The sequence below is a fragment of the Podarcis bocagei genome (assembly GCF_964188305.1).
Source record: "Podarcis bocagei genome assembly, chromosome: 16".
Taxonomy (NCBI): domain Eukaryota; kingdom Metazoa; phylum Chordata; class Lepidosauria; order Squamata; family Lacertidae; genus Podarcis; species Podarcis bocagei.
The window spans coordinates 31,000,015-31,284,210 of NC_138142.1; the positions used below are offsets into that span (position 1 = coordinate 31,000,015).

General features: G+C 47.1%; 10 protein-coding genes and 2 long non-coding RNA genes across 22 annotated transcripts in view; 6 read left to right on the forward strand and 6 right to left on the reverse strand.

Moving 5' to 3' along the window:
- The first annotated feature begins 34,776 nt into the window (after nucleotides 1-34,776).
- On the forward strand, nucleotides 34,777-37,512 carry LOC308575710 (olfactory receptor 6N2-like). Its single transcript, XM_081174544.1, has 2 exons — nucleotides 34,777-35,184; nucleotides 36,342-37,512. The coding sequence occupies exon 2, from the start codon at nucleotides 36,347-36,349 to the stop codon at nucleotides 37,289-37,291; it is 945 nt and encodes a 314-aa protein (XP_081030670.1). The 5' UTR covers nucleotides 34,777-35,184; nucleotides 36,342-36,346; the 3' UTR covers nucleotides 37,292-37,512.
- A 4,711-nt stretch (nucleotides 37,513-42,223) lies between these two features.
- On the forward strand, nucleotides 42,224-43,222 carry LOC308575581 (olfactory receptor 6N1-like; the record flags this gene model as incomplete). Its single annotated transcript, XM_081174332.1, has 1 exon — nucleotides 42,224-43,222. The coding sequence occupies one exon, from the start codon at nucleotides 42,224-42,226 to the stop codon at nucleotides 43,220-43,222; it is 999 nt and encodes a 332-aa protein (XP_081030458.1).
- Nucleotides 43,223-45,358: 2,136 nt separating this feature from the next.
- On the reverse strand, nucleotides 45,359-52,140 carry LOC308575617. The gene is made up of 2 exons (XR_014002890.1): nucleotides 52,094-52,140; nucleotides 45,359-46,500 (listed from the first exon to the last, which is right to left on the reverse strand). It is a non-coding gene; the product is annotated as an uncharacterized lncRNA (long non-coding RNA).
- Nucleotides 52,141-53,871: 1,731 nt separating this feature from the next.
- On the reverse strand, nucleotides 53,872-79,587 carry LOC308575468 (uncharacterized protein). The gene is made up of 9 exons (XM_081174182.1): nucleotides 79,161-79,587; nucleotides 77,236-77,338; nucleotides 74,724-74,992; nucleotides 64,447-64,560; nucleotides 60,520-60,625; nucleotides 58,424-58,692; nucleotides 57,710-57,812; nucleotides 56,116-56,384; nucleotides 53,872-54,163 (listed from the first exon to the last, which is right to left on the reverse strand). Exons 1-9 carry the CDS (start codon nucleotides 79,170-79,172, stop codon nucleotides 54,065-54,067), a joined length of 1,344 nt encoding a protein of 447 aa, XP_081030308.1. The 5' UTR covers nucleotides 79,173-79,587; the 3' UTR covers nucleotides 53,872-54,064.
- A 3,598-nt stretch (nucleotides 79,588-83,185) lies between these two features.
- Nucleotides 83,186-84,920, forward strand: LOC308575526. The gene is made up of 2 exons (XR_014002855.1): nucleotides 83,186-83,593; nucleotides 84,784-84,920. It is a non-coding gene; the product is annotated as an uncharacterized lncRNA (long non-coding RNA).
- Nucleotides 84,921-85,224: 304 nt separating this feature from the next.
- Nucleotides 85,225-102,637, reverse strand: LOC308575477 (phospholipase A and acyltransferase 3-like). Of its 3 annotated transcripts, none has more exons than XM_081174208.1 (5): nucleotides 102,483-102,637; nucleotides 95,946-96,031; nucleotides 90,233-90,335; nucleotides 88,933-89,201; nucleotides 85,225-87,137 (listed from the first exon to the last, which is right to left on the reverse strand). In XM_081174208.1, exons 2-5 carry the CDS (start codon nucleotides 96,000-96,002, stop codon nucleotides 87,033-87,035), a joined length of 534 nt encoding a protein of 177 aa, XP_081030334.1. In that variant the 5' UTR covers nucleotides 96,003-96,031; nucleotides 102,483-102,637; the 3' UTR covers nucleotides 85,225-87,032. The 3 variants fall into 3 exon arrangements, with proteins under 3 accessions (XP_081030334.1, XP_081030333.1, XP_081030335.1); XM_081174207.1 differs by lacking the exon at nucleotides 102,483-102,637 and adding an exon at nucleotides 98,565-99,257; XM_081174209.1 differs by lacking the exons at nucleotides 95,946-96,031; nucleotides 102,483-102,637 and adding an exon at nucleotides 95,085-95,466.
- A 2,797-nt stretch (nucleotides 102,638-105,434) lies between these two features.
- On the reverse strand, nucleotides 105,435-129,286 carry ATL3 (atlastin GTPase 3). 2 transcript variants are annotated; one of them, XM_081174541.1, is made up of 13 exons: nucleotides 129,145-129,286; nucleotides 121,859-122,076; nucleotides 120,851-120,994; nucleotides 119,824-119,928; nucleotides 118,658-118,708; nucleotides 117,900-117,956; nucleotides 115,997-116,089; nucleotides 115,552-115,690; nucleotides 113,495-113,622; nucleotides 112,183-112,239; nucleotides 110,912-110,983; nucleotides 109,832-110,263; nucleotides 105,435-108,602 (listed from the first exon to the last, which is right to left on the reverse strand). In XM_081174541.1, exons 1-13 carry the CDS (start codon nucleotides 129,269-129,271, stop codon nucleotides 108,492-108,494), a joined length of 1,734 nt encoding a protein of 577 aa, XP_081030667.1. In that variant the 5' UTR covers nucleotides 129,272-129,286; the 3' UTR covers nucleotides 105,435-108,491. The 2 variants fall into 2 exon arrangements, with proteins under 2 accessions (XP_081030667.1, XP_081030666.1); XM_081174540.1 differs by lacking the exon at nucleotides 129,145-129,286 and adding an exon at nucleotides 123,874-124,193.
- Nucleotides 129,287-140,244: 10,958 nt separating this feature from the next.
- Nucleotides 140,245-179,370, forward strand: RTN3 (reticulon 3). Its single transcript, XM_081174039.1, has 9 exons — nucleotides 140,245-140,772; nucleotides 153,560-153,610; nucleotides 162,438-164,441; nucleotides 170,845-171,052; nucleotides 172,723-172,861; nucleotides 174,128-174,197; nucleotides 175,016-175,062; nucleotides 175,708-175,766; nucleotides 176,842-179,370. Exons 1-9 carry the CDS (start codon nucleotides 140,661-140,663, stop codon nucleotides 176,885-176,887), a joined length of 2,736 nt encoding a protein of 911 aa, XP_081030165.1. The 5' UTR covers nucleotides 140,245-140,660; the 3' UTR covers nucleotides 176,888-179,370.
- A 1,453-nt stretch (nucleotides 179,371-180,823) lies between these two features.
- ZFTA (zinc finger translocation associated) lies at nucleotides 180,824-192,960 on the reverse strand. Its single transcript, XM_081174091.1, has 5 exons — nucleotides 192,451-192,960; nucleotides 190,720-191,211; nucleotides 188,111-188,500; nucleotides 185,557-185,982; nucleotides 180,824-185,127 (listed from the first exon to the last, which is right to left on the reverse strand). Exons 1-5 carry the CDS (start codon nucleotides 192,497-192,499, stop codon nucleotides 184,601-184,603), a joined length of 1,884 nt encoding a protein of 627 aa, XP_081030217.1. The 5' UTR covers nucleotides 192,500-192,960; the 3' UTR covers nucleotides 180,824-184,600.
- Nucleotides 192,961-200,441: 7,481 nt separating this feature from the next.
- On the forward strand, nucleotides 200,442-211,354 carry SPINDOC (spindlin interactor and repressor of chromatin binding). Of its 2 annotated transcripts, XM_081174610.1 has the most exons (8): nucleotides 200,442-200,542; nucleotides 202,532-202,724; nucleotides 203,505-203,789; nucleotides 205,422-205,526; nucleotides 206,352-206,438; nucleotides 207,420-207,539; nucleotides 208,673-208,723; nucleotides 210,136-211,354. In XM_081174610.1, exons 2-8 carry the CDS (start codon nucleotides 202,568-202,570, stop codon nucleotides 210,558-210,560), a joined length of 1,230 nt encoding a protein of 409 aa, XP_081030736.1. In that variant the 5' UTR covers nucleotides 200,442-200,542; nucleotides 202,532-202,567; the 3' UTR covers nucleotides 210,561-211,354. The 2 variants fall into 2 exon arrangements, with proteins under 2 accessions (XP_081030736.1, XP_081030737.1); XM_081174611.1 differs by lacking the exon at nucleotides 205,422-205,526.
- A 1,788-nt stretch (nucleotides 211,355-213,142) lies between these two features.
- LOC308575443 (dual specificity protein phosphatase 10-like) lies at nucleotides 213,143-232,756 on the reverse strand. 2 transcript variants are annotated; one of them, XM_081174103.1, is made up of 4 exons: nucleotides 232,432-232,756; nucleotides 219,072-220,300; nucleotides 216,559-216,858; nucleotides 213,143-216,142 (listed from the first exon to the last, which is right to left on the reverse strand). In XM_081174103.1, exons 2-4 carry the CDS (start codon nucleotides 220,285-220,287, stop codon nucleotides 215,877-215,879), a joined length of 1,782 nt encoding a protein of 593 aa, XP_081030229.1. In that variant the 5' UTR covers nucleotides 220,288-220,300; nucleotides 232,432-232,756; the 3' UTR covers nucleotides 213,143-215,876. The 2 variants fall into 2 exon arrangements, with proteins under 2 accessions (XP_081030229.1, XP_081030230.1); XM_081174104.1 differs by lacking the exon at nucleotides 232,432-232,756 and adding an exon at nucleotides 228,396-228,526.
- Nucleotides 232,757-259,757: 27,001 nt separating this feature from the next.
- MARK2 (microtubule affinity regulating kinase 2) overlaps nucleotides 259,758-284,196 on the forward strand; it is a 118,085-nt gene continuing 93,646 nt past the window's right edge. For 4 of the 6 annotated variants that reach the window (XM_081174054.1, XM_081174058.1, XM_081174057.1 and 1 more), the window contains exon 1: nucleotides 259,760-260,352. In XM_081174054.1, coding sequence (XP_081030180.1) covers nucleotides 260,296-260,352 — 57 coding nt within the window. In that variant the 5' untranslated portion in view covers nucleotides 259,760-260,295. Of the gene's footprint in view, nucleotides 260,353-284,196 lie in introns of all 6 variants that reach the window. The other 2 variants (XM_081174061.1, XM_081174060.1) reach the window with 2 other exon arrangements.

The following is a 284,196-nucleotide window of genomic DNA, read 5'->3' on the forward strand; positions in this document are numbered from 1 at the left end:
CAGCTCCAGCCAGCATGGCCAGTTGTCAGGGATTGTGATGGCCTGGGACTCGGGCTCGGACTCGGAACCAGAGGAGACTCAGTCTGCACCGGATCCTTTGCCTCAGGCGGCAAATGGACCAAGTCTGGGGTCTGGTTCTGAAGAGTCCCAGTCTGCACACGTTCCCCTGCAACAAGCACCAGCTGGGCTTAGTCAGGGGCCTGAGCCTGCCCTGGCTCCAGATGCGGGGATTACCTCGTTGCCTTCAGCTGGGCCATCACTTACAGCTGCTCCACTACCGGTTGGGTCAGGGGAGTTCTGAGGCGGCCTCTGGGTCTAGTAACCCACCAACATCTCCCAAGCTGCAGAGACTAAGGTCTGAGAGAAGGAGAGACCTGAGTACTAGCAGGAGGAGTGCTCGCCTTTGGCGAAACAGGGAGGTGAGTCGCCAGGGGATCAGGACCAGCCGCTACCCCGACAAAGATAAAAGGCTGTCAGACCCCACCCCAGGTTGCAGGAGCAACATTGCTGTATGCTAGATCCTGCCTGAGATCCTGTACCTGTCCTTGCCTGGTTTCCTGCCTCGTGTCCTGCCTTGGCCCTGTTGGACTGACTCCTAGCGGAATCTTTGGATTTGGGACCGGTCCTGGACCGTGTATCATGGGTTAACCCCGGGCCCAGTGCAGGGATGCTGGCCTGGGGGCACCTAATGAGTTTCATGGCCAACCAGGGTGGCGTTGAACCTGGGCCTTCCTGCTCCTTGTTCTGACATGCTGACCACTACACCACGCTGGGTTAAGAGCGAAGAAGCATCCACATTTGAAGGGGTTGTTGAGGCAGGTGAGGCTCTGCTGCCTGCAATTATAGAGACCAGGTCCTGGTTCTCTGGCAGCAACAGGGCAGGGAAATGGTGAAAAAAGCAGGCTGACGTCTCAGCAATAGCTGAAAACAACTCAAGATATCATTCAGAGGAAGGGAGGAAATCATACCTCTGTTGAATTCTGCAGATGCCTCTGTAGCTCACAGCACAAAGTGCCAGTAATTGACAGGGCTGTCTAAACGCAAGCCGTTCTGTTTGCCACAGTTCATGCAAAAACGGGAAAACAAACTGGTGGTGGAATCTAGAGAGGGAGAAAGAGGGAGAGGGGGGGGAAGGAGGGGGGTTGGGCCTTCAATCACATGGAAACATCTTCCAAGGGAACATTAGATCCAATTCCTGGCTAAAACGTTAAGAGAGGGAGAGCATGTGCACACAGGGCTGGCATGTGATGTCTTTAGGGACTTAGGAGATATATGCTCTAGCCCTCTTTCTCTCAATAGATCAGCTGCAAGCCTTCTCTCTTCTCGTCACTGTCAAGCGTGACCAAGAAACAGGACCCCGGGATGGCAATGATGCCGTTGCAAAGACAGAAGCCGGGACTATAATTATTCGAAGGAGCAGAGGGTGCCATCTGCATCAGGGCATCGGGTTTCGGGGTCAAGGGCTCCCAGTCACTTCAATGGGACAAAGTGAATGGGCTTTGCTTTCAAGGGAGGGGCCGAGTCTGTACACACACACACACACACAGAGTGAAGGCTGGTCCATTGGGGCAAATGGCACTTTCAGCCACTAACTTCAGTCTACCTATAGCCAGCCCTCATCTGTCTGCCTTCTTACATGCAACCAGCCCAGAGAGTGTTGCTGGCTGGCAGCCCCCTGCTCCTTAGTCTCGGTGTTTCTCAGCAGGGAGGGGGAGGAGCAGGATGAGGAGGATGGGGGCAAAACTAGAATGAGTTGGCTTGCCAGCTATTAGCTCTGGCGCCACCTACTGTTGGGCTCCCTGCCTCCTGCTCTCCTAGTCCCAAAAGCCACCTCTGATGTCAAGGTGGCTCTTCAGTTAAAGGGCCCCAGCCTGCTCCAGCGATCTTTTACTCCAACAGTGGAGGAATAGACTGGGGCTGCACTGGGGCTTCTGCAATGGAGTCCTCTGAGTTAGGGGAGGGCAAGGCAGCATCCTTGGGCCAAAGTGGCGGTGGGACCACATCCTGTAAGGATGCACTTACAGGGCTGATGGTGTGTGCTAGTCCTCTTCTGACTCTTTAGTCCCACCCCCTGATCCCAGGGTCATAACGTGGGGAACTGGCAGGGGCCACTCAGGTCTCTCTCCCTGGCCCTCAAAACTCACCCCAGGTCACACCCTCCTTGGCTTTGCTTCCAACCTTCCTCAAGTGCTTTTCCCAGAATGGGGTGTGTCCTTAAGCTTGGATCATGCGTCTTGCTTGAGATCTGGGGTGAAGGGGTTCTAGGAATCTATTGCTTCTTTGAGGGTGGAATGTAGCAAAGGGTTACATCTGTTGCTCCACGCACTTTCCCCCTCTGGCACCACCCACCACTGGCATGTGGGCCCTGGAAGTCTGCTCAGAATGAGAGTGTGGCCCTTGGGCAGGAAAAGCTTCTCTGCCCCAGCCCTGGCCTGATACCACAGCTAATGAAACCAGCCACCATGCAGCTGGACCTCAAGATGATCAAAGTAGGACCATAAGATGTCCATCTGTCAAGGATGCTTTAGCTGAGATTCCCTTGGGGGTCCCTTCCAACTCTACAGTTCTATGAGTCTAAGAACCAGATTCATTGGGGATCATGCTGTGAGGAATTCACCCATCCCTAAGGCTAAATATATAATATATAAATATGGTCCTCGCCGTAACTGGTCTCCCTCTGGTGCCTAACTGAGGTCTTCAGACTGTCTACACAGATTATTATTATTTTCCCTCACCTCTATAGCACGGAGGCTTTATTCTTTTTTCTTTTCTTTTCTTTTCTTTTATTCTTTTTGCATTTCTTCTTTGCCTATAAGCTGAGCTGCAAACTCCACGAATACCTTCTCTAAAGTCTTTCATTTTAGGCTGCTAGATCGTAAGCCCTATATATCTCCCCTTCCTGCCAGAGCAGTAGAAATTGATTCTGGATTAGATTTATAATAGCAAACAGCACACATCTGCAAATGGAAAGCTCTCTCCCCCCCCCACCTTCCTTCCCAGTTCAAACGGAGCCATCTGCTGCCCTCTTGTGTCAGGAGAGGCATCTGTGCAGCTAATGGGGGGTTGCTGTTGACAAATGGACCCCCAACACATTCTGTAAGACTGGGTTGAGGAACCCAGGGCCACATTTCGTTCTGAGCAGCCTTCCGGGGGACTCCCATTCCAGTGGTGGGCAGGGCAAGGGACAGAAATGGGAGGAGCAACAACCAACCATGTTACCTTTGTGACAGTAGGATTGCTTCTACACACACTCACTCCCACAGCCTTCTCCATCCAGGCAAGCAAGAAGCATTCACACGGTTCCAAGACACACTCCAGCCAAACCAGAGATGATGCAAAGCAAGGCCAATGAGGGATACAGCCAGAGGAGAACACCAGGGACCATATAGAGGTCTGCAGGTTCCTCACTCCTGTCCTCCATGAGTCCTAGTGTTTCTGGTAGCCCTGATTTCCATGCATCGAAAGAGCGCAAGAAGAGTCTGCTGCCTGTGGCCCACCTATTCCATCATCCTCTTCTCACAGTGGCCAACTAGGGGCCTGTGGGGAGTCTGCAAGCAGGACCCAATCACAAAAGCACCCTCCCCTCCTGCAGTTTCCGGCATTACTGTCTCTGACCATGGAGGCAGAGCATAGCCATTGTGGCACATAGCCATCAATAGCCTGTCAGGAGTTCAGCCTACACTCGAGTAGAACCCTGGCAGAGACACATGCCCGACTGGCATGTTCCCTCCCTCCTGGTCAATCATTCAGGAGCTTCAAAAGCTTTCTTCACAGCAACCTATGCCAACCGACACCGGCACACTTAGGGATTAGCAGAGTTTGTGCAACTTACATAACAGACCTCAGCAACTCAGCATTTTGACCAATCTACTTTATTTCCATATAAACACACACGGAGCACTGCAACACAGCTCCCGCTCTCTCTAGCATCAGACAGCAAAGAGAAAAAGAGCAAAGGACAACAGTCCAACTTCACGGGACACAGTAACACAAACATCCAGTCTCTGTCACTTCCCACTCTGTGGAGTCAAAACACATACCGCCATGTGAAAGACAACAATCCCATGACTGCAATCATGGAGCATGAATTCTAACATAGCCTTCCCTTCCATGAATTTGTCTCATCCTCTTTTAAAGCTACCCAAGCTGGTGGCCAATGCTGCCTCTCGCAGGGGCAAGTTCCACAATTTAACTGTGCTGTGTGGAGAACTTTCCTTTATCTATCCTGAATCTTCCAACATTCAAACCTGGTGGTCATTGTCCTTCCATTCCTGGTAAAGCAGAGGCTCTGGGCAGATTGGAAAGATGCAGGCCAAGCTCAGTGACTGAAGCTGGGGAAGAGGGCAGGTACAGGAAGGTTCAGTCAGGAGCCTGAGAAAACAAGGGTGATTTGAGTCCCATCTTTCAGGACCCTGGACAGTGCTCAGGGAGCAAAGGCTTTGTTCCTGCTAAAGGCTATTCTAGTGGGGTAGGAGAGTTGAAAACAGTGCCAATATATTTCACATCTGGCAACCAATGTGCCCCTTTTGTTTCAGAAAGAACATTGGTAAAAGAAAAGAAAAAGAAAAAAGCCCAGGACACAAATTTTCACGGTCCTCTAGTGGCTATGGTGGCTCATTTACCAGAAGTAATGTGTTTAGAATTAACTTTGGAAGAGTATACCCAATTGTGACCAACTAAACCTCCTATTTTGCTCTAGGAGGCTTAGTTTCATCAGAATCAAGCTCATAGTTCAACTATGGCTCTGGCTCCCAAAGGAGGCAGTGATGGCGGCCAACTTGGATGACTTTGAGAGATGATGAGACCAACTCATGGCTATCGATGGCTAAGCAAAGGCAGCAAACAAACAGGAAACGCAACCGGAAATTCAACATTAAAGCACTTCCTGCTCAGGGACTTCCTGTTCTGGGTTCTTTAAAGCTACCATTGCTCTTTGGAGCTTGCATGACAATTTAGATTTTGCTTGTTTCATCGGGAATAGCAGCAGATGTGCACAGAGCATTCCCCCCCAGCTCCCATGCCAATCCCTCAAATGTCAGTTTCCGTGGAAGCACCCTTGAGGTCTTTTTAAAGAAGGAGCTAACCTTCTTACAGCAGGGAGGGGGGAACTGTGTCTTTTTCTCCCTGAAAGAAATTAATCAGGTTTCTTTAGTCTTTCGTGGCTGAATTTTTAACACATCTCCAAGTCTGAAATATGTTATCATTTTTTTATTAAGCGCATTAATATCCAAAGTACCCTCACCACTGGCCGGGATAATATAATATTTTAATTAAACTTTTATGGTGTTCATTTCAAGACAGATGCTAAGTGCAGCTGTTCAGGGTTGAAGCAACTTCTCTTTCCTTTTACCTGGATAATGTTTGAAAAGAAGGAGGCCTGCCAGTGCAGTCCTTCTGCTGAAGTAAATGCCACATTGACCCAAAGTCTGGCAAAGGGGTGGGGAGCTTTTCCAACCAGAGGGCCACATTACCTTCTAGGCAATGTTCCCAGGGCCACGTTCTAGTGCTGGGCAGGGCCAGGGGGTTACAGGGGGTGGTCATGTACTGGGGCCCAAACCACCTGGGGGGCTCAGACTCTTTCATTTTTTAAAAAAAGATGTCACTCAGAAATCTATTAAAAAGTTAGAAAGCAAAAAGTAGAAGCAACGCTTAAGATACTGAAAGGTGGGCAGACCAACAAATGTAAACTGTGCCTTTTTACAGTTAGAAGAGTTTTGTACCACAGTTAGAGACTTGTCTCTCTGTTCTCTATCCAGGCAAAAAAGTGGCATGATCAGGGATCAAGGACATACCCTAGCCAGGCAAAAATACTTAAGAAGAGTGGAAGGCAGGGCCTGAGGAAGGGTGTGGCTCAGGAAGGGGTGTGGCCTGGACAGAGGCCTGGAAGGCCACATGTTTGGTTCCATGGCTGGGTTGTCTTTGATGTAGGTATTATTATTATTATTACTACTACTACTACTACTATTACTACTACTACAGTGGTACCTCGGGTTAAGAACTTAATTCGTTCTGGAGGTCTGTTCTTAACCTGAAACTGTTCTTAACCTGAAGCACCACTTTAGCTAATGGGGCCTCCTGCTGCTGCCGCGCCGCCACCGCGCAATTTCTGTTCTCATCCTGAAACAAAGTTCTTAACCCGAGGTAATATTTCTGGGTTAGCGGAGTCTGTAACCTGAAGCATCTGTAACCTGAAGTGTCTGTAACCCGAGGTACCACTATACTACTACTACCATCTCTCAAGGCAGACAAATGATTATTGTTGTTGTTGTTATTGCTGCTGCTGTTAAAAACTGTATTTGTATCCCACCTTTTTCTCCAAGGAATTCAATGTGGCATGCAATGTTCTCCCCCTCCTCATTTAATTCCCACAACAACCCTGTGAGTTGGATTAGGTTGAAAGGCAGTGGCTGGCCCAAGCTTCATGCCCAAGGGGGGATTTGAACCCTGGTCTCCCAGGTCCTAGTCCAACACTCTAAGCACTACGCCACGTTGGTAATACAGAACTAGATGGATTGGCTCAGTGTAGGGCACCTTCCTACCCATTTCCACCCACCTCTCTATTTCGTTTTATGCCACATTGTCCAAAGCCCCCCACCCTGGAGAAAGAAATCTAGAACCTGTCAGGAGTGCAGGGAAGGGGGAGATCATTTTGATCATGCAAAGGCCAGGGGAAATGGACACATCTTCCCTATCCATTCATCCATTCCCAGGCGCCAATGCCCCTCTTACCTGGCGTATTTATTTAACATGCCCACATAAATCAGTTCCCCGGATCCCAAATGAATCAGTACCTGTGGGGGAGCTGGCCAGGGAGGGCCGGTGACTTTGCCAAGTCCCTGAAATAAACCTGTCATTCCTCAGGAAGTGCTGGCTCTCGATTCATCGCTGGCGTCTTAAGGGTTCCTTTGCTGCTGCCGCCACTGCCATCTTTCTTTTCTTAACTTACTGTTTTCAATTACACAACGAAGACCCAGAAGACAGGGGAAGGCAAGCATCTTTGCTCAACCCCAGAGAAACGATGAGGGGAGAAGGAGGATTAGCCAAGACCAGAGGCCTCACCGCCAGCGGAAGGGAGGCGAAAGTTTGTCTAGGCAAATTTGATCAAGGGCTCTCTGAAGAACGGAGGATTATTATTTTTAAATTATTCATTATTTCTATGGCACCATCAGTGCGAGGGAGACTCTGTTGTGCAATATAGGCAGGACCCAATCCCAAAAAGCTTCCCATCTCAGACTGGAATAGATGCACCACAGGCTGTCAGGGATGAGCCAATGGGCAGCTGTCAAGGAGTAAGGCTTAGGCCACCTGGTTTACCACCACTTGGTGACTGCAACGTCAACCAGCTTAACCATCAGCTGATGACGGCAACATCAAGTGATGGCTTGCATATGTGTGGATTTGTTGTTGTTGTTGTTTAGTCGGTTAGTCATGTCCGACTCTTCGTGACCCCATGGACCAGAGCACATCAGGCACTCCTGTCTTCCACTGCCTCCCACAGTTTGGTCAGACTCATGTTTGTAGCTTCGAGAACACTGTCCAACCATCTCGTCCTCTGTTGTCCCCTTCTCCTTGTGCCCTCAATCTTTCCCAACATCAGGGACTCCAGGGAGTCTTCTATTCTCATGAGGTGGCCAATCAGCACTCAGGGCTGATTTCCTTAAGAATGGATAGGTTTGATCTTCTTGCAGTCCACGGGACTCTCAAGAGTCTCCTCCAGCACCATAATTCATGCCAAAAATGACTCCACATACGGAGACTTCCCCATCCCCCACCACCAAAATTTCTCTGATGAAAATAGAGACATCTTATTCCAGAATTATGATGATGATTTTATTATTCATACCCCACCCATCTGACTGGGTTTTCCCCAGCCACTCTGGGCGGCTTCCAACATACATAAAAACGTAATAAAACATTAAACATTAAAAATCTCCCCTATACAGGGTTGCCTTCAGATGTCTTCGAAAGGTTGTATAGCTATTTATTTCCTTGGCTCGGGGGTCGCATAACTCCATACCCTCCAACATTTCTCCAGTGAAAATAGGGACGTCCTAAGGAAAAGCAGGATGTTCTGGGATCAAATCAGAAACCGGGATGGCTTCTGAAAATTCCAGAACTGTCCCTGGAAAAGAGGGACGCTTGATGAGTCTGCTGCCTCCCTTTGACTACCCACACCCCCCAAATGGCACTGCTTTCCCATGGAAAATCCACGGTCTTGGCTTTCCAAAACAGGCTCAATTATGCAGAGCAAGCATGTGCAACTCGACTTAATTGGCACCATCCCTTCTGAGGGCAGACTTTGGCTGCCTGGCAGGGGGAGGAGGGGGTGGGCGCACAGTGCCTGGGCACAGACACCGCGGCCCCCCACTTCCCTCTAAATTCCGACGCCGTCAACGTTTTGTTTATCAGTCTCAGATGAAAAAGCCAACAGCAAGCTCGTCCGGGGAGAAAGGCGAAGGGAGGGAGAGAGAGAGAAAAGACGGAGGAAAGGCTATTAAGCGGCATTAACCGTATCTAATTAAACCTTTTCCGTGCATTCGTTTGGCGATTACGAGACCCTTAGAAAAGAGCGAATGGGAAGGGAAAGGGCAGGGAATGGTGCCAAAGCCAGCGCTTTGCAAGAAGCAAAGAAGAAAGAGGGTTTTTTCCCCCGCTTTGCCTTCCCCCGCCCTTTCTTTTCTCCAAACAGCGATTCGTTCTCCTCCCTTTTTTCCTGATGGATAATCTTGCTAAATATTTGCTAAAGGGAGAGCAGATTCACACAAGCCCCCCCTCACCCCCAACCTTGCTGCCCCCCCCCCCCAGGGCACCTCACAAGGCACACGCCGCTTGTTCAATTATTTACTGACTTTGCCCGCCGCGCAGAGCGCGCGCTGGGAATGCAAAAGAAAGCGAGTCCTTTCTCTCTCTTTAACGTTTCATTGTAAGGCGAAGTCACAGCAGTGACAGGAGATGGGTGCAGCAGGCATATATATATATATATATATATATATATATATATATATATATATATATATATATATATATATATATATATATATATGGATTGGGCTTCTGAAGATGGAAGGGGGGAGGGGGAGGGGGAGAAAGAGAAAGGCAGAGGCTCCTCGCCGTGTGATAAATAGAGCTGTCACTATACTTGGTGATTATCACATCTAAGGAAGGCCTTCCCCTGACCTTACTCCAAACAGGAGGAGAAGATGTCCCAGTTCCTTAATGCTGAGAACCAAGGCCTTGCCCTCCCCGTCGGCATGCTTGCGTCAGGAAGATGCTCTTCCGTACGGCTGGTGGAAATCGGTTCCGAAATAATTAAGGCTTGTCTCTGGCACAGGCAGGGCCTGGCGTCACGGCCAACGTTGAGCTCGGTCCTTGCGCAGGCTGACATGGAGTCATGTCCGGCCTACGTTGCAAATGTATTGGGAGGGTCTTAGGGACGCAGGGAGAAGTTTGGTTCAGTTCGCAGCTTGTTTTTACCTTATTTATTTATTTATTTATTTAGAGCGCTTACCCTGCCCTTCAGCCAAAACAGTCTCCCAGGGTGGCTTACATACAACCAAAACAAGGCAAAAATTACCCACAGGCTTACAATGGGGGGGGGGGACATGACACACAAGGAAAGGGGTACAGGGAGGGAAGAGGGATTTTTAAAGAACCTTCTCCGATTTATGCCTCCTGACGCAAAGCGTGAACTGAAACGTACTTGGCCTTCAGTATTCACCCTCCTCCGAATTTTGCAATGCGAGTTCTCCTGCCAAAGGAAGCGTACAAAAATGTGTGCCGTTGGAGGACGTGTGCGTGTTAAGGGAAGCTGCTTGCAAAGGGCTATATATTGCATTGTTCTTATTCCATCTCCTCAGATTACGAGAGGGGAGATTCTCGCTAAACACCAGGAAGGACTTAGAGATGTTTGACGGTGGAATGGACTCCCTCAGAAGCCACGCTTGAACAAAGGGCTTCATGGGATGTCCAGAGGAAGCTGGTCCATTGGGGCAAATGGGGCAGCGCCCTCTGTCAGCCCCCACCTGCCTATCTTCATACATGTGACCCACCTGGGGAGTGGCCTTGCGTATCAGCTTCTCCTCCTCTCTGTTGTCCCTTGTAAAACTCAACAGGGAATGGCAAGGGAAAGGGCAGCGGTGGCTCCAGTTTCCTTTTAGGATCCTCACCCTCTGCCTTACTGATATCAATGTGCACCAACTTCTGCTGGGTGAAAACCCTGAGTTTTTACCCCTTTGACCTGCTGGGTTTAGCCTTCCGCAGACCTGACACACTTATTTCGAATGGAAAAGCTTGTCTATTTATTTTTAATTTTTTTTAAAAAGCACCATTAATGAGAATAAATGAGGTGGAAACTGCAGGTTTTAGCCTTGCCAAGCGGATCAGAGCATCTCCATCACCTCGCTAATGCACTATGAGGAACTTAATTAAGACATCTTCATGTAGCAAGACTGAATGGGGATCTTCTTCCTAATCCCCCAGAGATTTAATATTTCTTCTGCCCAACCCTTGATTTCCCATGGTGGGGAAGTGACTTAAAGCAAAATTGGAAGTGCATTCTCCTTCAGGGGAGACATCCCAGGAATATCTCACCAAATCTCAGCTTCTTATCTGTTGCAGAAATGCCCCTAAATCAGGCATCCCTAGCAGGGTGGCCTCCAGGTCTTGTTGGACTCCTATCACCATCAGCCCCATTCATTGGCTATGCTTGCTGGGGCTGATGGGAGTTGGAGTCCTGCAGTACCCGGAGGGCACCATTGTCTATGTCTGTCCTAACCATTCTGATATTGTCCCCCACTCACCAGATCCATGCAGCCTTATTTATGTACATATTTCAAATGCATAGGCCTGTTTTTGATTCATTTCCTTCTCAGTTATATCTGACTGTTTTTTAAAAAACAGATAAATCAAATAAAATGTTTACTTTGTTAACTACATGGTTCCTTGGCAAAATTTCTTTGTGAATCAGGAAGACTTTGGGTTGGGTTCCACTGGAAGAAACAAAGCAAGCTAGGTGCGTCCCTCTGCTGCCATCTAGTGGCCATTCTTCACCATGCTGGTGACAATGCACTGCAAAACTCTGCATCGAGGAGATAGAAGATTGGCCCCTGCGGGACCCCTTACTGGGGGACCAAGGGACTGAACACTATCCTCCAAGCACCAGCTTCTGGAGTCCACCTTCAAAGCAAGAGTGGAATCACTGTGGCCGGGTGCTCCTGATCCTGAGCTCATCCAGCCACCCAAGAAGACCACCATGGCTGATGGTATCAAAAGTTGCCGAGAGATCAAGGAGTATCAACAAGGTCACATTCCTCCTGTCTTCTGGCACAGATCATACAGGGCTTCCCTGCACATTTCTGTGGCAGAACCAGGCCTGAATCCCAAATGAAATGTCAAAATGAAGATAGGGAAATACTCAAGTCAGTGGGCCAAACAATAGCTTGTCCCTTGAGCCTCCCTCCAGGCCAGCAGGGGGCGCTATCAGGGTTCAAGGATACATTCCTGCCAGGCAAAAACTCTTAAGGAGAGCGAAGCAGGAGCGATGAGGGGTGTGGCCTGCAGAGAGTCTTGAGGACCAGCTGGATAAATTTTGTGATTCCCAATAGCTTATCTTTGGAGGCATAACAGTAGTGATAAAGAGGAGACTTGTTCAGAGACAGTTCTCTTATTTATCACACCACAACTCAGTTTTTCACCTTTGGCTGCTACATTCCACAGCCCACACGCAGCTTAGAGATTGGTGAGTATCTTTATTTTGAATATTCTGTTTCACCTTTCCCCCCTCTAAAGTTCAGTTCTCTGCATTTGCAGAATGTAATGATGATGATGATGATGATGATGTTCTCATGAAAATCATCAAGCAACTGTGTGCAAATGTAGAATCTCAGAACCACGGAGTTGTAGAGTTGGTTTGTTGTTGTTTAGTCGTTTAGTCGTGTCCGACTCTTCGTGACCCCATGGACCAGAGCACGCCAGGCACTCCTGTCTTCCACTGCCTCCCGCAGTTTGGTCAAGCTCATGCTGATAGCTTCGAGAACACTATTCAACCATCTCGTCCTCTGTCGTCCCCTTCTCCTTGTGCCCTCCATCTTTCCCAACATCAGGGTCTTTTCCAGGGAGTCTTCTCTTCTCATCAGGTAGCCAAAGTATTGGAGCCTCAGCTTCACGATCTGTCCTTCCAGTGAGCACTCAGGGCTGATTTACTTAAGAATGGAGAGGTTTGATCTTCTTGCAGTCCTTGGGACTCTCAAAAATCATCTAGTCCAACCCCCTGCAATGCAGCACTCACAGTGAAAGAATCCCTGGCAGGTGCCCATCAAACCTCAGTTTAAAAACCTCCAACAAAGGAGAGCCCACCACCTTCCAAGGGAATCCATTCCACTGACAAACCACTCTGTCGGAAAGCTATTCCTAATGTTTAGTCCAAACTTCCTGTCTTGCAATTTTCTCTCCTTCCTTGGAAGTTGGGGCGGGGTGGGGGGCATCTGTCAGGGATTCTTCAGCTGTGATTCCTTCATTGCAGGAGGTTGGACTAGATGGCCCTTGGGATCCCTTCCTGCTCAACCATTCTGGTTCTCTGATTCTTATATATATATATACATACACACACATTTTTATTGGTTTTTTAACATATCAGTTCCAACAATCATATAACATAACTTCTTATCTTATACAGTGTTTCAGACTTCTGTCAACACCTCTGGTGATTTTTCGTTCTTTATCACGTATTCTGCATTTCTTAATTTCTCTATTACTCTTCATTATCATTAACTAATAATTCTCCTCATAGTCTTTCTTGCAATATTTCAAACAGTCCTCCTTACAAAACTTCCTGCAATCCTACTAGCGTAATCTGTTCATTACAGTTACTTTTCAAATAGCTCATATATTTACTCCAGTCTTCTAAGAATCTCTGGTCCTGCAGGTTTCGAATCCTTCCTGTTAATTTGTCTAATTCTGCATAGCCACATCTGGTTCTGTGATTCTTCAAGGGTCCTAGCCTGGCCGCTCAGGGTTCTCTATGCGTCGCACGTTGTCCTTCCCCGTCTCCTGATTAGCCAAGCCTAACCTTTACAAATCAGGGCACGTCTTCCCTGCACCGCCCGCCCACCGCCCGCTAACTCTCACAAGCACAGCCCTCTCTAATCGCCCACTTCATTTCAAGTGGTCAAAGAAGTCCTCTACCTTCGCTTATGTCCCTTGAAAGAGGATGAATTATCTCTCTCCTTTTCCCTCTCCTCCTCTGCCTTCCTCTTCTCTCTCTCTCTCTCTCTCTCTCTCTCTCTCTCTCTCTCTCTCTCTCTCTCTCTCTATATATATATATATATATATATATATATATATAAACAGCACATTGATTCTCACTTCCTTGTGTTCCCCTCCCCAGTGTCACAGTCTGGTTCAGCATTTTGCAGAGCCTGCTGCGTGAAATGTGAGGGTTTGTAGGCACGGCAGGAGGAGCAAACCGTTTCTAGAACAGCCGGTAAGAAAGCCTGAGGCCGTCTGCTTAAGCACTTGGTGGGAGGCGGAGTGGAGAATTGAAGGAGAACCTGACCGCAATAGACATTAAGTTTGCCACTTCCTCCTCCCAAATCCCCCCCACCCCACCCAGAGACAGATGTTCTGCTCCTTTAGGAACTGCACAATAGGCAGAAATGCAAACACCCTGGCTTTTCCTCAGCGGGGAGATGCAGGGGTGACAGAGCAGCTGCGCCAGTTGGGTTTCTGCCTTGCATGCAGCTGCTGAGAGAAATGGGGCTTCTCCTGAGAAGGGAAAAGGGACGCCTGGCAGCTTGGGGAACGGATATAAAATCTGTGCACAGCTGCAGAGCTTGAGTGCAAGATGTGAACCGCCCTGAGACCTCCAGGTATAGGGTGGCATATAAATTCAATTAATAATAATAATATATGTGAAAGTGTGTGCAAGCTGAGAGACTGTAGCTCAGCCATAGAACATCTTCTTTGTGTAAGTTGTTTCATCATCATCAAACCTTTATTGGCATCACATGGAAACATTCAGAATTCATCCAGAATAAATAGGCCAGTGCCATCTCCTCGCCATTTCAACAGTACAGTCATTTGCCAAAGGGAAGAAGAGGCGAGCAATCTATTTCATCTCTGTGGGTCTCCAGCAAGGGCAGGATCCTGTAGCGTACTTCGGCGACAAAAAATCAAATAGAGGAACTTAGCTACTGTCTTGGTGAGCTCCTGTGTAAATTGTTGCCTTGCAGAGTTCAGCTCCTTCCCCAGGTCTCTGGAACAAGGATAGAGAACCTCAGACCCAGGGACACAAATCTGCCCCTCCAGGTTTCTCCGGCTGGTCCTCAGGACTCTCCACAGCCACAGCCCTCACCACTCCTGCTTCACACCCTCCTTGAGCGTTTTTGCCTGGCTGGAATGTGTCTTTGAAGTCTGATAGCACCTACTGCTGGTCCGGAGGGAGGATCCAGGGAGGTCTGTGAGCAGGAGTAGAAAAGCAAGCCTACTGTACAAAGGTGAAATTCGCAATCTTTGCTTCACTCACTTTTGCTTCTTGGCCTGCCAACCACAGTCATGCATTGCGTGGCGAGTTCCCGCCTCCCCCTCAGAAATAAAGACACGAGACACAAGAATTCGAGTTAATGGGTCAAATTAGGCCACAACTTTATTGATTACAGGAATTGAGCGGTATTGGCTTAGGCATTGGTTCTATCAACTAACCGGCTTCAGCCCGCTTGCTTGGAGACCGGTAAGGGTTAACCACCAGTAGGGGGAGTCCCGCTGATGCACATCAACTAGGAGCTCCCCCGGGGTCACCGCTCGGGGGCGTGCCGTGGGCCCACACCTCCATAGGCTTAGGACAAGGCCACGCCCCCCAAAATCCTTTACTGGACTACCCTTTGTTTGGGGGGAAGGTGATGGCGCTTCCTTCCCCTCCCTTCATCTGCATAATAATACCCCTGCCAATGCCTAACCGCCCATACCGGGAGTTGTGACAGTTTGCTACAAGGTAGGTGGAAACCAAGTGGCTGGTGCCAATCTCCCAAGTGGAAAAATTCCTACCAGGGCCCTTGACGGCGACCAACCGAAGTCCAAAGCTGATCAGCTGAGGAGCAGGAAAGAGGGAACTCTTGGCTGGCCGGGGTGGTGAAAGCCAGCCCCGTGGGGGGTGGGAGGGGGGTGAAGCCCGCAACCCCACCTCCTCCCTAGCTCAGAAGTGGCTTTGCCCCCAGAACTCTCCCTGGACCACACCTGTTGTTAGCAAAGTAATTTAAATAATACAGACTGCGCAAACCAAACAAAACCAGGGTATAACTGAGGAGAGTAGAACAGAGGAGAATGTTTCTTCAGCTGAAAAAGGTTCCCTGCCCTAGATGGTGAATTTCCAAAGGGATGGCTAGGTGCATCTTGTCTTCAGTGCACACATGTATAAAGACAGGTGCATGGACACTAAGGTGCCGTGATGTTTCGCATGTTGCTATCGCCATTCTGAACTGACGAGAGCACCCTGCAAAGTCACCGTGTCTTTCAAGATAACTCAAATGAAACAGAGCTATCTGGATTCATTTCAATCCAGCTTCCGGGCACTAAAACTGCCTTGACCACCCTGATTGAGGACCTTTGTTATTATAATAATTGTTTAATTTATACCCCGCCCATCTGGCTGAGTTGCCCCAGCCACTCTGGGCAGCTTCCAACACATATAAAAACATAATAAAATTTCAAACATTAAAAACTTCCCTGTACAGGGCTGCCTTCAGGTGTCTTCTAACAGTTGGGTAGTTCCTTGTCTCCATGGCATCTGGCAGGGGGGCATTCCATAGGGCGGCTGCCATTGCTGAAAAGGCCCTTGGGTCCCTGTGGCTTCACTTCTCACAGTGAGGAAACCGCCAGAAGGCCCTCGGAGCTGGACTTCAGTGTCCGGGCTGAACGATGGGGGTGGAGACGCTCCTTCAGGTATATAGGGCCAATGACGTTTAGGGCTTTAAAGGTCAGCACCAACTCTTTGAATTGTCTTATCTCTATTCCTATCTATGGGCCCATGTTTCTTTCATGAATGGAATTTGTTTTGAGCTGTTTTTAATGCTGCATTTTATATTTCTGTAGCCTACCCTGGGGCCTTCTGTTGAAGGGTGGGTAGTAGTAGTCATACAGTGGTACCTCGGGTTACATACGTTTCAGGTTACATACGCTTCAGGTTACAGACTCCGCTAACCCAGAAATAGTACCTCGGGTTAAGAACTTGGCTTCAGGATGAGAACAGAAATCGCATGGCAGCAGCACGGCAGCAGCAGGAGGCCCCATTAGCTAAAGTGGTACCTCAGGTTAAGAACAGTTTCAGGTTAAGAACAGACCTCCGGAGTGAATTAAGTACTTAACCTGAGGTACCACTGTAGTAACAACAACAACAACAATAACAGCCACCATGGCTAGTAACCATTGACAGCCTTGTCTTCCGTGAATTTTTCTAAACCCCCTTAATAGCCCTCCAATTTGGCAGCCTTCCCCACATCTCCAACTGGGCTAGACGGGCTTTTGCTGGTGGGAGTTAAGAAAACCAACTAATGAGAACATTTTTTGCAGCTATTGTTCTTGTTTTAAAGATACTTTAAAAGCAAGCGGTTATATTTATCATGCTTGGGCAGAAAAGCTTCCACACTTCACCCAGACATTGCCCTCTTGTAAAAGCTTTAATTGCAGCCGTGCCTTGGTGGAGATAAGCAGGCCGGAGTCACCCCCGCCTCTGGTTCCCATGGCAACGGCTCCATAGTGATGCTCTAAGAGCGGCCTGGCCTGCAGAGGCCTCCCTCCAACACCCACAGTGTGGGAAAGTGTAGAGAGAGAGGAATGAGAGAGATGGACAAGCCCCGGAGTGTGACCAGCTGAGATACAAATAACTCAAGAGCGGCAAGGCTCATGGTGGCTAAAAATTGGAAGGGGGCAAGCACAAACTTATGCCCACTCGACCACTTCGATCAGCGGAATGGCCCTGTTGCAGCTGCCAATAAAACCCATTCCACATTTGTAAGCACTTGATATTTTAGGGTTGGCAGCACCTATGCTTTGGAACTTCCTGCCTCATGATATTAGGGAAGTGCCTTCACTGTACTTCTGTGGACGCCTGCTAAAAAACATCCTCGTTTAGACAAGCCAGTCGATGTGAAGTTTTTTTTAATCCACTGTTATTTTAACATTTTGAAAGTTTGAAATTATGGTTGCTTGTTTCTTATCAATGATATTATTGTTTTATCTTTTTCATAAACTGCTTTGAGGTTCGTTTGGGGGGGGGGGTTACACGCAAATGGTATAAAGATTTTATGAAATAAATAGCAGACGATATCCTAGGCACCAACTCTTATAGGGCTGAGGTGTCTTCTGTTTGGATGGGACTAAGCCCTCCAATCTTGAGGGGCCAGGCCTCGTGGCAGTGGTGGCAGGCCTCACCGGGGCTCACAGTGGTGGTGCTCACCAAGCCTTGCGGTGGCAGCCAGCCTCGCTGGGCCTCACAGCCACCGTGGCCTCCCGCTATTGGCCTCCTCCTGATGCACATCACAGAATGTGTGTGATGCTCCCCTCACCACAATGTTGGGCGCAACTCAACTCAGCGCCTTTGGACGGTATCAAGAAGGAGTTCAGCACTGATGAGAATAGCACTGCTGGTAATAATAATAATAATAATAATAATAATAATAATAATAATAATAATAATATATACCCCGCCCACCTGGCTGGGTTTCCCCAGCCACTCTGGGCAGCTCCCAACAGAATATTAATAATATTGATAATATTAATATAAATAATATGAATAATACAGTAGTACCTCGGATTACGAACTTAATTCGTTCCGGAGGTCCGTTCTTAACCCAAAAGCGTTCCTAACCTGAGGCATTCTTTCACTAATGGGGCCTCCCACTGCTGCCACGCCACCGGTGCACGATTTCCATTCTCATCCTGAGGCAAAGTTTGTAACCCGAGGTACTACTTCCGGGTTAGTGGAGTTCTTAACCCGAAGTGTTAGTAACCTCAGGTGTTTGTAACCAGAGGTACCACTGTATTAAAGTGATAAAATACCAAACATTAAAAACTTCCCTAAACAGGGCTGCCTTCAGATGTCTTCTAAAAGTCAGATAGTTGTTTATTTCCTTGACATCGGATGGGAGGGTGCCAATACCAAAAAGGCTCTCCGCCTGGTTCACAATGGTCCATTTAGTCCACCATCCACTTCTCACAGCTTCCAGCCAGAGGCCTCTGAGAAGCTTGCTAGCAGGACCTGAGTGCTACAGCAACTGGAAAAGCAAAAGCAAATTGCTCCTGGCAGTAGAGGTAGAATGGAGAAACTCCCATGTTCTGTGCAGGCTATGAGAAAAGGAACGCAGACTGGCCTATTTCATTTCATTTCATTCCATTTCTGCAGTTTGGAACCCTTTTATTAGATTTGCAACCAACAAGGTATATGGATGCAGAAGCATGCATGGCTCACGCACCCAAACCAAGAGATGGGCAAATCTGTCTATTTCTGTTTCTCTCGGTTTCTCACTTTTCCAGCCTTAAGTTCAGTGCTCCACATTCCTTCACCGGTTTACAATTCCCTCCCCACAAGTCCTCATGAAAATTTATCAGCATTTTGGCACAACTCGCTGCAAATAGACTTTTTTTTTTTGCAAGCAGTTTCCCCTAACATAATGCGTTTTATAGGTTACTTTCCCTAATACATGGGTTTTGTGTGCACATTCCCCCTAATATGCATGTTTCTGTATGCATGACTTGGCTGGGAAAATTACACCACAAAATTCAGAGCAGTGCGAATTTCTAAGGATAGTGTGTTTCAGTCTGCCTATTATTTCAGAAAGCTGGAATTAGGAAGGTTCCCATTAAAATCCTAACTGAACCAAATTTTCCCTCCATCCCTACTCTCAACTCTGGATCAAATATGGTGAGATGTTCTGAACTTATCTTCAAACTCAGGAAAAATATACATATATAACAGCTACATGGGGCCAATGTATGCAGAACTCAGTCTGCTTATTTGACTTCTGCAGTAATGATTCTTGCATTACTGCTTATTTGATTGGTATCCAACTAAGTTCTCCTTAGAGAGGACCTGTTGAAATTAATAGGTCTGTCACATTGGTTGGTTTTTAATGGCTCTGCTTTAAGTAGGACCAAAATTAGATGCAACCCTTATTTTTACTGTATCTGTTTGAAAATATAAAATTATTCCTAGACTCATAGAGCTGGATGGGACCCCAAGGGTCATCTAGTCCAACCCCCTGCAATGCAAGACTCACAGCTCAAGAATTCCTGACAGACAGCTATCCTCAGTCCTATAATTCAGAGTAGACCCATTGATATTAATGACGATGGTCCATTAATTTCACTTGGTCTCTTCTGAGTAGAACTTAGCTGGATTCAATCAAAAGGTCATGAAGCCATCCACAATTCAGAAGGATGGGTGCAGTATTATTTTTTCCTGCAAAGGCAGCCATTACAATTTGGGGGTGGGTAAAAGAAAAAGAAAAAAGAAATATTTGCTTTATCTCCCTCAGTGTTTTGTGGGAAATTGGTGTGAAAATTGCAGGCACGAGAGAAGTTCCAAATTGCAGACAAATTGGTCCAGGGGTGTTTGTACTAGACACCGTTCTAGTAGAGATGGACATTGGAAGAACTAAAAGGGATTTGCCTTTTGGATAAAACCGTTCCATCGGATTACAACCTAGATGTATCAGTCTCTTTCCCCTGCTGCACTTTCTGGCTTCTTCCTTAAGCTAGGAGACATAGCTCCCCCAAAGCACTGGGATTGGGGAGCACAGGTAGGACTGCCATACATCCAGGAATCCAGGAATTGGGCTGCAAAACAGCATCCGGGCGGATTTTTGCATCAAAATGTCCAGAGAAACGTATGTCAAATAGAGCGATTTTCCAAGAAAAGCTCAACAACTTTGACCAAAAAACATCATCATCATCATTTATTATTTATACCCTGCCCATCTGGCTGGGTTTCCCCAGCCACTCTGGACAGCTTCCAACAAAATATTAAAATACAATGGTCTGTTAAACATTAAAAGCTTCCCTAAACAGGGCTGCCTTCAGATGTCTTCTAAAAGTCTGGTAGTTGTTTTTCTCTTTGACATCTGGTGGGAGGGTGTTCCACAGGGCGGATGCCACTACTGAGCAGCCCCTCTGCCTGGTTCCCTGTAACTTGGCTTCTCGCAGTGAGGGAACCACCAGAAGGCCCTCAGAGCTCATCCTCAGTATCCAGGCAGAATGATGGGGGTGGAGACACTCCTTCAGGTATACTGGACCGAGGCCGTTTAGGGCTTTAAAGGTCAGCACCAACACTTTGAATTGTGCTTGGAAATGTACTGGGAGCCAATGTAGATCTTTCAAGACTGGTGTTATGTGGTCTCGGCGGCCGCTCCCAGTCACCAGTCTAGCTACCGCAAACATGTTTTGGGAATATGGCAACCCTAGCACAGGTAAATCATTTCCTCTTATTACAAGCTAGGTCTATCAGTCATAAGAGAGCTCATCCTCTGTGCCTTCTTCCCATTCTTGGGTTTGCCCTCCTTACCCCTATAATCTCAGACTGTCATTATAGCATTATGCTAAGGGCAGAGATATTGATTTTGCTTTCAGCAGAAGCTTGTCTGTAGTCATTTTTTAAATGTCCGCATCACCGGGATGCCATGAAGTGCTTCAGAGGTCCCACGTTGACTCATGCCACTGTTTGGAGATCTCACTTCAAGTTTGACAAGCTCAAAATATCTCAGAGGCCTCCTGCTTCCCCTTAGGATTTGGGATTTATTCGAATTTGAGGCACATGCCTAATCATTGAGAATTTAAACCTATGAATTTCCATCCAGATATTTTTAAACCACAGATTAATGTGGAAATGAGATGGAATGGAGTTATGAAAGGACGTATGGAAAGAGACAGAGGCTGGAAATAGATCCATCCATCACTAGATCACTAGACTTGCATCAATCAACAGGCAGTGGACAACAGTCTGAACCAACTGAAGTGCTCATGAGAGCCCAGCAGGGGGTGAGGAATGAATGGTTTTTAAAAGTGAGTTAATCTATATAATCTGGTGAGTTCCCTGCCTACCTAATCTCCCTTGCAATATTTGACATTGCAGAACTTGGCAGCAGTGGGGGCACTGAGTGCCAAGACTCAGATTCACCATGCAAATATTTTTGCAAGAGAGGACACCTCTGCCATCATTAGAAGCAAGTGCTCCAGATCTACTGCAGGTATGAGTGAGGGTATGGGAGGACTTCCAGAAAGCGTGGAATGAGACGTGGTTGCAGTGAGGTCTACAGCTGGCATGTGGCCTCTTAGGCCCCACAGAGAATCCTAGAATTGTAGGGCTAAAAGGGAACCCCAAGGGCCATCCAACCCCCTGCAATGCAAGGATCACAACCAAAGAATCCCTGAAAAATGGCCAGCCAACCTCTGCTTAAAAACCTCCAATGAAGGTTTAGTCCACCAAATAGAGATTAGGAAAATTAGAGGTTTGTCATCTTGGAGGTAGGTGGCCTTTCTCATTCCTTTAGAAAATCCTCATGGGACCCTCTATTCTTACTGGAAGAAAGAATCACAGAATCCTAGAACTGTGGAGTTGGAAGAGACCCTAGGGGTCTCCTCCTCCAACCCCCTGCAGTGCAAGGATCATAGCTAAATTACGACCTTATCAAAGGAAACTTCAAAATGAGACTTCATTGTGTAACTGGAGTGGGCCCTAACATTAGCCAGAATGAGGTGATTGTCTCGCGTAGTTAACATAGCAATATTAGCATTCTTCAGTTATGGCTATTGTGAATGGCCACTAGTTACTTTGCATAAATTTAAGCTTAAACACAGTGGTGGCACATTATACTTTTGGAATTCAGTTCCACCCGGCCTCACTGCTTACAGTTCTTCACTCCACACAGACCTCTTTAAACTCTTCCCCAGCATCTGATGAAGAAGACACTAGACCAGGTTTCCTTACACTCTAGAAAGAAGCTGCAGAATCATGGCATGATGGCTGAAAAAAGCCCCCCCCAAAAAAAAAAAAAAAAACAATGACAAAAACCCTTATTTATCTAGATCAGTGGTTCCCAAGTAACCCACCCAGGGGGTCTGTGGCAAAATTCACATAACAAAAACTACCATAGAGACATCAGAATTTTCAAACGTAGGGGGTCCATAGCTTGACTTTTGAAAAATTGGATTCTGCAGTGTTTAGCTAATTAAGAGCCACTGTCTCAGAGCAGTGATTCCCAGTTGGTGGTCCATGGACCCCAGGGTGTCTATGTAACTCACCCGGGTGGATCTGTAGCACCATTCACATAAGAAAAACTACCAAATCAGAATTTTCAAAAGTTAGGGGGTGCATGGCTTGGCTTTTGAAAAACGGGGGGTCCTTAGCTAACTGGGAACCACTGGTCAAGATCATCCATGCCCCAAGGCCTATTCATGCCCCAGATTCACTGCCCATCTGAGTTAACAAAGTATTGACCCTGTGCATAATTTTAGTTCATGTGCAGAAAAAGATGAGGACCAGTCTCCTGGAAGTGCAAGATGTAGACAAAAGCTATTGTGGCAAACCTGTGGGTTGTGTTTTCCAGTTCACACACACACCATTGCTCTTCTTTAACAAAACCAGAACGCTGTGGAAACTGCTTTTCAGCATTAGCTTATTTCCAGACGGGGCGGGGGGGCGGGGGGGATGCTGGCAGACGCACACACTCCCAGGATACAGCTGTTACATTCAAGCTCAGGCATCTTGCGCTGTCCGTGGTGCTGATGCTCAGATGGACGCTGTCAACTAAACAGATATTTCAATCCCAGCTCCAGGTTTTTGCTGTCTCTTCTTCCCTTTGTGGTAGGAACAGAGATATCCGATGAATTATATATAGAATTTTTCCTCCCCTTCCCCCTCACCAAAGCAGAGGGTGGGGGACGCTGAGAGGAACCTATTCGATCAGCAGAGGAAATGGGATCCCAGCTCCACGTTTTCACTCTGCCCCCTTCGACAAAGCTGTACAGAAATAGCAGGATGCTGGAATTGCTCGGCAGTGATGCAGAAGGTACGTGCTTTTTCAGTTCTGGTCCTGATGCTGAGCTCGTGGTGAGGTCTCTGTGGCGCAATGGACGAGCGCGCTGGACTTCTAATCCAGAGGTTCCGGGTTCGAGTCCCGGCAGAGATGGTCTCCAGGACAGGTGTCTTAATTTTTCGCTCATCTTCAAGTAAGGAATGCTAATTAATTATATTTCACTCCAGAGGGTTTCAAACAGAAAATGAACGGCTGTTCCTGAAATCCCTGGAGTCATGCATTCTGTTTCTGTCTCGTCCTCTATCACCAGATTCAAAATGCATGGTCTCTCCTTCCTTTGTATTTGTTTATTTATAGCTTTCTGTCTTGGAACACAGACCTCATTTTTTTATGTTATTATTACCATATTATTGTTTCCTATGGTAAACAGAGCCCCTCCCTGTCAGTACTATAAACCTTGCAATGTACAGTATTTGGGAACAGATATTTTCTTTGCAGTGAAAAATGTGTTTTTCAAGGGTTCACCGATTCCGACCAGCTCAAGGCTTATCAGAAAGTCCTCAGAACCCCAGAAGAGACTCATTAACAGGTCTGTCGGATAGGTGCTTTACTTTCAAGTAGAGCTCAAATACTCTTCTCATCAATAGGCTTCCCGGCAGCAGAATTTCGACACATAAATTATTAAAGCTGACAAAACATAAAATCCATAAGTTACACACGCACATAAAAGCCACTCTTCCATTTTATTCTCTACTCTCCAGAACTACCTTGTCACTGTTTATTTACATCCCCAGAAAACAGGCTATTGATGGCTATCAGCCACATTGGCTGTGGTCTCCCTCAACTATTGGAGGCAATGGGCCTCTGAAAACCAGTTCTTGTCCACTGCAAGTGAGGAGAGTAGCTACTGCCTTCACATCCTGCTTGTATATTTCCTAGAGGCACCTTACTGGCTACTGCAATTAGAATGGTAGACTTTTACTTGATTCAGCAGGGTGGTTCTTATGTTGTAACATCAACACACACACACACACACACACACACACACACACACAATCAGTTTCACTTTTCTGGGTACTTGCTAGGGACTCTGCTTTTCAGCCGCCTCCTGCCTACTTCCCCATCCCTCCACATCAGTACTGCTCCCTCACTGTGCCCCTGACCTTTATGTACCTGTGGTGAGCATGACAAAAACATCAGACGAACTGCTATCACCCTACAACTCCACTGCCAGCTCAGCCATGCTTACTTCCAGGTGGGCCACACAGAGGCTCGTGCTAAAAGCAAGCTAAACAGAACATCCAGGTTCAGAAGTCGTGTACCTCTGACTACCAGTTGCTCAGAACAGGCACCTTTATGCCCTTCTTGCAAACTTTATGGAGGCCTTCGATCTTGCCACTGTTGGAAATGGGTGCAGATAAGGATTTAGGCCAGTGGTTTTCAACCAGTGTGCCATGGCACCCTTGGGTGCCTTGAATGATGGTCAGGTGTGCTGAGGGCAACACTGGCCTCTGTCCCTCTTTCCTTCCCTCCCTCCTCTGATGCCCTCTTGCATCTCTGCCTCCCAAGGCTTTCACACCTGTTTGCTGCAGCAGCTCTGGCTACAAGCTCCCCCAGCAAATGGTGTTTCTGAGGCTGGCCAGGAGGTGCTTCCCTGGTCCTTGTGGGGCAGTGTGAGGAGGCACCTCTCTATGTGGCAGGGTGGGGCAGCTCAGAGACCAGGGGCGGCAGCTGCGGCTACCCAGAGGACTCCCAAGGGAAAGGGAGGGGAGCGGAGGCTGCGGGAACACTCCACAAGGGAGGGTATTTGAAAAGGGTTGAGGGGTTGCCGGCTCTGGAGGCAAGGGGTGACATAACTGGGCTCCTGAGCCCCACAGAGGAGCTGCAGAAAGAATGTAGTTGGTCAAGGGAGCCAAGGTATTTAGTCAGTTCACACAAGGCAAAACCAACCACTGTCTACATCAGGGATGGGGAAGCTGTGGCCTTCCATATGCTGTTGGACTACAACTCCCACATCGCTCACCATTGGTCATGGATGACACCATAGACTCTTGGGTTGAGTCCAAGAACATCCCAGGTGCCACAGGTTCCACAACACTGCTGAACAGTCTGCTTGACAAGATGAGCTCCAGTTGGGCTGTTCATAGCTCCTTCAGCCACTAATATCCCCTGCACCCCAACCGTATTCATGAGATTTATACCCCGTTGGCTTAGTTCAAAGATGCTCATGTTCCTAAGTAGTGTGCTCAAGATATCAGCCTGTAGCCATGATCCAGAGGACAGCAGGTGCAAGAGAATCATCCTCTTGCACTTAGCCAAGTACTGATGCATGGAAGCTTGCACATAACCCTAGGAGCACATATGTGCAGAAACAGATGGATAGGATGTTTTCCCTCATCTTGCCCAAGGAAATGTCCACAGTCAAACATTCCTTCTCTAATGTTGGCTTCTCATTTTTTTCACAGGGATGGATTGCTAACTGCAGGGAACCAGGACCTTGACCTCCTCATGACAGGTTAATCGTAGGTGTGCTGGTCCCATGGATTACCTGAGAGGCGAGGTCCAAGTCCGGCCCCGTGGTCAAAGGTGCAACATGGAGGCAGTCCGTAGTAGCTGAAGCTGGGTACAGGGCAGGGAGTCAGGTGAAGTCAGGAACAGGCATGCAAGCAGGGAGCCAGGGCAGGGCAGGAAGGCAGGATCTAGCAACAAACAACGTTGCTCCTGCAACTTGGGACTGGAGCTGGCTGGCTTTTATCTGCCCCAAGGCATATGGCGGCCCCGATCCTCTGGTGACTCGCCTCTCCTGGCCTGGAGGTGAGCACTCCTCCTGCGGGAACTTAGTTCCCTCTGCCTCTCTCCCCTAAGCCTCTGCAGCCCAGGAGAGGCTGGAGGGTTACCGGACCCAGAGGCAACCTCATCTTCCTCTGACGGGGCTGAGAATGGAGCACCTGCAAGCAATGGGTCCTCCATCCCCTCAGGAGCCAGAGCAGACTCAGCTGGTGCCTGCACCTGAGGATCCAGCACAGGTGAGGACCCTTCAGGCTCAGGCCCCAGCCTCAGCTCAGCTTCTTCTGGAGGCGGGGAATCCTGTGCAGGCTGCAATCCCTCAGGTTCAGCATCCAACTCCAAATCCCAGGCCATCACAATTGGTGCCCATCTGTCATGACCCTGGAGCCAAAGTTCTCATCTTTGGGGGATGAGGCTGAGGTCTCTGAAGCATAAGGGGAAGGATATGCAGGGTCAAGACTATATGGGATTGGCAGAAATGAGTGGCAGAATCCGAGACCAGGGAAAAGAGACGGCGGAAGAAGATTGGAAGAAATTTAAGAACTATCTTAAGAAACATTGTAAAATTAATGAGTGTTAAAATGATGCGGCCTTAGAAAGTAAGTGGATTACAGTTGTAAAGATTAAGTTAAAAGAAAAGAAAGGTTAACAATTAGATAAAATTAAGGGTGAGGATTTGCTGAACTAAATATTTGAAATTGGAATGCAGAAAGGGGAGGTATGGGAAGGTCGGTGAAGTAAGTTTTAAGAAAATAAGGTTTTGAAATTATACTTGTTCCTTTTTCTTGTTTGTGCTTGTTTGTATTGTTGTGTTTGTTTATATAATTTGTGAAACTTTAATAAATATCTTATAAAAAAAAAAAGGATGTGCAGGGTCAGTCCCAGAAGCACTCACAGTGTGCTTCTGGGATGTTGCACTGCCACCCTCTGCCTTAGAGGACTTTGCTGCTGAAGAGCCAGGGAGACCTGAAACTGCCCTCTTTGTTACAGCAGAAGGTGACTGGAGAAGGTCCGATCCTTAAACCAAAGCAACATCTCGCAGAACAAGTGGTGGCAAAAGTTAGGTTGCACTTCCACTGCTGCCACTGCAGCTATATAAGGGCTTATCTTCAGCTTATTTCTTGCTAGAACAACTTCAGAGTTATGTGTTCCCCCAGAGCACAGCCTGAACCGCATCCCACATCGATACTGAACCTTGTCCCACCTTGCCTTATCTTACATCATGAAAGGGCCTTCGAATCATAGAATTGTCAGGTTGGGAGGTACCCCCAAGCATCGTCTAATCCAAAGCATCCATGACAGATGGCCATCCAACCTCTGTTTAAAAGCATCCGATGAAGGATAGTCCACCGCTTTCCGAACAAGTCTGTTCCACTGACTTGCACCCTCAGAAAGTTCTTCCTAATGTTTAGACAGGATCTCATTTCTTGTAATATGAACCCATTGATTCAGGTGCTACCCTCTGAAGCAGCAGGAAACAAGCTCTCTCCATCTCCCAAGATGATAAACGGTCTGGAAACTAAGCCTTATGAGGAAGGGTTGAGGGCACTGGGCATGTTTAGCCTGGAGAAGAGGTGATAGGATAGCCGCCTTCAAATATCTGAAGATCTGAAATATCACATGGAAGATGGAGAAAACTTGGGTTTTTTCCACTCCTCTAGAGGGTATCACTCAAATTAATGGATTCAAATTGCAAAAAAGGATATTCCAACTAAACTTTAGGAAGAACTTAGTGATGATGAGAGCGGTTTGACAGCGGAATGAGCCACCTCAAGTGGTGGACTCTCCTTCATTGGAGCTTTTTCAACAGAGGTTGGGTGGCTATTGAGTTGTGATTCCTGCATTTCAGGAGTTGCTCCTTGGGGTCCCTTGCAACTTTCTAATTATACGATTCTAATATCTTCCCCTTCTCCCAGCCCAAAAGGGCAAAGCTTCTCCTCCATTGCTATGCTACCAGATCACCCACATTCAACTGTTGTGGCCACAGTCTGATGACAGACATTGCACCAACAAAACGCCGTTGAACTCAACAGATGCATCACCTGATTTCTGAAATCTTCACAAACCCTTTAGAGATCACACCAGCTCAGCACACCCACTCACTTACCAAGTCTATAGAGATAACATCTGCAAAATAACCCCTTATGAGACCTTCACCCAAATACACCTAATCTATTTTTCCTTCCTCTGTGGATGTGATCACAAGGCTCTCCTCCCAATCTTCTAATGACTTTGTTTACATACCTGCCTCTGATTTCCCCAACGTGACCGCAAAGTTTGTTTGGCGTCGGAATAAAGTTTGTTGCAGTTTTAATGAGCACAATGAGGTAGATAGATGATAGATAGATAGATAGATAGATAGATAGATAGATAGATAGATGATAGATAGATAGATAGATAGATAGATAGATAGATAGATAGATAGATAGATAGATAGATGATAGATAGATAGATAGATAGATAGATAGATAGATAGATAGATAGATCTGGCATTGTCATCACCTCTGCTTACCAGGAAAGGAGGACATTTGCACATCTCCCTCAAAATGAGGAGCAGGGAGAAGTATACTCCAAAGAACTTCCACTCAAGCTAGAAAGTTAACATTCGGAACAAACGTAGCCTAAAGACACCCTGAAAACTAAGGAAGTCTAGAACTGGGTCATGCTGACACCTGCCCATCAAAAGATGCAGGCCCCCCCCCAAAAAAAACACATTAACTTCCACACTTGCTGGGAAGATGAAATTTATTGTGCACACACTGGCCCCAAAATAATAATAATAATAATAATAATAATAATAATAATAATAATAATAATAATAATAATAATAATAATATATTTATACCCCGCCCATCTGGCTGCGCTTCCCCAGCCACTCTGGGCGGCTTCCAAAAAAATATTAAAATACTATAATATATCAAACATTAAAAGCTTCCCTAAACAGGGCTGCCTTCAGATGTCTTCTAAAAGTCTGGTAGTTGTTGTTCTCTTTGACATCTGGTGGGAGGGTGTTCCACAGGGAAGGCGCCACTACCAAGAAGGCCCTCTGCCTGGTTCCCTGTAACTTGGCTTCTCACAGTGAGGGAACTGCTAGAAGGCCCTTGGTGCTGGACCTCAGAGTCCGGGTAGAACGATGGGGGTGGAGACGCTCCTTCAGATATACTGGACCAAGGCCGTTTAGTCTGATTGTTAAAGAAGTCTGGAACTGGGTGGATCTCAACATCCGTCCACCCCCCAAAACTTAGCCTACTTACACATAAAGTGAAAAGCTGAGATATGTTTTGGGGAGGCATAAAGCAACCTTAGCAAATCCTTTTGTACACAATCATAAAGGAGTCCAATAGATTCTGAATATTGTTTTCTGTTGTGTAAGTCTTAATTTGAGGTCTGTTGGTATTGAGGCTAAAACTCTTTCCCACTGTCTGGGAAATACTGAAAGCTCCAATTCTTTATTCCAATCCAAGCACCTATCTGATTTCACCTGGCAATTGATTCCAGGCTGCGAGAACTGCAACACTAAAAATTCGCTCTGGTTCATGTCCCTCCTGTCCCAAAATGTACTGGTCCCAATTCAAGTATGTCGTTTCACAAAACAAACTAGTTTAGCTCAAGTTCATCCAGATGAACTTCTTAGGTCCAAATATTATTATTGTTAGTATTATTATTATTGGGAGGGAATTGTCATTTCAAATGATAGAAGGTGCTTTGTTGAAATATAGACTCCACAGGTTCCATGGACAAGCAATAAGATGTCAACAGAAGAAGGTTTAAATTGCCCCCAATAAAATGAAATAAAGTTGATAAAGATGGATCTCATCAGAAAGATTTGTGAGGTGGGTGGATGTTTCTGATAACGGGTGGATCAATACAACCAGCAACTATGAAAGTTCTTCAAGAACTTCTGGCCAAATTTCATTTAGAATGTTTATCCCCTTACCTTCTTATGCCTCGTTAATTGCCTTTAGTTAATTACCCCAGAGGGAACGAATGGAACAGTGATGGGACACATCCCTCATACCAGCCTGATGAGAACTAACTTCATATCCCCCTGTTCCCCACAAACAAGCCACTTGACACACAACTCCCAAGTGTTGATGATGAGAGTCCCACATCCTCCAGAGAAGAAGAGGAAGCAGCGAAAACAAATGCATTTAGGGAGGAAATCCCAGAACTGTTTGTTAAGTAACATTTTAGGGATACAACCAAAGATTCCATGGGGGGGGAGGGAAGAGACCGGAGCTCAGCCAAACAGATCCATTTAAAAAAAACCAAAGCAGGTGTTGACATGGGGTTGTAGACAACTAAGTCCTACTCACACAAAACCCACTGGAATTGGCAAATCTAAGCTAGTCGTGTCAATATACTTCAATGAGTTTCCCTGAGTTTACTGCAGTTTACTTCCCCGAGTTGGCGAGGCTCACTTGATAATGGCAAGAAACAAAGCCCCGTCCTGTAGAATACCCTGCCAATGGAGATTTAGCAGGCACCTTCTGTGCCAACTTTTAAACAGCTGCTGGATACATTTCAGTTCTGCCAGGTCTATGCAAGCAATTAAGAACACACCTTTCCACAATGGTTAGCTGATGTCTGTTTTAAACCATTTTTAATGGTTTTCAGTATATGGTTGTATATAGTTTTCAATATACAGTTTTATATATTTTTGTTTAATCAGCTTTTCTATTTTTTATGAAGTAGTGGTATATAAATATTTTTCTATAAATAAATACGTGATGGGTCTAAGTCGGGCTAGCCTTGGATACAACCCATGGCAGCTACACATCTCAATGTCAGCCCCAGCTGGCACGTCCAATAGGAATGATGGAAGCTGTAGTCCAACAACATCTGGAGGACACCAGCTTGGGGAAGGCAAGGTGGGTTGATGAGCTGGCTCTCTGATTTCATATAATGCAATTGAGAGTCAATGGCAGAGCAGCTCTGGAACATAAGAAGAGGCCTGGATCAGACCCATCTACTCTAGCATCCTGTTTTCATGGTGGTCAACCACATGCCCTGGGAGGACCTGAGTGCAAGAGCACACTCCTGCCCTGAATTTCCCAGAAAGTGGTATTACTGCCTCCAAGAACAACAACAACAATTATTATTATTATTTATATGCCACCCAGCTGACTGAGTTGCCCCCAAACATTATGGATGGCTCCTAATAAAATATTAAAAACACAATGGAGGTAAACATAGTTGCAATCAGTAGCCTTATCTCCATGAATTGGTCTAATCCCATTTTGAAGCTGTCTTCCTTGGTGTTCTTCCTGCTTGGCAGGGGGTTGGACTCGATGGCCCTTGTGGTCTCTTCCAACTCTATAATTCTATGATTCTATGATTCTATGATTCTTCCTTGCATCATGTGAGGGGTAATTCCATAGTTTAACTTGGTGTTGTGTGAAGATGCACTGCCCTACATCTGTCCTAAATATCCCATCACTCAGCTTCTTGGTCACCAAGTTCTAATATTATGAGAGAGAGAGAGAAGAGAGAAGAGAGAGAGAGAGAGAACCTTCCTGCCATCTCCAGTTAAAACAGCCTCAAGTGATAGAGTTGAATAAGACTTGTGACCTTCGAGATTCTCTGCCAATCCCTTTTCGGGGTGCACAGAGTGGATCCTAAGTAGAGCTGCTCAGTCATGGATACAGCTGCTCAACTGTCTCATTCCTTGAGTCAGAGCAACTGAATCTGTATCCACTGCTCATGTCCTGGTTCATGACTTGGGGCTTCCAGATTTCACAGTCCTGCCCCCGTTAGCATTTGCTGATCACCGTGGGACTTTTTAGGGTTTGGGTTTGGGATGGGTTTTTAGAAGATGCCTGTGCGTGAATTTGTTTTATGTGTGTAGATCAGTGCACACTGACCAATGCCCAGTCTTCGCAGCAAGGCTCTATTCCGGTGGCATGAGTATCACGACGACCAGTAGATTCTTGTCTGCTGCAGCCTTCATCCGCCTTCACAGCCATTGTATCTTCCACCTGTTCTGCCATTGAGAATTTCTTCAATCATTCTTTAGCTCCTCCCCTTTGACCTTACAGCCTTGGGTGACCTTGCTGGGAGTACGAGACTCCCGATGGCTTCACTCACAAAGCTCATAGGAACGTGCAAGCCCATTCACCACAACAAGGTGATGATCCAGCAAGTGAGCAATCATAATAGACAATACTAGTGTGTTTGGAGAAACATTCTGACATGCTAAAGCAGTTTCATAGGTACATATTCCATTTGTACGTGCATGCATATGAACTGAGTACACACAGTGTTCTGGAGCAGTGGTTTCCAGTGAGTTTTGCTGATTTGCCCAACTGGGATAGAAGAACCACTGGAGGTCCAGCTCCATCTTCAACCAAGGGAGAGCATGTTTTCTCCTCTGACCCCAAAGGACCAAACTAACAAAGAACAAAGCCCCTCTCTCTTGAGAGATGAGATGAGTAGGGAAAAGCGATCGCCACATAAATGGGGACGTCAGATGAGCCCTTCTGGAGCAGACCAAAGTCCTATCTAGTCCAGCATTCAATTCTAGCGGTGGCCAATTAGATATCTCTGGGAAGCCAAAAATAGGGCATGAGGATGATAACACTCTCCTGCTCATAATTCTCAGCAGCTGGGGGCAAAATTCCCCTCACCCTGGAGGTAGCATATAAACCATCACAGCTAGTTCCTGTTAGGAACAGACAGCTTCAAAAGCAGCTGGAGCAGCTGGAGACAGACAGGGAAGCAATCTGAATGAACAGAAGGAATAGCATGCACCTATGAAGATGCTTTTAGTTTTGTGACTGCTGTCACCATCTGCAGTGATCATACGACTAAACAACAACAAATGAAGGTGCTTCATGCCAGAAACCACCAAGATTTGGAGAAGGCAAATAACACTGTCTCCTTTCCCTAGCTCCTACAAAAAAATTGTTTGACAGAGAAATATATGATTTCCTTCATGGTGGTAAGCAGTTACACCCATTCATTTGCTCCAGATGTTTATTGTTTCATTTATTTTTAAACTATTTGGAACGGGGGATTCCATTGCTAATGAGATATACATTGGGGTGGAGAAGGATAGTCTAAAAAAATTGTGCAACCCAAATTATCTATTTCCATAGCACAGCAACACTGGAATTCATCAACATCCAGTCAAGCCGAAGATTCAGGACAGACATAAAGTACTTCCTTCACACAGCACATAGTCAAACTATGGAATTAGTTCCCACAAAATGTAATGATGGCCACCAACTTGGACAACTTTAAGAGAAGATTAGACAGGTTTGTGGAAGATAAGGTAGGAAGGAATGGCTGATGGCTATGTTTTCCCTCAACTGCTGAGAACATTGTGCCTCTGAATCAGGGCTGTGCAAACATTTTCTTCCAATATTCATTTGCGCTTTCATCTGGTATTTTATGATCTGGTGTAATTGCTTTATTTTGCACAAATCTACTGCTTCACTGTCTTTTGCTGCAGAAATGCACATATTTATAACTTTTCTAATGTAGCACACAACAGGCACACATATCTCAACCATCAACTAATATTTGCAAATCTTCCTTGCTTGTTCCCTTTCAAAATTAATGAATTTCCAGAAGGGTAGCCCTGTTAGGGTTGGGGTTTTTTGCGGCAAAAACAACACCATAACAACAAAGTGGCTAGGGCCAACTATGGCTGCAAACCTAACCGTGTCTTCTCAGAAGTAAATTCCATTGAATATGGTGAGGTATGTGAGGTTAGGATTCCAGCCACTTCTGCAGCTTTGGTTTCTCAATTCAGTATAACCTTGTCATCCTTTTTCTCTTTTTTGTGACAAGTGAAGAGAACTTCAAATGGGGGAGAAGGACATGAATTTTAATTTAATTTTACTTCTAGAAAGAAGAGTTATGGGTGGTCAAAAATCAGCAGTCAAATCAAGCTGATTCTCCCCATTTTGACAAATATGTTAGGACTTCAACTGTGGAGCACAGGTAAAAGCTGCAGGTAACAAATATTCCACTTCTTTCCATGTGAAAAGAACAAAAATGAGTGGTGCATTCCTTTTTTTAAAAAAAACCCACAATAGGCAGCAGATTAAGGCTGAAATGCTAAACCCACTTATCCGGGAGTAATCATCACTGGATTTAATGGGTTTTACATCTGAGTAGACATGGTTAGGATTGCAGTATTGGTGCACATAGGCTGCCCTTGGCAACAAACAACACTTCAGAAACAAGAAAAGCAAAGAGGAAGTTGCATACATCAATGAATATGTAAATAATGTACATTGCTAAACAATTTAGTTATCTCTTGAGAGAGTGAGTTAAAATTTTGATGGTAGAGAACTAAGGGAAATAGCCTTCACAGCAAAGGATCAAAGGAACAGATGGAAGGAAATTTGCTTGATAGCCCTTTTTTTCAACAGATTCCTCCAACTGAATACCAGTTACTGGGGACCACAAGTGGAAAGAGCGCTGTGGCACTCAGGTTGTGCTTTCAGGTTGACCCCAGGATGTTGAAGTAGATGGGCCATCGGCCTGATCCAGCAGGGTTTTCCCCCCTGATGCTCTTGTAAGCTATAAGAGAGCTGTTACTTCTGCAATGAATTAGCTTGGACCGAAAACTTCAAATAGGAGCTGAAGGTTCCATCCCTTCCTGGTTCTCCATCATACCCTGGTGCTCATTGGGACTGGTGGAGCAGAAGGCAGGAAGCCCACCCACAGATGGGACCAGGTCCAATGACAGGCAGGGCAGAGCCAATGATCGGTGGAGCCTACTAATACTAGTTTTGTCCCCATCCTCCTCCATGCTGACTTCTACAAGACACTGAGAATGAGGAGGGGGTAGCTGACAGATGATGCCATTCCCTGGACCAGTTGCAAGTGAGAAAGCAGGCAAGTAAAGGCAGACTGGGGCTGGCGGGACTGTGGCCCATTTGCCCATATGGACCAGCCAACACAGGCTTGCACATACTTCCCCATCCTCCTGAGTAGCCTCACATACAGCTCTGAAACTCCTGCCTGGTTCATCACCTTATCTGTATCTCCAAGTGGCCCTTGGAGAATTGGAGAGCCAGACAAGAGCCCGAGTAACAGGTGTGGTGGCCTCTTGTCCTGCGTCATGGATATCTGGCTCACTGGTGCTGCAGAGATCTGCTTGCTATTCTTCACAGACTGAGACTATGGGAACATGGAAAGAAGTACGGTCAGGGGACAGTTCCAAGAGTCAAATAGAGAGGCCTGGAGGGCCAAATTGGACTCTCAAGCCTGAGGTTCCCAATTCCTGAGATTTGTAGAGCTTGGTTAATAGTTAACACATTTAATTCTTCATGTCAACAGAGCTTTTTTTCCACCTGGAACTCAGTTCCGGCACCTCTCAGGTGGGCACCATTGCCATTCTAAGAGAACAAGGGAGGCATTCACGGTGAGTTCTGGCACCTCTTCTTCTCAGAAAAATAGCACTGCATGTCAAGCATGAAACTTACTTTGATAACTGAGAATTTGAAGTTTTCCGGAGACAGGCAGTGAAAACTGAAGAGGAATCAGTTCCTGGGAACCTTTCTCTCTCCAACATTTATCTCTGCTTAACTCTCTTTTAGTGGCAAAGGTTGAGAGGGAGGATTGGGGACAATTCACTGCGAAGGAAAGATAAAGTGAGTTACCAGCAGAGTTTCAGGAAAAGGGAGTTGGATGCTTCTGCTTCCTGGTGTGTTAGCTCATGGTGCCCTCCAGCCTGTCTCTGGAGGAGTCTTCAAGACGGATAGTCGGAATCCAGCTTAGGCAAGAGCGATTTATTGCCATCGTCGGCTGATTTTTTATTACAAATGTAACCAAAAGAAAAAAGAAGCTGTGTCAACTCCCATTGACAATAGGAAGGATCAATCAACCCTGATTTAAACATACAGTGGTGCCTCGCAAGACGAAATTAATCCGTTCCGTGAGTCTCTTCGTCTAGCGTTTTTTTCGTCTTGCGAAGCAACCCTATTAGCGGCTTAGCGGATTGGCGCTATTAGCGGTTTAGCGGCTATTAAAGGCTTAGCGGCTTAGCAACTAAAAGGCTATTAGCGGCTTAGCGGCTTAGAAAAAGGGGGGGAGTGAAAAAAATCGCAAGACTCGCAAGACTTTTTTGTTTTGCAAAGCAAGCCCATAGGGAAATTCGTCTTGCGAAGCGCATCAAAAAACGGAAAACCCTTTCGTCTAGCGGGTTTTTCGTCTTGTGAGGCATTCGTCTTGCGGGGCACCACTGTATATATTTATATAGTCAGTCTACATGTCCAAACAGATAACCAAATGTGAGCAGCAATTATAAGATGTACTAACAAATGTAGACAGACCACTAAGATATACAGGTAATTGAGGAAGGGATGGTTGGTATCTATACTTCCAGCTATTGAGTGTAGGTCCTTTACAACCCTGGGGACCAGCATGCAAGACCTATTTTTGTTTTACTGACCTTTTAATGATTATTTAATTATTATTAAACAGTACACATGCTTCACAAGCAAGGACTACTTTTAATGTGGTCTTCTGCAGCCACTGTCTCTTTCTCTATGCCCATAGTTCATATTTCTCCTGATCTAGGGGAGATGGAAGTCCTCAACCAGACCGAGGTCACGGAGTTCATCATGGTGGGCTTCCCAAACCTCCAGCGCTTCCACAAGCCCCTCTTCCCTTTGCTCCTCCTTGTCTACCTCTTCACCATCTTCGGCAACCTGCTCATTTTCACCATCATCCGCACCGACCCCAAGCTCCACACACCCATGTACTTTTTCATCAGCATCTTGTCCTTCTTGGAGATCTGGTATACAGCCACCACCATCCCAAAGATGCTCTCCAACCTGCTCAGCGAAAGGAAGAGCATCTCCTTTGCCGGATGCCTCCTGCAAACTTATTTCTTCCACTCGCTGGGGGCCACTGAGTGCTACCTGCTCACAACAATGGCGTATGATCGGTACCTGGCCATATGCAACCCTCTCCGCTACCCATCCATCATGACAACCAAGCTGTGTGTTCAAATGGCTGCTGGGTGCTGGATCTGTGGCTTCATGTGCCCTGTCACTGAAGTCATCTTAGTCTCCAAGCTCCCTTTCTGCGGCCCCAATAAGATTGAGCACATCTTCTGCGACTTCCCACCATTGCTCAGCCTGGCCTGCACTGACACCTCCATCAACGTCTTGGTTGACTTTGTGGTCAATGCCTTCATCATCCTGGTGACCTTCCTGCTCATCATGGTCTCCTATGTGAAGATCATCCAGTCTGTCCTGAAGATCCAGGTGGCCGAGAGTCGTGAGAAGGCTTTTTCCACCTGCGCCTCCCACCTGACGGTCGTCCTGCTCTTTTTCGGAAGCATCATTTTTATGTACGTCAGGCTGAAGAAAAGCTATTCTTTGGAATACGACAGAGCATTCGCCGTGATCTATGCCGTCCTCACGCCATTGGTCAACCCAATCATCTATAGCTTGCGGAACCAAGAAATCCTAAGAGCGATAAAGAGGAGGATCAGGATGAATATGGCAGAGCTTCTGTCATGAACTTCACCATCCTCAGCCCGTTAGTCAACCCAATTCTCTGCAAAAGAGATGGGAAGCCCAAGGACCAAATGCAGCCCTCCACACCTCTCTTTCTGGCCCTCAGGCCTTTCTCAAGGCCACACAACTTCCATATCCATTGTACCAAATGCTAGTCATGCTCAGAGTGGCCCCAGTGAAATTATTGGACATTACTAACTTAGTTCTATTAATTTCAATGGGTCTACTCTCAGTAGAACTTAGTAGAGCAACAATAATAATTCTCAGTAGAGTAATGATAATACATGCCAACAGGATTTCCTGGGCTATATACACTATATGTAAGTTTGGGGCCCCTGCATCCCACCCACCCCACAATTTATTGACAAGAACTGCTGCTTGTTTACATATATTAACTTAGCCTAGTCTTCCTCATAAGGCTGTTACAAATATAGATATAGAGGGGATGTTCATCAAATTTGCAGATGGCACCAAACTGAGAGGAGTGACTCATACTTCAGAAGATAGAATCAGGATCCAATATGACCTTCCCTAAAAGATTGGAGAACTGAGCCTAAACTAACAGAACCTATTTCAGTTGGGACCAAGAAAATCAAGGCTCTGGAAACCAAGCCTTGTTGAGGCAACTGGGTATGTTTAGCCTGGAGAAGAGGGGACTGAGAGCTGATACAATAGCCCACTTCAAGTATCTGAATGGCTGTCACATGGAAGAGAAGAAGAAGAAGAAGAAGAAGAAGAAGAAGAAGAAGAAGAAGAAGAAGAAGAAGAAGAAGAATAATTTATTATTTATACCACGCCCATCTGGCTGGGCTTCCTCAGCCACTCTGGGCAGCTTCCAACAAAATATAAAAATACAGTAATGCATCAAACATTAAAAGCTTCCCTAAACAGGGCTGCCTTCAGATGTCTTCTAAAAGTCTGGTAGTTGTTGTTCTCTTTGACATCTGGTGGGAGGGCGTTCCACAGGGCGGGTGCCACTACCGAGAAGGCCCTCTGCCTGGTTCCCTGTAACTTGGCTTCTCACAGTGAGGGAACCGCCAGAAGGCCCTCGGCGCTGGACCTCAGATGGAGCAAGCCTGTTTTCTGCTGCCCCAGAGGGGAGGACCTTAACCAAAGGATTCAAATTATAAGAAAGGAGATTCCAATGAAACAGTAGGAAGATCTTTCTGAGGACAGTGGAACAGCAGCCCTCAGAAGGTGGTGGACTGTCCTTCACTGGAGTTTTTTAAACAGATCCTTTAGCTGTGATTCCTGCGTTGCAAGGGGGCTGTACCAGATGGTCATTTCCAACTCTACAATTCTATTATTCTATAAAAGGGGGGAGGGGAGAAAAATATACACAGCCTTGAACATCTGTGGAATGCATTCCATCAGATGTCAAGGAGATCAATAACTATACAACTTTTAGAAGACACAAGATCTACCCACCCTGGAAGAATGGCAGATGAAGGTGATTGATTATATGGAATTGGCAGAAATGACTGGCAGAATCCGAGACCAGGGAGAAGAGTCGGTGAAAGAAGACTGGAAGAAATTTAAAGACTATTTACAGAAATATTGTAAAATTAATGAATGTTAGAAGGATGTTGGATAGAAACTAAGGGGTTTCCAGCTGTAATGATTTAGGAGACACGAAAAAAAAGGTTTATAAATGGGTAAAAGCTTAATGGTAAGGATTTGCTGAACCAACAAATTGAAGTGGAATACAAAGAAGGGAGGAATGAGGAGGCTGGAGGAAATAAGTGTATGGAAGATATGCTATGGAAAATTATTTGTTTTTTAAATGTTCTTATGTTGTACTTTGTATTTTGTTTTTCTTTTTATTTTTTTATTCTTTTTCTTTGTTATATTTTAAAAACTTTAATAAATATTTTTTTTAAAAAAAAAAAGAAGACATCTGAAGGCAGCCCTCTATGTTTTTATATGTGTTGGAACCACCAGAGGGGATTGTATTCTTGTGGTTGGATCCTGCTTGCAGGCTTCTTATAAGCATCTGGTTGGCCACTGTGGGAACAGGATGCTGGACTAGATGGGCCATTGGCCTGACCCAACAGAGCTCCTCTTGTGTGCTTTTGTAATATCATCCATGCCTCATGTAAAATTTAGGACCCACGGACAATTTGGTACCCATGTCTTCCAATATATCCTGGTTGCTATAAACACAGTTTTGCTTTCTGTAATTTATTACAGGGCAGTTAAAGTCTGCATTCTAATGTGTTGCCCAGGGCAACACAAAACAAGTAACAAATGCAATAAAATAAATGTCCATCATTCATCAGCAATGCCAGCTGGAACGAAGAGGAAGCAATCAGAGATACAGGGTGTTTCTCCTTCTGGAGGAGGAAACTTCTAATTAAAGGCACAGTAGCCTTGAAATGTCTAGATACAATTTGCCTATCTGGTGCTGCAATTACTATTTTCATGAAAATATTTGGCTGACTCTGAAAATAGAGAACATGAGGTATATTCTCAAATGGCTACTTCCATGGGACGTATAGGCATAATTTAAGCAACCTGTCTGGTAGCACACATAACCCTCAAAAGCCAACCCACTTCCATTTGTAAACATGAAAAATATCAAAGTGATTGCTTTACAATAATCCCCCACACACACACACTTGATCACTTTATTTTGTAAGATGCCACTTTCTGACCTGGTAAGAGGGGGGGGGGACATTTTCACAAACTGGTGCCAAGGGGGTTAAGCCTGGCATAGGGACTGATTCCCAGAAATAGTATCAATCCAGCCCATTAGGTTTATAACAATGAGCTCCCGAAGGCCAGATGCAAAATACATACGTAATCCACAGGTAACTCCTGGAATTAGGCAGCCAACCAAGTCCACATTTAAGCCACAGGTTGGAGACCCATTTGATGCCTTCCTGATCTGCTATTCCCTTGAACCTTTAAATGCTGCAGGAATCCTTGTACGAAATGAGAAGGCAGGTAAGTGCCTACTTTGGAAACGTCAGTTCTCTGGTGCTGAGTGTGCTTTCCTAAAAGGGGGGGGAGAAACATATTTTGCATTTATTGTGGGTTTCTAATTGGGAAAGCTTCTGCAGTGGAGTATGCTATGAAAACAGAGCCCAACAGGACTAAAGGTTCACCCACAACAGGTATGGGGAACCTCTGTTCCTCCGGATCACAGCTCCCATCATCTCTAAGCTTGCTGACTGAGGGGAGCTAACAACACCTGGAATTCTGCAGCTTCCCCCTCCCAGAACAGGGTTTTACTGGCTTTTTCAACGGTGTTTCAAATATACACAATTTCACTTAAATGCGCAGTGCCTTGGAACGTAACACCCATGTAAATTGGGAGTTGCCTGTATTGTTTCAGAAAGTGCAAATTGGGTAAGCTTGCCTTTAAATGTGAATGGAATTTCTCCCCCATCCCTAGTGCACACACACATTTTATCTTCACAACAACCCTGCAAGGAAGATGAGGCCAAGACACAAGCGTGGTTGGCCCAAGACCACCCAGTGGCCAAACATGGATTCGATACTGGGTCTTCCTGTGGAAGTATAACACTGTAGACTAAGAGATAGAGCCATGGCTTTTTTCCCCAGCTGGAACACACTGGCACAGTGATCTGGAACCTATCAGGGACCCCAGAAGTGGAGGGAGAGACCTGACCAGCCTCAGCAAAGCCCTGTTGCACCTCCCCAAAGGAGACATCCTCTACAGACTCCAGAGAGGATCTCCCCATGAGCTGGGGGCACAGCAGGGCTTTGCTGAAGCCAGTGTGGTGTAGTGGTTAAGAGCGGTAGTCTTGCAATCTGGGGAACCGGGTTCGCATCTCCGCTCCTCCACATGCAGCTGCTGGGTGACCTTGGGCCAGTCACACTTCTCTGAAGTCTCTCAGCCCCACTCACCTCACAGAGTGTTTGTTGTGGGGGAGGAACGGAAAGAAGAATGCTAGCCACTTTGAGACTCCTTAGGGTAGTGATAAAGTGGGATATCAAATCCAAACTCTTCTTCTTCTTCTTCAGCCTAACAGCTGGCATGTGGGAAAGCCATACCTCAGCTGAGCAAGCCCCATGGAAAATAAAATAATAAATTATTTCTCTCTCTTTCTCTGTCTCTGTCTCTCTCTCACACACACACCTTCCTATCTATCTAGCTAGCTAGCTAGCTAGCTATAGTAAGCAAGGCTAATTAGGTTAATTTGCTCTGAGTTTTTATGCTGGGTGTTTATTTTATTATGATTTCTATTGCTTAAAAAAATAGTTTTTTATGCCAAGGACCAGAAAAGAGGAACTGGCTACTGCCCTCATGTTGGGCCAGCATTGGGGATCTGTCAGTTTATCAGTCAGTTGTGGCCCCTGTACTCATGGCGACAGCTGATGCAGGAGTTCGGTGTGTGTGGAAAGTGAGGTGGTCATTGCACAGGTGGCTGCAGCCATGTAAGTGGTAGCAATGGAGTAGGAAGAGGTGGCATCACCACTGGGGATGGTTAGGGCCTGAATCACACCAAGTTGGGACATGTTAGGCACAACAGTGCAGGGGCGGGGAAGGCAGAAAGGTGAGGCCAAGCAGACCTGCTGTGGCAGCCGAGTATGTGTTGTAGAAGAACAGGAATTGCCTGCAGTGGGTGCAATCCTGCAGGCTCCGGGGATCTGCTTCATCTTTGTATTCCCTGCAGGGAACATGCTGCCAAAGCAATAGCAGCTGGAAAGAAACAGACTTTTCTCCTTCTCCCTGTCCCCTGCCCAACTATATAGAGTTTTTTTAAAATGTGATTAAATATTAAACCCTGGTATAAAGGGCTTATAAAGTTCACAGTCTTGTGTTCATCAGTGTAGAAAGGGCAGTAAATTCTTCAGATCCTGGAGTCCTTGGAGTCTATCTTTCCAGCCTTGTGGCATTAATCCATATTCAATGGCTCCTTTTGATGTGCAGGTATCCTGTTGCCGCTGTCTCTTTTGCACAACTCTATGTCCACAACTCACATTTCTCCAGATCAGGTTCTAGAGGAGATGGGAATCGTCAACCAGACCGAAGTCACAGAGTTCATCATGATGGGCTTCCCGAGCCTCCAGCCCTTCCACAAGCCCCTCTTCCTCTTGCTCCTCCTTGTCTACCTCTTCACCATCTTTGGCAACTTGCTCGTTTTCACTATCATCCGCACCGACCCCAAGCTCCACACGCCCATGTACTTTTTCGTCAGCGTCTTGTCCTTCTTGGAGATCTGCTACACAGCTGCCACCATCCCAAAGATGCTCTCCAACTTGCTCAGCGAGAGGAAGCGCATCTCGTTCTCTGGCTGCCTCCTACAGATCTACTTCTTCCATTCATTGGGGGCCACCGAATGCTACCTGCTCACCGTCATGGCTTACGACAGGTACCTGGCCATCTGCAGCCCGTTGCGCTACCCAGCTGTCATGACGTCCAAGCTGTGCATCAGATTAGCTGCCAGCTGCTGGGTCTGCGGCTTGCTAGGCCCCATCGCCGAAATCGTCTTGGCTTCCAAACTCCCTTTCTGCGGACCCAACAAGATCGAGCACATCTTCTGCGACTTCCCACCACTCCTCAGCTTAGCCTGCACCGACACCTCGATCAACGTCCTGGTCGATTTCACGGTCAATGCTTGCAAGATCCTGGCAACCTTCCTCCTGATCATGACGTCTTACCTGCAGATCATCAGGGCCATCCTTCGGATCCGCTCGGCCACCGGCCGGAAGAAAGCCTTTTCCACATGTGCCGCGCACCTCACTGTGGTCGTGATCTTCTTCGGGAGCATCTTGTTCATGTACGTCCGACTGACGAAAAGTTACTCCTTGGATTATGACAGAGCGCTGGCTGTTGTATACGCTGTCCTGACCCCTTTCCTTAATCCGATTATCTACAGCCTGCGGAACAAAGAAATCAAGGCAGCCTTAAAGAGAACGTTCCACTGCCAGAAAATAATGACTAGAGAAATGGAGCAGACTTGAGGGAGTGGGGCTGGAAATAAGGCTGAAATAAGTAGGGAGAACACCAAGGCTTTGCTCACACACACACACATTCTAGGGCTTGTGTGCCTTTAACAGTTCCATGATTGCCCCTCTGAAAATCTAGAATCAACTAGTCAGCATAGGCCGAGGAGGCTAGTCAGGAGAGCAAAGTGGGGCAGAGCTCTGCCCATGTATCTTTCTGCACCCCAAAAGCCAAAGCTCTGGCCCAGCTCTGTGCGACATCCACAATTTCCTATTATCCAAGGATTCCCTGGATTTTTACAGGCCAATCACAGCTATGCACGGCACAGCCAATCATAAGCCTCACTTATGGCCCACAGGTCCCACCTTTCACCCGTGTCTGTGGAAGTGGAGAAACAGGTAGAATTCTAGGGTGAGTCAAGCCCCTAGGAGGCTCCCCTCTCAGTGGGAGGGATATGGGGGCTGTGAGGGAGAAGTGGGGTGAAAGAAAGACAAGAGAGAGAGCAACTGGTGTGAGGAAAGGGCAACAGGGAAAGCTGGTGAGAAGCTTCAGCCCAGAGGGGGAGGAATTGAAGTATCGGGGGTGGTTAGGAAAGTTGAGGGGGCAGAAATCCTCCAATGGTGGACTTGAGGGAGCAGGGTTTCCAATAAGGCAAGGAACCTTTGCAAAGGGAAGGTTGTGGGAGCCTTATTGTGGGGTACTTACCTGAGGAAATAAAACATACAAATCATGGGGTCCATGATTATAAGGTAGTCCCTGACTATCCTTGGGAGTGGTGATGGGGTTGGGGTGTGACTGGAAGGTAATTAATAATAATAATAATCTGAGCACAGAATCCAAATAATAATTACATTCTTATCTATGCATTCACAAGTTAGTTCGGTTCACTTAAAAATGTGGACCAAACAAGATTATCTTCCATCTTTACTACACACACACACCCTACAAAGACTCCCCAGAACTCTGTCCATGGTCCTGATGCCACTCCTAACTTGAACTGTCTGCCCATTTCTCCTTCCTATCTAAAATTAGTTCAGTCAACCCTTTTCAAGAATGGAAGCTCTTCTCCACCTCTGGTCAATGGCTTTTCTGGTGGTCTCAGCCTGGAACAGGACACATTCACAAACAAATGAGCAGTTTGGTTTAAAATATATATATATATTAATAAAATGTTAGCTTGAAACAGTATTATTGAACATTTTAAAGAAAAGCACATTTACATGTACTTCAGTTCCCATACTTGGAGCATCTAAATATCACTGGGGAGCAGTTTGTGTCAACAGGAGCATTTCAAAGATGGCAGAGCAAATGCGAATGGATTTGAGTGTGGCGAACAGAGCCTAGGTTTCCGCAGTCTAGCAGTCAGTAACACAGGGTTTTGTTGGAAGGATCTAGGACACAGCTGCCCAGAAAAAGGATCGGCTGAGTACAACCCCCGGAACCAGGCCTCCACAACCACACAAAAATCCCCACATCTCTTCAAGAAGCCTTGTACCGCTAAGGAAACAGAATCATCAGGAAATGGCCAGAGGACAGTCCTCTATGTCCACATAACAGGTCAAATTGAATACGGCAAGCAGATGTTGATAATGAAACCACTAAGGGTGAGAGTTGCTCAGAGGCCAGACCTTTACGTCCAAATCAACAGCAATGATGATTGCTGTGAAGACCCTGTAATGACAGCAAAACTTTCTGAGCAGAGCTCTCTGTGACCACAAGAACAGGCAATAAATAAACTCCCTGGAGAAGGAGGACAAGTCAGAGCTCAGCTCCAATGATTGCTAAACAGGCAGCAGTGAAATTGGTGAGGGTTTTTAATAAGACTGACCAGCTGCAGATGAGATTCATGGGATGTTGGCCAAGCTATCCCAGTCATTAGGCAGGGTGAAGCCACTTCCTCAAGTGGCGGAATCACCCCAGCTGGCATACCCACAGATGACCTGGCTGCCCAGCTGCCTCTGCCAGCGGCAGAGAAGCAGCATCACTGCCAGCTTTGATTTTGAGCAAGATCATGTCTATTTGGGGTGAGATATCTCCCCAAATGAGCGCTGTCTTGCTTGGAATCTGCACCAATGGCAGTAGTGCTTGCTTCTCCGCCGGTGGCAGATACAGCAGGGCACACAGTGGCAACAGAGCAGAAGGAGCAGGTAGGGCATGGCGGGAGCAGCAGCAGGGCAGGACAGCCTTTCCTATTTTTCCTCAAGTGAGAAAGCCAGACACACCAGCCCTGGGTGTTGGCCAAAGCTTCCAAGACCACATAAGTGATGTGAGATAAGCTGCAAGGTGGCTTCCTCTGGGGGTCACCATATAAGGCCTCTATAACTACCTCATGGAAGGTGGAATGAACTAATTGGTCTTCCACAGTGATGAATAGGTGTTTGTTTGCAGGAAGAAATGAGTGCCACAAACAGGCAGGTTAAAAAAAAAGGGGCAATAGCTCCGTGGTGATTGTTGTTGTTATCATCATCATCATTTTATTTATTTGCTGCTCATATGACTGGGTTGCCACCAGCCACTCTGGGGAGCTCCCAACAAAATATTAAAAACACAATAAAACCTCAACCATTAAAAACTTCCCTGAACAGGGCTGCCTTCAGACGTCTTCTAAAAGTCAAACAGTTGTTTATCTGGTTGACATCTGGCAGGAGGGCGTTCCATAGGGTGGCTGCCAATACTGAGAAGACCCTCTGCCTGGTTCCCTGTAGTTCCCTGTAGCTTCACATCTTGCAGTGAGGGAACCACCAGGAGGCCCTCATCCCCGGCATCTTCAGGCTGGGTTGAAAGAGACTCCTGCCCAAAATCCCAGACAGCCGCTGCCAGTCAGTGTGGACAATACTGAGTTGGATAGGCCAATGGTCTGATGCAGCTTCCTATATTCCTAAGGGGCTGGAGATGTTTCCACATCATTGTAATGGGTGGCAATTCATGCAAGAAAAGCCATTGCAATGGGAATCCCACCGATGGGAGGGGGAAAGGAAATCCCCAAGCTGAAAGCACAAAAACCCACCCACTCCAGTATCTCAGAGCTGCTTGCTGAGTTTGCGCACTTGTCTCTCGCGGGCCTCAAAAGCTATCTTGGCATCCATCAGGTCGGCCAGAGCCTTGCGTATTGCCTCCATCTCCTGCTCAGCCTGCTCGTAGTTCTGGGCCAGCACCCGGTTCTCCTGCTGCAGCTGCTCAAGGATCAACGTGACGTCCTGGTTCTGCCGCCTGCAGCGGTTCTTGAGCTGCTCTGCTTCAGCAAGCAAGGTCTCCACCGTCTTGATCATGGACTCAATCTGCTCCCTGGACATCGCTGCAAAAGGGGAACATGAATATTTCACCTAATTCTTTTAGAAAGAGGAGCTCTTGGGTCAGATCAAGGAGCCACCAAGTCGGTTTGGCCTGGTCCATTAGAGCAAATGAGGCATTGCCCTACCAAAGCTCAGCCAGCCAGCCAGACCCCATATTCCTGCCTTCGTACTAACAACCAGTCACTGCAGATGGTGCTACCTGTCAGCTCCTTCCTCCTTAGAATACATTCACACACCATACATCAGGCTTCCTCAGCCTCGGCCCTCCAGATGTTTTTGGCCTACAACTCCCATGATCCCTAGCTAGCAAGACCAGTGGTCAGGGATAATGGGAATTGTAGTCTCAAAACAGCTGGAGGGTCGAGGTTGAGGAAGCCTGCCATACATTGAAAGCACAATGATTCCACTTTAAAGAGGCATGGCTTCCCGCAAAGAATTATGGGAGCTGTGGTCTGTTAAGAATGCTGAGAGTTGTTAAGAGGCCTCTATTTCCTCCCCCCTCTCCCCGAAAAAAACTACGATTCCCAGAGTGCCCTGGGAAGGAGGGTTGGTTGGTAAACAACTCTCAGCAAGAGCCAGTGACAGGCAGAGCCACTAATTATAGTTTTGTTCCCATCCTGCTCCTCTCTGCCAAGTTCTACAAGGAGCAACACTGAGACTAAGGAGGAGGAGGAATCTGGCAGGCAGGGCCATCGCTTGGTTTGGTTATAAGAAGGAAGGCAAGCAGTTGGGGGTTTACTGAGGACAGGCTGATATTGATGGGGCAGTGCCCCACTTGTCCTAATGGACCAGACTCCACTGCAGATCAGTGCAAGCAATCCACTAGTCCAGAACTGGCTGCAGATCTCAAAGATCTTAGACAGAGAGAAGCTTCCTGCTGCTTGATCCTTTTAAAAGGAGATGTCAGCTGGGATTGAAGCTGGGACCTTCTGTATACAAAGCAGATTGAACTATGGTCCATGCCCTGGAACTGATACCACAACAGCACAGGTTCAGTATTGTCTACTCTGACCAGCAACCACTCCCCAGGACCTCAAGCAGAAAGAGAGTCTCTCCCACCATCCTGCCACCTGACTTTTTAAACTAGAAATTCTGGAGACTGAGCTTAATACTTTCTACATGCAAAGTGTCTCCCTTCCATGGTGCTTTTGTCTCTTCCCAACTAAGAAGATCTCCAGGATCTGACAGGGGTCGTTCTCATAATTTGCTCTCAGGTCTTTGTAACTTGAGATGCCAGGGATTGAACCCAGAACCTTTTGCAGGTGTCCTGCCACTGAGCTAACCAGCCCTTCCCTCAGGCCCGAGGCAGTTTCAGTTTTTATAAGACAGTGTCAGTTCTTTGACTTGAAAGAAACCAAAAGACATGGAAGGCTCTTTAAGAGTGGTCCAGTAAACTACAGATATGCCATATTCTGCAACTGTTGAATTTCCCAATTGATGCTGAAAGGCAGTCCCACATAGAGCAGATTTAATTAGAGTGACATTATTATAATAATTATTATTAATAAGCATATTAGTTCCCTTTTTTTTACAAAAGTAACTCAGAGACTCGCACCAATAATTAAAAAATAATGAACCTGTCAAATATGATACTCCCGGTTTCTCAGGAAAACATCTGTTCATGTTTCTGCAGTGGTGTGCGATTCTTTCTTTGAATAAAAGCAACATAGTGGAAGTTTGTCAGTATTTTAGTGAGAAGAATTTCTCCTCATGGGCACTTTTTTCTATGTAGCTTTGGCTGATACATTTGCACGAGAATTCTCTCTAACTAAATGCATTTCTGTATGCTATTTTCACTAATGTATGACCTGTGGAAAGACAGGCAGACATAGTTGGTTAGAGAACTTCACTGTAAAATTCAGAGAATTTTACAAGGTAGCTTTGTTTGGGTTCACATATTGATTTGAGAAGTGCAAATCAGGTCGTTTCTCATTCAAATGCAAATAAAATTATAATTCTCCTCCATCCCTACAATGACATCTACCAAGGAGAGGGGGGGGTTTATGGCTATAAAGCAAAAGGCCTCACATTATGGGCTACTCCTCCCCCCCTCCCCAACACACCTCAGGTCTTGCCACTCTGGAAAAGCTGCTCACTCACCAGCTGGGCTGCAGGAAGGCCTGAAGTAAGAGTTGAAAGAGAAAAATCCGTCCAGCTTTCCTGCTTAAGACGCTCAACCTAAGCAACTGGGTCTGTGTAAAGATGGGGCCTTGACTCCTTCCGCACTGTCAGGCCACAGAAGGGGTGCTTGATCGATCAGCTCATCAACATGAGGGTCCCTGAGTTTTCCCAGACAGCGACACGGAAGCAGATGCAAAGGATTGAGGAAAGGGATTAAGGCAAGCTAAATCCAGCTGAACATTCAGAGGCTTTACTGCCTGCCTGCTCTCCCGACAATCCACGGCCTGAGCCTCGACTCCAGTTAGGGAGGAATGAAAGCAAAGAACCATCGACTCTTTCCCCTTGGAGAATGCTCAGATCCTCTTAGCTCCCCAGAATGCTCTGTGATCTGGGGAGATCTCAAGCAAAGCAAGAGCAGAGCATCCTTCCGCCTGGAAGTGAGTGGGGCAGGTAAACCAATGATTCCTTCACTCTCTGTGCAGCTCTTAGGGCAGTGGGGCCTGGACAATTTTTTTGAGGACTGGGACATTCGCAGGGAAACATAAATGCTTGTTTGCTATTGTACGACCAACCTTACTGTATGCTTGTGAAACATGGACCACTTGTAAATGTCATCTCCAACTCCTCGAAAGATTCCATCAATGGTGTCTCCAAAAAATTTTACACATCACTTGGGAAGACAGGTGAACTAATGCCAGTGTACTGGAAGAAGCCAAGATCACCAGTGTTGAAGCAATGATTCTTCAACATCAACTTCTTTAGACTGGTCATGTGTGGATGCCTGATCATCATCTTCCAAAGCAAGTACTCTATTCCGAACTTAAGATGGAAAGTGTAATGGTGGTGGTCAATAGAGGTTCAAAGACTCTCTCAAGGCAAATCTTTAAAAATGTAGTATAAACACTGACAACTGGGAAACACTGGCCTGTGAGCACTCCAACTGGAGAACAGCCTTTACCAAAGGTGTCTTGGGCTTTGAAGACGCTCGAACTCAAGACAAAAGAGAGAAACGTGCTAAGAGGAAGACACATTTGGCAAACCCTCACCGTGATCAACTCCTGCCCAGAAACCTCAGTCCCCACTGTGGAAGGATGTGTGGATCCAGAATTGGCCTCCACAGTCACTTACGGACTCACTGTTAAAACCATGTTTATGGAAGACAATCTTACTTGGCTACGAGTGATCACCAAAGAAGAAGAAGAAGCCACTTTGCCCCACCCACCCAAGCAGCCCTTTCAATAATAATAATAATAATAATAATAATAATAATAATAATAATAATAATAATAATTTATTTATATCCCGCCCTCCCCAGCCAAAGCTGGGCTCAGAGCGGCTAACAACAATAAAAGTAACACAGCATTCTAAAATCAATTCATTTTAAAATCAAACCAGAATCAAATTAATGGCAACCATTGGGCTAGAGTTCTACGAAGATTACCAAAGGAGGGGGTCAGACTGTGCCTTGGCCAAAGGCCTGGTGGAACAGCTCTGTCTTGCAGGCCCTGCAGAAAGATGTCAAGTCCTGCAGGGCCCTAGTCTCTTGTGACAGAGCATTCCACCAGATCGGAGCCACAGCCGGAAAAACCATGGCTCTAATTGAGGCCAGCCTAACCTCTCTGTGGCTCAGGACCTCCAAAATGTTTTTGCTTGAAGACCGTAACGTCCTCCGTGGGACATACCAGGAGAGGCAGTCCCATAGGTACGAGGGTCCTAGGCCGTATAGGACTTTAAAGGTTAAAACCAACCACACTCACAAGTCAGATGGTTTCACGGACAGGTTGGACACAGAGGAATGGTGGGAGCAACCAGCTGGGAAACCCCCCAAGAGCAGAAGGCTCAGAGCCAGGGGAGTGGTGGTTGGACAACAATGAGTGGTCCGAGGGAGGATAGGGAGAAGTCTGGGAAGAAGAAGTGTCAGAAGCTGAAGGAGTAACAGGGCTTAGTGAGCAGGGGGAGTCTGTGGCAGAGAGAAGTCCAGAATCAGAGGCAAAGGCAGAAATGGAAGGAGGACAGAAGGAGGAGGGAGGCCAAGACACAGAGATGGGTCTGACTGGTGAAGAGGCACAGGTGTCTCCCCTTCCTGCTGCAACAAGCTCCCTTCCTGCCTGGTCTCCCAGAACCAGGAGAGGCATGAAGAGGGCAGGGGGAAAGAGAGCTTTACGCAGGCGCAGTCTCAGATTGCTTGGGGAAAACCCTGGGGAGGAGGGGACTTAGGCAGCTGTGAGGAGGCAGGGACCTTTAGTCTCTGCAACTGCTTCATGGGGACAAGACCTGCCAGAGATGAGTTGCTGTGCTCATTAGGCCTGACACTCCTGTGCAGATCCTGTCTTTGCTAATAAAGAGTTAACCCCACTTGCTCAGGGTAATTTACTGCTGGCTCGCTCCTCTCAGATGGGCCTCTCTTCATCTAGAACACTAATTGACTAGAAGTGCTCATCTTACATGTGAGAGCATTTTTATTTTGTGTGTATGTTTTTTAATGGTTATAATTGTTTTTTTCGTATGAAATGGTGCAATTGTTTTTACGGCTGGTGTTTTTATTGTGAAATCGCTCTGGGATATTTTTACAGGAAGAGATTCGTTGAGTTAAATAGATATTTTTTTTTAAGTTGTACCAATACATGGCAATATGCAAATAGTGTGCAAATCAACATTCCCTTTTGTTTTTACTCTCTCTCTTTAGCAATGCTTTGTTGGCTGCCTTTGATGACACAATCCCCTTTCTGAGAGGATTTCTGTGCTCTGCAACCACCCACTCTGACTTCTCTCTCTCTCTCTCTCTCTCTCTCTCTCTCTCTCTCTCTCTCTCTCTCTCTCTTTCGCTTGCTCTCTCCAGCTGGAGCATGCTCCCAAACTCTAAAAGCACCCTTCGGTAATCTTCCTAGTCTTTCTGCTCTGCCACCTTTACAATCCCATTAGCCCTGGCCATTAAAAGAGAGAGAGAGAGAGAATCTATCTACCTATCTATGGAGAGAGAGAGCTCTTTGCCCCAGGAAGGGCTCATCTTTCAGGACTTCCTCTTTTGCCAGCTTCCTAGGAATAGCTCCATCGATTTACGTTTACATCCGGGGAAATGGATCCCTATCAGAGTCGGCCTCAGGAATCCTCTAGTGACTTCACAGGCTGTTTCAGAAGAGGAGGGGGGCTGATCTGTATATTAATAATAATAATAATAATAATAATAATAATAATAATAATAATAATATACCCCACCCATCTGGCTGGGTTTCCCCAGCCACTCTGGGCGACTCCCAGCAAAATATTAAAAACCCAATCAAACATTTAAAACTTCCCTAAACATCGCTGTTGGTGATGAGGGGGAATATTGTGGCGTTTTGTAAACTGATGGTCAAGAAACTCACCCAGCTCAAGGGGTTAAATCTGGCCATCTGGGCCTTTCTGAATGGCCCTCAAAACTCTCCTCAGACCGCAACCCCTCACTGGGCCTGCTTCACACCCAAGTGTTCTTACCGGGTTCAATGGTGTCCACAGTTAGCGCCCAGATAAATGGACTTGGTTGCCTGGATGGAGGACAAAGGATGGTGTGGGTGGGTGTAAACTAGCCTACACACCAAGGCAAAATTTGCATTTCTAGCTCTGCCTACTTTTGCCTCTTGTCCCACCCACCACCAATATGTGGCCCTCAGAATGTCATGGCCCTTGAGTTGAAAAATAATTCCCCACCCCTGTTGCAAACTATGGGTGACTTCTTTTTGTTGTTGCAAAAATTAAAACGGGCTTTCTAAGTGTGTGTGTTTTTTTAACCAAAGACTCATGTGGGGCATGTTGCCAAATGAACCAAAAATGAAGAAAGGAAACGTTGCTATCTTTGGGGGCAGACTCTGTTCTTATGACTTGAGCAGAAGCCGGGCAGACAAAAAATTAGCAGGTGTTGCTCTTGCATGTCAACTACCGTGTTTCTGCATGGCTAGCTGCTATTAAAGGGTCAGAGAAAGAATGTGGCAACGCCAGGAGAAGAGAGCAGGGTTCGGATAGGAGGCCTACTCTCCTTGGGGTGACCCATGGGCTGTTGCCGGAAAAGAATAAGAAAAAGAGGAGTGGGAAATGGGGAACATGTTGAGACAAAAAGAATCCTTCAAGTCCCTATTGGGCATGGCACCAACACACAAAGATCTTGGCCAGCTGCCAGGATCCTCCAGGACCCTGACAGGGCCCACTGCTGATGCCTGCATCACTCAGGAGCATTGTGGGAAATTAAAATGGCACCTTCCTGATGCCCTGTGCTCATTCAGAGTCGTGCTTCTGCCCATCACCACCACAACCCACATAGGAAGCTGCCAAACCCCACAAGTGTACTGGGGGAAAAATAGAACATCCCTCTCTTTTTTGCCACAGAATGGCGGCCATTTTGGTTGCTGTGATCTCACTTGATTTCCAGACACAATTTCCTGATGCAATTTCCCCCGAAAAGTTTTTTTTGGGGGGGCACAACCTTGCGCAGCGCCCCAAAATGCGCATTTTTTGGTGTCGTGCCTGAAAAAAAAAACACTTTTGTTGTGAGGACTGCAGCGCAAAAACAAGCAAGATCACAGCAACCAAAATGGCTGCCGTGCTCTCACAATAAAGAATAGCGAGATGGTGTCCTGGAAGTAGTAGCCTCGATTTGGGCTTCAAGGTGTTGGAGGGTATGAGCTGCTGTGCACTGAGTCAGACCAGTGCTTCGGCCAGCTCAGTAATGCATGCACTGGCTGGCAGTGACTCTCCAGGATTTTAGGCAGTGGACATTCCCATCTCCACATGGAGATGTTGGAGACTGAACCTGGGACGTCCTACATGCAAAGAGGTTGCTCTACCACTAAGCTACAGCCACAGCATGGTAGGAGGTAGCTCCAGGAGAAGGTCTAGCCAACATAATGAATCCAGTAGTCCCAGTGGTCTTGGTTGCTTAGCAACAATCGCAAGAGGCCTAGCAAAGCATCCCAACTGTTGCATAGCTAGACAGTGAGAGGCTTCTGTTGCCGCCATCTTTGTGCCGACCAATAACAACCACACAGGGCAGCATCACCCCCTCTCTGTTGCCTGGCAACCACAGCAAAAGGCCAACCTTGCCCCCTGCTTCTTTGTTGCCAAGCAACCATTACAAGAGGCTTAGTACCACCATTTCTGTTGCTTAGCTATTCACATTCGAGACTGGCGGTGCCATCACCACTTTGTCGCCTTAGCAACGTACACCGGACAAAGTAGGGCTTAGCGGAGTCGTCAACAAAACAGATACCGCCACAAGCGTATATCCTGAAGAGAGTTTTATTGGCTCCAAGCACGGTGTGGGTGGATGGTTTTCTTCTGTCACGAAATCTGATTTAATCTTTGGTCTGGTGGTCTGAAAACAATCTGTCAAATAAAAGACGCTGGGCAGTCAAAAAAACACCCCCAGAGCTGGTAATGATCCCGCCATGGAGGCCCCTGGCCCCTCCCCACGAGCTATTCGTAGCGGTGCTTGCGCCTCTTCGCCGCAGATCGGATCATGGCGGCTGCCACACCCATCATGCCAATTGTCCCCACAGCAATGGCCTCGGTGACCTGTAAGAAAATGGAAGAAAACGGTGGGTGGGCTATGAGTCAGAGAGAAATTCACAGAAGTTGCATGCTGATGTCACACGCCCGACACACACTTCCGCGGCTTTACCTTTGCCCCCACCATTTTCTTTCGGATAAACCGCTCTTTACCACTAAATCATCACAAATGCCAAACCCCTGGTTTTCTTGGCAGGGAGTGGGTGGGCAAACAGAAGTGTGGAGAAGCCCTGTCTTCACATCATATCCATTCTTCTAATCCCGGAACTGGTGACCATAATAATAAAATTCATTCATTCATTCATTCATTCATTCTTCTAATAAATGGTTACAAACAGACTTGTATGGAGGGCTGGCTGAATCTGACCCCATCTTACATTTAAAGAGGTATTATACCCACTTTAAACAGTTGTGGCTCACACACACACCCCAAAAAAAATCCTGAGCGTGCTGAGAGTTTTTAGGAGTCCCCTACTCCCATCACAAAACTACAATTCCCAGAGTAGTTTAACCATCAATTCCTCTTTGCAGGGATCGCTGGGAACTGTGGAGCAGGTGGGTCCATCTGTCTGTTTCACTTTCTCTCTGTTTCTCATTTTTCCTTCACATTTCCATCTCAGTTTGCAAATTCATCGGCATTTCAGTATGAATGTCTCCTATATATACATACACGTTTTCGTATGCAATTTTGCAAAATATGCACTTTTTAGCCATGCAGTTTTCCCCAATGTAATGCTCCCCCCCCCCCAGTTATATTTTTTACTATTTATGCTGTCCCAAAATGTGCATTTTTTTCCTGCACATTTCTTGCCTGGAGAACAACATTGCAAAATTCAGAGAACTGTGAATTTTGAAAGATAGTTGTGTTTCGGTTTGTGTATTGTTTTGGAAAGCCCAGATTCAGTGTGTTTACCTTTAAATGCAACTTTACCCCCCATCCATACTTGTAAAGTAGGGCGGGATTGTGACCCCTGCTTTGCAGAAGGGGAAAACACTGAGGCTGAAAGAATACTGCCTCACTTCAAGTGAATTTGAGGCCACACTTGAACCAGAGACTTCCTGGTTTACAGTTTACTCACTGCAATGCATTTGCTCTAATAGGGTAGGCTTTGGGGTAAGAGGGAAGCAGCAGGTGTATTGGGATTTTTGCTCCAGAGAGTTGAAAGCGCTACCAAAAAAAGGACATCACTGCTGCCATAGTGAACGTGCTCATTCTGCTCTCTTTTCTGGTCAAAGAGGTGTTGCAGGTTTTTGGCCTTGCTTCAGGAACCTGCAAAACCTGTCTGAGCCAGACATGACAACATAACAAAAGAAATGTAAAGCAGAAAGAAAGAAGCCTCCCTCTTTCTCTTCAGTATACCTGAAGGAACGTTTCCACCCCCATTGTTCTGCCCAGACACTGAGGTCCAGCACGGAGGGCCTTCTGGCGGTTCCCTCACTGCGAGAAGCCAAGAACCAGGCAGAGGGCCTTCTCGGTAGTGGCACCTGCCCTGTGGAACGCCCTCCCACCAGATATCAAAGAGAACAGCAACTATTAGACTTTTAGAAGACATCTGAAGGCAGCTTTTAATGTTTAATAGACTATTGTATTTTAATATTCTGTTGGAAGCCGCCCAGAGTGGCTGGGGAAACCCAGCCAAATGGGCAGGGTATAAATAGTAAATTGTTATTATTATTATTATTATTATTATTATTATTATTATTATTATTATTATTATTAAAATATCAGACTCCAGCCTTATTTCCATGTTGTAGAAAGGGGAAACATTGAGGCTGAACTAACGCTGTCTCACTTCAAGAAAGGAGATTCCAACGAAACATGAGGAATCACTTTCTGAGGGTTAGAGCTGTTCTGCAGTGGAACAGATGTCCTCAGAATTTGCTGTGATTTCTGAAATGCGGGGGGGGGGACTGAACTAGACTGGACCCCTTCCAGCTCTACACTTCTGTTGTTCTACCTGGTCACTCATTGCAACTCCATATCGCAGGTCCATCACAAAGTGTTCACAGTTGTGGCTCGTCAGATTGTAGGGCATCTCCCTCCCAACCAGCTCCTCTGCCCGCTGGAGGATCTTGGCAAGTGGCAGCACGGGAATCGTGAGGTCGTGCTTGTTGTTCACTCGGAACTGGTCTTTCCTCACCACAACATCAAGCCAGTCCTTCTTCACGTAAGCTCTGTCAGACAAGACCGCCAGTACGCTGGCAGCACCGTTTGCAAGGCGGTCGCCTGGTGGAGGGAAGGAAGAAAGAGGTGGGGATATTCCAGAATCTACAAGCAGGGCAGGAACAACTGAAAGGACAAATTAAAATAGGGAGATCTGGGGAAGCAAAAATTTGGAGCACATTGATCACCCTCCTGCCATTAAGATGGTTGCTGCTGCTGCTGCTGCTGCTGCTGTTTCCACTATTATTTATTACTAGACCATCTGTGGAACACTCTATTTAAAGGAAACTTGTTTTCATCTTCTGGCTCCCACAATGCCTTCCTACAGGGAAACATGAAGTCTCTCCAGATGTTGCTGGACTCCAGCTCCCATGAGGCCCTTAAGTCAGCATAGCCAAGGATGACAGGAACTGTAGTCCAGCAATATCTGAAGGACCACAGGTTCCTCATCGCTGCAACAGGCATGGGAAACCTTTGGTCTTCCAGATGTTGCAGAACTACAACTCCCAGAGGCCCCCTCAAGCATGGCCAAGGGAGTTGATGGGAGTTCAGCAACATCTGGTGGCATGAAAGTTTCCTGCAACAGCTCTTTGAGAACCTCCGATCAGACCAAAGGCCCTTCAAATTGAATAGAGTATTTGAAAGAGCCTGGTTGTCTGGAACCCTGAACAGAAGCACTTCCGTGTTTGTTGCAGGCGGCACTTGCGCCTTCTACAAGCCATGTACAATCCTTGGAGTTCTACACAGAATACCAGGAAATGCTCTAAAGTGTGTGCGTGTGTGTGTGTGTTATAAATTAAGGTTACCAGATGTCCCCGTTTCCTGGGGACAGTCCCCAGATTTACAAATCAGTCCCCATTCAAAATGCATTGAAGTTGAAAAGTGTCCCCAGATTCATTGGAAAAAATCTGGTAACCTTATTATAAATGGTTCTTGCTGTCATTCTGTTACAAAGCCTGAACAGCTCAGACCTCTCCCACAAGAAGAGCCATGGCTGGGGGGCAGGGGGCTAGCCAGGTATTTTGCCCCAGGTGAAGCCTCCAGAGGGGTGCCATTGAAACTCCCAGCCTGTGTGTGTGCGCGCAAATGTGCATTGGGGGGGGGTGCCAAACTTGGTTTTTGACCTGAGTGAAATAAAGCCTAGTTTCGCCCCTGCCCATAAGCCATCCTAGGAGCTCTTGCCATGAAATAATTCTTACGAAGGAGTGCTAGGATCCAAGCCACGGAGCTGCCCCTTTAAGGCCTTCTGCAACCCAAGGAAGCGGAGGGGCCTGAGTGGGTGTGTCTGTCCCTAAGGTATAACAGGCTTCATTCCACTCCAAGACTTTGTAGGAGCAAGATATTTCATGGGCTTTGTCCTGGGCTGATGGGTTTCCATGGAAACTTACATTCAGGAGCTAAGTGAACAACTTTGCCTTCCCCAACGTAGATGGCCCAGTGCTGATAACAAGAGCGGAAGATCTCAATAAGGTCGCCAGGTTTAATTTCATCCTACAGGTAAGAAAAGAAAAACGAAAATTAAAGAAAGATTGAAGTGGGGGTTTTTGGTGGTGCTAAAAGGTTGCTGCTTGCCCATATCCCAGAGATGAGACAGAAGGGTAGCATTTCCTTTTGTGGCCAAGACTGATGTTTCTGGTTCCATGCCCAGTGCTTCACCCCAGGGGTAAAGGTAAAGGGACCCCTGACCATTAGGTCCAGTTGTGGCCAACTCTGGGATTGTGGTGCTCATCTCGCTTTATTGGCCGAGGGAGCCGGCGTATAGCTTCCGGGTCATGTGGCCAGCATGACTAAGCCGCTTCTGGCGAACCAGAGCAGCGCACGGAAACGCCGTTTACCTTCCCGCCGGAGTGGTACCTATTTATCTACTTGCACTTTGATGTGCTTTTGAACTGCTAGGTTGGCAGGAGCTGGGACCGAGCAACGGGAGCTCACCCCATCGCGGGGATTCGAACCGCCAACCTTCTGATCGGCAAGTCCTAGGCTCTGTGGTTTAACCCGAGTCCCTATCACCCCAGGGGTAGCCAATGCCAATAGTCAATGGATGTGGCTGGACTACAACTCCCATGTATGCTGACAAGCACACGGCATCCTGCCCACTGCACCTGCTCATTCATTTCCGCTCCATATCGTAGCTCCATAACAAAATGCTCGCAGTTGGGGCTGTTGAAGGTGTAGGGCATCTCCTTGCCCACCAGCTCCTCGGCCTGCCAGAGTATCTTGGCCAGGGGGAGCGGCGGCTGCGTCTCATCATGTTTATTGTTCACCCGGTACCGGTCCTTCCGTACGACGTCTTCCAGCCAATCCTTCTTCACGTAAGCTCTGTCGGGCAAGACCGCCAAGGCATTCGGAGTTCCATCCGGAAGATGGTCACCTGGGGAGGAGAAGGAAGAGTGGGGAGAGACAGAGTGAGAACGGGACGAAAACAGCACATCTCTCGATCTCTCGGCAAGCTTGCCTGTCTCCCCATCTGTTCTCTAGGCATTCAGACACCTCTTAAGATCCCGTAACCAAGTTGGCCATTACGGTTCCTGAGATCAAGGAGCAGGTTTCTTATCTACGCTTGGTAGCAACTGGGTGCCATTTTAATCAAGATGGCAAACTGCGCCTTTCAAAACTGCAGTAGCTTTAACCAAGGCTTGGCAACCATATGTCAGGAGTGCTCTGATGGTGTTTCCTGCTTGGCAGGGGGTTGGACTCGATGGCCCTTGTGGTCTATTCCAACTCTATGATTCTAAGGAGACAGCTATACAGCTGCAAATGAGACGTTTTAAGTGTGTTTTTAAGTGCATTATACAAATGTGACACTAGATGGCGATGGTGAGCTTATGGCAAATTCAATATTTTCTGAAAAGCTTTTTAAAGAAGCATTTCTCAGTGTTTTTTAAACATGTGTCTAGATTCCACCCAAATTTGGCATGGTGGTTGTTAAGATCAAAGACTTGTTTTTCATCTGTGTTTGGATACAATTTGGGTGCCATTTTGAATGCAGGTGGAGGACTGAACCTTTCAAAGCTGCATTTATTTTGAGGTTTCTTAGAATTCCTGAGCAACACCAGTTACTAGGCTGCAGGTATATGTTAAAACTGGATTGATGCAGAGAGGCTTCGCAAGGCCCAAGCAGCCATGGAGATGCAAAGTTAACAGGTGCATCAGAAGTCTTATAGCCTTGACTGAAAACGAGAGGAGCTAATATAAGAGCTATTGTAAGATTATTTTGAAGTGGATTTAATATTCCATTAAGTCCCTTTGTGATGATTGCATATTTGTCCCCACCTGTGCTCTGTCTTGCTCCCCAGATCCATCTTTTCCTTGACTCTAGTTAGCATACCTCATGCTAGTTAGCATCCCCCCACCACAAGAGCCTGAATCTCCCCACACCTGCCCTGTGGGGCTCTATGAATTTGCAGTATTTACTTCACCTCTTTCTTTCTTTCTTTCTTTCTTTCTTTCTTTCTTTCTTTTCCGCCCTCCCTCCCTCTCCCATTCCTTCTCTTCTCCTCTCGCTCCCCACCCTCTCTTTGGCCAAATCGACCCATGGCCCAGCTTCGACTGGCAGCCAGGGCAAGGGGAAGGGATGTGTGGTGGGGGCAGTCCCAGGTGTCTCCACTGAGGGGGGTGACAAAATGCCAGGCAGCACTCACCACTGGGCCTGCAGCACGCCCAAGCCATGCCCCACGGAGCATCCTGCCCTGGCTTGCCCCGCCCCAGGTGCCCGATCGGCTTGCTCCACCACTGGGCCAGGGCACCCACTTGTCAACCACATGTTGACACCAGTAAACTTTGCATCTCTTATTGAACCGTAAACAACTCATCCCCATCTTCCTAGCTTGGTGTTAAATCCCTTGGAGCTAACTGAGGAGTACCGCAGTGTGCTGAAGTGCATTGTTTGGGTACTTCTATTCCTGCCAGTAGGTGGTGCTGTTGCTCTGCTTATCCTCTGCTTGAAAGGCACAGCATCAGTGCAAGTGTAAGAGGGGGAGTCGTTGCAATGGTTTGGGAAGAGAAACTCCCCCAGGCTTCAGATAAGGGAAAATTTGGACTCTTGTAATCCCACCACCCCTAACAGTTGCCCACGCTAGCCAGGGTTGGTTGGGAACTGGAGTACAACCACATCTTGAGCGCCAAAGTCTCCCCACCATGACTCTAGGGATAGTTCATCAGAACCAAGATAAGTGGCCACGAGTCTTGCTGAGCTCACCACATTCAGTTGCCAAGTGGACAACCTTCCGATCCCCAACATAGAGGGCCCAGTGCTGACAAGAAGAACGGAAGATCTCAATGAGGTCTCCAGGTTTTAATTCATCCTAGAAGGAAAACAGGAGACAAAGTTTAGTTGTTGCTCTAAACCATCACAATACCACGATGAGGGTGGCGTGCATTTGCATATCCTCCAAGCCAAAATCTGGGACATCATCTTCCCAGACGCCATCTTCCCATTTTTTATCATAAGAGCATGGCGGCCATTTTGGTTGCTGTGATCTCACAGCACCATGTGAGATTTACAACACTGTGGTTTCCCCTCCCCCAAAAGTGCTTTTTAAAGACACAGCACCCCAAAATATGCATTTGGGGGCACCTCACAAGATTGCAACCCTGAAAAAGCGCCTTGGGGGGGATTTTGTGCCGTGAAATTGCCTGAGATCGTGGCAACCAAAATGGCTGCTGTTCTCTTGCGATAAAAAACAGGATGTTCCACTTTTTCTGAGACACTTGCAGGGTATGTTGTTTTCCATGCTGTTTTATTTGTAGCAACCTGGAGTGTAAATTCTTCAGTTTGATAAGAATGATACTTTGTTTTTCATCTGTTAGCTTAGTAAAGTTATTTAGCAAATCCGCTTCCTCTGGTACTGACCAGTCTGTTGAATCTGGGACACGATTATTATTTGATACTGTGGATTATTTGATATTATTTGATACTGTGGTACGTGATGAAAAAATCCTTCCCTCTGACTGAGAGCTTCTTTAGCTGTAGAACAAGTGCCAACTTTGGATGAGTAGACAATATTACTTTTCGGTGCAAGCAGGGGGCTAGGTTGTTGTGTCTACAGAATGCTGGTATGGAAAGTCTTTCTGCGCTAAGTGAGCCTTCTTTTCCATGATTATGGCTGGAATTCTGTGGGTGTTGAAGATGAGCAGAGTTTTTATAGTGTCCATCTTTGGAAAGACCTTTGGTTGTTTTTAAATCGACGTTGTCAACAGCGACACCTAGAGGGCCGAGCAGGAATGGATTGGCATTCACGTCAGCTGACCAAATTCACAGGCAGGCTGGGACTGCAGCCTAGATGGCGCCCTTGAGGCAGTCTGCCCAGCTAACTGCAGAAAGGAGATACGTCCACAAGCACAATTTCTGAGAACCCTCTAGGCAGCTGGCCATTGCCATGTTCTTATCTGGCTCTGTGCCCACCCCAGCCTGCCAAATTCTGCTCATGAGCTGCCCAGAGGGCCATTCATTTTGGAATTGAAACCCTTGCAAATCCTTTTTCTGGGTTGCTGGATCCAGACCTCCTGTGCCTTTTTAAACAGCTGTGCTGTAGGGGGGAATTTCACCACTTCCTTCTTATCACAGCTAACTGCATGGCTGCAGCAGAGAAGCTGCCACTGGCAAAACTACTCCCTGCTGTGCTGCTCTTAAAGAGACAGGAGATTTCTTCAGTTTGTTTTGGAGGAATGGTTATGCTAGTCTGGTGAGTGTTTCAGATTGTATCTGTCGCCATGTCCTATTATTAGAAAAGTTAACCAGCAAACGTAAGCTTAAACTAGCACAGGGATAAGCAGAGGGGGGTGCCTTCACCCCGATATCTCCCCTTTATCACATATAAAGGTAAAGGGACCCCTGACCATTAGGTCCAGTCGCGGACGACTCTGGGGTTGAGGAGCTCATCTTGCTTTATTGGCCGAGGGAGCCGGCGTACAGCTTCCGGGTCATGTGGCCAGCATGACTAAGCCACTTCTGGTGAACCAGAGCAGCGCACGGAAACGCAGTTTACCTTCCTATTTATCTACTTGCACTTTGCTGTGCTTTTGAACTGCTAGGTGGGCAGGAGCAGGGACCGAGCAATGGGAGCTCACCCCGTCGCAGGGATTCAAACCACCGACCTTCTGATTGGCAAGCCCTGGGCTCTGTCGTTTAACCCACAGCGCCACCCATGTCCCCTTTTTATCACATATACAGCACAACAATAGAATTGACCTATTCCACCACCACCACAGTATATGAATTAATACGCCAAGTATTTTTTCCTTAAAAAAAAAAGTTATGTACTCTCATTTTCCTACTCATATTGAAATACTGCCCCTCAATGAGGCCAAACTTAGATTCACAAAATTTTTAAGGGTATGTGTACCCCCAGAAAAAAAGTACTGAATATGCCTAATCTGACCCATACAGACCAGCCAACCAGCCTGCAATAGTTCTGGGAAAATCCGGATGTATGGCAGCCTTTGTCGGCAGTGCCATTTCCGGCAATTTTACTTTAAAGAAGCTCCAAAACATTTTTTAAAATGCATTTTCCCCCAAAAAAAAACTCCTTTGGGCAAAATGTCTGGATTTTCACTGTTTGAAATATAACAAAACACACACACACACACACACCCTACAAAAACCTTGCACGAACGAAAGAACATTATCTCTCCCCACAACTCTGTCTCCTCTCTTTTCCCACATAATGTCTATGACAAGAGTGTCTCTTACTGCATGTAAACGAACTGTGAAAAAGACTCTATGAAATGAAAGTGGAGACGCTATACAGTATGTACTTTTTTGTTCCACAAGAAAATCTTCAATGAAAAGTAAGGGGGGGAGGGCCCTCTCAAAAGTCAACAAATACCATAGCACGAATATTTCAGAGGTGGTGGTTCTCTCCCCCCCCCCCCCCAGTTATGACGAAGCTCCCTCTGCTGGCAGTTTTGTGCTCAGCAGGAAAAGAAGAGAAATGGGAAGATGAGCATGTATTACCCATTTCTTCTTCATCATCTCACTTTCCTTTTAATAGTCTGCCCTTTCACCAAACAACTCAAGGTAGCCTACAAGGCTATATCTCTCCCCCTGCCTCCCAACCTGCCTCAGCTTCACAACAAATCTGTGAACTAGGCTACACTGATAAATGAACTCCTGGTTCAGTCTCGCCCAATGCACTTCCTGGTTTAGTGGGGATGTGGACCCCTGTCCACAGCCTTCTAGGTTTATTACAGGGGTAGGCAACCTAAGGCCTGGGGGCCAGATGCAGCCCAATCACCTTCTCAGTCCGACCCGCAGACTGTCTGGGAATCAGCGTGTTTTTACATGAGTAGAATGTGTGCTTTTATTTGCTGCCAAGGAGTGTGGTGGAGTCTCCTACTTTGGAGGTCTTTAAGCAGAGGCTTGACAACCATATGTCAGGAGTGCTCTGATGGTGTTTCCTGCTTGGCAGGGGGTTGGACTCGATGGCCCTTGTGGTCTCTTCCAACTCTATGATTCTATGATTCTATGATTCTATGATTCTATGAAAATGCATCTCTGGGTTATTTGTGGGGCATAGGAATTCGTTTTTGTTTTTGTTTTCAAAATATAGTCCAGCCCACCACATGGTCTGAGGGACGGTGGACTGAAAAAGGTTGCTGACCCCTGGTTTATTAGGTTGCTCTGCCAAGTCCAGCCCGCCTTCAGCTAGTCTCCATCTGCATGCCTCTTTCCTTACAACCAGCCCAGTGGGCGACCCCAGATGCCGGCCTCCTTCTCCTAATTCTCAGTGTTGCCTTTGTAGAATTCAGAGGGGAAGAAAAGGAATCAGCCCCACAGAGGCTGCCCACGGCGAGCATCCCAGGGGGGCGGGGCAGCAATGTCACACACACCCCAGGGATGACACTCCAGGCGGGCCACACCCACTGCACCCCCCTTCCTCCGCCAGTGCAGCTCCATCTAGCATTGGCTCTGGCTCCACCTACTGTTGGCCTCGTTGCCAGCGGGCACTAGCCTCCACTGCATCGGTTCATCCCAACATCTGGAGCGACAGAGAGGAACCCTGCTCTATCACCACAAATTCCCCTGCCTGCAAGCAACTCTCCTGCATTGGAGGGGGTTGATCTAGATGACCCTGAGTGTCCCTTCCAGCTCTGTGATTCAAGTGGTGCACTGGTGGCAACTTACCCGCTCAGCTGGGTTCTTCACCCTGATGAAGAAGGCTGAGTGGTTTTGCTCCTCGTCGTTCATCTTCACTAGGCTTGGTGTGTTATTCTCAGTGTCGGCTTCCAATGGGCATAGCTAGGGAGGAAAGCATTTGGGTAAAGCACAGATAACTGGTGTTCCTCCTTCTCTCATATCTACTAAATCAAGGGCCAGCCAATGAAGGTGAAGTGTCGTATAAATGCATACAGAGTGTCCCAGGTTTGAACCCTGGCATAAAGCTATTGGTGGTTAATAGCCACAGTGGTAATAATAATAATAATAATAATAATAATAATAATAATAATAATAATAATTAATCCCTGTAGCTTTGCTTCTCGCAGTGAGGGAACTGCCAGAAGGCCCTCGGCGCTGGACCTCAGCGTCCAGGCAGAACGATGGGGGTAGTATACTGGGCCGAGGCCATTTAGGGCTTTAAAGGTCAACACCAACACTTTGAATTGTGCTCAGAAACGTACTGGGAGCCAATGTAGGTCTTTCAAAACCGGTGTTATGTGGTCTCAGCGGCTGCTCCCATTCACCAGTTTAGCTGCCGCATTCTGGATTAGTTGTAGTTTCCGGGTCACCTTCAAAGGTAGCCCCACGTAGAGCACATTGCAGTAGTCCAAGCGGGTGATAACTAGAGCATGCACCACTCTGGCGAGACAGTCCGCAGGCAGATAGGGTCTCAGCCTGTGTACCAGATGGAGCTGGTAGACAGCTGCCCTGGATACAGAACTGACCTGTGCCTCCATGGGCAGCTGTGAGTCCAAAATGACTCCCAAGCTGCGCACCTGCTCCTTCAGGGGCACAGTTACCCCATTCAGGACCAGGGAGTCCTCCACATCAGCCCGCCCCCTGTTCCCTAAGAACAGTACTTCTGTCTTGTCAGGATTCAACCTCATTCTTTACCTCCTTATGCTTTGCCTCGTCCGATAGAAGGCAGTATGCCAGTTTCTGGGACTCACAGGCAGCAGGGAGTGCTGTTGTGCTCAGATTCTGGTTTCCCAGAAGCCTCTGGGAGGTCACCACGAGGACAGGATGCTGGACTAAATGGGCATAATCCAGCACATTCTTGGATCTCCAGCTGGTTTTGGACTACAACTCCCATCATCCTTGGCTAGCAGGGCCAGTGGTCAGGGATGATGAGAATTGTAGTCCAAAACCAGGGACTCCTACATCTGATGCCCTGCTGCTCAGCCTGGACCCTCAGAGACTGCATCCCTCAAGACCTGGGCTGGAAAGGGGGCTCCCACTTCTCTTCTGTGAGGGCCTTGCATTGCATCAGCACCTGCTCACTAACAGAGGCAGCCTGCCCAGTGTGAGGCAGCAGAGAGCATAACGGAATGCCAGGTTCCAGGATAGGCAGCTGCCCCTTTAAGACTCCACTCACCTCAACAAGGAGGCAGAACCTGAGGAGGAGAGGCCCCACCCAGCATGCAGAGAAGGGCTTGAGAACACGAACTCTGGTTCAGGGATGGGAAAGTTTGGGCCTTGTAGAGGCTGCTGGACGGCAACTCATACAGCTCAGTTGGTAGAGCATGACCCTAGTGGTCCCTTCAACCCTACAGTTCTATGATCCCTGGGACCATTGGTCATCCTGACTGGGACTGATGAATATCTGAGGAGTTAGTTCTCCCACACATCCCACTCAAGTAGGATCAAATACAGTGGTGCCTCGCAAGACGAAATTAATTTGTTCCGCAAGTCTCTTCGTCTTGCGAGTTTTTCGTCTTGCGATGCACGGTTTCCCATAGGAATGCATTGAAAATCAATTAATGCGTTCCTAGGGAAACCGCCTTCAGACCAGGTCCGGGGACAGTCTGTCCCCAGACCTCTTCTGAAGGCTGGGGGGGGGGACAAGGGCTTTTCTTCCCACCCCCAGCATTTTAAAAAAACCCGGGACAGCGGAGGACTTCTCCCCTGTCCGGGCGATCTTAAAATGCTGGCGGGCGGCATTTTAAAATCGCCCCGGGACAGCGGAGGACTTCTCTGCTGTCCGGGGCGATTTAAAAGCCCCTGGGAAGGCAGGCAGGGGGGACAAAGACTTTTGCCCCCCGCCAGCCTTCAGAAGAGGTCCTGGACCTCTTCTGAAGGCGGGCAGGGGGCGAAAGTCTTTGCTCCCCCCGCCTGCCTTCAAAAGCCCTCCGGGACAGGCAGGCAGGGGGGAGCAAAGACTTTCGCCCCCCGCCCGCCTTCAGAAGGTGTTCCCGCCCCACCGCCCGGCTTCGGAGGAGGTCCGAGGACAGTGGGGAGGACGCGCTGCGCTTCCCCGCTGTCCCGGATATTTCCCTATGGGCTGTCGTCTTGCGAAGCAAGCCCATAGGGAAATTCGTCTTGCGAAGCGCCTCCAAAACTGAAAACCCTTTCGTCTAGCGGGTTTTCCGTCTTGCGAGGCGTTCGTCTTGCGAGGTACCACTGTAATTTGCTCCCTGGGCTCTGCTGTCCAGGGTCCTGAAAGACCTGGTTCAAGTTCCTGAAAGAATCTAATTCTGGCTGAACTCTGCCTATACTCTCCCTCTACCCCAGCCCACTTGGCATACAAGTACTTATAAAAACAAGAAACAGCCATGGATTGTCTGAAAGGAGGTGGGTGAGAGAAGGCGGAGAGGGAGAGGGAGGTTCAGAGCACAAGTATAACATCCTCTAAAGCAGAGTTTCCTAAACTTGGATCTTCAGCTCTTTTTGGACTACAGTTCCCATCATCCCTGACCACTGATCCTGCTAGCTGGGGATGATGGGAGTTGTAGCCCAACAACAGCTGGAGATCCAAGTTTGGGGAACCCTACTCTAAAGGGATGTGGGGAACCACTGGTCCTCCAAATGTTGCTGAACTACAGCCCCAAGCAGCATGGCCAAGGATGATGGGAGTTGTAGTTCAGCAATTTCTGGAGGGTCAAAATTCCCAACACCTGTTCTAAACATTGATCCAAGAGCCTGGGAGTGTGCCTAGGTCAATTCTGGGTAACCAAGCCCATCAGGCCTGTGTAATGGCCTCTATTTTTCAGAGGGGTGACTGCCTGTCTCGTACTGAAAAGAAAAGGAGAATCAAGACACAACATCCAGTTGTTCGGCTGGGTGTGAGCTGGCCACAGATTGCATGAGGCTGCTCTGGATAGTGACACATCAGTCAGGCAAGATTTATTCCAAGAAGGCCTTGGCAGCTGGGAACACACCTAGGAGATCCATTGCCTAGAGTGGGGAAGGGAGAATTGCCCAAGCACGCTCACTTTCTACGTCTTATTAGAGGGTGTGTGGGGAACTTGTGGTCCTCCAGATAGAGCTGGACTCCAGCTCCCATAATCCCATGAGCATGGAATGAAAACACAAGACTTAGATCAGACCAGAGGCCCATCCAGCCCAGCTTCCTGTTTCCACAATGCCCACCCAGGTGCCTCTGGGAAGTTCACAAGCAAGACCTGAGCACAAAAGCGCTCTGTCCCCTCCGGTGGTTTCCAGCAACCCTACTCTGTTGTTGTTTAGTCGTTTAGTCGTGTCCGACTCTTCGTGACCCCCTGGACCAGAGCACGCCAGGCACTCCTGTCTTCCACTGCCTCCTGCAGTTTAGTCAAACTCATGCTGGTAGCTTCGAGAACACTATCCAACCATCTTGTCCTCTGTCGTCCCCTTCTCCTTGTGCCCTCCATCTTTCCCAACATCAGGGTCTTTTCCAGGGAGTCTTCTCTTCTCATGAGGTGGCCAAAGTATTGAAGCCTCAGCTTCAGGATCTGTCCTTCCAGTGAGCACTCAGGGCTGATTTCCTTAAGAATGGGTAGGTTTGATCTTCTTGCAGTCCATGGGACTCTCAAGAGTCTCCTCCAGCACCATAATTCAAAAGCATCAATTCTTCGGCGACCAGCCTTCTTTATGGTCCAGCTCTCACTTCCATACATCACTACTGGGAAAACCATAGCTTTAACTATACGGACCTTTGTTGGCAAGGTGATGTCTCTGCTTTTTAAGATGCTGTCTAGGTTTGTCATTGCTTTTCTCCCAAGAAGCAGGCGTCTTTTAATTTCGTGGTGCAGATGGTGACAGCAACCCTACTAGTTCCCCCCAAATATTTTCCCTTTGCAAAAAAAGGGGGAAATTTATTGTAGGCAAACACAGCAGGTGGGGAACTGTGAGAAAAGCTTCACATCAGAGGCGGGCCCCAGTCCTGCCACTCGCCACCTGGTCTAGGGCAGGGCCTGACAGGCCATATAAGAGCTGCTGCTGGGCAGAGAGGGCTCTGTTTTTTGTTGTTTTTTTTAAATTGCTGTTATTTTTTACCTATGGCATTTAAACTGTGATATTAATGCTGTATTCTTAGTTTTAGATTTTGATTTATGTGGAAATTGTTTTCCATTTGGTTGTGTATTTTTTTGATGTGGTTTATTTATTGATGACTTTCGTAATTATGTAAATCTTGTCATGTTGTAAGCTGCCTTGAGTTATTGTTTTGTTGTTTCTGTTTTAATTATTTATTTGTGCTTTTATCTTGTGTTTTTATCTAGCGAATCACCCTAAGATCTTTCGATGAAGGGCGGTATAGAAATCTTAATAATAATAATAATAATATCTATGATTATTGTGGTTTCTTGAATCGGGAGCATCATCCAGCATAAAGTCTTCCCTTAACATTGAGGTGCAGCTCCAAGGGCCTTCTGGCAGTTCCCTCACGGCAAGAAGTGAGGTTACGGGGAACCAGGCAGAGGGCCTTCTCGGTAGCGGCGCCCATCCTATGGAACGCCCTCCCATCAAATGTCAAGGAGAAAAATAGCTATCTGAATTTTAGAAGACATCTGAAGGCAGCCCTGTTTAGGGAAAATTTTAATGTTTGATGTTTTATTGTGTTTTTAATATTGTGTTGGAAGCTGCCCAGAGCGGCTGGGGAAGCCCAGCCAGATGGGCGGGGTATAAGTAATAAATATTATTATTATTATTAATTAATTAATTAACTCAAAACCTCTAGGTGGGAATCGACAATAGTTCAGCAAAATAGATGTCAGTTCCTTTCTACACACACATAGCTCTCTGCCTTCACCACAGGACCCATGGTCATACCAAACAGGGACAAAAGGCTGAAAATACCAATATTTTTTGGTTTCTGTGTATACACACACACCAGTTGGTGCATGCAGTGACTAAGACCATCCTCTTACCTCATCCATGAAATCACTAAGAGGCCTTAGTGAAGCCATTATTCTCTCAGCCTCAGCTGCAACATGAGGGAGCAGTGGGTAACAATCATGGCCTACTTTGCAAGACCATCGTCAGGATGACTTGTAATGTTCAGACGGTGCTGCCTAAATGCCATTCCAACTACGACTAATACCAATTTTAATCCGTGCAGCTGAAAGTCAAGGGCAGCCGTGTCTGTTTCAGAAAAGCTATTTTGGGTCCAGCCTGTTGCTATAATAGGACATATAACGAATAAATACTGGTGGCCTTTCCTTCTGACAATGAGTGATACGGCTTGTTTATTCAACAAGATTTCTCCAGCACCCCAAGGTGTGTTTTCTCATTTGCAAATTCATTTCCATTTAATCACTTTAAAAGACAGATGATTAATCAACCAAAATTAATATGCATTAATCGCCTGCCCCCCTCTGCCTGTCTTTGCCTCCCTCCCCATCCCTGCCACTTCTGTTATTTAACTTCAGCTAAAATTTAGATTGTAAACCCCTTGGGAGCAGGGGCCTGTCTACGTCAACAAATGTCCTGTATATAGATGACTATATCAGTCCTCGCCAACCAGATGTTTTTTTGACTGCAACCCCATTTGCCCTCTGCTGGTGAGGCTAATGGGAATTGTAGTCCAAAACAGAAACATAGAATCCTAGAATTGTAGAGTTGGAAGGGATCATCTAGTCCAGAAATATGCAGCTGTCCCATAAGGGGATCGAACCTGCAACCTTGTTGTCTTCAGCACCATGCTCTAACCAAGTGAGCTATCCACCTGGAGGGCACCAGGCTGGCAAAGGCTGCTCTATAGATAATACTGTAGCAGGTTGGCAGCTTGGCTTAGCATGGGCAGATCATCAGATCCCAAAGCAAGGAAACCAATATTCTGACAGCTAAATGAAACCGAGAGAGAGACTCTGCTCTCCTGATAGCATCATAAGCCTTTGTGTTGGCAGTGCCCAGAGCAGGAGGAAACCAGGAGAAGGAGCTAATTGATGGGAGGTGGGGTCTCCCTGGTGTGCCTCAACCAGCCACCTTTGAAGTGGGATCAGGGGTCCTGGCTCCTCCCCACCACCTCAAAGCAGAACAGAAAGTCTCTGCAGAGGCTGGAGGAGGCTGCGATGGGGAGACAACTCAAGAGGAGGAGAACACTCATTTGGGATCTCCATAGTCCCGCAAAGCAGGTGAGCCCATCGCACCTCGTCTTAGAAATGAGGCCGCGGGCACAGAAACCACTGGGACTTCTTCCCTCAGTCCTGAACATCTTGCCTCATTCCTGAACTCCGGAATTCCGAGCTCAGTGTCTGCGGACCAAGCCTATACCCTTAACTTCCCTGATGGAAGATCTCTTTTCTTACTTACACGTCAGGGCCTCCTTCTGCGAGTGTTGGGCTTGAGGTAGGTACAAATTCAATACACCCCAGCAACCACCGCAGATAAAGTAGAGAAACCTAGAGGCAGAAACCCCCCTTCCAACCACGTACAAACCCTTGTGTACCTGCAGTGGGCTGTCAATTTTTCCCTGTGGCAAATGAATTTAACCACCCATTTTCTACCTGATGCTTGGAGTGACATCACAGGGAAAGCACTACCTCATCTGTTACCAAGTAACCATTAAATACTGTTGGGAGGGGGGGATATGTGAAGTGGGGGAGTATGATACCATTTGCCCCACCAACTCAGGAAAGTGTTTACTCACTTTTTCTCAGTTCCTTCATCCATGGGGACAAAGTCACTCGAGAGACTGCCTTAGCCCTTACATTGGGACTAAGGGACCTTTGGCCCTCTGGGTGTCGCTGAACTACAGTTCCCATCCCAGCCATGGGGCTGCTGGGAGTGGGGGTTCAGCAACTTCTGGAGGGCCATAGGTTCCTGAAGAATTTCCCCTGCAAGTTCCAAAGATATCACAAGCCCACTTCACAGAGCAGGGCTTTCAGTGTGGCTGCCCCTGTTCTGTGGAACAGTGTTCCTGTTGAGATACAACAGCCATAGGAGCAAACTCCAAAAGGCTGAGGTCCCTTACCTGGGCCCGCTCCCCAAATATTTTATTCAAGTTGGCACCCCTGCACTTTCTGGAAACAATATAAAAAAATTCCTTCCAGTAGCACCTTAGAGAACAGCAAAGTTTGTTATTGGTATGAGCTTTCATGTGCATGCACACTACTTCAAATATCTGAAGTGTGTATGCACACGAAAGTTCATACCAATAGCAAACTTAGTTGGTCTCCAAGGTGCTACTGGGATTTTTCTTTTTTTGTTTCGACTGTGGCAGACCAACACGGCTACCTACCTGTAACTGGAAACAATATGTTGCATCAACAAGCTATCCTAGCTGGATAAACAGGTCTCTGCCACAGGTGTCTACATTATATTGTTTTCAAATTTAACTGCTGTTATTTATCTGCTCCCAGTCACCAGTCTAGCTGCCACATTCTGGATTAGTTGTAGTTTCCAAGTCATCTTCAAAGGTAGCCCCACGTAGAGTACATTGCAGTAGTCCAAGCAGGAGATAACCAGAGGATGTATCACTTTGGCAAGACAGTGCGCAGGCAGGCAAGGTCTGAGACAGCATACCAGATGGAGACGGTAGATAGATGCCCTGGACACAGAATTGACAACTAACCACTGTGTCTAGGGACTGCATCGCCTCTCCTAATTGAGGTGTTACAGAGAAATAAGTTAGCCCTCCATTCCTCTGGACACATTAAGGAGGCAAAGGAGGAATTCTATTCCACATTTACAATTGCTTAAAGACCAGAGAGGGAGACTTTTTTTAATAATTATTTACATTTTTATTAAGACTTTAAAAAAATAAATTCCACCTTTCTATTCTAAAAACAGAAGCCACAAGACATTTATTTATTTTTTACAAAAGTCAGCAGGCAAAAGGTACCTAAGACAAAATTCTAAAAGGAGAGAAACAGCAAGCAGCGGTCATAAAACAGGCTGTCGCGAGCTTGTCTCTCAATGTGGCTATCTAGAAAAGGGGTATCCTTTAAAAGAAAAAAGTTTTATCTGGTGTCCAAAAAGACATAAAAAGGAGAGCTAGCTAAATCTCCTGCAGCAGGGGATTCCCACAGCTCAGGTGCCACCACTGAGAAGGCCGTGTCAGTCATGCCCACCAAGCACACTTCAGGTGGTGAGGAAACAAGGAGTGCAAATGTGGCATACCAGCCTCCTTTGAGGAATAGAATGCATGAACTGGTTTCTGTGGCTTGTATGCAGCTAAGTTCTACTCAGAGTAAACCCATTAAAATTGATTAACCTTGCTTTAAAAAAAGGTAAAGGACCCCTGACAGTTAAGTCCAGTTGCAGAAGACTCTGGGGTTGCAGCGCTCATCTCGCTTTACAGGCCGAGCAACAGAAGCTCACCCCGTCGCAGGGATTCAAACCGCTGACCTTCTGATCAGCAAGCCAAAGAGGCTCGGTGGTTTAGACCACAGCGCCACTAGCATCCCTTAAGCTTCCTTAGGCATGCCTATTAACTTAAATGGGCCAGCTCTGAGTAGGGCTACCATTGGCTACAACCCTATGGTTCAGGTCCTTGTCAGTGTTCAAACTTGATTTCTGGGATAATATTACATACAGAGTTAAGCATCTCTACTCCTTCAGGGAACACTTCCCACACTCCCCACATGACATGTGCTCTTCCTCTGGGCATCCATGCAGATTGGGCCCACAGCAAGAGTGGGTGACAGCAGTGAGGAAGACACTGGCATGTGGCCCCAGGACACCCCCAACCTCTCACTCCACCCCAGAAAAACCCTTGGCACTGAAACTGTGAGGTTTCTATAAGACAACCTTGAAAACATCCCCAGTATAAAAGCACAAAGTCAACATGTTTAACCTTCACTGAGCAGAATCTTGCGTTTAAAAACGAAAGCATCGTCTCCTGAACTGCACTGATTTCAGAATATGAAACAGACTAGGAAAGAGGCTAAGCTTCTAACAGGAGAGCATTCCCCGCCACGGGGATCGGTGGAGGAGTGCGCAGCCATTTATTCCTCTCTGTGCCTTCTGGGCAGGAATAAGCTGCTGACCACTGTCGCCGCAATGGCCACGAGGCCTACGCCGAAGAGCCCTACTGTGCCAGCAACCAAGGTGTCTCTCACCTGCAAACAACACAGAAGGGGAAACTGTTAAGCTGTATAGGCCTCTAAGATGTTGCTGGGCTACCTGCCAACATTTCTCCAGTGAAAATAGGGATGTCGTCAATAATAATAATAATTTATTTATACTGCGTCCATCTGACTGGGTTCCCCCAGCCACTCTGGACAGCTTCCATCATATACAGTATAAAAACATAATAAAAATGAAACATTAAAAAACTTCCCTATACAGGGCTGCCTTCAGATGTCTGCTAAAGGTTGAATAGTTACTTATCTCCTTGGCTCGGGGGTTGCATAACTCCACACCCTCCGATGCAAACAAGGACGTCCTAAGGAAAAGAGGGACATTCCAGGATCAAATCAGAAACTGGGACGGCTTCTGTAAATCCAGGACTGTCACTGGAAAATAGGGACACTTGGAGGGTCTGCTTGGGTTGATGAGCGTGCTAAGATACAGTTCAGCAAGATCTAGATGGTTCAGAGTTTCCCCACACCTCCTCTAGATTTTGCTGTGTGTATGTGGCTTTGTTTTCAGAGGGAATGCACTGGAACTCAGTTCCAGCACCTCTCAAGTGGGCGCCATTGCCATTCTAAGAGAACAAGGGAGGCGTTCACAGTGAGTTCCGGCACCTCTTTTTCTAGAAAAATAACACTGTTATATATGTGTGTGTGTATGTAAATAAAATCCTATACAGTATCCTAAATGCACCACAGTCTGCAGTGACCTTCATTCCAAGAGAACTGAACTCTGCACATGCACAGGAAACTCTGGAGTCCTTAAGCTGTTCGGCAATTGGGGAACATGCAACATCATTCTCACTACAGCTGCTCCAGGAAGAGTTTTTACACCAATACATTGGGAGAAAGGGGCTGATAAGATTAGCGTTTTTTTCCTGAAGGCCACAAAATTGCTCTTCCCTTTCGAAGCAGTGAGACTTGTGCTTCTCTGGCACACTGCAGACACGGCTGTGGCCCATCGATACGCACCTGGTCGCTCCTAGCCGTGCCGTAGCGCAGCCTGGTGACAAAATGTTCGCAGTTCTCGCTGGCCAAGCTGTAGCGGATTTCTTTGCCCAGGAGCGCCTCCGCCTCCTGAACGATTTTGTTTGCCGGGAGCGGCTCGTATTTCTGATCGTATTTGTTGTTGATGCGGCAGACGTCGTCCCCGACGATGCTCCACAGGAGTTCCTTCTTCACCACGGCTTTTTCGGACAGGGCAGACATCAGGCTGGAGGTGCTGGCCTGGTATAAGTCATCTTGGAAGACACAAAGGGAACATCAGTAATGCAGTAGGCCTGTTTTTGTACTCCTCTCTAGCCTCCTCTCTAGGGACGCGGGTGGCACTGTGGGTAAAACCTCAGCGCCTAGGGCTTGCCGATCGCATGGTCGGCGGTTCGAATCCCCGCGGCAGGGTGAGCTCCCGTCTTTCGGTCCCAGCTCCTGCCCACCTAGCAGTTCGAAAGCACCCCTAAGTGCAAGTAGATAAATAGGTACCGCTTTATAGCGGGAAGGTAAACTGCGTTTCCGTGTGCTGCACTGGTGCTGGCTCGCCAGAGCAGCTTCGTCACGCTGGCCACGTGACCCGGAAGTGTCTTCGGACAGCGCTGGCCCCGGCCTCTTAAGTGAGATGGGTGCACAACCCTAGAGTCGGACACGACTGGCCCGTACGGGCAGGGGTACCTTTACCTTTTACTAGCCTCCATTCAGACAAGCACGAGGCATGATCAGAGTTCAAGGATACATTCCAGACAGGAGGGTGTGGAGCAAGGCTGGTGAAGGGTGCTAAGGGCCAGGTAAAGAGGACTGGAGGGCCACATTTGCCCTGCTCCTCCCGGATTAGAGTTTCACCAGCCTGTAATAATATAATGCATGTGATATCCAATATCTTTTACAATAGGAATCATTTAAAGAAAGGATCCTGCCCATTCAAGTCCACTCTTCTTCAGAATTGACAGTCCTTGCACTACCTGACTTTGTTCGCCCACCTTCATTATTCAAAATCACCCATGTAGTTATACAGGATGTGCTTTTTAATACACAAAACCAGAACTAGAAGACTAGCTGTGCCAAATGCAATCCTATAGGTCTGGTTTCTCAGCAAAAAAATAAAAATAAAAAGACCAATAGCCGTCCCCCTTCACCCTCATCATCCCAAACAAGAAAGTCTGGAGGATGCAGCCCTTTTAAGGTAGGACTAGAGTGGAGATATTTTTTCACCCCAAGGGCCACATTCCCTTCTAGGCAACTTTCCAGGGGCCACATGGCAGAGGTGGGTGGAGCCAGAGGCAAAACCAGGGTGCAGCAAAAAAAAAAGGTGGAGCAACAAATGTAAATTTTACCCTCTCTGGGCCACATCCCTCACTGGCCAGTGTGGTGTAGTGGTTAAGAGCGATGGACTCGTAATCTGGTGAACCGGGTTCGATTCCCCGCTCCTCCACATGCAGCTGCTGGGTGACCTTGGGCTAGTCACACTTCTATGAAGTCTCTCAGCCTCACTCACCTCACAAAGTGTTTGTTGTGGGGAAGGAAGGGAAAGGAGATTGTTAGCTGCTTTAGGGTAGTGATAAAGCGGGATATCAAATCCAAACTCTTCTTGCTTCACCCGCTCCTTGGGTGTTTTCTCTGGGCTTAAATGGGTCCTTGAACTCTGTTCATGCCCAGAGCCATAGCTAGGGGGTGGCGAGGTGGGCCTCTGCCAGGGGCGCAGGCGATGGGGTGGGGTGCAAAATCAGCTAAAAAATACGTCTATAAATATAAATACAGTCATACCTCATGTTACGTCCGCTTCATGTTACGTTCTTTCAGCTTATGTCCCGCGGCGACCCAGAAGTACCGGAGAGGGTTACTTCCTGGTTTTGCTGCTCGCGCATGCACAGACACGCAAAACGACGTCACGCGCATGGGCAGAAGCAGCGAATCACAACCCGCACGTGCGCAGACGCACTGCTGCAGGTTGCGCTCTTTTCATGTTGCGAACGGGCCTCCAGAACAGATCCCGTTCGCAACCAGAGATACCACTGTATCAATTATTGCCTCATAATAAATGGTTTTAAATAGAGGATGAATTGAATGGGTGGAGGGGGTGTTGGAGGAGAGGCGGAAAGAAGAGCTAATTTGTTCGTGGGTAGGGGGAACAATCTGGATGGTTCTGCCAGGGGCGCAAGATCACCTAGCTACGGCTCTGTTCATGCCCCCTGTTTCCCTGGACGGAGGGGAGAGGGTGTGTGTGTGTGCGAGTCTGGGCCCGATTGCGTGGCAAGGTGTGATCCAGGGGAAACTGCCATGATGCACATCTCTCTAGAAACATCCTTCTCCAGACCCAGGGCCCTAATCCAATACTCTAGGAAAAGCCCCGCAGCTTTCTGCGTCGTGAAAAGGTGGCCAATAATTTCCATCTTGGCAATGCCCAGCATAGAGGCACAGGACCAGTTGGCATTGCTGGCAACCGTAAACCCTGCCTGACTTGGCCGTGCACCTGATACAAGCCTGAGGACCTTACCTGAGGGAGCCAGGTGGATCACGTAACCGGAACCCACGTAGATGGCCCAGTGCTGGTAGCCCACACGGGAAATCTCTATCAGGTCTCCAGGTTTCGGCTCTATCTGTCGAGAGAGAATCAGAGAAGCGAGTGCCAGGAGGGAGCTGATCTGATAAAGGAGTGTAAATCAGCAAGGTGACAATGCAGGCAGGACTGTGGCAGGAAACTGAGGATGCCAGCAAACCAGGAATTATGTTCACACGTGGTGTAAATATGTACAATTTTTTGGGTAAAGGGTGTCTAAGGAGATAACAGAAATCACTGAGTTAAAGCTGACCGAAAGTCCAGAGGTAGCATTATTATCAATTTACGGTGGGGTGGGTGGAAGGTTCGCAGGCTTTGAAGGGCTTGCTCACAAATTTATTGACAGCTGCACAAATTATTATAGCCAGGAAGTGGAAAGGGCAAGCAGAATATAAACTGGAAGAATGGTATAAAGAAGTGAGGGATATAGCTTTAATGATAAATTAACATGTGCCATTAAGGTAAGGCAGGGAATATGCAGGAGAAATGATTTTGAGGAGATATGGAAGGTGTTTGTAGCATTTGTACTGTTAAAACGGAAAGGGGTCAAACCATTGCAAGAGATGTTGAAATTTGGGGAGGTTGGATAGTTACAAGGGAATGGTCTCGGTAGTGGGGTGCACATTTTTATTCTTATTTATTTATGATTATTACTTTGTAAATAAAAAAGGACTGTGGCAGGAGGGCAAACGTTGAAGAAAGCTTTGTGCTGGGATTAGCTTAGATGCTAGGAGAGGATATATTTATTAGATATTATCCTTCCTCCCTCACGATAGTGTGTTCAACCAAGTGCCATCCCTTTGCAGCCCTGTTTAGGGGAGTTTTTAATGTTTGATGTTTTATTCTGTTTTTAATCTGTTGGGAGCCGCCCAGAGTGGCTGGGGGAACCCAGCCAAATGGGCAGGGTATAAGTAATATGTTGTTGTTGTTATTATTATTATTATTATTATTATTATTATTATTATTATTATTATTATCATTAAGAATCATAATAATAATAATAATAATAATAATAATAATAATAATAATAATAATAATAATAATAATAATAACAATAATAATTTTATTATTTATATGCCACCCATCTGACTTTTTTGCCCCAGCCACTCTGGGCAGCTTCCAGAAAAATATAAAAACGCCATAAAACATTAAAAACTTCCCATACAGATAGGCTACTTGTAGCCTTTTTGTTTTAGTAACCCAGGTTGCTTTAAGGCAGACTGGATTTTCCTGGTATTACCTCCTTTTCTCCCCCTTAAAATAACAATCACACACAAACAGTTTTGCAAAATGTAAAAATAACTTTTTCTCTCTCAGTATATATCTTGAAGAATACCAGAGATAGCAGCTAGGTGCAGGCAGGCTTAAAATGCTAACTCAGGACAAATGCTAACTCAGCTCAGGACAAAACCACTAAAATTCAGAACAATGCATCATTACAATAACACTCACATACTAAACCATTTCACAACATGACGCAATAATCCAAACCCCCCCCCCAGTTTGATTCCATGCGTCAAATTGAAAAGCCCTGTCATTTAAGACACAGCAGCGCCTTTGTGTGTGTGTGTTTTGCCAGAGTCCGATGAACTAGAAACTTATCATTTAACAGCAAAAACAGCAGTCACTTTGAATGTCCAGAGGCCTGTCTGGACGCTTTTCTAGGAGTCGAAATCCAACCTTGAGCAGCATAATCCCTGAGGGCACCCACAGAAGGCTATATTTAACTCGGTCGAGAGATGACAGAGAGACGCTTTAGAAGCGGCCGTGCTCTGTGACACACCACAATGCGCACCAACAGAAATGGTCAGAGCAACAGCAGAGGCAGTTCGGCTTCTCTGTCAACTGCAGTTGGTACTTACATAGCCAGACATCTTGAGGAGCTGCAGGCAGGCCGGCCCGGACGGATACTCCACCCTCGCCAGCAGACAGTGGCTTAGTTTAGCGATTGTGGACAGCTGCAGGCAGGGCGGGGTGAAGGCTCTAAATCGCCTTTGCGCTGGAAGGGGCCTGGGCTGAGGGTGTTGAAATGGGCAGAGGCAGGAATCCCAGAGGGACCGGCTGACTTGCCAAAAGCCAAAGCCGAGGAAACTGGAGGAAGCCTCTCATTAATTTTTTCTTTTTTCAAAAGGTGCAATATTTGTGTTTAGCCAGAACGTGGGCCCTGCCACCGAAAGGGCAAAACTTTCCCCTGGATTTCTCATGTAGAGGAAAGTTACAAAAACATACACAGAGAGGCTTGTAAATAGGGCATTGTTTGCAGCCATCTCTGGCTGCCTACATGCCATACGTTGAAAAGGCCGTCCCTCCCTCTCACCCGCCAAAAAGAATTGTGGGAACTGCAGTTTTAAGGGTGCTGGGAATTGCAGGTCTCTGCAGTTCCTGGGATTTGGTGTGTGCGTGTACATCGATGTATCACAAGTTGTGCTGCTGTTTAAAAATCAAACGATCAGTAATTTTTAAAAGGATGCAGACCTTGGCATAGTCACAAAGTAACATATTTTTCGGAGAAAATACTTTTGAAATACTGGCTACATGCACACTATACATTTAAAGCACACACACACACACAAACACACATGAATACTGGCCAGTGTAACGTGCGCTGGGCTAAACACCAGTTGTGGGCAGCTCATGGGAGTTAGAATAAATGGTGATGTGTACATAGCCTACATCTGTGAATGCTGGCATAAATAAGGCCTTGAAGACCCCCTCTCCAACTCCCACAAAAGGCAGGCACCTTGACTATACTGTTTTAGATGCCTGCTGAAAACTTGTTTGTTTCATCAAGCGTATCTGTAGACACATGATTTAGGTACATTTATTTTAAATGTTTTAATAACGGAGGGGTGCGAGGGTGGATTTACACACACAAACACACACACACACACAACTTAGAATCATAGAATCATAGAATCATAGAGTTGGAAGAGACCACAAGGGCCATCGAGTCCAACCCCCTGCCAAGCAGGAAACACCATCAGAGCACTCCTGACATATGGTTGTCAAGCCTCTGCTTAAAGACCTCCAAAGTAGGAGACTCCACCACACTCCTTGGCAGCAAATTCCACTGTCAAACAGCTCTTACTGTCAGGAAGTTCTTCCTAATGTTTAGGTGGAATCTTCTTTCTTGTAGTTTGGCTCCATTGCTCCGTGTCCGCTTCTCTGGAGCAGCAGAAAACAACCTTTCTCCCTCCTCTATGTGACATCCTTTTATATATTTGAACATGGCTATCATATCACCCCTTAACCTCCTCTTCTCCAGGCTAAACATGCCCAGCTCCCTTAGCCGTTCCTCATAAGGCATCGTTTCCAGGCCTTTGACCATTTTGGTTGCCCTCCTCTGGACACGTTCCAGTTTGTCAGTGTCCTTCTTGAATTGTGGTGCCCAGAACTGGACACAATACTCCAGGTGAGGTCTGACCAGAGCAGAATACAGTGGCACTATTACTTCCCTTGATCTAGATGCTATACTCCTATTGATGAGGCCCAGAATTGCATTGGCTTTTTTAGCTGCCGCGTCACACTGTTGGCTCATGTCAAGTTTGTGGTCAACCAAGACTCCTAGATCCTTTTCACATGTACTGCTCTCAAGCCAGGTGTCACCCATCTTGTATTTGTGCCTCTCATTTTTTTTGCCCAAGTGCAATACTTTACATTTCTCCCTGTTAAAATTCATCTTGTTTGTTTTGGCCCAGTTTTCTAATCTGTCAAGGTCATTTTGAAGTGTGATCCTGTCCTCTGGGGTGTTAGCCACCCCTCCCAGTTTGGTGTCATCTGCAAATTTGATCAGGATGCCCTTGAGTCCATCATCCAAGTCGTTGATAAAGAAGTTGAATAAGACCGGGCCCAAGACAGAACCCTGTGGCACCCCACTAGTCACTCTTCTCCAGGATGAAGAGGAACCATTGATGAGCACCCTTTGGGTTCGGTCAGTCAGCCAGTTACAAATCAACTGAGTGGTAGCATAGTCAAGACCGCATTTTACCAGCTTCTTTACAAGAATATCATGGGGCACCTTGTCAAATGCCTTACTGAAATCAAGGTAGGCTATATCGACTGAGTTCCCTTCATCTACCAGGCTTGTAATTCTGTCAAAAAACGAGATCAGGTTAGTCTGACATGACTTATTTTTCAGAAAACCATGCTGACTATTGGTGATCACAGCATTCCTTTCTAGGTGCTCACAGACTGTTTTCTTAATGATCTGCTCCAGAATCTTCCCTGGTATTGATGTCAGACTGACTGGGCGGTAATTATTTGGGTCCTCTCTTTTCCCTTTTTTGAAAATAGGGACAACATTTGCCCTCCTCCAGTCTGCCGGGACTTCGCCTGTTCTCCAAGAATTCTCAAAGATGACTGCCAGTGGTTCTGAGATCACATCTGCCAGTTCTTTTAATACTCTTGGATGCAGTTCATCTGGCCCTGGAGACTTGAATACATCTAAACTAGCCAAGTATTCTTGTACTATCTCCTTAGTTATTCTGGGCTGTGTTTCCTTTGCTGGATCATTTGCTCCAAATTCTTCAGGTCGGGCATTGTTTTCTTTATCGGAGAAGACTGAGGCAAAGAAGGCATTGAGGAGTTCAGCCCTTTCTGTGTCCCCTGTTTGCATTTCACCATCTTCTCCTCTGAGTGACCCCACTGTTTCTTTGTTCTTCCTTTTGCTACGAACATAACCATAAAAGCCTTTTTTGTTGCTTTTAACCTCTCCAGCAAGCCTGAGTTCATTCTGTGCTTTAGCTTTTCTGACTTTGTGTCTACACGTGCTGGCTATTTGTTTGAATTCCTCTTTGGTGGTTTCCCCCCTTTTCCATTTTTTGTACACATCCTTTTTTAATCTTAACTCAGTTAAAAGTTCTTTAGATAGCCACCCTGGCTTCTTTAGGCACCTTCCATGTTTCCGTCTCATTGGTATTGCCTGACGTTGTGCTTTTATTATCTCCCTCTTAACAAACTCCCAGCCATCATGAACTCCCTTTCCTTTTAGTATTACTGTCCATGGGATCTCACCCAGCACTTCCCTAAGTTTTATGAAGTCGGCTTTCTTAAAGTCAAGAAATTGAGTCCTAGTATGCTTGGCTGCTCCTTTCCGCTGTATAGTAAACTTCAGAAGAGCATGATCACTCGCGCCTAATGATCCTTCCACTTCTACCCCACTAACCAGCTCATCAACATTGGTTAGGACCAGATCTAAAATGGCTGTTCCTCTTGTTGCTTCTCCCACTTTCTGGACAATGAAGTTGTCTGCAAGGCCAGTGAGGAATCTGTTTGACCTTATGCTCTTGGCTGAGTTTGACATCCAACAAATATCCGGGTAATTGAAGTCCCCCATTACTACTATCTCCCTTCCTTTTGCATGCTTGGCCATCTGTTCCAGGAAGGCATCATCTATGTCCTCCGTTTGGCTTGGGGATCTATAGTAAACTCCCACAATGAGGTCTCTGTTATTCTTCTCTCCCTTAATTTTGACCCAAATGTTCTCACTTTGGCTTTGAGGTTCTAAATCTTGGATCTCTTCACAGGTATACACATCCCTGACATATAACGCCACTCCTCCTCCTTTCTTGTCTGGTCTGTTTCTCCGAAATAGATTGTATCCCCCCATTATTACATTCCAATCGTGGGACTTATCCCACCAGGTTTCAGTGATGCCTATTATGTCATATTTAGTTTGCTGTACCAAGAGCTCAAGCTCATCTTGTTTATTTCCCATGCTTTGCGCATTAGTGTACAGACATTGAAGTCCATTAATCATTCCCCCATGTCTCTTATTTAATGATTTTTTCCTCCCACCACTAGGTCTGCGTGTTCTAGTGACCTAGTGCTCTCTGCGTGACCTAGTGTTCTCTATATAGCTGAAAATGTGCACAGCATGGAGATGTCTGTGTGTGTTGTGTTTTGAGCAAGCGGTTAATAAATTTCCTAAATAAATAATCCATCCGTCCAGCCCGTTTTATATTCATGGAATTATTTTACTGATCTCACTTATAAAACATTAGAAGAACAGATGGTACAAAATGTACCGTAAAAAAGGAGCAGAGTCACATCGCTGTTGTTAGTGTAGCAACGGGAAAGCTTGCTGCCCTGTTACAGATTGCAACATGCATTTTAAAAATCACTTTTTTGTTGTTATTCATTTTGAAGATTTAGACTCTCGCCTCTAATCAACGGGTGCCCAAGGTGGCTTTACAGGTTGCAACAATACAAACGCCAAAACACTCCCATCCCCAACCCTTTGTCCTCTGGGTGATGGATGGCTCCGTTCTGTAGTCCCAGAACAACTGGCAGAAAAGTTAATGCCTCCCTGCATCTGCTCCTTCTCTGGACCAGTGGAGGAGGCCAGGCTGACCTCTCCTTGGATGTGCTTTTTGGGAGGCATTCCTTCTGCTCTGCAGTCCATCATCCTCTCTTGCAGGGACAGGCAACTTGTGGTGGTGGCTGGTACCCAATGGGGTTTGTTGGGGGATGGAAGGCAGGGAGCCCAACAGTAAGGTGGCACCAGAGCCAAATGCAGACGGAGCCAACGAATTCTACTTTTGTCCCCATCTTCCTCCTCCCTGCTGAGTTTGACAAGGGGCAACACTAAGAAGGAGGAGTTGGGCAACTTTCTGGATTGGTCGTCAGGAAGAAGGCAGACAGGTGAGGGCTGGATGAGGGCAGGCTGGGGTTGGGGGGGCAGTGCCTCATGTGCCCAAATGGAGCAGACTCCACTGCCAAGAGAGTCCTATGTGACTCTCAGCTGAATTTCATGTAGCTGGAGGAGTCCCAAGGGAGAGGAAGAGGCAGGGAAATGGAAGGAGAGTAGACAAGCCCTCTGCAAGCGACTGATTCAGACCACTGGGAGAAGTAATTTCTCTCCCAGGCAGCCAGCTTGGATATGTCCATTTTTGGTTGCTGGCTTCAGCTCCACCCTCTGCCAGTATGTGGCCCCTGACAGGTTATCCCTAAGGAAATGCAGCCCTTGGCAGAGAAAAAAGGTTGCCCCCACCCCAATTGTGATTTTACTAACGTATTATCATTAGCTACACAATAAAACTGACTGATAGCAGCTCCTGGAAGATTCCCTAAAAAGATGTTAGGCAGGCCACTTTCAATGGGCATCAGAAACTGCATGTTATAAGGAGAGATAAAGAGACATAGGGGTGGGGCAGGGGTGGCCAGCTTCCAAGAGACTACGATCTACTCACAGAGTTAAAAACTGGCAGTGATCTACCCCCTTTTGGGGTAGAAGCTTCTTTAGGGAAGAGGAAAGCGACATTGAGCTTTTTTTTAGGAAGGAAAGCCCTGTTTTTGGTGGTTCCGGTCATTTTAGGGGTGCAGGGCAAAGATGTTGAGCTTTTTTTAGGGGAGCCAAAGTTTTTTAGCTTCTTTGTGGGGAGCAGTGATCTACTGGTGATCTACTACAGACGTCCAGTGATCTACTGGTAGATCACGATTTACCTGTTGGACATGCCTGGCATAGGGTAAGGATTTCAGCCAAAGTAGTGGCTTGAGGAGGGGGGAAATCATCAAGCTGGCCACCACATCCATCTTACAGCTATAAGGTCTTCATTTTTGCAGGGATGTTGCCAGGGCAGTTTCTATGTCTGAGATGCTAGAGAAGCAAACACACACACACACACACACACACACACACACACACACACACACAAAATGGTGTTGGGCTCAGACCCTGAGCACCTCACCTTTCAATTACTTTTTAAAGTCAAGTTTCTAGTCCTTATCACTGTGAATATATGCTTTGAAAGTGTGTGTGCTTGGAAGCTGGAGTGGGTGCTGAATAAGATGCCCAGAGCCTTGAAGTAGGCCTTTGGTGCCCTGAATTAAGCTCCTTATCCTTTCCCACTGCCAGCAAATCCAGCACAGATAACACAAATCACTAAAAAAAAGTACAGAATAAATTAGTCAGGCACCCTCATTAAATTGTTTTATATGCCTATCGACAACAAATTTTATTTCAGCAAGCCTACCCAGACATATATCTCACCTATGTTTGTTTGAACAGCCTTACTGATTTCCTCAGAATTTTAATCATAATTATTTTATGTATATTAGTTTTTTTAAAGATAGCTTTGTGGACTTTAGCTGTGTTTTATCTAGAATTTTATTATATATACCACTTAGAGAGCTCTTGCCTTATCCAACTTATGAATCTTTCAAAATAAATAAATAAAATAAAATGCAGAAGAAGAACAAAATATGCAAGTACATGCTATGCTCTGTATAGGCAGGGTTGTGTCCAATACTGTATTAGTCAGAACAAAATCAAGACTAATGGACATGACTTAGGTCCATTCATTTCCATGAGTCTAAGTAAAATTTGGATACAATCCACGTTTGCTGTTTAGAACCTACACCTTACCACACCCCCATCTAAATCCAGAGTGCTTTATTGTGCAGTGGTATACAGAAATTCAGCCAAAAAGGGAGTGTTAAACAAAAGAAACGAGTGCTGAAAATCACCTCTACCACTGCCAGTTTAAGTTATGCTCTCCTTGTGGTTCATGTTTAGCTACACTGCTACAGGCCTAAGCTACCAACTAAAAACTCCTTTGTTTAGACTTCTGGTCTGCTGCGGAGGAAATGGCGGCGTGCTCCATGTCGTCGGAGTAAAGGACGACAAGGTTCCGGCTGCTAGGGCTCTGGGGGAAAACGCCAGGGCTAGGCGACCCCCCGGAAAAAACCCACGGGTAAGTGGGGACTCCAGGGGTCCAGCAGAGCAAGAGAACTCGCTTCACCCTGATCACCACCACCCCACCCCCCCGTCGCTGTTTGCAGGGGGAGAAGGGAAGGGGCTTTGCCCTTCCGAAACTGGCACCAATCCCTGGCACTGTCCATTGATCAGCAGGAGCAGGACAGAGCCTGTGGAGGCTCATGCCCCAAAAGAAGACCCCCCCACCCAACGGAAGGGCCGTTGAAGCTCAGTGGTAGAGCAACTGCTTGGCATGTAAAAAATCTCAGGTTCAATCCCAGGCATCTCCAGGTAGGCCTGAAAATGTATCCTGTAGGGATGTCAGGGAATTCCAACAAAAACGGAAGGTGGGAGCAGAAATTGCCGGTGTTTGCTTATTCATCCCATGTCCGGAACGAAAATCAGTATGATTGGCATTTGCTGTTGCATTCAGTCTGCAATCAATACCCAATGCATCACACTGTTCCCCTCCATTTGGATTGTGTTTCCTTAGCACTGAAATGAAGAGAGTGGGATAACGTAATAACAATGTAACTTACACAATCAATTACGTAAATGATGCAAATTGTGTGATTTTGCCACGGCAGACAGCACGAATGACGTTGTTTGGGGCAGAGGGCGAACTGCGGCAGAACAGAGACAGCACTGCAGTTGACAAATACAGGAAGGGATGCCCTCCTACATCCCTAGTTTCCAGTCCAAAACCCTGGAGAGGTGCAGCCCATCTGCATGGGCGGTGCTGAGCTAGATGGACCAATGGTCTCTAAAGGCAGCATCCGACATTCCAATTTTCCACTCCAGGGAGGCCGAGAAGAATTGCTTTAGACTTGGGACTCAGAGAGAAGCAAGCCACTCTCAACAAGGAGTTAAGAAACGGGAGAGGGCGTCCAAGGCTGTGGCCCAAAATGGGAGCAACTATTTTGCTTGCTTGCTTGTTTGTTTGTTTCCCCAAAGAGGTAATTGTTCAAAGAACACGAAACCTGAAAAAGAAAAAAACCAAGGGAGCACGGAAATCTCAGAGTCTCTGTTATTGGTTCTGTTATTGGTTCTGTTGTTTCTTCCTCTTGACCACGGCAGCACCAAAGAGTCCCAGGGCGGCCAAACCCAGCCCTGCGATGCTAACCCCCACCAGGGCGTCTCGGACCTGCAGGATCAAAGGGGGAGCCAAGTCAGCAAAGAACACCAGAAGGATGTTAAGTATAAATGTTTAATTGCACACTGAAATGGAGAGTGCCTGTATGTATATTGCGGAAAGGGTTTAACATTGGAAATTTCCATTGAAGCTCTCTCTGAGCTCTGACTGAGTTTATTTTTTTTTTTTTTATAATAATTTTTATTACGTTTTTTTTCCAAATTACAGATAGAAAAGAAAGAACATAGACAGTAGAAAGAAAGAAAAAACAGAAAATCTCAACCATTTCAACAACTTATTTCCAATTTCTATCGGACTTCCCCACATCTCCCGCATAATGCATTCTTGACAATAAAATTATCAGCAAATTATAACCTTGTTTCATGTGTTTCTTTTTACTTACAATTGCAGTTTAAGTTTAAATCTCTTGTTTTCCATTTACTTTTAAAATATAACATATTGTCATTTTTACCCATTTAAACCTTGGTTCTTTCATAAAAATTATCCAATTTCTTATATAAACCATTTTTGTTGCTGGGGCTGATATTCCAAATCATACGGCGTCTTAAGATTCATATAACTTATAATACTTTTGCAAATAGTCCTTAAATTTACACCAATCCTCCTCCATTGCTTCTTCTCCCAAATCTCGGATCCTTGCAGTCATCTCGGCTAGTTCCATGTAGTTCATCAGTTGCGTCTGCCAGTCCTCCAGTGTGGGCAAATCTTGAGTCTTCCAATGCTTGGCGATAAGAATCCTTGCTGCAGTAGTAGCATACATAAAAAGAGTTCTATCCTTCTTTAACACCTTCTGGCCGACAATGCCCAAGAGGAATGCCTCTGGTTTCTTAGGGAAAGTGTACTTAAACACCTTTTTTAACTCGTTGTATATCATTTCCCAGAAGGCCTTCACTCTTGGACAGGTCCACCAGAGGTGAAAGAATGTCCCTTCAGCCTCCTTACATTTCCAGCATTTATTATCGGACAAATGGTAGATCTTATGAGCTCTGACTGAGTTTAGAAGAACTGTTGTTGTTCTCTGCTAGCTTAAACAGGAGTGTTTAATCTTAGAGCATGTGATTAATTTATTCAATTGCAAATCTCCATCTAGAAGAGAGTTGCCCGTTAGTCCTTCTCTGGATGCCACAGAGAACAAAACAGTGTATAAATGGGCCTCTCAAGGAACTGCATAGCTTTAAGCTGGATGCAGGCTATGAGAGACACAGAGCATTGATTGAAGAAGAAACTATGCTTGGATAAGCATGTGCTTTATGGAATTATCTGCATGTATCATTGGTGTTTTTGTACCTGCTTTAAATAAGTTCTGGTTAGTAAAGCTTTGACTAATACTTATGGGTCTGGACAATTTTTATTCCAAAACGATCTGGTTTTTATGCATCCAATGGCTTCATGCTGCACAGTATAAGAGCCCTGCTACTACAGGATCAGGCCAAAGGCCCAGCATCCTGTTTCACGCAGGATGCTATCCTTTGGAAGCTATCCAAGTCGGTGACCCTCACTCCATCTCGTGGGAGCCAATTCCATAGTTTAATTACGTGCTGTGTGAAGAATAACTTCCTTTTGTCTGCCTCAAATATTCAAAAATTCTATTGGGTGGCCCCGAGTTCTAGCATTATGAGCTTGCTTTCTCCTCCTCCCTCCCCTTCCTATTTCCTTGTGTGCCGTGTATTTTTTTGAAGACCGTGAGCAGGGAGGGGCCATCTTAGATCTGCTTTTTCTTTTTTTGCAAGCTACTCTGAGAGCAGGCCGCAAATGCCACTGAGTAAATAAACAATAAGAATAGTACCTGATCACTCCTGGGCACACCATAGCGTAGCTCGGTGACGAAGTGTTCGCAGTTTTCGCTGGTGACTTTGTACTGCAGCTCTTGGCCCACCATCTCCTCGGCCCGCTGGACGATCTTGGTCCTGGGCAGTGGCGGGAACTTTGTGTCGTGCTTGTTATTCACCCGGTAGCGGTGCTTCCCTGCCACCTCCCGTAGTAGCTCCTTCTTCACCAGCGCCTTGTCAGTTAGGGTCGACATGAGGCTAGCACAGCCTGCTCCTGCATATTCAGCTGGGGGGGGTGGAGAGAGAGAGAGAGAGAGAGAGAGGCTGTGGTGGGGGAAAGCTGGCTATGAAAACCTTTTACCCCGTTTAAAGCACACAGATTCCTTCCCCCAAAGAATCATGGGAACTGTAGTTAACGCTTCACAGAGCCCTTAACAAATGAATTCTGAGGGGCAAACCCTGTGCTTCCATAGGGCATTCAGTGTGCTTTAAGACATATGGTGTAGGTGGCCCTTGGGCCACCTCAGAATTGAGATGCCTGTAAATGGAGCTGCGTACCACACCCATTAGGGTTTCAAGGGCATTTTCTCTCCCCTTTGATCCTTTTCAAATGGAATATGTCATTTGTTGACGGAGAATGTTCAGATGGTAGTGGGGACACAGAAAAAGTTTTTGGTGCAGCACCAATTTCAACCAAGCAGAGGGCCTCCTCGGTAGAGGCACCCACCCTGTGGAACGCCCTCCCATCAGATGCCAAGGAAATAACCTGACTTTTAGAAGACATCTAAAGGCAACCCTGTTTAGGGAAGTTTTTAATGTTTGATGTTTTATTGCATTTTTTATATTCTGTTGGAAGCCGCCCAGAGTGGCTGGGGAAACCCAGCCAGATGGGCAGGGTATAAATAAATTTATTATTATTATTATTATTATTATTATTATTATTATTATTATTATTATTATTATTATCACTATTACTTATTTATCAACATACCCTGTAATAAAATAAAATACTGAAAACCTTCCCCTAGGCCTATGGAGGCTAGGGTTGTCATCGTTCTTGCTGGCCCCTGATTTAATGCCTTTAACTGCAGCTTGACTAGCAAAGATGAGCAAGGTGCTCTCCATGCTGTGAAAAGCTTCATACCTGTAGCATTTTCAGAGACCTGTAGAGTTGGAAGGCACCCCCAAGGGTCATCTATTCCAAAACCCCCTGCAACGCAGGAAGCAAGCTGCATTTAAGATGCACAGGGGAAGACCACCTCCTCCACCCACCGCACCGCCCGGTCACTTGGCCATCTTAATCTTACGATTCCTTACAGGGTGGAGCGAGGTGAATCACAAAGCCGTTCCCCACGTAGATGGCCCAGTGCTGGTATCCAAAGCGGAATATTTCAATCAAGTCCCCAAGCTCCAAGTCATCCTGTAAGAAGGGCAGACAAGGGGAAAGTGTTAGTCAGCCACACTCAGCAGCAACACGTATGGAAACGGGAAGAAAGAAAATAGGAAACAGGGGCACTGCCGGAGGCAGCCTTAATTGAAGTCTGGACGATCTGGGCTGGAGTGAAAATGAAAGAGAAGGCTGTATCAGGAGTGATTTGGGTTGGAAATTAGTTGGCTTGCTTTCTGTGACGTGTAAATCATAAATTTGTACCTATACCATGTGGGGTGGGTCCATTAGAGTGAATTGCACAGAGTTCCACCAACCTTAGTCTGCCCTTGGCCAGGACCACCACCACTGCCTACCAGTTTCCCCCGTCATTTCAGTGCTGCCCTTGCAGAACTCACTTGGGAGGATGAGGACGGGGACAACATTAGAATTAGCTGGGCCTGCCCGTTATTGGTTCTGGCTAGGGCTGGGCGATATATCAAGATATCATCCAAAACCAGTTTGAAGTCCATATTGTGATACTGGTTTCATAATTTTTGACATGGCAATACATCACAAATCATTATGTGTGTGTGCTTCGCAAAAATTATGACACGGGGAAAACCATGAAAACATCCAATGCATCCACACGGCTCCATCCTTATTTCAGACATTATGATACATCAGTGTATGGTGATGTTTAGCGGGTGATATATCACAATGCTGAAAACCAGATACAGTGGTACCTCTGGTTGTGAACGGAATCCATTCCGGAGGCCCACTTGCAACATGAAAAGAGCGCATCCTGAAGTGCCGCGATTTGGCACTTGTGCGCATGCGCGAGCGGTGAAACCCAGAAGTAACCCTTTCCGGTACTTCCAGGTTGCCGTGGGACATAACCTGAAAAAACGTAACATGAAGCATGAGGTATGACTGTATCGCCCAGCCCTGGTTCTGGCTCCACCTGTCCCCAGCCACGTCTCCTGCTAGCCTCTTTGCCTGCTACCTTACTGCTCTCCACGGACACCAGCCACTGCTGCTCTAGGTATTACCTGCAAATGCACACCTTAGGCAAACTTGTTCCTATGGGCTCCCGTGCTCCAAATCGTTCAAATGCCTAGCAATGCCCCTGCTAGGGAAGTTTGAAAGAAAAGGCACACAGAGCCCACAAACAAAGCAAAAGTCAGAGCCAGCGAGTCATGGGAAAGCTCAGAGCACCGCAGGGGCATTCCAGAGCAGTCACAAACACAGCCCTATGAAAGAGGGCACAGACTGTTTCTGGGTCTGATGGAGGCCAGCTGGAATCCCATTGTTTCTGCTGCCGTTCTAATTCTATCATCCCATTGTAAGCAATTCTTTGGTGTGTGTGTTGTTATTTTTTTTAAAAAAAACTGTTTTTATCTGTATTGTGTTTATGCCTGCATTATTCTAACGTCTTTGCATTGTGCGCACCTCTGAGCACTCTTGTTGGGGCTTCTGGCAGGGTATGTAATAATAATATGCAAGCATTGATGTCTGAGGACAGAAATATAGAATATTTATTTCAGTTCCCAATTCTGCTTAGGAGCGCTCAGTGGAAAGTATGTTCCATTTATTTTGGAGGAAGCTCAATAAATGTAGCACAGTTAAGTTGCTCCATCAGTTTCTGGAGGCTATTTTTCAACCTTTCAAATCATTGATTATTTCCCAGCCTATCCATAGGAGGGCATTATTGGAATGCACTAGATTTATCTTAGATGCAGGCAACATTTTTTACATGCTTCTGCAATCAATTGTAGATTGGATACAAGCTCATTCATTTCCTGCTGATGTTTTTTTTAAGGTTTTTTGGGGGGTTTAACTTTCTGCACAGCTGCCTTCTTTCATTTGAAAATTTGTACAGCTTTGTTTGCAACAGTCTACGGTTCGTATACAACAAATTATCTATCTATCTATCTATCTATCATCTATCTATCTATCTATCTATCTATTTCCGACAGTTACACCTTGATACAAATTATGCACGTGCACACGAACACATTATGTTCTTAATTCTGGCTTTCACTTTTCAGCCCTTATGATTTCAGTAAATACTTGAAAGCACATGAGTCCTGAAATATCAGAAGCCACAAGGTTGGCTTAATAAGACTTTCATTAATTCATAGAATTGTAGAGCTGGAAGGGACCCCAATAGTCATCTAGTCCAACCCCCTGCAATGCGGGAATCTCAACTAAAGCATTCATGACCGATGGCCATCCAACCTCTGCTTGAAAACCTCCAAGGAAGGAGAGTTCACAACCTTCTGAGGGAGTCCGTTCTGCTGTCAAACAGCTCTTATCATCAGAAATTCAGTAGGGGCCTATGTATAGCTGCTTGTTCCATAACTAAGAAGAGTATAACTGTGGTAAATAAGCAAAGGTACATGCATATATATTTTTTAAAAATGCATGGGCTCTTTCCAACTACTCAGAACAGACCCACTGAAATAAATGGAGCTAAGTAAATTGTGCCCATTAATTCCAATTCTGAGTAGAACTAATAATGGATACAGACCCTCCAAGTGTCCCTATTTTCTAGAGACGTCCCTTGTTTAGAGAAGCCGTCCCAGTTTCTGATTTGACCACAGAATGTCCCGCTTTTCCTTAGAATGTCCCCGAGCTGTCTGAAGGCAATCCTGTATAGGAAAGTTTGTTTAATGTTTTAGTATGTTTTTATATATGTTGGAAGCTGCCCAGAGTGCTTTGGCAACACAATAAGATGTATGGGGTATAAATAGTAAAATTATCATTATGGAATGGGACGTCCCTATTTTAATCCGAGAAATGTTGGAGGGTACTGTATGTTGGATACAACCCCATTCTGCGCTGTATGAGATTCAGAATTTGGGTTCCTTCGGTACAACACTTTGAAACCACACACAGAGTCCTGGCTATTGTCCTAATTCCACAAATATTCAGTAAACAAAGGGCTGAAAACTTTATTAGAACCCAGGCAGGGCTTCTCCTGAATCCTGCAGGGATGCAAGTCACTATCAGTCAGAGTAAAAAAGTAAAACTGAAAGTGCTTTTCCCCTAAAAGGCTCCTTTCTAGATTCCTATACTCAGTAAGGGAACATCAACAAATTTCGTCCACAAAGGATGCTACCTGCACTATTAAAAGATCCAATCTACAAAGCTAATCTCCTGTGTAGTGACCATAGTCCACTCTGCTAACCTGATGCCTTCCAGATGTTTTTCACTACAACTCCCATCATCATTTGTGCCCAATTCTAACCTTACTCAGGAGTCCTACTCTAGTCCTACTGAGAGTCAGAGTGGAGCAGTGGTTAGAGTGTCCAACTAGAACCTGGAAGACCAGGGTTCAAATCCCCACTTGGCTATGACACTCACTGGGTGACCCTGGGCCAGTCAGTGCCTCTCTTAGGCTAACCTACTTCACAGGGTTCCTGCGGGGATTAAATGAGGATGTCACCTTGAGCTCCTCAGAAAAAGTGGGATATAAATGCATAAATAAATAAATAAATAAATAAATAAATAAATAAATAAGAGCAGACCCACTGAAATTAATGTACATAACTAATTTAGGTCTACTCTGCTAGGACTATCTTTGGCTACTAATTCCAGAAGAGCTACGCTGCACAGCTTTGGCTGCAAGGTCCCAAAAAGGAAAGAGAAACTAACCTTTCACAGGTTAGTCAGAGGCCACAGAGACAGGCACACACCAACGCAAACATCACGACAGAGTCAAAGTATTTTACTCCCAAGCAGTGGTGTAGCATGGGGGAGGACCACAGGGTGCAAAATTCTGAAGGGGTGCAACCAGGCGCCCCACGACAAGCTCTCTCATCGATGCCGTGTGGCTGAGCTCCTGCCGCCTTCCAGAGCTGGGGGGAGGCAAGCCAGGCCTTCGGGGCTGGGTCAGAGCCTCCTTCTCCTCCTGGCCAGTGAAGGAATGCCTGCATGCACCATGTCCTTGGGCTGGTCGTAGGCAAGTTTAGGCCGGCTCCCCCTTGCGCACTGCACGATTCATTGCAGGGGGTTGCACTAGATGACCCTGGGGTTCCCCTTCCAACTCCATGATCCTATGATGTGCTGGGCCCGCAGGGAAGGAAGGAGGGCAGGTGTTCAGTGGACACACCAGAATCCGCAACCAGAGCCAGAGCACAGGCAGAACCAGTCTGGCAAGTGTCTATTAAAAGCAGAGCAGACCTGTCAAAAAAGGGCATCTTCTGTGTATAAATCAGGGAAGATCTGTGACAATGGATTCATTGGGCCAGGAGAAGCAGCTAACAGGTATTGACAGTTACCTTGAGTCACAGGAGACAAGTCATGCTCTCAAATTTATGTTTGTGATGCTTGGGTGATCTTTGGCTATGGGGCTGGGCAATTTCTAAAGTCTGTAAAAGTTGTCACACACCTTTGTTCTGGGTCCCCTCACCCCCTTGCAAGGTGGGTGGGGGGCTCTCATTACAACAGAAAATAAAGATTTTCCTTGATTTCCTCAACTGCTTCCTGCCTACGCTCATTTTTCTCGGACTTAAGGGATACTGGATCTCTTGATGGGGAGTTGGGCTGTAAAAGTGCAGCCCTCATTTTCTGTATAACACAGGGATGGCTTCCCACATTTCAAAGGTCATACACTTTATCAGTGGAAAAAGATGGGAGGAAGGGGTTACTCTAAGCACCATTAAGTCCAGAACCCAAAATCGCCAAACTACACCACTGTTCTCTCCACAATCAGCCAAAGCAACAGATCACTTCTGCGCCACACTCTGTTACCTTAAAATAATGATCCAGTGCCCCCCCCCAACACAGCTCACTTACCACATCAAATTCTGGCACCCTGCTGTGCATCGCCATGATCACCAGGACTGCCGCTTCCTCCTTGTCACCAGGGTAGGAGCTTTGCAAAAAAAAAACCAGGAGCAAAGGGCTCGAAAGTTGACTAGAGCTAAAGCAGGAAGGATCCTGACTGCTGCCCGGGACTTAACAAACAGCTGGGAACAGGGACAGGAAACTCTGCCACTAGTGGAAAAACAGCAGACTCTGCCACGTCAAAATAACTGTACAGTCCAGTAAGGGACTATCTCCAAATTCCTAATTGCTCACGGCAGATATTACCCATGATGACAACAGGATCCTTTTTTGAAAAGAGAAAGAAAAAATCAGCTGTGCCAGGCAGGGCGGGGCTGAGAAGCAGACAACAAACAGGACCCGCTCAACAGAAGGAGCAGGAGGAGCCTCAGGGGAGATTAAGCAGGCGTCTTTCCTGTTAACCTTTACACATCTGCTGAAACCTTTCATCCGCTGAAACTTAAGACGGTATTGCCAGTCTCACACTCAGCCAGTCCTACCTGAAAGAGTTGCTACAAGAATAAAAGTGAAGGAAGATCAATATATATGCCCTCCTGAGCTCCTTGGAGGAAAACCAGAAATCAAATAAATGTTTAAAATAAACCTATTCAGCGCCAGCTCCTTGTTTGAGGGGACTCTGGGCAAAGTGCCATCTTCTGGGAGGTCTTATTACATTGACAGGCCTCTTCAGGTCTGCCTGGGAATAATGGCGGCAGCGCTAATCCATCTTTATTTCCTACAATGCCCTGGGGTGCTCAGCGTAGTGTCACTCTTGGGTACAAAAAGGGGAGCTCGGGGTGCTGTGAAATAAGTAAGCTCAGTGTGCCTTACCAGATTGGGAGACGGCGGCCTGGAAAATTTATGGTTGCTCTTCCTTTTGACATCCATGTTTCCATGTGCAACAGCTAAGGCAGTCCCTGTGAAATCAAATCAGACAAGTTACTTTTTAATGCTCCTGGTCTGCTTTTTGGAGCTTTTTGGAGAAGATAGATTCACTTTGATTTCTAAGTAGGCCCTCAAACCTACCTAAGGTTTGGTAGGTTTCTTAAAGGGCAGGGTATATAGGGTTTCCATTGCTGCAGTTGCGGCACTGGATTCCCTGAGGTTTAATGGGGAGAGGGGATTTTTAGCTTCAACCATGGGAGGGATTATGGTGCTGGAGGAGACTCTTGAGAGTCTCATGGATTGCAAGAAGATCAAACCTATCCATTCTTAAGGAAATCAGCCCTGAGTGCTCACTGGAAGGACAGGTCCTGAAGCTGAGGCTCCAATACTTTGGCCACCTCATGAGAAGAGAAGACTCCCTGGAAAAGACCCTGATGTTGGGAAAGATGGAGGGCACAAGGAGAAGGGGATGACAGAGGACAAGATGGTTGGATAGTGTTCTCGAAGCTACCAGCATGAGTCTGACCAAACTGCGGGAGGCAGTGGAAGACAGGAGTGCCGGCGTGCTCTGGTCCAGGGGGTCACGAAGAGTCGGACACAACTAAACGACTAAACAACAACATGGGAGGGATTCTCATTTTTTCGTTTACTTCTCAGTAAACATGTGCCCTGGTAGGACTGTGGCAATTCTGCAGCCTGATCTTTTGTATTCTTTTTGGGGAGCAAGTTTCCCAAGGATGAACTATGGGCGGGGCTTTACTCTCAAGTCAGTATGCACAGAATTTCAGCTTTAATATTTCAGTGTTGATTTAGAATAAAAATAACTTTTATTTAGTTGCTTTTTAAAAAAAAGAATTGTAAAATGGCAAACTAAAAGGAGACTTTTTAATTTTTAAAAAACCTACAGCTATATGCTACTTCAGTGTGGGAGAATCTGAGCATTTTCTTCAAACTTCAAAGGTGCGACAAGGAACAGTCACTGCCAATGTTAGGCTCTGAGAGCGATGAATCTTTCCCAGAAATCCTGTTCAGTTTTCTTTCTTTTTTTATTTCAGACAAGTTGACATCAGGAGGGAGCAGGAGCACAGAGGTGTGAATTAAAGTGTGAGGGAAGGCAGCACAAGGTGGAAGAAAGCAAGCAGAGTCAAAAAGGGAAAATGAAAAAGAGACGGAAAGGCAATAGCATCAGGTGAAAGGAAGCAGGAGGTTAGAAAAAGAGTAGAAATGTTTGAGAAGGTAAAGAGAATGTGCCGGAAGAAGGGGCGGCAGGGAAGAGGCAACAGGTAGACAGACAGCTGGTGACAGAAAGGATTGTGAAAGAAGGCAACACACATGGAAGTGACAGGAGATGAATGGCTGAGGAGGCAAAAGGAAGGCAGAAGATGAGAGAGGAACACAAAAGCAAAATAGGGTGGGGGACAAAAAGTGCAGGAAGGCAGGGAAAGAAAAAGGCAGCAGCAGCAGGTAACAGAGAAAGAAAGGAAATGATAGGACTTTTGGATGTAACAAAATGCATTCACAAATAGGAATGATGACTTGCTGTCTTGCACAACCACAAGCTTCACTGAGGAGAAAACCACTGGAAATCAAAGCGAGGACATAGCTACGAAAAGGGTTCAAATGTTTAACCAACAATACATGAAATACTGGTTCACTTGTATGGGGGGACAGGACGGACAGTATGTCAACACCTCAGTGTGTGATATGCAGTTGAAGGGACAGGATACCCAAATCCTGTCTGAAATCACCCCAGGCTTCAATAATCACACCAGGCCTCAAAACTATCCCAAACTCCTTTTGTCTTCTAAAAATCCAAAACAGCTTTTCTCTGCTTGTCTCTGTTTTTCTCACAAGATGCTGTGCATAGGCAAACTGTTACTTTTAAAGGCTAATGAATAGGCTCTGTCATCGCCAAGAATACTCAGGCCTGAGAAACGAATCTTATCTCATTCGGTTGCAACATCTTGGACACGCTGAACCACCAGGGCTCCTCGACCCACCCCCTCGGCTTCTCATTCCCCCTTTCCTGGGAAGAGTCCCAATAGTCCCAAGACAGGAGCTTTCTGTTCATGCTCAGAGGAACTCATGGGGCAGGACTCTGGAAGGAGGAGAAAGGAGGAGGGAACTGGAAAGGGGTATATATGCTTGTGCACATGATTGTGAACTCGTGCATGCTTTTGTGGACTATCACACTTGCTCCTTCTACCAGTTCATGGATGGTAGAAATAAAAAGCCTTTTCCCCGAAACTATTCCTTGAATGTCTGTTGACTCCCACTTCCCTTTCCCAGGCGCAATATTTTTCCCGCCCGAGGGCAAAGCCTCATAAGGCTACACAGTGAAAATGTAAAAGTCCCAGGTTCTGGGGTTGGGAGTCCAACGTGGGTCTGGACAGACTGAAGATGACTGCTCTAGAAAGGTTTCGTTTACCTTCGTTCTGACTTTTAGCATTTTAAAGCCTGCTTCACAGCTGGGCTTGATTGCTAGGGCTACCTGTTTTATAAGCAACCTGCTCCCTGTGTCATTGCTAACTATGATCCAGACAGGTTGGTGTTGGGCCGCCCTACCTTTGAAGAAGGAGGTCTGGCGAGGTGGCTTTTTGCTTCTTCTCAACCCTACAACTCCTGTCCTGAACGTGCCAGGGGGGGCCCTGGTGGGCACCCCCACTTGGTCTCCTTTGGCTTGCATATGGGGTGCATGGAGTAGGCCCCCTGGCTTTGCCACCAGGCTTTTAGACATTCTTGCCAGTTGCTTATCATAAGAACAAGGAGGTTGGGGGACACAACCCCCAAAGCCTTTGGGGATGGTCCCCCAGGAACGGTTGGCTTTCCCCATCGCATTATTTTCCGGATGTATTACTCGGCCCCTCTCTGATTCATCCCCACAGCACACTCTCTTCCATACTAGGTTCAGACCCTTCTGAGTGGAGGCAGCAGTTTCCTTATTCAGTGGGTATTCTTTCCGACTCAGCACTGAAGGTTCCTTCAGGACTTTTGTCATTCTCTCAGGTCCCGCTTTTGCTGAATTTTGGGTTGGAGGTGTCAGCAGAAGCACGCTGTTCTCACAGAGCAGAGGCTGGAGTGGGGCTGAGGTCATGGCTTCTGCAGTGCCCCCTTCTCGAGCCATCAGGGTCTTTGGCTTCTGGGTGGCCTTGTGGCAAGGGCCCCTGTCACAGATCCTCAAAAAAATTTCAGACATGTCACTGGTCTGATTGGTTTTTTTCCAGCACAGCTGGAGGTGCCCATTGAGGGCCTGAAGAATTATGACAGCCTGGTAACCACTGGCAACGGGCCTAGTAGTAGCAATAGTGACTCCATTTTGCCAGGGGCTCCTGATTGGACTGTTGTTGTTGTTGTTGTTTAACTTTTATTGATAAATGCAATACTTACAAACACAAACCAGAACACTAAACAAACTTATTATACATACACCTCTCAACTTAGATTACAAAAAAAGAAACAAACATACAAACTAAACATGCAGATATAAATTTTGACTTCCCTCCACCTATATGTGGCTTCCTTTGTTTCTTTTCTTTTCACTGTGTTATCAATATTATTTTTTACTATCTCATCTTATACCCATTTCTTCTTAATTTTTTACTCTATAAGTTTCATTCATTGCATATTGATATATTAATACCAGAACAATGTTTTTGGATGTATTCCTTCACGCAAGTCCACTGCTCTATCAGTTTTTGGTCTGATTGGCCTCTTAACACTGCTGTAAGTCTTGCTGATTCTATCAATCAATCAATCAATCAATCTTTATTATGGTCCAGAGACCCAACAAATCATTACAAATCAATACACAATTCATACAGCCTACCTCCAGGTTAATCAAGCATTTTGTTTAGAATATAGGGCTCATTTGTTCTTGCAACCACCGATAAAAACTTTGCCACTGCTAACGTTCTAGCTTTTGTCCGGTCTTCCAGTAGGAACCTGACATAGTGTGCCTCTGATTTTCCCGGGAAAGGTACCAGCAAGGGTAGTATCAGTTCAGCCCTGGCCTGCTCATATTTTGCACAATGCAACAAAATATGATTTATGGAATCGATGTCTTGAGCATACGAGCAAAGTCTATTGGTCTGTCTCCCCCCCAACTGTATTACCTGGGTTATGAAGGCGCCCAAAAGGTTTTAAAGCAAAGATTACGGGACAATGCACACAGTGACTTGCTGATTCTATATATTCACAAAATCTTATTTGCCATATGGTTGCATATAAGAAAACTTTTTTCCTAGCGGCAGGAATGTCAGTCGATATAATTCCCAAGAGGTATGCCTCTGGTTTCTTTTTACATTGTATTTTAAGCTTTTTTAAAAAAGTTCCTCTTGAATGTCACTCCAAAATTGTTTAAAATACACACACTCCCACCACACATGATACATGGTTCCTATCTCTGTTTTGCATCTCCATCACAAATTAGATTTTGATTTGAATTTGAGTCTCATCAGCTACCCTCACCTGGTTTAGCCGGCCAGTTGAAGCCATTTCCCAGAGGTGTGGCCGCTGTCGCATGGTGACAGCTTCAGGGAGCCACAGGTGAGAGATGAGTTCAGGATAAGGACCAAAGGTGGACAAACTACCCTAGAAGAAGTAAGATGTGTCTCCCGCCAGAGGTACTACCTCTTCCATAACACCCCGTAACGTCTTGTTCATTCATTCTAGTACATTTCGTATTCTGTTTTGTAATATATGTTTGAAGTGAGTGGACACAGCATTAATTTTGGGGGGGCCACATATTTATCTTTGCAGTTCCTGAACCACAAATTTACCTTGAAGATATATTTCTGGCAAAGGATTAGTGCTCTGAACTTTTATGCAGCTTTCAGGGTCAGGATGCTAAGCGTTCTTTCCAGGTCACATTTGAGATAAGCTGTTGTACCAGGATCAAAGGTGGTTCATGAGGAGTACATACGAAACTCATACCATGAGCCATAGAAATAAGACATGTACAAAGTTCAGACTAGCACCCATCCTTACAAGCCAGAGGCAAAAGTGAGCGGAGCAGTGAATGTAAATGCTACCTTTGTGCAGTAACCTAATTTCTACACACCCTCTCTATCCAGCCAAGCAAGAGGCATAATCAGAGTTCGAGGACACATTTCAGCCACGTGGAAATATACAAGGCAGGCACAGAGCAGCATGTCTTTGCCCTATCCTATCCAAGAGCTTCTCAGGTAGTGCGTATGTATGTGTGTACATACATCAGCTGAGCCAATCACACCACTCTCCTTGTCAAAGATGTGCCCAATGCTCACATGCATCTCACATAGCTAGCTAGCTCGCTCCCTAGCCCATCACGTTACTTGAGGGGAAAGTGTTTCCACATAAAATCATGAATCAGAGCCATAATCCTTCCTTTGCAAGGGGGTTGGGCTAGATGATCCCTGTGGTCCCTTTCAACTCTAATATTCTATGATTCTATAAAGTGAAAATGGAGAATCATAGAGCTGGAATAGGGAAGGGCCCTGGTGCAGGAGTAGAGCCTTGCATGCAAAAGGTCCCACATTCAACCTCCAAATTATCCAAGCAGGGCTAGAAATGTTCCCTATCTAAAATCCTGGAGAGCTGCTGCAGGTCAGTATAATGACTGGACTGAGCTGGATAGCCCAATGGCCTGACTCTACATAAGGCAGCTTTCCTAAGTTCCTAAATTATAAGAGGGATGCAATCCACACTTTGCAGGCCTCCCTGTAACATATATGGTTATTTCACTGTCTAGGACTCACCAAAAACACTTATCCTACTACCACCCTGCAGAAATGCGCTTTCCCATTTCTGCCCTCTACCACCTCACTTTTTAAAAAAATGGTGCTGAAACTTCGAACAGCAAATAAAGGAGGAAGGAACTTCATGCATTCCTGCTATGAGCATGTCAAGAGTGCTACTGTCTTGAGGCAGACAACAAAACTGCGGGAGGCAGTGGAAGACAGCAGTGCCTGGCGTGCTCTGGTCCATGGGGTCACGAAGAGTCGGACACGACTAAACGACTAAACAACAACAACAAGGCAACAGTCCAGGTTTTTTTGCAGCACAAAGCATCCAAATTGACAGCCCTTCCTTATATATAAAATGCATAATCCAGAAGACAGTGGAGATCTTAATTGTGTGACTTCCCCATTAAGTAGAAAGGCAGGTCCTCAAAAAATAAGCACGTGCATTGCACGCAGCATCGATCCCCGACATCTCCAGAGATGGGAAAGACTAGTCTAGGTAGAAAGTCCCTGGGTAGCTACTACTACCAGTCTAAATTAGCTAAACTGAGCTAAACCAGAGATAGAGGAGATGCGGCCCACCAGGCGGTGCTGGACTACAATTCCCATCCTCTCTGACCATTGGTCATGCAGGCTGGGGCTGATGGGAGTTGGAGTCCAACAGCCCCTCGACGGCTACAGAGTTCTCCAATCCTCAGCTAGAGGGGATCGGTGGTTTGATTCAGCACAGATCAGATTCTAGAAAGAGAGACGCAAAACAAACCTTTAGCCGGGCGGCAGTCCTGCAGCAGCTGAGAATATCCTGGGCCGAGAGAAGAGCAGAACCAGGAAGGCTGCAAATAACAAACAGTGACGTAATGCTAGCTCTGCCTCCTCCTTCTGTCATCTGGGGAAGAGCAAAAGAAGAGGGGGAAGCGGGGGATTAAGGCCTGGGGTTGCCGCCCCCTGCTGGAGGAAAGTTTGTCTGCAACATGTTAATTTCGTGGCTTAATTCAAGTTTAAAGGAGCCTCTCTCAACCTTGGGTTCCCAGGTGTTGGACTACCCTCCCATCATCCCTGATTGCTGCCTCAGCTGGCTATGGATGATGGGAGTGGTAGTCCAATGGCACATGGGAACCCAAGTAGGGTTGCCGTATTTCAAGGAGTGAAAATCCGGAGACGAAAGTTGGTGGTTGTTGAGCTATTCTTAAAGAAAATCGGCCAAAGCGACAGCGCCGAAAGTGCTTGCCATACATCCGGATTTTCCCGGACACCGGTTGTTGTTGTGCTGTTATGTTCGAGAAATTCCGGGTGAATGAAAACCCTAAGGTTGAGGAGTCGTAGAATCAAAGTTGGAAGGGACCCTGAGGATCAATCCTGAAACCCTGACATTATCAGCACTACACTCTAACCAACTGAGAGGAAGGCTGCTCTATGCTGTATTTTGCGGGAGGGATTTGGGTGCATATACTTGAAATATAGATTTGCACATTTATAACAATATTTGTATACTGCTGTATCATTCACAGCAATAAAACCATAAAACTGCACAACAAAACCATAAAAAGTGGGGGGGGGTTAACGGCATCAATTAACCATTGCAGAACGATGTGTTCTTAATTGCCTGCATAGGCCTGGTGGAATAAGAAAAGTTGTGTCGCCCTACCACAACAAATCCATTTTAAAAAAAAAGACTTTTGTGGTTTGGAAAGTGACAAGGAAATGAACTGAGAAGTATTGTATGAACGAGATAATGGGAGATAATGGGAGACATGTAAACAGCCTCAAGCAAATCAGGATGAATGCACATTGTAGTATAACAGCCCCATAAACAAATCAGGATGAATGCCCAATGAAGATCATCCACAGCACCCTGCAGACCTCCTTGTTAATGTGCATTCACCATAGTTTATGTTCATGGTGGTATCAGGGCACTTCCAGATGGCAGTTATGCAGGAACACTGCGGAAACATCACAAACTACTAATAAAGCAGAATGATGCATGGACAATCCGGCATAAACCCTGCCAGTGACGCACTATTATTGCACCAATGAAATGTTGCAGGGCACACCTGCAGAATCAATCACCAGCCTGGAAGGGTCCTTTGTCTAACTACCACGAGACGTTTGCACGAGCAAATCAGGACGAAAGTTGGCGAAGATCCTAAGGCTCTGCCACTCCAGAAAGTAAGTGCTCCCCTTTGGGTGTGAACAGTGGTGTACTGGAGCCGCGATGAAGCATTGGAGGACCTTGGCCCCCTGTAAAAGGTAAAGGGACCCCTGACCATTAGGTCCAGTCGCGGATGACTCTGGGATTGTGGCGCTCATCTTGCTTTATTGGCTGAGGAAGCCGGTGTACAGTTTCCGGGTCATGTGGCCAGCATGACTAAGCCGCTTCTGGCAAACCAGAGCAGCACACAGAAATGCCATTTATCTTCCAGCTGGAGCGGTACCTATTTATCTACTTGCACTTTGACGTGCTTTCAAACTCCTAGGTGGGCAGGAGCAGGGACCAAGCAACAGGAGCTTACCCCGTCGCGGGGATTCGAACTGCCGACCTTCTGATCGGCAAGTCCTAGACTCTATGGTTTAACCCATAGCGCCACTCTGTACAACACCCAAATTTCACACCCCTCCGCCTCCTGCGCCCCATTCTAAATGATAGTTGCAGCATCCCCAGCAACGCACCCGAGGCTCTGCACCCAGTACAACCAAACAGGTCACTCTCCCCTAACTCCAGCTCTTGATGAAGCAATGCCTTGTTGCTTCATTGTGCAATGACAATGATGTTCTCACCCGGGGCACTATTTGCCTTTCTTCTGCGTGACACTTGGATCTTGGCAGCTGCCTTGGCTTCATATGCTTGAACTATGTTATTGAGCTGCAACTCCCATCAGCCCGAGCAAGCAAAGAATAATAAAGCCCCCATTTTTGTGGAAGATGCTGCTGTTTTGGCTACGTAAGTTGTGGCACAGAGAGAACAGAACAGGAATTAAAATGCAAAATTATGTCTTACTCCTGGAGTCCAGCACAGAGCACCTGATTTGCATGCAGAAGGTCCCAGGTTCAGTTCCTAAGAGGATGAGGCCACAAGCGATAGAAGAGGCCATTCTCTGCTGAAGTCAAAGTCAGACAATCCTGGGGAGGCTGGGCAAACGGCCTCACCCCACACAAGGCAGCTGTCAATGTATTTATTCATATATTTAAAGAGGGCCTCTGGAAGGACACACACTGCAAACTGGGTGTAGGAAAAAAGAGCAAACCCAGATTTGGTCTTAGTTGGTCTTTAAGGTGCTACTGGAAGGAATTTTTCTATTTTTTCCAGATTAGGGAATTCTTGATGTTGCAGAGTTGCTGTAGCTTAGCAAGTGTGAATCTGGTTCGAACCATGAATGATCAGTGGGAGGGTATATTGTGGCCCATGCAAGAGCAGGTAGACTGCATGCTTCTGGAGATAGAAATCATGGGCATGTTTCCTGGTTGATTATGCAGACTGACCAGAGTATGTGCATATTGCCCAGAGAATGTTCAAAATGCACTCAAGATGTGCACATTCCCCAAGGTTTGATGGAGATTATGCACAATTCCTTCCCCACGGACAGATTATGTACACTGTCCATGAGGCCTGGTAAATGTGCATAATGGCCGGTTGTTATGCACATCATCCATTCAACTCACATTAATGTGTGTGTGTACACACATGGGGAGGGAGGAACAAACACATATCAAAACACAGTTTCAGTATCTTGGTCTTTATTTTTGCAGTTGCAAAGTGGAATGCAATTCTTTTTTGCGCTTTATAAATATGATTTGGCATCTACATTCCCTCCCCCACAGCGTTGGTCCCCGGCTGAAAGTTCTAATACAATGACTAACAAGCTCACAGAGGGAGTTCTTAAGACGAGGAGGCAAGGAAGTGCTCTCAACAAGAGAAAGGAATGATCACGCAACCTGGCTGTATGAGCACATAACATGGGCAATTATCAACAGAATTATTTCTTGGGGCAGGGGAGTCGCAGGTCCCTGATTTGAACTTAACACTCCCCTCCCTTCTGTGTAGAACCTGTGTGTTCCAAAGGGAGCCAAAAAGAGCTTCTTCCTTTCCTAACCAATCTGAGCTGCAAGCCAATTTCAACTGGTACGTGGCAACACAGAGAGGGGCATCCCCTTGCTATACGATACATCCACTACAGAGAGGGAAAGAGTGTGCGAGGAGGGAGATTTAAATGCAGGGTGACACTACTCATTGCCTGGTTGCAGAAAGCAGATAACAGGAGTTGCACCGTCTTGTTCTGTGCTCCTGACGTAACCCTTCAAAAAGCCACAGGTGCAAACAGGTTGCCCACACCCCATTTCTTCAAAAGGTTACAAGCAATGAGGCCAGGAACGACTCATGCATCCCTTCCCCGCAACCAGGTTATCGTGCAAATGTACCCCTATACACGCAAGTGAGAAAGAGTTAAGTTACCCGTCGTTGAGCACTAGAACAAGTGGAATGTTACAGCCACCTGGAGCTCTAGCTAGTCACCCAGATGACTTCACTGCCATCACAGCCTTGGAAAAATGTTTCAGCTCCCGCCCCGCGTGTGTGCACATACACACGCTGTAAATCGTTAACATGAAACATGTGCCATTGGGAAAGGGGCACCGTGAAAAGCTGTCCCACAGGTGTGGGGGAGCCCTTGTTGCTGAACTACAGCTCCCATCAGCCCCTGCAAGCACGGTCAATAGCCAGGGGTGATGGGAGTGCCAAAGTTTCCTCACACCTGGTTCACCAAAAACACAAGCAAGCTATGGAATGGAAAGGTCAGTGGGACCACGCAAGGGAGGCCACCCCAACAAGCAGAGCAGAAATGAATATTAAGCCGTGTGGTGCCAGTTTCCCCCTCCGCAATGCAGTGGGCCTAGAAGCTGTCAGTGTCTTGTGCTTTTTGATCAGGATATTATTCCAGCTGCAAAGGGGAAAGGGGACAGCAAAGTAGCAAAAGGCAAGGCCAAGAAGGGAGCCCCCACCCCTGGCCTTATAAAGCTATTAAAACCTGCGCGGAAAGGAGGAAACCAGGAATGTGAGAAGAGGCGGGAGTAATTAAGAGCCTTGAGCAGAATAATAAATTTTTTTTGGTGTGGCACAAGAATAAGGGAGAGACGTTGGAACCGAAACAAGAACCAGACCCTCTGACCTGACATTTCTGGCATCCAAGCAGACTTGAACTTTCTAACAGTCACATGGTGGGGCAGGCGTTGTTTGTGGGGAGAGAAGGCTAGTAGGGTTAAGGGCTTTGTTTTGAGCACTGTGCAGAATGGGAGTCTGCTTCCTCTTTCCCCACCCCCACCCCCAAATCTCAAATAAGACTTTAAAACTGTGAGCCCGCTTGGCGAATCCTTATTTCCCCAGTACAGGCGACGGATCTCCTAAGCCTGCTCCCAGCCTTCTTGGAATAAATTTCACCTGACTCACAGGTCAATATCCAGAGCAGACTTGCACAATCTGTGTCCCACCAAGCCTGACCCGCCCACAGACTGGAGATTGCATCTTGACACACACACACTTTTTTTCCGAAGTGCCAAACAGGCAACCTGCCCCCCACCCAAGAAGAGGCTGTCACACATGGCTGTTTGGCTTGATGGGTCACAGGTTGCTGATCTAGGCACATTCCCAGATCGCTGCCGAGAGCAAGTGCAGCCAACAGATATCACAGAAGTACAACCAGCATCAGCCCAAGGCAGCAAGAAAAATGGACCGGGATTATGGGAGTTGTAGTCCATCAACATCTGGCAGGCACCATTGGCGGCTATCCCCAGCTTCTACGGTACACAGAGAGTTGCAGCCTACTACTCCCACTCAAGAGTAGACCTACTGAAATAAATGAGTTAGTCATGTCTTGCAGGTCTATCCTGAGTAGGACTAGCATTGGATGCAACCCTCTGAATAGAGGATTCAGCATTGCCACGGGTATTTGGCTGTGCACACAGCCGATTCGTTCCCAGAGACACCTGCCTGGAGCCTGGCATAGGGACACACTCGGTCCCCCTGCCCTCAACGCATCACGGCTGCGCGAGAGCGAAAGCAGGATCGGAGCTGGGGGCAAAAGGACAGAGACCACAGTCTCAACGCCTGCAGGATGCTAAATAAATCAGTTCTTCCCTGAAAGAAGCCTACCGATACTGTTTTCTAAGGCAACAGCAGGACTAAGTGAGGGGTCCCTTCGCTGCCACAGGCACAAGGGTGCTTGTTCAGCGTCACAAAGGCACAAGTTGCTTCGGATTGGCCCTGGCACAGGCCACAAAATCCGCATCTTCCACTTTGGGGCAAAGGATGCCCAAAGCAGGAGCCCCGCCAGCAAGATGGCTGCAATGAGCTGAAGTACTGGAGGTTTCGCTGCCGGTAGTGGTGCAGCTGGTTCTTTTGGGGAGGGAGATAACCGCTGCCTCCCATTCCCAAGAAGAATATGCAGAAAGAGATAAGAAGGGGGTAGTGGAAGGAACAAGATCAGCACCTGACGTTTGGGGGGGTGTCCCCCCCCCCAAGCTCCCAGGCAAGGCACGAACTGGTACAGAACGTTAAAGCTGATTTTTCTTTTAAAGTGCACAAAAATTAAAAGGGAGGGGAGCAAGGGAAGCAGTTCCTTTTTTAAAAAAGAAAGAAATATTAAATGTGAAGGGAGCAAATAATATCCGGAACCAGAGGCTGAGTTGCTCTCTAGAAGCCCTGCAAGCGATTCCCGGGTTTGCAGGCTGCAGCGAGACGGTCGCTTGGCCACGAGTTTGTAGCTTTCTCTTTCCTGCTAAGACCTCACTTGCTTTTCTTATCCTCAGGTCTCGGCCTAGATGACGGAGGCCTGGAGGACGACGGCGAGCTGCTTGTTTCCGCAACCTGAGTGGAACTGTTTGTACGGTTGGTGGCCTGGGGAGAAGGGAGAATGGTTAGGTCATACGATCATGGGGTCCAACCCCCTTCAATGCAGGAATAACTTTCAAAACATTGAATCGTCAAAAGACGTAACAGGTGGCATTCAGTCACACATATGCCTTCTGAGGAACTGAGATTCCTGCTCCTCCCTCCCCCATTTTTTTCTTTTCATATTTATTTGAGGCCAGGTGCTGCAAAAAACAGAATTGAGAGCAAGGTCCCACTTTTGAACAGGTCTCCTCTTCCCCACCTCCCATCAGACGGCAAAGAAATGAACTATTCAACTTTTAGAAGACACCTGAAGGCAGCCCCATATGGGGAAGTTTTTAATATTTGATGCTTTATTGTGTTTTTAATATTTTGTTGAGAGCTGCCCAGAGTGGCTGCAGCAACCCAGTCCGATGGGCGGCATATAAATAATATTATTCTGTTAGTAACATAAGAACAGTCCTGCTGCATCAGGCCATTGCCCTATCCAGTCCACCATCCTGTTCGCACAGTGGCCATCCAGATACCTCTGGGAAGTTCACAAGCAGGAGACAGATCTAACATTCCTCTCCCCGCCTATGTTTTCTAGCAACTGGGATCCAGAACAGTGGCGTAATGTGGGTTGTTGGCGCCCAGAAAGCGAAAGGTGGCTGCACAAGCCCAAGCCCTCATCGCCGACTGAGCTGCAGCGGTCTGAGCCTGCTATGAGTGAGGCAAAGTGAGGGGAGGGAGAAAGAGACTTGAAGCCACCTCGTGAGGAGGAGAGACCTGAGGGCTGTGGCATCCTGTTCGCAAAGGAGGCAGCTGCCTGAGCCTCTTGCCTCGGTAGGTAGCAGTGGCAGCACCCTCCCACTTCCTCGCCCTCAGCCAGCCTAGGGTTGGGGCACGCAAGGGCCTCCCTTTACCAGCCACAAGGAGGAGGTGCCGCTGCCCCAGCCCTGAAGGCCCAGCCCAGACACAGCTCAGTGAATGAGGGAGCCTGTCGTGGGGGGTGCCTGGTTGCACCCCCTCACACCCTTTCCAAAATCTGCACCTGGGACCACGACCCCCCAGCCCTCCCCACACTACGCCTCTGATCCTCTGCCATCGCACCATTTCATTACGGTGGGTCTTTCTTTTGGTCCCTGCATGCCATGCGATACAGAATACTACATATGGAAGCGCAGGTCCATGTGGGGCTATCTCCTCGGGCTTCCACCGTTAATCCACCTGGTGCTTTGTAGGCCGCCACTCACCCTTTCCAGCAGGAACTCGGCCGTAGTGTCGATGATGACGCCCAGCTCGCGGTACTGGCCTGAGTAGCGGATGTAGCCCCAGGCCAGGAGGCAGAGGAGGAGGATCCCTACGAGAAAGGTGCAGAGCTGGGCAACAAAGCCGAGGCCAATGTAGTTTGAGAAGTTGGAGCCCATGTAGAGGGAGATGATGAGGCTGAAGATGGCGGCAGGCGTCCGGAACGTGTTGAAGATGTTCTTGCTCTGGTTGTGCTTGCAGAGGTCCTCGTAGATGCTGTTCATCTCCCTCACCAGCTCCTCCTCATAGCGCTGGCTGAACTCCTTGCCCCCCATCTTTTTGGTGGTCTGGAATTGCTTCAAGGCCATGGCGCTCTGCACGCGGTGCTTCTCCTCCAGGAGATCCGGCGCAACATACGGCTTGTCGCCGCCACACAGCTGTGGGGCAGGACAGGGGATACAGGTGTTAACACAGCCAACCTTCCAAAGCAGGCTAAGAACAACGCTGGCTGGTGCTCACACTGGGTGGAAGGCAAGGAGCCTGACAGTAGGTGGCGCCAGAGCCAATGGCAGCCAGCACCAACTCACTCTAGCATCTTGCCATCCTGTTTGCTGCTGAACTAAGCAGGAGAAAACTTAACAGGAACTGCCACATCCTGGACTGGTTGCAAGTAGGAAGGAAGGCAAGGTGGGTGTTGGCTGAGGGTGGACTAAGGTAGATGGGGCAGTGCCCTATTCACCCTAATAGGCCAACCTCCACTGGCTATAAGCATCCTTTTTAGTTCAGTGTTAGGAAGCTGCCCCATCAGAAGTCAGACTATAGCTTAGAACTGGTGATATAAGGGAGTTCAATTTGTGGAGTGTCACTGTGCCCTACCTTGGGGAGGAAATATCAGACGTGAATGCCACTCCCTTATAAACTTGATGGGCTGTCTTGATTGTTTTTCTGTTCTTTGGGCCTGTTGGTCTCAACTGTTTCAGTTCAGAGCGGTGTTTAAAGAGGAGCTTCTCTAACTGTTCTGGGTCATTACTTTAAAATGTGAATTTCTTGCCATTTTATTGCCCCAACCCCAACTCCGTTCTCACCTTCTCCATATTGGTGTAATACATATCCTTGGCCGAAGCAACAGCAGCCAGGTTGTTGGCTTCTGCAGTAGCCTGAGAGCAAAGATTGTAAAATGAGAACAGGGATGTAATCAGTTCCACCGTCTGTGCCCCCCTCCACCCCCCCAACAAGGCATATTTCCCACTTCTGCAATCTTATGCCCTCCCCCCAAACTGGGGTACATGCTCAGCAAACATGCCTTCGCAATCATAAGGACCAGAAACTCCGTTGCTTTAGAAAAAGAAAAAGGAAGGCTCGAGAAAAGCTGAGTTGTTTGCAGGTAAGTGAGTTCTACATCCCAGACTGCAAACTACCCATTTGACCAAGTGCCCTGGCACCAGCGTCAGCCAGTGTTAGAAACTCAGATATATAAGCTGGATGCCAAATGGCTCCTTAAACCAAGGTTGCAGTTGCCAAAACAGAATGTTTAGTTACCTTTTGGTTCCTGAAATTCATTCTGGTGGTGCAGAAAAAAATACCATGGAGAGAATTCTACAGGATGTGTTGTCAGTGTGTGAAAACAGGCAAGATCCAAGGATCCCCAGGCATGCGCCTCCTAGTGCCTCGGCATCTTTAACTTGGTAGCAAGTGACTGATAGCCAGGTGCAAAACGCGCCTGATGAATTTCAAACACTGGCGTCAGCAAGTGCTGTGGGACAGTCAATCTAGCACCCATCACAAACAGGGAGGCGCTTAAGACTGCAGGGGGTGTGCGGTGCGGAGGGAGGCAGTGGAGAGCATGGCACCTGAGCTCCACGCAAAACCTCTGAGCAAGTTTCTCCCCTTGGCATGCTTCGTGTAGCTGCCTTCTATCCAGCTTGCCCCTCTGGATCTATCTAGCCCTGAAATAACATAGGAAACTGCCTTCTGCTGAGTGAGACTCATTGGATCCATTTAGATTGCTAATGTCTAGCAGTGGCTCTCCAGGGTTTCAAAGAGGAGGCGTTATTCCCCGCTCTACCCGGAGACGCTGGGAATCGAACCTGGGACCTTCTGCATGCTGAGCATGTGCTCTCCCGGTGAGCCAGGGCCTTCCTCTTAAGAAGAAAGCAGTGTGCCCTTCTTCCCACAGATGCAATGGTCCACCTAGCCCAGCAGTGTCTACACTGACTGGCAGCAGCTCTCCAGGGTTTCAGGCAGAGAGTCTCTCCCAGCCCTACCTGGAGATGCCACTGGGTGGGACCTTCTGCCAAGTGATGGCAACTCCCCAAATAGGAACATACTGTATCTTGCTACCCCAGGCAAAGCTCACCAGCAACATGGACTTGGGATGAGGCAGGTCTTCCCCCTGGTAGATCTTGATATAAGCCTGGAGGGAGGTAAGGTCAACAGGGTTCAGCTACAGTCCTTTGCCAGTAACAAGAATACCAACACCAATTAGTTAACAAACAAACTGAGATCCAAAAGAATAGACTGAATCTTGAAGCTGGAATTTCAGGAGGCTGCTAAGGAGTCACGGGAGGATGTTGGAATACCCAGTGCCAGTGAAACCGCAATCAAACAGAGAAGGAGTGGTGTTTAATCTGTCTGAGTCACTTAAACAGAGGATATTTCCAAAAGGAGCAGTTAATAATGAATTCTAGCTTTGTTGCTGGGACTATATTTCTCTTGAACCATCCTCCTTCAAATGGCCGGATCCTCTGTTTGGATGGTTAGGAATGGGTAGACAGTCTTCTGACCAAAGGCACTGAGAAAAAGAAACCTATCGGCCTTAGCGGATACATTTGCGATACAACCTCTGGAAAGTTATTATAGCTGGGACTGGCAAACTTATTTTGTTCTTCCATTGGAATGTCTAGTAACAATTCAATACAGTAACTTAAGAATAAAACAAGAAAGTCTTAGGTGGTAAAAGTACTAGCTGCCAGAAACAAGCGACACCTACAACAAAATGTCGCATTGTGGAGTGATCCTGCTCAGCGATCTAGCCAGTCGTGCCCTCTCCCAGGATACTCCATTCCATTTCCCCTCTGGCTTTCTATTTCTTTCCATTAGCAGGCAGTCAATATTCTATGCCCCAGGAGCATGCTCAGACCTCAAATCCAACTGCAGAGGCAGAGCGTAGCCATCGCTAGTCCTTTCTCTTCATGAATTTGTCTCATCCTCTTTTAAAGTCGTCCAAGTTGGTGACCATCATTGCCTCCTGTGGCAGGGAGTTCCACAGTTTAACTACGGACTGTTTGACGAAGTCCTTTCATTTACCTGTCCTGAATTACCATTAACATTCAGCTTCACTGGATGCTCACGAGTTCTAGCGTTTAAATGTGCTGTGCATCATTTTACAAACTTCTGGCATGTTACCTCTCACCTGCCTTTGCTCTAAACTAAAAAGTCCCAAACGCTGGACCCTTTCCTCATAGGGGAGTTGTTCCATTCTGGCTGCCCTTTTCTGAACCTTTTCCAACTCCTCTTTGTGGTGAGGCAACCAGAACCGTATACAGAATTCCAAATGCGGCTGCACCACAGAGTGGGCTGGAGCTGATGGGGTCCCGCAACATCCCAAGGCACAAGGGATCCCCACCTCCTGCCTTAAAGGTGGGGAAAGAAAGAGAAACGAAGCATACCCTGAAGTACTCCAGCAAGCCCCGACAGGTCACTTTGGAACCGTTGATCTCCTTCTCCAGGAGCTGGCTGGGATCCAGCACAAACGGAATGAGCTTCTGCAGCTGTTCTTTAAACTCATCTGCAATGTCTGCGGGAAAAGAGATAGACGGGAGGTAGGAGAGAATCGAAGGAAACTGCTCTCATTGCGGATAGCCAGAATTCTGCGATTCCACATAAAAGACACAACAAACACAGCACTAGGTACACAAAAGGCAGCTGAGCACATCAACTTTCTTTTTTTAAAAAAAGATTGACAATTCTAGTCCTCCTGATGGCAAAACTATTCTTTTTCTCTCGACCTCCCAATAATTTCTATTGGTTTTCATGTAAATATTACTGTACAGTGGTACCTCAGGTTAAGTACTTAATTCGTTCCGGAGGTCCGTTCTTAACCTGAAACTGTTCTTAACCTGAAGCACCACTTTAGCTAATGGGGCCTCCTGCTGCTGCCGCGCCGCCGGAGCACGATTTCTGTTCTCATCCTGAAGCAAAGATCTTAACCCGAGGTACTATTTCTGGGTTAGCGGAGTCTGTAACCTGAAGCGTATATAACCTGAAGCGTATGTAACCTGAGGTACCACTGTATTTTACTATTTGGTTGGAAGCCACCCAGAGTGGCTGGGGAAGCCCAGCCAGATAGGCGGGGTATAAATAAATTTTTATTATTAATTATTATTATTATTATTACTATTATTACTATTATTATTATTATTATACCAGAACTACATATAACTACAGTAACCTGTCCAGTGGCACACATATACAGCACACAGTACAGCACACATTACACAATCAATATGTTTATTTATGCATCATCAGTTCAAGTATCCTCTCCACAGAGATTCTGTCGGGAAAGCTATTCTTGAAAATTTGTGTTCAAAGCCAGGGAAGCAGCTGAATTGGAAAGCAATACAGTTCCTTGACCTTCCCAATCACAATTATTTCAGATAAATATACTGGGTTTTTTAAAACAAAAACAAAAGTACATGACACAAAAAGATCAACATGATAAAAACCTAAAATGACAACCAATTGCAGGAAAAAATTGAGCTATTTAAAAATGAAAGCAGAATAATCAAATGAGAATCCTCCAAAAACCCAGTTAAACAAAATCAAGCACATTTCTCTCTGGAGGCTGTCTAAATACAGACCAGGAGACTTTTTCTCCCAGGTACCCCCTGTGGCTTATCTCAGATAAGTGGAAGGACTTGAACCTTGAAAGCAGGACCTCGGAGACATTCATATGGGCAAAAACAATTCTGGAGATATTCCAGTCCTAAACGCTTTAGGGCTTTTAAAGGTCAAAGCAAGTGTCTTGAACTGAGCCCCAAAGCAAACTAGTGGAAGTCAAAACAATTATGCAAAGTAAGGAAGTGTGCAAAATCAGTTATGCAAATTTGAGAGAGCAAGTCAATTGGCATACAGGCCACAGAATTTCAATAGCCTTGTTGGAAAGTTATATATACAGTGATACCTCAGGTTAAGTACTTAATTCGTTCCAGAGGTCCGTACTTAACCTGAAACTGTTCTTAACCTGAAGCACCACTTTAGCTAATGGGGCCTCCTGCTGCTGCTGCGCCGCTGCCACAAAATTTCTGTTCTCATCCTGAAGCAAAGTTCTTAACCCGAGGTACTATTTCTGGGTTGGCGGAGTCTGTAACCTGAAGTGTATGTAGCCTGAGGTACCACTGTATATATATATAATATTCCCCTCCACAAAAGCACATACAAGCTCTACCTTGGGTACCCCTGAAACATTGCATCACACCAAACCATGGTTAAGGAAGCTTAGCCATTGGTTTGTGGGACAACATAAGGGCTAGTCGCACCAAACCATGGTTTGGTGGTACGTAAACAGATCCTTCGGATCCCTTGGGCTCATGCACAACAATGCCCGCCCACCAGATCACAGTTTTGCCTTTCCACCTGCTGCTTCCACGCCCTGCAAACCGGGAACAAAGCAGAGTTTCTAATCCTGGCTTGCTGAGTTTGCCATTGGACAAGACGGGGCCCATACCTTTCAGACGCCCATCAAAATTCGGACTGGTGGCCACTTTGAGGCCTGGATGGGGCAGGAGGAAACAGTTGACCTTGGTGAAGCAGGAATGGATGTGCTTCCGGACATGCTGGATCTCCTCGTGCTGGTGAGATTTCACCTGGTGGTGGGAAGGACCATAAGTCATCTCACACTTTTCTTTTTTTAAATGACAAGAGAATTTCAAGTTAAGAACAATGTTAATTTCCAAATTGGAGGAAATATAAATGGACAAAGTTAAGGAGAAGGATGCTTGCATGCTGCAACGTGGTAGTATCCTTGAGTTTGTCAACTTTCATTTAAAATAAAAACCCGGCGGAGGTTCTAGTCCTGTAGTTACTTTTCCTAATAATTCCATGCCATGACAAGCTCCTCTCCGCCAGGTCTCCTCCAACGGGTTCAATTGCTTTTGGGTTTGTTTGTTTACCTGCAAACGCTTGTCCAAGAAACGCATGCCACCTTCCAGGCCGTAGTGGTACTCATATGGGAAGCTCCAGTCACGGACCAGGAACATCAGGGTCTGCATGGCGTGAGAGAGGTGGGAGGACTGAGAAAGGGCCTCAAAAACAGATCTTCTGAGAAAGTTTGGCTCAGTTCTAGCAGACAGGGAGGCAGGTGTGGCTGGGAGAGCTCCTTGAGAACCTAACCCAGTAAACCAGGGGTGGGGAGACTGTCCCATCTATAGTCCAGCATCCTGCTTCATGCAAAGAACAGCCAGATGCCCCAATGAGAAGGTCCTGAAGAGGACGTGAGAGAAACAGACCTCCCTCCATGGGAGCAAGCTCTGCTTCCCCTGAAATGGGAAGCCCCCCCCCCCCCGACTGGCGGGGGTTTTATTTTGGGGGAGGATGTACAGTACAGTGGTACCTCAGGTTAAGAATTTGATTCGTTCCAGAGGTCCGTTCTCAACCTGAAACTGTTCTTAACCTGAGGTACCACTTTAGCTAATGGGGCCTCCCGCTGCCGCCACGCGATTTCTGTACTCCTCCTGAAGCAAAGTTCTTAACCCGAGGTACTATTTCTGGGTTAGCGGAGTCTGTAACCTGAAGCGTCTGTAACCCAAGGTACCACTGTATTCTGCAACATATCATTGACGCAATAATAGTGCTTTCATGATGGGTTTCATACTGGGCCATCCACGCATTGTTCCATTTTAACAGATGTTCAGCGAGGCTTCCCCAGTGTTACCGCGGTCGGGAGGGAGGCACTCTTTGCACATAACCACCCCGACACCATCAGAAGCAAAAAACCATCACGAATGTGCCATAGAAAGGATGCCTGAAGAGGTCATGTGACATTATCTTTATTGAGCATCCCTTCCGATTTGTTTGTGGGGGGTTAGCAGTTTAACAACAAGGAGCATTCATCCTGGTTTGGCTGTCTACGTGCCTTGCAGTGCAATTAAGGTGGGTAAAAAAACAACCACCACCACCCACCCTAGGACATTTGCGGTATGAAAAGTTACAGGGAAGTAATAGGACAGGCACCAATGGGAAATGAAGCAATACGTCCACCTAGATTTTTTTGCAAACACAAAGGATTGAAAGTGGGATCGTATCTAACTGCCCCCATCATGAACACAACCAACCATGAATGCACCATAAAAAGGATGTTTGGAGGGGACCGGAAATATGTCAGGCGAGTGAGAATAACTCAACTCTAAATACAGTGGTACCTCGGGTTAAGTACTTAATTCGTTCCGGAGGTCCGATCTGAACCTGAAACTGTTCTTAACCTGAAGCACCACTTTAGCTAATGGGGACTCCTGCTGCTGCTGCGCCGCCAGAGCACGATTTCTGTTCTCATCCTGAAGCAAAGTTCTTAACCCGAGGTACTATTTCTGGGTTAGCGGAGTCTGTAACCTGAAGCGTATGTAACCTGAAGCGTATGTAACCTGAGGTACCACTGTATATACAAACAGAAAATCTAATTTCACCGCTCAGTTCAGTTCTACAAAACCAATCCACCTCCCATTGCACCCCACTGTTCCTTGCAAGCAGCTCAGAGCATTGCTCTTTCCCCAACCCACGCCCTGGGGAAAAAAATCCTCAGAACACCCTGTGAGGAAGGTTAGGCTGAAGGACTGTGAGTGCTCCAAGGTCACCCAGTAAGCTTTGTCACTGAGCGGGGATTTGAAAAAACCACCCCTCTGCCCATTTCTCCCCACTGACCCTTGAAATCTGCATCAAGCTTCCGTACAGTGGAGTAACAAATCTGCAGACTCTGCAAATCTGGAGCGTGCATGGACTGCGGGAAGTGAGGGCCCACCAACCAAGATGGTATGTGAGTCTCCCACCTCCTGGTCCAGCCCCATCTCGTCAGATGCATACCTGGAATGGTTTGAGGAAGCTCTCGTCCATGGCCAGGCGTCCATACTCTGTAAAGAGCTACAAAAGGAAATCAGAAACATGCTGAATTTTGTTTAAAGATCTAAAGCAGCGGTTCTCACAAATTTTTTTACTCAGGCCACACTCTCAGAAAAAGAAATTGCTTGCACCACACCAAATTTTCCACTGATAAGAAATGCATTGGAAAACAAAAAGAAACAACGCAGTATCACTCAATGCTCTTGCTCTCATTTTGAAAATATATCCATATAAATAAATATTATTTTGATACAGTACTATCCTATACTGGGACTATACCATACTACACTACACTGACATATTTAGGTGTTTCTTTGATGGTCCTTGAACCTTCCTGCCACGCTTGCCATTCTCTCCTGCCACACTCCCTTTGGGAACCCCTGATAAGGGAATGGCGGCAGCAGGTGTGCCCCTGACTCCGGGTCTCTCACAGCTGAATTCAGAAAGTATAAAGAACACAGAAAGAGCTCTGCTGGATCAGACCAGCATCCTGTTCTCACAGTGGCCGACCAGATTATCATCACAGTAACCCGCAAGCAGGACTAGAGCTTGTTCTATGTGGAAACCACTTAGAAGCCTATCCTGGCATCAAGCAGCAAGTATAAATAAATAGGAATTATAGCAACCACCATCACAACAACAACTGTACCCCCTGTTGTGTTCTGCACAGCACCATGAGCATTGCAAGGGGAAATGTTTTTCTTATTTTTCTTATCACCTACCTGTAGCTGCTGCAGATCATCTTCCTGGATGTTCTGAGACAAGTTGTAGATCTAAAAAGGGGGAAAGGGACAGCTGCAATGGTGAAAAAAATCCAGAAGGGCAGCTGCCTTAGCCTGTTGCAACAAAGACTCTTATGGCTCATTAAAGATTGCCTCAACTGATTTAATCTGGCAGAAGGTCCCAGCCTCAATCCCTGGCATCTCCAGGTGGGGCTGGAAGAGACCCCCAGCTGAAACCCATGACAACCGCTTCCCAGTCAGTGGAGGCAACACTCAGCCAATGGCCTCGCTCAGCATAAGGCAGCTCCCTACATTCCTAGATGCTTTCACTTAGACTAGCCCAGGGCTTCCCAAGCTTGGGTCTCCAGCCATTTTTGAACTACAACTCCTATCATCCCTGACCGCTAGTCCTGGTACCTAGGGATGATGGGTGTTGTAGTCTAAAAACAGCTGAAGACCCAAGTTTGGGAAACCTTGGACCAGGCTTTCTTCAGCGCCCAGGGATGAATAGGGAAACAACAGGACAAAATTCCACCGAGTTTTTAGATCTTGTTCTGTTTTGCCAGCTTTCACTTTCTGGGATGGGATTTAAATATACATAATTAAATATAACCCCCTCAGGTCTCCAAAAGGCTCCCAAGCTCAGACTCCTGATTGGATGGGTGAATATACAGTGGTACCTCTCGTTACGAACTTAATTCGTTCCGAAGGTCCTTTCTTAACCTGAAACTGTTCTTAACTAGAGGTGTGCTTTCACTAATGGGGCCTCTTGCTGCCACTGTGCCGCTGGCACACGATTTCCGTTCTCAGCCTGGGGCAAAGTTCTCAACTCGAGGTAACTCTTCCAGGTTAGCGAAGTTTGTAACCTGAAGCGTTTGTAACCTGAGGTGTTTGTAACTCGAGGTACCACTGTATATATTTATTTACTTACACACACACGATTACACACACACACACACACACACACACACACACACACACTCTTCCAAGGCCAGGAGAGGCCTAGCGACACAGACTGCCTTTCCAGAAACAACCCAGCTTTGGCTTTTCTGTCTTGATTGTAGCCGCCTTCCCCTTTAATCAATGAGGAGTCCCATCACACGCTCATGGCGAAAGCCCTTGCCACACCTTATTCAAACGACGACCAAAAAACAGGGGACACTCACCTGAACAGAACTCGTCATGGTGCTGAGAGCAAAGATGGTGGCGCAGTCCTTGACTGTTGACTGGCTGTCAAAAGCTCCCTGGGTGTCCATCAGCACGACCGCCACCTGGAAGCACAGGTGAGAGCATCAGGCTCAAGAGATGCTCCAGTGCTCCCTCCACCTCACAGTTTTCCACTCTCCCCACCCCCTGGCATTCTGTGGTCTCTGAATATACTCAGTCCTCGCTGGGTTATTATTTCTTTAAGGGTGGGGGTGGCTGGGGAAGCAGTGTGGCCTGGGGAAGAGTCCAGAGGACCTGCTAGCAAGGACCGGAGGGTGTCATGAAACAGGCACAGAGGCTGCAGGGGTAGCTGGGTCTGGGCTCAGAGCTGGCTGTGGAAGTTAGGGAGAGCATGGGGTCTGAAGTGATGGGGCAAGAGCTCCCAGAGACACTTCCCAGACCATTAGGGCCTTTAAGGCACTGCTCAGGCTGCACAGAAAAAGCATTTTTATTCCTGAAATTCTGATTGTGGAGCTAAAATATAACTGATAGAATTCTACAGGATGGGGTATTAGTGTGTGAAAACAGTCTGGCTAATTTCTAAAACTGCTATAAGGAAAGAGCCTGGACCCTTGCAGACACCTTCTCCTGAGCTAGAAAAAAAGCCAGAAGTTTCCCACTGCAAACCAGAAGTCCTGCAGTGTCAGAAGCGCAGCAGGAGAGAGGCAATGGCATGAAGGAGGAGCACCCATCTTCAGACCACAGGGTTGGCCCTTTAAGGTTCTGGCGTTCTCCCAAGGGGGTGGAGCTTGGAGGAGGCAGTCTGCAAGAGGGCCTTTGCTGGAGAAAGTTGCTCACTTGGAGCTGTCCATGGCGCAGAAACCTTTGACCGACTGAGCTTCTTTCACCATGGGTTCCGGCAACAGACCAAAGGACCACATTTGACCCTCAGTCCTGAGGTTTCCTACTGTGGCCATGGAGGGGTGAAGAAATGTTTTCGCTTTCCATTTTAATCAAATTCCAACTCCTTCTCAACTGCCCCCGTACCTTCTTTCCACTTGGTTTCTCCACAATGAAAACTTCGCTCCAGATTTGGATGCCTGTGGTGTCCGGGTCAGATCCACCGCGCCAGGAAAAGCCTGTCAGGGGTTCATCCTTGTCACCCAGCCAATTGGTGCTGCCCCCTTCTTTCTGCGGAGCAACAGGGAAACAGCACAAATAAGGAAACTCTGTAGTACAACAAGAATGAGCCATCAGGCTCCCACGTGTCCCCTGTAAGAGAATAACAGCTCCTGCTTTCAGTTTTGACAAAGGCTTCCAGTCATATTACAAACCTGTGCAGAACTGTGCTTGATTTTATCTCTAGCTAAATAAAACAAACCAGAATCAAAACGTGGTCTGGTATCATGATGCAAAAAAGCCCAAACGAAACCAGATTGCATGGTTCCACCGAAGTTTGGGGGCTGAAGATGAACAGAATGTAGGCTTTTTGCAAATAGGAGCTTTGTGTCCATTTTGTTTTACTTATGAAAATTCTCTCTTAAGCACCAGGTACATTGTTTTAAATAATGCTTTTTAAAAATATATATATACTGCTATTCGGGGTTTTTTTATAAAAAAAAAGGTAGTGTACAACAATGTACATAAAACCACACAATAAAAATCATATCAAAATTCAAAATCAGAAATCGGCTAAGCATTGCGGAAAGATGCATTCTTAATTGCCTGCATAAGCCTGAAGGATTAGGAAAGTTTTCAGCAGGCATTTAAAAGTTGGCACAGAAGGCACCTGCTGAATCTCTGCTGGCAGAGTATTCCACAGGATTGAGCTGGTGACACTAAAGGCTTGATTCCTTGTTAAATGACCCTCGTCAATTTGGAGAACAGTCAACAACACTCCTGTAAATGATCTTGAGGACTGAGATGGGCTGTAAGGGTTCATTCAGGTGTTCCCTGTGGTACACTGGCCCTAGGTCGTTCTGGGCTTTGTAAATTAATAAAGGGCCTATAACAATAGCAACAGACAATGAACCAGCGAACGGGGGGATGGCTCACCTGTGTGTACATATAACGCAGCAGAAAGTCCAAGAGGAAGGATTTGCCTTTGCGGAAGGCACCAGCCACGGACACCACCACCACGTCGAGGTCCCGGATAGCATCAGCCAAGAGGACACGGCTCAGTGCCTTCTCATCCAGCTCAAAGGAGTGCTGGTCTTTGTGCACCAGCACAATCTGCACTGGGCCAGGCTTTGCTCCCCCCATGGCATCCCCAGCTGCACAAAGGAGAGAAAGGGAGCTGGGTGTCAATACACAACAACAACAACAGCAACGACCAGGCTAGCAAGGCCTGCCAACCCCATACATTTAAAGCACGTTTATAGTACTTCAACAGTCATGGCTTCCCCCAAAGAATCCTAGGAACTGTAGTTTATCCCTCATCGAACTACAATTCCCAGCACACCATAACAAACCACAGTTCCCAAGACTCCATGTGCTTTAATTGTACGGTATGGTATAAAGCATGGGTCAGCAACCTTTTTCAGTCCACCGTCCCTCAGACCATGTGGTCTGAACGAATTCCTATGCCGCACAAATAACCCAGAGATGCATTTTAAATAAAAGGACACATTCTACTCGTGTAAAAACACACTGATTCCCAGGCTATCTGCGGGCCGGATTGAGAAGGTGATTGGGCCGCATCCGGCCCACAGGCCTTAGGTTGCCTACCCCTGGTATAAACACACAACTCTTTGGATATGCTAAGATTAGCATGCCAGCAGTTTCTAGTGCTTTTTTACCTTTGCATGTAAATAAGGTAAAATAATTTGTGCCGTTGAATTGTCATGTCTCAGGACATTAACAGGTATTTCAGCCATAACAGCTTCCAAGGAAAGCTTTGACAGGATATAGCATTTAAACCACATGAAGTACACATTGATCCCACCACCCACAATAATCTAGTTATTTGAGCTCAAGTAATTTTTGTCACGGGGGGGAAAGATAATGAGAATCACGCAGGAGTAAAATTAACCAAGCATACTCTTTTCAGTTTTGTTAAGCTGAAGATCAGATCTAACATATTTGGCTGAGGTTGGGTGGCCATCTGTACTTGATGCTTCAGTTGAGATTCCTGGGTTCCAGGGGGCTGGACTAGATGACCCTTACAGCTCTACAATTCTTTGATTCTATGATCTCAAACAGTCTAGGGCAGGGGTGAAAAACCTGTGGCCCTCCAGATGTTGGTGGACTCCAATAGGCCTGGGCGATGTATCAACACATCGTCCAGGACCAGTTTGTGGGCCAGATCACAATGGCATTTGGACTCTGAGGTATATCACAGGTGGTGGCTTGTCAGCCAGCTAGGATCTTAACTTCTTTCTCTGGCCAAGGAACTTCCTTCTGCTGGACACTGGCAGTGGAGGGAGTGGTGGTAGCAGTTTCACCCTGGTGCCTCACAGGGCTGGGGCCGATGCTCCATCATTTTCAAGATCATGGTGTATCACTTTATTGCAATGTTTAGCTGGTGATACATCACGAAAACCTGATATCGCCTAGCCCTAGACTCCAACTCCCATGAGCCCTAGCGAGCATAGCCAATGGTCAGGGATGATGGGAGCTGTAGTCCATCAACAAGTGGCAGGAGACACACAAGTATCTCACTCCAGTCCTGGATCGATTAAGATTCAAACACACACACACACACACAGAGAGAGAGAGAGAGAGAGAGAGAGAGAGAGAGAGAGAGAGAGAGAACCAACCTCACAGAGTTGTTGGGAAGATAAAATGGGGAGAAGAACCATCTAGGCCACCTTGAGCGCCTCACAGGAAAGGTAGGATTTAAATGTCAAAATAAATGTAATATATGCACAGATACAGAGAGAGATACACCCATGTGCATATGTGTTTGTGTTTCTGCCTTGGTATTAAGTGGCACAGATGGAATACTCTTGCCAGGACTACTGAAATTCTGGCACACTAGAACCCCCACATGCATACACACTGGATGCCCCACAGATCAACTTGTGCATTATTAGCGCAGCAAACAGGAGCCCCACTCGTTGGCTTCTCACCATCCATGTGCACGGAGCCGAACCGATCCAGGAGAGGCACTTCCTGAGGCGAGGGTTCACACCTCCATGGCTCTCGTCGGCCGGGACCACTCACCGCCCCGCGAGGCCGGGTCAGAGGAGCCCACCTGTGCGGGCAGACTCTGCGAGATATTATGGGCCGCCTGGGGGTGGCATCCAGCAAACTGGGGCAGCTCCTCGAGGGCCGCGGCTTCTGTTGCAAGCCTGGCTTCTTCTTCTTCTTCTGGGCTTTCATGAGCTTTCAAACCAACGAGGGCAGCAGGAGGCTAAAAGGAAGAGGACAAAACCCATCCTCTCTGGCCCAAGGAGATCATAACAATCCGGTCTCCACGGCAACAGCAGCCAAAGGGCTCACTAGGCCGAGTTCCAAGGAGGAACCATTATTTCACTCAGGTTTCTATCCTTTCTAACCCTCCTTTCCCCCTCCTCAGGAGAGGGCCAGAAAGAGGGGTCTGGAGGGCCACATGGGCAACTCAGCCTGAGGTTCCCCACAATGAAAGACTTTTGCTACGCGAAAAGAACCCTTTTTATTTCTCCCCTGAACTCAGCAGTTTGCAAGCTGTCGAGTTAGGACCACACCAGCCTCCTCTCTGATCTTCTTATCTGCCTGGTTGAAAAATAGGCCAATTAAATTAGCATCACCTTTAAAACCTCTGTTTTCCTGCCCAAGTAATTCAATAGGCCACCTGCTCTTAGCACTGCAAGAGCATAGGCTAGGAGGAAATTAAACACAAGGGAACTTTTATTTTTTATTTATTTGTGAAAAAATATTTCTACCCAGCCAACATTAAGGGTAAAAATATTACGGCAGCAAACAGCTTTAAGGTAAATAAAATGGCATTCATAAAGCAAATAAAAAAGACATCACCAGTCAGTATTTTGGCTTAGAGAATCATGGAATTGCAGAGCTGGAAGGGGCCCCAATGGGCTTCTATTCCACCCCCCCAGCTATGCTGGAATTACAGCTAAAGAATCCCTGACCGGTGGCCATCCAACCTCTCTTTAAAAACCTCCAATGAAGCAGAGTCCACTACCTTCCAAGAGACTTGGTTCCACTGTCAAACAGCTCTTGTTGTCAGAACGTTCTTGCTAATGTTGAGTTAGAATCTTCTTTCTTGCAATTTGAATCTATTGGTTTGGGTCCTACACTCCAAAGCAGCAGAAAACATGCTTGCTCCATCATCCATGTGGCAGCTTTTCAGGTATCATAGCACCTCTCGGTCTTCGCATGCAGCATGGAGTGGTTCTGTAAGTTCCCTAGACCTGGATCCTATACCTTTGTTGATGCAGCCTAGAGTTGCATTAGTTTACTTTGCTGCTGCATCACACTGCTGACTCATGCTAAGCTTGTGGTCTACCCTAGATGCTTTTCACATGTACTGCTGGCAAGCCAGGTGTCCCCCATCCTATATTTGTGCATCTGATTATCGCTGCCTAAATGCAGAACTTTACATTTGTCCCTTTTGAAATTCATTTGGTTAATTTTGACCCAGTTCTCCAAACTGTTAAAGCCATCCTAATTCCATCCTCTGAGGTTAATTTGTTATAATGCTTATGTTAGTTTTAATGTTTGTTTTTGTAAAACACTTTTGGCATCTTTTGAAAAATTGATGAATATATGTAATAATAATAATAACAACAATAATACAACTATTGTTCCACACACACACACACACACACACACACACACTAATTAAGCTTATTTCCAGATCTAAGCTGCCAACCCCGGATAATCAGAAGCAGTATAATGCAGAATTTGTTGTTAGGCCTTCCCTGTGGGCTGCTGCTGCTGCTGCTGCTGCCTAGAGCAGCTGTGTGCAAGGACTGGCACTGTTGCAGCTGCTAGCAGGTAAGAAAGGTTGCTCAAGAACAGCAGAGATAAAGCTAATATTGTGTAGTAGTTACCAGACCATAAGACAAGAACTGGGGGGAACCCAAATTCAAATCCGCACCCTTAGACTTTATTCATTGCAACATTTCAGGTTATGGGTCCAAACATATTGGCTGTGTCTGCTTGAGAATTTTCAGGGGAGCTAGGGAACAGGGGGAAGAATCCAGTTAAAATGTCTCCTGCAAAGATTGCTGCTGCTAAAATACCTTCGTCAGAGATGCCCTAAGCTACTTCTGGCAAGCTGCAAGTTCGGAAGAGGGTTTTCCACACTCCTCTGAAACGTAAAACTTCCGTGAAAGGAAAAAGGCAACACTGAACACACCCAGTTGGGGGGGGGGTGTGTGAATACAATTCACTCACATACCATGAGCTCTGCCAGCTAGCTGCTGCCTGCAGTGAGTCAGAAACCTCAACCGCTCCCTTGAAATCTCGCCTGTTTTGCATTTAGCAGACGTTGCCACTTGTCTGGAAGGGAAGCCTCTCCACCATCTCCTCTGCTCCATGAAGCAGAGGCCTACGCAAGTGCTATCTCTACACAACCCATCGCATCTTCTGTGGCCTCCCAGCACCTCAGTAAAGCAGAACCCCTGTTTCTGCAAACTCAGCTCATAAGAAAAGCATTAAGGCAACAACCATTTCACTTGCCTCCCTGCTCCCCAAGTCACAACTGGCATTTACAGATATGCTGCCTCTAAACAGGGAGGTTCCGTTTAGCCATCACAGGCAATAGCCCTCAATAAGCCTCTCCTCCTCTATGGAAGGACCACAGCATGCAGAAAGTACCAGGTTCAAGCCCAGGTAGCTGTGGGAATGTCCTCGCCCTACCTGAAACCCTGGGGAGTTGTTGCCAGTCAGTGTGGACTGACAAATAGCCTGGCTCAGGATATGGCAGCTTCCCATGTTCCACGTCGTTGTGCAATCCCCTGTTTTGATATCATCAGAGCCCACAGAACCACCAGCTAGCTACGCCTCGTGGCAACAAACGCCTTAATTCAATTACTGTCATTGCTCATTAAATGATATTGTGCCTTCCAGTGGGGTAACAGCACCCAAGGCAACTTGGAACTGGTGAAAGAGCTTTAGAAGCATTCAGGCTGGACCAAAACAAAGTCCTATGCGGCAAGCAGATGCTTCTCAGAAACCCACAAGCGAGAAAGCAACTCTCCCCAATCTTAGCAACCAGTATTCGATGGCATCGTGCCTCTGATCCTGGTAGCAGTGTACATCCATAATTGGTCTTATGCTTAAAACAACAGGAGGTAGCGATGGTCACCAGCTTGGAGGGCTTTAAAAGGGGATTAGTCAAATTCATGGAGGAGAGGAGGACCGCATGGGTCATCTGCTCCAGCCCCTTTGAATGCAGGAATCTTTTTGCCCAACTTGGGGCTTGAACCCATGATTAAGAGTCTCATGCTCTTCCAACTGAGCTATCCCAGCAGTATTGATGGCTAATACCCACAAAGGCTATGTTCTATGCCTCTGAATGCATTTTCTATGCCTCTGAAGGCCTGTTGCTGGGAACTGCAGGCGGGCAGAGAGTGGCTGCGCTCATGTCCTGCTTGTGAGCATCCCACAGGCATCTGGTCAGACCCAGCAGGCTCTTCTTATGCCCTTATAACACATAAAAATATAGAAAGCCAATACAACCACATCATAAACATTGTGAGTGAGCATAACCAAATATTTTAAAAGGTGCATTGGAAGCTATCTTACGCTAAGTCAGACCATTGGTCCATCTAGCTCAGGACTGTCTGCACTGACCAGCAGCGGCTCTCCTGGGTTTCAGGCAGGGGTCTCTCCCAGCCCTACCTAGAGATGCCACTGGAGATTGATCCTAAGTCGTTCTGCATGGAAAGTGTGTGTTCTACCACCGAGCTGCAGCCCTTCCACTGAGGCTCGTTGAAATAAAAAGTTTTAAACTGGAGCTGAAACGCCATCAGGGAAGGAGCTCAGCAAATGTCCAGTTCCAGCTTTCGGGGCATCACTGTGGGGAAAGCCGTCTCCCACTTACCCACCAACCAAACTTCCGTCCGTGGCAGTGGGAGGCAGAGAAGACCCTCCCCATGTGGGCCTGCATGAATGGAAAGGCTTAAGCAAGATAATGCAACCCTTCCAGTATCTAAAGTAGTTTAAGACTCGTGCTTTGTGCGTGAAGAAGTTGCCATTGCAGCAACCTTCTTCAGGAGTCTGGTGAAAGGTAAAATTGCCACACCACCTAGATCGGTGATCTCGCCCAACATGGCAGCAGCATGAGAGGTGAACAATTGAGAAATATGCTGAAATACTGGTCGGGGAATTTGCCTGCCAAATACTGTCGAACCTGGAAGAGGGGCTTGTCCAAGCGCAACATCCCTGCATTGCATGCAGTTTTGAGGTGGATGCTAAACACGGGTGATTTAATGAAGGAAGACAAGGAAATAGCATTGAAAATAAGATCCTCCTTTCCATACTCCATCTCGGTTGAGCTTCCACAGAAGAAATCCTGCTCACACTTTTCTTAGAAGTGAGCCCGACTGAAAACACTGGTGCCTGACTTCAGAAACGTGTGGTTAAAAGTTCAAAATAAAGAATTGTGCAAGGCTCACCACCTTCAGGTTGTGCACAGAGGGACAAGAGAGGAAGAATTTTGTCTAGATGCTGCAACCCAAACTACCCCCTTCCAATGGCGTGTTTGCATTCTCCCCATATTAACCTCAATCCATGGGGCAGTGTGGCTCTCTAGATTTTGTTGTACTCCAACTCCCATCATCCTTGACCATTGACCATGCTGCCTGGGGCTGACATGAGTTCAACAACAACAGGAACCACAGAATTGTAGAGTTGGAAGGGACCGCCCAACCCCCTGCAATGCAGGAATCGCCCGGAATGGGACTCGAACCCACGTCCCTTAGATTAAGAGTCGCATGCTCTACCAAACAAGCTACCATGCCCCAGCCCCCCAACTCGGCCTCCAGAGGCATTCTGGCTCTACCACAGAGTTTGCATTTAGTACTACAACTCCCATTATCCATGAGTATTTATCACGGATGGAAGTTGTAGTCCGATGCATCTTGAAAGCATCAGGTTGGGGAAGGAAAGTAAGTTTCCACTGTCCCTGGAAAGGGAGGGGGCTCCATGCATTTCCCCCACAAATGGTCCCTATCACTATATGGGGCTCTTTGCAAACTGCTCCAGAGGCACCTCATCCCTATCGGGGACCCACGCTCCCCCGCCCCATCTTTTGGGGGGGGTGTTCAGTTTCTCCACAGGGGCCTTATCTTCCATGGGGAGGGGGATATATTCCTATCTCTCCCCATAGAGGATATTAAACCCCCTCAAAAAGTTGGCTGATCCAAATCCGATTAAGAAAAGAGGGCCCTTACCGCCCGCCGCCAGCTTGACACCGTTCGCAGCTACCGCCGCCGAAGGAATGACACGGATCCGCCTCCTTCCCGCCCTCCTTCCCGCCCCATCTCGGAGCAGGCAAGAGGCGGGGTCCGCGCCAGGCATGAAGCGGGGAAAGGAGGAGGGCAAGGAGCCTTGCGGCAGGGTGCATGCTGGGAATTGGAGTCCGAGCTGCCGCCGTCTCTCACCCACGGAACTGGGTAAGGGGAATCCAAGGGAACTACAACTCCCAAGAGACCAAGGGGTGGAGAATCAAGAAAGGACGCGCTCTCTCGCTTTCTCCCCAAGGGAGGATCTTGGGAGAAGCCGACGGAAGAGGTCGGGCTTCTTTCAGAGTCGCCAGGGAGGAGCTTTGGAAGCGCGTGCTGGGGAAGGCATCCTGTTTTTGAGGATACAGTACCTTTAAATCTTTATTATTATTTTTTTAAAGCAAGCCGCTTCTGCGCAGATTTGCAGAAAAAGAGGCTAATTTATATGCAACTTTATAAATAATCACAAATATTTACTTTATAAATAATGATTTGTAAATAGAAATCATCAAGACATAGGCAGAAGCTGCTGGATCAGGCCAATGGCCCATCTAGGACAGCATCTTGTTCTCATAGTGGCCAACCTGCGGGAAGCCTGCAAGCAGGATTCCAGCACAAGAGCAGTGCACCAGCAACTTATAGAGGCAGAACATAGCCGTCCAGGCTAGTGGGTATTGATAACCTTATCCCCCCCCCCCATGAATTTTTCTAATCCTCTTGAAGCCATCTAGGTTTATGGCCATCAATGCCTCCTGTGGAAGTGAGTTCCATAGATTTAACTATGCATTGCTTGAATTTCTTTTATCTGTCCTGAATCTTCCAAATGTCAGCTTCATTGGATTTCCCAGAGTTCTAGTGTTAGGAGAGAGGGAGAAAAAACTTTTTCCTGTCCACTTACTCCACTCCATGGGCATAGGCAGGGGGGCAGCTACCCCCCTTCAGGTAATAAATAAAAAAACTTAACTAACTGACCAATCGCTTCACAGATAGCTCGGTTCTGCCCCCCCCAACATAAATTCTCACTACGCCCATGCTCCACTCTATGCATAATGTAATAAACTTATATCTTGTAACCTCTTACTCACTTTTTCTCTAAACTAAAAAGTCTCAAACGTTGCAACCTTTCTTTGTCCACTCTATCATTTTTGAGATGAGATGACCAGAACTGTACAAAATATTCCACATGTGATGTACTATTTTTTATTATTAACGTGTATATCTCCATTTTTCTCCAAACAGCTGAAGGTTACATACGGTACATGCTTCTTCCCTCTTCCCATTTTATCCCCACAACAACCTGTGAGGTAAGTTAGGCTAACAAACATTGCAATGGTTGGAGGATCTGGTATCTGTGTGTGTGTGGTGTCCAGGAGATAGATAAATTACAGTACATTAAATAACAGGAATAAAAAAACAGGAGTTACAGGTCTGTCATGTGTCATTATCACAGTACAGTGGTACCTCAGGTTAAGTACTTAATTCGTTCTGGAGATCCATTCTTAACCTGAAACTGTTCTTAACCTGAAGCACCACTTTAGCTAATGGGGCCTCCTGCTGCCGCCGCACCACCGGAGCACGATTTCTGTTCTCATCCTGAAGCAAAGTTCTTAAACCGAGGTACTATTTCTGGGTTAGCGGAGTCTGTAACCTGAAGCGTATCTAACCTGAAGCGTATGTAACCCGAGGTACCACTGTACAGTCAAACCTTGGTTCTCACACCGCTCCGTTGCCGAACGTTTCGGCTCCCAAATGTCGAAAACCCAGAAGTAAATGCTCCGGCTTTTGAACATTCCTCGGAAGACGAACATCCGACGCAAAAACCGCTGTGCAAAAACATCCGCTGTGCAAAAAACTAGCTGTCGGCCAATCGGAAGCCGCGTCTTGGAACTTGAACATTTTGGAACTCGAATGTCCTTCCGAAACAGATAACATTCGAGTTCTGGTGTTTGACTGTACAGTCATACCTCAGGTTAAAGTTGCTTCAGGTTGAGCGTTTTTGGGTTGCACTCCATGGCGACCCGGAAGTAACAGAACACGTTACTTCCGGGTTTCACCGCTCGCGCATGCACAGATGCTTAAAGTGACGTCATGCGCAGAAGCGGTGAATCGTGGCACGCGCAGACGCGGGTTGTGTTCTGCTCAGGATGCAAACGGGGCTCCGGAACGGATGCCATTCGCATCTAGAGGTACCACTGTATATGAATGGAAAGAAGTGGTAAGCATTGAAAGCAGCTAAACAGTACATAAAACAACATAGCTGTTCAACTTTCAAGGCTGTTTCTGCTCACCCCTCTTATAGTTCTGTATCTTTAAACCAGACTGGGGAGCTGTTTTGGCAGCAGTACACACCTGCAGGCCTCTGCCACCAACCCAGATCTCCCCCAACCTCACTGCTGCTGCCTCTGCCCCCTCCCCATGAGCCAATGCCTGAGCCCTTCAAATCAGGGACTGTCATCTGTACAATAATATGCTTTTGGGAAGCCTGCAAACGACCTGAGTGCAACTGCATGCTCTCCACTTGTGATTCCCGGCAACTGGTTTTCAGAGGCCTACAGTGGAGGTAGAACATGACCATTATGACAAGAGTTGTCAGCCTTTGGGGGCCTGTGGGCACATTTGTAAATTGGAGCTCTTATGGGCACGACAGACATACTGCAATGTATTCTGTTGGCTGCTCTTGTCGTTGCTGGTACTTCTCCTGATCTGCAGCATATGTTCAAACATGAAGATAAACCAATGCCAAAATCTTTCCCTGTTTCATTTTAGGCTGCTAAAAGCACAGGAGCAGGATTTATTTAAAAAATTAAACATTGGCAATTGAGTTTCTATGTGTGTAGTACAGCCCATTCAATAATGAAAGCGGAAAAGCTCACAGAGATAAAGGAACAATTGTTATCTTACCTACCATTCCTGCTTATCGGCCTTAAGATTACAAAGGTGTTTGTACTACGGATTAGAAGTATATTTAGAACTCTTAAGTTAAAGACACATTTATTTATATATTTAGTGCTCTTTTGATTCTGATGTGGAACCATAATCAGGAATGGAAAGGAAAATGTTCACACTGTTTTCTCAAACTAACAGCAAGTAGAAGCTTTTGTTGATTAAACTGGAACCGATACTTCACACAAACCCCCATCACCTTGATAACGCCAAGGTTGCAGGTTCAATCCTTGAAAGGGACAGTTCTTACAGGGGGTTGGACTAGATGAACTTCAGGGTCCCCCTTCCAACTCTTATCATTCTATTACAATATTTGAATACTGTACTGCCATTCATGCAGTGGTGACTTTCAGATTAGACTACTGTAATCTGCCCAATGTGGGGCTGCCCTACAATAATCCACTTTCAAATAAGTCTCAGTGAACTCAGTTTCTGAGTAAACATGAAAGCAGAAGCGCTACCAATGAACTATGGCCATTTCCCTTGAGGAGCATAGGAACATAGGAAGCTATCTTACACTGAGTCAGGTCATTGGCTATCATCTATACCAGAGCTTTCCAAACTTTTCATGTTGGTGACACACGTTTTAGATGTGCATTATTTTGCAACACAGTAATTCAGTTTTACTAGCAAACCAGAGGTTAAACTAATTCCTTTCCAGCCCCAGGAGGAGAATGGGGAGTGTTCGTGGGAGACACCTACACATTGCAGCCAGCAAGCTAACGTGTCATGTGTTGTAAATAAAAATATGCCCTTTTCCCTTATGGGGTATCCAAGAGCCCATATAGAGTCCTTACATAGGTTCCCTATTGGTAGGAGAAAATAACAGAGGCCAACCAGAGAATATTGAGAAGCAAAGCAGCTAGTAAGCTTGATCTTTATTGATCTGTTGCAACAGGGTACCCCCCTCACACGCAGGAGAGGAAGAGGACCCAGAACAATAGCCTGCAAGGCCTTATAAAGACTTTTGAAATTCCCCTTCTCTAGATCAGGACCACCCCCAGAAACATTATGCATACATCACAGAAGGGGTGTAACCTAAGACCACCCCTCAGATACATCCCACCTACATCACAGAAATTTAAATGTTGTTTTTCTCTTGTCCTTGTTTATCTCCTGTCTAGCAGGTTACTTGATTGGATTTTCTGGGGAGCCTGGCCATTCTTTTGTAGTGCTAAAATACTTATTTCCTGGGCCAGGTCACAGGCTCACACCTTATTCAAACACAGATTAAAGGAAGAGACAATGGGGAGGCTTTTCCATTTTTAACCTTGCAGAGAAAGGATTTGGTCAGTTTAGGAATCAAAATGGTTCCTGTGCTGATCTATGTATGTGCAGTTATGAACATTACTATATATCTAAAACCATAAAATTCCTATCACAATATTCCCCCCTTTGGGGCTAGAATTTTTCTTAAAAATTTTTGCCCCACAAATAATAACATCGTATGTTGTAAATGGATGTGTTTGTATAAATATATCATAAAAATAACACATGTTGCGTTTTGCTACTAAATTACTTGTGGCATTCTAACACTTTGGGAGAGACCATTTACTCAATAGTGTTCTATGCTTTACACCTAGCAGGAAGGTAAGGTCCACTAATGACTGAAAAGTGCAGTTTGCTTTCCCCCCCCCGCCATTTTTGTGTTCTCAGGTGTCAAGGTAGCTCTTCTGTGGTCTCACACTGACATAGTGCTACAGCAACACATCCCTTCTGTTGAATCCCCTCAGGGCTTTCATTTAACCATGTCGCCTGGCATTCACCATAGCTGGCACAGGTTTTGGGCATCTCGTGAGGGAGAGGTCTTCGCCTTGGCCTTTAGCTATGGGATTTTATTATAGGCTGTGGTCTCGCACTCGCACAATGGGAAGTTGCTCACTTGCACTTAAAGGACCAAAAGCTAATTGCAGCCTGGATACACTTGCCCAATTCAAACTGAGTCCAATTTGAATTTATCTTGCACCATGGTTCTCAAGTCTTCAAACCAATCTGTTAAAAGAAAACCATTCTTAACAAGGGCACTTTGTCCAAATAAGTCAATTTAACTCTATAAGGGATCATTCCTGCTAAACTAAAGCATATCCACCTTCATGTACCTGGTGTTTTATGGATCCAGAAGTTTGTCCTTGGCAAAACGAGGTTTAACACATATTAAAATGGATAGGGAAAGATTGGCATAGTGCCAGGTGGGACAATGAAATGTGGTTATCTAAACATTGGACTACACAATAGTGTGAGCTATTAGAAAGTATAAAATGCATGAGAATTCTCCATTGGTGTGTAAGCAATAAGACATTAAACATAAAAACAGTTACACACAATAAATTGCCCCCCTTTGTGGAAATCACACTGTCAGACACATTTCAACATTCTTACATGATAACACATAATACAAAACAAAATAATTAAATATCTGTTGCATATCTTGACACAATTGTGATCTTTTACGTATGTATCTTTTGAATCCTGGAGCACAGTCTTAAGGTTCAAAAGTGGGAAAATGTCCTTGTAATTCAACTCCTCCCCCCTTTGTCAGGTCCACTCCCCCCTTTGGCAGTCTATATCCTTTGAAAGAGATAGCTGTGGGCACTTTGAAAACTCTGTTGTTGCTGGTCTTGTGATGGGTTGACTGAGTTGAGGGGTTGTTGCTGCTCATCATTGCACATCTGTAGAAGTGATATCCTGTAAGGGGCAGGGTTTTGGGGTGACTTAAAAACATAGTTAGACAAGAAGGATGTCCTCCAGTTTCCATGGGAAGCTGCAAATAATAAAAAATCTTAGCACATTAAGCATTTTATTTATTTCAATATTATTATCACATTTCCACATAATTACTGTTATTATCTGCTAAGTTTGTTTGCTTTCCTTCACTTAATTTTTGTTGTTGTTGTTCTTTTCATATTATAAAATAAAAAATTACTCCACATGTATAGAAAGAGAACTGTAAAAATACAAAGGTAAAAAAATAAAAAGAAAGCAAAAAATTAGATTACCAGTTAGATGAAAATGGACTTGACACAAAGACATCAGATTCAGAAAATAACTATTATTAAATAGTACAAAGATATTATCAAAAGCACACAGATTACTACTGGACTGGGGGGGAAAAGGGAAAACAATGGGGAAAACTTAAAATTCACCATGTGCTATCCAATAAAAGAACTTCATGAAACTGACTTTCAACATGTGATGAACATGTCCCCAAAGTAAAACACACACACACAAATGACCTATGAGGAACCAAAAATAAATAAATGCTAAAACACACAATTAATAAGCAACCTGAAGTAACCTGAAGTAATCTGTTTTGGCATTCTAACATCACAAATGAAAATAAAAGTGTTTCTTGATGTGACATCAGCTGTAATGTTAATAGCGGAATATTGGGAAATGAGTTAATACCAATAAAAATGAATGGCAATTTAAAGTTGTGCAGGTACCTTGCACTAGCCAAAATGACAGAATTAGTAAGAAATGCTCAAACAATGTTTGGTTGTGCTTCGATTAACTTCATAGACATCATGGAGAAACTGATTAAATAAATGAAAACAGATTATTTGTAACTTAAAGTGTCAAAGCCACAAAGAGATGGATGGAAATCAACTAATATAGCAGGGATTCAGACTTGTTTTGCTGAACAGAAAGAAAGTGACTGTTTGGCTTTAAGGGAAGAAAGACAAAAGAAAAACAAATGCAATTACTTTTTATAGAGTATTTAAATCACTGTTTGCATCCCCTCATTATCATTTGTGCTGTGGGAGAAAAGAAAGGACACTCTGTTGAAAGGGAAAATTATTTCATGTGAGAGGTCTGTCAGGAAATGCTGTTCCTAAAATGCATAGGCATATACACACCTGTTGAAAGGGAAAATTATTTCATGTGAGAGGTCTGTCAGGAAATGCTGTTCCTAAAATGCATAGGCATACAGTTCCCCCCTTCCTCTTTCTCTCTTCTTTAGCTGATCTAGCCTCTGTGCATGTGCAGAGTTCATGTCTCAGCAAACCTTTTATACTATTGAAAATGTTGCATCTTTTGGCTCAATTAGAATAAGGAAGGGAAAGGTAAGGAGTAGATGTTAAAAATAGGGTTAGATTTTAAAACAAAAAAGAGAAACTCAGCAATTCAAGTATTCACCATTCAGCCCAAGCAAACTGAGACTGCTTCCTTTATGTACAGGAAAGGGCTAATATCCCTCTGGCCATTCGCGGAACAATCAACCGCTCTCTTATTTATGAGTAAAAATGGCCAGAGAGTTAGAATTCATAGGATTTTTCATTTTATTTTTTTAACATTCTCAGTCATGGTCAAGGCTAATTCTACTTAACTATATGAATTTTTGTGTGCTTAAACTTTGAGTAGACTTTTAAGTCTGGTTTTTGTAAATAATAGACAAAATGATAAACACTAATCACTTAAATGCCTGATATCACCAGTTCTGCTTCAAACATCACGAGCAAATCTGGGCTGAATTTCAACACATCAGCTACAAATTGGGAAAGTTGAAAGGGACCTGGGGTCATCTAGTCCAACCCTAAAATACAGGGTTCATAGCAAGATTTGTACTACCAGAAACACACACATTCACCTCTCACCTTTAAAAACAAAGAGCAAATCTGGGCTGGATTTCAACTCATCAGCCACAAATTGGGAAAGTTGAAAGGGACCTGGGGTCATCTAGTCCAACCCTAAAATACAGGGTTCATAGCAAGATTTGTACTACCAGAGAGACACACACATACTTATGTACACAGACACAACTGGGGAAGAGACCGCAAGCCATGCGCCTATCATGTACTAAGGAAGAGGAAAATAAAAGTACCCAACCCTTTTAGCAGATCTTGAAGCTAGTTTGAGTGAGTGTTTACTTCCTTAGACTAAAGAGTGAAAGTTCCTAGATAAATTATCTTTAAAGACTGAAGTGAATATTTTTCCTAAGATAGGGAGAGGATCTCTTATAAAGCATAGTTAAAACAGCCATAGATTTGATTTAAAAGGAATACAAAAGTGACAATTTTTCCTGAACTTGCAGAGGAATAGTAAGCCTAATCTATGCCCCCCCCCCCTTTGCAGTTTCCTTTAAAGGAAGCTTACTCGGAAGTAAATTTACCTGGCACAGAATAAGAAGGAGAAGGAAAAAAAACCTGAAAGAGACAGAATGAAACAAGGGGGGGGGCATTTTCTAAGAAAAGAGGCCAGGACGTCTTATAGAGACTGATACCAGGAGCCTTACAATAACTCTTCTGTCCAACCAGATCAAAGTTAAAACTGGACTCATATATTTTCCTTAGAAGGAACACCATACTTTCATAGGCATATGCTTAATGAAATACATACACTGCATTTTAGCTTGAGAGAGCAGTTGGCTCAACTAGGCTTTTGCAGCAGAAACATTAGGTTAACTTAGACTGGAACACAGGTGTACTCACAAACTCAAAAGTTACAACACAACTTCATTTACCATTAGACTTAAAATCACCCCCCCCCCCACTGAAACTAGAGAAAGGAGGTGGGGTAATCCTCCTTTCAGAACACAAGTAGCACGCATACAGGATTTTACCACTTGGGAGAAAAACTCTCTTTTAGAGCCTCTCTCAAATAACAAACATTTGCACACTTCATTCTCCATTTTGTCTTGTTTTTAAGACTGATAAGGTTCAACATGGCTTCCTTAGATTTAGAATTTGGAGCAAGCTTGCATTTTTATTTTAGATGGCACATTTAAGATAAGCAGCTGCTGGATGTTGCCTAAGCACAATTTAAACACTGGAAAAACGTTTCTTAAACACAAATTGAAGGGGACTGTCAGAGTCCAGGCGGGAAGTAAGCACCAACTGGGCTTCTTTCCCATCAGGAGTCTGTGGGTTCATTTCTTTTGATTGAGGTGCACCCATTTTAAGAATTTTAATAGCGCTAGCTTTTACTTTTATACTGCAGTCGGGGTTTTATCCCCACTTTTCAGGAAACACAATAAATAACCCACAGTACACTCAATTTGGACAACTCCGAGAATTAGTACTGTGACACACCGCCGTTCGTCTGGCCTGACTTACTAGGCTGGTACAGCTGTTGGCCTTTCCTGGCTACTAAGCTAACAGTACGGTCAGCGATCTCAACCCCCCCCCTTTGGTCATTACTCAGCCAGGGAGCCCACAGCAACCTCCTGCCTCTTACAATCTAACCTGAGAGTTCCCTACTGGACGCTTGCGTAGCGCAGTGCCAGATTGGGACTCAGAAATGACAAAGAAGGAAAGGAATCAGGTGCCCTTGCTTTCTCTGCTCACAGGTCATCTCTAACAAAGATCGCCATGGCAGAGGTGCGGCTACACCTGGGAGTTATAGTTTTGGGAATTATAGTTTTCAGTGCAGAAGAAATTGCACAACCTTTCTGGGCAAAACTCCGAAGGAATAGGTTGGCATACAGAGTTAAGTGGAAGAAATCACACACAACCTTTGCCTGGGCATACTCCGAAGGGCTAGGGCTGGTGTTGAGATTGAGGGGACAGAAAGGAGAAGGCAATTTTTAGATGAGGAAAAAAGTAGAAATTTTAGATTTGAAGGGAAAAGGAAGAATTAAAGAATTTTGGTTGCTGTGGTTTAGAGACCCCAACCCACTACCCGTGTTTCCTACTTAATACTCACTTCCGCATGCACTGTTCCTGGTGATCCCACGATGTCTTGACTGGTTGTTTAAGGCCGGCCTGATCAAGATTTGCTTCCTCTGGTTAGCCCCGCTGAACTCCAAGTTATTGCCAGACCCTGGGACCGATGGAAGACTGGTTATTCCTCCTGGCAAACTGCCTGGTGCGCGCTGGATAACCAGTCCTTCCTCGTTTCCAGAATCCGGGTAACCAAAAGTCCCTTCGTGCGTGGTCGCCATCTGTTGTAAATAAAAATATGCCCTTTTCCCTTATGGGGTATCCAAGAGCCCATATAGAGTCCTTACATAGGTTCCCTATTGGTAGGAGAAAATAACAGAGGCCAACCAGAGAATATTGAGAAGCAAAGCAGCTAGTAAGCTTGATCTTTATTGATCTGTTGCAACAGGGTACCCCCCTCACACGCAGGAGAGGAAGAGGACCCAGAACAATAGCCTGCAAGGCCTTATAAAGACTTTTGAAATTCCCCTTCTCTAGATCAGGACCACCCCCAGAAACATTATGCATACATCACAGAAGGGGTGTAACCTAAGACCACCCCTCAGATACATCCCACCTACATCACAGAAATTTAAATGTTGTTTTTCTCTTGTCCTTGTTTATCTCCTGTCTAGCAGGTTACTTGATTGGATTTTCTGGGGAGCCTGGCCATTCTTTTGTAGTGCTAAAATACTTATTTCCTGGGCCAGGTCACAGGCTCACACCTTATTCAAACACAGATTAAAGGAAGAGACAATGGGGAGGCTTTTCCATTTTTAACCTTGCAGAGAAAGGATTTGGTCAGTTTAGGAATCAAAATGGTTCCTGTGCTGATCTATGTATGTGCAGTTATGAACATTACTATATATCTAAAACCATAAAATTCCTATCACACATGTCAGTTTGGAAAGCTCTGATCTACACTAGTGTTTCTCAAACTTGGTTCCCCAGGTGTTGTTGGACTACAATTCCCATCGTCTCTAGCTAGCAGGACCAGTGGTCAGGGATGATGAGAATTGTAGCCGGACAAGTTTGGAACCCAAGTTTGAGAAATGCTGGTCTACACTGACTGGCAGCGGCTCTCCAAGATTTTGTGCAGGGAATATTCTCAGCCCTACATGGGAGATACCGGGGGGCCTTCTGCAAGCAAGGCAGGTGCCCTGCTACTGAGCTATGGCCCTGCCCTTTTCCCAATTCCGAATTTCAGGAATACTTAATGCATCCCTATTGCCATTTGGAAAGAGATTTTTCAGGAGGAGGAGAAAGCGTCCCTTCTGAGCTGTTTCCCCCCTTTTCCTAAAGGTTCGAAACACGACTCAAAAAAGCAAATTCTTAAAACACAAAAGCGCCCGCCCGCGTTTCTTGGCCGTTTATTCAGGCTCCTATGGCTACTGCGCACGCGTACGTGCCGGCCTTACCCGCGCGCACGCTCACACACAAACGTAATAAACGGAAAGCTCGCGAGAATGGGGAGGGGGCGCGATGCGCATGTTCAGTGACCAGCCTCAAAAACCGCCTATATTCTCTCACACTCAAAAAAAATCCGCCACCCCCTCCCCGCCGCTTCTAATACCAACGTAAGGGAGGAGCAGAAATACTCTGCGGGAGGACGCAGGAGGCACAATATACTGTATCGTATACAGTATTCTTCCTTCCAGACTTCTCACTGCGCCTGCACCGGAGAGCAACCTCCGCCCCTCCGGAGTACGCCTGCGCGGCGCTCCGGCCCGCCGCCCAGTTGCCGCGCCTGCGCAGTCTGCCCTCATCTCCTCGTTCTTGTCAGTCAGCGCCTGTCTGTTGAGAGGGGCGGTCGCTTATAGCTAAGGTCCTCGTCGCTGGTTTCTTTCCCCCCCCGTAGCTTTCGCCGCTGCCGCCATCGACGAAATGGCTGAGCCCGCCACACAGTCCCCGTATATTTCTTCCTCTGCTGGGGGTGGCTCCTCGGAGCCCGGAGGCCAAGACCTCAAGGGGGCAGGTTCCCCCCAGCCTTGCGCTGGTGAGTGGGGGGGGGAGGTGGGCAGGGGGAAAGAACAGCTGGTGGGGGGATGGGGATTGGCGTAGGGAAGTGCCGGGTGGTTTGTGGGCACGTGGAAGGGGTGGGCGGAGGCGGTGTAGCAAAAACCTAATACCCTGAAAGGCACCAGGATTCCCTGAGACGCTTAAATCATTGCATTTCCGAATCCTGTTTTCTTCTTATTAAGACCAACTCAGGTAAATCGGCTCTTACAGGGAGTCCTTTGCCTGGAATGGAAAAAGAAAAGAAAGCAAAATAGCCTTTATTGTCATAAACATGCAGGCAGGGCTAAAGTACTGACTTTCATGAATGCCATTTTTTTTAGTAAGTCTGAAATATGGTAGACAAGATTTAGCATTGCACAGAACCAGGGTGTGTGTGTTTCTGTATATAAACATATACATATTTATATATATAAAGTAACTGCTATTAGGAGAGCCTTCAATAAGGATAACGTCCCTTTATTGACATCAAAATTTGCATTTAATTTTTTGCAGCTGCTGTTAGGACTAATGCATATTTCCATTGATAATATGTGGGTGTTTTGCATAGAAGGCTTCCAAAGGTTAACTCATTTTCATTCAATATATATGTGTGTGTGTGTGTGTGTGTGTGTGTGTGTTAAAAGGAGGGATACAAAGATGACAAGCCTATATAACAGGAGCTGGGGCTTTGGGGTGGAAGAGCAGTGTTGGAAAAACATATTTCACTAGAACGAAATAACATATTTGTCAAGCCAAGAGTTCACATTGTGTCATATAGATTTGTGGGTTACACTGATCCCTTCATTAGGCCTGATTAAAGTATAATTATAAAGGTGGGAAATGGTTGGGTTTTGGGGGGGGGGATCCTACTGCTGACTGACTATAACTGCATAGGAAACACTTTTCTTCCCTCTTTTTAAAAATATTTATCTCCCTTTAAAATTTAGCCTGAGAGAGTAAGAGTACTGTGTTACAGAGCAGCTTGCATATTATATTGTGAACATATGGCGATCTTGCTAAAGGTATTTGATGGTCCCTGCAGAAGAATCAGTGAGTAGAAGATGAAGCATGGAGCTGAAATAGAACTCCAAAGTGGGCTACACTTAAGGAGAGAAAGGGTGTGTCTGAAAGGTTTAAGAGGAACTGTTCTGGAAGAAAATGCCATTTTGGATTATGTCCATTGGGAATGTGTAACGCAGAGAGGTGCACCAAATATAAAATGTGTTGTGGCTAATGTGGGGTGAATGAAGATTGCTATGCAAACAGGACTGTGTGGGAAATATGGTAGGATGGGGTGGAAGGCAAGCAAGACTGTGGGTGTAGTGTTGGTGCTATGGACAATCCTTAGGAGACTAAGGCATAACACCAGTGTGTTATTCTGGTTGGTAATGGGGTGTTGGGAGTTGTACAATAATTGTATGTCCTTTGTGGTATGTAGTTGCATATAGGGGTGTGACTGAAGGAGAACTGAATGTAATAGTCTTTTGTACATTATGGTGGCATTCCTCCCACCATTCAGCAACCTGCTGCTTCCTAATCCACCATTTCATATGCCTTGCAGCCTTACCAGGCATGATGCAATGGCAAGGTTTGGATTTCAGACTCTGGGGAGGCCATTCCCTGATACTGGCGGTGATTCTGAATGGGATAAGGAAAGCTTGGGTTTTAAGGGCACTTTTCCGTAGCAAACTGGGGAACAGATACACTTACGGTCGGCTGAATGTTGCTTTTGTACCTTTTCAGTGCATTTCCAAATGTGGTCGCTTGCTAAGCACTTGAAAAACACCAGCTGGGCTAGAGGCTGAGAAGGGAGTGGTGTCTCAACTGGAAGGTGGGGAGAGGGAAGCTTCTGTCTACTGTATGTTTGTCAGATTAGACTCCAAAATGTGTCTCATAGCTCCAAGAATTGAGCAACCTTTTTTATCTGCATTGGGGAGGGCTTGCTGGGGTTTTTCTGGATCTAGGCTAGTTGCTTCTTTAATCTGCCCCCTCCCCTTTCCTCAAGCAGGTGATCGAACTGAAGGGGGGTGCATTGCCTTTTCCCTTTACAGTTGCTCTGTCATCGTCTTGACTAAGGTCTCTTGTTATATTGCTGGCTCCCACTTCAAGCAGGAAAGCAGTCTTAATTATTTTAAAACCTTACCTGAGAAAAAATCCCTGTAACCTTGGGTTTTTTTGTGGGTGGGGGACATTTGGAGGTGTACATTTAATTATTTGTCTTTGAGAAGGCAGCTTTGATGACAGATCTTCCCTTTTGTGATGGCTTTAGGCAACTGGAGAGGGGGCAGGGAGGCACCCCAGAAAACATTTTGCAATATGTACCGCTCCTCTCCTCCCTCTCCTAATAAGCTTCAGAGGGCTGGGATGTAAATGGTTCTTATCTTCTAATGCAGCTTACAGATAGAGGTGGGAATGCTCATTAAAACAACCACCACCACAACAAACTGCACTGCAGATGCTTCACTGAGGGTGGAAAACACAGGCCCAAGTGACAATGCTTTAAAAGGGCTGAGTCTTGCAATGCACCCCATCTAACAATAGCTCTGCCTCATCAAGTGGCCCAGCTGGGGGTTAGCTGACTTTAAAAAAAAACCAAAAAAACCACCCCTTTGTGGGCTTTGTTTTGAAATTCCTGACCACGCTCCTTCCCTTGCATGGGCATATTAGTAGCGTCTGGTATGCGGCAGTTCTTGTAGTGCCAACGTTTCAGTCAAGATGCCGTCTTTCTCTGTATATATTCTCTGTATATTTTTACGTCTCTGATCTGTCAGTCTTGTCTTGAGATGTCTGAATTGTGGCTGCTTGCTCAGGAAAGAGCAGCTTCTTTCATACATAGTCTTCCTTGTAGAGTCAAGGTCAAATGGCAGCTATATTGCATGCAGTAGTCCATTGTCTTGTGACTGACCAGTAGGCAAACACGTATGATGTATGACTTAATGCCAGATGGGGAAGGGATGTTGTTGATCCTTGCCAACCATATAACTGTTTCCTTGTCCGTGGTCTGATCTTTGTGCCCCTCAAGTTTAACAGTTCCTCAGAGGCCACTCCTGCAAACCCAAACCAGCTGTCTCGAGAATCAGGCCCTTTCACCGCCAGTCCTTCTCCGGATCAGTGAGCATCAGTCTCCATCATGGAAGCTGAGCCTTTTTTAGTAGAGATGAGGCTCCAGGCATTAGGCTGTAAGGTGCTCAAGACATGTATGAGATTCAAGGTCACCTCGCTTAATACAGAGCAAGGTGTGGACTTCATCTGCTGCCGTACACATGCCCAAATCCCCCACAGATGCAGAGTAGTGTTATCTGCATCGTCTTACAAGATTCAGGCTTAACATGTTAAACAAGAAGAATGTTAACTATATGTACATGTGAATGTGTATCTCTCTTTGTAGTCTTTGTGCCTTATCAGCCGGACACGCAGCAGATGCTCTTGTACCACAATGGATGGGCAGCACTTTGAACACACACAAAGCCCTATAAATGATAGGTGGTATTATTGCTGAGGACTCACAAGTTCCAGTGTACTTGAACCAGAGGTCAGCTTCTTAAACCTCTCTGCAGAGCCGTTTTAACCAGTTAACTTTAAAATTCAACAATCAAAACTATTCAATTTTGACTGTGTTAACAGTGCCCCAGCATGTGTTCCACAGAAATGTTGTGCAAGACCTGACTGAGGAAAGGCCATAGCTCGGTGTCAGAGCACCTGCTTTGCATGCAGAAGGCACCAGATTAAATCCTTGGCATCTCCAGGGAGAACTGGAAAAGAGCTGTCTCCGAAACCTAGGAGAGCTGCTGCCAGGTCAGTGTACGCAATACTGACCAATGATATAAGGCCTATGTTCCTAATTTTGAGCTGGGCATAGAAACTGACAACTTGTGAACTGTTTAAGAGAGCTAGTTTCTAACCCTGTAAATATGGAGTTGATGGGTGTGTCATCAATGCTTTCGCCAAGTTGTGTGTGCAAGGGTGCATGTACACACGTGGGGGAGGACTCTCGGTGACCAGGAACATGCCTCAGTACCATAAGCAGTGCTTCTTCATGACTAGCAGAAGCAGGGCAAAGTATTCTAAATAAGAATCTGTTTGCATCTGTTTACGACGCACAGATTAGCCACCAGGCCTCCATTTTGGCCTGTGGCTCGTGGTTCTTTCACTGTCATGTGGACACAAGAACAGGGCACATCTTTTAGCTTGACAATACATCAGCCTTGTATTTAAGCAGAACCAGAAATTGCACCCAGGTGAGTGAGTGGGCGAGTGGAGGAGGGATAAAGCACATTGTCCCTCTTCTGGGCCCAGCATAGAAATGGGACACTTTGTTTCTCTTTTGCCAGGCATCAGCAGGCTAGGATTACTATTTTTTGTAAAACACTTTTTAGCAGGCTAGTAACTGTGTGGGCTTTATTTTACAACATTGCAAACCATAATGGAGTAGTTTTGATGCAGTGAAGAAAAGGAAACACTATTTCCTGTACCTCTTCCTAAAGCCATTTTCTGCCTCTCAATATTGAAGAGGATGGCTAATTTATAATCACTAGCAAGAGAATTGCAGATCCAAATTGGTTGCATTATGGCCTTCAATCTTTTTTTTTTTTTTTTTAGAAAAAGGCATCTTAAGGAATTTAATAGACTTAACCGACTAAAAGAACTGGGCTCTTCAGACATTCATCTGCTGAGTCACTATGACAGGGTACAATACCCTCTCCCTCAGAATGGGATAGCATGGTCCTACCTTGCAGGAGGGCTGAGAGCTCCTCTCATTAACTTGGGTTGCCATATTTCAAAAAGTAAAAACCAGGACACCCCGAATGTTGAACTTCTTCGATTGACTTGCCTGAGATCCAGGACAAAGCGCCACCTTTTGGAAATTCCCTCCTGACATCAATTCTGCCTTTGGAATCCGGACATATGGCAGCCCTACTTTAACATGCTTACCTTAGTTGAGACTAGACGGTAAAAAATGGCCAGATCATGGTGATGTCATTTCCTTAATTCTCACTATCTCAGAATTGTGAGGGTGGTGTGCTGAGTTAACAGAACCTGTTCTTGAAACCTTGGATTTGCTTTCCAAAATATTGATGTGACCGCTTGGCATCCAGGGTCATGGCTGTGTATGGTTCTGCTGTTGTACTTGTCTTGTGCAGCAGCATTTACTCTTACCCATGGTTTGTTTGAGTGTTTGTGTATTTAATTCATATCCCACCTTTCTTCCATAGGCTCAAGGTGAGTGCCCGGCCTAAGGTTGCCCAGTGATTTCAAGGCTGAGTGGGGATTTGAATCTTGGTCTCTCAGGTCCCAATCTGATACCTCTCTGCCCTGGAAGAAAATTGTACTTAGAATGTTGGGTTAAAACCCTAATGTGGATCATGGCACCCCTTCCCTGTTGGATCAGTACTTCTTCTTTTTTGCCTTCCTGAAATGGTACATTTTGTTGTATTTCAGCTCCCATCATACCTGACTGGAAGCCATGCTGGCTATGACTGTTGGGGGTTGGAGTACAACAGCAACTGGGGGGCATCGGGTTGGGGAATTGTGCACTAATGCATTAAAAAAGTAGTCTTGCAGGTGCTGCATTGCAGAATAGCTAAAAAAGCCTGGGATCCTTTTGCTGTTGTGGAGCCAGAGCCCCAAAGGACATTGCAAGAGAAAAAGAAATGCATCCATTTACTCTCTGAGATGCATTTGGCTGGGCTGAGATGCAATCAGAGAGCTGCATCCATTCTCCTTCATAACTAATAATAATAATAAATTATGCAGCACACTTGCTTTGCATTTGGGATAGTTATGAATAAGATATTGATCTCTCTGTGTGTGTTCTGGTGAACAATTAGAATACTTGGATAGTTACCCACTTCAAGGCAATTTGGTCCTGGGACACTGTTGTACTTGAATCTTTTTCCCCCCCAGCCTTGGATTGCAAATTTAGTGGACCTCATTAGGAGAGAGATTATGGTTTCAGAGGTCTGGGTCCAATGTAGCCAAGCCACAGATAGGCCCTTGTGAGCAAATGGTGGACCCCTTGGCTCTGTTTTCTTCCCTTGCATGCTCCACTTGCCTTCTTTCCTTCTTGCTTTGAGTCAATCATAGTTTGCTTCCAGAACTGGAATTAGAAAGAAAGCACAGTTTGAACTCAAGTTCCAGATTTTGGTAGGTGAGTGGAGGAGGGAGAACGAAAGCTCAAAGTCTGTACATGATAACAAAACCATGGCTTGGCTGTGATATTTAAACTGGCCCGTTGTCTTGAGTCTTTCATTGGGACACTGACCTGCCTCAAACAGAATTATTTGGTGGCTTGGAGGCTGTGTCTGCCCATGGCAGTAGAATGAGGGACTAACATATCCTGTTTCTTAGAGATAGCCAAGTGATGCCCTTCTGGTGTTGGTGCACTGCAACTCATATCATCCTTGACCATTGGCAACGCTTGCTGGGGCTGATGGGAGTTGGAGTCCAACAACCACTGCAGTTGGCTTCCTGCTCCATGTTAATCCCTAATGGAGACATGCCACTTTTGCTTTTTAAAATAATCAACAGAGGAGAGCATGGGGGGGGGAGGAATGATCCCCGCCTGCAGCGCTTTTGTCGATCCATCCTATCGCCTTATTCTGCTCCATTTGTAGAGTGGTCCTGAGATGCATTTTGTTGAGAACCTTAATTTAAAAAGCACTTGTCTGGCTGAAATTATGGGACTAAATCATTATTTTTTGAAAGCTCCAGGTAGCTCATGAGTCAGTTTATAATTTTTTTAATGTTTTAGGGTGAGGTGATGATTCATGGTGTGATTCTGGGCTAAGAGATGCTACTTCTTGGCAAAGCAGGCCAGTGAAACTGGAAGTGTTGGTCCCAGTCATATTTTAATTGGGGGTTGATATGGACCATCTCTGGTTTGGAGTTGATGCAATACGTGTGTCATGAAGCTCTTAAACTTGATGACACAATGGCCTGGACTTTGCTGCATGGCAGTTAGGCAGCTGGTAACTTGGGATCAACCCACCATGTGAAAAACCTTGGCTTGATGTTGTGTTCGTGTGGACTCTTAGGAAAATGGCCGCAGTGTGGGGACCCCCTCCCAGGTTTTAAAGGCTTGATTACATATCATCTGCTTGTACAGTCAGCCAAGTGCCTTGATGGTGCCGTTTTAACTAAATTCGAGACTGGTTAGAAATACTGGACTCCAAGCAGCTCCGTTAGATGCCTGACACTCCTAGCCAGAAGTCTGGGTACTGTCCCTCAAGCAATTAGGAAATGTCCCTTGTTTGGATGCGTTTCCTCTTACGCAAGGCAGCTTAATTGTGTTTTCCACTAAACAGAAGCAAAGTTGACAACCTGCTTTTCCCATCTCTCTCTCTCTCTTTTTCTCTGCATTGGGAATACACTGTGGTTCTGCACAAAGGCAGCTCTAGGCAGCCTTCCAGCTTTGTCCCAGCAACACACACCCACACCAGCCATCATAACATACAGCTCTTTCCTGTGATCCACCCCTTATGTGCAGGTCGCTGTTGCTTCAGCTGGGATGGCCTTAATGCTTTTTTTTTATTTTTACAGAACAGGTCTCTGGTGCTCATGAAACAGACATGGTGCAATCCCATCTCACAGCATCTTTTCCCACCACATTAAAGCAACTTGGAAAGGTGGTGGACATATAGATTTTGATAGGAAAAGCCCCATTGGGGAGATGGGGAGCTCTTGTACTCCAACACGCATGAGCTGCTGTTGTGTCAGCTGGGAAGTGGAAGAAGGCAGGTCTAAGACTAGTACCTGTTTTTCTCCCTCTTCCTCCCCGCCCAAAGCATTTCCAGCGTAATTTTTAGGAGAGTAAAAGAAAGGGGTTTTTTTAAAAAAGAAAAAAGTGAGAGACAGTGCTCAGATCAAAATCTGAGCTGCTTCTCTGTAGCTGCTTCAAGCTTTGTTTCTATTTTTTAAAAAGAAAAGCTACAATCACGCTTCTTAATGAAGTGATCCCCAGTGGTATACCTGGGAGTGGTACTTCTAAAGGTCATCATTACTCAATCTTCAATTGATGTGAAATGAAGGGAGGGAGGTGGTATGGTATACGTTCCATGATGCGAATCTGTACCAACCACAAACTTCCTACAGCCAGGCCTCTAGCCAGGAATGTTGCAGTGAAATGGGGTGGGGAAGTATCAGTGCAGCACAGCTGGAAACTAAATATAGGTAGCCTGTTATGCTTATAGCTGTGCATTTGTATAAACAGTAAATTCCAGGTGCTTCTCAGTTGCCCCAAGAACTCGACACCCATTGGCCAGAACGCTGGTGGGTGGGAACAGGGCGGCTTCTTACTGAGCATTTGGGTAGAATTCTGCCTGCAGGGTCCCCCCCAAAACAAAAGAACTAGAGACTGCTTTAAAATTAAAGTTGAATGTTCAGGGAGGAGATGTAAAATTTTCCTAATTTCATCAAGCAGAGAAGATTCTGTGGGTAGCGGAGAAGACTTCTGAAATGGCCCCTGAAATGATTTCTCTGTCATTATTATTTTGGTGGCAGCCTTGTCATAAGACTACATGAATCTTACCAGCAACATGTGATTGATTTGCCTTATTTACATATTTATATGCAACCTATTTACTGTTTCCATCACATCCTCAAGTAGCTGTCCAGCAGAGCTATTCTGAGTTGTGCAAGCTTTGCTGACACCCTCAGAGGCCTGCTGTGACTATTTGCTGCCCACTTGTGAGGATCATGAGAGGCCACGCATGACTCACCAGCAGATCCAGAGCCACCATTTATTTGAAGACCGGTGGTTTAAGGATTCTTGTTTATAACCCAGCTTTGTTGTTTAGGTAGCGCCTACAGCTGGGCCTTGGGGTATGTCTGCTCCCATGTGAATCTCCTCCAGTTTTGAGTGATGTGGTGGTAAAAGTACAGACTCATATGGATGGCAGATCAGCTTCCACAAGAAGCAAGGCTTCCTCAGTTGTGGCTCCAGTGTGTCATGGTCATTTGTTATGGTTGTCCTGTCATTTTCCCCCCAGTGGAAAGTGAAGGCATTTCTCTTTTTGCCATGCCTTTGGGGAGCTACGTCCGTTGAGAGTGTTCTGCTACAGTGCTTATTTTCCTTAATTTTGTTTTACTTTCAATTAAGTGGTATTACATTATTATTACTACTACATCTAAGGGATATATTTTTTCTGCCTCAAAAAAAGAAAAAGAAAAAACAATTGTGGGAGGGAATCAATTGCATTGTGGTCCTAAGATTGTCCTGTGACTGTCTTGTTTGTTAACTTGAACTCTGCAAGTAGCAAATGTTTCTTAAACCAGAAAAACAAGTTATGAGATTATGGAGGAAAATAAATATGTGAAAACGAAACAGAAGTAAGCTGGGGGGGGTGTAAATTGATGAGGGGAGAGTTAGTGGCCAAGAGTGTGAGTTGTGATGCCCCAGCCACAAATATCCTAGATGTGTACCTTAACAAGCTATTTTTTCAGCCTCCTCACCGGCTCTGTCTACAGTGAGGATTTAATCCTGGTCTACTTGGTGGAGGTTGTAAAGACTACTGAGACGACATAAGAAGCAATTTGAACACTAATGAGATAAATGCTGGACTTGGTAGCTGTACAAAGGCTAACTACTGCCCACTAGTAGTAATTTGCACTTTTAATGAAGATTCAACCTTTTTTTAGGAGGTTAATATCTTTGCACTTGATGACAGTCAATAAATCTTAAAATGGTTTTCAGACCATTTTGTGGTCTTTAAACACAGCCCTGGACATTCAGAAAAACTGACCATATGCTTTGGGAATGGCGTTAAAGCTTAGAGTAGCTTGTGCTTTTTAAGCTTACTACATTGGTCTGTGCTCGGATTATTTAAATGTTTTATTAGATGCTTTAGATCTTTGTAGTTCTTTTGGGGGGGGCCTCCACTGGGTAGAATGACATGGTACAAATATGAAAGAACGATAAGGAATATGTCTGTAACTTGACCTGTTTTGCCTTGTGCTGTTCTCTGTCAAGGTCTGTCTTGTCATAGGTAGAAAAATGCTTTGTTGTTCATTGTTTTGGTGGTGTGTTTTTTTTTTAAAAAAACACCCGATATTGTTTCCATGGTTTTTCAGCACAGTTGCTTTTTCTCAATGCAAATCCCAGCTTGGGATCCGCTCAGGCTGCCTCAGAAAGGCCTCCACAAAGAACCATCTAGAACTCTGCAATTACGCTCTGGCTGTGCACACAAGCCTCTTGCAAGGTCTGATAAATCAAAATAAAGATTCCTTTGAAAGCTTAATCCTGTGGGCAAATGACACTAAATAGCCCTATTGGCAGAACAGCTGGGAACGGAGGAGTGATTGATAAGGGGGGCCAGGGGCTTTTCATTCATTTATTCTACCAGTGTATCTCTTCCCCCACCCTGAGTCTTGTTCTCTGCTGCACAACATCGGGCTGTAGCTAAGGAATGCATTTGCCAGTTGCTTCACAATGCACCTCTTTTAAAAGAGGGAGACCCCTGGTGCAAATTGTAACTTGTCATCTATGGTCTGCATAGAGCTGCTGTTCATCGTTGCTAAATAAGCTCTGGTGTTGAAATTTTCCCCTTGCGGAGGGGTGTTTGGGCAGGGATAAGCATGAGAAGCAACTGGCGAGAGCCTCCTCCCTTCCTTTTTCCCCCTAAGGAATTATTGCCAATACCAGTTCCCAGCCTGGCATGTCAGGTTTTCAAGCCTGTTCTCTCTCTTTTCTGTACAGTTACTCTGGAAAATATGAGTCATCTACTAAGGTCTGTGATAGAGTGGATAAACTGGTTTTGTCATGTACAGTTTCCAGGCCATAGTTCTAGCCTTAAGCAGACTGCAGAATTTGAGATTCCTTAGGTATGGGTTGGACACAATCCTTTTTGGCAATTCCACACTGAACCTCAAGTTTCATGTACTGTAGTCCATGAGAGACAATCACTTCTCAAAGATGTGTGTTAGAAACTGCACTTTCAGATACTTCGGGATGCATCCGATTAAACCCTACTCAGAGTAAACCAGTTGAAATCAATGAACTTCTTATTGATGATCATTGATTTCAACAGCTTCTTTGGATACAACCCTTGTAACACATTTCCTTGTTGGCCATAGATTATATTTATTAAAATGTATGTAGCCTGCCTTTCAGGAAAAATCTTACAAAGGCTAATGTAATTAGTAAAAAAAAATATATAATACAAAAATCATATGTCCTGTAAAAACTTGTTGCAGCAGCTAATTATAGTGTGTGCTAAAACTACAAATTGAAACCGTTTCGGTAGGAGAAAACCTTTGAGGGGGGAGCAGCCATGCCCAGGCACCTGGACAGCATTAAAGAAGGCGCAAGGCCCCTGCCCCCTCTCAATAGCTCCCAGTTTGCAGTTAGAAGGGCGGGAAGTGCCACACAATGCAGAAACAGGTGTGTTCGTGAGTGTCTGTGTCCATGTTCCAAGCCAGCTTGGAGCTGGAGCAGGGAAGACGGAGGCTGCATTTGTCAGCTGTCCCATGCATGCATGTGTGCCTCTCTCTCCCTGTTCCAGCTCTGAGCTCAAGGACAAAGGGAAGCTCATATTGCCAAATCAAATCCCTTGCTCCCTTTGAACTTTGGGCTGGGGGAGCAGGTGGGAATCCTCTGCCCCACTGGCAGTGAGGTTGCAAGGAAGCCTGGGGCTCATCACACTTGCCCAAGGGCTATCTGAATGCATGCCTTGGCAAGTAAAATTGTGGAGCTCAACCATGGTTTGGATGCTAAGCTATGGTTAGTACAAACCAGCCTCCCATCAGTCCAGCCAACGTGGCCAATGACTAGGGTTAATAAGAGTTGGGAGTTCAGAACATCTGGAGGAGACTAGGTTAGGGAAGGCAGATGTGAATCATGGCTTGGCATAAAGAACTCTAATATGTAAACATTTCTGTCTTTCCCAGCAAGAAGGGGATGTTGGGCTTGGGCAACAGAGCTGTTTTCTGGTTAGATGCTGGCTGAGAATGGAGGTGTGAGAAGCACAGAAAGCAAAATGACAGCAAAGGGTGTGACGTGATTGGAGAGAGAAGAATCAGCAATAAATGAGGGATGCATTTTGAGGCTCTTGACCGCAGATTCTGGTAGCATAACTGATAGTATGTTTTGATATGTATTGTGTGTTTTAGAAAGAGTTTGAGTAAGGGTTCAGATGGGTTTCAGTGGCCTGGCAAAATTCCTCTACCTATTTTTATAAGGAAGTTGAATTCATTTCTTACTAACTTTGCATTGAAAGCCAGTGCAGGAAAGCTGGCACGGCGAAGCTAATTTTGTCATTCCCGCTGCATCCAGGTACTCAACTTTGGGAGCTGCAGGAAATGATCTAGTAACCAGACTTGGACGGGGGCCACATTAGCTGCCTTTAGCTTTGCACATCTGAGGCTGTGGCCTCTGTGTAAAATGGGGTTGACCAGTTTTCTCTAAAGTCTCATTTAAGCAGTTGCCAAAAGCCTTCCAGTTACCCTGAAGTGTAGTTAGTTGCTTGTTAGATACCTGTTCTTTTCCTGGCATTTCAAGCAAGAAAAAGAAAAATCAGAAGGAAAAAAGTGTGTTGTAGATATTGTCGTGTGACGAGGTTATCCTTTTCCCTTCTTAAGCAGATGGATAATATCCTTCAGTTTGGGTTTGCTGTCGTAGAAACTTCATAAAACTTTGCAGCCAGGTGAGTGAGTAGCTGCTGATCTTTCCTCAGCCCCTCTCCTGTGGCCCAGGTACAGCTGAGACATCTGGAACTACAAAGCTGCTGTAATGTTTGTTTTTTCCTCCTTTCCAAGGTCATCAAGTCTCATCCTATGTATTTTCCTTTCAGATTCCTTTGTTTCTTCCTCTCAGCCTGTCTCTCTCTTTTCGACCTCACAAGGCAAGTCTGTCATTTTTCTTGTACCCCTGCTAAAAGAAAAATGTTGCAAAAGAGGCTGTAACTGGGAGCAGGATAAGGTTCATCTCTTTCAATTATCCCACACATCCTCTAGCTAGCTCCATAATAGCTTGTTGGGTTATAGTCAACAGAAGTTCGTTCATGGCCTAGTATACGGTAGTTAGTGTCTACCTTCCCATTACTATTTCTAGCAAGCTGTAGTGTTAAACTCTTGTCTGTGTTAAAGGTGCAGTCTTGAAACCACATTATTTGCTAAAAGTACAGTGAAACAATATATCTTTCAGGGAGAGTGGGGGCTTGGTTGCCCCATCTGTGAAGGGGCAAAATTTTAGATCAAAAACTTCTTCAGATCGTGAAGTTTCAGGAGTTCAAGTTTAGAAAGAAACTACAATCTCAGTATGGCTCCAGTAGGCCTCTCCAAGGCGTTGTGACATGTTTCACAAAATAAATCTCCTTTGCTCAAGTTAATGATAATCAACAGAACAGCCATACCCTTATGTAATTGAGTTGTTGGATAGTATTGCATCCTAGGCTACTGGTTTTCAAACTCTGCTCTAGGGCACTCAAGAGGTACCTCTGAGTGGTCAGCAATAGTAGTAAGCAACTTCCTGAAGTCCAGCTTGGCTGTGCTTAACAATCTTCCCATGTGATGTGTGGCTGTAAGGGAGAGTTGAGCATGCACTTGGTTACATATGTCACAAGGGGGGCAGTGAGGTCCAACGGACCTGCCCGGTGCCCTGTAAGTGGGGTACGCTTGACAGATCATGCCCCAGAATCTTTACAGTGCACAATTGCTCCCATAGAAGATGCTCCACTATGTACTTTGCAGACAGGCTGGTGGCCTGTAGTGGTACAAAGTTTGGAAAATTGCTGTCCTGGACTCTCTGCTAAAGTGGAATCTTTCCAGCTTGCATGCCTTGGGCAGCAGATAGTTTGGTGCTGGCAGTGTTGATGTGGGTTTCCTTCACAGTCATACAAAGTCAGTTAGAAGGAATGTTGGGACCTGCCTTTGTTGGGAAGGAGGTGTGTGATGTACCAGGAAGATGCTGGTAGGGAAGGTGCTGAAGAGTTGATAATTCTCTTGGCTCTTTAATACAGTTGGTGAGGAGGGTATGGATAGGCTTACATATTATGTGTGTTACATAATAAGGGAGGACCCATAACTCCATGGTGAAGCTCATGCTTTGCATACCAGAGATCCTTGGCACCTCCAGTTGAAGGGATCTGGGAGAGCTGTTGCCAATTTGAGTAGACATTACCGGACTAGATGGACCATAGGGTCAGATTTCCTATGGCAGCTTTAAATAACAAGACCAGGTAAGAAGGAATTTGAAGATAACTTGATCCAGCGATGGGAAACCAGTGGCTCTCCAGATGTTGGTGGACTACATTTCCCATCAGCCCAAACCATCATGGCCAATGATCAGGATGATGGCGGTTGTAGTCCAGCAACATCTGGAAAGCCACCAGTTCCCCATACCTTATTCTATGACAATGCAAATAGTAGGCTTCAATTGCAATGAAACAAAATTTCTGTGTTTCCCACCCTTAATGTTTCTCAGAGAAGTCACATGAATAATGGTGCTGATGTCTGTCTTCAACAGGATTCAGAATCTCACATCTTACCTTAGGTGAATTTTCACCTCCATGGAACTCTTTATATGCCAAGTTACCTCGCAGAGGATGCAGGGTCAGGGCCAGACTTAGTGGACCCCTAACCATTGGTCCATAGTCAGCCTTCCCCACCCTGGTTCTCTCCAGATATTTAGGACTCCCAAGTTGCAACTAATTGGCCATGCTGGCAGGGGCTCCTAGTCGGCAACTAAGAATTCCATTTGGGCGGTTCGGTTTCTGTGCTTAGTGCAGAGGAAGAAAAGCTCCTTTCTTCATGACCAGTATAGAAATGCAGAGGGGGCTGGCAAAGAAGAACAGTTCGCTAGGTAGCCAGTCTCTACTAGTAGTATATGATCTGATCTGACAAAGTTTGTCTGCCAGTCCTGATCTTCTCACTGAGGTGCCCCAGGGCTCCCCAGAACACAATTTGGATAAAACCACTTCCCATGACCATTAGTAGAGGTAGAAACTTAGGACCTGCATCCAGGAGTGTGGAATCTACAGTCCTCCAGCAGTTGTTGAATTGCACTTCCCATCTTTCTTGGTTCTTGGCCATGCTGTGGAGGGCTGAAGAGTGTTGGAGCGTAAAAACATCTGTAGGGACCACAGGTTCCCCACCCCGAGCAACACAGCATTTCAGGCAAGGCCTTAGAAGTTCACGCTGGCTTAGGTATGCTCCCACTGCCAGCACAGGTTGGCCCAGTGAAAAGTGGTAGCCATTTCTGCCCCCAGAGCTAGCTATTTGCTGATGGAGGGTTCGGGTTTGAAATGTTGGCTGCTTTTTGTTTTGCTAAAGCACCCACAGTTGTGACTTGCTATAAGCACCATATGAGCATTCTGACACGCCAAGGTGCAAGCCAGGCATGATCTTGAGAATCAGGTGCTGCTGGTGTTGTTGTTGTCAGTCCAGCATTTTGCCTTGCAACACCCCATTGGCACCCATTTCATCACTGTTACAGCTACACCCGATACTGTGGATTATTGTCCACTGCGTCATGCAGCTGAAAGGGAGTGTTGGCTGTCAAGATATATCCTAACCACCCCAGTTGAGACCAGAGCAGGCTTCGGAATTGCCCTGGCCAATCAGCATCTTGTTTCCAAACAGTGTCCTGCTAGATGTCACTACCACAAGGGTAGCCAACCTGTGACTCCAGATTTTGGACCACAGCTCCCATCATCCCTGACCTTTGGTCATTGTGGCTGGGCTTGCCAGAAGTTGGGAGTCCCAACAAAATCCAATGGGCACCATGTTGGCCTATTCTAGAACAGGAATAGGGAATCTATGGCCTTCCAGATGTTCTTCATCTCCCAACTGTAGTCAGCCACAGCTGGCATAGTCAGCAGTGGAGTCCAGCAACATCTGGAGGGCCAAAGGATTCCCCAACCCTGTGGAGCCCTTTTGTTTGTCCTTAGCACCTTGCATTCAGGGGGTAGACTGAAACGATTTAGGCATCTGAAATGCTTTCAGCCCTGGAATAGGAAGCTGCTACAATGAAAGACATTTGGGGCAAACAGCAGCAAACCAGTTACAGCCTTTTTTGTAAACAACAACAAAAAACATTTTTCTTCTCACTCCCCCCCCCCCCCTTTTCTAATACTTAAAGTTCCCTCGAGACCTAGCTTGGCTGCAAAGTCCTGGCTGATTTCCTTATCTTGGTGCTGTGGCTTATCACGTGCTATTTCTATGGCTGCTTCTGCACGCTGTGTTTTTCTTTCTCTCTCTCTCTCTCTTGAAGAGCTTCACCTTTGTCTGTGTATACTTGCTTTTTGAAGAAACCGAGCACTCGCCAATTTGATTTGGCAGGCAAAAAATGGAGGTGTGGGGTGGCAATGGCAGTAAAGCATGCAGGCGACTAAAATTTCTGGGCAAGATGCTTAGTCAGGAGGGGCTCTAGGGCATGTGCTGGTAAAGAAATCCTGACTCTGATACAAAAATCCTCCTTGATTCTGCAATGCAAACAATTCATGTAAATTTGATTAAACTGGAAAAAAATATATCTGAGGGCTTATTCTTGCTTAGCAGAATCAAGGTAGTATTTGGGTTTTGTTTTGTTTTTCCAAGGGCTGATGTGGAAGATAGGTAAGGTGGTTAGGGTTGCAGTGACATAACTAGATATTATGGCAAATTCTGATGTTACAGCCAGACTATGCCTCATGTTCACCCACTCTTTTTCCCTCTCCCTCTCCTCCCACATGCCCAGATTCCTCGCACTCTCGCTTTGTGATTCACAACAACTAATTTGCCATGACATCTTACTTGCACAAGCTATGGGCAATTTGCCTCCAAACTAGAATTGGAAACCTTGGTTTGAACTGATTTCTGGCCTTCAGGTAAGCTATGGTTTGGTGGTGACCGTAGCTTACTCCATTTTGAACATAACAACAAACCATGGTTGTTGTAAATTGAAGTCTTAGGGGGACTCAGGATTGCAGAAGGGAATTTGTGAGCCCAGGTCACAGCTCTGGCAACTAAATTGTGATATAGCCATGACTATTGTAAAGAGATTGGACAGCTTGGAGCCCCTTTCAAATCTGTTCCTGCTTTGGAACCTTTAAACCACTGGTTTTCAGGCTCCTTACCCTCCACAAAGGCTCTCCATCCTTATTAGTCAACTGAGGAACCATTGTATATTCCAAAAGATTCTAAAGCACACTCAATAGACTCATGGCACCTACTGGGCCTAGAATGTGTCCAAACACGTCTCTTAGTATTGCAGTGAGAAAAGCTTGTTCCTAATTAAGGACCCCTAATTAAGGATACCCTAATGAGGGTATCACAGCTGTCTGGCACACTGTTGGAAAGCCATTGCTTTAATTTGATAGTGTGCCCACAATCACAAGATCTGCTTTTGTTTAAAAGCTAGGGGGAAAAGAGCTGGAAATGTGTGTTTGAAAACTGAAAAGGTAGAGAATTTCTGTTTTAATGCAAGGCAAAAACTACTGCACTGTACCCTTATGTAAGGAGCCCTCTTGTTGTTAAGCCAAGGTCTGTTGCAGCATGTCTATTTTGAGTAAAAGTTAGTTGAATTCTAGCCAGAGATGATGTCCAGGTGCTGGGTGACTTAATTAGTGCAGATTGAAATAGATTGAAATGATTTGCAGGTGGTTTTTGTTTTGCTTCCAAGTTAGGCAGGCTTCTGTCCTCTGGGCCTGACTTAAAGCTGACGTTGAAAATTTGAGGTGCAAATACGTTGTGCTACCTGGTCTTGCCAATCCATGTCTCATTCATTGTGTGTCTTGCTGGGTCCAGCAGGACAATGGAGATAGATCATATCCTATTGTAACATATATGGCACACTCCTGGTGTCTTTCTTTTCAGAATGGCCTGAGGGAGATATCTGAGAATAATTCCACTCTTCGTAAGGCTACTGACTAACGGGGTAACCCCCACAAAAAAATTAGAAAACTGCCTTATTGCAGCCTTCCCCAGCCTCATGTACTCCTGTTGCTGGACTTCCAACTCCCATCACCACCAGTGAATATAGTGGATGGTTGCGGATTACAGGAGTTGAACGGCCAAAAACTAATGGAGGGCACCAGGTTGGGGACAGTTGACTTTATTGAAGCAGAGCCCTTGGTGCATCTACCCTGGTACACACTACTGTGACATCTGTCCAAGCAAGGTTCCTACTTCTCTCCATGGAGAATGCCAGAGGTTGATCCTTGGACCTTTTACATACAGTGAGCATTCTGCTACTGAGTTGTAGGCACTCCTGCAAGTTAAAGAATGTCGATGAAGTTGTCTTATACCAAGTCAGTCTATTGGTCTACCTAATTCTGTGTTGTCTACTCGGATGGGCAGTGGCTCTCCAAGATCCTCAGGAAGTGGTCTTCTTGGCCTTGCTACTAGAATCCTTGGAACTGGAAATGCTTGGGATTTAACCTAGGCTCTTATGTGTGCAGAATGCAAATTACCACTGAGATGGGCATTTAAATGCCATCAAGCAGCGGACAATTCTGAGGGTACTGAGACTTACACTGTTCGAAAGTAGATGGTAATAAGAGTTTTGAGCTCCGTCAAGTTTGTGAGTAAATTCCCTGCTTCTGCTCAGTGTAGTTGCCTTAAAACCAAAATTCACCTGACTAATCTGTGTGCTTCTCTTGAGCATTAAGACCTTATTCAGGCTTTCCTTGGCTGTAACTGGTGTGCCTGCCAGGCTTGTAGTTGGAGGTGAAGAGGAGCACCTATAGGCATGCAGTTGTTTTTAAGGCTGAGTTGTCTCAGGCAAGTGACATTAAAGTTTTACGTCACATCTGCTGTATTGGAACCTTGTTCTGTTCCTCCATGGCATGATCTTCAGACAGTTCCTCAAGAAGACCAGAACTGGGCGTTGGGCTTCCCTGAAGCACAGCTTGCCTATTACTACTGACCTTCCCCAGCAGGTATGCTCATGACCTTCAACCTTTTCAAATCTGGGACCCAACTTAAGCCTTCAGCTGCAACATGGGCCCCAGCTTTAATTTAAGGTGTATATATCCCTCCCTCGCTCCCTTCCCCATTGACATACTTACACATCAGGCACACTGGTTTGCCATTCTGCCTCTCTAGAAATCCTGGGAATTGCAATTTGGTGGGGTGGGGAGTCTGTAACACTCCTTAGCACCCTACAGTTCCCATCAGGGGGTGGCAGATAAGAAGTTTTGATAGATTAGCCAGCTGTATAGAACTAGTAGTGTAGGCCAAGGTTTCCCAAACTTGGGTCATCAGCTGTTGTGGGACTCCAACACCCATCATCCCATGGGTTCTGGTAGCTAGGAATGATAGGATTTCCCAAGTTTGGGAAACCCTGGTATAGGCATACCCTCATTCTTCCTCTTTCTTACTGTTTTAAATTGTTGCGCTGCCACTGGCACACATGCACCATGGGGTCTGTCCACCAACCCCAGTAGATCAGGGGAGGGCAGCCTATTTTCTGCTGGGCCACACTCCCTTGGAAGTAGATTGGGGATGATAGACAGAAAGTAGGTGGGGTCAGAGCTAAAGGTGAATGGAGCCATTCCATTTCTTTCTCTGTTCTTCTGCCACCCCATTTCCCCCTGCCTTCTTGCCACCTACGGCCACCTACGGCTCTTCCAATGTTAGAAACTAGGATAGAAAAGCTTGCGCTACACAGCAGCGAGCCTACTTTGGAGTCAGCTGGGAAGGAATTTCTCCTCCTATGCCCTCAGCACCAGTGGCAGAAATTTTATTCTTGAGTCTCTGTCACCATGCATGGCGACAAGACTTCTCAAAGTTCTCGCATTCTGACAATCCCCAGTCACAAAATGTGCCTGGCACCTGGCTAATTTTGAACACTGGACTAATTAGCTTTAGGTTGCTTGCCCCTGCACTAGATAGTTGACAGACCCAACAGGCTTATGCATCATCACAGGGACTTCTCGGCATACCTGTGACCCAGGGTAGTCTTGCATGGAAGCGAGTTGTTTTGAAATTAGTGAGATGGCGTGAAGATGTGAGAATAGCCGTTCCATGTTTCAGGAGCGTGTTTCTTTGATGGAATCAAGGCAGTGGCTAAAATGTTTCAGTAGAGAGTCCTGTGCTCAAATGGTCCTCTTTCAAGAAAACAAGCTGTCATCAGGACTTCCTTCCTAGAGCATGTCCTCACTGGCTAAATTCAGAATACAATATAGTAGCACCATGAAAAGTTTCAACTGTCACCTGACCTTTCATGGTTTGAGACTGGATGGATGAAGTCATAACCGTGATATGTTTCGTGAAGCAAGAAGGGGACGTGTTCATGTTCATTAACGAGGATTTCTTCCCTGCCTTTTTGTCGTTAAGGGCACTTAAGGTGGCTCCATGAGGATAATGAGCAGGAGAAATGAACACCCTTTCCGTCTAGATTCTGTACACAAAGGGGAGATTTCTGCTGTGGACTTGCAACCATTAGTCCAGAATGCAGTTCTTCAGAAGCTCACTTGTGGATGATGCCTTCTGGCTGTAATATTGCACTTGTCCAAGAAACAGGCTGTCACGGTTCCAGCTTTATTTTCCCATGGCATTCTAAGTGTCGGGTGACTGAGAAGAAAAATCCACTGAGTAACTGAAACTCGGTTCTATTGCAATATGTGGGCTGGTGCCCTTAGGCTCTTGGCACACCCCTTCAGTGCCTTTCTCAGCCATTGCCCCAAGCCTAGGGAGTGGTTCCCAGTATTGCTCTGTCGTGTCAACCCAGTCCAGAAGCATTGGTAGAATTACCCATCTTAGGGCTCTCTGACACCTAGAAAGGACAGGATAGCTCAGTCAAGGCAGAGGGCACATAGGAAGGATATAGTCAGATCTTAGGTGCACCTAGCCTTGTGATGTTAATACTCTCCTGAGTTTCTTGGAGGGGTCTTTCCCAGTACAGCCTCATTTATCACAGCTATACATTTGTAGAGTTGGAAGGGACCATGAGGATCATCTAGTCCAAACCCCTGAGATTAAGAGTCTCATGCTCTACAGGCTGAGCTGTCCCTCAAGATATGATGCCTGGGGTTGATCCCAAGACCTTCTGCATGCAAAGCACGTGGTCTCCTGCTGAGCTACAGTCTCTCTCCAGTTCGCTCTATTATATTACTTGGTGTGACAGTAGTTGGAAGGACCTTTTTGCTCTGTCCTGTGTAAGCAGCACAGGCTGTTGCAAACTAGTAAAACATGCCATTCTTGTAGAGCTTCAGAGTTCCTAGACACTTTGCTCAAGAAGCCCCTCCAAACATTGACAGCTTATCAGAACTGGGGTGCATCTCCCTGCAGCCATGCCAGCCTGTAAGCAACCAGCATCATTCTGTTTACATGCACTAATTTGGGTTACTTCGATTCATCCACCCGGCATGCTCACCATTGCACACTTAGATATTTTATTTTATTTTATTTTGGCTGACCTGAGCTCTTCATCTGCTATGAACTTAACTGTTGGTGGCTTTTATGTTCCTGTGGATCATAATTCCCCTGTGAAGTGGCTCCCTTGTGAAGTCCTATGGGTGACAGTCTCTTGCATGTTTGCCAAGGCAGATGTTTCAGAGTCTTGTCTCCCTAGTTCTAAGAGCATGTTTGCCTGCTTGACTGTGAAATCTGTGACTGCTGCTCTTTCCCTTTTATCCCGTTTGTAAAATGGGGGCCCTTAGATGGGTCCGTGTCTCTTCTTCCATGTGTCCCAACAACTTGGGCTTCCAAGGTTGCAATTTCCTTCCTCCCCTGTGTTCTCTTGATCAGCTGGAGCTCAAGCTGCTTTTTTAGCATATTCAGGAAACCAGAGGGAAAGAAATGGCAAATCCGCACCTTCAGATGTAGGAAAAGAATTCATAGATGGCCAAAGTCAGGACCACAACTATGGGACCAGTGAAGGTTTGGGAGCAGGGCCAGTCTCTGTAGGATCCACTGGCCTAGAGGAATCGTCTCTGTCTGTTGGATCCAAAGTTCACATCTGTGACCCGGTGGTACAAGCTTCTTCCTTGACTCATAATGACTTTAAGGGAGGTGTTGCCCTAGATGGAAAAGTTGATCTGAGTAAATGTGACCAACACAAAAAACCAGCTTCAAGTGGAGTTTCCAAATTGGCTTTGCTAACCAACCCAAAAGACGAACCCGAGCACTCTCTACCCAGGGTTGCCTACTCTCATTCCCCAACATCCCCTGTGGTAGCTGGTGAGGCCGTTGTGGAAAAAGATTCCCCTGTGTCTCCATTTGAGGTCATTGCTGACAGGCTGGAATTTGATAAGGAATTCAAAGATGTCCTTGCAAGCAACTCCAATGATATCGGTAACAACTGGGTAATGCACAGCGAAAGGGAGCTCCTCACAGACATCCCAGAAGACAGCGTGTGTGAGTTTCAAGTGAAGCCACGGGGCGGGAGCCGAATTCCGCCGGGGCCTGGCCTCTCACGCCAGTCTTCAGGCACAACGGCAGCACTGGAAGAAGTGTCCAAATGTGTCCGTGACTTGCACAGCTTCACAAGCGAGCTGCTCAACTGGGATATGATTCCTAAGGATCTGGAGGACAAGCCTGATGACTTTGGCAGCTCGGGCTTCTTGCCATCGCCTACCCAAGATTCAAATGGTGTCGCTGCTGGGTCAGTAGGTGGCAAGGTGGAAGCGAGCAAAGCTTCCAGCCCTCACCAGCCCCTCAAAATCAGCATCCACCAGAAAGACAGCACATCTCCAGTGGAGAAGGATGAGAAGCAGGCCATAGTCGGTCGTCAGGTATCTGTTGTGAAAGTCATTCCCACCGCTGCAGCAGAGCCGAAGGCAGATGTCTGCTGGCCAAATTCCAGCCTACCCGAAATGGCTGATGCTGACAGCTCTGGGGAGTCGGACGACACCGTCATAGAAGATGCTACTGTGATTCCAGCCTCCCAAAATGAGACTGCTGCAGAGAGCAGCAAGTCGCTCCCCAAGGCACTTGACTCTGTCAAGGCAGCGGTTGTACATATAGACGACAAAGGGAGCAAGCCACGTAAACCCAGCCCAGAAGGCGCAATTCCACCCAAGGCCCTGGAATGCAATTGGGGATCCATTGATGACTTTGAAGCTATCCAGACCAAGACAAATGTTCATGGGGAAAGCCCAGTCGCTGCTTCTCTGCCGCCTAAACAGCCCTCTCCTGGCATACCTCCTAAAGCGGGGCAGGAATTGTGCACTTATGGACAGGACCTACTTGGGAAAAGGCCCAGGATGGACGGCCTCCCCTTGGACAATGTAAAAGAGGCTGTGTGCCCAGACTCCCTCAATGGGGAGAACTTTATGGGCTTCATGAAGGAGTGCTTGAAATCCAAAGGGAGCGAATCTCCGGATGATGCTGTTGAGACCTTCTCGGAAGCAGAGCTAAAAGCAGCAAGATCCGAGGTGACGGATCCCCATTCACAGCAGCCGCCAAAGGTGACTCAAGACTTTGAGCAAGAGCACCTCACCATCAGGGCCCTCAAAGAAGTCGGCAGGAAGGCTGAGACAGAGAAGCAGCCACTTCCACCAAGCAAGGTCTCCGTTCCCGGAGGGAGGCGTCCTGGGCAGTACTGCGAGGTACCCCCAGACCCCCGAGGTCTTGTTCAGAAGTCTGCCTTGGAGAAGAGACCCCTCTGCCTTGAGCAAGCTGTGGACGTGAAGCTGGCTTCTGCCCCTGCTGCCCTTGGCGGGCACGACATTCCCAACAAATCTTCCCAGGCCCCTCTTCCCGAGCCTCCTATGCCACATGCTATTGCAAAATTACTGGCTGAATTTTCAGGTAAACACACTCTTTGGTTGCTGCTTTTTTATGCCTTGCATGTGTGGCCCTCTAAAGACCAATATTATGTTAGTTTACCTCTACAGGGGTGGCAATGGGCCTCTCCATAGGTACCCTAGTTTTACAGCAGCCATGCCCCTGCAACTTAGTGTTATCAACCTGCTCTGCGTTCATCAAGGATGAGATTCCAGGAGTACCTGAGGGATCTGCAAACTTGAAAGATGCCCAGTCCCTCCTAGTGCTACTGGCCCTATTAGAACTCTATATTTCTTCAGGGGAGGGGAGCTGTGTAACCTTGGCTTATATGGCTTGCTTAACTCCCCAAAATTGTAATAGGGAAAAAATATTACCCCCACCACACCCAAAACAGTAACAACCACACCATGGTACCTTACCTAAAACAGAACCACAAAATGCTGAGCAGTAATGGGAATGAAGCAGTTGCTTTAAATCTGCATTAATCTGCATATGAGAGAGAACAAGGACTTTGGTGGAGGGGATGAAGTAGTTCATAAATTATGCCCCCCCCCCCCGAATTGCTGAATATCAGACAGAAATTTGGGAGCTCAATTGAGCTAAGTTGTACCTAAGTTTGTATATGCAGGAGTCTGCCATCTTATGCTCACTTACCTAGGAGTAATCCCCGTTGCCCTCAGTGGGGCTTACTTCTGGGTAGATTCTGTATAGGATTGCAGGGTAAATTCCAGATTGTGTTCCACTGCAGCTGATGGATGTATGGCTCTGCAGTATGAATCGCTCTAATGTTACAAGGTGTGTGTCTGAACTCACGCATGTCTAGAACTCGTGTGTATTCATTCGCACACTCCCAAGACTTTTAGATAACCTATTGCTAGAGTAAGGGAAGGTGGGCATTGGCCTTCCTCTTTGCCTGTTTGAAAAGATGCCTTAAGAGTATCTTTCTGCATTTGGAGGTGGGTGTGGGTGGGGAGAAGTTGTTGCTAGGAAGACTTCCTCCCAGTGAGGGAAATCTCAGCCCATCACAACCCTGGGGAGTGCATGTTGTATTCCCCCTGCTCTCCTTTGTTCACCAGCATGGCTTTTATGGGCTTGATACCAGACAAGCACAACAGAGGGATTCTTGGCTTCTGCTCTGTTTGGGCTGCAGGCTTCAATTTTTGCAGATGCTTTCCCTCTCTCCCTTTCTTTGTTTTTATTTTCAAGCTGAACTGCAAGCAGAGGGGTGGGGGTTAATGAGAGGCAAAACCCATCATTATTTTTATTTTCCCCTCCTCTGTGGGTCAAGGAGCAAGCAGCCTGAAAAGGGTTTTTTATAAACTTTCATCTTTGGCGAGTTGCCAGTCGCCCATCTCTCATAAAGAGGGAGTGGCTCTCCCATGTCTGAACAGAGAGAGTGTTGTGCTGAGTTTTAAATGCCTCCTCTGTGCTGCTGCTCCTAGGAGGGGCCCTTGCCCCATGGTGGGCCACATGCTTTGCATGTGTAAAGTCCCAGGCTCAATCCCTGGGGTAGTTCAGGGGATGGCAAGATGCTTTGGCTGCATAACATCCCAGTTTGACAGTCTCCAATGGAAAGGATCTCTGGTTGCGGGGCTAGAATCCTTGGGAGCTGCTGCCAGTCAGAGCAAGCAGTACTAAGTTGGGCGAGCCAATCCAGTCTGACTTGATACAAGGCAGCCTCATGTTGTCATATGATGTGTGTCTTTCTTGCTTGGGCATTAGGGCAGCACCAAGTGATACTATATTGTTAGTTCTGCTTTTAACATGTTCTTGTAATTTTATTGTGTTTTTTCCCTTGCTTGTAAACCAGTTCAGGACTTCTGAGTTAGGAAGCCATATACAAATTTATTGAACCTCAACCCACACCACAATTTCCAGGTGTACAGAGATTAATATATTTGAAATGAGAGAGAACCCTGGAGACTCATAATATTTGCTTTATTTCCAAATATGAATAAGACAGGGTGGGGGCCTTTTCAGAGTTGTCTCCTACACCATAGGATTGCTTTTCAAAGGCACAACTGGTTCTTTCAATTCAGGTTTTTAAGCGAGCTTTTAAAGACTTGTTTTTCCCTTGCTTTTAGTGGCAGATATTTATGTATCTGCTTCTGGTGGTATTCCTTATGGCGTTTCTAAGATGTATTTTGCTCAGTCCTGATTAATTTCATATCATACTTCGTTACTTTTTATTTCGTTTTTGCATATATTTACACCACCCAGATAATCTTTTAGATCAAGAGTAATATAGACGTGTTTAAATTAAAAAATAGATAATACAAGTAGAGGCAAAGAGGCACATCTACAAGGCAACTGCTTTCTTCTTGCCTCTTCCGCTTAAAGAGTGTTTATTGCATTCCCCCAAACCTGATGGATAACTTCATTTCAAAAAGCACACAAGTTCTGTTACGAAGAGAGCATTTCTTGCCACCATCCGGTTCCCACCAGCAAAATCTCAACCAGCCTTCCTGGACTATTATTATTAGCCAGCAGTCTGCCTAACAACAGGAATGGTGAGCTGGAGGGCACTTCTTTAGCCTACTTCACTTACCACACAGGGGACGGGATCTGGCTGCCTAATTCTGTTTTCTGGTAGTCATGACATGGAGGAAGTACCAAAAAAAAAACCCCTTTGAGAATGGGGGCACTGCAGCCCTTCTGCAATCCTTCCTCGAGCTGTGCCTCCCCACCCGACATGGAAGATTCGAATAGGCATCCCCTGGTCCTAGTCTTCACACTTTGCCTCAGAGTCATGAGAGCTAGCGACATCTCTTTTTAAAATAAAAATAAAAGTGAGTGCTAAGGTTCTGAGAGTGCTGCAGTACAAAACAGCCCTGTTTGGCTGCCTGCTTGCCTCTTCACAGGCTCATGAAAAATGCACGCTAAATGCCCCAGAGGGTGGCGAGCAGAGCTTAAGACTTCCCAGCAGCCCCTTGCAGCAGACTAGTAAACACGAGCAAGAGAGCGGCGAAATGGGAGAGACGCTGACAGGCGTTTTTCTTTTTCGCTCTTCCATTCCTGCCTTATTCGATGCTGTGATTACTCATCCATCATCTCCCCAGCACCACCGCCACCCCCCATGCACCTCCCCTTCTTGATGCATTTGCAGAAAGCATCATCGCCAAGATGCCTGCGTTGATGCTGTAGCAACCCACACTTCCAGCATCTCGCTTGTGCTGTGTGTATGTGCGGGCTGTTGTTTTTCCTTCATACCCTTGCTGTGGGCAAGCGACCCGTGATCTGTTCCTTTGTCCTCTTTCTGTCCTGCAACCTCCTCCCATTTCTGCCTGTTTTGACAGCTAATGCATTTGGGGGGGGGGGGGAGAGTGCAGGAGATGGGCAAGGAACTCGGCCAGGCTGTTGCAGCAGAAAGAGCTTTTGCTGGGAGGCTGGCAGCCAGGCTCCCTCCTCCACTCCTGCCCCCTCAGAAGCAATGGGGATCTGCCCTGAACCAGTTACCTGCTCTCTCTTTTGGTCTTCCTGAGGCTGCAGTGGGAAGGTCCAGGGCAGGAACTGGCTGTGCTGGCTTCTCTCCCAAAGTTACAAATCCACCCACAACCCTGACGTGCAAGTGTGTGTGTGTGTGTGTGTGTGTGTGTGTGTGTGTTGGGGGGGGGGATCCTGAGAACAGCCAAGCACAATGTCTTGTCTGAGGCAAACCCACCTACCTTTATCCTCTCCTGGGCTGGGACTGGGAGCCAGGCTTTGTCTTGAGCTCAGCTGCGTGGCCTGCAGCCAGCCTATCAGGAGAGGAACCAGCCTCTCTTTCCCTCAGCCCCCATGAGCCTCCCTCCTCTCTAGAAGAATAAAAAGCAGGGGGCTGGCTTAACGCCATTTGCTGCAGGTCCAAGGACTAGGGGCTTGTCCCCACGGTGTGGGGCAACAGTGCCCCCTTCCTAGAGGCGGCTGGGTGTTACAGGCCAGAACCGCACAGTGGGGCAACCATCTCCACCACCTTTGACGCAGGCGTCCGCCTGGGTGGGTGAACGCCTTATTTTCAAACCTGGCACATCCCACAAGATTGTTGTGCCTAATTCCTGAACTGGATTCCTTCATCCTAACAGCAGCAATCAAACCTGAGCATCTGTTTCCAAAAGACGATTTAGTTTCACGGCAACAAATAACTGATTTGGAAGGCAGGGCATTAAAATACTGTAGAGCCTAGGTGGGGAGGCTGTGTTGGACTACAGCTCCCATCATCCTTGACTGGCTGGGGGCTGATGGGAGTTGGAGTTCAGCGACATCTGGAGGGCCACAGGCTCCCTAGCCGGGCTGTCTTTCTTTAGGAAACTCAGCTCTCCACAGCACTTGCTTTTGGGAAATACCCTGTAGGAACAAGGAGGGGGTTAATCCCAGGTAAGCTGTGGCAGGGAGTCAGTCTGTAACTTTGCCTTGCCAGACTAACTGCAAGTTACTTTTGTGTTAATGCATCAAGCCCTAAATGACTTGTGCCCAAAGTACCTTAAGGATGGCTTGATTCTTAATGCTCCACCTCAGTTGCTGAGCTCCTCTGATGGGGGCACTTCTGGTGATTTTCCCACACCCCCTGAGTGTTGGTTGGCCTTCACTAGGGGCTGGGTCTTTAGTGTGTCAGGCCAGGCTGCCCTATGGAACTCCCTGCCAGTAGACGTCAGCAGGGACCATCCTTCCTTTAGACGTCTTTTGAAAACTTCTCTTTTACATTTTTGGATTTTAGCTTTATATGTTGTACTCTGCCTTGCTGTATTTTTTTATGAAAGTGCAGATTATAAATTTGTAAATAAAATAAATATATTGTTTTGGCTGTGCTTTGGATAAGACTGACCTCGGTCAGTAGAACATGAGACTCTTAATCTCAGGGTTGTAGTTTTGAGCCCCACATTGGGTGAAAAATTCATGCATCACAGGGGGGTTGGACTAGATGACCCTCGTGGTCCCTTCCAACTCTACAAAGCTATGATTCCAGGATCTTGAGCAGGGGAAGGGCTGAATGTTTGTATTTAAAAAGAGCTTTGGTAGAAACAGAAAATACTCAGGAATTTTGAAGCCATGCAGAAAGTTGGTGTATGTTTGGAAAAGGGTAGAAATTTGTTGGAGGGGGGTTGAAATATATGTACACCTATTTTTATCAATTATAGATGACTGCTTCAATGAATTAAGCCTCACTTAGCATATAAAATAGTATTGCAGGTCTGCCATGCAGGCCAACAAACGCTAGTGCAAATAATGTAGTGGGTGGTTTCTTACATATAGTAATGTCTCCCCGCCCCCTTCCAACTGGCTACCATTTTACCATTTTAAAAACCATTGTCAGTGGCTCTGCTCTGTTCCTTAGAGATCTAGGGAAAATCTCTTTTCAGTCCCCCACACTATGGAGGCCACCACTGAACCATATTTTTCAGTGATGGCCCTTAGGCTTAGTTCAACAAATCCACCAAGTTGGTCCTTTTTAAGCAAGCAATTGAGATGGTTTGTTAAGATAGCAGTCCTAGATGTGTCTACTTGGAAGTAAGCACCATGCCCACAGAGTTCAAGGGGACTTGCCTCCAGGTAAGACTGTGCACAGGTTGCAAACTTCCATCACATTGAATTTGATTGTGATGGTGCTTGCTTCCGAGTAGGCATACAGGATTGCAAGAGCTTCATGTGCCTGCAGATTGCATTTATATTTATAAAACAGACTTGTATCCCACTTTTGTCTTTTTGAAAAGATCCTCAAGGTGCCTACTAAATCTGGTTTTGTTTTGCTGCAATAAATTAAAATAAAGTATATAAGAAGCTTTCAGAAACAGCCAGGTTATAAATAACTGTTCATTTGGCCCACAGTATCCTTTTACAGAAGTTGCAAAGCAGCCCAAGGATAGCAGGAATGGGGCCAAACAGGCCTTTTTCAAAACTGCATTCCACAGCAGTGGTGCCGTGATCACCCAAGCCCTCTCCTGTTTGCCACCTGCCATCTCTTTGTTCAGGGGTTGCCAGCCTTTTTAGGCCCAATGGGCATATTTGGATTTTTGAGCAAGTGCCACGGGTACCACCCCTCTGGACAATTCTTTCCCCATCTTTTAGATTGGCGCTGGGAGAGAAAACACGTATGTGAGAGCGTGTTTGCTTTTCCAAGGAATCTGGGTAGAAGTCGTACCCAGTTAGAATAAATCTGAGCCTTGAAAAAGCATAGAGCTGAAAGAGGAAGTGAGAGATAGTGCCGCTCTTCCAAGTTCCTCCTCCAGCTCTATGCTCTAAGGGAGAAAAAGATAACCGCCCTCGCCATCTCATGACCAAGGGGCAGTGAGGGGAGCAGGGGCCCGAGAGGCTTCATGGATGCCTTGGTCCTGGGAGGATGCAGAGAAGGTCCTTGGTTATCGCCCTTAGAATTGCACGGCCTGGGGGCTCTTCTTGCAGCAGTTTCCAACCCTATCCAGTGACCTCTTGTGCTCATTTCTCTCTTTGGCAGTGCGCGATCTGGTCTTCTGGCGGGATGTGAAGAAGACGGGCCTTGTCTTCAGCACCACACTGATCTTGCTGCTCTCCCTGGCTGCTTTCAGCGTCATCAGCGTCATCTCGTACCTCATCCTGGCACTCCTCTCCGTCACCATCAGCTTCCGGGTCTACAAGTCTGTCATTCAGGCTGTGCAGAAGTCTGAAGAGGGGCATCCATTCAAGTGAGTGGGCTTGGTTCTCACCAGGTTCCTTTCAGGCCAAGCAGATTTCCATTCTCCCTTACTCTTTCTGAAAAATGGCCTGCATCAACTCGTGACCATGAGATCAGGCAGTAAATGCTAATATTGGATGTGAAGAAGCATAGGCAATTGCATGGAAGGGGGAGAATTCTGTGGGTAGCTGTCAATTGTGAGAGCTAAATGGAGCCTCCAGGTTCAGAAGCAGTGACTACATACATGATTATACTAGAGGCATGTAGTACAGGAGGGCTCTTGCTTCTAGGGCCTAGAAGCAAGGTATGAGAGTTTCTGAGAAGTTCAGAGCATTTGTTCATCTAGTGTCGTCTACTCCAGCCGGCAGCAGCTTTGCAAAGTCCCCAATCGTTTTAACTGGAAATGCTGGGAATCGGACCTTGGACCTTAGGGGAAGGTACATCGAAAGCTCAGCATTGTCTCTGCTGACTGGCAAGGGCTTCCCTGGCTTTCAGATGGGGGTCTCCCCCAACCCTAACTGGGCACACCAGGGATTGAACCTGGCAGAGTCTGCATGCAAAGCGGGAAACTACCCAGAGGACCAGGGGAAGCTGCCTTAAACCAAGTCTAACCGCTGGTCCATCCAACTCCGCATTGCCCACACTGCACAGCAGTCATTCTCCACGGTTTTAGGCAGGAGTCTTTCCCTGCCCAGTTAGCCCTGTCCTGTGATGCCAGGGATTGAACGGGATATTCTCATGCGCTCTGGCCTTTCCTGTGTATGCTCTTGTCACTGAGCTGCAGTCCCTCTGCATCTGGCTCTAGCCACTGTTGGAAGCAGTTTGCAGGACTTGACAGATCCTCTGATCCAACTGGGCTCCTTTTTAAAAATAGATCCCCCCCCCCTTTGCTTAATCAAAGACTTATAATTCAACAATGTATTAAAATGAAAAATGAAGAGGAAACTATACAATTGCATTAAAATGAAATACACATTCGAGTTGTTGCATTCAGAATCCCTGGAGGAAATGATTATTATTGGTATGATAAATAGCATGTCCATTAAAAAAAATATGTTGTTTATAAATATCAGGGTGTTGTCATACGATATTCTCACTTGATGCTGAAAAGTCCAAATAGTAGTGTGTTTCACAGGAAGCATTTGAGCATTGTCGTCCCTATAGAAATACATTTTTGCCACGTAGTTGAAAATGAATCCTTTGTTTGTCCTCTAGTATACTGATGCAGTGCCAGCAGCGATGAGCCACTTTCAAATTGGCAGGAGTAGGTTCATCAGGGCTCTTCTTAAGGACTCACTCTTGTTAATTTAAAATTGGGTCATCGCTGATGGCGCCGCATAAGTATGGCGTGCCCACTGGAGAAGTCTAATTGTTGGTGAACCATTTCTCTCCTTTAGTCATCAAAGGGCAGACTTAGTCCTTTGCTGCTGCTGGGAGGGCAGGCCTTCATTTGCCCTCTGAGGGTAGAGAGGACCCTGCCTTGTTCCCTATTTGCCTCCTGGGGAAACAAGTCAGCATCAGCCCAACAGCCATGATGGAGTTTAATAAAAAAATTGGCCTACTCTACAGAAGGAAGGAACCTGTCATAACATGACTGGCAGGCAGTGCAGAAGTGTTTGCTGCCATCTGGGGCTTCAGTTTTATCCACAATGTGGCTTTCTGCCCTTTTCCCCCTCCCAGAGCCTACCTGGATGTCGACGTTGCGCTCTCCTCTGAGGCTTTCCACAACTACGTCAGCGCTGCTATGGGACACATCAACCACACCCTGAAACTCATCATGCGCCTCTTCCTGGTAGAAGACTTGGTGGATTCGCTGAAGGTCAGTGGAGGGCCAGATGAAGTATACTTAGTGTGCTGCAGACAGTGCTCGAAATTAGCCAGGTGCGTTTTGCACCTGGCTTTCAACCACTCGTGACCAAGTGAAGATGCCTGAGCACCCACCATCTGGAGGTGCATGCCTAGAGATCTTTAGGATCTGGAGTGTTTTCACACACTAATACTCCATTCCTGTGGAATTTGATCAGTTATATTTTATCTGCACAATCTGAATGAATTTCAGGAATCCAAATGCTTTCTCTGTGCAGCCAGAACAGGAGCAGTCACCATGAAGAAAAAGAGGTTGGAACAGGCCAATAGATATGTGGACTGTCCCTGGATCAAGTGACTTTTCTTCCTTTAAGTTCTCATAGTTCTTAGCCTAGCTCAAGGCTGTCATCTGAACTAGCCAGATGTTTTACCGAGAATCAATCACAGTCGGTCCATCATTTAAAAAATAAGACTTTAGAGCTATCTTGCTCAAAAATGGCAACTAGACATTCTGTTTTGGTAACTAACCTTGGTTTAGGGAACTATTGGGTGCTAGCTTATATATTTGAGTTTCTAACACTGGCTACAGAGCAGGGGCCTCAAGCAGAGAACAGCTCCTACCACAGTGTCATTGGAGTGCCTGTTGCTTTGAGCTGAGGAGGAAGGACATGTGCTTGTTTTCCCTGAGACTTAAAGCAGGAAGGTCTCACCCTGAGCCCAGAGATGGGTAGCAATGCCACGCTGAGTCAGGACACACTGGAATGCAGCGAGACTGAATTCCGCTTTTGTAGTTAATCTGAGGTCAGTGTAGAATTTGGAAGAGTTCCTGTCCTTTTCTAGGCTCAGGATATGGTAGAAACTCCCCCCCCCCCCCGCCACAGCCCTCTTGCCAAAGATGCGCTCTCCTGTGTCGAGTGGTCACCTTTTTTGAACCTTGAAAGAAAAGGCAGAGTGAAAGAGTAGGGTGAAATGAGAGAGGGATGGGTAACAAGGGATTGGCATAAGCAAATGCTTCGCTTTGAATGGGAATGAAGGCTAAGGGGCAGAGAGGGAGAGTCATTGTGGAAATGACCACTGAAACCCAGGTTGGCACAGCCTTCTAAATCAGTTTCTGCAGCTGTCCTAATAAATGGGGCACTGCAGCGAGCAGGCTGGTCCAGGGTGGTCAAAGAGGACAACTTCACAGGATCCTCTGCTCCACCGTGGCCTTACTGATGCATTGATACTATAAACAGCCTAGGGTTTTTGCTAACAGTGTGCCATCCTGTTTTGCCTGCAGCTGGCAGTTGTCATGTGGCTGATGACTTACGTTGGTGCCATCTTCAACGGGATCACCCTCCTTATCCTTGGTAAGACGCAGTGACGATAGATGCCGTGGCATCGGCAGCCTGGCCCCTCGCCAATCTGCAGTTACATTTGACCAGGGAAATCTTAAAGCATTTGCCCTGTGGAGTCATTCTCTAGGTCCAGCTCATCCAGGATCTTGTTTCATACAGCAAACAGCAAGTTGCTTCCAGGGAGCCCAGGGGCAGGGTGTGAAGGCCAATATCCTCCCATTTGCCCACCAGCAACTGGTTTTCGTTGGCAGATTCCCTCTGGTTGTGACTGATAAAGAGTCTAACTTAGCTCTAAAAGAGGATTGGACAAATTCACGGAGGAGAGGGGAGGTCTGTCAGTGGCTATTGACATATCTTGTGGCAGAGTGTTCCATAATTCCACCTAATTAATACAGATCTCAAAGGCTGCCTGTGTCTTGAGGAACAGGCATGTCTCATAGGAAGGACATAAGAAGGTGCTGTGAACTGAGTTAGACCCTTGGTCCATCTAGCTCAGTATTATCTACACTGGCTGGCAGTGGCTCCCCAGGGTCTCAGTCAGGGTCTTTCTTCGCCAGCCCTACCTGGAGATGCCAGAGGTGGAACCTGGCACCTTCTGCAAACAGAGCAGATGCTCCTCCACCACTGAGCTGCAATTGTTCTTGCTCACTCATGCGCTGTCCCATTTTTAAGGCCTGGGTCAGCCAGGGTCACAGGCACAGCGAAACTCAAAAGAGTGAAACCTCCAGATTCCATCATGGCTGCCCTTGCGCTATGCAGCCCATCTGATCAGCCTGCCCCAGTTTTGTGGCTGCCTTGGTGACCTGTGACTTGCCTTTGTGTCGTTTCAGCGGAGTTGCTGGTTTTCAGCGTCCCTGTCGTTTATGAGAAATACAAGGTGGGTAACCTGGAATGTGAGCTTGTATTGTCTGGACCACAGCGGGCTGCTTGACTGGTGCTCGGGGGACAGGGGTGGGGTAGGCAGTGTGGAACATCTTTGGATGAGGGATGATATTTATTTTGGTGCCATGTTTCTTTGGTCAGGGGCTTTCCACAGAGCAGGCATGAACAGAATTTATCCTGTATACTATTTATATAAAAAAGACCTGAGTGTTTTCCATAATTGAACTTGGAGCTACAAAAACGTTCATTCAGCGAGCACAATTACAGTTATGCACTATATCCAATATAATCTAGCAGAGCCTCTGCCAACCTGGTGCCCTCAATATGTTTTGCCCAACAGGCCATACAGGCAGGGGCTGGTGGGAGTTGTAGTTCCAACATCTGGAGGACACCAGGTTGGCAAAGGCTGTTCTAGCAACATCTGGGCAGGTGCAGCTTACCTATCCAAAGGAAGAGAGAGAGAGAGGTTATGCTGGTGTGTGTGTGTGTGTGTGTGTGTGTGTGTGTGTGTGTGTGTGTGTGATGCCCTTTGTATAAGAGCACGGTTTACATGGCAGCCTTGGTTAGAAATTCACAATGGTCTTGTGCAAGTTGGTTCCCATACACCTCTTCTAATTACTTTTGGGTTTTTTGTTCCTAGACTCAGATTGACCATTACGTTGGGATTGCCCGGGAGCAGATCAAGTCAGTTGTAACAAAGTAAGTCCCATCAGAGTTATTGGCAGGCTTCAGTATTTTGACTCTTGCCGTGTGCAGCCCTCTGGGAAGTGTGGTGAGCAGCTAGAATTCAGATGGGAAGGCAAAGCCCGGGGGGGGGCATCTGTGGTAACCTGCCCTGGGACCTTAGGGTGGGTATTTAAGGATAATTAATAATTGGGGCCAAAGCAACAAATCGCCCACCCTTTCCTGGCTGCTGCTCATCAGACTGTAGGGTGACTTAGCTTGGTCTTTGACCGCATCGGACAGTGTTAAGTGTTATTTGTTCCTTGGTTATGTTATTGTTTGTTTAATTATTATTGTATTTGTCACTTTTAAAAACCAATCAAATTAATGGCAGGAGAACATTAGTTTGGAGAGCAAGGCCAGTCAGAAATTGTAGGCATCTTAATTATGAAATTCCTTACAGGTGTGGTGTTACGCTTTGCTTTCATCTTTGAGCCTCTTTTGGCTGTCTTGCAGTCGGAACAGTTCACCTTTCAAGACATAAAAGGGCTTTTGCCAGTCCCCTGTACACACAAGCCCCTGTACACACAAGCAGCTTGCATTATTTAGACAGCCATCATCAAGATCAGTTTAATCCTGCCTGCATGTGGTAGTCATGTTTAACCTAGCAAGGCTAGCAAGGAATTCCATTTTGGGGCATTGAGGATGCGTCTAGTGCTCATGATGCCACTCTAACAATGGCATGAAGGCTGGATGGGAGCTAATCCAGAACACTTGATTCATCATCAAATACATGCAACTGGCAAGGTTTATCTTCTGTCCATTTTTGAGAGATGACTTATGTGAATTTGAGTGTGTTTTGTTATTTATACCCCACCTTTATTCAGTAAAACTCAGGATGGTGTGCCTTGTATTTGTCGCCCATCCAGGCACTGACCAGATCCAGATCTGCTTTCTGTTGGCATCATGTCATTTCATACCATATTGAGAAGTGTGACGTGGGTCACTTTATCTAACACCAGGGCTTAAAACGACACAAACATAATTGTCATTCCTTTGCCCCCAGCATCTAATCCCACCTCTTCTCTCTTTCTTCCCCCCCCCCCAACAGGATTCAAGCAAAGCTTCCTGGAGTTGTGAAGAAAAAGGCAGAATAACCTTGCAAGGAGCCAGGACTCAGCTGTTAACTAAAATGAAACAAAAAATACCCCCTGTGTCATAGTTATAACCATTGTTACTTGTACCTATGAAGGAACATGCCGAATCAGCTTGATGTGTGCATTCCAAGCTTACTGATTATGTTTTTTTATATATATATAAAAAGATTTTTAAAAATCCACCCCCTCCCCAAAGCCTAAACACTGGGTTCAGAATGCACTGGACTAAACACGAACTGGTGTCAGAAGTTTAAAAGAGGGGAGGGGGCACCCTTTGGCTCTGAAGCAGCTCTGGTGTCCTGTCTTGGATGGAACATTATAGTAAGCCATCAAAAATGGGTGTTCCTTTTCATGTTAAGAGATGTGCTCTCTGCTCTTCGGGACATTAGCATTTCTAAAACCAGCTTTGGTAGGCTGAAATAGCTGCAAGGTGAAGCTAGTCTGTTCCTCTCTTCTTCCTTGTTCTCTATTTCCCTCCCTCCTCCCTGCCTGGCCTCCTTAAAATGACAGGACTTGCTTCAAGTGCAATGTTCCCTAGTTCCACTAAGGCAGTGTCTCTTACCAGGCTCACCCATCTTTCTGCCATGGACTAACTGGCCTGAATGAAGAGGGCAAGCTTAAGGAAGCTTCAGAAAGTACCCAGCCAGTACTTGTCTCCCACCCCCAGCGCGTGTACCCTCACTGATGGAAAGGGGAATTCTCCACCCCCGTCCCCCTTAATGACATCAGTTCTCTTTTAGTCTGGTTCATCTTCTGCCTTCCTTACCACCACCCCCAGCCTCAGAAATCAGTTCCTTACCCCACCCTGATTAAGATTACTTCCCCTACCCCTTACTTCTTAAATGAAAATGTCTGTAACTGCTGTACACTTTGCTGTAAAAAGCAAAACTCAAGCTGGCGAAAAACCGAGAGTTCTGCATGTGATGTCCCAGTCACTTTACTTCCAGTCTAGGACAGGGGCTGAGTTGCAGAGCACTGACACACCTTGACCTTGATCTTTGTCCTCCCCTCCCCCCCCCCCGCCCCACCCACCTTTGGGCTGGCGAGGAGCTGCAGTCTTCAAGGACAGCAGTTTCTGGGCTAGAGTTTGGGGTCCCCCTTTCACAGGCTATATCATGTGTGTTTACAGTTTTAGAAAGATGTTTGGGACTGGAGGATTGTCTTTGAAGAGTCTTACAGTTTTTAAAAAGGCATATTTTTTTTGGTTTGGGTTTTCAAAGGCTTCCTTGTTGGGAAGCAAATCTTCCATGCTTCCGTGATGGTTTATCACCCACAGCTGCCAGCTGCGGTCGGGCTCCCCCCTCTGGCGGTCTGCACCAAGTTAAGCCCATTTCCCCCCGGCAGGCACTGCTAAATTGGTGGCGCAGCTGCTTTCAGATGAAAGATGGGACCATGCACAGCTGGACAGGTGGGGGATAAATTTGAAATTCAGGTTGGCCAAAGGGAGCCCACCTCCTGCCCAAGGCTGAGCAAGGGGGGAAAGAGTCGACTTGGCAGCTAAAATGGAAGGGACCACCTTTCCCCCCACTAGGCTGATGGATCTCAAGTGGAAGGTAGTTGGGGAAGGGCAACATATTTCTTAACAAATCCAAAAAAGGCGAGCCTGTGCTGCCCTCTGCCCCAGAGAACTTCCCAGGATTGGTCACCCCTCCGCCTTGTCCAGCTGCGTTTCATCAGCCGCTACCTTTCCTGTTGTAAACAGAACAGCTGGAAGGTGGTGCTGAAAATAGGCGTGAGCAGAGCATCAGGCTGCTGTTTTTTGCACGCGCAAAAATGGCTGCTGTCACCCAGCCCCGTATTGCCTGTTCCCACTCTTTCCTTGCTTTGCAGACCTCGGTGCAAAGCTCCTGGAGGGCATGCACCCACAGGGCCCTGCCGTATGCAAGTCTGGCAGAGAGACAATAGGACCATAAATCAATCCAACAAAGTTTCATTGGCTTTTTTTTTTAAAGACCCAAGCAATTTGAGCTGTGTGTGTGTGTGTCTTTTAGGTGGAATAGGAGCAGCAGATCTTAGTGAGAGGTGCATGAGTGTCTGGTGTGCGTCTGCACTCCCCACCCCCCAGCCCAGCCTGAGTAGGCATCTTGCACTGTCTTGTCCTGACTCCTCTTCTCTCCACTCCCACCCCCTTCGAAGACCTCTTCTCTGCACTGGAAGCCTTTGGCTCAGCTCTTCCATCTGTTCTGTTAACTGCTGTGTTTGAATACCGTGAACCGACCTCTTTGTGCCCGGCAGGCTTTTTAAAAAAACAAAACAAAAAAAAGAGAAAGTTGTACGTAGGTGGAGAAAACGACAAAAACTACTAATGAAGCTCTTGCGTTTGTGTGCGTTTGTTGTGTACAGTGTGTGCAGCATTCTAAAAGTATGGTAGTGCCAGTTTGGGTACAGGAGGAAACCTGGCGTGAGGTTCGGAAGAGGACTGGATAAATGCAATTTGATGTGGTGTTAATAAAAAGAGCACAACATGTACAAACTCCAAGAAACCTTGTCGTCTTAAGTTCTTGCAGGTAAATTAATGGACATGACCAGGGTCCCATTAATTTCAATGGCTCTACTCTGAGTAACATTCAGTCGGCTGCCATCCATTATATTTCCAGGGTAAGCATAACAACAGCCAAGTCCTACTGAGAGTCGATCCGTTGAAATTGATGGCCACGACTAATGCAAGTTCATTCATTGCAGTGGGTCTGCTCTGATTAGTAATGAGGATACTTGTTTTAGATCAGGGATAGGCAAACTGAGCCCTCCAGATGTTTTAGGACTACAATTCCCATCATCCCTAGCTAACAGGACCAGTGCGCAGGGATGATGGAAGTTGTAGTTCCAAAACATCTGGAGGGCCGGGTTTGCCTATGCCTGCTTTAGATGGTTTGTTGGGGAACTCTTGGTCCTCTAGAGGTGTTCCTGAGCCGCAGTTCCTATCAGCCCTAGGAAGCACGGCTAATTGGCCTGGGATGATCAGCAGGCAATGCTGAGCCACACATACCAAGGGTAGGGTCTGACGAAAGGCAGCCCACCTGCCTTTCCTTCCAATGATTGAGATCCCTGCATTTGCAGGGGGGTTGGACTTAGAGGACCCTTAGGGTCCCTTCCAACTCTACAATTTGATGAGTGAAATGGCACAGGATGGCTTGTGAAGGCTTGAACCGCATGAAGTGGCCACATAAGGACTTGGATGCGCTGCTGCATCTCAGCCAGTACAATGGAACCTTGGAAGCTGAATGCCGAAAACCCGGAAGTAATTGCTTACGTTTTCAAATGCCTCGGAAGTCAAACAGCTTCCACTGCATGTTTTTCAATTTTCTCAATGGAAATTGCCAATAGCCCTTTGCACCTCAGTTGTCGAACATTTTGGAAGTCGAACGGTCTTTTGGAATGGATTATGTTCGACAACCAAGGTTCCACTGTACTGCATAGCCCAGCCTTCCCCGCCCTGGTAGGGACTCCCATCTCCCAACCCAGTGTTTTAATTTCAATGTATTACCAGAAGGTGAACAATCTGTACCTGAACAGAGGTTGGGGGGTGGATCCTGGGGCCTGCCAGTTGTTGCCTGCCACCAACTCCCATCCCTGAACATTGGCTGTGCTGGCAGAGGTTGATGGGAGTAGGAGATGGCAACAAGCGGAAGTACACAGGTCCCCACCACCACCAAAAAAGCTTTACATTGGTTCCCATAATTTTTCCATGGACAATTTGAAAATGTCTGATGGTCTTGAAAGATGTTTTTTCTGCCTGTTGCAGCCATTGTAATGTACTGTGCGATTTGTAATTGTGTTTTACAGACATGATGCAGGCCACCTGAACAAATCTTGCAGACTGCTGATGGTCCAAAGACCACAGTTTTGGAACCCCTGTTCTTAATCGAGGAAAATATTAAAATCTAAAAGGCATCCCAGGTTTTAATTAAAAACAAACAGCCAGCCCAGAGCCTTAGGTTGCATTTTAAAATAGCATCATTTTTTAAGGATTTATTGACATAACCTGTTTTACAAAACTTAGTGCTTATATATATATATTTATATAATATTTTTTAAAAACCCTCCATATTAATGCAAAACACCTTTTCACAAGAGACACGGATGAGGTTCCAATACAGTCACAAGGTCATAACGGGCATTATTGAAATTTTACCTCGGAGTTCACGTTTCACAAGGATAGCTACAAAAAGGACCAAGCTATTGATTCAGAAAGATGGGATTGAAGGAGAACAGCTGTGCAAAAAATGTGACTCCTACTTTCACCTTGGGTGGGGGAAAGGAACTCTGCAGGGGGGGGGACATTCCTTTAAATGGAATTAAAGTAGAGCATGAGACTCTTCATCTCAGGGTTGTGGGTTTGAGGCCCATGTTGGGCAAAATATACCCTCATTGCAGGGGGTTGGACTAGATGACCCTCATGGTACCTTCCAATTCTCTGGCTCTAATTTCCAGCAAGGATCAGCAAATTGGATTGTAAGTGCGGCTTTTCTTGTCCCTGCTTTTTTTGATATATGGCTGTAGGCTATTTTTAAATTCAGTTTCTAGCCCTCATTTATTTCTAACGCATCTGGTCACCACTAACTCTGGACACATGGCCTGTGCAGGGCAGAGGCTCAGCAACTCAACAGCTGAAATCAGGCTGTTCCTTTGGCCTAGAGCTGCCCATCTCAACCATAGACCCTCTTCACTCTGGAGCACAGATCTTTCCCAGCCCCTTTATGGTGGAGAATGAACCTGCAATATTCCAAATGGAAAGCAGGTGTTCCATCACTGAGCAACCGCATTTCCCTAAAAAGATAGTGAAGATTCCAGTCCTCTTGCCTCTTGAGCTAAAGGGTCTATTTATAAGCAGGAAGCTCCAAATCAAACCATTGGTCTATCTTGCGCAGAATTCCTGACATTGACTGGAAGCAACAGTTAAGTTTTTTGGGCAAGGTGTCTCTCAGCCCTGCCTGGAAATGCCAGAGATTAAATCTGGGATTTTCTGCATGCCAAACAGATTCTCTGCCACTGAACTAGGGTCCCCGCTGCCAGAAGACAAAGTGCAAAAGGTTTACCAACCCCATTTCTTTAGTCTCCTAATTCCATCTAACCTCAAAAGGTAAAGGGACCCCTGACCATTAGGTCCAGTCGTGGCCGACTCAGGTTGCGGCGCTCATCTCGCTTTATTGGCCGAGGGAGCCGGCGTACTGCTTCCGGGTCATGTGGCCAGCATGACTAAGCCGCTTCTGGCGAACCAGAGCAGCGCACGGAAACGCCATTTACCTTCCCGCCAGAGCAGTACCTATTTATCTACTTGCACTTGATGTGCTTTCGAACTGCTAGGTTGGCAGGAGCAGGGACCGAGCAACGGGAGCTCACCCCGTCGCGGGGATTCGAACCGCCGACCTTCTGATCGGCAAGTCCTAGGCTCTGGTTTAACCCACAGCACCACCCGCACCCCCTCATCTAACCTAGGGTTTCCCAAACTTGGGTCTCCAGCTGTTTTTGGACTGCAGCTCCCATCATCCCTAGCTAGCAGGACCAGTGGTCAGGGATGATGGGAACTGTAGTCCAAAAACTGCTGAAGAAACCCTGATCTAACCCTGTTCTGGCAGTTCTGCTACGAATAGTGCTGTTGTTCTTTTTTTAAAATAAAAATAAAATCCATTTTGGGAAAACCCAAGTGTTGTCCTTACACAGAGCAGACCCACCAAAATTAATAAAGTTAGTTATGTCTGTAAACTTCAATGGGTCTCTTCTGAGTAGGGCAAGCATGGCAAACACCCCACATCTTGCATAATTCTAAGCTTTTTAGACAGATAAATTTGGGTGAAGCATACATCGTCCTCCTGAGTCCTACAGATGTAGCTGTTTGTTTTGAAGTGGGATTGCATCTGGAAAGGAGGAAATACGCCTTGATCACAGGAAGCTGCCTTATACAGAGTTAGACCTTTGGGTCCATCTAGCTCAGTGCTGTCTACACTGATTGGCAGCAGCTCTCCGGGGTTCTGGGTTCTCTCCCAGCCCTACCTGCAGGTGCTGGGGGTTGAACTTGGGTCCTTGGCTACTGAAACTTGCTCAGCACCTGTTCACTGGGAGCAAAAAGGTAAGTGTCCTATGTCAATTCACATCTTTTTACGAGGAAGACCAACAGCAAATAAAGTAGTCCACGTCCTCCTAATTCACTTACACCAAAGTAAGAGCTTTTAGGGGTAGGGACTTGGAAAGACATGGGTCAAATTAAAACCCAATGACAGAACACTATAAATGCAAATCAGGATACAGGGACGCTGTCAACAGCTCTTCAAGGTGACATTTTTCTGGACTGTTTCATTGTAGGTAGAATCAAGGGGGGGAGACCTCCCTGCATGTAGAAAGTTAGCACATGACAGATTCAACCTAGCATTTTCCTATGTAGCAGGGTTCCCACCCCCACCCCAGAGCCTGGCATAGTACAATCCAGGAAGTGCTGAGTCGCTCAATTCATCTGAGAATCCAAAATGGCCATCTTAAGTGCAATCGCAGGGGAAATGCTCACAACATACCGAACTCCTTGTTTCAAATATTTTAACATGGTATATTAAGCACGGCCGATGCTGCATCAAGCAGGAAGGCCTCTTGCAAGGAGTTCTGCAATATTCTAGGGATGGGAGGGGGGCAAGGGCCGTAATTTGTTCACCCTTCGGCTATATGATGCACAGCCACAACTCGGGGCCTAGGCACTTGTGGGAATTCTTCGTGGCACGGCTTGCGAGGGAGGAACTGGATCTTACCACCCACCTTCCTGCGGGCAGGTCACAGTGGGCAGCTACCCGTCAACCGCTTGGTGTCGCAATGGCGTCAGGTGACCGTATGGGTAAAGGAACAGGCCACAAAGTGCCAATGATTACCTGCTTGGGATGGGCAGCTTGCAAAAAAACCCCAGGACTTCAGCAGGGTTCTGGCAACTGCAAACCCTCCTCTGGCCGAATGACATATCCACCACGTCTCATGCCATCTATTTTGCACGTAGGGCAGCTGGATGTGGCTCAGCTGAGGCCTGGCCCAAACAGCCTCCCAGACCAGAACGGGAGGCCTAGCTATCAAACCACCTGGCCCTTGATGCCTTGGAGCAGGGTGGGAGAACCTCAGGAAGCATTTACCTGTGTTGCTCCTCCCATTTTTGGCTCTGGCTCCGCCCACCACTGCCAAACACCCCTAGAAGGGAAGGCAGCCCTCAGGCTGAAAAAACAGGGTGCACCACCATACAGTAGCAAAAACTTTGCTTCCCACAGAAACCTCCAGGCCTCGGGCCTCGATTAAGAGTACTTGCCCCCCGCAAGAGTGCTCTTACAGACCTTCCTCACTTCAGAAAATACCGAAGCTCCCCCCCCACCTTTCCGAAACCTTACCAAAATAGTTGGGAGCACAAAAAATCCAGGTGCAGAGAAAAGGGGGTTTGGGGAAAGGGGGGGTGAAAACACCTTTAAGAAACCCTTTGTCACTAGAACAGAACATGCAAATCAAAACGGATGCTGTGCAGAGAGAAACAAAGACAAAGCAAAACAAGACTTCCCCGGCGTCTGCATTATTCGCTTCCAGTTGCAGAATTCTGCACTATCCGATTCCAGTCGCAGAATTCCGAAACCTGAGAATTCCAAAAGGGAATTCCGCCATCCATAGGAGGAAGGGGTGGGGAGGAAAACAAACAAGTTGAGTTCGTCGGTCAGCGGAGTCCACCCTGCCACCACGAGGGCAGTCCACGTCCGCAGGCTACACCGTACATACCGGCAAATTGTAACCAAACCCCATTTTCCCTGCGCCTTGAACACTTGGCTTGACGTCGGCAGGCTCAGAGTCCGGGCTGGGGGAGGTCTTTGTGCCCAGGTGCCTGGGATTCTGAGCCGGCCCATTTTCGGCGTAAGCATCGAGGATGGTCTGTTTCTCCAGCGCTGTGAACTCCAGGGAGAACCGGTGGACCTGAAGGATGTGCCGCTTGATGGTGCTGACTTTAAGGGTCGCCAACGTGCCCCCGCACACCATGCACACCAGCCCGTGCCGCTGCTCATCGTAATCCATCAGGTACTCTACCCGCCAGCGCGGCTGGTAGTTGCGGCGCTGACCCCGCCGGGACGGGGCACCGGCCAGCGAAGACGCAGCCTCCGAGGATTGCTGAGAGGGAGCTAGTCTTCCTGCTGCGGGGGCCTCTTCCTCATCTTCTTCCTCTCCTCCAGGCATTGTCACGCCCTCTTGAGATTCCTCAGGGGACAAAGGGGGGTTGCAAGCCTGCTGAGATTCCACTGGAGGAACAGAACAACAACAGCGGGGCGATTACAGTCCAGCCAGGAGTAATCAAATATCTCCGCAACTTAGGACTGTCGTATTTATATATTTATATTTAATTATTATCACTATTACTATTATTAAACCGTATGCTGAACTGTGAAATAAAGTACCTGGGAAACCACCAAGCTGGGAGTCCAAGTGCTATCTTTTTCCTCCTCCCTCCTCAATCCCTTTTCCTTATGTGCCACGTCTTTTAGCTTTCCTGTTAACAGCCCTGCTACTATACTGCCCTCCATGAAAGACCCCCATCCATTCTTTATGATAATCACCAGGGCTAGCTGGCTGAAAAATAATAATAAAGGTATTATTAATTATTATTATTATTATTATTATACCAGGAGCAAAATGCACCTGGGGGATTTCAAACACTGCCTGCCCCTTACCTTTGTCTGCCTCGCCGTCTGTTTCGGGCAAGGAGTCTTCCGCGTCCGCCAGGCGGGCCACCTTCTGGTTCCACTCCTCCACGATGAGGGCCTTGACGTGGTGGCTCAGCTGGGTGGAGTCCGGGTGCTTCTGCTGAATGTGCCTCTTGATGGTGCTCATCTTGAGCGTGGCCAAGGAGCTCCCGCACACCATGCACACCAGGCCGTGGCGCGACCCGTTGTAGTCCATCAAGTACTCCACCCGCCAGTGCTCCTGGAAGTAGCGGCGGTGGTCCCTCCCCCGGGCTGGGGCGGGAAGGCCGCTCTCTTCCGAGTCCCAAGCGCCGGCCTCCTCGGAGCCGTCCTCGCCAGCAGGCTGGTCTGGAGACGTGGGGGGGTCCACCTCCTTCTTGGTCAGGTCCTGAGGGGACGGCTCAGACTCTGCCTCTGGGGTGGATCCAGGAAGGAGTGGGAAAGGAGGGGGGGGACAAGAGGACGGATTTAATTACACAAAGGTCCTGCTTACCAAGCACACAGTGTCCCCTGCAAATCGATCGTTAGCCAAGCGTTTGCATAAGGAGTCAATGATTTCCATTGAGTCCTGTGGGGAAATTTCTAATTTTGATTTTCCCGCCTAATTTTTGAAAAATTATAATTTTGAATTTTGACCTCCCAGTGTTCCCTGCAAATCAATCGTTAGCCGAGCGTTTGCATAAGGAGTCAACAATTTCCATTGAGTCCTGTGAGGAAATTTCCAATTTTGATTATTTTTTTTATAATTTTTGAAAAATTCTAATTTTGAATTTTGACCTCTCACCGAAAAACAGAAAAAATGCTCTCTGGTTTATCTGATCTCTCACTCACTTCATTGCTCCACCAACCAGCAAACAGCAAGCAAGGAAGTAGAAGATGCTCTCTGTATCTGAATCTGCGATGTGTCTAGAGACGTTTGGGTAGCCATTCCTCATGTTTGGACAGGTGAATGTTCGCTGTTTCTTATTCGTAAAGCAGAACCTGCGCGTAGTAATGCCAAGGTTCTTGTCTTGCCCTCTATATGTGCCTCACTTTGCATCCTCTGTTCTGAGCCAATTCATCCGCAGTAACGACCACCCCTTTGTAGTTCTGGGACCAGTGACATGTTAAGGGTGCTAAGATTTGTTAGGAGACCCTTATTCCTCTCACAGCGCTACAATTCGCAGAATTCCCCAGGAAGAGACAGAAAGAGTAGCTCTGTGACTCAGTAACTCTCAGCACCTTTAGCAAACTATAACTCCCAGGATTTTGGGGAGGAGAAGCCATGGCTGTTTAAAGCGGCATGATACTGCTTTAAAATGTATAGTACAGATAGCGAAGACAATACCAAGCTAGATGCACTAAAGGTTCAAGGCAGCACAAGTCAGTTTGTTTCCTACTCGCAAGCCATCCCCATTTTGAGGACACTCCATTCTGCACGCCTATCTTTGATTTTCCGGGTTTTGCCACTCACCAGGATTCTGTGCCCACTGAGCATGCTCAGTCCGCACTCACTTATCTGTTTTGTACTTGCGCAACTCTTGGTTCCGCTCTCCCTCCCACAAGAGACTGCTGGATGCCTCACTTTCTGGTTACAAAAGGATTTGGAGGAATGAGCTTCCTGTTTGCACCTGCTGTTTGGCCCTCCCCCCTGACCATTGGCTGTAGCTGCTGGGAGCTGGAGTTCTCCACCATACGGACAACGCCGGGTTCCCTTATCCTTGGTCACTAGCATGTATCCTGGCTTTCCTTCAAGAAGAAGCTACAGACAAGAGCTCCTCGATTTTAAGTACAGTGCCTGATTCAGAGAAGCAACACAGCAGGCCCAAAACTTATGCGGAGCTTACGCTCCAGGGATCCAAGAGCAGATACAAAATCATGCAAAGTCAGGAAGATACCTGGAACCTCCCCTCTGTACAACCAATCCTACCTTCCGGGACTCTGGGAAGGGGAAGGTCATTTGAGGCCTCAGGAATGCACACCCTTCCTGAGGGTTCAAGCAGCCTTCCCAGAGCCTGGGAATCAAGGCTGATGGCTTAAGAACTGTTTCCACGGCAGGAAAAACTGGCGCAGAAAGAGATTTCCAAGCCCTCTGCCTTGCTTACTGGGCTCTGCGAAGGTCACACGAAATCCCGTGTGGCCTTCGCGAGGTCTCAGACAGCCTCTTCCACCAGTTTCTTCACCCTCTGCATTCTCCATTTACAGTGGTACCTCAGTCAAATGGAATCTGTTCTGTAAGTCCGTTCAACTTTCAAAATGTTTGGAAACCAAGGCGCGGCTTCCAATTGGCTGCAGGAAGCTCCTGCAGCCAATCGGAGGCCACGTTGGACATTTGGGTTCCAAAGAATGTTCGCAAACCGGAGCACTCACTTCCAGGTTTGCAGCGTCCGGGAGCCAAAATGTTCAAGTCGCAAGGCGTTCGTCAACCAAGGTACGACGGTATTTATCTACTTTCCCGTCGCCTGCACAATCATGTCATTTGCAGGCCTGCTGAAATATCGTTCTAATTCCAGCGCTCTGCTTCCGCCCTCCCCTCCCGCCTTCTGCCCGCTTCCTGCCTCACCCACTGGTGCCTCTCCTGTGCCCTCGGCTGGCGGCACCACGGCCCGGGCGTTCCAAGTCTCCAGGATCCTGGACTTCTCGGCAGGGCTGAAGCCAAGCGAGCTGGGGTGGGCATCCATGACGTGCCTCTTGATGTCGTCCAAGTTGAGGCTGGGGAGTGAGGAGCCACACATCATGCAAAAGAGGCGGTTGCCCTGAGGGTCATAGTCCATCAGGAACTCAGACTGGAACCAGCTCTGCAGGGACTCTTTCAGGTAGCGCTCCAAGTTCTGCTCTTCCCCTCCCGGAGAGGCTTTCAAGGCCAGGCCGGAGGGCCGCCGCCCCCCACGAGAGGAGAGGGGTCCTGGGCCACGGCGCCTCCTGCGGCTGCTACTCAGCGGAAATTCTCCACCTGTACAGAAGCAAGGCAGGTGGAGAGCAGGTGAACCTTCTTGTCCGCTTTTCAGAATCTAATTTCGTCAGAGATGATGAACATTATTAAATAAACTGTTGTCCGCTGTCCAAAATTAATGTTACTGATATCTACAATGTAGATAAAGTGTCAGAAGAATTGGTCTTATATTTCACATTTTCACATGTGAAATGTGAATTCACGAATATAATGTATATGTAGCAATATGTAAAGATTTCATATATGTATTGCAACATTAATAATAAATTAATTAAGAAAAGAAAAAAAAGAATTGGTCTTATATATATATGATTGTGGAAGCTCGAACAGTAATTGAAACTCAGGGGGGAAACAGCCCAAAATATTACGCTGAACACTCGGTACCACCCACTCTGGAATACAGCTATAATGGAAAAAATCACACATAATTTGAGATTTTGACAAGCCTAGAACCTCCAGATATATGATTTGGCATTCCTTTATGACATATACAAGGGAACCGTCATTTTCAAGACAACCCCCGTCACCACCTTGGCAAATCTGGAACTATGATAATCAGATCACGACAATATTTACTTGGGCTTTGTTTTTGTTTTTAACCCACATACAACTGCACTTATTCTACGTGCCTGATTTATCGTTTTGCTTTTCATCTTTTAATTTTCATCTGTTCACTTTTATATACACTATAAAATTAAATTAAAAATCTTCACAAAAAGATAAAAATAAAACCTCCTTATCTGCTTGGGATGGCCACTTAATGTATTTTTTTAAATTAAAAAAAGGAAGGATGAAAGGAATATCCAACTGTAAAAAAAGTTGCATGGGTCCCCAGGGAGGGAAAACAGAGATCATCTTGTCTTTCATCCACAAGGTTCAATTCCCAGTGGCTTCCTCAGGCAGGGCTGGCAAAGATTCCCTGTCTGAAAGCCTAGAAAGCTGTTGCCAGACAGTGCAGAAAGGGAAACTGGCAGGTGTAGCCAACACAGAAGTGAACCCAGTTCACTTCTCAGCTGATTCCACCCAGCTGATTAGCAAGTGGGCGTGGCTTGGGGCAAATGACCAAATTGACCAAATCAGAACCAACCCACCCCTGGGAAGCCAGGATTGGCCCCCAGGCTGGAGGCTCCCCACCCGTGATGTAAACAATAGTGAGCTAGAAAGAGGCGACGGCCTGACTTAGCACAAAACCTTTGCTGTTGGACTTCAACTCCTATCATCCCCGACAACTCGGTAAGATGACTGGGAATGATGGGAGTCAAACAGCATTTGGGGGACACATTTATATCCTGGGTCTCCACAGTGCAAGTCCAATCCTCTCACTGTGTTAAGCAATTTAGTTGTCAGGATTAGCTATCAAAGTATCATCCATACATGAAGTTGTGGGCAGGAATTGAAATGTAAGCAGTGGATTACTGAAAGAACTAAGGATAACGAAGTTTAGATAATAAAAACACATGTACTGTGAAACAGCTACGAAAAAGAAGTGGAAAACACACATCAGGAAAGCGGGGGAGCGGGAAGTCAATAAGAAATCTTTGCTGATTTTTTTTTGGGGGGGGAGGATATGATGATAAATGTTTTGGAATATTTTTGGAGATTTAATAAAAATTTTGTGCCTCATATCTGAAGTCCAACAAACACTAGAAACATAACTCTCTCTCTTTTTTTTAATGAAACCTATATAAAAATTTAGTTCTCAGGGGGGGTTTTGTCATCTGTTCAAGTAACAATTTTTATGGCCAAAAATATAGTCACTGAATAAAAATTACCACTATGGAAGAAAAATATACCATTTCTGACAATATTTAAAAAGGGGGTGGGATTAGACCAACAAACAGAAGATAAGGCATCATAAATATATGATTTTTGACATGACTGAGAATCGCAGAGCCAGGGATGGAGAACTTTAAAGCGTTAAGGTCGGGATGTGGAAAATATGAAAACAATGAGAGGAGGCGGGACTGAAGACTTGGAGATACGCTTCAGAGGTCCAGACTATGGGGAGCCCAGAAAAATTAATAATTAAAATTTGGATTACAATTTGGTCTTTTTTATTTTAGCTTTTTGTTTTTAATTAGATTATGATGTGGATATGTTGATTGGCTGCCTTTATTGGAAAATCAATAAAAACAATTTCAAACAAACAAACAAAGGATAAGGCTATCCGTGGCTACGATTAAGATGAGCCACAAACCCGCGAACTTAGGCCCCCCTACCGTGGCCCCCCTCCTGAGTCTCGGGCGCGTTGGGGTGCTCTCTGGCTCCGTCGCTCTCTGCCTCGAGGCCCAGGTGGGCGTCCCAGCTGTTCATGATGACCTCCTTCTCGTGGGCGCTCCAGGCCAGGGAGTAGGGGTGCTTCTGGCGGATGTGCCTTTTGATGGTGCTGAGCTTGAGGGTGGCCAGGGAGCTGCCGCAGACCATGCAAATCATGCCATGCCGGGCGGCGTTGAAGTCCATCAGGTACTCTGCCCTCCAGTGCTCATGGTAGTAGCGCCGGTGGTCGCGCCCGGGGATGCGGCTCTTCCCGGGCCTCGACGCCCGCTCCTCGCAGTGATCCGAGTACTTGCGCCCTCCGGAGAGGAGGGCAGAGGGGTCCTTGACGGTGGTCCCTCGAATGAGGCCGTTCCCAGAGGGCCGCAGGGCGTGTCCAGAGCGCAGCTCACCGCTGCTTAGCGAATCGGCCGCCTCTTCTGGGAACAGCGACTCTTCTGGGGAGACACAAACACTCGCCTTCAATAATAATAATAATAATGAGTGGAGCTTACGACGAAACCTCTTCCTATTTGGCATTTTAAAAAAGGAATTAAAGAGCTGCTGAGAGTAAGGGTGGTGGCGGTTAGGATTAGCACAATGGATTAACAACACAGATAGGTTCCCGGCTGCAAGGAGGATACAGTGTACAGTGGTACCTCAGGTTAAGAACTTACCGTAATTCGTTCTGGAGATCCGTTCTTAACCTGAAACTGTTCTTAACCTGAGGTACCACTTTAGCTAATGGGGCCTCCTGCTGCCGCCGCGCCGCTGGAGCACAATTTCTGTTCTTATCCTGAAGCAAAGTTCTTAACCCGAGGTACTATTTCTGGGTTAGCGGAGTCTGTAACCTGAAGCGTCTGTAACCCGAGGTACCACTGTAACTGTTTTGACAGGAGGCAAAACAACGGCGGGGACAGGGGCGGGGGGAGGTGGTGCAAGACTTGCTGGCCAGGAAGCAAAGATGTTGTGTCACTTTGGGAAAGCAAGGTTGAAGCAGTGGGACCATAGGTTTGGAAGGGGCACCAGGGTCATCTAGTCCAACCCCCTGCAAAGCAGGAGTAACAGACGTTGCAGGGGTACAAAGGAAAAGCGAGGGGTGCTGTATACAACATTGGAAGGGGCTGGTTTCAAATGGGCAGCAGGACCTGTCAAAGAGACAGGCCCACAAAACCACACCTGGGGCTGAGAGGGGTTTGTCCAAAGGGGGGGGGAGGGGTTTCCCCAAAGGAGGAGCCAAACTCCCCCGAAGTCTTCCTGATCTTCAAGGGCGAGGACACACACACACCCCTTCAGGGAGAGAGGGCTCCCCCCTTTCCACGTCATTTGATTCTTGGCAGCTCGGGTTCCTTTTGTGCTCAATCCCTCGTCGCTATTTTTTTGAATGGGAGAGGAAGGAATCCGTCCAGGGCTGAAGCGCCCAGGAAGATGGAGGAAGGCGGGGAGGGGGGGGAAATCTTAAAGGGGCCATCGCTCTTCCTCCACCCGCCCCCCCCCCGACTTCCTTCTCTCTGCCCAGCTGGGCAAACTTGCAACACTCCCCACAACAAACACACCCCTACCAACACCGACCAGGTATTTTTTTCCGGGGGGTGCCACTCTCCCAACTCACACACGACCAGCAGGTGGCGTGGAAAAGAGGTGGGGGGCGCGCGCATATATCCCCCCCTCCCAAAGAGGGGGCCTTTTGTACTCACCTGGATCCTGGGGCTCGAGCTTGATGCAAAGGCTGGGGGGCTCCTCCATGCTTGGCTCCCTCCCTCCCTGCCTAGGGATTCATCTCCACCCCCCACCTCGATGCACACAAATAACCTTCCCGGCTTCGCTGTGGATACTCTCGGATCCGTTGCAATATTCCCCCCTTCCCCCCCCCAACCCCGATTTCTTAAAATAAAAATATATATGGATAAATGGCAATTTTTTTCCTCCCCCCACCGCTTTTAATCGACTTGCATCAAGGCTCCGTTTCCACGGCCGAAAAAGAAGAAGAAGAGGAGCCAGGCAGGCTCCGGTTAGCAGGGTGGGGATGCCTTTCCCCCCCGGGGCCCCTGGGGCTCCTTTAAGGGCTCCTGGGTAAATTTAAAGGGGACGTGCTCTATTTTTGCAGCTGAGGGGGGAGGGGAGGGAGAAAAAGAGGGGAGGGGAGGAGAGGGGGTGATTCACTGGACACCCCCTTCCAAAAAAAAGTGTCTCAAAGCATCCCTAACCCGGTTCTTCCTCGTTGTATTGTTTTGTCCCCTAAGCTATATATATATCCATATATCCGTATTTAAGGTGTATTTTTTTAAAGCCTACATAACCAGGTCCCTAACGCGGCCCCCTGCTGCTGGCGCAAGGGGATGAGAGATTTTGGAAAGTGGGGGGAGGGGGAAATTGGGGGAATGAGAGGAAGGGGCTTCCCCGTGGCCCCTGGCCCTTCAAGCAAGCCTTCCGTTCAATCCGATTGTGTTTTAGCTGTTGCAGGTTATCTTGAGTATACATCATGCATTTGAAGCACATTATTATGCCCACCAAAGAATCCTGGGAACTGTAGTTTACCCCTCCCCCACGGAGCTACAGTTCCCAGCACCCTTAACAAACTACAGCTTGTGTGTGTGAATAGGCTATAAAGTGAAGACTCCGGAATAAAACACGTTACCCGCAACAACAGATCCTGGGAACTTTAGCTTTTTAGAAGTGCTGAGAATTTTTTTGGCCCTATAAGGGGCAAACTACAGTTCTCAGATTTGTTTGTGAGGAGGTCATGTGCTTTAAATGTATCCTCACTATCCCTAATGCACATTCTAGAGAGGAATGCACAAGCAGGTAAATGGGTCAATACGTTATGAAGATTCCCAGATGCAGTTTTGGAGAGTTACCATTCTCCGCCCTTCTGACACATCTCTCTATGGCAGGTGTGAAATATGCAGAAATCCAACAGGTGAAGCATACAGAGATGCACTGCTACGAAAAGCTTCCCTTGTTGCATTTCTGCCTACCTGGCAGGGTTCAAAGACATGGGAGCTTAGCTAGGAACAACAAATGTGGAGAGATCAACCCTCTTTGGGGCCCATATTTTCAGTATGTTGTAGGGCAGAGATGAGGAACCCGTGGCCCTACAGATTCCGTAGAACTACAGTTCCTCTCATCCCTAAGCACTGGTAACGCTGGCTGGGGCTGATGGGAGCTGGAGTCCAGCAAAATCCAGAGGGCCACAGACGCTCTATCCTAGCTGTAAGGGATAGATAGAGGACTGATCAACACAATCAAAGGGGTTTTGGGGTTGCCAACTGACCAGAAGGGGAAAACAGGCACAGCCTGCTCTTGCACTGTTAGCAACAGTTTTATCTGCAGAAGTCCTCAGATGACCACTGATTTGCTGCACAGAGATCAGCAGCGTTATTGGCTAATGCGTGCCGGCTGAGCACAGGCGCAGGGGACAGTAAATAAGTTGGCAACTTTAATGGGGTTGACAGGGAGCTGAAGAAGCTTGAGGCAGAAGATGCAATAAGCTTATTGATTTATTTAACAGAGCTTGTGTCATTTGATTGTAAGGAGACTCTCTAAAGTGGCTTGCGAAAACATATCAATAAAAGACACAGTTAAAAACTGGTATTTTTAAAAATTCAAAATTTTATTAAAATCAACAAGCTAAAAACAGTTTAAAACACTAACACAACACATCAGTTCATCCCTGTTTAGGCAGACTGAGTTTGGAGCTGAGCATGGTTGAAGAGAGACGAGGTTTGCCCTTGCTGAAAGACTTGCAGGAAAACCACATCTACAAGCTGCCCATTGGGTTGTGTGAACTGTCGAGTTTGGGTCCAGGTTGTTGCTTTTCACCAGGCAAGGCTCCTGTGCCTACAAGCGTGGCTAATCTGTGACCCTTCAGGTGTAGACTCCAATTCCCATCACCCCTGACTATTGGCTTGGCCTGCAGTGGCTGATGGGAGTTGGAGTCTAGCAACATTTGGAAGGCAGCCTCCCCTATCCTAGGGTATGAATTCAACCAGTGGCGTAGCGTGCGTTGTCAGCACCCGGGGCAAGGCAAGTAATTTGCGGCCCCTAACCCGTGGATTTTAGCAGGGGCAGAGAGCTGCGAGTGCGAGATGTTGCGCCCGGTGCGGCCGGCCCCCCCTGCACCCCCCACGCTACGCCACTGAATTCAACAGGTATGGCCGGGATTGGTAGCAACAGGTAAGCTTTATTTGTTGCACTTCTGGCCATTGCGTCACTGTTAACGGAGACAAATGTTGACATTAAGTTGTTATCATCATCATTATTATTATTTTCCAATCTAGTGCCATCGGTGTGCTCAGCAGTTGACAAAGTTCAAGAATAGCATTTCCTCCAAAATATCCCCTTAGGCTTAAATTACGTTGGCACCTGGGTTCTAAGGGCCAAGCTTTACACAGCAGATTGCAAAGCTGTAGGAGGGGCCAAATTTGGACCAAGCGCACCACAAAGGGCAAAAACATATGAGCTCTGCCGGATCAGGTGAAAGGCCTATCTAGTCCAGCATTTTCACAATTTATCTAGGAAATGGTGACTATCACTACATCTTGCAGTAGCAAATTCCACAATTTAACTTGGTGCTGGGTGGAGAAGTCGTTACTTTTCCCAGTCATGAATTTTCCAACATTTGGCTGAACTGGATGTCCATGAGTTCTAGGACTCAGCTATACAGCTGCAAATATAACATTTGAAGTGTGTTTTAAGTGCATTATACAAAGAGGAAACTAGATGGTGATGGTGAGCTAGTGGCAAATTCAATATATCATTTTTATGCGTGTGTAGATTCCACCCTAGTGACATGAGAGAGGGAGGAAAACTTCTCTCTGTCACTTTCTCCACATAATGCATGATTTTATAAACTGTGATCATGTCTCCCCTAAAAAGTCTCAATGTTGTAACCTTTCCTCACAAGGAAGTTGTGGGGTGGGCTGGAGGAAATTGCATTCAAACATAACTGCACATGAGTGCTAGTTGGCCCCCAAAGGGGTTAAGATCACAGAGTTCTCTTCTCAGACTCCATGAGGGTAAATGTGAAGCTGCTTCTTTTCCTTTCTCTCATTCTCTTTGCACCATGTAAACGACCAGGATGGACATGCCTGAACTTTCTCCAAGCTCAGGACATGCATGTTTGAAACTACAGTGGTACCTCGGTTTATGAACTTAATCCGTTCCGGAAGTCCGTTCTTAAACAGAAACTGTTCTTAAACCAAAGTGCACTTTCACTAATGACGCCTCCCGCCATCGGTAACCTTCCACCATTCGGCTTCCGTTCTTAGACCAAGGTAAAGTTCACAAACCGGGACACTACTTCCGGTTCTGCAGAGTTCGTAAACCGAATAGTTCATAAACAGGACTGTTCTTAAATTGAGGTACCACTGTACATTCTGTATTTTGTTAGCTATGTTCTCCTTATTGCTGCATGGAACAACTCATGAATCAGACCTTTAGATTTAGTAAGTAAAGCATTTTAAACTTACTTAATAGTGTGTGTGGTCTGTTCATTGCAAGAATGGTAGAGAGAGGGGCAAAGAGCTTTAAAGCAGACAATATGGGTCTAACAGTTCATATTCCCCCACTTTACTGTTTTTAACTTTGCTGGGGGCTCTCTCCTGCTGGAGAGTGTGCAAAGCCCCGTGTTTTGAATCTAGACATCCAGCTGATTCTTTTGTTAATTACACACACAAGGGTCAAATCTATTTTCTTCCCACATGGGGTGGGGAGCTCTATCAATTTGCTTAGGCAATTGGGCAGCAGGCAATTCTTTCAGCCTCAGCCTGCACAGTCTGCTATGTAAGGGTTATAATACTGTCCTACCTTATAAGGTTCTTGTAAGGCTTAGCAAGACAATATGGGTGTTCTGTTTGTTTCAGAGCTTTGTAGCACTCCAAAGTTTTGCTGTTTCCCCTCATTATAACTTGATTTGTAATAAGAAAACAGGAGATGGAGAAAGGGGCCTGAAGTTTACTCAGATTCCTAAACTGTTGTCGCCAAAAGGACAAAGAGCCTTGAAACACCTTAAAGATACCACAAGACTCCTTGTTGTTTTCCAGATGATCGGATCATTGAAGAACTTTCCCTGAAAAGAAAGCTAAGCTAAAACATTTGGGGCGTTTACAGGGTGGTGGTGGTAAACCAAGATATGACTTGATAGACGTTTGTAACACTATACAGAAGAAAATGGATAGTCCATCTATTCTTCCTGTCCCGCAATGATTAGAAAGGGGGGGGGGGTATCCTCTCACAAAACTGACTGGGAGCTAGTGGAGAAGAAGTCAAGGAAAGCACTTCTTCAAGCAGACATATGGAACTCAACACTACAATGTGTTGTGAGGGCCGGCCACTAGGTCCGATGGATTCCTACCCATGGAGGAAGGGAGCTAGAGGAAGAGCTATATTACTAATGACAGCTAAACTGAGCCTCCAAAGCCAGTGGCAGTCTACCTTCAAATGTCAGTGTATCTCAGGGATGCTGGCAGGGAGGCATCAGGAGAAGACTTGTGAGGTTTTGTTACAGGCATCTCTGGTTGGCACTTATTTGGAAGCAGGAAGAGTTGGACTTTTCGTTTTCCATAGGCTCTCTGATCCCTTTCTGCAGGCTCTAACTCGCCTTTCTCACTCCCTTATATTTCCTGCAACTCCACCCCTTCCCCTCCAGGGGGCGAACGAGCCGCCCGCCTCTATGCTCCCGGTCTGTCCGCTGCGCCGAGTGGTCTATAACCTGCGGAGGGGCGGAGAAGAGAAGAGAACGCCGCGCTGGCCATTGGATCCGCTGGGTAGCGAAGGCAACGCAGATCTAAGAAAAGAGAGACATATACGCCGTCGTCGCGCTCCCGAGCGAGAACTTCCGGCCTGAAAGCGGACTGTTCCTTTCCTTACCGAACGCAACTTCCGATGCGGAACATAGAGATAAGAAAACAGCCGCCGGGGCGACGTATCTATGGCGGCGTTCCCTTTCCCGCCGGAAGTTATGGCTATCTCTGACAACAGAGCGGAGGAGGGAAAGGTCCTTCGGACAATGAAACCATAGAGTGGGAGCGGGGAGGAGAGGCCGCTCTGCCTCGCTGGGAGCCGGAGAACTCTATGCTGCGTGGCGGGGGCTCCAGCGGGAGAGCTCGGGAGGCCTGGAGCAGCTGAGCGGCCGGCCAGGTGGGGAGAGAGGCCCGCTGGGTATGTAGGGGCGGGGGCCAAGACGCCGGGGGGGGGAGAGGTCCTACCGGCCCCCAAATATGAGGGGGGGCTGCTGTCCCACCACACCTGGGGTGGGGGAGGGGCTGGGGAGCTGTTCAACGCCCCCCCATATAGACGTTGCTGGTGGGGGCTGTTCTTCCCCAGTAAACATAGCTGGCGTCCTCAGTACCTGGGGTGATGTCCCCCCCGAAACACAACGGTGGTGGGAAGGGTTGGTGGCCCCTCAGCTGTGGTGGTATTTCTCCCCCAGTTGTGGGGCCACCCCAGTTATGGTGGTATTTCCCCTCCCACACACCTAGGGTGGCCCCGCAACTGGGGTGCTACTTCCTCCCATAAACACAGCTGGGTTGGGGGGGGGGAAGGGCTGGCGTTTCCTCACACCAGCAGCACAATGGGTGGGGGGGAGGGCTGATGGGGCCCTCCACAGCTGGGTTGGCACATCTGGAAGAGGGGAGAGGCTGGTGCTCCCTACCCCTCCTCCGCCATAAATGCACCTTTCATGTGTTGATGTGCTCATTGCGTGCATGCACAAGCAGAGATGGTCACCACCAGGTGGGATGGGAGAAGGCCTGGTGTCCCCCCCCCCCCGAAAAACACCTGGGGTGGTGTTTGATTGGGGGGAGAACTTATTTTCTTTTTGCAGTTTAATTGTATTACAAGGTCACTTTTGTCCGCCCCCCCCCAGCTGCTTAGGTTGAAGGGGAAGGACTGGCAAAGAGCTAGGTTAGGATCAAGTCACAAGGGCAAGTGCCTGGTAGGCATATTCGGTGGGGTTGCCTGGCTCAAGAAGGGTGAGCATGTGGGGAGGTCAGAAGAATATTAATGGGGGGGAGGGAGCCTATTGCATGGCAAGTAGTGAAAAGGGGGTTTGGCGCATAGCTGTCAACGTTTCCCTTTTTTTAAGGGAAATTTCCTTATTCTGAATAGGATACCTCGCAAGAAAAGGGGAAAGTTGACAGCTATGGTTTAGTGTGTTAGGGTTGTATCCAGCTAAGTCCTACTCACAGCAGACCCACTGAAATGAACATCCAGGTCCATTCATTTCCATGGGTCTACTCTGAACATTGGAGACAACCCATGGACTCTTAAGGGAGGAGATGTGAAAATGGAGCTCCTTGTGCTGAGTGGATGGGGGTGATACCTGGGATTGGGGAGGCCTGAGCTTCAGGAAGGAATCAAAATGGTACAGCAGGGAGATCTGGGTGGTGGTGGAGGGACATGGATCTTTGCCTCTTTTGGGGAGATAATGGGGAAGATTGTAATTCAGAAGAAGGTACTATGGATTAATCCAAGGAGGAGAGTATGGGGTGCATCTGCAAAAGATGGGGACATTTTGCCTCTTTTAAGATGCAGATGAGACACACAAAGACCCTGAAAAGGGTATTACCCTGTGGGGATGGTGTGGGGCAGGATGTAGAGGGAGAACAGAGGAGAAATCTGTGAGTAGAGGCAAGGTAGAGAAGGGTGGGAGGTCTAGAAGGAGAAGTCAGGCTGGCTGGCTAGCTAGCTGAGATCCAGGGACAAATTAAAATGGTGCCTGGTGAGGGGGAAGGAGGTGCAAAGTTGTTTTTATTGTATTTTTAATAATTTGTTGTAAGCTGCCCAGAGTGGGGTACAAATAATGAATTTTTGATGATGATGATGATAATAATGATAGACTTTGGGGTAGAAGGTTCAGAACAGGGAGATGCAACAATGAAAATTGTTTGGTGGGAGAAATGAGATTCTGGAGAAATAAAGACTTGAAGGAAAGTGATATTATTTCATAATTATTATCACTTTATTCGTAGGCCACCTTTCCCCCCCATCCCTCCCAAAATGATGCTCAAAGTGGCTTATAACAATGAAATCAGAATAAATAATTTCATAATAAAAGTAATAGTTGTGGGTTTGCTTTAGAGGATGGAGGAGATTTAAGGTCCTGGTGGGAGTAATTGCAGACATGGCAAAAATGTGAACAGGGCCTTGGGGAGGGAAGTTAGAATTCCACGTTGAGATCGTTTCTTTTTCGGACATGCATGGAGTACACCTTTATAATTTAAAGAGGTGGGGATTTGGTGTCAGGGCAGAGACCCAGCAGTCAAAGCAAGAAAGACAGTACTGTACATATTCAAACCAGGAAAAAAAGAGATTGGCCCTGAATGTGCAGGAGCAGAGGAGGGGATGACAAAAGTATTAAACAAACATCCTCCAGGTTATGTTGTTATGCTGAATGCACTTTGAGCACAGTAAGGCTGCCCACAGGATCCTGGGAACTGTAGCATACTTCTCCCAAAACTACAATTCCCACCATGCTACAATTCCCATGATTCTTTGCGGGAAGCCATGTTCTTTAAATGCATGGAGTGTGTGTTCACAGCCTCCCTCTTCTTCGGAGATGATGGCACTTTCTACATGTGAAGTTTTTCTTAAAGAAAACACAAGTATGTTTTCCCTTGGGTTCTCCTCTTTTCTAGGGAACAAAGACTCTTGTGGCTAATGGATTTACTATTCCCCACTTTTGTTTCCAGAAGAGCGAGCAGCTTTGCTATCACCAGGCAGCACTGAGTGGATTCTAGATCCCAAGCCCTTCCTCTGGTTACGATCCGGATTGACGCCCTGCCACAGGTAGGAAGGGTTTGGAATTCATGTCACATCCCAGTGCATTATGCAGTTCCTTTCGCCCACAGTGTGGCAGTCTCAAAGTATTTGCTTTAAAAGTAACAAAGTTTCTAGTCCTCAAGGTGGTGGGAGGTAAATTTGAACACAGGGTGCCTGTTTGTTTGTTTTTTAAAAAAATCCTGAACAATAAAACAAAAGATTGGGGGTAGCAACAACTCAGGGAGCAGGTTTCTTAGGATGTTTTGCACATGTACTCAGCAAAGAGGAAGGGGGTATCCTATATTCCAGCAGGCTGGCAAACTTTATCCTTGCGTTCATCCAAATAACACATTAAAATGTACAGTGAACAGCAGAGTGTGCAGTTTGGCTCTGTATGTCTCCCCTGTATGGCCCTCGGATCCCCGCCCGCATCCTGGTTCCCGTGGCCTGAAGACAAAGAAGACTTTTGTGAGTGGAAATAAACAAATATAATTGAGGGGAGGAGTGACTATAGCAATGGCCTTCAGGTCCCCAAATAGCTATGTTTCCCACAGCTTGCTCAGAAACTGTATCCCAGAATTGCTTCGTGTCGTGGTCTGAGTCTGCTTATTTTCTCTTCCCCTTTTTCCTTTTTGGCTTCATCAGCAGGAAGTCAGTAAAGCTCTGTTTCTATGATGAGTTTTGTTTGTTCTTATTTTCGAATGGTTTTTAACAATTTGTTTACGCTGCTTAGAAATTCTGATTCTGTTTGCTTGCTTGCTTGTTTATACCCCGCCTTTTTCCCCTGATAGGAAGCAAGGCCCCTTACAGGTGAAAAATAAGAGCCGCTAAAAACAGAAAAAGCAATCACTGAAAAATAATTAAACACTGATAAAATTAAAACTGTATGCATACATAGGATGTACTGTGTAATGGGTTTAGGGGTTGCTCGTGCGTAAGTTGCTGCCACTTCTGGCTAGGTTACCTGGTTAAACCTTTCTGACTGAGCAGCCTCCAGCATCGTGACTGTCTCAGTCGCTGGCAGAATCTGTCAGTGGGCGTTTCTTAACCCTTTTCCAGCATAAAAGTTGTTTGACGCCAAATCTCCTCCTACTCTCCCTGCGCGGAAGTCTTCTGCGCAGGGAGGGTGTGGGCAGCGGAGTACCCGTACTCTCTCCGCTGGTCTCCAGCAAAGAGTCTTGGAGCCTCCTCCCCGATTCCCCCACCTGCCCCCCTTCTCCACTGGTGTTACGCTGATTTCCTTCCCCAACAGATGGGCTGCCTCTCTCCCTACTGGGACCCTCTCCTGCATCCCTTTGGAGCCTTCCCTCCGCCTCTAGCTCCGATGGCAGTTCCCTGACATACTGAAACCATACCAATAATTACAATAAAAACAGCACAGCACCAGCCCTTTCCTTAGAAGCAGTCAGTTCCCAAACGCCTGTTGGAACAAGAAGTCTTCACCTGCCAGAGGAAGGACAACAAGGAGAGAGCCAGTCTAATTTCTCTAGGGAGGGAGTCCCAATGTCTGGGAGCAGCCACCGAGAATATTTAAATATTAAGTGTTATTTAAATGTCTCAAATAAATAAATAACGACAGAGACTTCCTATTCAGTGGCACCTTGGTTCTTGAACTTAATCCATTCTGGAAGCCCGTTTGACACCCGAAACTGTTTGAAAACCAAGCCACAGCTTCCAATTGGCTGCAGGAGCTTCCTGCCCTCAAGCGGAAGCTGTGTCGGATGTTCAGCTTCTGAAAAACTTCACAAACGGGAACACTTACTTCCGGTTTGCGACATTCGGGAGCCGGACGATTTGTTCTGGAGCCAAGCCGTTCAAGAACCAAGGTACCACTGTATTCTTAAAGTGTGTGTGTGTGTGTGTGTGTGTGTGTGTGTGTGTGTGTGTGTGTGTGTGGTTTTTCCTGGCCAGGAGAAAAAGAGATGTGGGGACTGAGGTTGTCAACTTGGAAGTGTTTCTTTCCCTTCTCCATCCACCCCCTCCGCAACCTGAACGGTGCTTCTTATTTTTCTACAGGTGGGCTTTTGTTGTGCCAGCCCCACCGAAACACTCATGGCACTGAAGGCAGAAGCTCCCCTCTTGGACTACCTCAAGGTCTCTTTGAAGTGCAAAACAGAGAAGGAGAAGGAGAAAGTGGCCACAGAGCATCTGCTCCCCAGCTGCCCCCCAGTCAGGCTGGATGGGCCCCACGCAGATCCTGTGGACAGAGGTGGGGAACGTGCCCCTCCGGGGTGCAGGACAGGGAAAGTCCCTCCCCTCGCATCACCCTAGAAGTCAGGGATGCCCAACGAAGGCCGATGCTTGAGGACAAGCAAAGGAAATACTTCTTCCCACAGCACATAGCTAAACTGGGAGATTCCCTCCAGCAAGATGGGGTGGTGTCCACCAACTTAAAAGAGAATTAGGCAAATTCACGGAGGACAAGGCGATCAATGGCTACCAGCCACAACGGCCATGTTCTCCCTCCACTGTCTGTTGCTGGCCACTACGCGAATTAGGTGCTGGAGGGGCTGCAGACCTGAACCTGCAGGGCTTTTGTTGGGTTCTTAGGGTGGAAAAGGGCCCCAGCCTTGAGTTAGCCCGTGAAACAATAGTAAGAGCTGTTTGTTGCCATTGGAAAAAGCTTGAGCCAATGAGGCTGACCTAGAAGAGAGGAGTGGAGGTCATGTGGCTGCTCTCTAGGCAAAAACTAATGCCATTCCTGCTGGTAGGCCACACTGGCTGTGGCTGATGAGAGGTTCATTCCCAGTGCCATCCATAGGGCAGCCAAGGGCTCTGTCTGCCTGCCCTGACTCCAACTCCCATCAGTCACAGCCAGCATGATCATGGTGGGTGATGGGACTTGTAGTCCGGCAGCGTCTGGAGAGCATCTCTGTTAGAGAAAGGAAGGGGGCAGAGCGCGTGCAAGGCATCAGGGAGATGGGAACTGTCTCCAAGGCTGGCGTCAGACCCCTCCTCCATCCCAACGTGCCCCCTTTCTCACCCCCAGGAGAGCGGCTGGTTGTAATCCCGGTGGCCGAGGTTGGCCCAGAAGAGGCAGGCAGCTCCTGGAGTCAGGAGTACCTGATTGCCGAGAGCTCGGGGGGCAGCCAGCCAGTGTGCATGGTGTGCGGCGGCAACCTGAGTGCCTCGGGGCCTGTGGCCGCCCGCAAACACATTCTGGAGCATCACGCCCACTCCTTGGACTTCAGCTTCGAAGAGAAGCGCAACATCCTGGAAGCCTGGAGCGAAGGGGTGGTGCTTCCTGAGCCAGAGCCACAACCTTCCCCTGCAGGTAACACACACCAACACAGATCAGTGTTGTATTAAATGGTGCCATCTCCAGTTGGGTCTGGAAAAGGTTTTGGGTTTTGAGCAGAGTCGCCCTCCGTGTCTGCCTCCTCCATTTCCCCTGTGCCTCCTGGAGAAGGGGCTGGGGGTGTCAGTGCAGTTTGCCATCCTTTGGGGTTCCTTTTCCGGTCAGCAGAGTCACCCAGAAAGTCTTCCAGAATCCATTTCTTCACCATTCAGCTCTTCTCTTGGCGAACGCCCACGTGGGAATAAACACACCTCCCATTTTGGTTCTTCTGAATGCATTTATTGTTGAATTAACACTACATCTTGTATAACCACTAGTCTAGTAAAGTAAAGTAAAACTATGTTCAGATAATCATTCTGTCTCGCTGTGCTCTTCAGCCATCTGGCCAGAGCAACAGCCTCCAACATACTCTTTCTTTCTCTCTCTCTCCCTGATCCATACCTTGCCTTATAAAGAAACCTGTTGATAAGGGGGAAACTTGTTGCCAAGGGCAGACTTGTTGCTAGGGCAAAATCTTTCAAGAATCATTTCAAGTCATTGTTTAGACTACACTAACAGGATGTTGGCAAACGTTTCAGCGGAAGTGTTTTTCTCTGCTCTTTAGCCGAAAAAGCCAGGGCAGTTTGCAGACAACCAGTGATAAGGCGGAGCCTGCCCACAGGTTTACAGACTTTAAAAAAGACACAGCACAAAAGGAAAAAGGATTGGGAGAGGAAAAGCAAACTCGTGGACTTGTTCTCACATACATAGTGTTTCATAAATGTTCTCCCTGGCACGGAGAGGGGAAGCCAGCTCTCTGCAGCTGCTCCTTCTCTGGCCAGTGGACTGGGTCAGGCTGGTCTCCTCCTTGCTGTGATGTTCTTCCTAGAAGGCAGGGGGCACTGCCTTCCTTAGACCCCCGGGTGGTGGCAGAGGTCCAGGCATGCTGCCTTCCATCTTTGCAGTCCCAGGGCAAAAGTTGAGTGTAGGGATCAAGAGGAGGCCTGATGGTGTTGAGGATTGACAGTGAAATAGCACTTGAATTGTGGGTTTTAGAGGCATGTAATGACTACAGGCGTTGGAAGATATTGGCCTTTAGGTTGGACAACGCAACCAGGAAGTTGTGTATTTATGCATGAAGAAAGTATAGAAATGCAATCACTCTGCCTATGTTTGTGCCTGTTAGTCACTGGGAGAAGCAAACAGCTGGCGAAAGCACTAAGGCCAACCTGGCACCCTCTGGGTGTTTGGAACTACAACTCTCATCAGCCCCAGCCATCCTGGCCATGTTGGCTGATGGGAGTTGTAGCTGAGAACACCCAGAGGGCTCTGGGTATGCAAAGGCTGCCCTAGACGATTGCCTATTGACTTAGCCTCTCTCTCTCTCTCTCTCTCAGCTCCACCCTGGATACCAAGATTCCTCCAGGCATTGCCTTGGAGTACCAATTCACATCCATAAGGGCTAGAAACTTGTCTCTTTCCTTTCTCCCTCCCCCTAAACGGACGATGAGATCCTTGGGAGGCCAAGTCCTCTGCCCGCTGCTGCCCATTTCCACTCTTTGCCGTGGAACAAACACGCAGTGCTGTGTGCCGCTTTTGATTCCCCTTTCTGAAACTATCCCCTGCCAGGCGACCCCGGCAAGAGCAAGCAGCCGGCTGAGATAGAGGTGCTCCTCGATTCGGAGGAGCGGCAGCCGGCGAGTCGGAAGCGTGGGCACCTGAGAGCGCGCTGCGGTGAGTGCTGGGGCCGGAGGTGGTGGTGGTGGTCGTCGCTTAGACGGGTCATCGTCATCGTTCTCAGACCCAGGACCCACTCGTAAGAAAAATAGGGAGCTGCCGTCTGGCCTAACACTGCCGACACGGACCGGCAGGGGCTCTCTGGGATTTCAGGCAGGGGGTGCTCTGCAGCCCCACCTGGAGATGCCTCCAGGGAGCTGAACCTGGCCCTTCTGCAGGAAACATGTGAACTGTGGCCCCTCCCTTAAAAAAACGAAATGAGATTCTAGTCCTCATGGTTCTGAATTTAAACTGGAAAATAGGAAGCTTCCTTACGCCAAGGGGTCTAGCTTAGTGTTGTCTACACTGACTAGCAGCAGCTCTCCAGGCTTTCAATTTGGGGGGCCGGGGGGAGTTTTTTCAGCCCTGCTTGGAGATGCCAGGGATTGAACCTGACACCTTCTGTGTGCAAAGCACCGAGCTATGGCCCTTAATCCCTCAACCAGCAGAACGACACCCCATTCCAATGTTTGTTTGTTTTTAACACACATGTCTGGCTTTAGCCTTCTCTTTCCCAGGTGCCTGGGTGCCAAAGAGGGCATCTCTGTAACTCTGGCTGTTGGGTAGAAGGAGGAGTCTTTGTGGCTGCAGGCTCGCCTTGTAGGGATAAGAGCCTCATGCGGAAATCCCTTCTTTTGCAAAGTGTGCGGGATGAACGAAGCCTGGTGGCCACAGGCACTGCCTTCCACTTTAGCGTTGGAGTGGGATATGACTTGACTTCAGCCACCAGTTGAAGACCATGGACCTAACCCGTGGAACTGTTTTTCCTTTATGTATGCTTAGACCCTGAACGGCGATCACAAGGCCAGCAGAGGCGGCACAGCTTGAGCACCATCAAAGACATGAGCAAGCATCCCAGCAAGACCACAGGTTAGCAGCAGAGCTGTAAGGCTGCTTTTTAGCGTGGGGGCAGGTTTTCCCCTCCCCAAAGCAATGGAAGCTTCTTCCGTCCAGTCACTGCTACCGTTCCTTCCCTTTGCGTGCCTAGCTGCCTCCTTGTGTGTCCACCCACAGGCTAGCACTCCGCAGAGGCACCAAACATTCGTAGGATCTTATCTGCCTTCCTCCTTGGCTCCTTTGAAAGTCAAGTTTCTAACCTTTAAAGAGGGGCTTGACAGCATGCCGTCAAGGTTTTGGTAATACTGAAAACCTGAATTTGGTGGGTTGAACGAAACCATCCTTCATCCTTGCAAAAGTCGCTGTGTGCCCCTTCCCCAACACAGTCAGAATAATTTGCAAAATACGTGGGGTGAAACTGTGGGTGGGGGGTGCAGAGTAGTTTGACGTGCGTGACTTATGCAGATTGCAGAATTTGGCTCTGCTTGGCACAGAGTACATACCGGTATGTTTTTTGTGCTGTTTTGGGAGGGGACAGAATAAGATTGTGTGGGTTACATCCAACTTAAGTTTCTTCCTCAGAGGAGACCCATTTAAACTAATGAACCCAGTGGAGCCATGCCCATCACTTTAAATGGGTCTAACTTTGAGTTTATAGCAGTCACTTTCAGTGGTGGCAGACTTGGGACTCTTCCCAGGCCACTTGCCTCCATGGCCTTGCTTCCGCACCCTACTTGAGTGTTTTTGTCTGGCTGGAATATGTCCTTCAATTCAGATTATGCCTCTAGCCTGCCTGGATGGAGGAAAGAAAGTGGGGCAGGGGTGTGGGGAGTGTGAGCGTGTGTGTAAGCCATCCTACTTGACAAAGGTCCAATATGCTTTGCCCTCTTTCACCTCTGGCCCCTTCCACAACCGGTGCCACTTCCACACGGCCCCCAGAAGGGAATGCAGCCCTCGGGCTGGAAAAGTTGTCCAATCCTTGGCTTAATTCCTCGCCGCCTCTTTTCTTCCCAGGGAAGGAATGGCTCTCCGAATGTGGGGTCCCAGGCTCGGCACCTGCCGAAATCCGTATCTTCACGGACGGCACTTTCCCAGCTGGCTTTGCCTTGAAACTGTACTGCCGGACTCAACCTGGTGAGTAGTGCTTTGGCGTTCATACTTATAAATCTCCCTCCGTTAGGGAAAGTAGAAGGAAGGGGGGAGCAGGTAAAACACATGCGCATTGCTGCCGCTGCTGCCCAGGCCCAAACCAGAGGCACGTTCCCTGTCAAATGCAACATCACAGAGCCAGGCCGTTCCATGACCTCCCTGAGGAGGTGGAGGCGGAGCCACGGTTGGGCTTGAGGGTCGGTGTCCTGGAGGCTCGGACTTGCACTGACCTCTCCCCACCCTCTGCCTCCCATCCCATCGGCTTCTCTTTTCCCACCCTGGCAACTGGCAGTGGCAGAAGGAGCAGGGCAGGGTCAGGAAGCTGGGGGGGGGGAGCTCCCTCCTTGACTGTTGCAAGTTGGGCACCCAGCAATGTCCGGAGGGCCGCAGGCTGCCCACCCCACCCTTAAAACGGAACACTGGCCACCATGTTCTAACCTGTTAAAGCAGGTCAGGAAGACTCCAGCTCCCATCAGACCCTGCAAGCATGGCCAACGGCTAGGGGTGATTGAGTCCAGCTACATCCTAGTCCCCCTCCCCACCTGCAGAACTAGAGCCAAGGGCTGGAAATGGCAGGGAGCCAGTCTTCCTTGGGAGCTGTTGTTGGTGTTGCCGTTGGCTTAAGGAGAGGTGGGATGGCCCTCTGCCTGGAATGTTGCAGATCACTGCTCCTTCCCACTCTGTTATTCTGTTATTCTGGGATTTGGGGAGCACAGTGGTACCTCGCAAGACGAATGCCTCGCAAGACGGAAAACTTGCAAAACGAGTTTTTTGAGCTGCTTCGCAAGACGATTTTCCCTATGGGCTTGCTTCGCAAGACGGAAACGTCTTGCAAGTTTGTTTCCTTTTTCTTAACACCGTTAATACAGTTGCGACTTGACTTCGAGGAGCAACTCATAGCACGCGGTGTGGTAGCCTTTTTTGAGGTTTTTGAAGACTTTGGTGATTTTTGAAGCTTTTCCAAAACTTTTCCGACACCGTGCTTCGCAAGACGAAAAAAATCGCAAGACGACAAAACTCGCGGAACGAATTAATTTCGTCTTGCGAGGCACCACTGCATTTTGATGGCACGGGTTCCTACACATGGCCACAACGTATTCTCAATGTTGTTGTTACAGAACCACCCCAGGACTCTGAAGCAAAGTCAGGCCCAAGGAAGAGAGCAGTGGGTAAGTCTTGCTGCTTGTTCCCCATAAGGAACAGGCGCAAGGGGCCAAAGTGGGTCGGATTTAGGCCCACCCACCACCCACTCTTCAGCTGACTGCCAGGGATGCTAAATCCCACTCTGGCTGCAAGTGCCTGTTTCCACAGCCAAGGCAGAATTGAACCCATTTTCCTGAGTGACGGCTGCTGACGGACGGGTAGGTAGGGCTGGCCAAACTGGACCCCCTGCCTGGCCAGGATTGGCCTGCAGGCCGGAAACTCACCACCCCTGTTTTAGCAGAAACGAGCGATGTTTCTTGTCCTTGCTGTGTTATGGTTTTCCCCCTGCTAATTGGGAGGCTGAATGTTATCTCCAATCTTGCCGGCTGTGTATCAAAAGCCACCAAAACAAGAGCGGCGTCACATCACTGGCTTATTCCCTCCAAGCTCAGCCAAGCCTGAAGCCCGGCTGAAAACTGCACTGGAAATCCTTCCGTCTCCCAAGGCAGGATTTGCACACCAGCATCTCTTCTCTTTGTATATCCCTATTCTCAGCCCTGCCCGCCCCCTGAACTTTCTGCTATGCTTGGGGACTTCCCAGGGGCATCTCTGAGGTGTAGGTACTGCCCGCCAACTTGGATGGCTGTAAAAGAGGATTACACAAATTCATGATGCTTAAGGCTATTCATAACTACAAGCCACAGCTGCTCTGCTTTACTTCCAGAGTGGAAGCAGTAAATGAAGGCAGTACATGTCTCCGGGAACCAGCTGCTGGGGATTCACAGAATCACAGCGTTGGAAGGGACCATGAGGGTCATCTAGTCCAACCCCCTGCAGTGCAGGAATCTTTTTGCCCAACATGAGGCTGGAACCCACAACCCTGGAATTAAGTCTCGTGCTCTGCCGACTGAGCTATCTGGGTGGCTGGAGAGAGCTCTTTTGTCCTCAAGTCCCGCTTAGCAGCCTGGATAGCTCAGTTGGTTAGAGCATGGTACTGATGATTCCAGGGTTGCAGGTTCAATACCCATATGGAACAGCTGCATATTCCTGCATTTCAGGGGGTTGGACTAGATGATCCCCAGGGTCACCTCCAACTCTGATTCTGTGATCAGCTTCCCATAATGGGCATCTGGTTGGCCACCATGAGAATGGGAGGCTGGGCTAGATGGGCAGTCTTTGGCTTGATCCAACAGAGCTCTTTCTTTGCTTTCTAACTGCTCACTTTTAGTTGTGAGAGCAGCTCACTTGACAGAGCAGGAGACCCTTGAATATCAGGGTTGTGGATTCAAGCCCCACATTGGGGAGAACATTTCTGCATTGCGGAGAGTTGGGCCAGTTGACCCGCCGTGGTCCCTTCCAACTCTACAATTCTGGGATAGGTGGACTGAGCGAACGGCCTGTTGTTGTGCATTTCAATTTGCCGCCTCTTCCTTCCCAGATCGCAAATGCTCTGTGTCTCTACTTCGGCTCCACTCCACGGATCCTCCTCCCCGCCAGCTCTGCCCACCACGGGACCCTGCCCCTCGTGCCCTGGCCAACTCCCCCGGCAGCAACGCCAAAGATTGCGACGCCAAGCCCCGCCGGCAGCGGGCGGCAGCGGGCAGCGAGGACGCCCCTCTCCTGGCCAAGAGTTTCAACCCCACCTGGCGCGCCCGCTTCCTCGTGGACTTTGACGCCGCGGCCAACCACTTGGTCTGCATGGTGTGCGAGTACCCTCTGCGCCGCGTCTGCCTGGCCACCGTCAAGCAGCACATCCTCCAGTGCCATGCCGAGACCCTCCACCTCCCGCGGGAGGTCCGCCGCACCATCCGTGAAGTCTGGGAGAGCAGGGGCCAGTCCCCCTCTGTGCCCCCCAGGAAGTGAAGGGGAGCTTGGCCGTCGCCCATCCCACCCTTCCAATATGCCAATGTGGCGACGTAAGTCGTTGGACTGGCCACCCACGGCAGCTGGGGGGTGGGCGGGTGGAAGAAAGTTTAGGCACCCAGTTACTAAGTGGGGTTCATTCTTTCCCCTCTCGGGCTCCCTGCCCAGAGGGCACCTCGTTCTTGTCTCGTTTCGTTACTCAAGCATGTTCGGGGTCAGCCACGGCCTCTTCTGTCTTTGTGCCTGCCCTCTGTTCCCCACTAGTCCGCCTGATCACTACCACAGAGGATGATGGGAGGAAGGTGAATGTTTTGTGTGTCTGTGTGGCAGGAGAGGGAAATGGCCATTGCTGCCTCGCCTCCAAAGGTTTGGGGGAGACCCTTCACGTGGCAACTACCCCCCCCAACACCCCATGTGTTCCCAAAAGTTTGCCTCTCTGTCTCCCCAGAGAGAGCAGGGGTGGTGGAGCATATCAGGAGGTGGAGCTCTGCCTGACCAGGGATTCCCGCCGCCTAATCGGTTAGTTTCCACACCAGCGGAACAGGCAAGGGATGCCTCTGGCTCCCTCCTTGGCAATAATGTTTTCCCCACTGACACTCCAGCTAACAGGGCACAATACTTAGGACCCATGGCAGGGCAGGATGAGGCTTCACACCCTGTTATATGAATTTTAATAGGCACACACCCGAGTGGGGGGGGCAGCGCCATTGCCCAGCACTTTCCCAGGGATGAGTTATACTAAAGGGAATCTGAGTTGTTGTTATACAAAGGAACAATAAATTATTTTTATGATACCCTCCTGCTCTCTCTCTCTTTCTCTCTCTCTCTCTCTCTCTCCCTCTTTCTGTCTTAATTTTCTTTTCTGTGTTTGGCTGGCATGAAGAACCTAAGAGCAGCCACGCTGGGTCTGGCCAAAAGTGTCCCATCTTCTCTAGCCTCCTCACAGAAGCCAACCAAGCGCCTTCCAATAGGTCAGATTCTTTGTCCCAACTGCTGCTACCTAACCCCTTTTACTGGAGCCAATCCAGGGACCTCTTCCATGCTAAACACAGAATCCTAGAACTGTAGCGCTAGAAGAGATCCAAAGGAACATCTAGTCCATCTCCTTGCAATGTGCTTCTCCCACTGAGTCGGGGCTCCTCCTATCCCTAGGCCATGTTTGTCATGGGGCTTTTGTTTGCCTGAAAAGTGTCCTTTAACCGGGTCGTGCCCCCTGCTTTCCTGGAAGGAAGTGGAAGGGTAGCTGTAGAAACCTCTGACTTGTGTGACCAAGATGTAGCTTGCTATATACAGTGGTACCTTGGGTTGAGAACATCCCACATTTTTTCTTCCCAACAACCCTGCGAGGTTAAGATAAGCTAAGTAATACCAGCCGGCTCTAGGTTACACGATGAGCATTGTCTCTAGGCAGAGCCATTGTGGCTAGCAGCTATGTATAGCCTTGGCTAATCCTCTCTTAAGGCTATCTAAGTTGGCTCCTGTGGGAGACAGTTCCTCAGTCTTGGTCAGAGGCAGATTTCCGTTCAATTCATTTACTAGTAATTCCCAACATGGAGCTTTCATAGCACCTGCAAGTGCTGGGCTGTCCGCCACAACCCCAATATCCCTTTTCCTGGTCAATCACTGCCAGTTCAGGAAGCGATCAGCATGTATGTGAAATTAGGATTCTTTGGGCACAATGAATATCACTTCTGCAGGTGATTGCAAATTGATGCAGTTCTTGCTAGCTGCCATTAGGAGGCACCCTTCACTGCAGGAGTGGAGGCTAGATCTCAGACGGACTAACCACAATGTTCTAACTCAGGGAGATCCCTCCGTGGGCCGGATTGTGTGCACGTGTGAGTGCACACGCCCGCAATTTCCAGCATCTGCATCTGTGCAGATGTGATTTCCAGCGTCTCTGTCTGCACAGATGCGATTTCCAGGGCCATGGAAGTGAGTCCCTGCACCGCGCTGTGCCGGTTTAGCGCAGCGCGTGGGGACTCACCGAGTGGGTGGGCTCAGTTTGGGGGTGGCTCAGTTTGGGGGTGGCTCGTGGGCCGATTAAACGACCCCCGTAGGCTGCTTGTGGCCCATGGGCCTTAGGTTGCCTACCCCTGTTCTAACTTAAGATTCAGGAGCCTCAGCCTGCTGTGGGTAGACGTGACTAGTGCAGAGTCTACCACCCTGCCCTTCGTTCCAGTGAAGTAAGAATGACAGTGACCAGCTCAGGTAACCCTGAGATAAATCCTGCAAAATGTACCCAGCACTGGGGATCAACCTGTCGAATTCCTACTGGACCCACTTTGTGCACTGCGGACTTTCAGTGGCAGTTTGCAAACAGCTACTCGCCTGGGGCGAGTTGGTTAAGCAACAGCCAACCACACGGGGAAGACTGGGGGGGGGGGGAATGAGGCAGTTCTTCCTTTTTAGATTATGAATGGGTGACAGAAGAGAAGTATGTATTACTCTGCCACTGTTGACTTCCAAGGTCTCAGTGGGTTTTCTTTCTGCTTTGAAAGGGACACCAGGGCCGAGTTCAACCTTTGGGTAGACGTTGGCTTGATCTCCCCACCTCTCCCACCCCCAAGAGAGACAGAGTCTTGTTACAAAAAAAGAGAAAGACCACGTTTAATAAATTATGACGCTGGGGCCTCGCACTTGGGCCCAATAAATAACAAAGACGAGATCCAAAAAGACACAGCAGGAAAGGGAAGGGGGGAACCTTATAGTCTTGACCACATCAGCTTCCTGTCCAGCGGGTGGATGGGGTGGGGCATTTTAGTTTCACTACAAAACTCTTTAAATGGAAAAAAGGGGGGAGGAACTGTTGCATTCACCAGCCGCTCTGGATCTGCACCGGGGGGTGGGGGGAGCAGAGGGTGCTTTGCTGTTCCTCAGGAACATCAAGCCTTCTGCTGCACTGGACCCACTACTCCATCCAGCTCAGTACTGTCTGCACTGGCTGGCAGCAGCCCTCCAGGGTTTCAGGTAAGGGACAATCCCAGTCCTGCCTGGAGATGCCAGGGATTGAACCTGGGACCTTCTGCATGCAAGGCTCTAACCACTGGGCTGCACTGCTCCCTTCCGCAGCTGGACAAACGTCACTTAGCCGCCAAAGCCAGACAGAAGCCTTTCTGCATCTCTGCACTCCAGAAGAGGCAAGAGCGAAGATTTGCCTGCAGCTCAGCCACAAACACCAATCATTCTGACACAGATCCCACTTTCATGTTTAGGTGCTACCACCACCATCACCCCAACCTCAATAGCTGAAGTGAAATTTGGGGGCTGGAGGATTTTAAAGCATCTTTTTTTGTGGGGCTGGGGGCACTGATTTAAAAAACGTTTCAATGGCAGTTTGGAGCACTGGTCTGGTCAGATGTGGCCCCTGCTTAATCGCGGGCGGCACATCTATGGCGTCTTGTGATAGGTCCTTGAACCAGTAATTTCTGATCATCAAGCTGAGGGTTGAACAAGCTACCTTATTGCATCTCCTGGCCTCTTGGCTATTGGGTGTTTTTCCAGCCACCCAGAAAATTATGAGTTCCAAGTGGGTGCCATGCCATCCCGGTTAGGATTCTGGGAGTATTTGAGGATGGGTGGGATGAGACTCTGGATGTTGCTGGAGTCCAAGTCCCATCAGCCCCAATGGTCAGGAATGATGGGAGCTGGAGTCTAGCAACTTCCAGAGAGTGCTACATTGGCAAGAACCTGGGGATGAGAGCAACGTCTCCCACAATGTATTTTTACATCTACAGAAATGATGAGATGCTGATGATTACAAGGGAAATTACCCCATCCCCGAACAAACAAATATTGTGCCACAGCTTTATGGACTGGGATGTTGGGCTTTTGTATGATTGGCGAGTTCACTGGTGGAGAGATGGGGCCCATAGCCTCCATAACGTTTATCCCCCCCACTTGCTCCTTGCTGGTGATGGGTTCGAATTCCGTTTGGGAAAAGACTGGGAACAGCTGAAAGACCACTGACATGAAGGGGCGCATGTCACACCCTGCCTCCTCTTTGTGCGGTGCGGGAAGAGGAGCCGGAGGTGGGGGGCAGGGACACTTTAAAGCACCTAACATTAACAACCAAAATTTTTGTGTATATATTGCATCGTAAGATAAATTAGCTGGGGGGAGACGACGACACCCACTCCATACCAGCCCCCAAAAACCTAAAATAAAATTTAGGGGAGCTAGAGAGTCCTAGGGGGACTCCCCCCCAAGTTTCAGCATCCCTTCCCCATTGTCAAAAAACCCTGAACCCCTTAATTAATGGAAGACAAGTTCCAGTTACATCATATTACCCTGAGAAGGGGAGGGGAAAGGGGGGAGAAGTGCTTAACAATATGTTTGAGGGAAGGGGCAGGAGGAAAAGGAGGGTCCAGTCCCCGCCCCCCATCCCATAATATCATCAGTTACACAGTATTAACCCTTGTTAAGAGCCACATAACAGGTTGGTGGTCAAAAGAGTCTAAGCAGCAATTACAGTTCAAATAAATAACTAGATGCGAGGGCAGAATTGAGGGCTCTTCTCCCCCCCTCCCCCCACACATACACCCCAAGCAAAGGAGGGGGGAGATTAATAGTGAATCGCCCCCCTCCTTCTTTCCACCCACACTCTTATCCAGAAGAGATTCTGTGATCCTGAGCATTAAAATCTGGTGGGAATTGGGGGGGGGGCGAGAGGAGTTTCACACCCGCAATGTTCCCCATGGACACCCCCTCTTCCATTACTGCACACACACACACAAACAAACACACGTGTAAATTGCTTAGGATACCCCAGCCCCAAATTAGTCCATCGTGGTGGAAAGCAAGGCAATATCAGCATCTGGATCAAAAAAACTGGGGGGAAGACAAAGAGAACTCCCCCGCCCCCAATTTATACACACACACTCCCCACCCCAATAAATTAAAACTCAGCATGATCACACACACACAAACACACACACCACCCATTCCCCACCCCACGAAGGTAAGAAAGTTTTTTTCAGAAGTCATTGTAGAAATAACTGTTCCCCGAAATTCCGATGGCGGCAGCAGCAGCAGCGGTACCTACAAAACAGAGCGCCGTCAGTCTTTGGCGTTGTCTGTCGGCTTGTACGCTGAGCATTTTCAGGTTGGTGGACTTAGAAAGGTATCCAAGCAAAGTTCCCTCAAGTGGGGGGGGGATGTAATAAAGTAGTTGAGAAGCCCCCCCTCCCCAAATTCCTGCTCACTGCTTCAGCCCTCACAAGCCGTCCATCAGTCCCCTTATTGCACTCCCGCCCCCCACTTCCTCTTCTTCCCAGCCCTGAGATTGACGGAGCTCATCCTGCACCCCCATCTTGCTCACACCTCGGTCTCCACTCCGGCCAGCTTGGGGGTGAGGATCCGGGGTGTGACGCCGGCGTTGAGGTCCACTTCGAACTCCAGCAGTTGCCCCATGAAGTTGAGGTTGGGCGAGATGATGGGTCTTCGGCCTTTGACATATTTGTAGGCGTCGCCCATGGTCATGAGAGTGTGCTTCATCAGGTAGGCGATGACGATGGTGGCTGAGCGGGAGACGCCGGCCTGGCAGTGGATGAGGACTCCTTTGCCGCTCTGGTGTGCCTCCTCTGGAGTAAGGGAAGGGGGGGGGAGAAACAGCGTCAACGCTAACCTGAGAAAGCGGGTGCACACAAATGCTTCCTGGACTAAATTCCATTTCATACACAGCTCCTTGCCTGTTCGCCTATGGCGAGTTAAGAATAGGCCCCAGGTGAACAGGCAGCAAAGTTTTTTTAGAAAGGGAAACAGATTGGGAGGAAAATAGAAATGAGGAACATAGGAAGCTGCCCTGTACAGAGTCAGACCCCTTGATCCATCTAGCTATTGTCTATCCTGGCTGGCTTTGACTCATCAGGGTTTCAAATAAAAGACCATTCCAGAGGAAGATGCCAGGGATTGAACCCGGGACTTGCTGCATGCAAGACGGACGCTCTGCAACTGAGCTACACCCTCCCCTTTATTTCGCCGCAGGACTAGACCTCACCAATGAACTCAAAAGCTTCCTCAAAGTATTGGCGCAGGTCCTGGCGGTTGTTGTCGGTAGCGGGGAGGCGCTTGTAGCGCAGGCGCCCGCTGTCGGCGTGGTACAGGGGCAGGTGGGTGGTGACGTTGAGAACGTGCCCCACGTTGAGGCTCAGCATCCGTTCGAGGTCCTGCGCGTCTCGTTCGTTGCCCAGGAACAGGAAGGGCAGAATGGGGCTCAGCTCAGCGTTCTCCAGGTCAGGCGTGAGTGGGGGGCCCAAGTCATCTGGGCCGTCCGCAACATCTGGCCCAATCAGACTGCCTGTGGTCAAAACACAAAGCAAAGGGGTTGAGTCCCTGGAGTGGAAGCATTGTGCAGAAAAAGTGCTTGAGTTTTATTTTTTCCTCCTCCCTCCCAATCTGTTTTCCTTTTGTGTGTGCCCCCTTCTCTCTCTCTCTCTCTCTTTCTTTCTTTCTTTCTTTCTTTCTTTCTTTCTCACTTTCTTTAAATTAAGCCTGAGGGCAGGGACTATTTTACCACTGACATTTGTAAGCTGATCTGGGAGCCTTTTCTGGCAGGATAAAAAGCTTTGTGTAGGCGAGTAAAGAAATGAATTGTAATAATTCAATTTTAATTAGGGCTGCGAAGTTTTAATCGATCAGTAGGTTTGGCTGAGCAGTTAGAAACCAAGGATGTGAGCACAGGCAAAACATTTTGCTCTCATTTCCTTATTTATTTGGAGTGTTTGCATCAAATGATCCTCAAGGAGTCTTGCACTAGACTGCAGTGATAGACAATTGCCTATCTCAGTATTGTCTGCACTGACAGTCAGCACCACTCCAGGATTTTGGGGCGGCGTGGTCTCCCTAACCTTACCTGGAGATGCTGTGGATGAAACCAGAGACTTTCCCCCTGCAAAGCAGCTGCCCTCCCAATGACCTGCCAGTCATGCTGCCAAGGTGGGAGGTTTGGATGGAGGTGTAGGCACAGAGCCCCACTCAGAAAAAGGTGTGTTGGGGACAGGGAGCTGGAAACACAGCAGGGCTGGTGCTCCCTAATTTTGAAGCAAGTGAATGGGGGGGGCGCTCTGGATCAGGTGTGGGGGTCCTTTAGCCCCCCAGACGTGGTTGAACTACAACTCGCATCTTCCCTGGTCGTACGCTATCCTTGCTGGCACTGATGGGATGTGTAGTTCATCAGCATCTGGAGAGCCAAAGGTTCCCCCCTTTGCCCGCTGCACCTGCTCTAGATGTTTTGCACTACAATTCCCATCACCCCTGACCACTGGCCACCACTGGTGGGCAGGTGGGGCACCAAAGAGCCTCTCCAGCCACCCCCATCCCAGCCAGATGCTGAAGTCCAAGGTATAAAATTACCTCAAGGCACAACACGGGAAAAGAGCTCTGTGTGACACCCAAAGCTGGTCAATTTGGTGGCAGAGTAATATTCTAAGTTGTGAGTTTCTGAATCTCTTCTGTGCCCACCCCACAGAAACAACCCCTGAAAAAGGTTGTGTGAGAGCCTCTGCTTAAATGCAGGTTCAACCCCCCAGTGACATCTCTAGATAGGGATGGGAAAGCTCCCTGCCTGAAACCCCAAGTTTCAGGCAGTCAGAGCAGGCAGCCTGAGCTAGATAGGTCAGCGGTCCAATTCCGTATAAGGGAACTCCGTCTGCTCCAAATTGGTGCTAACCAAATCATTTGGAGTGGCTTCCCCTTTCCTCTTTGCAGTTTTCTGTGGGAGGAAGGTGGGGGTGAAAAGGGAGGCGACTTGTTCTTCTTCCTGACCTAAAACATCTGCTATGTAAAATGACACCCCACCCTCCATGGTGGGGGCTGGCAGGGGCTGGGGAGAAGGGAGGGGGCAAGTGTGAAAGAAGGTCAAAGAAATGATGTCATGCTACCAGCTGGGTAGAGTTCATTCTGGTTCAATGGGGTTTTGAACAGGTGCTAAAAGTGAGGTGGGGGGGAACTGGGGGTGTGTGAAGCCCCCCTTCGCATCTTGCCATCTGCTCATGCAGCTGGGATGAGGTCACCAAAGAGATGGTGGAGTGGTGCAAATCTTAAACCTAACCCAATTGGCATAGGGAAAACATGCATGGAAAGAACTGCCCTGTTGTGTCTTCCTGCTGTATTCATTCTATCAACATAATGTTTTGTGGTTTAATTTCCCATATCTCCCCCAATGAACTCTAGGGAGCATCTATGGTTCTCCTTATTATTACCAACCGGGAAACAGGTAGTTCAATGTGGAACAAAATGTAATAAGGAAAAATATAACCTCAGGAAGCCTGAGAAGGACCCGAGGGAAACTCAAGGCTGATGGATAAGCGGCAGCCTTGCAGAAATAATCAACCTCTTGTCTGGAGACAGGAGTTCTTTAAAGCGGGGAGACACTGTGTTAGCCCAGAACGCATTCCCCTCAGACCAGCAGAAGGCTCAGGGAGGTGGTGGCCCCAGGAGAAAGAACTTTTGACACACCAATGCAACTTCTGCCGCCACCACAGCAGTCGGCACCTAGAACCCCCAGCTCACCTCTCCGTCCGACCCCTTCCTGCCCGCCATCTTTGTTGAGCAGATCCAGCACCAGGTGGAGATTCTGGGAGGGCTGCGTTTTGCGGGGCTTGGGGGGGCTGGCGGGGAGAGGCTCCGGACTGGCGCGGCCGCCGGGCTCTTTGGCCCAGAGACGCTGCAGCGAAGAGTCCCTTGCGTCGCAGCCTCCCCGCGAGGAGATGAAATCCAGCATGGCCATCTTCCCCTGCTGGAGCCGCCTCCGGCCCACTGCGTCGGCTGCTCCGAAGCGCATGGCGCCCTGAAGCTGGCTCTTGGTGTATTCCATCAGGTTGCGGCAGTCCAGGATGAGCGGGGAGACGTGCTGCTGCTGCTGCTGTTGCGCCCGGGACCGTGTCATTTTCTTGGCCAGCTCGTCGGGCCAGATGGTGCGGACGCTGTAGTCATCGTCGTCCCCGCAGCTGGGGGCCGGGGACGAGCCCGCCCGGGGGTCGTAGGCCACGATGGGGTCGCTGCTGCAGAAGCTACAGGAGGAGCTGCCCGACTTGACCGAGGGGTTGCAAGCGAGGCAGGCCAGGGAGCGCAGGGCCGAGGAGGGGGCGCAGGGCAGGCACCCCAGCTTCTTGACGGACGGCGGGCTGCAGCTGGAGCAGCTGAGGGAGCGCAGGCTGGAGCGGCAGGAGAAGCAGCCCAGGGAGAGCAAGCCGCCCTTGGGTCCGGTGTCCTCGCAGCGCATGAGGCGCCAGCAGCCGCGGCATCCACATTTGAGGGGGTGCATGGCGGGGCTGGAGAGGCAGGAGGAGCTGGTGGATGTGTCCAGCACCCCCGGTTTGGAGTTCTCCTTGAAGCAGCGCTTCTTGAGCTTCGCCTGGGGCAAGAAGACCTTCAGCTGGGGCCCAGCGAGGCCTTTCGGCTTAGGCTCGGCCTGCTTAAGGTCCAGCTGCAGGGAGACGTTCCTCTCAGGCGACAGGCTCTGCACGCCTCCCACCGTCAGCTTGATGTCAATGGTGTGAGAGTGGTTGGGCTGCAGGACGCCCGACGTCCCCCGGCGTACGGCCTCGTCGCAGGGCGCCTTCGCGGGAGCCGGGGCGGCCTGGCCAGGCGCTCTGGAGGCCGCCGGGGGCTGCTTCTCGCCACCGCCTGGGGTGCCCCCGTTGGCAAAGCTGTGGTTGAGGCGCAAGGCCAAAGTTTTGGGTCGCTGCAGCACGCCGATCCGTTCTTCCAGAGGCGAGGGAGGCATTGGGAAAGGTGAACTGCAGGGGGAAAGGGGGGGGAGGAGAGAGAGAGATTATAATATATAATAATAATAAATTTTTATTTATACCCTGCCCTTCCCGGTTCACAAAACCGGGCTCAGAAGAGCATGCAGCAAGATGGCGCCCCTGTTTTCTTTCTTTTGCCAGGGGTGTCTAAGGTTTCCTTGAGCTCTGCCACCCCACACGATCCAGATACAGTGGTACCTCAGGTTACATACACTTCAGGTTACAGACTCCGCTAACCCAGAAATAGTACCTCGGGTTAAGAATTTTGCTTCAGGATGAGAACAGAAATCGTGCTCTGGCAGTGCGGCGGCAGTAGGAGGCCACATTAGCTAAAGTGGTGCTTCAGGTTAAGAACAGTTTCAGGTTAAGAACGGACCTCCGGAATGAATTAAGTACTTAACCCGAGGTACCACTGTATTACAATGTGGGAATCGCATACTCAAACGCATTATTTCCCTGGGCACTCTAGTTTACACCTCAGCCAGCTACAATTCCCAGCGCTTCTAACAAACTGCAGCCGGGGCAGATCTACCATGAAACTAATGAAGCTTAAATTTCAGGGCCTCTAATCCCAGGGCCCCACCAGAAATGACTTTACTCTGCATTGCTTTTTTAAAAATTGGGTCTAGTAGACCCAATTTGAATCGCACAACCCACAATCATTTTATGACACATCATGAATGTAAATAACATTTCCCTAATTTTCACACACACACCCCGCAAATAACTTGAATTCACACAAGTGACTTTGAGATGTGAAATAGTCTAGTAGAGCAATTTTAATCAAAATATGAAATGCAGTGGCTATTTTTTAATTAAAAAAAAAAGAATTGTGGTGAACTGTTGTGGAACAACCCCGTTAACTAAGATCACCCAGACCTTCTTGTCGGTTGCAAAGGGGACCCCGTAGCAGTTCATTCTTCAGGGCCTCAAAAATGTAGGTCCGCCACTGATTGCAGGTCCCAGTGTGCATGTAGCCTTTGAGAGAGGTAGGGGAATCTGCGGCCCTCCAGATCTGGCACTGGGTGAAAACTCCCGCCATTGGCCCTGCTGGCTGGTATCCCGGCAACAGAGAGAGGGCTGCAGGTTCTCCATCCCTGCATTAAACAGGGAAGGCTGCCATGGGTAGCGAAGTGGAAGTCTTCCAGAGAATGCCTTCTATCAGTTGGCACGCCAGTCGTGGAATGCCCTCCCCAGGGGGACTCGCCAGGAACGCCAACCTGACTGGTCTTCCCCATGGCAGGCAAAGGCTTCCAAGCTTTTGAGATACAATCATAGAATTATAGGGTTGGAAGGGACCATGAGGGTCATCTAGCCCAACCCCCCCCTGCAATGCAGGAATCTTTTGCCCAAGGAGGGGCTTGAACCCACAACCCTGAGATTAAGAGTCTCGCGCTCTGGCGACTGGACGTTCTCCATGTATTTCTCACCCCCATCTTTCTCCAGATAATGGGTGAGGCAACTGGCTTTGGGTTACTTAGCACCAAGAAGTTTAGCTCTCTGCACATGCTCAGGGGAACACTTTCCTTTACATTCAAAACCTGACGAAGCCCATGGATGAGGAACCTGTGGCCCTCCAGATGTTACAACCACTCCCAGTCGCCATAGCTGGTGGTCTGCAGAGCCACAGGCTCAAATTACCTTAATGCATCACCAGAAGCACCCTGAGAAGCCAGCGTCTGGTCACCAGGCCTGGGAGTTTTTCCTCAGGCTCTGATTGGCTGTACTCCAGGTTTCCTGATTGGCTAATGAGCTAGAGTGATGTTGATGAACTACAACTCCCATCAGTCCTAGCAAGCATGTGGTCCGACAACATCTGGAGGGCCAAAGGCTCCCCACACCTGTGGCAGAGGCTTTGTGCCAGAAATCTTCACAGCTGCTTCCCTCACCTGTGGCATTTTGCTCCTTCGCTCACCTTCCCCAGACAGGTGTCATCATTTTGTCCTGGCTTAAGCAGGTAGCCAATTCTCTGGACTAAATCCAGGTATGGTTTGTTTGGTTATGTATTTTAGTGTTGTGATAGCTTGCTGCATGCATACATTTGGCACTTAAATCATAATTGACAAATTCTGCCTTGGAGTGGGGAAATGGGATTCTAGTGTTGCTTCTCTGTCAGATTTACTGATTTATTTTCACCGTACAGTGGTTCCTCGGGTTACAGATGCTTCAGGTTACAGACTCTGCTAACCCAGAAATAGTACCTCGGGTTAAGAATTTTACCTCAGGATGAGAACAGAAATCGTGTGGCAGCGGCGCAGCAGCAGTGGGAGGCCCCATTAGCTAAAGTGGTACCTCAGGTTAACAACAGTTTCAGGTTAAGAACGGACCTCCAGAACGAATTAAGTTCTTAACCTGAGGTACCACTGTATTCTTATCTAGTGCCGGCTTATCATGGGGAAAGGAATAGACCTCTGTTCCCTGAACTGCTAGCAATTGTAATGAGTGCCCCTCTAATTTAAAAGGTTCCAGCAGACATTATTCACACTGAGAGTCAGTGTGGTGTAGTAGTTAGGGTGTTGAATTCGGACTTGAGAGAGACCAGGATTCAGATGCCCACTTGGCCATGAAGCCCACTGAGGGACCTCGGGCCAGACACTGGCTCTCAGCCTACCTCGCAAGGTTGTTGTGGGGATCAGAAGGGGAGAACCATGTACACAGCCTTGAGCTTCTTGGGGGAATGGTGAGAAATAAATGCAATAAAGGAATAAATTCTTTATGACTGATTATCGCAGCCTTAAGGACTAGAGTCTTAAGAAAAAAGAAACCCTCAAAAACTGATAATTCTTAGATTGCTAAATTCTGCGTCTGTTTGTGTATGTGTGCTGTGCACTTGTCCGGAATTGTGGGCTTATGACTTAGCTCTACATGCTACTTGCTTGGCCAGCTCTAGCCATCATCCCTGGTATATCTTAATATTCCTTCCTTCCTTTCATCTTTTCTTTTCACCGTGGGGTACACCCACGCTGTATGTGCTGACGAAATCCTTGCTGCATCTGCCGTCACAAAGCGGTGAAGCTTGCCCACTATTTCATTCCAATTTTACACATGGGAAAACTGAGAGGTAGTCATTAATTGGTGGAAAGTGGGTTTCGATCAATTAATGACCTCCTTCTCCCTCTGTTTATGTTTAAATCCTTTCACTTGGTATGTCCACCCTTGCTTTTGATGCCATGAATTACATGATCGTTCATGATAATAATGAACGGCAGGGGGTTGGGCTAGATGACCCTGGGGCCCCTTCTATCAATTCTACAATTTGATGACGATTATACAATCAAGCAGCATCTACTGTAATTTCATTTGTGGTTAAAAACTGGGGGGGGGGGGAGAATGTCACTAAGAGCCAAGGAACGCTTAACTAAATTCCTTATTCCCCCTCTTGCTTTTAAAAACATCCTCTCTCTCTAGATATAAACTGGGTCAGGTTTAGCAAAAGGGCTTTCTGATGGGAGTCAAACATGCTGGCTCCCCCACCCTCAGATCTTTCCAGCACTTCATGTGCTGCTGGAGCAGGAGGAGGAGATCCTGGATCAGCCTCCTTTCTCTTTCTCCCCCCCCCCGCCCCCATTCCAGCTTTCTTGATGCATCCTCCCCCCCCCCAATCCCCATTAAAGCCGTGTTATCAAGAAAAATACACCTCCCTGCCACATTTCCCTGCAGGGACTTGGAAAAAAGATTCAAAGGCGCTAGGTTCCGTGCCAAGGAGAGATTAACCATGTCTTCCAAAATCACATCTTCCAACACACACAGAGGGGGGGGGGAGGGAGAATAAGAATAAGAAAAACACTTTGCTTTTGGGGGGGTTGTGGGCATTGAGGGTGTGAGCACGTGCCCAGCAACACCCTCCTCTGCAAGCGTTTTTCACACTTCTGGGATGGAGGGAGGCAGCCTCTGTTCTGAAGGGCAGAAGCCGCTCGAGGGCTCTGTGTGTGTGGCTTGTGTGTGTGAGCGTTTGATCAAGACACCAAGGACCACAGCAGCCTTGCGATGTTTGCCAGGCTTGCTAAGAAACCCTTTCGCTGCGTGCCGCCTGGGGAACAAGGCGCCTGGGACTGCGGAGGAAGAAACTAAAACAGAGACAAACAAAAATTAAGAACTCTCTCTTTCTCTCTGGGTTTGTGTGTGGTTGCTGCACAGCAGCCTTTCCCAACCTTTGGCCCTCCAGATGTTGTCGGACCACAACTCCCATCATTCCCGGCCTCTGGCCTTGCAGGCAGGGCTGTTGGGAGTTATAGTCCAATGGCATCTGGAGGGTGCCAGATTCGGGAAGGCTGTCTCTGCCCTGATGTCTGTGCCGCTCTCCCTCAACCCCCCAAACTGTGAGCTAACCAACCTCATATAATCAACATGCTTAAGTTTAATTAATGCATGAAAGGGTTAAGACCATAGAGTAAGCTCTCCTGCCAGGCTTAGTTTATCTGCCAGGCTCAGCTTATCCTTGGCTAGCAGGACCAATGGTCAGGGATGATGGGAGTAGTAGTCCAACAACAGCCGGGGGCCCAAGTTTGAGAAACACTGTGTGGTTGACACTGTAGTAGCTTATATGCTAATGGATGATTTTGCCAGGTTACCCCCACCTTCTTGAAGCCACACCCCCTCTCCCCAGGCCACACCCCTCAATGGCCCTCCCTCCACACCAGGCACAGGCAAACTTGGCCCTCCAGATGTTTTGGGACTACAACTCCCACCATCCCTAATCACTGGTCCTGTTAGCTAGGGGTGATGGGAGTTGTAGTCCCAAAACAGCTGGAGGGCCAAGTTTGCCTATGCCTGCTCCACACCCTCCTGGAGTGTTTCTGCCAGGCTGGGATTGGTCCCTGAACTCTGATCATGCCTTTTGGTTGCCTGGATGGAGGATGTGTGACTGAGTGTAGAAATTTGCCTACTGTACAAAAGTTACGTGTACATTTGTTGTCCCGCCCACTTTTGCCTCTGGCCCCTCCCACCACTGGCATGCAGCCCCCAGAAACTTTCCTGGCTCTTGGGCTGAATGAATTTTCCCACCTCTGTTTTTGCTGTAGGTCCAGACACTGAACCTGCACACTTCTATGTGGAAAGCAGCGAGCTCTGTCCCAGATCTATGGGACCCTCCCTCTCCAAATCTCTACCCCCTCCTTCATCCACCACCTGCAAGGGATCCCCAAAGGTCATACAGTCCAACCCCCTGTGATACAGGACTCACAGCTAAATTGTGTGTGCATGTTTGATTCGTGTAACATGTGCATGCAGAAAACAAAATGCCCCTCTGCAAACACCCAGTTTCCTCTGCCTGTTCCTCGCCTCTCCCTCTTCCACATCCCGCAATCTCAAAGTCCCCTATTTCCTAGTGACCCATATATACCCATCTGCAGCCAAAGCCCCGCGGTTCTGCGCCTATCTTCTGCCACCCCTTTAAAATAAAATTTTAAAAAACCTAGGAATTATAATCTTGGCTTGCCTGCGTCCCCGCCCACACACTCAGCCAGCACAAAAGTCTCCTTCTCCCGGAGGTTCTTTTGCAGAACAGCCACACAGCCCAGCGACACTAATCTGGGGTGACAGTGCTGTTATTTCCATCAACCGTGTGCCCAGCAAGCGAGGGGCGATTGCGCGCGACAGCCGAGTGCAGCACTTGGGGATGCAGGGGGGAGAAAGCTCCGCCCTCGGTTGCAGAAAAAGGAATTGCATCACCACACTGCCTTGGATGATTTGGGGGGGGGGTGACTGTCCACCAACTGGATATTCTAATCCCCTCTCCCTGACTTATTTATTCATTGCATTTCAACCCCACCTTTCTTCAGAGGAGTTCAAGGTGATGAAGATGATTCTCCCCCTCCCCAGTTTTATCCTCCCAACAACCCTACGAGGCGGGTTAGGGTGAGAGACAGTGTCTGCATACACAGTGTACATTTAAAGCACTCAAAGGATCCTGAGAACTGTAGTTTCTTAACGATGCTGGGAATAGTAGCTCTGCGAGCGGTAAACTACAGTTCCCAGGATGCTTTTTGGGGAAACCAGGTCCTTTAAATGCACGGTAAGTGCATACCCACAGCCCTCAGTGGGCATCATGTCAGAGTGTGGATCAGACACTCTTAACCCTTACAGCACCCTGGCTCTTTTGTTCAGCTGCTGTTAAAAAAAGCTAAACACATTCCGTCTCTATCTAGCAAAAATGGGCAGGCACAGTGGCGTAGCGTGTGCAGGGAGGGCCGGCCGCACCGGGCGCAACATCTGGGGGGGCGCTCGCGAGGGGATCTATGGGGACCCTGCTCCAGGTTAGGGGGCGCAAATTACTTGCCTTGCCCTGGGTGCTGACAACCCACGCTACGCCACTGGGCAGGCAAGATTTTAGTCCATAGGAAGCAAGACAATGAAATAACTTTTTCGGCTGGAGTAGGGCAATCTGCATTTATGCTCTGGCTGGTTTGCAAGGATTATTGCAACTCCTCCTTCCTGCAAAATTCCTGGCTGAGGGTTAGCCCTGCCCTGTTCCACTACTTTGTTCTTGCTTCGCCTTACACCCCGATTATCTCCAGCAGATATCTCTAAGACAATCTCCACCGATCTGGCACCCTCCTCCAGATGTTGTTCTTTGAAACCAACACCCGTCAGCCCCAGGCGACGCAGCCAGTAGTCGCAGCTCAAAACATCTGGAAGGGGTTGACAAAGCCTGCCTTATAACCAGCCAGGCTGCTCATCCATGTAGCTCAAGTGTGGGGAACCTTTGGCCTTCCAGATGTTGCTGAACCACAGCTCCCATCAGCCCCTGCCAACATGGCTGATGGCTAAGGATGATGGGAGTTGTAGTTTAGCAACATACAGAAGTCTCCACACCTGATCTGGACAGTTGCTCTGACAGGCAGGATTGCAAACAGAAGCTTTCCCATCAACTGCTGCCTCACCTTTTTAAAACTCTGTGCTTTTTTCTCTCACTGCTTCCCCATTCCATCCTGGAGCTGCCTGTCATTCTAGACCCCCAACATCTCCCATGAGATCTTGCAGCGGGGAGGGCCTTAGAAAGCAGCTCTCCCTTCTCAGCCTCCCCCTACCAAAGTAGCGAGGAATTCTGCTCCACAAATAGCTCGCCCACCCCAATAACGTAATGCTCCCATTAAGAAATTGCCGGCATGCTGATTTCCCCCGCCGGCAGCATTTGCACTGTGGTCTCCTTGAAGGCAGGGACCTCTGCCTCCCTCTTTCCTGGGAAACTATGTAAAGTGTGTTTGACATTGATGGGGCTACAGTAATTAATCATTATAAGAATAAGTAATGCAAGCATCCCCCAAAGAACGCTCCTCGCCGGCGAAAACTCCCTCGTGCGAAGTACTGTGTTCGGCACGTGCCTCTGTGCTTCGTGGCACATATACGGTACACTTGCACACTCACTCTGTCTGTCTGTCTCTCACCCGCATATACACAGAGGAAGCTGCTTCACAAAGAGTCAGAACATTGGCCCATCCAGCTCAGTATCACCTACACTGACTGGCAGCAGCTATCCAGGGTTTCAGCTGTATCTGGAAGTGCCAGGAATTAAACTAGGGACCTTTTGCATGAAAGGCAGATGCTCTAACACTGGGACACACACAGACACAGAGTCATGGTCAGTTTATTAACACGCCACATTTCCTGCAAACACCGTGTGCTCAAAGAAGTTTATACGCACACATACACCAGACAATTTAGCTGCACACAGGCTCTCCATTGCACAATCCAGCCATTCAAGCATGCACCCTCTCTGGTCTGTGCACACCGCCTCCCCCTGGCATTGCTTTCTACACAACCAACACCCATGCTCACTACACACCGGCGGGGATTTCCATCCCTCTGCTCAGCCCTGAAGCTCAGCCTGCTTTGCGTTCAGGGAATTCCAAAGCCCTCCGACACATCGCTTCGTTCCCTCCTGCCTGAATCGGATTTGCACACGCAGGCGGGCGCCCGCCGCTTTGTGGACGCACAAAACGGCTGTGTGCACGTGTGTGTGTACAGACATCTGCACACTCTGCAGTGCACGCATCTCCCTTTCCACCTTGGGTCGGTGTGCACTCTCCAAATGCACTTGAAAGAAAGGAAGAAAGACGAGGTTCCCCCCCCCCCTGCAAACACTCACCCTGACGTGGCTGGTGGTCCCCCTGCAGCGCCTGTTCACTTCCTTTTGGGCTGCCGTTCAGCTCTCTCCTCCACCAAATGAAGTTGTGTGCTGCCTCTAAAAATACTCTCCTGAGCTCATAGCCTGGCAGTGCCCAATGAGGGCATCTGTCTCCTCGGGTTTCACCCCACACCATGAGCTCACCACTTGGCCCTAGATATGCTGTGTCCGGGGCGGGGTGTGGGGGGGGAGAGACGAGGAGGGGGAGAGGCCTCCAGGGGATTCCACATGTCCCTGGGCCTCCGGGTGCTCCCTGCCGCCTCCCAAAACATGCTGATGGGCGGAACACGGAGTTCCAATCGGCATTTGCAATGTCTCATCTGGTAACAACAGGAAAGGATGCGAGGCTGGCCGGGATTAATTGGTATGAATCACCCAAAGCCTTTGATTCCAATTTTGGCACATTGGGGAACTTCCCCCGGTTCTTGCAGTCCTCCCATCTGCAGCAAGGGCACAATAATCCCGGTCTGCCTTACAAGGCTGTGCTGCAATCAATGTGACGGCGGTTGCTGTTCTTTTCAACAGCCTCTGTATGTACAGCAACGGACAAACTTTCCTACAGAACATGGAAAGCCACCTTATATCCTGTATCAGACTATTTGTCTATTTAGCCCAGTGCAGCCCACTCTGACTGGCAGCATCTCTCCAGGATCTAAGGCAGAGAAATATATTTCCCCTTGCCTTCTTTTTATGTGGAGCAGCCAGGGATTGAACTCTCTGCCGTCAGCACCACCATAGTCCATGATGAAGACTCATGAGAGTTGTAGTCCAGCAAATATGCAGAGGGCACTGAGATTGCTTCCACGGCCCACTTCCCCACCCCACCCCCCAAAAAAGTAACAGGTAGCTCTCCCCAACTGCACACAACTCCTTGTTCCATGCATTGTGATTTCTGGAACACATTGATGGATATTTGTCTTCACACACTCTGCCTCTGGCTTCATTTCATCAGCCTTGTATCCAAAAAGCCAAACGCAGCTACATCTGGGATCCAGCCTTGGTATTCCTAGGTTTACTTCCCAAAGGGGGCAAAGGCCTTCATGTGCACCCATTCAGAACATCAGCCCCACTCACCCAAGGTGAGGGTTGTCCGCACACCTTTCAATATTGGTTGGCAGCATGCATTCACAGCACTCAAATCTTCCCGAGAGTTGGAGACTGGCAGCAAAACACTGAAACTGGCATTCTGTCCAACAGAGCACAATGCTCAGGTTTCTTCTGTTAGCGGCTCATTCACACATGCAGGCATCCTGACACTTGTCCTCCTCTGGCATGTGTGAAGTGGCTTTTGGCGACGTAACAGCGAAACCTAATCTGCGGGCCACGAGAAAACCTTCTTCGCAGCCACAACTTCAGATTTGGCAGCGCGTGACCTAGATTTTGGCTATGCATATCCAAGAAAGTTGAGATTCTTTACAACAGTTTGGACACAAGGAAGTCAGAAGGTGCAAGGGCTGCGGGGGTGGGCACTGCCTTAACACCAGTGGTGGCCAACGTGGTGCCCTCCAGGTGTTGTCAGACTAAAATTCCCATGATCCCAGACCACTGGCTATGCTGGTGGGACAGGTGGGAGTTGATGGGGCCCATTTAGGCTGCCCCTGGTCTATATCTATAAGGGCCTGCAGTGGCTCCTCTGGGGTTTCGAAGAAGATGCCATTTAGGATTGAGACCTTCTGCATGCAAGGCAGCTGCTCTAACCATCCCCCTTGTCCTACAAAGTGCCCCGTGGTTCCAGTGCCCTATATCTACCCCTCCTAGGAGGTAATTTTGAACACAAAGTACATACAGTGGTACCTCAGGTTAAGTACTTAATTCGTTCCAGAGGTCCGTACTTAACCTGAAACTGTTCTTAATCTGAAGCACCACTTTAGCTAATGGGGCCTCCCGCTGCCGCCGCGTAGCCGGAGCACGATTTCTGTTCTCATCCTGAAGCAAAGTTCTTAACCTGAAGCACTATTTATGGGTTAGTGGAGTCTGTAACCTGAAGCGTATGTAACCTCAGGTACCACTGTATTCATGTTGCCAAGAAGGGAGTTAATATGGAATTATTATGCAGGTAGCATTTTTCCAGTTTTCCACTTATTATTAGATAATGGCAATGAGCAAATTTCTATGTCGTTTTTGAGTATTTGCATACATTCCATTCTAACCTTTGCAAAAACCTTGTGAGGCAGGTCAGTATTATTCTCCCCATATTGCAGACAGGAGGACTGAGTCTGAGAGACAAGGGCTTGCTGTCTCATGGCAAAGGCGGCCTGAGGACTTAGCCATGACCCTTCGCCTGCTCAGATTTCTTTTTTAAAGAGGACATACATTTTAGTTGAAACAACAGGGGGGAAAAGGCCTGGTATAGCTCAGTTGGTACAGCATGAGATTCTTAATCTCAGGGCCATGGGTTTGAGCCTGCAAGGGGTTGGACTACATGAACCTTGTCGTCCCTTCCAATTCTACGATTCTATGAAAAACAGGCATCTCCTGTGCATTACTGTTTGTTCACCTTGGTGTGTTGGTGTGTTGCACAGGTGTGTTGCACAGGTGGCACACAGTGGATCGTAAGCACTATGTGATATGCACCTCAGTTCTGTGTGTGCCATTTATACCATATGAATTGGGTGTTTAATTAACCTTTGCACACATCCCGCGTGTGTCTGGGCTCATTGGCCTTCCCACTGATGCATATCTTTCTACATACTTGGGAACACGGGAAACTGACTTATACAAAACCATTGCTCCATCTAGCTCAATATTGTCTACACCAGGCACTCCAAGATTTCAGCTAGAGAGTCTCTCCTAGCCACATTTGGAAATGCCATCAAGGAATGAACTGGGGACTTTCTGCATGCAAAGCAAATGCTCCACCACTGAACTGCGTCCCTTCCTTAAAAGCCAAGCAGGATCCTAGTCCTCATGGTTCTGAGGAAAAGACCTCATTAAATAGGAGCACAGAAAGTCCGTCTAGCTCAATGTTGTTTTGTACCGGCAGGCAGCAGGTCTCCAGGGTTTCAGACAGGTTTCAGACCTGGAAATGCCGACCGTAATAGAACCTAGGATTTTCTGCAGATGCTCTAACAGCCTTGTGTTTCGACAAAGGAAAGCTCTGTGTCTGCGTGTCTGCCTCTGCATGTGAGCCCGGGCACACGTGTCGGCGTGTGCCCCATTTCCACCCGCAGTTTTCACCCGTCTCTATATAAAGCCCGCCGGTGTCCCCATAACCACCATGGCATCACCGGCTTAAAATATCCCCGAATGTCATCCTAGCAGTCAGGAGACGTTAAGGGTACCTGTAAGTGGAGAACTCTGCGCGCACACAGACACACACACCAGATCCTCTTTTAACCTCTTGTGTTGATGCTTGCAAGGAAAAAAACATTGGTCTTCTCTCCTTGACATCCACCTCCTCCCCCCCCCCCCCGCACAGCAAACACACTTTTCCGGCTCCCGGTGGCACCTCCACCCTCTCGGCATCAGCCTGCCAGCCTCTCCCCACCTCCTACGCACCCCCCAAAAGAATGATCTGTCACAACAAACCGAGGCGACAGCCACCACAAACAAACACCCACTCTTTTTATTGCCACCTTGGGGGGGGGGGCGGAGGAAACAAGAACTCATCACCCTCTCTTTCTCATTTCTTTCCCTGCTTTTTGATCTTTCCCCCCCCATCAAGAAATAAACAACACATTCTCTCTCTCTCTCTCTCGTCTTTCATGTTGTCGAAATCTGGGGCGCCCGATCCCTTCAGCAAACGCTGCCCCTCTTTTGTTGCAAAGGTGCGTGCACACCCCCTGCAAACAGTGCCTTCAAGGACGGGAAAGGGAGGCTCGTTTGCCACATCGCCCCTCTGTTCTCAACCCCCCCCCCAATACAGCCATTCCCCCTCCCTCCATTAACTTAACGCAAATCGAGTTTTCCAGGTGTTTAACCATCGCAAGACACCCAGTAAGTCCCCTGTTGCAAAATTAAAAATAAAAATAAAACCTTCCGTTTCAGATCCACTCACCTGCATTACAGTCTAAGCCTGAAATCCATGAGGATGTTTTTGGAGGTCGTGAAAAGAGGGGGAGGGGGGAGATGCCTTGTTGGTGAGGCTGGGATAGGGGAGAGAAGGTGACGTTTGAAACCCAGCAGGAATCTGGATTTGCTGGTCCTCGACTTCTGACACCTTTGCACCCTCCGGGTTATCCTAGGTCTGCCTTGCTGCTGATCACCCCGCATCCAGCCCTCTTTCCCCCTCAGCCCGCTTTGTCTTGCTTTCCTTCCTGTTGTTATGTTTTCCCCCCTCCTTGGCTCTGGTGCTGGGGACGCTTTTGATGGGAGCAGGAGAGGGAAGCGGGATGGGAGGGGGCAGAGAGGAGGAAGGGTTGTAGGGTGACATCATCGGCAGCCAATGAGACGCCGGCCCGGCTCTCCCGGCGAAGGTGACGCAGGAAGGCGGCACGTGACTCAGGGAAGCGCTTACATTCATTGTGAAACGGGCTTGATCAGCATCAGCAACTTCGGCCCCGTAGAAAGGGGGTGGGGTGGGGAGGGGGTGAAAATGGGGAGGGGGGAGGGACAGGCTGGTTGGTGGACGGAGGGAAGCTTGGCTGTGGGCCTTCCTATGCATTTTAAACGTCACCTGACATTATTATTATTAATTATAATTGATTATCACCATCAGTAGTAATTTATTTGCAATGGTCACAGAAAAAAGAGGGAAATGAAATAATGCTAATAAAAATGACTAAAAACCACAGAAATCCCTTACTAGCTGGCAATAAGACCACTGTGTCCATCTTGTTTTAAACTTAAACATTCATATAAATAGTGCAAATGCCATATGTCCGAACGTATTATTATCATTTAATAGCAATCAGAATTAAATGTGTCTGTTTTGCAAGTGGGGTGTGTGTGGAATGTAAGCAACTAATTTTCCTCACTTGCCCATCGTTGATGTTAATATGAATTTCTGCTGCAAAAACAACCGAGCACCTCCCCCACCAGATTTTTAAGCAGCTGGCTAGCTTTCCCTTCTATTTCCATGCCAGGAAAACCAACCTTGTGCAGAGGGACAGTTCACCCAAGAAGAGAGAAGTGAGACATAGAGGAAGCCAAGCAGGTCTTATAAGGCCTGTTCGGAGTTCAATAGCAATTCAATAAATGAGAGCTTGTGGTTGCAGCGACTCAGTTGTAACCACCCAACAGCTTGAGGAAATGTCCCTATTTGGAGAATGAGGCAGAAATATTGAAGAGAGAGAGAGTCATGCCACCCCTCAGCAGCTCTGGTTGAACCTCCAGATGCAGAGCTAGTGTATCTTTATTAATAACTTTCCCATGAAGGGAGGGCTTTTTGTGCCCTCCTGGTCGGCTTCCTGAAGGCATCTGATGGGCCACTGTGTGAAATGGGATCCTGGCCTAGGTGGACCCTCATTGGTCCATCCTGCAGAGCTCTCCTTACATTCATAGATCCTGAGGAATGATCATGTGTGAAAGAAGCATCTGTCTCCCCACTCCTATTTCAGCAGCCTCCCATGAAAAAAATAGCAAAGCAATATGCATTATACCTGCTTTTTCAGCAGGGTTGCTACATGATGGGCACAGCACATTATGAAGTAAGTGAAGTAATATATATCGTGCAGAGTCTAGCACCTGGACTGTGCCCCTTCAGGGGGAGTTTTGCATGTCTGAATGCATGTGTCCATGGGGGGAAATGTCCTTGTATGTAGAAAGCTAGCCAGTCAGTCAGTCAGTCAGTCAGGGAGAAGAGTACAACCTAGCCTCTTTGGAATTTTGTTTTCTAGGGGCAATAGGTATTTTCACAGGGCAGTGTTGCGTGGTTCATCCTGCTCCCCTTCAGTCTGAAATGGTACAATCCAGACAGAGCTATAACACATACTGTATTCAAATTATTTTATTATTACATTAATTGCCCATGTTTCCTCCAAGGAGCTCCAGCTGGTGACACGCTTCTCCTGCTTGCCACTTTATCCTCACAACAACCCTGTGAGATAGTAAAGCTGAGAGATGGTAACTGGTGCAAGGTCCCCCAGTGAGCTCCAGAGCTGGAGTGGGGGTGGGATCTGAACCCTGACCTCTCAGGATGTCCAAGACAACTTCCCTGAACTTGTTTAATTCTCTTTTAAAGCCCTCCAAGCTGGATAGCTCCGGTTACGTTTGTGGGAGCAAATTCCATAGTTTAGCTGTGCTGCCATGTGAAGAAATGCTCTCACCTACAAAATGGGGAGACCAAACTGGTTTTCTTCCCCAAAGAAATTAAAATACAGTGGTACCTTAATTCGTTCCGGAGGTCCGTTCTTAACCTGAAACTGTTCTTAACCTGTGGACCGGCCCCCTGCTGAAAAAGTTTGCTGACCCCTGGGTTGGATGAACCACAGTGCCTTTTCCTCCTTTCCTGAACACTTCCTTTGTCCGTCATTTGGGTGCCTCTTGCCTGGTGATGCAACAGACATCACTTGAGGGCTGAGTCAAGGAACAGGCTCCTCTGCAGCCGCCCGCAATCAGAGATGAGTATGTGTGTTGGTCATTGAGATTGTGTGTGTCATCTAAGGCGTGTGTCATTCAGTTGTCAAGCTGCCCTTTGTTCTGGTGCATGTGTACTCACTCCAGAGAGTGTCTTGTTGACACCTAGCTGATACCTTGTTAAGCCATTTGAGCTCACGGAGGTAAGGTCTTATCCTGCCCTCCCCATGCCCTCCCCACCCCCCAGCCCTGCCTGTCAGGGGTAAAATGCTCTAACTTCATTTAGGGAGTCATAACCACACTATACATTTAAGGCAAGCTGGCTATCCCCTGCCCCAAGAATCCTAAGATCTGTAGTTTTTTAAGGGTGTTGTCACAGACTGGTTGGGCACAGAGGAATGGTGGGAGGGAGCAGCTGGGGAACCCCCAAAGGAAGAAGGCTCAGAGCCTGAGAGTTGGTGGTGGGACGATGATGAGTGGTCAGAGGGAAAAGACTGGGAAGAGGTGTCGGAAGCTGACAGGGTAACAGGATTTAGTGAGCAGGGGGAGTCTATGGCAGAGAGCAGTTCAGAATCAGAGGTGGAAGCCGAAGCACGGGACGGGGAAGCCAAGAGGCAGGGATGCATCTGGCTGGTGCAGAAGCCAGGGAATCTCCCCCTCCTGCTGCGACAAGCTCACTACCCCCCTGGTCTTCCGGAACCAAAAGAGGCATGAAAAGGACAGAGTAGAGATTGGCCACACACAGGAACAGTCTCTGATTGCTTGGGGGGGGGGCGACACTGGAGAGGAGGGGACTTAGGCAGCTGTGGGGAGGCAAGGACCCTCAATCTCTGCAACTGCTTTATGGGGGCAAGACCTGCCAGAGATGAGTTGCTGTGCTCATTAGGCTTGACACTCCTGTGCAGATCCTGTTTTTGCTAATAAAGAGCTAACTCTCGCTCAGTGTGATTTACTGCTGGCTCTCTCCTGCCAGGTGGAGGTGTTTTGTCCATTGTTTGGAGTCTGTATTCTCTGCATCATTTGATTTTCTTGCATGAGGTGGGTCTCTAGTGGGGCCCCTGAGCAGAAAAAAAGGTCTTGGGTAATGATGCCATGAAAATAGGACTTTGGGGCAGACGTCCAGGGCCCCACTACTCAGGACCGTAGGTCAGTGAGAGAGTATCTGCTTTTCATGCAGAAGGCCCCTGGTTCAGTTCCCAGTGTCTTTAAGTAGGGCTGCCAAAAAAAGCAGGAAGCCCCCCAATAGAAGCCTTTAAAAAAAACACCTGTTAACTAATGTGGAAATAAACTTTCTGTGCAGTCAGCTCCCTTTCTTATAAATTCCCCCTGCTAGTTCAGGTCAGTGGTCCATCTAAGTATCCTCTGGCCATCTAGATACCTCTGGGAAGCCCACCAGCATGTCATGAAACAACAGCCCCCACCTGCTGTTGCTCCCTCAGTGACTGGCATTTGAAGGTAGACTGCCTCTATATGTGGCTCCTCCACATAACCACGATGGCTAGTGGCCATTGACTTCCCTCTTCCATGAATGTGTCCAATCCACATTTGAGGTCAGTTGTAGCTCTCATCACCTCATCCTGTGGTGACAAATAAGTTAATTATGTGTTGTGTCAAGAAGTTGTTCCTCTGGTCTGTCCTGAACTTACTGCCAGTCCATTTGTGAACTTGAGGCCTAGTATTATAGAAGAGAGGAAGGAAATCCCCTATCCCTGACCTCTCCACACAGCATGCGCATGAGACAGCGGTGGTGTAATGGTTAGAGAGTTGGACTGGGGCCTGGGAGACCGGAGTTCAAAGTCATGAGGCTCAGCCTAACCTACCTCACAGTGTTCTTGTGTGCATAAAATGTGTGGGGGAAGGGGAGGAGGACATAGGCTGCTCTGAGCTCCTTGAAGGAAAGGTGGGCTAAAAATGTAATCAATTAATGTAATGAATATGTTTTGATTTATAAAAGTATTTATATACTGTATTGCATTTTTTATCTGGTGGTCCTGAATTTCTCTGATGAACCGTGGAATAATAATATAAATAAATAAATAAATAAATAAATAAATAAAGTACCATCTTCTCACATAATATCTGAGCAGCATACAGCAACATAGTCTGTAGTCAAGACTGAATAAAAAGTCAGGGCTGAGGGGCAGTCCAGGACCAGAATGTTTTCTAGCATGGCCTGCAAGCGGGGGTACCATTTCCTAAGGCCTCAGTCCTTTCCCCCACCCCCACCCTAAAGAAGGCCAGGCACGTAGCTGAGCCTCAATGGCTGCGGCTCCTTCTCCTCTTCCTCCCATGGAGGGGAAGGAGGCTGGAAGGCCGCTTTGATCAAACCTTTCCCATCCTGCCCAGCACTTGACATCAGGGGTCCCAGGCAATGCCCATCAACTTTGGGGGGGGGGGGTCCCAGTCCCCTCAAATATTGTATTGTTGGGAGCCAAAGGGAGCTCGGCTCCTAGGAGTTGGTTCCTATGCCTGACATTGCAGATGGCATCAGATGTGGGGCAGGTAAATATATGGCTGAGCCTCCGAGGATCAGCTGACTGGGCAGGCAGAACATTTCTCACTGGATGTCATTGCGATGTGAGGTGATTGACAGGTTGGTGGCCCCACCCACCTGCCGAAGTTGGCCCTTGCGGAACCACATACAGCACTTCCTGAGTTTCTGGGCTGGATATAAATGGAGTAGCAATTGATTAATCATCATCGTCTGTTTGGGTTCAACGGATTCAGATGACAAGAGAGGAAATTCTGACTAAACATCAGGAAGCAGTTTCTGGTGCTCAGAGCTGTTCAACAGTGGAACCAAACACCTCAGAAGCGGGTGGGCTCTCCTTCAGTGGAGGCTTTTAAACAGAGGTGTTTGGGGGGGCAAGTGTGAGGGATTCTTTAGCAGTGATTCCTGCATCTCAGTTGGGTAGATGACCTTGGAGTAATAATAATAATAATAATAATAATAATAATAATAATAATAATAATAATAATAATAATAATAATATATTATTTATACCCCACCCATCTGGCTGGGCTTTCCCAGCCACTCTGGGCGGCTTCCAACAAAACATTAAAATACAGTAATGCATCAAACATTAATAGCTTCCCTTCTGTACCTTCCAACTGCGATTCTACCTGTAAAAAAAGACAATGACAGTGCCTCCCTCCCTGCCAAAAACCCCAAGTGAACTTTGTAGGCCCCTTTCTTCCACCTTCGGATGGAGACTGGCTCCAGCTCCTGAGTCATGTCACTTGCCCTCCTCTGCCCCCTTTCCCTGTTTTATCTCTTGTGAGATGCAAGGATCAGAACTGCAGGCAGCATTTCAGCCGGGATGCAGCTCAGATTTGCTGAAGAGCACGGCAATATATTCAGTCTTTCTCTTCGATCTCTTTCCTGATCATCTCTAGTGTGGAAATCTGCCTCTGCAACGCTCTCTTCCCCCTTCCTTACTCATACTCTCCCCGCTATCACCTAGGGGTGTGTTTTCTTTTGTGTGACACACGCAAAATCCCCTCTTGCTCACTGCTGCATCGCTGCCCGCTGTCCCAGCTGCCGGATTATCATCAACAGCCAGGCAACCTTCCTTGTGTGGGCGAAGGGAAAATCCAGCCTGGATCCCTTTTCCCACGCTGACAAGTCACCGGCAAATCCCAGCCCAGCCTCAGCATGAGTCAGATACTCAGGGGCAGCCTTCGCCGACCCGGCACCCTCCTAGTGTTTTGGACTACAGTTCCCATGTGCCGGCTGGAGCTCATGGGAGTTGTAGTTCAAAAGGGCACCAAGTCAGCAAAGGCTGTGTTGGACTATGATAGTCCCAGATTTCAGGGCTCTGTCCACATCTATCTGCCCTAGTTTGCACGTCGTCGTGAACGAGTCAATCTAGTCCCCCTCTTGGGCAACCTTCTGAGGGCCGCAGGCAGTGGTAGGCAGAGCAACATGTCAATCACTGTTTTAATGGGTGTAACCTGCTCTGGGACCATAGGGTGAAGGATGGGTAAATACTACCACTACTACCAATAATAATGGATTAAATAAAAAAATTAAAATTACCTTATAGTAGAGTGGATTTTACAGACCCAAAACTACCTATAAACCCTCTATCAACCATCAAAACAGTCAAAAGGCATTTTCAGAGTTCAAGGACATAATAATAATAATAATAATAATAATAATAATAATAATAATAATAATAATAATAACAACAACAACAACAACAACAACAACTTATTATTGTTGTATTTTAGTATTTGCCTGGAAGCCCAGCCAGATGGGTGGGGTATAAACAATTTATTATTATTATTATTATTATTATTATTATTATTATTAACCCCACGCACCTGGCTGAGTTTCCCCAGCCACTCTGGGTGGCTCCCAAAAGAATATTAAAAACACAATAAAACATCAAACATTAAAAACTTCCCTGAACAGGGCTGCCTTCAGATGTCTTCTAAAAGTCAGATAGTTGTTTATTTTCTTGACATCTGATGGGAGGGCGTTCCACAGGGCAGGCGCCACTACCAAGAAGGCCCTCGGTATTCCATATTCCAACCAGGGTGTGAAGCAAGGGTGTCGCCTTGGAAGAGTTCTGAGGGCCAGACAGAGACACTTTGAGGGCCACATTCAGTGGCAAACCATAGTTAATAGCTTCTGCTTCTCTAGATAAGCACTACAAACTGAACCAGGAATCGTGGACTGTTTCACTCAAGCCAACCCATGCACTTTATCATAGAATTACCTGTTTTGAGTGAAACAAACCCGTTTCTGGTTTAGACGGAACACCAAGCCATGGTTTGCTGTTCCTGCTTGCTCCATGAGGCAAGGTGAGGAGAATGCCTCAGGTGGCAGGATTCACCGTGGCAGCAGATTCCAATGTTGATCTTTCTCTCCCCACACCCCTTGTCCCTGATGAAGCTCTTCCCTCAACCCCTCTTCCCTGGCGGGGTGTGTGTGTGTGCCATTTTGGGGTCTGCCACGTGCGCCAAAATGTCTTGGGCCAGCCCTGCTCCTCCCTTATCTTCCATTCGGGCAAATGAGAGGCATTATTCGGAGTTCAGGGATTCATCCCAGCCAGCCAGAAGTACACAAAGTAGGGCCAGAGAGGGGTGTGGGTGGGGAGAGCTATGAGGGCCATTTAGCGAAGTCTGGAGGGCCGCAATTGGCTTGTAGACCTGAGGTTCCCTACAACTGGGTTACTATGATAGGTGAACACAGCGCTCTCTCTCTCTCTCTCTCTCTCTCTCTCTCTCTCTCTCTCTCTCACACACACACACACACACACACACACGCTTCAAGGTGAAGGAAATGGGAGCTGTTGATTTTGAGTCTTAATTTTTCCTCGTTCCAGATGAGCCGGTTGAACCAAACACAAGGGCGTTAGCTGGTGATGACTCATCCAGCACACAGACTCGGTGCAATTACAGCAAACACCTGCTCCAAAGTCCTCACAAGGAGGCCTAGTTTACTCTGTCCTGGCAGGAGCAAAATTACTGCCAAGCCATGGAAGCACAGGTTAATTCTGCGTCCAGGGCATCTGTCTCCCGGCTTCACCCGGTATGACGGCTGAGACCGTGCCTGCCTGCGCATTGTCTCGCTAGGGTGGTGCATTCTCTGCTTATCTCCCGCTTGGACTACTGCAATGCGCTTCTGTGTGGGGCCACCTTTGAAGGTGACTCGGAAATGACAACTAATTCAGAATGCAGCAGCCAGAATGGTGACTGGGAGCAGCCACTGAGACCATATAACACTGGTCCTAAAGGATCTACATTGGCTCCCAGTATGTGTCAAACAGATAAATAACTACATGCCTTTTAGAAGATATATGAAGGCAGCCCTGTACAGGGAAGTTTTTAATGGTTGAGGTTTTATTGTGTTTTTAATATTTTGTTGGAAGATGCCCAAAGGGGGTCACCCAGTCAGATGGGTGGCATATAAATAATAAAATTATTATTATTCTGAGAAGACTAAAGATGAATTTATTTGAATTGGAACTTATCTTATATTAAAAATTTTATTGTTAATGTCTGTAATGTCGCTTGCATTGTCTGTTTTATTATTCAATCAAATAAAACAAAACAATATAACAAACTATAGTTAAGCAAGCCATGGTTTATAAGCCAATAACAAACCATGGTTTTCCATTGTGGTTTGTGGGTGGAAAACAGACCATGGATAGTCTGCTGCACTGGGTTCACATGTTCAAGCAAACCATGCTTTGGCTAAGCTAACCATGGCTTAGAATTATATGTGAACCAGTTCATTAAGCTGAAGGGCTTGTAGTGACTAGGACACCTAGCCCACTGACTGCGGTTGCGGCACAGGTGAGATTTTATTTGGGAACAACCTCTTTAACCACTACACTAAAGAAAAGCTGGACTTAAAGACGGCAATGAGGCAGACAAGTTTCCTGTTGGGTGTGCAGGTTGCAGAGAATGTGCAAATTTTCATTGGTCAGGATGAGAGTGGGTGGCAAATGGTGTGTGTACACCAATGTCACTTCCAGACCGTCACCATTTTGCAAGTCTGGCTCAGACACATCCCAGGACATTTAGATTGCACAATTCAGCTGATTTGGAGCTCTTACGCTACAAATCTGTTTTCCCAAAAATATTAGACTTTTTGCAGTAAGTAAAGTGATGGGAAGATGTGCTAGAGAGTGTGTGATAGCATTTGCTTGACACAAGTCTCAGTCTAATCTCCCCGCAAGCCAATCAAGCCAAATGCTCACTAAATACCTAACATCATCTAATCTTCCTGCAAACAAACTGAGCTGAACGCTCTTTCAGCAGATCACCTGAAAGGGACCTCATCCAAATATGTGTATAATTTTGTATATTCAAACACAAAACTATAATAATGTTCCTACTCAAACGCTTTGATATAATCTATATAAATATCAATTATATTAATAATCGATTATCACAGCATGCCAAATAGTTCCAATGTAAACATTTGCTTCCCATTACTGACAGTGGGGACCCGTGCGTTTTCAAATTGCTTCCCCCCTCCCCACTGTCTTCCGTCTCTAAATTTCACCAACTCTGTGTAAGTTCTTCCATATACACAACAAACTACTACACCTGGCAAAAACCATTCTCTTTAAATGGGCAATTGAGTAGATCACCATCATGCACCTAGAATCGCCGCCGCCGCATTTATTTAATCAATATACAATATGCTTTTTTTGGTAAATGAAGCAAGAAGTCAAAGCAATGTAAGATTTCATTCTGCCCACGTATTATAAAATCCTGCCTTGCTGGAGAAAGTCGCACATGCATTTTGTATAACCCATATTCTGGCATTCTCAAAGTCTGATGACAAAGCCTTTATTCCGGGGGGGGGGGGGGTTAAAAGCAGCCGTGGTGTGTTTGTGTGTTTATATTCCCTTGAGACTTCCAACCCCAGCTGGCAGCTTGTGCCCATATACAATAAAGAGCACACCCACACCCCCTCTGCTGCCCCACCTATTTTCCCTAGGGACTCAAGACATGATGTCACCGCTGGCCAATCAGAACGCACCCCGCTTACCCCAGATTGTAAATCTTCCTATTTATTTATTTTAATTGGGCAGAAGGGTAAAAGGAGGGTAGTGTGTGTGTGTGTGTCTAGCAAATAAGAGCTCTCTGCTTGTTTCATTGTTAACCACAATGGAGCGGCAGATAGATTATAGATTTTTTTTAAATAGTGCTGGGGAATCCTTAGGAATCATCATCATTATGACTATTCAGATGATGATGATTAATTACATTTTACTTTTGAAAACTGGGTGGTTGGGGACTATTGTGGAGCTGCTTTGTTTCATTTGTTTCATTGTGATTTTTTTTTAAAGCTTCCTCAGTCGCCTTACACATCTCAAGGCGATGTAAAAACAGCAAAAAGCAGCTAAACACACACACGCACACACACACACACCAGATACAGTGGTACCTTGGATTAAGAACTTCGTTCCGAATTAAGAACCTCGGATTAAGAACCTTCGTTCCAGAGGTCCGTTCTTAACCTGAAACTGTTCTTAACCTGAGATACCACTTTAGCTAATGGGGCTTCCTGCTGCCGCCACCACGCGATTTCTGTTCTCATCCTGAAGCAAAGTTCTTAACCCGAGCTACTATTTCTGGGTTAGCGGAGTTTGTAACCTGAAGCGTCTGTAACCCGAGGTACCACTGTATTCCTTTAAAAGAAATACAACACAACAATGCAGAATATACACCCGCGGCAGAGACCCATTCACTCAGCTGGGAAAGCCTGTCTTAACCCAAATGTCTTCAGGTGTTTCTGGAAAGCGCAGGCCATCGGCCACCTGACCTAGGAGACGTCTCCCACAGAACAGAGGCAGCCACACAAAAAGCCCTGCTCTGAGTTACTACAAGTTACTACGGGGAGTCAGATCACCCCATTGCCTCCTTTCTCATTCTCCAAAGCACCTGAAATAATCTGATTTATTTCCTGCTAAGGAAGGCATGTGTGGCCCCATCCTTGTTCAATTCCTTTAGCTTGCATACTCTACAAAATTTCTCTGATGAAAATAGGGACATCCTATTCCAGCAGCAGCAGCAGCAGCAGCAGCAACATCCCCATCATCATAGTAATTTTATTATTTATACCCCGCTCATTTGACTGGGTTGCCCCAGCCACTCTCGGTGGCTTCCAACAGATACAAAAACATAATAACATATAACATTAAAAGTTAAAAAAAAATCCCTTCCCTAAACTTCACATGTCTTCTAAAGGTTGTATAGTTACTTATCTCCGGTGCTTTTTTTTTCTTAAAAAAAATGTTTAGGGGAACTCTCATTTTGACTCAAGAAAACCACCATTTTATAGTTCAAATCGGGAAAAATAAAAACAGTAAATGGACAAAAGTATACAGATTCACAAAAGTTTAGGGGTATGCGTACCCCCAGAAAAAAGCACTGCATATCTCCTTGGTTCAGTGGTCACATAACTCCATTACCTTCTAATATATTTCCGATGAAAATAGGGACGTCCTAAGGAAAAGCGTGGCATTCTGGGATCAAATGAGAAACCAAGGTGGCTTCTGTAAATCTGGGACTGTCCCTGGAAAAGAGGGACCCTTGGAGGCTCTGCGCTTGCACAAAATAAGTCCTACTCAGAGAAGACCCTTTGAAATCAATAGCCACGATTAACTTTCAAGTCAACCGATTTTAATGGGTTCTCCGTGCAACACTGAGTCTAAGGGGCAGGAAGATGGCAGCATGTGTTGCTCTTGGACCAGTTGCTGAGTAAGAAAATGAGAAAGGGGCCTGGCTGAGGGTAGACTGGTGGGGCAGCACCCCATTTGTCCTCCTGGACCGGCCTCCCCCCAACTCTTTCCCTGCCATATGTCAGTCTGCAGAGGCAGGAAGGCACTAAGGCAGCAACGCTTCCTGCAAGAGCGGTATATACCGTATTTTTCGCTCTATAACACGCACCCAACCATAACACGCACGTAGTTTTTAGAGGCGGAAAATCCGTAGGCATGCCACCCATAGGCATTCCCTCCATAACACGCACAGACATTTCCCCTTACTTTTTAGGAGGAAAAAAGTGAGTGTTATGGTGCAAAAAATACGGTATATGTATATATTTAAAAATGCTTGAGCCGGGAAGCGACCCAGTTTTTCATCTGAGTAATGTTGACGGGCATGAACAAAACAGGCAATCGGTACAGAAGCAAGTGAAGCACAACAGGAAGCTGGCAAAAAACGAACCCTGGCAGTCGGCTTAAGATTTCAGCAGTGCTCGGGGAGGCGAGAGAGAGATAGCTAGAAAGATGAGATCGAGAGCTGCACAAAATCTGCCTTTACTAATTCAACATATGGAGCTGCAGGTTTAGAAATAAAAACTCACGGCTGATGGACGATTTCAACACCAACACCCCTTCTAAACGTAAACCATAGAATTGTAGAGTTGAAAGAGATCCCCAGGGTCATCTAGCCCAACGCCCAGCAATGCAGGAATCTTTCCCCCAACATGGGACTCGAACCCATGACCCTAAGATGGAGTCCCAGGCTTCATTGACTGAGCTCTCCATCATGAGCCATCTTGCCAGCTTTTCAAGCAGATGACGGCTTTGGATAAAGGAGGACTGTCTTCTGTAAAGTAAGAAACATGATCCAACTCAGTAGCAAGGAGGCGGCTGGAAGGGGCTTGAACCAGGCAGGTACACGAACCTTTTTTAAGTTTTAGGAACATTGGAAGCTGCCGTATACTGAGTCAGTCTATCCAGCTCAGTAATGCATCAGCTCTCCAGAGTTTCAGGCAGGCAGGGGGTTCTTTCCTGGCCCCACCTGTAGATGCCACTGAACAGGTGCTTTGCTACTGAGCTACAGGCCTTCATTTAAAACTGAAGTAAGATTCTAGTCCTCATGTTGAAAGCTGCAATGAAAGCTGACTCTGACGTTTTTAACACCTGCATTTGTGCAGCTCAGGTTGTGGGGGAATCCATGGTAGGATCTACACACATATAAAAAAACACTGTGAAAATGCTTTAAAAAAAAGTTTTGAAAAATACATTGAATTTTGCATAGCTCACTGTCGCCACCTAGTGTCACATACCACACATTTAAAACGCTTTATTTGCAGCTGTGTAGCTGAGTCCCATGCTTTAAAAAAACAACAACCTAGAAACCAAACCATGTTGTCGCTTCCTTACGCCAAGGCGGAAGAGTAAAATTCAAACCATGGTTGTCTGTACTGCTAAGTCCTGATATATACAGAGATACACATGCTGTCTGTGTATGTAACAACAGCAGCTAGGATTCTTTATGCACAAAAAATGGAAGGAAGAAGACATTCCCACTTAAAGAAGGATGGATAAGTAAGGACTATGTTGGAATGGCCAAGTTAACAGCTAAAATAAGAGAACCTAGCAACGACTGTTTTGTGGAAGAATGGAAGCCCTTTTTGGACTACTTAAGGAAATGCTACAGTATGATGAACTCAAAAGCAGGATTTGAATTATGAGCAACAGAAGAAATGGGAGAAATAAAAACACCTTGGAAAACGGGGTGGGAAGTAAAAAGAAAGACACACACACACACACACACACACACACACACACACACACACACATATAATATCAGGCACTCCAAGTGTCCCTATTTTCCAGGGACAGTCCCAGATTTACAGAAGCCGTCCCGGTTTCTGATTCAATCCCGGAGTGTCCCACTTTTCCTTAGGACATCCCTATTTTCATCAGAGAAATGTTGGAGGGTATAAGGAGATAAGTAACTATACAACCTTTAGAAGACATCTGAAGGCAGCCCTTCAGATGTTTAATGTTTTATTATGTTTTTATATATGTTGGAAGCTGCTCAGAGTGGCTGGGGCAATCTAGTCCGATGGGTGGTGCACAAAATAATAATAATAATAATAATAATAATAATGCATCCCTATTTTCATTGGATAAATGTTGGAGGGTATGCAATATGCTGGCATAGTCGTCTTTCTCTCTATAACATTTACCGTGTCTCAGGCCACTGCAGGGACAGGAATCAGAAGGTTTGTTGTATCAGGCAAGAGCTCAATAGGCTCGGTCGATGTCTGACGCCACCGATTGCCCTGCAGCTGACTAGGCCTAAGAGGAAAATCTATACTGTGCCCTGGGTTGTTCAGCCAAGTTGAGGCTGGTTATAGTTATGGCACCACCAACCTTTTGCTCACGCTTGTGTTATAGGAATTCTAAGGTCTCATATATATATATCAATCATATGTTCATAAATTTACAAGGCAAACACATACATAAGTATATAAACTACGTGTCTGAAATAGTACAGGAGAGCAATCCTGTTTCCTGCTTGGCAGGGGGTTGGACTCGATGGCCCTTGTGGTCTCTTCCAACTCTATGATTCTATGATTCTAATCCTGAAACCATTTTGACTCTCCCAAATTGACTTCAAATGTTTCTCTGCAAGGAGGAAGGAAATGGGAAAGCCTCCCCATTGTCTCTTTGCTCACAAATCCTGTCTTAAGGGCGTATCTGTGTATGAATAGGGTGAGCCTGTGACCTGGATTCAGGAACTGAGTATTTACCATCACAAAAGAATGGCCAGGATGCCCAGGTAAAAGCAATCCGTGACCATTATCAGGTATCCTGACAGACAGGTTTTCTGCTGTAGATGGATGGATGGATGATGTTCTGGGGGGGGGGGTGGTCTTGAGCTACAGGGGAGGCAATTTTCAAATTTCTATACTGTATAAGAGCTTAGATTCAGGTAGGTAGCCATGTTGGTCTGACGCAGTCGAAATAAATAAATAAAAAGTTAAAAAATTGTCCAGTAGCGCCTTAGAGACCAACTAAGTTTGTTCTGGGTATAGGCTTTTGTATGCATGCACACTTCTTCAGATATGAAGAGCTTGCACATCATTGTTCTGGGTTCCTCTCTTCCCTCCCTGCGTGGGGGGAGTGGAAGACTCTGTTGCAACATTTTAATAAAGATCATGCTTAGTAGCCGCTTTGCTTCTCAATATTCTCTGGTTGGCCTCTGTTATTTTCTCCTACCAATAGAGAACCTACATAAGGACTCTGTATGGGCTCTTAGATACCCATAAGGCAGGGGTAGGCAAACTAAGGCCCAATCACCATCTAAATCCGACCCACGGATGGTCCGGGAATCAGCATGTTTTTACATGAGTAGAATGTGTGCTTTTATTTAAAATGCATCTCTGGGTTATTTGTGGGGCATAGGAATTTGTTCATACTTTTTTCCAACATATAGTCCAGCCCCCCACAAGGTCTGAGGGACAGTGGACCAGCCCCCTGCTGAAAAAGTTTGCTGACCCCTGCCATAAGGGATAAAGGAGCAGTTTTTTCTTATAACACTCGCTATTATATTCTGACATCGCTCTGATGTTTTACGCCTGCCAACGTAGCTTCAGTTCTGAACGCATCCCTTTTGTGACCATCAATTTATTTTTACATTTGCATTCATATCCCAGGAAGCGTATGTGCTTCTCCCCCTCCTCACAAAGAGAAAGAGTCACCTCACGGAGCATAAGCGCTGAGTGGAGATTTGAACCCTGGTCCCCCAAGTCCTGGTTCAGCCTGTGAACCACTATGCCACAGCTTGCTCTCTTCTCCAAGCAGATTTACAGAGCTAGTAAGTGCTGGAGACTTGCATGCATGGGATATATACATAATCTGCACGTTCCTAGAATGTTTCTGCCTGGCTGCAATGCATCCTTAAACCTTGCATCATGCCACTTGCTTGCTTGAATGGAAGGAGTGTCGGAGTGTGTGAAGAAAGCAGCCAACTGCACAGAAATGGAAAGAAGAGAAAGTTCGAATGAAGGAGGAACAGCTTTCAAAAGCAATGGACTATGTGGAAATGGGAGACGCGGGTGGCGCTGTGGGTTAAACCACAGAGCCTAGGACTTGCCGATCAGAAGGTCGGCGGTTCGAATCCCCGCGACGGGATGAGCTCCCGTTGTTCGGTCCCTGCTCCTGCCCACCTAGCAGTTCAAAAGCACGTCAGAGTGCAAGTAGATAAATAGGTACCGCTCCGGTGGGAAGGTAAACGGCGTTTCTGTGCGCTGCTCTGGTTCACCCTCGGCCAATAAAGCGAGATGAATGCCGCAACTCCAGAGTCGGCCACGACTGGACCTAATGGTCAGGTGTCCCTTTACCTTTACCTTTATGTAGAAACGGCAAAGCTGACAGCAAAACCAGGAGACCCAAATGATAAACTTTTTATAGAAGAAGAGCAGAGTCAAATGAAATCGCTGGCAGGATTCGAGAGATGAGCAGCGGAAGAAAAATGATAAAAATAATTGCATGGGGGGATTTTTGTAATAGACCAGAGTCTGATATACAACACAGTAGAAAAGGGTTCAAGCACAAACAGTGTGGAAGTGTGGCTGGGAAGTCAAAACTGTTGTACCGTAATTATTTGATTTGAAGTTAATTTGTGAAATTCCGGAAATTCAATAAAAACAAACCAGTAAGAAAAGGGGGGGGGGAGAGAGAGAGAGAGAGAGAGAGAAAAGGAAGAAACCAGCCAAGTGTGCAAAGATAAAAATTTAACCTCTGGCCCTTCTTATCACTGATATGTGGCCCTCCGAATGTTGCCAGGAAGGAAATGTGGCCCTCTGGCTGAAAAAGGTTTCCCACATCTTTTTTGTGTGTGATACCATTCCCATTTTGTAAAAGCACCTTAGAAAGGCTTGAAATAAAATGGGCTCTCTGGGTGCTCCTGCAATTTCCACCCACCCACCTGAAGCTGGTTGAAGTTGCTGAGTTGAAGACTCCTGTGGCAGATTTGGTTTGATCTCTCTCTCTCTCTCTTTGAATGCTTTGATTGCTTTTATGACGTAGGCGTTCTATCCTGAGACCTGAGCTGGAAGTGTAGACATGTCCTATTTTCTTCCCCCCTCTCCTGTTTTCTCCACTGATTGGTGTATATATATGCACCAATTCCAGCTTTCTAGGCCATACCAGAAGTGTTGATGCAATGGCAGACTGCGTAAAGGAAGGAAAGAAAAGCTCAGATAATGAAGAGCGCTGGAATCATCCAACTGATTTCGATGGGTCTTTTCTGAGAAGGACTATCATCAGATATGGCCCACAGAACGGTACCTTTTAAAGCTGCAACTGTGATGCTATAACTTCAGCAGCACTCTCCCTACCCCAACAACCTGCCCTTATAGATCATAGCAATAATTTGACCCATCTGATTGAGTTGCCTCAGCCACTCTGGGCAGCTTCCAGCATATAGGAAAACATAATAAAATATCAAGCATTAAAAACTTCAGGCGTCTTCTGAAGAGATAGATATTTATCTCCTTGACATCTGATGGCGGGGGAGAGGGGGGCTTCCCACAACAACACCGGCAAAAAGAAAAAGCTCGCAACTTTTCTGTCCAGAATTTCACTTTTTGAAATATGGCAACCCTAAGATAGATAGAAAGATAGATACAGTGATACCTTGGTTCACAAACTTAATTCGTTCATGAAGTCTGTTCTTAAACCAAATCCGTTCTTAAACCGAGGTGTGCTTTCCCTAATGAGGCCTCCCACCGCCGGTGCCCTTCCACCGTTCGGCTTCCGTTCTTAGACCAAGGTAAAGTTTGCAAACTGGGACACTACTTCTGATTTTGCGGAGTTCGTAAACCGAATAGTTTGTAAACAGGGCTGTTCGTAAGCCGAGGTACCACTGTAGATCTTTCTCTGGCGCCACCTACTGTTGGGCTCTCTGCCTTCTGCCCTACAAGTCCCAATGTCACCTGTTGGTAAAAAACGACCTACCTTCCAGGACTGTTGTGCAATAAAGGCGACAAAGGCAGCAAAGCACTTTGCAGAGAGCAACGCTGAGTGCTAGCAGTCGCGAACGAAGCCTAGGTGACTTGGCGCACCGTCCTGGCTCCTGACTTTGCTTCTCGACTTTAGACGCAGACACAAACAGACCCCCCCCCCCTTTACCAGCATCATAGCAAAGGCTGAGTGCTGCCTACCTTGCATTCTTCCGTCTGAGGCACATGAAAGTGAAGGGGGAAATGGGCGCAGGTGCCCAGCAGAGAAGTCCAAAGTGTCTGGGGGGCCTCTCTGCGTTTCTGCAGCCCGTGTCCTGCCTGCTTTGAACACACACAGGCTGACTTTGCTTCAGGTGCCCAACGTGGACTGCTCTGGAGAAGCCGTGTGCCCAGCTGCACCCCGCTGCTGCCACCCTCTATCCTCTAATGGGTATCGACAAGGCGAGGGAGCGAGAGGCCAGGGAGCGGACACCTGACCTTCCCCCAGGGGGGCCTTTCAGGCGGCTTGGCTGCTCAGTCCATTAGCAAAAGCAAGCTGGTTTGAGGGAGGGAGAGAGAGAGAGAGAGAGAGAGAGAGAGAGAGAGAGAGACGGACGCAGAGCAAGCAAGCCAGCCTAGCTACCTGGCGCTTTCACTTGATCTGCATTTCCTCGGGAGGCAGTGTAGTATAGCGGTTAGAGCTGCGGGCCAGGGGACCCAGCTTCAAACCTCTGCTCAGCTGCAAAGGTCTTGGCACATTTGTACACATGGTGTCAAGTGATCTGGAATATCCTCTGTTGCTACCCCAAAAAAATGTGTGTGGGTTAGGGGAGCTTGGGCAGCAAAAATCATGGTGAAAGGCCTGTTTTCTGCTAGAGCATCTTACTGGCACTCAGAACCCTCCTCCCCTGGCATCCCCTGCCTGAAACCCAAATTGGATTCCTTGGTATGAGTTTTGCACTATCGTTTCGATTCGGTCTCTTTTAGCATTTCTGTTATGCTGCTGCCACACCCAAGTAAGACAGCAGCATCTCAGCGATTTCCCTTTAGGAAACTAATCTCCTGCGTCTGCTGTGCAAACCCAGTCCACTGTGAAGCATTTGGGGATGTGGGGGAAGTCCCTGGACCTGGGATAGCTCAGTCAATAGAACATAAGACTCTTAATCTCAAGAGTCACAGGTTTGAGCCCCATGTTGGGCAACAGATTCCTGCACAGCAGAGGGTTGGACTCGATGACTCTCACGGCCCCTTCCAACTTTGCAATTCTATGATTCTTAGAGTGGGGCTCTGCAGATGTTAGCTGGACTGCAGCTCTCATCTCCCCTGGTTCCCTAAGACATATTTATTTATTCCATTTCCATTTCTATCCCACCTTTCCTTCAGCAAGCTCAAGGCGGTGTACAAACTTCACCTCCCCATTTTATGCTCACAGCCAACCTGCGGGGCAGGGTGGGCTGAGAGGCAGTGAGTGACCCAAGGTCACCCAGTGAGCTTAATGGCCAAGGGAGGATTTGTACCCTTGTCTCCCAGGCCCTAGTCTCTGACACCTTAAGCCCTACACCCCAGGTGGGGCTGATGGGAGTTGGAGTCCATCAAGAGCTGGAGGGCCACAGATTCCACATCCCTTGTCCAAAGGCACATGGGCTGCCACTGTGCTCAGACCTGCAGGTCCTGCATGGGCTGAAACACACACACACACACTTCAAAGGACTCCTCTGGAGCTGAACAATGATGTAAGGGGAATTACAGGAGCAAGTCATCTTTTGAGAGATCTAGGGACCCTGGTAGATTTTTAAATGTTGCAATGTTTTCACGTGCTCCAATAAAGATGTGTGTTTGTGTGTGTACACGCACGTCTTTCTTGGAACACGTGAGAACATTGCAATATTTTCCGTTTATTTTTTGGAGATGGATAACCTTTTCAGAAAAACCGCTGCCACCTGGTGGTCAGCATGTGGCATTGCACACTTTAATCTTTGTTACTGTATTACTGTATTAGCCAGTTTGTATGAGCAGCATAATAAAATACAAAACAATTTATTAAAAGAAAGAAAAAACACAAAAATATAAAGCATCCCCCCCAAAAAAACCCCCTCACATCACCAAATACCAACAACAAAACATGCATAGGAAGATTACAGATTAGGGCTGCAAGCCCAGACAAAAGGAAAGTTTCCTTACCCATCACAACAGTCCTTGGTCCTCTTTAAACTTTAGCTTTTGCTCCTTCCTTTAAACGTGAAAAGTGGCCATCTCCAGCTGTTGAATTTTTGATGCAAAAAAGCTATGCAACAAGAGACAGATTCTGGGATTTGTTCTGCAATGGTTGTGCAATATGGCCAGGATCCCAAACAAGGGTAGATTGGAGACAGAAATCTCCAGAACCCAGAAGTTGCCACAGCCACCTTTCCTTGCTTCTGTGGTGGTGGGAGGAGCATGGCCCCCTTGGATTCTGCCACCTGAGGCAGCTGCTTCAGTCTACCTCATGGAATCGGCCGGCCCTGTCTCTAGCTATTGCTAGACTGCAACTTCCATCCTCTGACCATGGGCCATCCTGGCTGGGTCTGATGGGATTTGGAGTCCACCTACACTTGGAGGGCCCCAAAGGCTTTGATTTAAAAGACTCAAGGGCAGACCCTCAAAGTGTCCCTAATTTTCAGGGACGTCCCTGATTTAGAGAAGCTGTCCCTCTTAGGATGTCCCTATTTCCATTGGAGAAATGTTGGAGGGTATGGAGTTATCAGACTCCCAAGCCGTCTGAAGGCAATCCTGTATAGGGAATGTGTTGTTGTTTTTTAAATGTTTAATGTTTTATTATGTTTTAATATATGTTGGAAGCCACCCGGGGTGGCTGGGACAGCCCAGTAAGATGTGTGGGGCATAAATAGCAAAATTATCATTATGGAATGGTACGTCCCTATTTTCATCGGAGAAATGTTGGAGGCATGCAAGGGCTGCCTTGGCCCTCACTGTTGAATGAAGAGCTCGAACTCCCAGTACAGCTTCTGCCAAAGTCTTCGATTTGCAAATCAGATCAGTGCCGAGGCAAGGCACCATTTACAATGTGCAGGAGGTACACACATGTGCCATAGTTTTGTAGAGCACGTCCTAGTTTCCATCTGTGTCTGTTTGCTCATCATACAGCCACCTGCCACAGCTAGAGACAGGTGATGAACCGGATTTGTACTTAACCTTCACCATGTTGGGAGAGGGATCCTTTTCCTAACGACAGGTGTGGGCTCTCCAGGTGTTGCTGAGCGACAAATCCCATCCGCCACAGCAAGCATGGCCAAGGTGGGCGGGCGTTGTGGTCTGGCCACATGCAGACGGCTGCAGATTTCCCCACCGCTGCTAAGAAAAGGCGCTGAAAGAGGACAGGGTTCCGGCCCTTGCATAGCTGCCAAATAAAGAGAGGATTTCTGGAGCGCATAGCTCAACTATGGAATCTGCTCCCATAGGAGGCAGTGACGGCAGTGATTGGGCAAACTGGTGGAGGAAAAGGCCAATAGTTACTGGCCGCAATGGCTGTGCTTTGACCCCCACCACAGTAACGGTTCTGAATACCAGTTTACGGAAACCGCAGGAGAGGAGGCAGCTCCTGTGTTCAGAGGTCCTGCTTGTGGGTTTCCCAGAGGCATCTGGGTGTCCACTGCGAGAACAGGATGCTGAACGAAAAGAGCCAATGGCCTGATCCAGCAGCCTTGTCTTATGTTCCTATGCATGGCAAGCAATACCTGCTGAAATGCCCATTTCTACTTAACTAATAATAATAATAATAATAATAATAATAATAATAATAATAATAATAATAAAATTTATACCCCGCCCTCCCCAGCCAAGACCGGGCTCAGGGCAGCTAACACCAAATATAAAAACAATTGATTGAAATACAGCTTAAAAAAACAAGATTAAAATACAACATTAAACATTAAAATGTAGCCTCATTTCAGTGGAAACTCAATCAAAAACTTTTTTGGGGGATAAAAACATCAATTAACAATAGTCAATTTTCGACATCTGACTGCCCTGTTTCCTGTTGGTAATGATATTTGGGGATCGTCTCTCCCCACTCTGCCTTGCCTGACCTCCAAAGAACTAGCAGCCCTGACGGCTTTTGTGCCTCCGGGGGAGGCTGGTGCATTGGAGCTAGTACGACACTGCCCCACCAACCTTGGCCTGCCTTCATCCGGTCCCTCCCTGCCCTGCCCTCCTCCTCCTCTTCCTCCTCCTCCTCCTCCTCCTTCTTCTTCTATGGCGATCACTCGTAGCTGAGTAAGATTGTCTTCCATAAACACGGTTTTAACAGTGAGTCCGTAAGTGACTGTGGAGGCCAATTCTGGATCCACACGTCCTTCCACAGTGGGGACATTGGTTTCTGGGCAGGAGTTGATAGTGGTGTGGATTTGCCAAGTGTACCTTCCTCTTAGCACGTTTCTCCCTTGCGTCCTGAGTTCGAGTGTCTTCAAAGCCCATGACACATTTGGTAAAGGCTGTTCTCCAACTGGAGCACTCGCAAGCCAGTGCTTCCCAGTTGTCGGTGTTTGTACTACATTTTAAAAAATTTGCCTTGGGACAGTTTTTAAACCTCTTTTGAGGACCACCAGGCATTACGCTTTTCATTTTTAAGTTCGGAATAGAGTAGTTGCTTTGGAAGACGATCATCAGGCATCCACACAACATGACCAGCCCAACGAAGTTGTTCTTACCAGCATCTTGTCAAGGGGGTGGCTCTCTGCCTGTCAGGTTCCTCCTCCTCCTTAGTCTCAATATTGCCATGTATGGTCTAGTTGAGGTTCCTGCCTTGCTAGATGACCCTTGGGGTCCTTTCCAACGATTCTATGAAAATTCAGCAGGGTGGAGGAGAAGGATGGAGGGCAAAACTATAGCTTGTGGGCTCTGCCTGTCATTGGCTCCACCTCCCTGCCTTCCACCCCACCAGCCCCAAGAGACACCAGCCGCTCTGTCAGGCATTTAACCTGTCAAGGCTTAAGCAACTATTTGATGATTATGTCCTCTAAGCTGTACACACATTACTGTCTTCTCTGTCTTCCCACCGCTGGCGTCTGAAGCTGAGTGCACATGACTTTAGCCCAATCCTTAGGCATCCCATAGTTTCTCGAGAAATGCTCCCGTTTGATGCAGTTTTCGTCAAAACAGCTTCCATCTGACTTGAAAGCAGAAGCCGCCGTTAAGCCAAGGTGTGTACATTTGAGACATGTTCTGCACATGCTCAGATGACAGCAACACCAGATCTGATATCAGCCCCGGGAAAATAAATTAAGTACAGTAATGTGCATTGGATGAAGACAACCCCACACAGTCCCTGGTGTATACAGCAACATTAAAAAGCAATTTGAAACATGGGGGGTGGGGGGATGGAGGAAACGACTGCTCTGTGTTTTAAACCAGTAACGCGTACATAGCCATAGTCTGGTATACAGCAGATTCCTGTGTTCCTGCAGAACCATGGTTCTGTTCATGCACAAATTTATTAAAGTAATCAGCTAAGATTTCTTTAGTTGGGTAGTGGGCCAATTAATAACTCGGAGGATGCCATCCTACAGGGTGAGATCCATTTGGGAGTAAGAAGTGTTCAACTCAGCAGAACTTAGCTGGGATAGCTCAATCGGTAGAGCATGAGACTCTTAATCTTAGGGTCATGGGTTCGAGTCCCGCATTAGGCAAAAGAGTCCTGCATTGCGGGGGTTGGACTAGATGACCCTCGCGGTCCCTTCCAACTCTAGAATTCTATGAAATATGCCTAGGAGTGCGCTGGGGCTAACGGTGCTAAATTTGCTGCAGTGCCTCACTAATACCACCAGGGGGCAGAGCACAACTGCATATTTTTTCCATTCAAGGTTTGGGCACCAGTGCAGCCAGTTTAGGATGAGTGCTGGAAGCAAGCGCAGGGGTCAGAATTCTGGGGTCCCACTGAGCAGAGTGAGCAGGAGGGTCCTCAATAAGAGCTCCAGGCTCTTTTAAAGTGAAGGAATATGTAGACAGTATCTGTTCCTGGCCGTCTTGTTTGTTGAGCATTCATCCTGGCTTGTTTGCAAGAAAGTTAGTGGAAGGACCGTAGCTCAGTGGACAGGACATATGCTTTGCATGCAGAAGGTCACAGATTCAATCCCCGGCACCTCCAGGTAGGCCTGGAAGAAACTCCCTGTCTGAATTTGCAGGGAGCCACTGCCAGTCAGTGTAGTGAATGGCCTGACTCACAGATACATAGAATTTTAGAGTTGGAAGGGATTCTCAGTGGTCAACTAGTCCACCCCCCAATGCAGAAATCAGCTAAGGAATCACTGTCAGATGACCATCCAACTTCTGTTTAAAAGCCTCCAATGCAGGCAAGTCCATTTCACTGTGAAACAGCTCTTCCCATCAGAAAGTACCATCAGAAATCCAGACTCAGCAGAAGGCATTTTCCTGTATTCCTATATTTAGACAATGCCGGCTAACCATTGAGCATTCATTTTGATTTGCTCACAGGGAGGTTAGACGACATTGCGTCATACAGGTGTTATTCCAGCGTGTTTCCTTGTCGCTTTTGTTTACTGCATAGACATCCAATGGGGCAGTGAGGGAGCTGGTTTGTTGTGTGAGAGCCTCCAATGAACTCTAATTGCACCGATTAAATTTAGGATTGAATCCCACCTGAAAATAGCAACTGTCTGGAAGGGCCCTAAAATTAACTGAACTGTACCACTGCAGGACAGGCATGGTTTCAAACACACACACAAACGCTAACAACTGGTGCATGTTCTGTTCTGCTCTGCCTCCGAAGTGAAGTGTGCAGCAGAGTCTTCATCCTTTCAACAGCAGCCTCATAGCTGGTGCTCAGCCACATGCAAGATTTTCGCTGCATAATTTCCCACCCACCTTGTTAGCAGTTCTTATGTGAGAGATCCTTCTTCAGGAAGGGAAAGGATAAGGTGTGGAGGTGGGTGGTGGGTGGGTGAACAGCTGGGGAAGCTTTGAAACACCTCTCATTGTTTTAAAAAACAGGGCAAGGGAAAGAGGAAATGTATTTGTTAACTAATAAATAGCGCCTGAGTTTGCTTCTATCCCGTTATTTATTTATTGCATTTATATCCTCCCCCCGCCCCTGCAAAGAGATCAAAGTTTTACAACATGGTTCTCCAGCTCCTCATTTGTGAGGTAGGTTAGGCTAAGAGGTAGTGACTGACCCCAAGGTCACTTATATGGGCCTTTAGCTTTGCAACATCAATTTAGCACTTGCAGCAGGAAAGTGATCCATGGTCTTGGTTTAGTCCCAAATAAATCTTGCCATCATTATCCAAGAGGCTAACAGGGCGGCCCTTCTGACATTTGTCAGCCTGACAAGGGTTTAGGGTTTCATACAGGCAGCAACTTGAGACGTCTGCTTAATTAGTTAAAATAATGGATTGAGGTTGAATCCTGACAAGACAGAAGTACTGTTTTTGGGGGACAGGAGGCGGGCAGGTGTGGAGGATTCCCTGGTCCTGAATGGGGTAACTGTGCCCCTGAAGGACCAGGTGCGCAGCCTGGGAGTCATTTTGGACTCACAGCTGTCCATGGAGGCACAGGTCAATTCTGTATCCAGGGCAGCTGTCTACCAACTCCAGCTGGTACGCAGGCTGAGACCCTACCTGCCCGCGGACTGTCTCGCTAGAGTGGTGCATGCTCTAGTTATCTCCCGCTTGGACTACTGCAATGCACTCTACGTGGGGCTACCGCTGAAGGTGACCTGGAAACTACAACTAATCCAGAATGCGGCAGCTAGACTGGTGACTGGGGGTGGCCGCCGAGACCACATAACACCGGTGTTGAAAGACCTACATTGGCTCCCAGTACGTTTCCGAGCACAGTTCAAAGTGTTGGTGTTGACCTTTAAAGCCCTAAACGGCCTCGGCCCAGTACACCTGAAGGAGCGTCTCCACCCCCATCGTTCTGCCCGGACGCTGAGGTCCAGCGCCGAGGGCCTTCTGGCGGTTCCCTCATTGCGAGAAGCAAAGCTACAGGGAACCAGGCAGAGGGCCTTCTCGGTAGTGGCGCCCGCCCTGTGGAACGCCCTCCCATCAGATGGCAAAGCGATAAACAACTACCTGACATTCAGAAGACATCTTAAGGCAGCCCTGTTCAGGGAAGTTTTTAATGTGTGGCATTTTAGTGTATTTTTGGTCTCTGTGGAAGCCGCCCAGAGTGGCTGGGGAAACCCAGCCAGATGGGTAGGGTGCAAATAATAAATTATTATTATTATTATTATTATTATTATTATTATTATTATTATTATTATTATTATTATTATTATTGCTACTTACAGGTGCCACTTGGGACGCGGGTGGTGCTGTGGGTTAAACCACAGAGCCTAGGACTTGCCGATCAGAAGGTCGGTGGTTCGAATCCCCGCGACGGGGTGAGCTCCTGCCAACCTAGCAGTTCGAAAGCACGAAGTGCAAGTAGATAAATAGGTACCGCTCTGGCGGTAAACGGCGTTTCCGTGCCCTGCTCTGGTTCGCCAGAAGCGGCTTAGTCATGCTGGCCACATGACCTGGAAGCTGTACGCCGGCTCCCTCAGCCAATAAAGCGAGATGAGCGCCGCAACCCCAGAGTTGGCCACGACTGGACCTAATGGTCAGGGGTCCCTTTACCTTTACAGGTGCCACTTAATACCTATTCTGTGCTTGTAAAAACTTGGTTGTTTAGCGTGGCAGAGCCTACTGTTGGAACTCCTTGCCTATTGAGATCAAGCAGACGACTTCGCTGTACTCTTTGTGGCACCTGCTAAAAACACCCCACCCCTGTTTATAGGAGCCTCCCCAGATGCCTAGAAATCTGAGACAATTTTCAGACCCTGCAAGTGTTCCTATTTTCCAGGTCCAATCCCAGATTTACAGAAGCCGTCCCGTTTCTTATTTGATCCCGAAAATGTCCCTCTTGTCCTTAGGACGTCCCTATTTTCGTTGGAGAAACGTGGGGCGGGTATGAATTTTGGTCTGTCTTAGTATTTTAACTTATGTATGTTTTAAAGAATACAGTATGTTTCTCCGTTTTCTCATTTTCAAATTATTGTAAACCACTTTGAGGTTGTTGGTTGTTGTTTTTTACAGTCAAGCGGTGTATAAATTTTATGAAATAAATAGAGACACAGACACACACAATATATATTTATTTTTCTGCCCATCAGGCCTCGTCACTTTTAGACCAGAGGATGGAGGAGAAATTAATTCGGATATTTCCGTGGAGCCCGAACAAGAGACAATTCGGGTATTTCCGGACTTTGCCAACCAGATCCAATCGGCTGTTTACGTCCATTTCCGAACTTCTCTCTCTCTCTCTCTCTCTCTCCCCACAAGTTTCCGGATGTTGCCTCTACCTTCCCCCCTCCCTCTCCCAGTGACTTTCTCTCCCACCCCAACGCAATAGAAAGCTTTAGCCACGCCCTCTCCTTTTCCTCCCCCCCTCTCTCTCTTTTTCGCAAAGAAGCCCCGCCTTTCTTTCCTTGCCCAACCAATCAACTATCCACCGGCGCCTTCGTGTTTTTCCGTGCACCGTGGGAAGTAGAATCGGCTTGGCGTTCGGAACTTTCCGCCAGACCGCTGGAGGGTAGCGGATGACGAGAGCGAGGCGTGCGAAGCCGCCGTTGTTGTCGAGGCCGCTTTCGAGTGTTTCCGGAAAACAGGCGGAACTTCCCGAAGCCCGGCGGAGGCGGCCATGTTGGGAGCCTCCGCTGTGTGAAGCTGAGGGGCGGCGAGTGGAGCTCGGGCACCGGCAGTGACGGGAAAACGGTGTCCGGGCCCGGTTCTGGAGGCGCGCCGGGGCTCGGAAGCCTCAGACCAGACAAAGGCTCGCTTTGGGTCCCGGCGTTTCCCCTCTTCGGGTTTTTTCGACCGGTGCGGCCTTGTCCCCGCGCCTCATCCTCGGCCTCGCGTGAACTGTCAAGCCGGGCACCCCTCATTCAAACCCGGCGGGGCGCGGGACCCACCTATGTATAGGCGGTGCTGGTGCATTCCGACCACCCATTGAGCCCCATTTCCCCCATGCTGGTGGCTTGGCCGCCCCCCTCGCCGTGAGGAGGAGGAGGAGGAGGAAGAGCCGGAGGAGGAGGAAGACCCCGACCCCTTCCAGCTGGGTCAGGGCGAAGGAGAAGGGGAAGCAGCTGAGCAGCAGTGGGGGGGACTCTCCCCTCAGGCCCTGCCCAAGGGAGCCATGTCGAACAGTGGTCGGAGTCCCCTGCCCACCCTCAATGAGAGAGACACGGAGCAGGTAAAAGGGCTGGATGTGCATTTGGGGAGGGGGGTGGGATCCAACAGGGAAACCTGGGGGTTCCTTGATCCCACATATATTCCTTCTGTTGGGGTTAATGTGGATGGGGAGGCATGTCTAGGTTCTTCTTTGAAAGGAAAAAGGAAAAGTGATCCTGGTTCGGTTAGCCCAGCACATGTGGGAAATTTAGCTGAGGGAATCTTCTTCTTTTCCCATGTCACAGAAATGTAGTGGTACATCTGTTTGTGTGGGTATGTGAAGCCTCCCACGTATTGCCCCCTCCCCCACCAGGCTGTTGTCAGAAAGCAGACAGATATTTTTAAAAACATAGCACCACACGGGTGGCAATCCTGCATGGGAAGCTGGATAGGTGCTGTCCCTTTAAGAGTTGCGTGGTAGGGAGAATCTAGCCAGATGAGATGTTCTTCACCTCCCACCCATTCCCCCTCCTCAGTCTAAGTCTCTGGAGCACTGTGATGGGAATAGCTTAAGGCTGCCACTTTCCTTTTTAACTGCTTGTGTTCCTGTGCCTTTTAAAAAACCTATAAAAGCACTTTGAGGCATACAGAAATATAGCAGGTGAAGCGTTGTTCAGCTGTTTGTTCCATTCCAGGGAGTGTGCTTCTCTTGTTTTTATTTCCTGTTTGATAGGCAGGTGCAGGGAAAGATTGAAACGGTACAGAAAAGAAGGGGCAACCCTGACCTCCTCTGTGCTCCAAAGATTTGGGGGTGGGGGAGGAGCTGCATCTGACTTGATTTTCCATTCTGTGTACTGTAATGTTTAAAGGGGAGCATTCTTCGTGGAGCAGCTTCCCATGAAGGGATATTGTTACTTCTTTTTTTAAAGTGACTCTGCTCCTGTGCTGCTTTTCAACAGTAGGTTGTTGTGGAGAAATTCAACAGGCATAACTCTCACCACCACTGATTCATCTCTTATGTGGGGGATGCAGGGGGAAGCTTACCTTTCTAGATTTCATGAGCAGGGTTAACAAAGCAACTGAATGGCAACTCTGCCCTGTAAACTTTGGACAAGGCTTGAGTGCTAGGAGGAGGCTGGGAAAGGAAACCTTCAGGCTTACCTTCCTCTTGTAAAGGTGGATGTGTGGGGTAATTGGAGTGGTGGTAGAAGTGAATAACATGCAGGGTAACATCCAGGAGGGTAGGTAAAAACACCAGGAGCTGGGGAAGAAGCGGCTATTTGGGTGGAGTTACTACTACCTGTTACTTGTTTGGGACATTGTGAAAGGTATTGCTTTGGTGAATGGTTTGGGTAACAAGCAGCCACCACTGGGACGAATGAATCACAGGAAGGTGCAGCTAAAGATGGTTAGAGAATATCTTTCTTGCATCTTTTCTCTTTTTATCCAGAAAGAACACTTGGGAATGGTACTTAATAGTGAACAGTGCTGGTACTGAGAGGAGCTGTATTGGTTTGCTTGCTGGACTGAAGAAGGCAATTGAGCAATGGATAAGAGAATGAGGTTGAATTGTCAGGAATTGCATGTGTGTGTAATCTTGCATTTTATTCTGGGAGATTGAGTCATTGAGTCGTCTTCCCCTTTTTGCTCTTTTGTGGCAGGGAGTGCTGTTGTGGGATGCATTGGGGAGCCAACTCAATCTAGAAGGCTGCAGGAGGTTGAAAGAGTACCACGTGGAAACATCACTCCTCTCCCATTCCCCCATCCCCCTTAAGTACCACTTGCCTTCATGCTTTTTTTTGGATTATTATTTTGGATTGAGGAAGCTAGTCAGTGAAGCAGGTAGAGGATAGCACATTTTCTGACATGCAGATAGGTCAACTACCCCAACTGAGTTTGAGGTTTGATGTTGCCCAAATGATACCTTAAACCACCGATAAGATTGCAAAGTCTGGTTCTGAGAGGTACATGTCAGGAACACTCTGTCACTTAGGTTCAGTCCCCATTCTGGAGTGCACTACCATGGGGGTTATCTCTGAACATGATGTATGTGTGATAGCATGAATGAATTGCCCAGGTGCTGTGGACAAAGGGCATCTCCTCAATGAAGGTATACCATTTTCATGCCCTTAAAAGGGGTTTCATCCAAGAGTTTGAAGCAACACCTTAACATGCGTTCCCCCCAGCTGACATACCCTTAGAGATTCCAAGTGATGAGGCATCATCTTGTTTGGGTGACTTCTGAATGCCTACCTAATCTATCTGTGGCCAATTTTGTAAATGACACAGTTCAAGTGCTGAAAGCACTCCATACATGTTGTTCAGGTAATCCTTGTAATCTAAAGTAGAGCAATATTGTTCCTATGTTTCAAGTGTAGGGTGGAAACTGAGAGAAGTATGGTTTCACCAAGGCCACCTACTGAGTTTGTGGTGAGGTGCAGTTTGGACATGAGACTTCTCAGCTGTTATGCTACATGTGGAATGCACATAGAATATTTCAGTTTTATAAGCTACCTTCTTTCAAACTAGGAGCATTGCTGGGTCAGGCCAGAGGATGATCTACTGCTGCATCCTGTTCTCACAGTGACCAAGCAGATGCCCTAAAGCAGAGCTTTCTAAAATGTGTCACGGCATGTTAGTGTTTTGGCTACAGTATGTAGGTATGTCATGGGAACGTTCCCCTCACTCCTCCTGGGGCTGGAAATGGGTTAGTTTAACCTCTAGTTTGCTAGTAAAACTAAATTACTGTGTCGCAAAATGATGCATTTCTAAAAAGTGTGTCACCAACATGAAAAGTTTAGAAAGCTCTGCCCTAAAGGGAAGCACGCAAACAGGACCTGAGTGCAACAGCGACTCCCCCCACTTGTAGTTCTCAACAACTACTGGTATTCCAAAGCATACTGCTTCTGACACTGAGGACAGAACACAGACATTCATAGCCTTACCCTCTAAGGTGGTGGCCATCACTACCCTCCTCTTGGTACAAATTCCATAGTTTATCTGTTCTGTGTGATTATGTGCTGTGCAAAGGAAGTACATTCTTTCGTATGTCCTCTTTCTTTTATCTGTCCTGAATCTTCCAACAACCTTTCCTTGCCTGCCATAGCTTATTTTTTGCTACTGTACATGAGGAGTGATCATGTGTACTCTCTCCTGCCTCCTTACATCACTTGACTGCCCCCAGAACCAGCACTCCCTCAGAGCCGAGAAGAGGATAAAAACCCGCTTCCCACCCTTTTTGTCTCATTCATCCCTCTTACGTGCCTATTTCTCTTTCCAACAGCTTTTTGCTCTTGTGGGCTGCTCTTTGCAGCTTCCGCAATCTCTTAATTGCGTTGGTGGGACAATTCTTTCTTTGGTTGGGCTGGGGCAGGTGGGTGGAGGAATGCATCAAGGATTAGGTGAGCTGTAGCTGATGGTTAAAAATTTCCTCTGTAGTTATACAATACATGTATCTTGGGCCACATCCACACCATGCATTTTAAACCACATTAACAATCGTGACTTCTCCCAAGGATTCCCAGGAAGTATAGTTTGTTAGGTATGCTGAGAGTTGTTAGGAGTCCTCTATTCCCCTCTCAGAGCCACAATTACTAAAGTGGTTTAACAACCAAACCCTCTTCCCAGTGGAATTGTAGCTCTGTGAGGGGAATAGGGGTGTCCTAACACCTGTCAGTACCTTTAACAATCTGCAGTTCCCATGATCATTTGCGGGAAGCCATGGCTCTTAAAGTACTATTTTACCACTTTAATTGTCTAGTGCGGATGTGGGCTTGCCCTTGGTAGTTCAGCCATATGAGGAGGCATGGTTGAGCAGTAGCTTGTGGGTGCCATTAATGGGGTGACTCAGTGGCAGACAGAGATAGATTTAGGTGGCACAATCCACTGATAATTTCTCCTGCACATTCCTCATTAAAGTGAATGAGAATGCAAGTACAAGAGCACAGTTCATTTTTTTTTTTAACAGTGCCACCTTGTCTTTAGCTGTGATTCCTTAATTGCAGGGGTTGGGCTAGATGACTCTTGGGTGTACTTTCCATCTTTACAATTATTTGAGTCTATGATAATATCCTGATGGATTGTACTCCAAATTACAGTATTGAGTTGTGGAGGGTAGTGGAATGGGAAAAGGGCTTTAGAGCACATGCTTTGCATGCAGAAGGCTTCTGGTTCAATCCCCATCATCTCCAGAATGAGAAAACCTCATGTTGGAAACCCTGGAGAGTTGCTGCCTGCCATTGTAGACAGTACTGAGCCTGATGGACCCAATGGTCTGACTTTGCAAAGGCAGATTCCTATATTCCAATGAGAGTTTGCTGTTTGGGGTTGTGCAGTGTGTGTACTGACTCATTTCCAGCAATTTATAAACTTCTCCATTTCAGCTTGCAGTGGCTGCACCTCACTTTGGAAGTTGAACACTATGACTTTAGGGTGAAGGGTGGATAATTAATGGAGGCAAAGGTAAAGGGACCCCTGACCATTAGGTCCAGTTGTGGCAGACTCTGGGGTTGCGGCGCTCATCTCGCTTTATTGGCCGAGGGAGTCGGCGTACAGCTTCCAGGTCATGTGGCCAGCATGACTAAGCCGCTTCTGGTGAACCAGAGCAGCACATGGAAACGCCGTTTACCTTCCCGCCGGAGCGGTACCTATTTATCTACTTGCCCTTTGACGTGCTTTCGAACTGTTAGGTTGGCAGGAACTGGGACCGAGCAACGGGAGCTCACCCCGTCGCGGGGATTCAAACTGCCGACCTTCTGACCGGCAAGTCCTAGGCTCTGTGGTTTAACCCACAGCGCCACCTGCATTCCTTATTAATGGTGGTATTAGTAGCAATAATAATGCATCACACTGTCCCGTGTTTGCCAGGGTGATGGGTAATCCTGAGCCCCTTCCTTATTCTGCATCTTTCCATTTAGAGACACCGTGAATCCCCTGCCCTATTATGTGATGCTGTTGCTTGCTCTTTCTGTTTTCTGACATATTTTTGGCCTTATGAGAAGGTTGGGAAATAACTGCTGCTGCCTCTTTGGGGAAGGGCCATTGTTCAATGGTATTGCTGCTTTGCATGCAGAAGTTTCCAGGTTTGATCCCTGGCACCTTTGCATAGGGCTGGAAATGTCCCCTGCTAGAAACCCTGGAAAGCCACCATCAGAGTAGACAGTGAGCTAGATGAAGTCTGTGCAAGGCAACATCCAATGTCTAAGAGATGCTGTTTCCTTTGCTAGCACACTGGGTGCTCTTCCTTTGAAACTCCTACCCTAGTAAATTTCTCCCTTCTCCTTAGAAAGTAACTTCCTAAGGTGACACTTCCTGATCTTCCCAGAGGTGGGGCCATGTTAGTCTGGTGCAGCAAAAATAACAAAGAGTCTTGTGGCAACTTAAAGACTTAGCACATTTATTGCAGCATAAGCTTTTTTGGACACATCTGATGATACATGAATTGTTATCCTGAGTTACACAGGTGTATACAGTTTATTCACATGGTTTGGTGGCTGGCTGTAAACAGTGAGGTCAGAGGGAAATAAAATGCAGAGAGTGATAATTACATAATTAACTATGGTAATTCACAAAACAGTTATTGATAATAAAGACATCCTGGCATTGATATGCCAATTAACACACACACACACACACACACTGCATTGAAATCCTTTGTCTTGAGCTAATTCACAGGTGATGGTATTAAAATTCTTGCTGTATTGAAATCCAGCACTTCTGTGTTGCTATTTCACTTGTGATGTTCCAGAATGGCTACTTTAAGGTCATCTACAAGAGAATATTTTGGGTCGGTGAAGTGTTCCCCCTGCTAGCTTTTTAATATAGACCTTTCTGATGTCAGGTTTGTGTCCATTATTCTTTTGGATAGAGACTGGTCTGTTTGTCCTACATAGAATGTAGAAGGGCATTCCTGACAAATGATGCCATATATCACATTGGAATATGAGCAGGTGAATGAACACTTGATGTCGTGGATGACATTATTAGGTCCTGTGATAGTGTTGCCAGGGTAGACATGGGGACAGAGTTGGCATCTGCTGTTCATAATAACTTATGTACTCTGCTGGATCACCTGTGTGGTGCTACCTCTCTTCCTCATATTTTCTGTTTCCATCATTTCAGATCCCTTCTCAGAATCACCCTCCACAAAGCCTTTGGTTGAACTGCACGTTCCTCATCACAGTGCTATACATTGGGGAAACCTGTGACATGCCCGCCCTCTCATCCAGTGCTCTGGATGTTGTTTGTTTGTTTACCATACTTATGTGCCTCTTAAGGCAGCCTGTAAGTACAGTGGTACCTCTGGATGCGAATGGGATCCGTTCCAGAGCCCTGTTCGCATCCTGAAGCGAACTCAACCTGCGCATGCGCGGGTCGCAATATGCCACTTATGCGCATGTGTGTGAAGTCATTTTGAGTGCACACGCGAGCGGCGAAACCTGCAAGTAACGTGTTCCGTAATTTCTGGGTTGCCGCGGAGCAACCCAAAAACGCTCAACCTGAAGCAACTTTAACCCGAGGTATGACTGTAATACATAATAATAAATACAGTATATGTAGCAGTGAAACCAAGAAAGTACAATGCATCTACAATATGGGCTCTTTGGGGGGAGGGGTAAGGTATGAAGCGAATAAGTAATAATAAATAAGAATTATCGCTTCTTGGCCTTTTGGCTAAGATCAAGTGTAGTGTAAATAAGAATTCAATGCAATATTAAACAAAGCTGCAATACAGTTCAGTAAAACAATAAATCTTTAAAAACAAAAGCATAGCCACACCTTTTGAGAGATGTCCTTAGAGTCAGTTATCTGTTGGGAGTGGCTCCAGGCCCTGTTAGCCTTCGCCAGCACAGCTAATGGCCATGGATAATGGGAACTTCAATCCAGCTATGTCTGGAGGGCCAAAGGTTAGGCCTTTCAGTAATTATAATAATTCATGATTTCTTCTGGCTTCTTCATCATGCAGTTTTACATGGCCCTTGTTAAAATGTTGATTTTATTAGTATGGTTTTGATTTGTATTCTGTCTTGGAAAGTTACTTAGAAAGGTAGCGTATGCATAATGCATTGATAACAACAATTGATTAATAGAATTAAAATCCGTTTTGGTTCATCCTTGGGAAGATTCTTGCAACTCTCTAATCCAAGCAGGTTAAATAGCAATGAGGGCAACTCATTGGTGTATTGAGCGTTACTTACTCTCCACTGTTGTGTGTGTGTTTTGAAAAGGGGGGGAGTTGTGCTTTTCCAGAAGGTAGTTGCAGGGTGGGGCAAGACAGGGTGCAGCAACTGTTCCGGTTCTGCAAAGACTGTGAGCGCACCTTGTGACGTGCTTAACAGATTACAGGGGAAAGGTAGCAAGGGTAGGTAGGGGTGGTTACTTGAAAACACCAACTGCAGGAGAGAGGCCTGGCAGGCCTTGAATTCCTTCTCAATGAGCCTTCACCCACTGGCTTTGCTGTCCTCTCCTCCTCCTCCGGTGAGTCTCCTCAGGCCCTGCGGGTCAGCAGTTGTGCCGCCTCCTCAGTTTTGGCTCCCACAGCTGCCTTCCACTTGATTGTGCTTTTCCTTATTTTCCCAGGGGAGAGTGGTCGCCCTCCCTATGTGTTACAGAGGGGAGGGGGTGGGAAGCCTCTAACTTGAGTCTTTGGGGCTCTCCTCTTTCTTGCTTTCTCTGCAAGCGCATGCATGTGTCTTAGCAACAGGGCCTGAAAAGGACAGCTAGCATGGAAATGAGACAAGTATAACAGTGGACTAAATATATCTCCAGCATCCTTTATCTTAGGGGTGTCAGAGGAAGGGGGAAAAAGAAAGAAAAGAAAAAGAAGGTTTGAATCTGGTGCCTGGTACCTTTTCTTTTGAGCCCTTCTAGCTTTGGTCTCATCAGTGGGGGTTTTTTAAACAAATGTGGGTCCAGAGAAAGGAAGGCACATCCTCCACCTTGGTTTATAAAGCAAGAACATCTATTTAGCAAAATAACCAAATTCAGTCAACATTTAAGCATGACTGAATCAAAGTAGTTCTCTCCCCTCCTCCCTTCACCCTATTCTTTCCTCTGCAGTTTCAGCTTAAACTAGTTGAAAGCGGAGGGGGGAGAGCCCATATGACTCAGGTTACCTGTGGCAGCTGCACCTTCTTAACTGAGTAACTGAAATTTTGATTTTTTTTGTTTCCTCAGAAGTGTGCGGCTCTTTTCTCCCTGTCCCCTTTCCACCCTGGTTTTAACATTATAATACATTTCTGTTGCTTTTTGCAGATCTTTCTTTGGTAAATCTTAAGTATTCAAGTATCCCCTTTAAAAGTAAAGTGAGGGGAGATTTCCCCCACCCCACCCCCTTGGCCTTGCCTTGATTGAATGCTTGTATATACACAACTTAAACCCTGTTATTATATAATCTAATCATACAAAACTCCCTTTTTATTGGAAATCCTGTCCCCAGGGGAGAGCTGGTCCACTCAATTATCCTGTTTCTTTTGATGTGTCCGAAACATTTCAATAAACAGGTCTGTGTGCTATCTTGTGTTGCTGGCTCCATCTCCTGGCTGGTGAAACCTAGCAGCATGGCTGGAGAGCTTCTGCTCCCCTTTCCAGCTGGACCCTCACAGTTGTTCCATCGGTCCCCCTGTGCTGCTGGTCTGGGCCCCATCCCTTCCTTGGTGAGAGCTTGTCAATGTGGCATGAGGGCTGTTTCCAAGGGACACGGGGAAGGTATAACTTACGAAAGAGGCAATGTGTGTGGGGTGACACAGCCCTTTGTTGCTGAAGAAGTGAACCCCCACCATTCTTGGCTCCCATCTTTTTTGATGGGGGTCAAAGCGAATGTAGAAAACAGTTGAAAAGGGAATGCTTTTGTTTGGATCCAGGCTTCCTAGCTAAGGGTTGTGCTGGTTGAAGAGGCCTAATCCAAGTTCCCAGCCTAGAAACTGAATGTCTGAATGACTGACAAGGCCAAAAAGGGAGAAAGGGGTCATGAACTCAGTGGCAGCAAAGTGAGGATTTACATGGAGACAGTTTGCACTTGCTGTCTAGGAGCACAGGCTCCCATATACATAACCACAGCAGGATATTTCTCTTGAAGCATCTCAGCTTTTGAGTTTCGGCATTCGTGGTTGGATCTCTCTGTCCTTCTGTTTGTTATTTCTGTCTCCACCCCCCCATTGCTCCAACAATTCATATTGGAAATCTGTGGAGGCCAATACCAATAGGGGTGACTTACGCATCACTTTGCAGCCAGCTGTTTTTGTGTCCCTTCCTCCCACCTCTTTCTTTTTATTCCTGCTTCTTGAGGACCCTTGTGCAAGTGCGGTGGGTGAGATGCAGTGACTGGATATCATGTGTGTCCTGGCAGCACATTTATTCAGCCTGAGTAAGAAGAGGGTTCTTAACCCACCTTTTGCTTTCCATTGGGAGGGTGGAGAACTAGGAGGAGGGCAAAGTTTTCTCGCTTGCCAAACTGGTCAAGCCAGTTCTGATAATGATTGGTGTTCTCTTTCTTTTTCTGTGGTGCTCCAGGACAGATTGAGATTTAAAAAAAACACACATACTGTATGCCAGTCTTGCAAGCTACACTTGATAGATGGTGAACTTTCTGTAACAAGTAGAGACTGTAGTTAATACCCAGTGGAAAGCTTGGGCTGTAACAGTACATTTTGTTATCCTTTATTACCCAGTATCCAAGGCACATGCTATGCAGCTTTGCAAATTTAGTTGCTTAGACTAGAGCGCACATAGTCTTAAAATCTCATTCGCGGGTGGAGGAATCTCCTCTCTTGCATCTGTGGTGTGTAATAGTTTGCTGCATTTTTATCAGATATATTTGTTGCTGTAAATTCCTAGCATCTGCCCCTGCTGGTGTAACTTTTTTTAAAAAAATGTAGGGTTACAAACCAAATGTGCTTTGTTGGTGTGGCATAGGAGCTTAAGTCACAAATGAGGTTCAAATCTCACCTCAGCCACAGATTCAAGGGTCATTGGCAGTGATACGGGGTGGAAGCATTTCCAGATATATTTTTTTCAGTGTGTAATTTTTCTATGTGTAATTTTCTGTTTCGTAAGTTCATTCGTAACAGTGCAACAGATGCCAAGTGCAACTAAACATTAAGCAAGTTTTTTAACTTCACACAGGTATAATAAACATCTCAAACAAAACTTTCTGGAAGCACCTGGTCAGCCACTGTAGGAATCAGGATGCTGAACTACATGGATCTTTTGGTGAATCTCTCTCTGTCATCTTTAATGCTGACTCTTGTACTATAGCTGCCTGGGCCTTCTGGCAAATTCCAAAATAGCAGCTTCTCCATGATCTGTGCATTTCCTGGACAATGTCTAAATGTCTGCCATAGCTAACGTGGCACTTGGGACCAGTTTTTCAGCTTTGGTTGAGCTGTGTGTCTTGAAGCCATGTAGTCTGCAGTAGTATTGGAGCTACTCAGTGTGTTTTGGAAAGAAGTACAACTGGGTCTCTCAGTAGTCCGCTGACCAGTGTTTCTATCAGCAGAGGTGTTCAGGTAATTTAATTTGGGGGAGGAGAGTATAAACACTTGCAAGGAAGGGGTCTGATACCATTCCACCGTGCCAGCCATACCACTGGCAGAGTGAGGCAGCTGCCTCAGGCTTGGAAGATGCTGAGGTTGTTACTCAGATGTTAGTGGGCAGAGCTGTGCATGCCATCTGGCTTGCCCCACATTCTGTTAGCTAGCCTGCTGTCCCCAACACTGTCCCATCTCTAGTATTGAAGTAAGGTTCAGCAGTTCAGTCAAGAGAAAGGACTGTAGCCCCGTGGTAGAGCAGCTGCATTCCATGCAGAAGGTCCCAGGTTCATTCCTCGCATCTCACTGGTGAGAGACAGATCACTGCCTGAAATCCAAAAGAGCGGCTGTCAGCAAGTGCAGACCATACTAAGCTGGAAGGAGCAGTGGTCTGATTCATTATGTTCCTAACTTCTGGTCTGATTGGCTTCCCAGCTGGTGCTCTCAGGAGGTGAAGGAGACACGATTACTTGGCTATTTTTAAAAGAACATCCCACTTGACATTTCTAAGTGTGTGGAGAAACACCCCAACTTTTGGCCCCAGTAATGTAGTAAGCTGGTGAGTACTTTGCTCCCCCCACCTTCACCACACAGGCAGAGCAGTGTGGCTATGCTTATATGGGCCATTAGAAGCTCTGTAGCTAGCATTGCAAATCAGGAGGCAGTTTGCAGGAAATGTGGATTTTTTTTGGGGGGGTGTTCCCTGTGACCTGGAATGATCAGTGTTATACTTGTAGATAGAGATGTATTAAAAGAATGAATGCTACCCTTCCGATGGTGCCTTAAAAAAAAAAATCAAATGTGCAAAATGCACAGAGGAAAAAAATGCTCATTAAGCAATCCTGGACCTGGGTTAGGAGAGCAGAGCGGCGTCAAAGTTCCCTCTGTGCATAAATCTACTTTTAATTAAAACTACCTGAATGGGAGACTTGAATGTTCTCTCTCTCTTTCTCTGGCTTTCCATCCTGAAATCTCCTCTGTACATTATCCGTCATAAGGTTTACTCAGAGCACACAATGTTCTGTTACAGTTTCAGTTCAGCAAACTCGTTTTCCCTAGCTGCTGACTTTTTTCCAGGGCATGTGTTTGGATTCACGTGCCTTCAGGTACAATGGATTGCAGCAGGCTCTGTTGCTGTCTTAAGACTACTTCAATTTTCTGAATATTAAAGCTCATTTTCTTTGCAATGTGGAAATTAGTTACTGCCTGGAGATAAGCCTCCAGGTTATAGGTTCTGCTTTAATACTACTAACTGCCGCACCTAAGAAGTAAGGTGGCTGGAGATGGGGCCTGTGCCATAGTGTCTATGTGTTCATGCAGTAGCCAAAATTGCAGTCAACCTGGTATAATTAGGCTTGCCGCTGCACAAGAAGATTGTAGAAATTATTACTGTTTGTTTTTTAACCCATGTTGATCCTACATGGCAGCCTCCAATTTAAAACAATTTAAAAATATATATATGTGTAGTAGAATTATTCATTCCCTGGCATCTCCAAGTAAGGCTGGGAATTAATTCCTGCCTGAAACCTTGGAGAGTTGCTGCCAGTCAGTGTAGACAGTACTGAACTGGGTAGACTAATGGTCTAGCTTTAGCACAAGGCAGTTTCTTATGTATTTGAAAAACAAGAGCAACTTTCATTTAAGTTAAACAAGGAATTGGAAATTGGATCCAGCAGGTTTCCCCACCTCTAGTGGTCCACTTTGACCTGTGGACAGTAAGGTGAATGGTTTGAGGGCTGTTACTCCTCAGTTTTGATTTACTGTACGTTTAAGTCACCAGGTGTTCTCTCAGACTGAGAATAAGAAAGGAAAATGGCGAATGGTGTTTGTTGAATTGCCATTGGGTTGGGTTGTAGTGAATAATAATTATCATTTATATGGCATCTTTTTGAATAGTGCTGGTATTGGCCTTGGGCAGTTCCTAGGGCTCACAGGTGCTGACACCTGTTTTGGAACTGAGCAGCCACCAATTTCCTTCAGTTCCCCAGAGCAATACAACTTTGGGTGCTCTGGTGCACTGTGGGATATTTAAAATTGTGGCCACTCAGCCACAGCCTTGTAAGGTAGGTCAGGTGTTGTTTCAAATGGGGAGTTGAGATAGTAATCTGCTCTTTGGTTCAGTTGTTGTGATTGTTGGTCATCAATTTGATTCAGCATTCTTGTAGTAAAGAATCTTATTCCAGATTGGAACAGTGGCTTGTGCAGTTTGTTTTTTAAATCTCTTATTCAATTTACATTGAGCCCCAGTGCCCTCATCTATAGACAGAGAGGGTTGAACATTTACAATACGGTATGATCACATCTTGTGTGGGTGTTACATTCTGGTGCATATACTCGAACCACCCCTGTGTATGCATCCTTATATTTCTGGAGCACATGCACTGAGCAGGCCTTGCCCAGTAAGTAAGCCAGAGAGCTTAAAAGCTCTATCTGTGCAAGGAAAACCTGATGCAAAAAGAGCTTTTAATGTCTCTACCTTGCGTGCATTTAATTTGTGCAGTTTCAACCAGCTGGCCTTCAAATGCACATGGTTGAAATTGTACAAGTTAAACGCATGTAAGTTGCGATCATACTGTATCTGTCAGACAATTGGTTTGTTGTATTTTATGTAAAAGTAATTACCGTCTGTTACATTGGTTTGGAAAGGGATGCGGGTGGTGCTGTGGTCTAAACCACAGAGCCTAGGGCTTGCTGATTGGAAGGTTGGCAGTTTGAATCCCCGCAACGGGGTGAGCGCCTGTTGTTCAGTCCCAGCTCCTGCCCACCAAGCAGTTCAAAAGCATGTCAGGTGCAAGTAGATAAATAGGTACCACTCCAGCGGGAAGGTAAATGGCATTTCCGTGCACATCTCTGGTTTGCCAGAAGCAGCTTAGTCATGTGGGCCACATGACCCAGAAGCTGTCTGCGGACAATCGCTGGCTCCCTCGGCCTATAGAGCGAGATGAGCGCGCAACCCCAGTGTTGTCTGCGACTGGACCTAACGGTCAGGGGTACCTTTACCCTTACTTTTTACATTGGTTTGATGATTTTTTTGGTTCTAATTCATTTCTTCTACAAATATATACCTGTATTGAGGAATAATTCACTTTAATCCTAAAGTCAGCTTCCGTGTCAGGATTCCATAGTCCACTGTTGGGCAGCACCTTTATTAGGGCCAACTAAAGAAATCACAAAAATGTGGTAAGTTTTGCAGTTTTCCAGCTTGCCACATTTTTGTGACACCCCCCCCCCCGCCTAAAACAGCTAACCCTTTTGCTTCTCATGTCAGGATTATATGCAAGGTAATACTGAGCATGTGTATAACTTATTAAGTGTTCAAAAGCACTTTATGTGCTGTTTTGTTTATTCCTTATCGTAATTATTTAAGATAGGTTAGTATTATTCCCCATGCTGCAGTTTCAGGGCAGGTGAGGGGTGGCTTGCCTAAGACCACATGGTAAGTCCTTGGCAGAGATGACATTTGAGTTGATGACCTTCTCTGTTTACAGCTAGTTCTCTAAGCCACTATGCCACACCAGCTCTCTTCAGAATGTAATTCTAAATGTTTGCTAGTGTCAAAGGAGAGATTGCACAAGCAGGAGCCAGAGGAGGGCAGCTAGGATGGTGAAGCACCTGGAAACATCCTGTGAGGAACAGTAGTGGGGAGTGGGGAGCTGGGATTTTTTTAACCTGGAGAGGAGATAAAAGGGAGACACAAAAAGGTCTTTGAACATCTGAAGAGCTGTCACAGTTCACCCCATGCACTCCCCCAGTGCTGTATGTATAGGATGTGGTCACACTCATTGGTTGAGCCTTTCGGCTCATTTTACTAAGCTATTCCTTGAGTTGAACAGACTCCTTCTCTCTGCATGTTCTATTACAGACGCTTCAGGTTACAGACGCTTCAGGTTACAGACTCCACTAACCCAGAAATAGTACCTCGGGTTAAGAACTTTGCTTCAGGATGAGAACAGAAATTGCGCGGCGGTGGTGCGGCGGCGGCAGTGGGAGGCCCCATTAGCTAAGGTGGTACCTCAGGTGAAGAACAGTTTCAGGTTAAGAACGGACCTCCAGAACGAATTAAGTTCTTAACCCGAGGTACCACTGTAGTTCTGTTGAGGGGATGTGTCTGTCTAAGGTGGAAAGGGGTTAGCAGAGGGTCTGCTTGGGGTACGTGTGTCTTGGTTTGATGGTGGAGGCTATAAAAGCATGTCAAATGCCTGCTGATACGTACTTAGAAGAACAGCCGCCTGGGTCTTGAACACCTCTGTCAGCAAATTCCCTTCCCAGATCCAATGGTTCACCTCCTCTGGCTCTGGGTGGACAGTTTACTCATCAGTGGCATTACAGTACTCAACTTGTTTAAAGCTGCAAAAATTTTAAGCATTTAAGTGGGGAGCAGCAATTCATGTTGCACCTCCCCCCCCCCCCGTTTTCTCGCACTTAACCTCTGCTTGGCAAACTTAGAGTGAGATGACTCGCTTTCTCTTTCCGATTTTTCTTTCTGGTCATCTTGCAGTCCTTGGATAACTGAATGTTAATGTTGTTGTTGTAGTAAGACTTGAAGGGCTTTTCGCTGGAACTGGCATGTTTACAGAAATTTATTTTAGACTGGTGAACCACATCTTTCCAGTAGTGTCTTCAGTAGCTGTGGGAAAGAGATGCCTTTTTGAGAATGCATAGGAGACAGGAAGCTACCATAGACCAGGCTGACGATTGTCTGTAGATCAGCAACAACTGGCATGCCAGAGATTAGCCACAAGGATCGCTGACGGTGCTCTCCAGACATTGCTGGACTATCTTATCAGCCCATACCCATTGGCCATAGTGACTGGGGCTGGTGGGAGTTGGCAGTCCAGTAACATCTGGAAGGGGCACTAGGTTGGCTGTCCCTGGTCCATACTGACTGGTTGTAACCCTCTAACGTCTCAGGCAGAGACAGTTCTTTCTCAACACCTGCTACCTGACTCATTTAGCTGAAGATTTTGGGGATTGAACTTGGAGCCTTCTGAATGCAAAGCAGATACTCTACCACTTAGCCATAGAATCTGCCCAAACTGAGATGACTGTAGAATCCTGTACAGTGAACAGAGGGCAAGCAAAAGTTGTGCCAGGATCAGCAGCAACTTAAACTGAGTCTGTATGCTGGTGAGCCTCTTGAGGCTTCAAAGGGGATGGGAGAAGATGCCATCCCGGACTACTTTGGGGAGGAAGGATGGGGTATAAATTAAATGAATGAATAGTGTTAGGAGTTCTTCATGGCTCTGTCTGTATCTGGTTGGCTCTTCCTGGCCTGACTATAAATGTTGAGATACTGACAGAAGAGCAGCCCTTATAAACAGACCAGCAGAGTGTGTTTCACTCACACAATCTTTCTTGTGAAGTGACATCAATTCATAAACCAACATCACAGCAGATGCCAAGCAGGGATTCTTTCACCTGCACATCTTCTGACATGAAATGTGCCCACAGTGCCTTTCTGCCTCTTACATAAGCCAAGCTGTACTATCTCTATGTAAGATGAGACTAAAGCTGACTATTCCTGTACTATTCACTACAGCAGTGTTTCCCAACCACTGTTCCGCGGCACACTAGTGTGCCGCGAGATGTTGCCTGGTGTGCCACGAGATGTTGCCTGGAGGGAGGCGGGCGAGTCGGGCGGCGAGAGGCGGGGCGGCGGCGGCGAGGAGAGGCCGCCCAGCGCGGGGCTCTCGCCGTCTGCCTGCCTGGCTGCTTGCGAGCTCGGCGGGCAGCGCCTCCGTCCGCAGCGCCCGCCTCGCGGCTCTCATTCCCTGCCCCTGCCAAAGCTCACCCAGCCAAGCCGCGCTCTCCTTCCTGCCTCGCTTTGCTGCCTCCTCCCCCCCACCCCCAAAGCTTGGAGGTTCCCCGGCAAGGGGGAGGGGAAAAAATTGAAACTTACACTTTCGTGCGTCCCTCCCAGCGTGACGCTGCGCGCTGACGTCACGGGGCTGTAATGGTGGTGTGCCTCGAGATTTTTTTCATCAAACAAGTGTGCCTTTGCCCAAAAAAGGTTGGGAAACACTGCACTACAGGAAGTAATTTCCCATTGTTTAGGTGGTTTAGGATGGAGAACCTTTTTCCAGTCTAAAGGCTGCATTCCCTTCTGGACAACCTGGGGGCACCATATGACAGTGGTGAGGTAGAGCCAGAAGCAAAAGTGGTTGGTTCACTATATGTACATGCTCACCTTTGTTCACTAGTCAGGCTGGAGAAGCATGCTAAGCTTCTTCACTGCTTCCTTTTGACAAGTGGCAAAGACTTGACTTTTAAGCAGGCATAGACTGGTGACCACTGGTGGTAAAATGACCTACAGGGTCACTGAAATACCCTTATCTGGTAGGGTTTATGGATTATATAGGGTGGCATCTTAATATCTTTCAAGATCTATACATTCCCCCCCAGAGTCTAACTGAGTGGGTTGGGAAATGATTGTATTATTTAAATAGCTGAAGGGCTGTCACGTATAAGAGGGCAAAAGATTTGTTCTTGCTGCTCCAGAAAACAGGGCTAGATGTAATAGGCTTAAGTTGCAGGAGGGTATATTTTGATTGAACATTAAGAGAACATTATTCATGGTAAAAGCAGTTTGACAATGATTCCCTACAGGGGTGGGTGGGCTCAGCTAAAGGATGAATGACCTTTTGTTGTCTCCTGGATTTCCTGCGTGAAAGCATGTTAGATTTAATGGCCTACAAGGCCCCATTTGTCTCTATGGTTGTATATAAATGTTTAAGAGAAATGCCAACTTGGTACAAAAAAACAGCTTCAGATTTGAGAGATCCTAGAGGTGTGAAGAAATCCAAATATAGCATTGGTACAAGAGCTTTAGCAAAAGCTAAGCAACATCCCCTTTCAACATACAGTTTCCTTTATTGCTACAAGGATACTCTTCATGTCAACCCAAAGTGAGGTTATGTGGCTTCCTGAGCCAGCTGCCCCCACCCATTTGAGACACCCAGGCATTGAAAAAGATATTTTGTCAGCACTCAGAACTTGTAAATTAATTAGTATGCTATTCTTATACAGTCGTACCTTGGAAGTCGAACAGAATCTGCTTCACATCTGGCCTCTGGATCTTGCCTGCCTTTAGCCCCTTCTCTTCCTCCAGTTTTGCCTCTCACTTCTAGCTATGCTTTCTGCCTGTGTTAATGCTTTTGTTCCTACCCTAAGACTTGGGAACCTGGAAGAAGGAAGGTCAGCTGGTTTGGGGAATGGAGCCAGTACAGCTTCTGTGCCTTCAGCCTCCTCCAACTCCTGCTTTCAACCCCCAGAACTACCACATGCATTCTGCTAGCTTGCTAGCAATATTCTGAAGGGCTGTGCAAACCAGGGGCAGCTCTCTTGCTTTGAAAAGTACTTCTGCATCAATCTGGAGGTGCCTGTTGGCTCTAGAGATAATTTATGGTGTGTTACATGGCAAGTTTGGAAGGGCTACCTATCACTATCTGCTACTGGCAATGTAATTTTTTTTTAAAGTAGAAATCTTGCCTCCACAAATAGCAGCAAAGGGTTGGGGGGGGGGGAACCAAGCACCTGAGCTTCATCCAGTTAGCTTGGCAATTTTTTTCTGGTTCCAACTTCCCTTTAAGGAAGGGCTGCAGCTGACTGGTAGAGCATCCTTTTTCCATGCACAAAGCCCCCGATTAATGCCTGATGGCATCTCCATGTGAGACTAGGAGAAGTCCCTGCGTGAATTCCTAGCGAACCACCACTAGTCAGTGTAGACCAGGGGTAGGCAACGTAAGGCCCAGGGGCCGGATGTGGCCGAATCGCCTTCTCATTCCGGCCCGCGGACAGTCCGGGAATCAGCGTGTTTTTACATGAGTAGAATGTGTGCTTCTATTTAAAATGCATCTCTGGGTTATTTGTGGGGCATAGGAATTCGTTCATTCCCCCCCCCCCAAAGGTAGTCCAGCCCACCACATGGTCTGAGGGACGGTGGACTGGCCCAGGTGGACTGGCCCACGGCTGAAAAAAGTTGCTCACCCCTGATGTAGACAATACTGAGCTTAGATAGGCTAAGCCTCTGACAGTGTAAAGCAGCTCCCTATGTTCCTATGAGATGGCCCATTAGATGTTGATTATGAACGCTTCCTTTAACAGGCTCTGCTTAGCAGTACTTCAGTGCAATATGAATTCCCCAGGAGGTGGCGGCAGGAGGGGGGAATCTTTACCTTAATTACTCTGATCATGTCAGATAGAGAGATGGATACTAATTGATTAGGCTCTGGGCTGGCCCTCCCTTAGCAAATAAGCTGAGGAAAGGAAACCTCTTGTGGTCTGTTCCTTCAGTTTATGACTGTCCTAATAACCTGTTCCCTGTCAAGTTTCTTTCTTTAACTGCAGAAGCAATTGCTCTTGAAGCTTGTTCCTTGGTAGCGTTAAACCATCTGACTAGCTACGCCTCTGCCTTGTCACAGTAGTGTCTTTGGCCTTAGTGAGCAGGAGGGACTTAAAATACAGTGTTGTTTGAAATGGTGTGAAGGCCCAGAGGGGAGGTGCCATTCTGCCTTTTGGATATGAGCATATGACACTGCCTTCTACTGAATCAGGAGACCAGTTCTTGTTTTCTAGTTCTGAAACTGTCTTCACTAGAGAGATTAAAGACTCAGCCCTCCAGCTCCCACCAGCCTCAGCCAGCACAAGAGTACGTCTGCAAGGTACATCATATAGTATACATGACAGTTTTTATTCCAGTATACAGTACCACATTTGACCTGAAATCTTGGAGGGGTGAAAATAAAAGCACTCTTAATGAAGTTGAAGTGTAATGCTATGTGGTCATTTTTATTGGGATACTTTTAAAAGTATAAAGACAATGACATGAATTTCTGTAACATTAACATTTAAATTTACAAAAAAGACAGAGGTGCTAAATACGTTTTATCAACCCAAATAATGCATAATATGCTGACTTGCATACTTCAGAGAGTTAACCACTGAAAAACAATTGCAGTTTTGAAATGGCGAGACTTTCCTAATACTATATTCACAGTTGACACCCATTCATTGCTACTACTGAACTATGAAATGGAACGTTTTATTGGGGGTGGGGATTTCCACCCTGTATCACAGGCTCAGTCCAGTTAAAAGATGGTAAAGCTGGGAAAGGCCTTTATGTTCCTGAAACACTGGAAAACCACTGTCAATCAGAAGAAGCAGTGCTTGACCAGAGGACCTCTGGACTGACTTTGTATAAAGAGCCTTCTTATATTATTATAAGTACAAGGGTAGCCAAAGTGGTTTCCTCCAGCTGTAATTGCGCTCCAATTCCCATCAGCCCCAGCCAGCACGGCTAGTTGTTGGGGATCATGGAAGTTGTAGTGTAGCAACATTTGAAGGGAACCACATTGGCTACCCCTGAAAGTGTAACTTTACCATGATGGATTGTGCTGAGGTTGACTATGAGCAGTCCTGTTCCTCCTGGAAAGATGAGAGAGAAATATTTTAAATAACCTGTCTCTCTCCCCCACCCCATTGACCATTACATGTTCAGTAAACTCCTATTAACTTGAGCATGCAGAGTTCCCCCTTTGCTCTTCTGCTTTTCCTGTTCAGCATTTTGGAAGCTTATATTGCCGTGGCTGTGTCCCCCACCACCCCCGCCCAAAAAAAAAAAAGAGTAGCTTCACAGTCCACTGGAAACCAGAGCTTGCGTCAAATAGAGCAGCAAACTCTTTAGCTACTGTTTGGGCTGACTCCATTGTGTGCCGGACAGTGGGACATTGTAGTGGAACTGATTAAGCAACAACGGAAAGGGGGGCAGCGGGGAGACAGATGCTCAAAAGAACCGTAGGTTCAGAGGGAGTTGAGCGGATATTTACAAAAGATTTTTTTCAGGAGGTTTACTATTTAACTGGTCCAAAAAGAGTTGTGGGGGGAGGAGACTTGGCCAACAGGCTGGTTATATATGGTCAATTACTTTACAGCATTGATTTCATAGTACTGTAGCAGAGAGACTTGTGGTTTTTTTCTGTACAAGCTATGAAACAAAGAAACACAATCCTTTTAAACCAGTGCTGGCCAACATTTCTCAGCAAGTGTACCACTAGTTCCGTTCAAAATAAGTACTTGAACCACTTTTTAGAACACGTAGCATCTCCATATGCAGCCATTCTCTCCCCTCCTCTACACACCCACCATAGTTCTGTCACTTGTCTACTGAGCCAAAGCTAATCCTTTATTCCAGGGGTGAGGATGTCTTTCAGCCAGAGGGCCACATTCTCCTCTGGGCAAACTTTTAAGGGCCACAAGCCAGTGGTAGGTGGAGCCAGGGGCAAAAATTGTTGGAGCAACCAAGGCAATTCTTACTTTTGCTTAGTGGACAGTTTTACCCCCCCCCCCCACTACTTCACACATGTCTGTCAATCCATGCAAACAACCTAAAGGAACAATCAGAGTTCCTTTTCACACTGGATAGCTCAGTGAGTTAGAGCGTGGTGCTGATAACTCCAAGGTTGCAGGTTCAATCCCAGTATGGGACAGCTGCATATTCTTTCATTGCAAGGGGTTGGACTAGATGGTCGCTTCCAACTCTGCAGTTCCATGATTCTATGACTTGGGGTGTGAAGCAGGGGTGGTGTGGGGTGTGGCTGGGAAAGAGGGAATATGGCCTGGGGAGAGTTCTGATCACTGGGTAAAGAGAGGCTTGAGAGGTTGCATTTGGCCTACATAGGCCTGAGATTCCCCACTCATGCTCTAAACACAGGCAGAGAACAGTGCAGGCTATAAGTCAGGGGTCCCCAAACTAAGGTCCGTGGGCTGGATAAGGCCCGAGGGACTTGTTTATCTGGCCGGCAGCGACCCCTGCTGCCCGCTGCCGCCACCCGCTCTTACCGGTGCTGTGCTGCGCGACTGCCCACTTCCGGGTTGGAGGAGCACCGGAAATAGCTTGTGCGCATGCGCAAGCGTTATTTCTGGTGCACATCCGGGTCCGAGGAGGCCCGTGCATATGTGCACAAGCTATTTCCGGTGCTCCTCCAACCCGGAAGTGCACCAGAAATAGTGTGCGTGCACACATATGGGCATGCGCTCCCCCACCCTCCGGCCCACTGCGCAATCGGTGCTGGAGAGACTGGCCAGAGGCGCGGTAAGTTTGCTGACCCCTGCTATAAGCGACCACAAAGTTGAATACAGTTTTTGGTGCTTGCTCAGTTAAGGCTCTTGTTGTGTAACCAGTTGATAGAAGGTGAAGGCAAAAGAAAGTTTGTCTGCTTTGGGGGTGATTCACTCTCTTTTTTAAGTAGCACGGTAGGCTTATGTCCTCCTTGTTGACAAAGTTACAGGACTGTTGGTGTAACAGCATTCAAAGTCTCCTAATTTTGTGTTGGTAGGTTTTAAAAATCCACATTCAAAGTCAACTCTGAATGGAGAAAGTCGAAGCCTGCCACAGTGCTCCTCTCTAGGTGTGCTGCAGTGTGATGCATGGGTAGGCAAACTAAGGCCGGGGGCTCTATCCAGCCCGATTGCCTTCTAAATCCGGCCCATGGATGGTCCGGGAATCAGTATGTTTTTACATGAGTAGAATGTGCTTTTATTTAAAATGCATCTCTGGGTTATTTGTGGGGCATAGGAATTTGTTCTCCCCCCACCCAATATAGTCCGACCCCCCACAAGGTCTGAGGGACAGTGGACCGGCCCCCTGCTGAAAAAGTTTGCTGACCCCTGATCTGATGCATGACCTGTTATCCTTAGTTGAAAGAGAGAGAGGAAAACTTGTATGTACAGAGGGGGGAAATTGTAACCAGCAAGGCCACAAAGGTCGTGAAATGCAAGAGCCGCAGTAGGTCTGCATACCCTCAAAAGTGGTAATTGGTGCTAATACAGTCTTCCTAGCTTTGCTGTGTTAGTTTAGCACCTCTGGTAGGGGAGAGATCCCACAATTCCTGGGATTTAGTTTCAACTGAATGCTAGCTGAAGTAGAGAGGAGCACTTTCCTTCTGTGGGTGACCAATTTCTTGCTAGACTAATCAACCACTCCCCCAAATAATGCACATTGGTGTTCTTGCAGGCAGCCTCAGACAGGGCAGCATGTGAATTTTTTCTCTTGAGTGCGCACATTTCCTATCTCCCCCCCACCCACCCACCCACTAGAGTGGGATGGGACCTGAGAAGAGCAACTTAAGGAAGGCTGCTGCTGCTGCTGCTGCTGGAAGCAAAAGTGGTTGGGTGGCACTCCTATTTGAAATACTTTCCAGACTTCCAGATGAAGATGGCAACGATTGAGGCTGCTTTGTCCTTGAGTTCCATGGTCTGTTCTGGTTTTAATTTGCTTTATCTTGATAGCAGTTGATGTTGGTTGCCACATACAGTGGTGCCTCGCAAGACGAAATTAATCTGTTCCGCGAGTCTCTTCGTCTTGCAGTTTTTTCGTCTTGCGAAGCACGGCTATTAGCGGCTTAGCGGCTATTAACGGCTTAGCGGCTTTAAGAAAAAGGAAACAAACTCGCAAGAACTCGCAAGACATTTCGTCTTGCGAAGCAAGCCCATAGGGAAATTCGTCTTGTGGAACGACTCAAAAAACGGAAAACTCTTTCGTCTTGCGCGGCATTCGTCTTGCGCGGCATTCGTCTTGCGAGGTACCACTGTACAGTCAAGAAGCATATCTATTTTACTTCTATGTGGACTTAAAAGCCATTTATTTTCATTGGAGGATAGGAGATTGGAGAGCAGCTCTTTTGGCTCAGAGTTTTAAACTGCATCCCCACATGGGATGCAGATGTAACTTTAAAGCGCTTGCAGGAAGATTAAATTGATATATCTTACATGGAGAGCCCTGGAACTTTACATTGTGAGTGTGCAAGTATGGGACTGGAGAAGCCTTATCCCAGGTAAGAGGTTTTGCTACATACTCCTAATGAAAGCTTAGCTAACTGTTCAACTGATCTGGGCTTGCTAGGAGCTGATATATATGCTCCAAGGTAACCTCAGCTTCCTCCATATAATGAAAGCTCAACTAAGCGTAATAACAATCTTGGCATAACAGACTCTACCACAACAGAGACTGAAACTCCTTCACTGTGGGAACTTTTACGCCACCAATGTCTCCTGTCTAAACAAACAGCAGAGGGAATCTTTAGCAGAATCGACACATTGGAAAAGGAAATTTTGGGTTTGAATGCCATAATTGGTGCACTGACTGTGTTAGTGAAGACAGGAATTCTGACTGTAGCCCTGCAGATAAGACATACCAGCAAAGAAACTGAAGTTAGTGGTAGTTTGAAGGTACATCAAGATGGGAATAGGTCTGCATTTGCTGAGACCCTATCAGATTCAGTAACCAAACAGTTAAATTACATCTATGAAGATCGGACCTTAAAAACCTGCTTTTACACCAAAATGAATGCTCAAGAAATGGATTTGTGGGAGTTGTTTTCCATTCTCAACCCTTTCAGATTCAA

What these genes read in the sequence shown, in the direction of transcription:
- LOC308575710 (XM_081174544.1), top strand. Translation starts at nt 36,347, where the DNA reads ATGGAAGTCCTCAACCAGACCGAGGTCACGGAGTTCATCATGGTGGGC.
- LOC308575468 (XM_081174182.1), bottom strand. An exon ending in GCACGGCTAGGAGCGACCAG is followed by an intron (nt 64,561 to 74,723) that starts GTGCGTATCGAT and finishes TTTCCTCCCTAG; the next exon opens with CTATGCCCATTGGAAGCCGA. An exon ending in GAGCGGAAATGAATGAGCAG is followed by an intron (nt 57,813 to 58,423) that starts GTGCAGTGGGCA and finishes TCTTACCTGTAG; the next exon opens with GATGAAATTAAACCTGGCGA.
- LOC308575477 (XM_081174207.1), bottom strand. Translation starts at nt 99,195, where the DNA reads ATGTCTGAAATTTTTTTGAGGATCTGTGACAGGGGCCCTTGCCACAAG. An exon ending in GGCCGCCGTCTCCCAATCTG is followed by an intron (nt 90,336 to 95,945) that starts GTAAGGCACACT and finishes CCCTTCTTACAG; the next exon opens with GATGACTTGGAGCTTGGGGA. An exon ending in GTGTGCCCAGGAGTGATCAG is followed by an intron (nt 87,138 to 88,932) that starts GTACTATTCTTA and finishes TTGATCCTGCAG; the next exon opens with GTCCGAGACGCCCTGGTGGG.
- ATL3 (XM_081174540.1), bottom strand. Translation starts at nt 124,126, where the DNA reads ATGAAAGCCCAGAAGAAGAAGAAGAAGCCAGGCTTGCAACAGAAGCCG. An exon ending in ATCCCAAGTCCATGTTGCTG is followed by an intron (nt 110,984 to 112,182) that starts GTGAGCTTTGCC and finishes CTTTGCTCTCAG; the next exon opens with GCTACTGCAGAAGCCAACAA. An exon ending in ATTACACCAATATGGAGAAG is followed by an intron (nt 110,264 to 110,911) that starts GTGAGAACGGAG and finishes CCTGCCCCACAG; the next exon opens with CTGTGTGGCGGCGACAAGCC.
- RTN3 (XM_081174039.1), top strand. Translation starts at nt 140,661, where the DNA reads ATGGCTGAGCCCGCCACACAGTCCCCGTATATTTCTTCCTCTGCTGGG. An exon ending in TCGTTTATGAGAAATACAAG is followed by an intron (nt 175,063 to 175,707) that starts GTGGGTAACCTG and finishes TTTTGTTCCTAG; the next exon opens with ACTCAGATTGACCATTACGT. An exon ending in ATCAAGTCAGTTGTAACAAA is followed by an intron (nt 175,767 to 176,841) that starts GTAAGTCCCATC and finishes CCCCCCCAACAG; the next exon opens with GATTCAAGCAAAGCTTCCTG.
- ZFTA (XM_081174091.1), bottom strand. Translation starts at nt 192,499, where the DNA reads ATGGAGGAGCCCCCCAGCCTTTGCATCAAGCTCGAGCCCCAGGATCCA. An exon ending in GCTCGAGCCCCAGGATCCAG is followed by an intron (nt 191,212 to 192,450) that starts GTGAGTACAAAA and finishes GTGTCTCCCCAG; the next exon opens with AAGAGTCGCTGTTCCCAGAA. An exon ending in AGACGGCGAGGCAGACAAAG is followed by an intron (nt 185,128 to 185,556) that starts GTAAGGGGCAGG and finishes CTGTTCCTCCAG; the next exon opens with TGGAATCTCAGCAGGCTTGC.
- SPINDOC (XM_081174610.1), top strand. Translation starts at nt 202,568, where the DNA reads ATGGCACTGAAGGCAGAAGCTCCCCTCTTGGACTACCTCAAGGTCTCT. An exon ending in GCATCCCAGCAAGACCACAG is followed by an intron (nt 206,439 to 207,419) that starts GTTAGCAGCAGA and finishes TTTTCTTCCCAG; the next exon opens with GGAAGGAATGGCTCTCCGAA. An exon ending in CCCAAGGAAGAGAGCAGTGG is followed by an intron (nt 208,724 to 210,135) that starts GTAAGTCTTGCT and finishes CTTCCTTCCCAG; the next exon opens with ATCGCAAATGCTCTGTGTCT.
- LOC308575443 (XM_081174103.1), bottom strand. Translation starts at nt 220,287, where the DNA reads ATGCCTCCCTCGCCTCTGGAAGAACGGATCGGCGTGCTGCAGCGACCC. An exon ending in GGAAGGGGTCGGACGGAGAG is followed by an intron (nt 216,859 to 219,071) that starts GTGAGCTGGGGG and finishes TTTTGACCACAG; the next exon opens with GCAGTCTGATTGGGCCAGAT. An exon ending in GGAAGCTTTTGAGTTCATTG is followed by an intron (nt 216,143 to 216,558) that starts GTGAGGTCTAGT and finishes CCCTTACTCCAG; the next exon opens with AGGAGGCACACCAGAGCGGC.